Raw genomic sequence first — 207,414 nt, 5'->3', positions numbered from 1 at the left:
GTTGCGCCCGCATATCTGTCTTGTCTGCTGCATAATCAGACCAGAGCGCGTCAGACCAGGTCGTCCTCCTCAGAGCTTCTCATTGTCCCACGCTCAAAATCACGTTATGGGGACCGAAGCTTCTCCGTGGCTGCCCCAAAACTTTGGAATAATTTACCATCTGAAATAAGATCAATCCCAACCATCAATTCATTCAAGACCGCTTTAAAATCCTGGCTTTTCAAAAAACACTACGGTATTTAGTAGGAGGTTTTTTTCCCGCGCTTTGAGCAGGGCGACCTGGAAAGGCGCGTTATAAATATTAAATAGTATTGTATTGTATTGTATTGAATAGGAAATTTGTCATTTACAATAATTTTTTATCGACTTGAAAAAAATTTTAAAAGAATTAGAAAAATAATCAACTGATAAGGTGTATATAAAAAGTTTATGAAAAAATTTTTTTTTTACTTAAAAATAAATATGTATATATATTTAAAAAGTCGACTTTAAAAAAAAACTTGTCGAATTGAAAAAAAATGTGTAAACTTGAAAATACTAATCTCAACTTTTTGAAGAAATTTCTTGACTTGAAATATTTTTTCTTGACTTGAAAAAAAAATCTCGACTTGAAAAAAATCATCTCGACTTTTTGAAGCAAACGGCTTGCCATACATGACACATGACTGAGTAATTGGCCTAAATAACAGCCCATCTCATATCAATAAATAGCACAAATTTTGTTGGGACTGATGTTGTTTCTTGACTTTTGAGTAGCAAAAAAACAAGCGAAAAAAATAATTTGGACTTAGAAATTCTGAAAAATTTTCAAAGTCAAAATTGTTTTCGGAGTGAGTGAGTAGAAAAATAAACAAGTGAAAAAATATTTGGACTTGGAATTTTTTCATCTCTCAGAAACTCTGCGTCAAAGGTTATCTGACCGAGCCACTGTTTTTGAAACATCCTTTGATTAACCTCGGCGGATTTCTGAACCCTCTCAGCGTCATTTACCATCAAGCAAATTTATAGGAAAGCAGCTTGCAAATTAAGGACGGCTCAGAAAATCTTGTCATCATGCAGACCAATAATATAGCTCACATGGCCCATGATTATTAGTGTGATATCTTCAGGGCAGACCCGGGGAGAGATGAGGAGATATCCCTGCTAAAGGGTTTAGACTAGGGTGTGGGTATCCTGGGGGACATGAGACGAAGTATTGCTCTAAACCTTTCCTTGGGGAATCACCCCGGGGTCAAGCCGATAGGTCCTTAAACAGCTCGTAAGGGAAGGGTCTCATATGGGCATGGGGGCATAAGCCTCTCTATTTGCCCCTGGCAAGGGCCTTGGGTTGAAATCCTCGGAGAGGGGAATAAACGTGGCCAATCTGTCCCTTTAACACCGACAAGGTCGTGTATTTGTCTACTTCCACTGAACGATATGTTGAAGTTAGGAGCCTAGAATATTCGTAGCTGCTGCAATATTGAGTCATGCATGCAGATATCATAGTTTCACTGAAATAAATAATAATACTTTGGTCTTTATTCAATAGGGAAGGGCAGGGAATTGCGATATTCCGGCATCTATTAATGAGGTGTTATCAGAAGTTCACAATCCCCTGACCAAACTGTCGCACCTGATCATTGCTTTTAAATTCAAACTTTTCTGAGAATCCCTCCTTATGTGAATCACCTGCGGCCCTTTGAACACCCGCATGAAGGAAATCATGTCCTAATAATCACCTTCTCTTTCCAAGGTGGTCATTCCACCATCTTCTCATCACCATGTAACACCATATGCCACCATCATTTACACTTCACCTTTTGTTATACCTGAACCACGTGGTCAGCCGTCGTGTATACGCTCTTAAAAATGGTGCCGGTGTAATGTTTTTGAGTGTTTCTGTTCTTGAGTGTTTCCCCTCATTGTTTGGGAACGCTCTTAAAATAGATTGACAAGTTTTTCTGTGTATCCCCCCTATTGAAAAGTCGTGGTCTCTCTAGCTGCCTATTGTTTGGAAACACTGACACATGGGGAACAACCACAGATGTTACACCGGATCGGGGTTCCCCCAGTCAATTTCGTTCAACTGCATCACTTTCCTTACCCAACCTCATGTCTTTGCAACAGGGTCGAGATTCCTGTCCTTTCTTCTGACATATGGTGCGACGATTATCAGTGTTTATCTCCGATATAAGATTACCCATCCCTAAACAAGTGATGGCTAAACGGCGCCTAGAGATGATGACAGAAGCAGCCTGGAACAACACGACTTGCATTATAGATCAATTAATTATTAAGATCAGCGGATGATATGAGAGAAATAGCATCCGCGAATGCTGGGGCATTGTTGGAGGCAATCTCCTGATCACACGACAGAGTCACCTCCACAAACTATGGAATGAGAAAACCTGCCAAGATGTTGGAGAGAAAAGTCTCTGCAACAGTTTTGGGCAGTCAGGTTGCAGTCAGTTCTGATACCCATTAGCAGAATATAAGAAGAAGCTACCCGTATATCGAAATCATGTCACTTGGGATTCTGAATTACGTATTCATGAGACGATATTGCACCGTTAATCGTAACAGGGGACTTTTACGATTGTGTAGTTGCCATGCAGACACGTGGTCGAAAGCACGAGCGTGAGTTTCTGCCTATTATAAAGTAATCTTTTCCATCCTCCGCACATTGAAGAGCACTTGAAATATGCAGACTGCGCGCGACGCGAAAATGATGCAGAAGTTTGATTTGACCAGCGTTTGACGGAACTGCCTGTAATATGAAGAACCAGGCATCAATGTAGAAAAGGATTACGCAAATTAAAGGCGAAATAAACAATATTTTCAATGAATTTTCTATCGGCTCCCCTTGGTCATTTGTCATTCACTCTTACACGTGGTTCAAAGCTATGAATAAAAGGCAGACGACAAATCACGTCCAGCAGTCAGAACACAAATGGCCGGCAGGGCGCCGCGCACGCTCGCCTATTTTTCACCCGATCTCAATTATGAAATTCTCGAAAGGGATAAATGTTGTTTTAAATGGACCGAAATTCGTCACAGACAATGCGGCGAGTATGCGCAAATAATATCCTATTGATGAAATCTCCCTCTAGAACAATATGGCGCGCGCCCATTGTCTGTGCACAACACACCGCCGAGGTCTTAAGAAAAATGATCGTGCTCGAATCCCGTCCATTTCCTGCAGTCTCATTTGCATACATTTGCATACAGGATTTCCTCCTCACGGGCGCGGGTGAAACAAAGGCTGGCTTGGTCCTTGCACTTGACAACCGATGGAAACGTCGATGTACCCTTCCTTATTAGTCATATTAAATCAGAAATGTTTTAATTAAAGACCTTCAATTCACAGAGCTCACATCGGCAAAGGAAGCCCGATTATTTCGCGTTTTCGGTCCATTTGACAATAAATTGGACAGAATGATAGGTAAGCTTTGGTAAGTTTGATTTTCACATGAGATTTGCATCTCACGAGATGTCACCGACCTATCCACCGTATCCAATGAATATAACTTCATCTATTTCTTGTCGAAATGATTAAGAAATCTGACTGCATACTTTTAAAGCCAAGTGACCACTATGCATATACCACTCGAGCAAGCCTGCTTTTCCTTTTCGTCACATTTTATCGCAGTAAGCTTGCCAATGACGTAAGCCAAACAAATCGGCGGTTCAAACATGAGAGTCTGAGATGAAACCAGATGGATAATTGAGATCGTCAGGAAAAGATGAACAAAAATAAAACCTGGCCAACTTTCATTGAGAAGAGTAAACTATAGCTGACAAGGCTAATCTGTGAGAGTATTCAGTCTGAAACGATGCGACAAAGAAAGTTCCAAATTAGAGACAATTGGTGAGGGATAATGTGGTAGTTTTGGATCATTTTCTGTCAGCGGTGATTAGGTGATAACCCTGAAAAGCGCAGTAATCACGCTTTGATAGTCGGGCAGAAGAATAAGTGTTGGGTATGGCCTTGGTTACGACAGTGTATTCATCAAGTTGGTTGGTCCTATTCACCAAGGTGATGTCCTTCCAACAACTCGAACAATACCACTTTTCACCAAAGCGCGAGAAGCAGCACATTCGGCGCGAACTCCAAGATGAAAATAGCACTCACTCGGACCGCTCTATGATTAATTTTAGTTTAATGAAATATTTGTCGTGTCAGCTATTAAGACATTAAGCCGGACCTTTCATAAAACGTGGCATCAAGAACCAACCATCTCTCCGCAATATGGCCATGTTTGCCGAAATGGCCCTCGCAACCGCTAACAATGGTGATCGGAGACAAAAATTAGCATTCGGAGTTATGAGGTCTTTGGAATGAGCTTACTGTCTTTATTATCATTTGATGGGTAAGGACTTGTCAGCATTTGGTTGTCAAGTGAACGTCGTCGTGATCAGTGCTGAGAGAGATCAAGATTTCAATAAATCGGAGATTCAGGCTTTGAGCAGGAATCGACCTGTGAAACAATCTCTGGTCTTTAATCTCTAAAATGAAATGTCAACATGAAATGAGAAGTCACGCTATACTAATTGAGAGAAGAGGAACAGAATCATAACGGATTCTGGTGTAACAATGCACGAGAGTAACCACTGGTGCCTGCATGCTTTAGTGATTCGAACAGCGTCTCATCCCGTTTGGTCCCATTAGTGATATATGATTAACAAGGGTGGCGAAGCCTGATTAGAACCACCTGTGTTATAGACGAAATTAACATATTATCAACTTCAAACATATTTATCACGCTTAAAGTGAAAAACAAAGTCTCTACCCATATTTGATGAAACAAGTTCTCCGGGTGCCAATTGTTGCATTACCCGTATCGCCATTGCCAGCAGCAGGCTTGACCAAAAAGCTGATAAATGCTGGTATACAGCGAAAATAACGGGTTTACACACTAGTAACCGTAATATCTACTAAATGCTAAAATAATAGGAAATTAGAGAAAATTAACAATGGCGCCGAGATAACGCCGTTTGTTCGACCAGCCATTTTGAAAACCTGGACAAACAAACCTATCAACCTCGTTTACACCAAAGACACCCGCTTGCCAAGAGCTTGATTGTATGGTCGCTAAATCATAAATACTCTGGAGCACGAGGTTAAATGGCGAAGATGCTGGTACCTCATGAAATGGACGGGGTTGTTGCAATAATCAGGACGACAGGCAGATGATTGAATTAATTTGATTTGAATTGCCAAAATGAACAGACAATGTTAGTGTTCAGTGCCGTTAGTTGACAAAGACAGCGAACGGCTGTTGCGTGCTATCGATAAAATCTCATGTGATGGTCATTAGTGACAGGTTTGAGCGAGATATGCTGGTCCAGACTACGATATGTAAATAAGGATATATACGGGTGACTATCGATGCTGGCCGTCCAAACAAAATTGATAACAATAGTTAATACGTGTAGTTAATACATTAGTACATGTAACAGCCGACTATTCATCTAGTTCACCACTATGAAACTACATGTAAATTGAAAAACGTGTCGGTGCAAAGTTTTTAGTTGTCCCCAATTTACTTTTCCATTCAGTCGACAGCTGGAGAGAGACCATACCGCTCCAATAGGGGGAAACAGAGAAAAAAACGCCTCAATCTGTCTGTCAGCGTTCAAAACAATGAAGGGAAACACTGAGAAACGGAAAAAAGTCAACGGGTCAAACCACATCGGAATACCTTTATTTGACGAGGTGAATTTGAGAGAGTAACACAGAGCAACAAAATAATAAAAAGAACTGAGTGAATAAAAAGTAAAAATTTGAACTTTCTTCAAATGGAGACACCCTGTTTGCTTGGGGCTTCATCAAATCACGAAGCTAATATAATATCTTATATTACATTCGGGATAAAATCTTGTCAACGTCCTCGATCGGTATCACCAGAAATCAAAACACCTTTGTTGTGCGAAACATGAAGTTTCGGGTGCGCGGTAAATTTGATGGAGTAAACCTCAAACAGAAGAAATAAATCAAACTCAACAATAAAAGAAATTATCAAATGAAATTGTCATGAAGACAAGGTTTAACTTTCTTCAAACGAAGTTACACCATGGCTTGGGGCTCTAACAGTTGTCATGAATGCACTGGATCAGTAAGATAAGAGGCAAGCGAGACTTCGCCTATTCAGGAATGTCAAACATCAAGGATCACCAGGCCATGCTAAATTAACTGTAATAAAAGCCGAGCAAGGCGCATCATAAAAAGCATTAAACATTTTGAGGAACAAAGGAGGTCCCTGTGTCAGAACCCACTGCGGTTACTCTTCAAACTTGACTTTTTGGATTGAAATAATTTGTTTTCTTCCAGATGATATGACGTGTCCTTCAAAAACATGTCGTCTGCTTTGTTCAACCAAGGTCAAGGTCAAGTGACGCCATCGGGCGACTCCGGACGCGTGCCGTCGATTTGAACAGGACTCGCATTGATTTCCAAGTCTGCTGTACATCCCACATACACTTATACCAAAATGTACACGATATTCCACCACACTTGGATTGAAATCCTCTTTTGAGGGATATCAAGGGGTTGTTAAGTCTTGTGAGAAAACCACAAAGTATTCCCGCAATCACCTGGCCTCTTTCTTTCCTCATTACTTTCTTTTCATTCCAACAATGGTTCCCCATCCAACAATCAGTCAAACTGACATGACAACAGACCCCAGTACGCACGGTACAGTTATTAAAAAGGAATCTGCAGGAATCTAAGAAAAGCTCGTTTTTACCACATATTGATGATTTCGGCACAGACTTCGGCCCAACCTCTTGGGCCAGTTGAAACTAGACGATTCATGAAACTGCAACAATCCAATCCAAATAAACAATCAGCGTTCTCTGCTAAAATGTTCAGATGAGAATAGTCTATAAAACTATATCAAAGTTAATGTGCTTTGTGAATCTGTGATGAAAATGTTACCAACATTGGTTACGGATTACGGAAGACCAAGAGCAGTCTGTCGTCTTTGAATAAAAATTTCAAAAGTACCGGCAATCTCTTTTTTTCATTTAACTTCCTACAATAGACCTATCTTTTTCTTTCAACAACAATGATAATTCTCGTGGTGATTTCAGTTTTTCAAGTAGCACGTATAACGCGTTGTGACGAAATAAAAAAATCCATGGATTACATAAACTTCTCGGTTTATGCGAGGCAACGGGTGTTTACCCATCAAAGCATCCGACACAATAACTATGATGGACAGATTAGAAAGGTTTTTGGACTACTTGTTATCCCCTGTAACTAACGTGTGACGAGTTTGTGATGTAGCCACCAAGTGACGGATTACGACACCATGTGTCAAATCAGTCGTTGCCTCTTGGAAAGTGAATGACCTTGAACTGTTCATCAGTTTTGTATTTGACAGACGGGACGTGTTCCCATTGTACCAACTGTTCGGATGGGCCCCTCAAACACTCAGAACCCTGTATGGTATAATACAACTGGTGAAAACAGCTAAACATATTTCTGGGAATACCGCAGATGACCATCTGAACAATATTATAATTTTAAAACTCTGCCATTTAATGAAATGATATACGAAGTTCAATTAAATTAATACTACACACAGGTGTAGGAAATCCTAGCCAGGGAATGCCTTCTTCGAGTATTACCATAACAATTGTTTAATATGAAAACGAAAACCTGTGAAGTACGTGTGAAATTTAATAGGAGTTTCTCTCAATGAAGCGAAGTTTAAGACCACGCGCGAATCTTTAACAGCAAAACGATATAGATACACTGCAGCCTGTTTTCCCGATGTAATTAGACATTTTCACCTTGGAACCAGTCAATGGAAATTTGCAATTAAATGAACCTGTTTATTGCTTGATTGTTCAATTGATTAGGCATTTGCAGGTGAACTGAAAGGGTTGACACGGAGCTGTTGAACTATGAGGGCCTCAGCAGGTGCAGGGAGATGACCTCTGACTCTAGCGCTGCCAACGAATCAGAACGCCGCCCATGACTCCTAATTGGAAGAGCGTTACCTCTTCAGAAGCAAATACCGTCAATAATCGATGGTCGATGGTCATATTCGAAACACAGTCAATGTAGAAAACTTGCCTTGCCGACATTGGGGCCTGAAACACTTGATTAGCAAATTCAATATGAGTCTATATGGCAGGCGGATTCAGTCATTCGGTCATTGCAAGAAGACGGCAACGACACCTATAGATCCATCATTCTCTCAATCGTTCTGGCCTCAAACGCATCATGATCAATGGCACATCTTGGAGGAGGGCCTGGGATTATTACAAGATGATCCTTACCCCGCCGGCAAGATTCACTGGGACCGTGCCTAGCGCGTGAGCTGTCTCCATGCGCCCAGCCTGTTGGTCACACAGCGAACCCCACCCCAACACATGTCAACACCAACCTTTTCACCTAGTGATATCTTTAGCCACAGGGTAATATTAATGAGATATCTACTAGTTATCAAGGACTAATATTAAGGGGCGACAGACGGTATTGTGCATCTAGCCGTGAGGGATCCATGGTCCCTTCATCACGCCTCATTACGATGCACTTCTGTCTTCTCCTTTGAATATACGGGCTGAACAATCATAAGACAAGTAAGTGAAACCATCACGTTGCCGCCATGAATGTAAGCATGTATGCTATTCTACTGGGTCACGTTAAATATAAAACAGTAATTTTGGCTTCAAAGAACGTGCTACTAATTGTGAATACATATTATGTAAAAATGAGCTGGGCTTTACTTTCTAAGACAACTTTACGTTTTGGAGTAGAAAAAATCCCATTACATCCTATCGGCATCAGTTGCACGATATCAGGATATAGAATAATAACGCTCAATAATACTTCGTACACTAATTTGCATCATATAATTCGAGGGAATCGGAATCATCAGCCAATCGTCCCAGAGGACGCATGACAAGGATATAATGCCCCTGTGACGACGCTTTGACAAGGTTCACCCCTGTCTTTGTCTTCAAGAACATCCTCTATCATGTCTGAAATCTTTCCATCATTATGCCCATAATTGTTCTTGACTTACCAAGCAATTAGGTGTCATTATGTCATCGACTCTCAAAGGACAATTAGTGTCTTTGTAATAATCTATTAGGCTATTTGATGACGATGCTTTGATTGTCAGAGTGATGGAGATGCATCTTATACACCGTATGGTCGATGTCACACATGGATTTAGTGCCACAAAACTAGTGCGTGAATCTCAATTTAGAATACGACGTAAGTCTTCAGAGATATGTACAATAGATTATAGAAAATATAACAATTGATAATTTCATGGCCGTATTTATGGCGCTGTGATGATTACCAGCTGCCTATAAGCTGACGCAAACTACAGTAGAACCCCGGTAACACGACCGCTCAGAAATTTTCAGGGCTCATCCTTCAGAGCTGAATTTTGCATAAGTTCAAAATTCTGAAAAAATTTCAAAGCCAACATTTTTTTGGGGTTGATGATGTTTCTTCATTTTGAGCAGAAAAAAAACAAGTGAAAAAATATTTGGACTTGAAATTTTTTTTCCTCTGTGGCATGACAAATTTGCCACAATCAATTTCTAAAGAGAAATCATGGCAGCATTCGTCTTTTCACGGCCATTAGGCCCTTTCGTCGGGTTAGAGGGGTGAAATTAGTCATTGGGACCGCCCAATCCAGTGGTCGTGGTCTGGGTACCGGGGTGGCGGTGTTACCAGGGGCCTTGTAATGGTAATTAAAGAGGAAACCATTCAGGACCAGCGATTCTTGGTCGTCATAGCGGGGTGGTCGCCGACCGGGTTTCCACTGTATTTGAAAAATATTCAAACAAATGTTATTGCTTTATTTGGTTATAACTGGTCATAATATGGAGGTAATTTCAGGCAAAAATAAGATTTTTCAAAATCTGGTTTAAACGTGTGATCACTGATATCGATGCTATAATTAGGTACATGGACGATAAACTGGGTCTTGATAAGTATTATAAACTTTTGGAAAGCATCACCACGATGGGTCTGTCAGTCCCTTCATAATTTTACCACTTGAGATGGCATAATATGACCCGCCATATGTTCTGGACAAAGGAGCAGATGCCTGTCCCTGCTCGCGAGACCCTGATAGAGAGGGTATAAGCTGGACACCTTTGCTTTCATTGCGATATTTGGCCAGTTCTACCCCAGCAAGCCCGGGCAGACCTTTCCATACTGCGCAAACACTCAGCCGTTTCTCAAGGGGCCTATTGTTGATTTGTAGATGGGCATTGTCTGACCACTAAATGGAAACTCATCATAATCCAATTCAAACAGGGTACTGATATTGGCAGCGTTCATTTCGATATGACGCTTGTAACTGGAAGCTAACGACAACTTAGTCAATAATACCCGGTGAATCAACGAGCCAGCGTCTGCCTGGTCCCACATTACATTGTTGATGATAGTTTAAATATCTATATCTTAAAATGGTCAATTATTCAAAAGGTACCTCACACAGCTGTGATGCAACGTAACTGAGATGTCATTGGCGAGGTTGCAGCTCCTAGCTCATAGTAACAAGTTCGTTAATAAGATGTCTTTTCTCCTATTCTTCAAACGTTGGTATGGCAAACATTCGCTAAAAGAATTTCACTCTTTGTTGGGAACTCGCAAGATGTTCTTGTAAGAGAGAGTAGGGCGGGGCTGGGAACCCTAAAACCCATTGACATCGCAAGTCAACGCATTCAGAGATCACCGCGTGCATGCCCTTTAATTACATTCCGACTGAGAGGCAACGATTTAGCTTTACAAGCAACAACCACAATGCTATAAACGCGCTTCCTTCATTTCGATTTTTCTCATTGTTTTCATGGCGAAGTTCAGACGGAGGTGAAAAGCCAAGAGACAACAATGATGACGGCAGAACCATCCACCTTCATATTGCTCTCGATTGTTCACAACATGTCACCTTTCCACGGTACAGACGAAAGTTTTTTGCTTTATCAATGCACGTTGCTTTGTTGTGCTCTCGCGGATTCTCGCTGCCACGGGCATTCGAGTCCACCGATGCAGCTTGTACGAAACTATTACAGACGGCACGCAATAAAAATGCGAAAATTATTATAATTATGACGATCAGATGAGTCTACATGTCTGTGGCACGCTGGACCAACAGTCAAAAGTTAATACCCAGCAACTATTAGCATAAAAAGATGCGATTTAGGTTGTTAAGAGGCATTTAAGTCAGCCTCGGTGTGCAGCATGAAAATAACTAATTTCATTTTTCAGTTGCATTTGTGCCGCTCTTGGTTCCCGCGGGGCACCTTTTAAAAGGTCACCTGGGGACCTTAAAGTCTGCTCACCACAAAAGGCTTTCACTTTCGGTTCAGGGATTTTTTATCATTGGATTGTGGCGGTTTTTGCTAATTAGTACCCAAATTTGAATTGCACAACTGTTGCCTCACGGTAGCCTTGAACCTTCTGCAACATCGGTAATCGAATGTCGATATTTTGGCTTCAATGGGAGCTCTGGAGCAGATTACAAAGCGACGTATACAGGCCTGGCGACCGTATAACGCATCGTCCTGTTCATGGTATATAAAGTTGGTTCAACTTCTGTAGATTACAGAACGAAGCCTCCGCACTAAATCCAATTTGATAGAACCAGCAGGCTGCTTAATATCCTAACAAGAAGGCTCCATCGGATCAATACTGGTCAATGAACAAGGGAAAGCTTCATATAGGCAAATTTGTCATTTTTTATTTTGATATATTATAAAATGCATGTAAAACGATACAAAAATTATCTCGAACAGAAACGATGGACGCAGTTTCTGAGCATGACGAAATTATTCACAAATTTGGTGACGAAAGACGTCACTAAACACAAGAAATATAAAAACACAATGTATTTTGAGCTTGACCTAATTTTTTGGTTGCACATCGTCGCCATTTTCAATACTGTGTTCGTGCTTCTCGACAGTAAATAAACATCAAGATGATAAAAATGGCAAACTGTCAAGCAAATTAAGGAAACACCACTTCTGTACAAGGTATCAAATACCATCTCTATCGGAAGTATATGTGCTCACCCATCATGCAACTTTACCTGAGGATGCGCATTAAATGAAAAATGGATTAAACAGGTAAACAGTGCAAAAAATTTCGTTGTTAATTTCCTAAAGTAATATCATTCATCTGAACTGCCTTTGTGGTCAAGAAACGGAAATTGCTCAAAAACACAATAAAAAACAACAACTCAGATAACACGGTTAATGGCGTCTGACATTCTTGATTAGGTTGCGTCGGTTCGTCAGATTCTATTTTTACGACAACTCAAAGAACAATGTAGCAAGATAGGAAAGGTTTGATTTATAGGTTCCGTGGTCGGCATGAAATCACTGAGAAATTAACGGAGCATCCCCTCTGGCTATTGACCAAGCCTTTGTTGTGTTTATTTTGTGGCTTTTTCAGCATTTGAAAAAGTGTCCTTGTGTATTATCTAACTGTCTTTGACTTAACGGGACTGTACCAAGGGCAGGGCAGCTGTCCAATAGGTTTCTATCATAATTGCAGTATGATGTATTACTGGGTTTTTATCGTAATTACAGTATGATGTATTACTAACTGTTTCGGTCGTGTCACGGTTATCCCAAGGCAAAACCTTATAAAAGGAGCCATAATGTGGAGTACCAATTATCAAGTAAGGGGTGGGGCCACGGTTACGTTATGGTTTGTAAATCACTTTCGCCCCGCGGTCAAACCACTTCTAAAGTAAACAGACATGACATTAACTGCTGTAGTAAGTCAGGACTATTCTTTTTACAACAAAGGAGTTTCTTTGCTCGTAAATGAGTGTAAGGAAGTTGTAATCTTTTGTGAAATTTCACATTGAGGTGAAAAATGCTTGATCAAGCAGACTTTGTGCCTTTATTGGGATAGAAACGCTGGGGTGTTATTTCACGAAACATCAACCACCATTCGGAAAATTTCATAACAAACAAAATGTCATTTAGAATAGAAACCCAAGGACAAGTCTCCAAGAAGGGACATGCTGAAACAAGAGCCCCACAGGCTAGTTTTTCCAAAGACAAGAAAAAAACCTGGCGCTATTTGGCCACCTGGTTAACGGCTTTTTAAAAAATAAGATTCAGGACGATAAAAAACACAAAAGGATCGCTATTGTACCCAAACAATGCTTCTTTAAAAAACTGCATGCCACTGCTGCATTGTTCTTTGAATTGCTATTATTAGTTAGCACATTGACTATGTACATTTATTATGCAATACTGCAATATGTACACCAAACTATTCACAATCTTTACAAGCTTGACTAGTTTACAAATTGAACAAAATTTGAATTCTTTGTTTTCGTTAGACACCAATGATTGTCTGCAAACCGGGAAGACTGAAAAACAAACTCGAATCAAAGTATGCGAAGAACAGCTACGTTTGCACTCATGAAACGTGAAGATAATGATATTGATAGGTTCATGAAAAAGTCAACTATGAATGTCACGTAAAACAACTGAAACTCTGTTACAACCAGGCAAGATTGTTCTACTCCTTCAAACAGAAACGTCTGGTATAAATGTGGCTTGTATTACCGGTCCAAAAATGTCCCGAAGATCCTGAGGCAGTCATGCTGGACGGCATCCACTGTTCAAGTCCATTGAGCATACGGAGGAAGGTGCTAAAAATCCAAGGAATCCAAATTTTGTCAATCATAGATATCATTCATTGTCTCTGCATTTCATCAAATAGCTCATAAGTCCCGTTTTGGCAATTTGTCTGTCTTTCTAAGATATGTGGCTACTTTTCGCTGTTTTTCGCAGAGTGGGTTGACTTTTATCGTATGAAGAGGCTGGAGGTTTCTCAAAACCATTTCGTGAAGCATTCGCTGGTTAATCTCTGCCTGGTTTGGTGATGAACCTGAAAGATACCAAGGGGAGAAGACATAAGTATATTGTTTTCAGAAATACAAGTTGAAAAACTTACAACACGATTACTCAGAATGACATCCAGGAAGACCAAGAATTTTATCTCAATTATGACAAGTGGAATATTTGGGGAAAGCAAACAATCGGTTAAATAAGACCCACATCTCCCACGGGAATCATCTGACCGCAAAGATGAGTTCATACAGATAACAGTCAATCAAACTTCAAGTTTCAGCCAAGTGTTTGCCTTTCCCACCTTCATCGCCGGAGAGTCACCGAGCACAACCTGTCGTCTGCTATGGCGATCGGTCCAGCTCATGCTGCCAGACACCCACGTACATTTGTAACTCTAATTGTACACTGATGTCTGTACGCTCAGGATGAGATGGACCGTATGTTTACTGATTGTTCCTGTCGTGACCAGAAAAGCAGAAGGCATATTTGAAACATTGAATCCAATTCAATTACAAACTCAAATGGAGCGCAGAGCCAACGCTAATTCAATTTCTTTTGCTTCAATTTCATATTCCTTGCTGAAAGTGAATTGGTCTTGATCTTAATTTTACCAGTTGAATACACGGGACTTGCAATCATGAGGCCATTGCCTGTTTCATTGATGTTAATATGCAGATACGATCAGTTTGTGGAATAGAATTATTAATGAAAGCCTTAAGTTTGTTTGAATTTAGTTTTTTCTTATTTTTGCGGAGGTTTTATCCCAGTGCTATCGCCTGATGATGTTATCATTATTTGATGACAACTGTTATGTAATCGAATTCCAGGCACACCTATCATCATGACTAACGGCTTAGTGTCTGGGATGGCCATTTTCTGAGAACAACGGAATTTGGACGGATGTAGCTCTCTGTAACTTTTGTTTTCAAGCGAATTTGGCCCCATGTTAACGGAAGTGCAGATATGCGGGATGACATTGTTAACGACAATGATTGGCTATTATTGTCATGAACATCAGGGTCTGTATATCATTCCATTCTAAACATACATAAAATACATGAACATGTACATTTGAGTTCGGTCAATCACGTTGAGAAAACGACTTTACATATCGGTTAATTTGACTCATGGTCGAGAATTTTCGATGTACCCACACAATAGGAGATTCCAAATTCTCCTGAAGGTTTCCTCCTGGCTGAATTGGCGGATGCTATGATTGCACTTAATTGAGGGTGTACAACATCACCTGTACTCGCTCCCAACGCTTTAGACATCAAACTCAGTTAGGTTGTCAACGAATTGATGTTCAACTCGCTGAGCATTTCAATACGATTTTGAACCAGAAAGTACTATAGCTATTGCATACTTATGATGAATTATATCATTCTATCATGGATCCAACTTTATTGACTGAAGCTTATTTCTGTGGTGAATTGGTGGTTAAAACAATGATACCGCATCAGGTACTTGATTGCTTTTGTTGCAAGCGGTAGGAGTACGAGTGGTGTTATGAATTTGTGATATTCTGTCAACATATCTGAGTGCCATATTGACTACCCATTGAAATCATCAGATGCTTTTCCCATGGTTGTTAGACTTAGTAACGCGGGTACGGCCAGAGCGAGATTTGCCAACTCAGTACATAGGTTTCTGGTGTAATGGGATGGCCGACTACATCATACGACGACGATGTTTGTAGTATAAACAGATATTTGTTGCAAATATAAATGGACCCCATCGCAACGACTTAAATGCAACTTCCAAAATGCTACATCGGAAGGAGACAGATTGCATACCAACGGGTAAGTCAGCTGGCAACCACTTCGTCTCAATCTGTTGCCCAATCTGGCACCCCGTTCTTTCGTGATATTGCTTTTGCGTGGTCCACGGAGACACCGCGGCACAGATGGTAAGGGTGTGCCTCTCTGCACCGAACGTTCCCTAGGACCCAGTGACGGACCCTACCCGAGTTGCGGGGCTAGGATCGGGCTCTCGCTGAGGACGCTTAATTGCCTGTTTACGATGCGATCGTGATGTGAAGGAGCCCCCGTACCGGACCAGATCGTGCCATATGCCGGGTCGGCGTGACATGACAGGGGATCCACACTCCATGGTGATCCCATCAAAACCACAGTGATGGAATTATAATTAACGTTCAAGAGCTTTTTCTTCAAGGCGTAGTCTTTTGTTAGATTTTAATTCTCAATTCTTCCCGTCTTTTGATGGGTTGATTTTCTAGGATTTCTTGTGGTCGCGTTATCAGTGAAGGCGATTTGTCGCGTTGGCGTGACAATGTTTAATGCTGTCTGTTGCCATGCACAGCGATGAGGATGTCGTACTATAAAACGACAACGTCTGCAATAAGAATATGGTTGAGATTCGGCAATTCCATCAATGACTTACAAGACGTTTACTCGAGTTTATCTGCGGTACATATTTATGAAGAAAAAAATAAGGCTCGCTTATACATGTATATATATCTTTGATATGAACTAAACTATCGTGTTGTTGTATTTATCAAGCAATTGTGTTTTGACCACTCAAATTATGACTCAAATCAGAGAGTGGTTCGAATACAGTAACTTCCACAAACGGGTCCATAAACTTATTTGATTTATTGTCATGCAATATCTTGAAGAACAAATATAGTTCCACAATTGATATGAGGTTCATTAAGGGTAAACTTAAATCAATTTTGGGGTGAAAAAAAGATGATAAAATTTGTCACCTCGAGTTGTAACCATCCAGGTGTCCCCTTGTCCCCCCTTATAAAACATAGAGAACAGATGAGAGAATGGGATCCACCCGGGAAGAATTGTCCCCAGTGTTCCCACGGTGGATGGACCATCTTGCATGACTAACACCCCATTCGGACGATGACCCAAAATCGCCCAACAATAGAAGTTAGAACTTGGAGTATCAGTCCATTGACTGGGTTACCCGCTCTCACCGAGGTTTGTACGCCAACATCTGTTACAGTGGGGGAATTCGCTGTGGTTGGCAGCACGGCCTGAGCGGAATAATGTCATACCTTGTGAAACCTCGTGCCCTGTCTTGGATGACAGCAACTCCTGTCTTGGATGGGAACAATTTTCAAGTGTTTGCTTTGTGTTTTTTACTTCTGAATATCATATGTTTTTTTGGAGTATCTATTTGATAAGGTGATACTTTAGGTGATACTAGTGATATTTCTTCTTGTCATCCCGCCTTCAACGTCACATGTTATTTTAGTTACAATGACTGCTGGCACGTGCGGCATTATAAAAAATACTTCAATCTCCATATCATAACATTTTTCTGCTCAGATCGGGTAGGAATAACGACGTTCTGAATGAATATTCCTTTACTTTGAAAGTGAATAGCTTCACTTTTCTACATAATGCTTGAAATTCTGATAAAAATTACGCACTTAGGTGATATCATCTGGCATGACTGATAAAGATTTTTGATATCGAAAACAGTTACCACAGTAAAAAAAACATTCATCATTACGATTGCGATTTTTTACCCCTAGAGTCGAGGTTGTCTGTTGCGGCAAAACTGGCCGTGGGAGAATCGGACGCAATTCAATGGTCGAATTTATCCTGCAACTGGCTATTGTTGTCAAAGCATGGAATTCCTGTGTTTTGCTTTCAAAAGGATAAATGACCCCTTTTGAATTGTCACTCAAAACTCCTTAAACCGTTTCTCTTCTCACGGTATTGGCAGGTTACCCAGTGTCACATCAAGAATTCCGAGACACCTTAAGCATTTTAGGTTATAAAGTGTGTAAAAGTCTGTAGATTATAACATTAACTTAGGGTGAAATCGTTTGATTGTTATCACAGTCTGGTGGATCACTTTTTACTAATCCGAGCCACCTACACTTTATCCCGATTCATGCACATCAAGGACAAAACGCTGTACATCGACGTACGCTGACCAAACCCAATTTAAGTTGCCACACACTTTTTATCTTGTGCTGCGAGCAGCCAGATTAGATGTGGTCATTTAAATCTGCCTTACAAATGTCACCACACTTAATTAGGCTTAAACGATCCTTCAAGAAATCACATAGATTTCAGACAGATTTTTACCAATTGATGACGTCATCATCCGGTCAATCTCAGTGATTGTGATTTCTCAAGTGTCCTTGGTTTAAAGGTCTTTAAAAAGAAACCGTCTGGTTCCATTTAAACCAAACTTTGTTATTTTCACTGACATGAGGACGAGAGTGACGGCGTCTTATCAGATGCTTGCTTAGTCAAATACACGTACTGGTGATCATTTGGGATTAGAACATTTGTAGTAACTATATGCCTTACTGCTGAAAGCAATCTGTAAGATTACTTGTCTCAGAACCAAACACCTCAAGACATCAGCTGATCTGAAAGCGACTAGGACGAATCCATAGGAGATCAATAGACGACCATACGGCCTCGTAAGACTTTCTCACGATAAGGACTCGCAGTCTCAATGGCGGGGAGTAACGGAACGGCACAACCAGATGGCAGCCTTCCGCGCCCATTCAGTGGTAATGACGGAGTACGGAGTACCAACTCCGTTCACACGCTCTCCGCGACCAAGTCCGCGGCTCCACAGATTTTTTTTACGATGTCGAGGTATTTTATGTCGTGGAATTTGTAATAGCGGTTTTTGATAACGGGCGCAATGCTTATTTGCGAATCTTTTCTTTGGAGGATAATTGCTCAAAAGGCAGCTGTTCTAATTGTTTAAGCAGCTTCGAGAAGTGATTTTGGTGGGCGGTTGGAATGGCGTGGGCATGACGTAACGGAGAGAGCGACATTGTGGTAGGGATTAAAACTGGTGGAATTTCACTGTCGCGAATAGAAGAATCTCGCATTTCAATGAATGCTATGTCCGGTAGTTTCAAATTACTATAGCTTTTTTACAAACCAGATTTCGTTTGCATGGTCAACTGGATTTGGATTTTCCAAGATCAAGATAAACAAAGAAATGTATGGAAGGATGTCGTAAACATACCTTGTTGTAACCGTCCTGTGGTACCAGCCTGTAGTCTTTCGATTAAAGCTGCGTGTAATTCATCTATATATTTAATGGCCTCTTCAATAACTGTGACCTGAAAGAAGACAATGAAATCATCGTACAGTTCAAAAATATTGACTAAGTAAAGAAAGTATGGGTTTGAAAAATGAGTATGACGGAGCTATGCAACTTTAATTGACTACTGCGGGACTCGGCCGACCCAATTGCGCTATAGGACACTTCATACGAAACATTACAAAGAAGGCAGCTGTTTTCCCACACTGGCACAACCCATGCAGTTGAACGTTGGCAGAAGTCCGTTTCATTCAAGTGTTCTCGCCTTTGAGGTTTAAACTCTCAGTTCTTGCGTCACTGCGCTTAATTATCAGTGACCGAAAGTGAGATTTCGGACAGTCCAAAAATGGACAATCCTAGTCTTGTTTCATCAAGGTCAGACTGACCTCTCCCATTGTTGTGTCCCGTGGGAAAAATGCTAGGATGTGACACGGTCTTTTATGCGAGTCAGTTTGATTAATCATGCAAAAAGTCGACTTGGGTTTCAAGGTTTCAGGTAGATGCAGGAGTGGCAAAGTGATGGGAAGGAAGCCTGTCCCTATTTTACACCTCACCTAGGGATGGCCATTGAGTATAGGCCTGTCCCTTTACATTTAGCCTCTAACGAATTCAAGGAAGACGTGTCTCTAGTTCACACCGACATTCAGTTAGGACCAAAATATGGTTTAGAATGAAACCAAGCCGCAACAATGAAATCATCTCGTGCAATCATGATAATTTCTTTCTAATCCCATCTGCTGATATTTGCTGTCATTTGCAAACAGAAGGAGAAGCCATGATGCTGCGACAGTCTCCGAGGACTTGGATACCGAGGCAGCACGCGACACCATGCCAACCGCTGTAACATCTTGGGGCGTCATCTCGCTTTCTCTCCCCTGCCCCCGCATCCCCTGGGGCACATGATAACAATAGGTCCTCATTTGATAAAACATGAAAGAATCTTGCAAAGGCAAAGTCAGGCTGATCATTGGGTGACTTCTGTAGTCCATTTCAACCCAGCTTGCTCTTACGCGCATTCTTGTAACTTCACATACGGACTTGCATTAGCCAATACCTCACTAATTAGCAGCTACGGGTGTTGCTACATGCGCCAACCCATCGGTTAGTGAAATCAATTTCACACCGCAGTGTACATTGCTCTGTGCATTCGTCAATGGAACATGCAGTTGAGTACAGGTTGTGATTCTTGTAAGGTTGAGCCGGGTCGGACCTAAGAATGGTCAAATTATGGTTCTGCGGACTTGTGATAAGCCACATGGACCTGCCTGGGGCACGGATAAGGAGAAGGGTGACGAGTTGCTGTCGTCTGCTCGGTGAATAGGACACGGGGACCCGTAGATTGATTAATGATGTATGGGGGTGGTAGACCTGTGAAGACTTAAGACGGCCATACATCCAGTATCATGCAGATGATGGTAACATGTTCAGGGTCCACTCAATGTCGTACATTCAGTGATATTTGCTTTCTTTTCTACAATTAAGTTTTAAACGCAAACAATATAATCGGAAAACGTAACAAAAAGACAAAATGGATGTCGTTTTTGGTTTTATTAAATTTTTGGATCCGTCTCACTTTATACTAGCTATACGTAATACACAACAATTCAGTCATAAGTTTACAAGTATCTATCTCTGGGACAAACGTCATACACTTTTAGCACCTTCTCCATATCTCAAGTTGATATACAGAATGTGTCCTCGTGTACGCCTCTACATCTCAGACAGCTCAGAATTGTGCTAAAGGTTCAGGTAGGATGGGACTCACACAGAGGAGCTAATGTTGTCTCACGGAACACTTGAAAATACCACACTGGTGTTTGTCCGTGTCGTTCTCATATTTATCGTTCCACTTGATATCCGACTCCGTAACCAAGGGAATGTTTGGGTGGTGACGCTACCTTGAGTTTGAAATGGTCGCAGGAATGTCTGGACAGGTGGAGTAGAACAAGGCCGACATTGTTAGACTGCACTTTTAGAAATACCTGGAATCTCCACTTACATATTGCTCCATTCTTGGGTGATCAAAATCACCTATCATCAGTTGTATATGATACAAACTTAGGTTGGGGTATATTTCAAGGTGACAATTTCAGCATCTGACATATCACACATTGTTATGGCAGTTCATTTCAAGTCAAATAATGCATTGATTCTTCAGATGTACAGTGTAGGTGATATATGTACATGATAATTGACAAGCTTAATGCATATTCAAGAAAAGTCAGTCATGAGAAAATCGTCCTGATTTGCTAGACGACATATGGTGCTTGTCACAGTAACCAGAGATATTCTCACAGTCATCGATATAAGGTGCACCGATGATTGGAGGCTTATTGAGGCTATATCACGGTTGCTGCGGGAACGACAACCGATTGTGACAATATGATGCCGCTGGGTCCCGAGCCAAATAAGGATGGACATTAACAGAAGGGCGAAACAGATGTTAGTTTACCTTATCGTTGGATTTTCCAGCGACATCATAGTCAAGAGGGTCGCTAACATCTCTCAGCTTTCTTTAATCAGGCCAAAATACTAATGAGAACTTTAGAGCCTACATAATCTTACTCAGCTGTTAAGTGTGAACGAAAGTTAACTCAATTGCTAAAACAACAGATTTCGTCCATTACCGAACAGCAACATTTAAGTAAGACTAGAACGAAGAAAAAAAGACCGAAAAGGATAACATCGCCGTGACGATTAATCTTACTCATGAGTTGGGTGTCAAAATAGTCATTTACTGAAAATAATAAATCTTATTAACTGTTAAGCGGCTTACCTTTGAAACTTTGTCTTTATGCGCTACTGCTGGTACCATTTCTCTTAGCTTCCTGTACTCCTTTTTGTGTAACCTTTTCATGTGAGCTTTGAGATATTTCTTTGACACTTTCTGTGAGGCAGATAATTCCCTCTTGATACATCCTGGACGAGGTTTTTCCGTCACTCGCAACATCTTGGTAATCTCTTTTTGTTTTGTTTGTGAACGAATGAAGTTTTTATATCCAGAAGCTGCAATGGAAAAGACGGTTGGTTAGACATTGGGAAAATTGGAAAGTTGCGTATTACACGGAAAGGTGTTGACAACTGGGGGGTGTGGGAGGGCCGCAAAAATGGCTAAAGTACGACTAGGCTTGGTTCTTTAGACTCTAAACAGACCGATTTTCACTGCAGAGACGCTAAGATTTTGCTGTTAACTTGGTTCATATATCAAACATTCCAAATAGAATAGCTAGGTCGGCCATATACCAACGAAGACATAAGCAACAGATGACATGGCTCACATCTGCCTGATGACCAATTACCAAAACGTCAGTCTTTGGCATGGAAACATTGATAGAAACCCTCTATCTTGTATTTAAATTAAAAAAAGAAGGTTCTATTTGGTTCAATGACACTATGTGATATGTCATACAATTGCTGAAGCAATAATCCGAGAAATAGAAACTGTCAACTTCAGCAGGCTATAGGGGTTTTCTGCCATTGACAGGGAAAATATCAAACGCATGCATCCATTAAATCGAAAGATAACTCCGTAAATCGATAAATAGGGAAAATGAGAAAGATCGGCGAAAAGTCAGTATGTATCCTTCATGACGACAAGTCCATAAATCGGGACATCGCCTAACACGAGAGATGCTCTTACCTTGGTGGCTGCCTGATGAATGACAGCCCTCGCCTCCGGGACAGCTTTATAGGCGAAGCCGGACGTGACGTCACCAGGGAAACCGCTCAAGCGCGACCCGCAGCTCCGCTGGTAGCAACCCATGGGAAAGTCGGCCATTAAGTAAACAGGCGGTGAGGGTAATTATATACCTCGGTTGACAAGGCCGATTAAACTGTGCTATCATTTGTGCTGTATTGAAAAGACAATCAGCTGTCGGGTCGATGTGCTATTGTCATTTAAATCGTGAGATATTTAAATATGTAAACGCACAAAGCAAATTCCTCCGCCTGGCCATATGACAGGGATACGACGGGCTATCGGCATTAAGTTCTCACGGTAACCAGGCTGCGGGCACGCGGGGCCAGCGCACGAGTATTGACTCGCAATGACACAACTACAAGCACGTGCGCGCAATTGTGTCCCTCGTTAGTGCGACATTGTCTCGTCTGTGTTCGACGCCTTGACGCAGTGTCATCTTCAGTATCTCATCATTAAAATACAAATACGCCATAGTCTGTTAAACAGGCGAATACACCTTGCAAGTATGTGTGAACTGATTGCGATAAATTCTCTCACCCGAAAACAGATTTTTACGTTGTAATTCATTAAGACACGTCGCCGTCGTTGTATCTTGTCCACGCGCCGGGTAAACATACGCCCAGCGCCAATAGCCAATTAATGCCACTCCCGTTCCGTTTATCCCCACGTTCGACATCAACACGACGGAATGAAAACACGTGTGAAGTTCCGTCAAAGCGGGCGAAGGCCCTCATTTCTAGTTTTGCGATATTTTCAATCGTTATTTCAATTGATTTGAGGGATTTTCACTCTTGGGCGGACGGTGTTGGTAATATTGTGTATCTTAGCGACGAATTTCCCATGTGAGTTTTTCGCCTAGACACGTGCTCGGTGGAGGTTCAGTAATGATCAGTATTCAACTTCCAATTTTGACAATATCCGGCACAATATCAAATTCCCGATGTAGATGACCAGATATTCCGTGAAACCACGCCACAATCGGTCAGTCACAACCACGCGCGCGCCATCGTTTGTTATCCGCTGAAACCTCGGCTGAAACCTGCGAGAAAGGTGAATTCGATGTTCCCGTCGGCGCGGTTGTGATGGTTGTCCCAAAGCAGACTGCAGTTGAATATCATGGTGTATTAGGAGAGATTTCGCATAGGGGCGGCTTTTGGAATTTCGCCCCCCCCCCGCTCCATCCTTTGCAACAAGGTATGAACAACGACTTACAAAAAGAGTTACATAAAATAGCTTCACCCACCCCTGGCGTTTGAAAAACGTGTGAAACTCAAACAAGCGAATGAATAGACAATTTTACGATGTTTACAGAATCAGTTATTACGTGCGCTCTACAAATTTATTTACCGATGATATCTGGTAAACAGCGACCGTCTTGAGTACTGTTTAATATATCAATCAAATATTCTGAAATCTATTTGCCGAAATCATAACCCAAATCACTAAGCAAACATGATAAATTTGGGACTTGAGTTTGTGGTCACTGCGAGTAATTTTCACACAGTCCCAAATTGCGTTGGGACAGGTGCAAGGACCAAATATTTGATTTGCCTGTCACCGTGCAACGGATTTCCAATTAAGTTGCGTAATCAAGCACACATACGCTATAAGATACATTGTACATCAAATGAAGCAGAATATCCCATGAAAAAGCTGGCGATGACGGTACGTACATATAGATATATTACCGCAGTATATGTCACATACTGAACAGCGGTATTGACTCCGTTATACCTCCGCCCATGGACGCGCGTTGTCTGTAAGGATAACATTTTCATTGCAGGAAATGAATTAATTGTGATTTATGTTTCCAGGTCCCCGGCCCCCGCTCAAGTCGTGACAGCTGATGTCATGGCCACGTACGCGTGCGGCGAGCGCCCTTTATACCGTGTTCCGACTGTCCAACGTAGCAACCACAGTGGCGGGGTTGACCCCAAAGGGACTGCCAACTGTTCGGGTATTCTTTAGCAACTTGTCTCAAGTGGTCTTTATGTTTGTGTGTAGGCGGAGCATGTTGTGTCGTCAGCCGGGGATGGGGGAATGTGTAATTATCACTTTTATTGTTGTTCGACGCCTTAATGACCGACTTCACTTGCGCTTTTGATGGAAAAGTACAATGTATGCAACTCATGAACTGCCGCGATGCACTTGTTACGAGGCCGGGAATCAGTATAGGGCCTACTGAACCTTTTTTGCTGTGCTTAGGCCTATTCATACGGAGTTTCATCCAGTTAGATCGTTATCTACCACACTTGACGTCCCTTGTTTTGGTTTTTTTACTTGTTATTCACTCTTTCATGTACGTTTATTTTGAGTAACCAAAGATATTACAGGTAAAACTGCACAAAACTGTAAAACTAACTGTTACAAACAGCATTTTGCGCCATCTACCAGTGACACAGTTAACTAAAATATAAGATACAATGTATTATGGTTTAGAAAGAGAACAAAAGTTGTAAATAAAGTCAGCTATAATCAATGATAATGAAACTAATTGAAAAAATTGGAAGTAGTGGCAAATAAAGGAAGACTAAAAAATGTAAATAAAAAATGCAAAAGGGCCATCAACCATCGGCGGGACTCGAACCCGCAATCCTCGGCTTAGGAGGCCGATGCCTTATCCATTGGGCCACGATGGCGCTACGCTGCTCTTCGGAAATTTATCAGTATATATTCTTCAAACAACAGCTCGGAACGCGTTTTGGTGCGTTACATCAGCAATGTATGACCGTTGCTGGTTACATTGGAAAACATCAATATAAACAATCAGAACATTGAATAAAGTGCTTCTTGGATATCAGTTTAGGTGGCAGTATGCCTCCCTGACCGCTAACCAAACAACTGTGCACTCGATCCACCCGCGCGCACGTATTGAGAGCTAATGTTCGGTCATGGCTATTACAAGGACCCTTGACGACAAGTGTCAATGAATAATGCCATCGGAAGACATCCATCGCTCAGCAAGGACATAGTCACAACCTTGTATTTGCAGTCGTCTTATACTTATGAAATTTTTCAGATATTGATCGAAGCCGTTTAGCCTAGACAAAGTCACAATCACCTTTGTCTTCAGCAATCTTCTCCATGGATGCTGCGTTGAAAATGACATCGCCCATTCTTTGAAGACAACTTGTGAAAAGCTAGCTTCGGCAGGTCTCTGTAATTCCTATATGTCCTTCAAAGAAGGGCAACTCAATCGTAGCCCAAGATAATAACCTGGGCCAACCCTATAATGTAATCTCCAGTTGAATTAAACTGTTTCTGTTGACTTCTATTAGTCTGTCCAATATTATTAACCGCAGATGGACCCTCCCGATTCTCACGGTGATGCCCCTGACCCAAAGAAGACTGAGTCAACAAGCAATTCAAGAAAAGGAAAGCAGGTTGTTTTAATACTGCAGATGTGGTCTATGCAGCTCACAAGTCCTCGCGTCAGATTCCCGTCGTCTTTAATTGGACCTGAATTGTCCATCACTCTGAGTATTGTCCGAGGGAGGCCAGAAATAGCGCAATGCGCTGGACCATATGTCGCGAGACCGGTTTCGAGAAAAGTTCCCACAGGACCAGAGTGACCGTTCACAATCTGCGTTCAAATGACAATGTTTAGCCTATTCTAATAGCAGCTTAGTGGTGTAACTGGCATCTTATTGAACTGTAATGCACGGATGAAAATTGTCATGGCATATTTGTTCGTATTCATGATTGTTCTGTTGTTGTAACGGAGTGTGTCGTGGCCGCGTGTAATGGAAAAATAATGACCGAGTGGTGGGCAAAGACTGTCAAATAAAATCTTAATTGTTCGATCGATATGATGATGCAGCGAAAAGTAGTCGTGCAGTAAATCAATTTTTGGATTAAAGGTAATATCACGATACCCAATCGATATTACCGTATCGGATTGGCAATTAAACCTTTGACCCTTGTTGTGGTTTATTTTATTTTATCAGCCAACTACTTAGGTCATTATTGCTGGCATAATTCAGAATTATCGAATTTATCGCGACCTAAATAGGTCACAAAATTATGTTTAAATACTGTTTCAGATAATTAACCAGTCAATCTGTCCGCACGAGTAATTGCCATAGATATCAAAACGTGTAGCTCGCGATAATGGTTTATTTGTGACTCCGGCCGGCGAGCAAAAGACAACAACATTTCTTGATAGGTTAAGTTCCTCATGAGCGCAAGGAGAGTGTCCAAGGAATCTGCCGTCATTCTTCGCAAAAAAATTTTCTTCCCGATAATACTTTCACGGGAAATCGAACCAGCAGCGAACTAAACTAAAGAAGGTAGGGACAGAATTTCATAGACAAAGCTGTGGCTGTCAGTGTCTACAAAAATGGCCTTGGTCTCAGTGGTCGGCATGCAAATGAGACGTGATCTGTAGCCACGATCGGCAGTCAGCATGCGAATAAGCCATGCAGGCTTGTTTATAATAGGCCGCATGCAGAAGGCGTACTGGTTTTAGCCGCAATAGAATGAGGCAATCTTATCTACTGTCATCATCATAAACATAATGATAAATGTATTCCATCTCTTCATATTTCAGAAAGAAATCGCAATGATGTCGTTCGCGGTCTTCTTTCTCCTTGGATTGATGTTACTCGTTCCAACTTCAGCAACTGACGAGCCATGGGTCAGAGACATCAAAAACAAAATGGCGACCATCAACGCTGACAACTGCCATGTGCAGCCCGATCTAAGTCTTCGTCCACGACCATTTGACATGCTAAAACAGGATCGGTTTAAGAGGATGTCCCTTGCTGTATTAAACAGGGCCTTCTTCTTTAGCTACATTCTACAGAAGCTGAATCAAACGTTCTACGACTTCCAATCCCTACCCAACCTTGACTACTACTACCTTTCGGCAAGCACGGCCGTCGCTTCTGTACCGCAGGCGCTTGCCTCCGGAGTCTACTATGATAAAAACACAATGTACCCTAACTTTGACCGCGCGCTTTACTTCAATCAAACTTATCCACTGTTTGGCGTCCGATCTGTCAGGACAGACTTGCAGAACGCGTTCGACCTCATGAGCATCGCCGACTCAGGGAATTATACCACGCGTGCTGCGAAGAAGTATACCCCGTGGTACTGGATTTATTTACCGGACCCCAAAGGTGACTATTTCAACCAGCAGTTCTATACTGTTGCGAAAACTAAAGCAACTGGAGAAACAGAATTGACGGCCATTAGGGCTCCTCTTTCAGACAACGGATTCGACTTTACTATGCCCTATTTTGACTGCGGAAGAACCAACAAATGGATCACAACAGCCGTTTCACCTATCACTGACGTCCTTCCGAGATACACCGGGTATGCGTATTTGCGACGCTCCAGGTAATTATTGATCATTTACTTACTATTGCCTCATCCGTCAGCCGAGAAAAGCTCTCTCAAATACTTCATCTGGCGGTCATTTTGGGTTAGATCTAAAACCCTTTACTTCAAAGTAGTAATTCTAATATAGTGCTGGTTTTTTTTGGTTTGGTGCTCGAGGAAAGATTACCGAAAAAGAAGGCAAAGCCAAAGTCGAAGTAATGATCGTGGGTCTGTACGACGCGAACGTTCATCTCCTTTATGATGACGTCATGGTGAAATCTTTCGCCTTCGCGCAGCGACCCGCATAAAGACAAGCGCTGAACTGAGGAGTTACTTGGGTACTATTGGAATGATAATCGGAATAGAATGATTATTCGGGCAGATTTAAATGTTTTGCGTCTTATGTGCAATTTGATGACGAGAAGAGTGGAAGGTGACTGGGCAGCTTGGTCGTGGCTTTATGCCAGTGGTGACCTGTGAAATATGTTATTTTACAACTGACGCTTTAATCTTGTGACAATCTTCTTGAAGGACTGTTGCAGTGGCTGCGATGGATATTGAATTCGATTTGAATCAAATCGATGCTGGGACAGAAAGACCCAAGGTTTCAATCGGTGAGTATGAAAGGATGGTAACGGTACAGGCCGACGGGTGACGATGGAAGAGTTCATGGCAATCGCGATCCGATTTCCAAAATTTTACCTCAATCAAACTAATTTTAGAGCATATTGATGCCAGTTGATAAAATATTTATTTCACAGAAAACATGCATTGTGTTCCTCTAATGCTAACATCATCATATCGTCAGAGTTAAGCCCATCACTGAAAGCCCGAGCAATATAATTCCGCCTCATTGTTTCCAGCCGATCAGTTCAGTGATCAGATGAAAGGAATGTTTGTCAACCATCTACGAAATGTGAATCCGGGAAACTGTGGTTCCCTGCCGGATCACAACCTGACTATACACGGTATGTGAAATCATTGGTCATTTTCTTACCAACAATAAACGCAAGTTACATTTCGTCTGATATCTGTTGGATTTGATTGCTGCTAGGAACCTTTGGTGTCTTCGCCGGGATTGAGGTACACTAAAGCTTGCAAACCTATGACTCGACTGGACCAGCATTTTATCTCCATTACTTACGATAACCGTACATCATCAAACAGACTCGAAAGTTGCATATGAGACTTGGAAGTGATGTCCGTTATATACGAGGATCCAGTTTAAGCGAGTCCGATATCTACAAGATTTTTCTTACTGTATAATCTGTCAATACTCCCGATGACATTTTGTTTCAGAGCGGGTCTTCGAAGGGAGAAACGAGGTATTCCCCCACCAACTGAGAACAGCCGAGAGACTAGCGAACTTTATCTCAGGGATTCTGCGTACGAGGAGCTTGGGCTTGGAGAGTGCAGCTGGCGATGTCTTCCCCATCGACAAGCAGCAAATACTTGGCGAAGTCATTGCCGCGGTCATGGCGGATGACCTCATCGTTCGTACAGGAATCTACTTCGAGAGAGACGAGGCGGGCCTACTGGCAACTGAATACTTCGCCCCTGTCGCCTGGAGAGAGAGGGACCAATATGGGGTTGACCAGTTCAAGGTACCGTAGGATTCGGTCTTATTCCTATTTCTGTAGAGACTGAAAGAAAGATAGAGCGACCCAAGTTGTACCCGCAGCTGGTTTTTCTACTACATGTACATACATTAATAGCTCTCGAAGAAAAAATCCTATTTACATCAGAAGACTTTTGACCTCACTGGACGAGGCTCACCTTGAGAAGGCTCTATAGGTGTCAAACGTATGGGATATAAACTCTACAAAACATTGATATTAGTTGTAATTGTAATGTATATCATTAGGTAAAGGACATGGCTGAGGAAATGAACCTGGCTGGCGGACACAACTACACCGAAGAAGATACATTCCAACTTTACAAGAACGGAGCGCCGAAAAAATTCTCATTTGAGCACATTCTTACTGGTGCTGCTGCTACAGGAAGTTACCGCAGCCGGAGCCTGGATCCCGGGATGAGCAAAGAAGGCATGATCTACCCAGCAGTAGCGCCCGACACGGGCACCCAAGGAAATGTTTACTTCGACTGTGGCGGTCTGGGCGAGTGGTTGTGGAATTACACTGTCCCCTTCGCCAGGCTCCTGAATCTGAATGAACGAACGCAGACATTCGCGTGAGTACATATTCAGTAAACCATGTGAGGATGCCACATACGAAAACATGGTTCTGGTTTCACAAGAATCTTTGGTGCTTGCTGTATACGCCCCACTTTTCGTCCCTTGTCCCCTTAATTCTTGCTGATCTTCATCAAAGTTTTGGCTGTGGAAATACACGACGTTACGGGCCATTTCATGAGTAAGAGAAGGAGGATAGGTTTGGAAAAGGAGGAATGATACTGACTGGAAGAAAGTGTTTCAGTCAGCAGGGTGAGCAGTATCAACAAGTATGGTTGATAGTCGTAATTCAAAAATATATTCGAACTTTTTTTTATAACCCAGATGGTCTTACATTTCTGTTACAAGATGGAGAAGAAGTAATCATGATTATTTTTTCTTTCAGAGGTTTGGTGACGGTCACCATCCGCCTATCACCAGACGATTTCATCTAAAAGATGACAAAGGCCCAGTGTGAATATCACAGTGGTAGCTACACAGAGAGCAAGGGTACCCTGTAGGTAGCTCGAAAACACTTCTTACGGCTTTAAACAGCAGTATAACTAGTGATTGGGTGAACTTAAAGGGATAAGAGTTAACGCATACGATTAATACGCTCCGAATAATTTAGATGTAGATTTGCAATTACATATTTAGCTTGACATAGAACCGTTCTTAGTTTTCAATTTTGTTCAACAACATTGATTATCTCAATTGAGCTCTTTGCATTCCTTCAAAGTCTTTGAGATTTACGTAATTCTGACTTCAAGGAGATTACTTACATATTTATCAATCATTGATAATGTCCTTTGCGCTTCCACAGAGTCCTGATACTCGTAATAACTTTCACCGTGTCGTTTCTGTACTTTTGCCCGCCACCAACACAGTACAAATAGAAGTTGATGGCAAAATTAAACAACCAAATCAAAAAGAAGAAAGATTCTTCAACGTTGTAACAAATATTCCAATAAGGGACATCCATATTGTACATGTCATGGATTTCGGGTACATCAATGATAAGATAATACATTCTGAATGGCATTGACGTCACGACGTACGCGATGCTAACAAATATGAGCATGCGCGTGAGGTATTGTGTTTCATTCCGCTTCTCCTGACATTGACTGGCCTCCATCTTTAATCTTTTCCTGGCGGCCGTTTTGACTGTGATTATGATGACTACATTACTCCCAAAGATGACCAGAAAGGGCAGAAAGGATCCGATGACCATTTGGAACCCGGATGCAAGGATTTCTATGACGGGATTGGCAGCAGTGACCAGCAGCACCTCCACACCTTACATCATAAAAAGCAAAGTAAACCTATGCATCATGGGTAAAAATTGAGGCCGTAAACTGTGGCAGTCTCCTAAGTTTAGACTTTGTCAGCTTTGGCGAAACTATTTACAATGAGTAACAAGTGGAGACGTGTTTGGAAAAAATCTCTGAGTAATATTGCATCGTGACAATCATATGCAGTCTTCGAAAATGCAGCATTAAGAGGTCGTGGTAAATTTTCCCCCGGAAAATTGATGAAACATTCTCTGACACCCATTTCCTAACCATATTTTGATAAAATGAATGAAACGATGACGGAAATGAGCTGTCCTGGACATCAATGCAAGATTTTAAAACGCTTCGGTAACCATGTGTAGTGCACTGTGCCTTGTTTTGGCGGTAGTGGTTATGGCTAGGCAACTATAGCCACTTGCGCTGATACAAAATATGGAAGTAGTTACAAAGCAGTTAAAACCACATTTCGATGTTTACATACTTCGAGGGGGCTTAAAATGATGAAAAAATTGAACCTCACTGTCGGTAGTAGTCTCTACAAACACCGCACGGATGATGCCGTCCTTTCGCCCCAAACCTCAGCAATGCATGCCCAGGTTTCGGTCTACATTATAGCTCCATCCATGCGTCTCTTTGAGTCCTCTAGGGTAGCAATAAACCTCGATGTATATGTCCCTGGTTGTCTAACCAAGACCGCGCTCGGGTAGACCTCAAGTTATCTCCAAAATCCTCGGATTTTGGGCTACGGCTGTTATACTCACCCGGTCTTGATTAAATGACTAAGGACCACGAGCTCGGTGTCAATTCCTTAAACCACTGACCCACTCACCTGTATTCTGGTCCTTCACATAACTATAGACGAAGAATATATGTGAGTTGAGGACAGTGATGATCATAGCCGATATGACAACGGTCTTCTTTGCTCGGGAGGTCGTGCAGATACTGGGAGCGGTCATCGGGAACCGGACAGCTATGAGCCGATCAATGCTCATCTCAGCGAGGAAAAGGCCTGACAACATCCCGCAGTTGAACACCATGAACCAGACAAACCTACAATATTACAAAGGTATTGGGAGAAGGACGACGTTCATGCATACGTGTTTTTAGAAAAGAATAGCTGCTTTTCTTATTCAGAGTAGGGCCTATCACATCATCATGGTGAAAACGGTAGGGCCTACCGTCGTGCTTTATTTGACCATCTGGCCAAATAAAGCACAAATTCACATTATCCCTATCGGGGGCGGTGAACATCAGTCCTAAAGTCTCCTCTTTTCATCTTTGAAGGATAGATAATACGCACAACGACGGTATATCGGTATGTAAGTACGAAAAAGGTAGATATCTATTCGATGGGACGACCCTGCCACGCCGGCCCCTTCGAAATAGGTAGGTCTGAACATAAAGTCGGTGTTCCTCCTAAATATCTAAACTCTAGACTAACAGTGAAGCTTCTAAGTATGACACTAATACGGTGGTTAACTAACTTGAAAATAAATTCTCTTTGTAAAGAAACGCGCGCTCCCAGCTCCCAACTCGTGAAGGGGTAGTACCAGCCAAGCTGCAATAGAAGCAAGGTGTCCGTAATGGCCATAGCGCTCATGTAGATGCAGGGGGACAGTCTCCGGTTCTGCCTCCTGTTTGCAACGAAGATTGATATGATGTTGCCGGGCACGCCCAGACAGATTGGTAGCAGCCAGAGGTAGCTACCGATGATAGAATAAAGGAACCAAAGAACGCGATATAGGTCACTTTCGTCGCCAAGGTCCTCGGTCGTTCTCTCTGCAGTGGGCATTATACTTTATACTTATAACACAAATCGCAGAGTGGTGTCGGAAGGAATATCGTGAAGAAAACAACAGTTCTGCCTCAGTCAGAGGTTGTTCAAATGGTCAACACGTCGATCATCATGATCAGCGCCAAGCTTGATTCATGACTTGACCAGTTACCGCAGAATCCTCGCGAGATAAGTAGGTTGTGAATATAATGTCCGTATCGACTTGTCTTATTCTGTATTTAGGCCAAAAATTCGGAAAGAATCATATCTGGTTAAAAGCGTGAATGACACAATCTGGTCACTGGACTCGCCTGTTGATACGTTGGCGTAGATTTCCATGTAAAACATGGTAAAATAGAAGACCGACATTTATTCTGCCTCGCAACGTTCAATCCATATAACTAATGTCTTCTAGATCTGGATCCCTGTGAACCAACTTCGTGAGAGAAGCGGTCCATATAACCACTGCGGTCGGAGTGTAATGACGACTCAACTCGACTCGACGCCAGACATAGCTGTGTAACGACTCTGTCCGCGTCCTTCGTATTCACTGTTATCATTCGGCCAAGAAGTGTAGGTTGTGACATTCATCAAGTCAGAAATCTTCCTGATGCATTATTTGCCCTAAATTTCAAAAGGTATGCATCTCGCAGAAAGGTCCGTTGTAGTCACATAGGTCATCTTACAATACCATACTTGTATGCGGGTAATTTCAAAGGGATCGCATTGCACGGTGCAACGATGAGATGGTTACCAACATTTCTGCTCGAATATATATGAAATGAGATATGATGATAAGGCTTACTTATCGGCTTGTGATATTAAAATATTGATTACATAGCGTCCATCAGAATAGCCTGGCGTCGTCTTACAAACACTCTCCGAAACCACAGTGCTTTTGTTTTAATACATGCCGCTTTATCTGCGGTGAATATCACTATCAAACTTGCTTAGCGGTTTAGGTGATTGTTATGGAGTTACTCGAGGCAGGGAGAGAATGTCACACATGGACATGCCCTTGATCTTGCCACAAACGTCCGAGGCAGTTCATTTGTCATCCGGTAAAGTACCGAGGCCGGGCTACAGTGTCCGGTGTGTCTCCCTCAGGAAATGTGGCATTGATTCAAATTTAAGCAACAGTGGTTACCATAGTTTTGGTCAACTTTATTTTGAAAGAACAATTTTAGCAAAAAGGAACAATTTTTAACATGATAAGATTACATTACACAGCACTAAAGCATAGTCATCGATGAATTTCTGAGGATGTAGTCATTGAAGGACTTCCAAGGACGTGTCATAGCTACATACAGTGGTCTTACATGTTACTAATCCCCTCAGCATTTTTATCTTCAAAACCGACCATATGAAATGCTTAGCCACTTCTCTATGAGCTTTTAGGCAAAATAGCTAGACATATTTCAGCAAAAAAATCTAACCTTGACTGCAAGATACTAGTACATACATTTATAAGTCAAAACAGTTGGCATAAGTTAAGTTTCACACACATTTTTGTCTTTCAAAAAAAGTATCACATCTACTTGCAATGATCTATACAGACACACAAGTCTACAGAGAGAAAATGGTAGAAGTCTAAAAGAGCAATACCACATGTAACACATGTGGTATTACTGCAATATGATTATCTTTACTTTCTAAAAGAAATGGGTCAGCTGCCTTAAAACCTCACAGAGGTACAGAATACAATGCTCACCAGCTATAATTGAATCTGATCTGACTAGTTTAGCAATGGAAAGTTTAAGTAGGAGAAAACATTCCGATACTGGCAGAGCCTCCCGAATACACAAGATGCTGAATTAGTCCACCGCTTTGAACCATGAAGAAGATGACTTGCCTTATACCTGATTCTAACTTTGGTCAATGATTTTATCCGACTCTCAGTTACAGCATATTTTGAGCCTCAATAGCAATACGACCACAGCTTCCAGGCCCAGGTTAGGCTAAAGGAAGCTGAAACACGTCACACCAAGACAAGGATGAAAACAACAATCATTGAAAAAGATCTACACTGACTTCTCCGTCAAAATGACAATTCTATAAATGGGATTTGGATTCATCAGGCACCCCACAATTTCAGCCCAATCACCGTGTGTCAGCTTTATAAAATGTAAAAAAAATATCTTAACAATTTCACAGGGTTTTCTTAAGACCCAAATTCTCATATTCTGTAGAAAACATGCATGTGACATACTCGGTCATTATTATCAAGAAAAAACAAACTTCAAAGAAATCGTACCAGTAGTTTGTGCTCCAGAGCCACAAATGACTTGAACATCAGATTCACGAATGGACTATAATCAAATTCTCAACTGCATCTATTAAACAGATTGATGAAGGAAAATTGGTCACATTCAAAACTACTTTGGCACTGTCTCGAGAGACAGTTATTCTCCATATAGCCAGCACAAGCGTGGAGAAAACGGAAGCATTGGACACTCAATAAAATGCATAATTGTACAGCACAATGCGAAACCTCTGCATGTCATGTCACGTTTATCACATGATCAAGTTGTACTCTCATCGTCGTAGCGACATTTCTCACGACGTTTCATGATCTCTACCGTTTTAAACTGCTTGTTACTGCCTCGTGGTAAATCGCCAAAGATTTCTGTTCCATCCACGCGTACACTCATGGCCAGAGCTTTGATGCTTGCACCAATGTCGTCAGCCCTCCCCTGAAAAAAGACATCAAAAATAGATCAAATCTTTTATTGGATTTTAGAGTACCGTATCTTCGCTTGGCACAACAGCATATGCACTGGACTCATATAGATTCATCTGTTGAGAAATCTTGGTTGATATCAGACTATAAACATTCCATTAGATACAAAGCCTTCACCTCCATCCAAGAGGAGTCATCACTGACATGTGCATTATATATCGACACAGTTCTTTCCACAGGGCAGATATGCTTGAGATTCAAACCCAGGCTCATTGGTGCACAAGAGCAATAGTGAACCACCTGAGCATGAGATTGATAGAATCCTTACCCGTTCATCAGGTGAATCCGACTGTTGATACCTTTGTGACTGCCACATGGGCACATTCATGGGCACGGACTGGGAGTACAGGTTACCTCTATGGTGCCCACTATTCCTTAAAGACTCCCTCATAGATGCATCGCTACTATAGCTGCTATCTGTAAAACAGAACAAGAAAATAATGGACGATTATCAGCGAAGTTGCGCTGCAAAACTTTAGCATACTTGTTAGCAAATATCTGACTTTTTCTGTTGAAAGACAGCAGGAGTGATACAAGTGACCAGCTTCAAAATGAGGTTGAGGGTTTGACTCATTTGGCAGTGCCCATTGCTCTCTCAGTTTGCAAGGTCATTCAGGTTGGAGCAAAGCATAAGAATTGCCCAATTCGTTTTGGCTGTTTTCTCCTCCCTGAAAGATTGCCATAATCTTACCATCTGTGTCATTATCTTCTTCATCTGATTCATAAAATGATCCAGCATCCTGCTCCTGGAGGACATCGTCAAACCCTTCCATATCAAACATACCTGTGAAGTCAAACAAATCATTTAGCAACAGATGTCACAGTCAAGCAGCTCGGCAGCATATCTTGTTACTCCCTAGAATGAGTTATAAGTATTCTTCATAATTAACGAAATACACTAAATCTAGTTTCTGACCCAGTTTTTTAGGCGTTTTTATATTTAAGCCTACGTGGGATCTGCAAGGCAGAGAAATCTGACACAATGCACTGACAACAAGATATGAATACCTACCATCTGCCTCAGGAGATTTGATGACTGGTGCTGCCTGTGGGGCAGGTCGTCGGGTCAGATTTAGTACTGTTGGTTTCTGTTCAGGTTTTCCTTGTAATAAATTAGAGTTTTTTTTGTCGCTGCTCGATGATGCAGATGATGAGCTGATTTCTGAAAGCAGAAGTTCCGAAGAAAGTTCTTATCACAGGAAGCGCATGACCAACCATCAGAGTTAGTTCAAAGTTTAAGTTTAAGTTTGCTGGAAACAAATCAGTACAACAGGCCAGAGCATATAAGGATTTTGTCCATTGCTCTCCAGAAGAGAAAGTGTGACAGAAAAGTGTTGCTCTTTCCATTCCGAGGCCAATCTAAACAATTACTAAATACAGTAGAACCTCTCTAATATGGACACCCTCGGGACTGACAAATGCTGTCCTTAATAGAGAGGTGTCCTGATTAGAGAGGTCAAAAAGAATGGAAACAATCAATTTGGGACCAAAACTAGTGCCCTTAATAAAGAGGTGGTCCTTCATAGAGAGGTGTCTGCTAAGGGAGGTTCTACTGTACATGTTATAGTGGTAGGTTCATCAACTGATATTTACCTTGGGAGCCAGGACTAAAGGGGCTGAGGGGACTCTCTGTCATGGCCTCAGATGATGTGCCGACTACCCCCTCCTGATCATCGACTGACAACGCCACACTGATAAGTTTGGTTTTGTCCCATCTTGCCTTACTCTGAAGTTCACTAAATGCTGCTCTCTGTTGCTCTTCATAAAGTCTGAAACAAACAGAGTACAAATGGAGGAGCAAGTCACCTTTTGTTTATTGATTGTCACAACTTCTAAAGTGGCAGCCAGACACTTGGGCTTTGAAGCACTCTTTACCCTCGAACTCCTACAACTTATACCAGACAGCAGGGGAGAAGGCAGTTTGCTCTGTTATTCAACTAGCTGTTAGTTAACCAACCATTAGATGGCCTACCAAGTCGGAGCACATCCTGAGATGGTGACTCGATATCACACCATATGTGATGTCTCTAGTTTCCTGCGACAATTTACATCACATATTCCCCACACTTCACTTTGATTGTAATAATGTCTAAGTCCCTGCGGAGCTCTCAACTCAACATAGCAGACAGATAATTCACTGATCTCACCTTATTCTTTCTTCCATAGCTGCCTCTTCTGCCATGAGATATGTGTTAAGCCGTTGCTGGATCTGGATCAAGCTCTCCTGCTGCATCGCTTCAAACCGACCCAATCTGGGACCTGTAAAATTCAACAGAGATTCCAAATATCAAGACCTAATCTTGTTGTCCTTTACCACTTGAACTGAGTCAGTCACAGAATAATGCAGGCCGAAATTTTGTATGAAACATGTGTTTATGTAATTTATCACATAATAACACCCAATCCTGAATCTAGGATCACTTTTCACAAGACCTCCGAAGACATCTTGCAACTGCCACAGGAACATTAATGATGTCAAACTAGGACCAACTCAAGTTTTATAAATGTCAGACGAGTAAATATTGTATCCTTTTAAGTAAACTTATTCCAAATCAACAAGGTCTCGTTATACATGTAGGCCATCCATTGTTTTGACCAAGGGCAATGTATTGATCAAAGATAAATCAAGAACTGGATCACCTTATCCAGGCCAGGCTTACTTTCAATTTCAAGGACATGGTATAAAATATGACATTTTTTAATCAACAGATGAGCAAGAGGTCTGATAAGCTTTAAAACAAATGCTGTTTTTGTGCTAAATATAGGGATAGTTGACCTGATTTGAGTCAAATTTGAATACAGAGTATTCTTTAAAGTACCACATGTCAGACCATCAAATACAGAGTTTAATATCATGACAGAAGACCTGAGACTTGACTCATTACTAGTAAGTGTTCTGTTGTGGTAAACAGGCCACAAATGGGCTGATTACCCAATCCAAAATGTCAAGAACACGAGTTTATGGCAGAAAAATCTGTACATACACGTTCACGACAGTAACTGGCCAACCTCAACTCACAGTATTTTATGGTCTTTTATTATCATTTTGATTTCACCACATTGAAATACTGGTGCCTTAGTGACGTTGGGAATAACCTTATTCAAACAATACAATTATCAAGTCCACCCCTATCAATAGACAAAAGTCTACACCACAGGATAATAGCTTCCATCGCTGAAGACGGATCAAACGTACCATAACTCTGCGTTGGTTGGTTATCATTCCTGCCAGGAATGAGTATACAGTAGAGTGGAGAATATTCGGGAGACGTCCTGAAACTCTTTAGCACACTTGTTTCATTCTGCAAATAGAAAAACCATCGAGTCAACTCACATGACTTAATATTACATGACCCGGATATGAAGTTTATCAGTTCCTTATTGATACAAATACGTTCATCTATTATCAAAACCATTAGCACATTAGACTTCATGACAGAGCTGAAAGATTTGTTCTCTAAGGGTCCATGGGTTTGAACCTTGGTCTAGTGGCATCACTGTCTTTCACAGGTCGACTAAAGGCGAGTGCCTGAAATAACGGCAGCTACTTGATTTACCAGAGTGCCTCTGTGGAGACCAAATAGCGACAGATACTGTGAAGCACTTCGGTACAGACCCTCGTCAGTGAGAAGCTATATTACTTAAGTGACATAATCTTTCCTAGGTTTTGTGCCAAGCAGAAAACAGGTGAGCTTACATGTAATTTGGCATTGACTAGCACAGTGTTGTCATCCCGGTGATGATGAATAGCATGGGTTTTCATGTGGCAGTTGAGACATTTTGATACTGTCCAGTTGCCGATTGACTTCTCCCTGAGAAGACAATCGTGTTCCTGAAGAGAAAGCAGAAATTATATTGTAGGAACCCAAGCATAGCACCCTGTCCTGAATTACTCCCGAGGTGGACCAATTTAGGAGATGGCCAAAGCATTTTTCTTTTCTTTTCCCAAGGTAACTTTTTTGGGGAATGACACGAAGAAGAGGCAACTACTGTTTTTGTTATAAAAAAAAAAACAGGAAGGCTCTGTTTCAGTCTTTGAAATAACAATTAGATGCAGTGCAACTTACTCCAAGTTACATTAGCCTGAACCATACCTTGGTTACTCCCTCGAGGTCAAGGTGGACATGGCAGATGGCATTGGTAAAGAAATCATCAACGGTATATTCTCCAGTACTCACTCCTGAAGTCAGAGACAAAGAAAATCATTCATTGAATTATCTTACTACTGAGATATCTGTGATCAGAATGTCATTGTCATGACACGTGCGTATTTCAATTTAAAGTTTGAGGCATTAATAAAAATTTCGTTTTATCATAGCTTCAAGAATCATATTCTAATTCTTTTTATACTCAACTGAATACTCATGAAGTAGCCTCTAGTCAGTTCTTATATTGTGCATCCTTTCCCAAGAGCTGAACATTCTCTCATGCAGACCTTTTGAATGCCCCTGAGCTCTCTAATACACTCTGTTTGTTTGAGTGTATTTACCGACACTGAATCGAATCCAAAGGGCTGTGTACTCACCCACTGTTGCTACATCAATTGGGGTCAACTCTGTGCTAGAGTTCTTGACATGAATCTTCAGGTTCAAGCAGTTGCATGTCAGCCAGACCATTGTGGGCCCCCCGAGAGATTTCTAGATAGTGTTTTCTGGAATAAAAGATTTCAAATACTATTATTAAATGAACATTCTCACTCGGCAATGTCGAACCTTGGAGGAATTATATAATTCCTCCAAGGTCGAACTGACCGGACCCCACAATGAAAATAAACATCTTAACAAACATGCTGCCCCAAACAATAGCCAGGCCTATAGCTAGGCCTACATACATGCACAAAAGTCGAAAGCTAGCAAACAAAACAGAACGGAATGTCACCAGTCAGTTTGTTTATACAAAGTACAAAACTACATTTTTCAGTTAATGACCAACAATGATGCAATGCATTATCGTTCATGTGGGTGAAGGGATGTACACCAAACAATGTATGTAAACATACACACCACTGCATGAGGGCAGCTTGATGATGTATTGTATTATAAATTGTATGCATAGGCCTACATACATTACATGCATGCATGTCATGGAGAGAGAAGCGCACCGAAAATGAAGTGGAATTTGATGGGTAATAAAGAGAAAACAAACCACAATTTCAGTGGATTTTGAATCTTAGGGTCACAATGAAGACTATCCGACTACTACAATACACTCTATCCCACAGAGCGGACTGATATTTATGAAATCTGAGATAAACAACAAAATATTTACCCTGAACAGAAATAATCATATGACCTGAAGTCACGTGACAATGATAAATGATGTTGCATCGAATCAATAATACCAAGAAAGATTCAAAAGAAGCGACAATTATAAACTCTTTTGAGACTATTTGGCCTAATAAGAGACACATGAATTTCGATAGTAAATTGGTTACTCCATTAAGTCTTACAAGATAAATCACCAGATAATATATTTTTGTGATATTGGAATCAAATGTAAGTGCACCTTGATTTAACTATTACTAATACGTGGCAATCTTTCAGCGAGCCGAAATAGCTCAGTTGGGAGAGCGTTAGACTGAAGATCTAAAGGTCCCTGGTTCGATCCCGGGTTTCGGCAAATATTTTTTTATTTCCAGTTTTTTGTATTTATATCTAATCAGCTTTCAACATTCTTCATCATCTTTTACGATCGATTCATGAAACAATTGACTCTCGAAGTTCACATTTCAGATACACTCCGGACGCAGTGGACCGGTCCGTTCCTCATCCTAAGGAGATCCAATTAGGATGACGGCAATGGCCGACTGCCCCGGGAGTCTAATTTTAGACGACCAGTGATTGGACAATGATTTGTCCAAGATCACACACTAGTCACTCAGCGCCTGGACTCCCTGGGCAGTCGATGGCATCATCCTAAGTGGTCTCCTTATGGTGAGGAACGAGGCCGGTCCACTGTGTCCGGAGTGTACGCAACGCCTCGCTGTCTCTTTGTGCCGAGGGATTGGCTTGCCAGTAAATAAATTACACAAACGAATTGCCCATGATCATCCTCCATTGACGAGCCGTGAAGAATTCGACAAGTAACTTGCCCAAGATCACACTCCAGACCATCAACGCATTTCGAATGTCATTGCTAAGCTTACAGACAATGAAGGCACTCCTTCCTCGTACACGTTGAAATATCCAGAGGGGGGGGGGGGGGTTATGTTGAAAATCACTGGTTATGTTGGAAGTTCAGTATGTTCGACTGATTGCACGCGTGGAAACCTATTCATACGGGAGATAAACCATGTATAAGTGTATGTCATGATGGTCCAAAGGATGCATCCAATCTGTCATCAGCTATGGTAGCCTATCGGTAACGGAGTCCGGGTCGGCGGAGTGGATCCAAGGTGAGAGAATTCCCTATCTTATTGTATTATCTATTATGTATTATCTATTGTATATACACTGTAGTCTTAGTAGGGTCTAACGGGACACTCTGGCGCTTCAAATTTCCCGCGCGGTATTAACACACGTCATAGCGATCACGATACGGTACCAGGAAGTACAAGTGTTTGACATGTGACAAGTCGCGGGTAACGAGATACTTAAAGACCATTGTAAGGGTGCTATAACCGTATTTTCCAGCTTTCTAGTTTGATATTCTTCAGGTGATGGTGTAGTCTTTTAGTAGTACTTGGCCATGGCCCGGGCCAGAGTGAGAGTGAAAGTGCTTTCGCCTTATCAGGTGATCACATCGCCTAATAAAAGTTAACACAAAAATAGTTGCACTACTGATTTAGGAACAACTCAGTTGTGAGAACTTTCGTTTTACGTCAAGTAAGCCCCTAGTCATTGTTATCACTATGATTTTGATTCCAGATTTCTACATGATTTCTCTGATTCATCTCTGATCCCAAGTCGGATTCTACCAGCCACAAGCATGCCATGTTGTGTTGGATTCTGGAGGATGGGGATCCATCTCCTCCCCCTAGCCGTCGCCATTGTCATGCCAGTCTCTTTCATTGCGACGTAAGTATGGCATGTCAAGTCTGAGAAATGTACCGGGATAAGATGAGTTCAGCCCTGGACCATAATTGATACCAGTACAGATGTAACAGTTATAAATGTCCTGGGATAAAGTGTCCAGGCCTAGGTGATGCAGTCTGGGATTATTTTAGGCCAAACATTGAAAGTAGGCCAATTCATGTATTTCTCCAGTGTGCATGTTTTATAGGTTAGAGGTAGTTTGATAGAGTGTCTTTTTTAAAGGACTTGACTGACTCGGATGACAATAATTTTGTTCTATTTTGTTTCTATCACTAGGTACGTGATCGCCGTTCTACTAAACCATGTAGAAGCTGGATTTCCATACATAAGGTGAGAATCAGAACAGAATTTGTCTTGTCCAGTAGTGGCTTAGGTCATGTTGATGGGATCAAGATTTTTGCAATGAGTGAGACTGTCAACTCATTGTTGTCTTCTCTGGGTAATGTGAAAAGATATGAAGACAAGCAATGGAGAAGATGAATTTGGGTTGGACAAAATGTAGAAATGGAAGTGGTGTTTGGCCTGTCAGCTATCTTTTCCCATTCTTGTCTTGCAGTGATACTGGGACTTATCCTCCTGAAAGCTGTATTTTTGGACAAATGATGAATTTTGGTGCTCTTTTGAGTGAGTATGCCTTTCTAATTGAATGATGGTAATAGAATTTCCTTAGGTGTTATCATGTTAGAGCCATACACCTAAATCCTTGTCGGGTCTGCCACTTTCTACTGGCTCAGCGACCCTTGTTTATGAAGGTATGAAAGGTAGGTTGTGCCTATGCCGGGTTCATTTGATGGGTTCTCGTGTATTGGTTTACACACAACAGATATTGTCACAACCAACCAGATTCTCACACCCACTAAGGACATTGTCACAACTATGATGGTCTCAACGAAGTCCAATTCTTATACCCACCAAGGACATTGTCACTACCATGATTGTCTCAACCAGCCAGATTAAACAATTGTCACAATCAATCAGGTAAGAACAGCGTTTTGACTCCGCACAAACAGCTAGCCATGTCAACGACTTGGGTATTAAATCAACATGAAAAGACATCTGAATATCCATGTTATCAAATTTCTTCTTATTTTTCAGTAATTCTTACTGTACACATTCGCTATAAACAGATCGTAGAATATTATGCAGACGCCGCTGTGATGAATACTAGTATCTTGAGAATCAATAAAGTTTCTGAATACTGCGGCTACCTTGCCGGCTTCGGACTGAGCGTAGTTGGAAATTTTCAGGTATAGTAGCCTAATGCTGATAGTAGCCTATTGCTGTAGTTTTGAAAGACTGATTCATGTATTTTAAAAGATCAAGTTGTATTGATAAGACACCACAACTGGATACAGAACTGGAAACTTACAGAATATATAACGGCATCAATGATGGCCGTGGTACTTCATACATTACCTGTGATTCCTTTCAGGAAACCAATGTAATTGTGGTCCACATCATCGGGGCAATAATGGCGTTTGGATTAGGGATGGTCTATGCCTACCTTCAGTCTGTCGTGTCTTATAAGATGCACCCTCATGTCTCACACATTGCCATCTGTCATCTGAGGATGGTCCTCAGTGTACTCATAACAGTATTCTTCATCATGAGTATCCTTTTTGAAGTGAAATGATAAACAGGATACAGTCCAATATAGAAAAAGTTTACTTATTGTCAGAGTCTAACATCAATTTTGTCCTCAAAGGCAGAAGCAAATTTGACTTCTTGATGGGGTCTCTGCTTTGAGTAATTGCTTAGCAGCTTACATACAATTACTATTAATTCAAATTAAACCAATTAACCTGTTGGATTCCAAACAGTGTGCCTATTTGCATATAGATTCCACCACGCCCAGCCTTGACCTTGAAATAACCTTTTAAAGGGGTACGCCATTCATTCAGTTATATTTACTGTTGGTTTAACGATGTATATCTATTTCCTATTTCTCACACCAGGCGATGCCAAGAGTCACACATAATGCATGCTGCATGCTACCTGCATTAACAGGATACAAATGGTGCTTGTATGAACCTTATCATCACCCCCAATCCACCTTAACTCCTGCAAGATCAAGTATTCGATCAATTGTCCAAGAAAAAGTTTGATGGCAAAAATCCTAGGAAGTGGTTTCCTGAAGACGGAGTGAGTAGTTTGGTATGGAAAAAATAGGATGCACATGATCCTGTGACTAGGGTGTGAACAAGTCTTGTGACCCGCCTTGGCACAAGTCCCATGGTCTTGCTGAATCTGGTGAATGCTAGGCTGAACTTTGAACCAACCTTCTTTCCTTATTCCTGTACCTGCATCCTAACATTGAAAGCAATCACTTTTTCTTTAAATTCTGTTTTCTGCTTCAATTGCATATGTTTTGTTGCTAACCTTATTGATATCTTATTTTTAACTTTGCGTTACTTTGGCTGCATGTTTTCTCTGTTGACCTTCGCATCTTTAACATACTGCTGTAGTTTATTCTTGCTCTGATTCTGTTGCATATTTTTGGAGGGGTCATCCATGTCTTGCTCTGAGTAATGTGTAATATCAAGAACTAATAAGGACTAAGAATGCCAAACCAAAACTACAGCACCTTAATATCTAGTACTAGGTCCAAATTCTGAGATTAGGAGACTTTTACAAGATTTCTGTCTTCGATATAGATCAGAATTTGGGTTGCCATTTATGCCAGTTATGGCCTTTCTGAATACTTAGTCTTTATTAATTCTTGATGATGTGGATGTCCTCTTAACTTTCTAACTCTTCTTGCACGACCTTAACTCTATCAAGCTTTGGCTCTTGGCTCTGCTGCTGGCAAATATGCCGGAAACAAGTCTAAATGGGACCCGCTTGACGCGGTAAGTTAACTGCACACGAAATATTTGGTTTCCCTTAACTTGCCAAGCTATTGGTTCAGGAGTTGCTTCCTCAGTTATTTCTGGACAGGCCATGAGAAGTAGATGGGAACCTTCAGATCCTGTAAGTGTAGTGAGGTGTTAGGTCGTTCCTCTGGTGTAACCGATTGAGGGCCTATCTTATTTATCTGCATGCCAGTGGGTGGGATACTTTAATTTGGTGTCCTTGGGTGACATCCTCCACCTGCATTGTGCAAGGAAAAGGGCTTAATTTGGAAAATATCACAAAAGTGAAGCCACATATGGAGCTTTCCAATGAATGGGCCTGTCAATATGTAACTTCCAGAGGTATTCGCTACATCATAACCTTACTCAACACTGTTGTTTGTGGGTGTCGCAATGTTAAAACTTCAATGGTCAACATGAGGCCAATCAGGGTTTGACCATTCCTGTATACTCCAGTAAAGAAGACAAATCAAAATATTCTCAACAAATTTCAATTCCTCCACATTCAACCTTCCTTTCAATCTCTTTTAGGGTTTTACGGAGCATGTTTTGAGCACGGCATCAGAGTGGTTAATGTCCATCTGTATGATGATCTTCTTCATTACATTTGTTGGCGAGTTCCAGAAGATTCACGTCAAGGGACCATCGGTGCACATCCTGGGAGAGGACTTCAATCCGTTAGAGAATAGCATTTCTCCTAGGATTACGTGATCATGAGGTCTGCGAATCTTTCTAATGTTGTTCCATGATTCATCTCGTACAAATACTCAAAAAGGCAGTAAGTTCTGTTAGCCTGCATAAACACATGATTCATCTCACGCACTGTATGTCAACCGTTTGGTATGAACCTTCCTTTCACAGTAAAAACACTTTCACGAAATGATTGAAATTACAGCTCTGTCATGGATAACCTTGATACAAAGCATACAATAAGTATTTTCAACTTAGAGTTTCGTTTGTGAAAATAAAAATGGGTTACGATAGGTTAGCGTGAGATAGCATGAGCTGAATCATGGTTTGGTAGCTTAACACTATTGATACAGTGCCTTTGTTTTTGTGTCAGTTGTCAGGTTGTAATTAGTATTTCAAGACCAAGTTTTCCAAATTTAGAAGTTACTATATGTAGTATTTTTCAACACAAAATAAATGATATTTATTTGATGTTCAGGTATTGTTACTTTCTGTTAAGTTGCATTTCGCCATCGTATCAGGGAATGCGAAAGACAGTTCTTAGACTGGACTGGAACACCCTGTACTAGAGACACCCAGTCAGAGTATGTAGTACATCCTGACAGGGAATGCGAAAGACAGTCCTTGGACTTGACTGGAACACCCTGTACTAGAGACATCATAGACACCCAGTCACAGTATGTACATGTAGAACATCCTATCGGTGAATGCGAAGGACCATCCTTGGACTCGACTGGAGCATCCTTTACTAGTGGCACCGAAGATACATCCCCAGACAGAAAGAATGTGTGGACCACTGGAAGCTAATAAAGGGGCACACACCAGCGGACCAACTGTGGGCATATGGTCCTCCGTTACCAGTCGGCCACCTGGGACTGCCACTGCCCCACACAGTGCCTCGCTCAGTTAACCGGCCACCATTGGCCCACATACTGATGATTGCTGTCTGGGACAATAGCTCCTGCTTCACCAACGTGGGAGACAGAGGACCAAGTTGTGAAACACTTGAGGTCATTCCTCCTCCAGCACCAACCACTCATTGTAAAACATGGGAGTCTACCACCGGTTGTGAAATACCTCCTTGATCCTCCTTCACCAGCAATAAGGTGTGACAGGCAGGGGACTATATCCCCTGCTTCACCAGATACAGGTTGTACGAGACAGGGGCCCAAGTTCTTACTATACAGCCTGCAACAGGCGTGAATTCTGATGACCTGGGAGTTTATTTACCAGGCTACACCAGCCAGAGGTTACGAAAGACAACGAGCTGCAGGACTAGTATATCCCTTGCTTCAAAAGTCTGCAGGTTGTCAAAGACAGGGGACTCTATTTACCGCCTGCTTCACCACTGGCAGTGAACGACAGGAAACCAGCAAGTTGTGAAGGACATGGGCTATTCCTCCTGCTACACCAGCCGCTCGTTGCGAAAGGCAAGTGACTTTACCAAAGGTTGGGAAAGACCAGGCTTTATATCACCAACTACCAGCCATCGGTTGTGAGAGATCTAGGACTATACGTCCTGCTTCACCAGCCACAGGTTGTGAGAGACCAGGAACAACAACTATAGTTACCAATTGCAGGTTGTGAGAGACAGGAGACTAATTCAGTCGTTAAAGACGGGGACTCTTCCTCCTGCTACACGAGCCATTGGTTGTGAAAGTCTTCCTGCGCAACATGCTACAGGTTGTGAGGACAAGAGACCAAGTTTGGTATGACAGGGGAGAATCAGCCGCAATTTGGAAAAGATAGGGGACAATTCTTCCTGCTACACTAGCCGCTTGTGGTGAAAACCAAGGGACTATATCGCTGGTTGAGAAAGACTGGGTCATACCTCCTGCTTTATCAGCCACAGGTTGAGGGAGACTGGGAACTGAACCTCCTGCTTCACGGACCACGAACTGTAGAGACAGGCGCTGCTTTACGTGCCACTATTAGTGAGAGGCCAATCTGTGAATGAACGGGGACTTTTTTCCTGTTACACCAGTCACAAATCGTGACAGACACCAGCCGAAATTTGCAAAAGACAGGGAACTATCCCTCCTGCTACACCAGTCCGTAAGCTGTGAAAGACCGAGAAACTAGTTGTGAAAGACAGGGACTATTCCTCCTGCTACACCAGCCACTTGTTGTGAAAGACCAGGGACTATACCACTTGTTGTGAAAGACTGGGTAATACATCCTGCTTCAACAGCCACAGGGGGCAACAGGCGACTGAACCTCCTGCCACACCAGCCTCAGCCTGTAGAGACAGGGGCTGCTTCACGTGCTACTGGGTACTGGATGTGTACATCATGCATCACCAGCTACAGGTTGTGAGAGACAAGGAACCAAATTGTGAAATATATGGGGTTCCTCTAGTACAGGGTGTTCCAGTCAAGTCTGAAGACGGTCTTTCGCATTCCTTGACGGGATGTTTCACATGCTTTGACTGGATGTCTCTAGTAAAGGGTGTTCCAGTCGAGACTAAGGACGGTCTTTCGCATTCCCTGACGGGATGTCCACACAATTTGACAGGGGATTTCTGGTGCACCTAGTACAGGGTGTTCCAGTCGAGTCCATGGACGGTCTTTCGCATTCCCCGACGGGATGTTCCACAGACTTTGACAGGGGATCTCTTTGGTGTCCCTAGTAAGGGTCTTTCAGTCGAGTCAGAGGACGGTCTTTCACATTCCCTGACGGGATGTTACACATACATTGTACTTTGACAGGGGGTCTCTTTGGTGTCGCTAGAGCGAGATCGATGTTCCAGTCGAGTTCAAGGAGTGTCTTTCGCATTACCTTACAGGACGTTCCACATACTTTGACTGCGTGTCTCTTTGGTGCCTCTAGTACAGGGTGTTCCAATCCAGTCTAAGGACTGTCTTTCCCATTCCCTGACGGGATGTTCAGCATACTATGACTGGGTGCCTCTAGTACAGGGTGTTCCAATCCAGTCTAAGGACTGTCTTTCCCATTCCCTGACGGGATGTTCCGCATACTGTGACTGGGTGTCTCTAGTACAGGGTGTTCCAATCCAGTCTAAGGACTGTCTTTCCCATTCCCTGACGGGATGTTCCACACACTGTGACTGGGTGTCTCTAGTACAGGGTGTTCCAATCCAGTCTAAGGACGATCCATCGCATTCCCTGTCAGGATGTTCTACATACTTTGACTTGGATGCTTCTGGTACAGGGTGTTACAGTCTGGTTGTGAATCGCTCTCCATTGATTTCCATTGACTATGAGACCGTCTCCAATGTGGAGCTCTTATGATGACACCAAGATGGGAACTTGTTATTTTTCATATCATATCAGGAATGTAGGTTGTGAACTGCTGTTTGGATGCCATCTCCAGTAGGGAGTCCTGATTAGTTATAGCGTGGTCTCAATGAAGACTTGTCTTTCCAGATGAGGAGGGACAATTCTGTTACCCAATTGTCTTAGATATTTATGTTGGGTGCAATATTCCCACCACAATCTAAAGTCTTTCACCATATAAGGAGACTGACTAATATGTATTGATCATATTCTGTATAGATTTATTCCCTAATAAATGAATTTAACAAATTTTATCCAAAGTGGAATTCTATCTAGCACTATTAATAGACTCTAAATTATTTAAAAAGTGTACATAAAGAGTGAAATCATCAACTTGGAATATGTCCATATATTTTTTTGAAGGGAAATATCACCTAGTAACATGGTTACTGCACAATCGGTCAGGAGCAAGCCTATGTAACAATATGATGAGGTTGTAGAGTCTTCAGCTAATTCATGTGAGGACCTGCTTCTGACCAACAAAAAACCCCAGCTCTTTTGAATAATTATTAAGTTGAAGACATGAACCATACTGAACTGGAGTTTTCATGCTGAAGCGCATTTTAAGGTAGCACCACGTTTTTTAGCATATTTTAACCCGATTCTAAATAACTGTACTTTGAGAGCACTCCCAATCTAAACTAAGGCACTTATTTTCAACTACAGCAAAACCTCTTCTTTTAAGAGCACCCCAAGAACTTATTCGAGAGGTGTCTTTATCATACATAGGTAAAGTTGAACGGATATGACCAACTTGGGACGAGATGGATGCAATACCTTCTGGACAGTTTGAAACAATAGTAAGGATCAAGTGCTACTATGCCTACTCTAGAAAATTGGACGGTTCAGTATAAATCTAGTAAGAAATGTACAACTCTAAATATCAAAACTAACCTTTCATTCATTAAAGAATCACAGACGGAATGTAAACAGGCCCCGAATGTGTAAAAACTACCCCCTAAAGTTATGAGTAGGCAGCTCTGCAGACCCTTTCACTAAGAACACCTATTTATCTGAACACTATGCCTCGTTATCGATGCTGGTGATGAAGAACCCATCAGGAGCCTCATCGTCCACACCATCCGACATGTCCATCTCCTCCTCAATCTCCGAAGACGATGCAGGCGACTCCTCCTTTTTGTCAACCTCGTAAACTATACCACCAAAGTTCACTTTCTTTTTACATGGATTGCTTGGTTCACCATCTCTGGAAGTTGTGTCAGGGTCTTTCACCTCTTCATCATTGTCAAGTCCATCACCACCAGAGTTTGTTTTGTCTTTAACATAAACTGGTACCTCATGTATCCCATGCTGAACGCCCTCAGTATCGACTGTATAGAATATACCACCAAAATTAACATTGGAAGAAGAAGGTGCCGGTTCAGGTGAGGTGCTATCGACATTTCCAGAGGCAGAACCTGGTGCTGGCTCATCATCCTGTGTCACAGGTTCCCCATTTGGTACCCCTGCAGAGGTGCCTTTATTTGGTAACCCGTTTGGCACCTCGGGAGTAGCATCACCATTTGATGCTCCAGAAGCATCAACCGTACCAGCCGCCCCCTGCCCCTCTTTGTCCGCCCCATTCCTGCCCCCCGCAGAATCATCCACCACCTGAAAAGGACCGACACCTTCTTCTTCATTGACCTGCTTCCAAACATCATCAGAAAAATTTGTCCATGTTTGTTTGGCGTAACGATTTCTAGCATCCCCAGAGCGCTTCAATGAAGCATTCACAACTGGTATTGGACTTTTAAAGGGATTTTGCCCCTTCTCAGAAATGTTCTCCACCCGCGACCTTGGGCTTGAATCGGACTTTGGCATGGTCAGCCTAGCCCTTGCTCTGGTCTTTGAAACAGGAGAGCTAGAGGGCCTTGCTGAACCTGGTGTACTTCTTGATGGAGCAGACGGCTTTCCAGACTTCGGTCTTGAAACCTCCCCCTCCAATCTCCACTGGTACCTCTCTTCCTCTTCTGTTGGTGCATCAGCTGCACCAGCATTTAAACTGAAGTCGACCTCATTACTATCAACATTTCCTGCACCTCTCGGGTATGAGTTTGCCTCATCATCAATACTGTGGACACCAGAATCCACCCGTTTCTTGCTACTTTCAATGAATCGAATTCGCCTCCTTGCAAGATCAGGAACAAGAGAATCTAACGCATGATCAGAGTCACGCAACTGTTTTTCACGCAATTTTTTTTCTTTCTTTTTCTGCTTATTGTCTCGCACCCGTTTTTCTTGTAACCACTGGTCATAAGACAAACGTTTTTTCACCAAATCAGTGTTTGCCTTTTCATCCTCTGACACAGGTTTATTCTCCTTCTTTTTTCTGCGCTTTAGAGACTTTGGCCGTTGTTTTTGTTGCTCTGAGTAAGCACCCGTAGAGTTGCAAGTGTCAATGTTTTCAGGCTTGATGCCAGCGTTCGATGCACCCACAGAACTATCACGAGTTTCAGAGTCCACAGACCTACCAGTCTTTGAACCACCTCTTTTATTCGATTTCACAATATTGTCAGCAGTTGCTGCTAGAGGCTTTCTCCTAGAAACAATGGGCATAACACCAGGTGCTGACACTGGACGCTTAGGTGTACTTTTACCAGGAGTCATTTTCTGTCCGAATTGTTCCTGCTGCACTGCATTTTTGTTCAACTGTGTCGTTTCAACAACGTCACACCCACGTTTCTCGGCAACTTGACCAATCTTGTGACTAACGTCTTCCTCACGCTTGCTGAGTAACCGTGCCTCCTTCTGTTTTTGTTTCATCCAATTCTGGACGTGCTGTGTGCTCTCCTTAACCTTCTCATCGCGTTCTTTAAGTTTTTCCTCTTCAATGCGTTTCTCTTCGAGTTCTTTCAGACGTTCAGCCCGTTTCTGCTGTCGTAACCGACGATTCTTTCCCCTCAGCCATGAACGCACATCTGGATTTTTCGTATTTCTCAAGTTACAGTCCGTTGGGGAATAACTTCTTGATCGACTACGAGATTGGCTCTCAGATTCACTGCCGTCACTTGCATCCTTTTGCTCCACGAGTCTTGCAGCATCGATGATAGCTTTTTCGTGCTTGCTTCGACGGGGTGATCGACTGCTCCTTCCTGACCCTGGTCTGGCTTCACGGAAGCTGACTGATTTAGCACTCTTGGGGCGGTCACGCTGGCCTGTAGAATAGATTCAATCAAAATTAATCATTACTTATTTAATAAGGGAACAGTCGTGCTGCCAACCACTAATAAGCCTTGGTGCCCAAACTGCTGGCATCTATCCTGGAAAATAATCAGTTCCTTTAAACTGCATTTTCTTTTTGATTGGATTTAACAGTGATCCATAGGATGGAACTTGTAAACATCACCCTTACATTGTGTATTGTATGCGCCGGTCACCGATCCAAAGGTTGACCGCGCTCAACGTTGCTTAACTTCCACTCTGGGGCCAACGCGCCAACCACTGGGCCATAAAGGAATTCCCTCATGGCCGGCGGGTTAAGCCGTGCCATATACCTGGGGGGTACTATACACATTGTTCAAAAGCCTTCAAGCAAACTTGGTAAACAGCTTTCACAAAGTAGACCTAGAACATGTATTGCTCAGTATAAATTCATTTAATTTGTTCACAATCCAAAATCAAACGGATCATTTCCCATGGATAATGACCCTGTGATAATGGTCATATCAGGCATTCAGGCATGACACAACACTTTACTTTTAATGTGATAGATCAAATGTACACAAAGAGCTTTTCAACCCAGTCAACTTTTTATAACAACAATATAACCTATCTCCTGTGGTAGATTATACCGGCACCCTTATCAAATATTCAATGCCTGTGTGACCTTGTTTATCAAAATCCACAGTAAACATATATAACAACAGTCAACAAAAACGGTTTGACATGTGAATTCATGAGTACTAGCGTTTTAGGCTAAAACCATCCATGCAGTATGTAGCATTCAACAATTGGTTATAAAAAATACTTAAAATCAAAAGTTCACATTTTCTGTGGTCATCCTATTGCGCATCTCAGCTGGCTGATTGAGACTGGCTTGGCACGATTGGACTGGTAGTTGAAGCTCATCGGACAACCGCCAGCTGACCCAACCACAGTACAAAATAACATCAGTTATGATTCCAGGGTCTGAACATTTATACTAACCTTGGGAACCAGTGTGTCGCTCTCCTCCCTCTGGCTTGGAATGGAAGTGTCCCTGCTTCTGATGTCTCTGCAGCAAGGCCAACGTCTGCTCTAACTGCTCCTGAACAAGATAGGTTGACTCATCAGGAAGCTGGCGATTTAACAATGCGTTCAATTCATTATATTTTCTGTAGAGTTGCTTCTGGGTCCTTTCAAAACTATCAGCAGCATGCAAGCGTTCCAGCGATGACGCAGTGTAATGTTTTCTCGAAGAATGACTCTCAGCTGGCAAAGATTTTGAAACGGGAGCTGGTTTATCAGAGTCTAAAGGCACGGCAGGAATGACATGAACTCCAGGCATTGGTTTGAACCTGTCCTGCTCCTCCTTCTTTGGCTTAGCTTTCTCAATGTGGGGCGCAGGCTTAGGTACTTCTCGTGGACTTCTCGGACTCAAGCCAGCCCTCGCCAAAACAACTCCCACTTCTTTGACCAACTCGCCGGCCTGGATCCCATCATTTCTCATAATCTGGATCAACTCCACATACTTCTCATCCAACATGTCTTCATTTGTAAACGGCTGCTGGTGATACAACGTCTCAGAAATCATCGGGGTCCGAGGTTTACGATGTCCTCCCCTGGATTGGCGTTCACTGGAAACATCAGTGTTTAGACTTTCTGCATCCTGGTTGCTCTGGTCATCAAATTTCACTCTTGCTTCCTCTCGCTTAGGACGACCAGAAGACGGCCTTCTAGGTTTCCGTAGAGCAGCATCCTTGCTTTGTTTACTATCTGCATCAACAGCAGACAGCTTTGCATCTCTGTTGTCCCGAGCAGGTTCAGAATGTTCAACTTCCAGAGGTATATTTTCCACCTTTTCTACCTCTGCATTGCTCATCTTCCTCCCCTTTCGACGAGATCGCTTCTTTACCTTCTCCAAAGATTCTGCCTCATTAGAGACAGCACCCTCAGAATGTACCAACCCCTTTCCAGATTTGACCTCCTCCTCTGTCTTTTCTGACCCCTCCAGAGCAATCTCACCAACACCAACATTGGTAATTTCCTCCTTCTTGTCCCGCTTGTGGTGTGACCTTCGTCGTGGCCGAACCTCTGGAGTACCCACCCTCTCTTCATCTTGAACTTGCTTGCCACTTTTTCCCACACTCCCTTTTCTTTTAAATTTTGAAGACTTTGGTCGTTTTGTATCAGGTTTGCTAGAATCCAGTAGTGCTTCATCACTTTTAACATCATCTTTTGTTTGTGGAACATCCTCAATATTTTTCTCATCTGGAGTGTCGTCTGCTGAGTCCTTCTTGGCATCTTCCTCCTCATCTTTTTTATAGTCCAAATCAGATAGATCCTGAGTCTCAGGTTCGGGCTCCCTCGGAGGGGGAACATCAAACATACTTGTCACACTCGCTATCCCAGAAAATTGTTCAATTCCAACTGAGCCAGAAGGAACAATGTCTTCAGACTGTGACTCGCTAACTGCTGCACCTTCCCCAGGACATGTACCAAGGCCAGCGGGACTCAATTTTGGTGCACCTTTGTCTCCACCATCACTTGTCAAAGCATCCCTTCCATCATATCCAGGGATTTCATCATCAGATGCAGACCACACAGAAGTATCAACGCTAGACTTGAAATCACTTGAAATATTGGTCTTGGGTTCTTCCACATTTTCAGGTGGTGCAGGTTCATCTTGGAATGACTCTTTATCCTGTAGTTCAGTCTCTTCAGCTGTTTCCTTCTCGACATGCCTTACATCACTCTCAGAGTCGCTATCAAACAGTTCAGCGCCAGCATCCTCTTCTTCAGACATCCAATCAGAATCATGACTGCCCCCGAAGTCTGCTGCCTCACCAAACACCTTTTCCGTCACATCTGGATTCTCCTGGCCCGTTTGATCAGCAGGTTCCTCATCTTCAGACTGACCAATGACTTCCTCCGCATTCCCCTCAAAAATGCTCCCAACCTTTCCCTCAGATTCCTCCTCTTCGTTTGTATGGACAGAATAAGTCGACCGAGATGTAAATGACCCCTCTTGATCGCTTCCTGCAACGTCAATATAACCTCGATAAAACTTAGTATTAGGAGTGGAGAAAATGTCACTTTTTTCAGTTGGCTCAGCGTTACTATCAGATGAAAGATCTTCGTCAGGTTGTTTAGGACTACTGGCATCCGTTTCTTTTATAGGAGCCAAGTCATCTTTTGCAGCTACTTCCTTTATTGCCGCCCCCTCTGCTGCTTCACCTGGTGGGATATTTGGCATCAAATCGTCCTCACTCCTGAGTCGTTGGAACCGTGCCAATAGTTCATCCAAACTTGGAACATTCTCATCCGTCGCCATACTAGAATCAGGATCTTTTTCCGACAAAGGCATGTCCGATTCAACCTTCTGAACTGCAAATTTCACAGATATTTCCCCAGCAGTCTCTTTGTCTGATATCGGTGGGAAACTGTCACGAGAAACAAGAGGATAGGGAGCTTTCCAAAGCCCACGTCTTTCAGGTTCAGATTCGTCTTTTGCCGAATCTCTTTTAGGAGGTGTTGAGTCTATCTCCTCCATAGACGTTCTTGGTGAAATAATGGGTACAGGAGCTCGCCAAATGCCATCTTTCTCCGACTTGGTCCAAGCAGTAGAGTCTTCTGAAATCACCGCTTCATGTGCCTCAGATTCAGATTTCAAAATCGCCTCATGGGATGGTGAGGAAATCAGTGAATGGGGAGCTTTCCAAGCTGCAGGTTTGTCAGGTGAAACAGGGTCGCTCTCTCCTACCTGATCAGGTTGACTATCAGTTTCAGATACTAAACTCGCCTCGCCATCTTTGTCCTTTGTGAAGGTATTTGTGCGTAGCAGTGGTGCAGGAGCCTTCCACACAGCTCCTTGTCCTTTTGTATCACTTTCTCCTGCATTTTCAATATCAGGTTGTGGAGACACCGTTTTTGGCTCAGGATCTTTTGCTTCTCCTACTGGTTCAGACGATTTGTTATCAAAGAAGGCAAGTGGATCCACCTCATGACCATCCTGTATGAACTTGGTCTCATTTCCACTTTCCTCTTCGCTAGCCTCACTACTTTCATCGGGATAGAGTGGCTTATGGTCGTCACCCACCTGTTGTTTAGCTTTACTAAGACTTGCTTCAGTAAACTGGTCTCTCAATGCTTTCAAATTGTCAGTTAATTCTTTGTTTTCTTCAAAAGGACTGCCCTCGCTCACAGTGTTCGAGTTATTTTTTTGAAAAGGACTGCTGCGACTTTCAGAGTTCTTTCCTTCAAGGAGACCACTGTGGTCTTCAGAGTTAGAGGTCTTTTCTTCAATATGGTCAACCTGGTTTTCAGAGTTTAATTTATTTTCATCAAATTCAACAGCCTTGTTTTCAGTGTCCGATCTATTTTCCTCACGACGACCATCCTTGTTTTCATTGTCAGGGTGACTTTTCTCATCTATAATAGCTGCATCTGAGTCATATTCTGTGTCAGAGAAAAACGATGATGTCTCATCAGTAGAGTCAGGAAAATCGCTACCAGAATCTGATTTCTCTTTAGAATATGACACAACCTTTTTCTCATCCACGACTTTCTCTTCTTGATTTACAGGGGATGAAGACAGATGCGGTGCATTTTCAGCAGCTACCGGAGACTTACTGCCTCCAACCAGATCCTGGACAGATTTGGAAATAATCCCCTTTACAATATCGCTTGCCTGGCTTTCAGAGTCAGTCACACAAAACCACTCTTCATCATAGAGTTCTGACCTTTCAAATTCCTTTCTGTCTTTGGTTACATGAGCTACGCCCTCTCCATCAACTGAAATTATTTCATGAGTTCCCACTAGCTCCTTGTCACTCTCATTTGCAACAGCAGAAGATACTACTGCAGTCTCACCATGTCCATTCTGTTGCAAGCCCTCTTTACGCCCTAAAATCCTCTGTACATCTTCCGCACTTGTAGCCACACCACTTGCATTCCCTGCAACTCCCAGCTTCAAGTCACCGCCCTCTCTGTTTTCCTCTCCTGCTGTCACATCCACGTCTCTGTTTCCTCCTGTCGTGGTCTGCTGCTCTCCCAAGATACGTGCAGCCTCAGAATTCAGTTGGTTGAACCTCGATATGGCCTCCAATGCAGCTTCAAAGTCATCTCTAGATGACGAGCCAGAGGCCATCATCTTGTAGCCTGGTCTTCATCTCAAGGTACTGGAAAGATAAGAAAATATTTCATGAAAATCGAATAATTTTTGGCAAATTATGTAGAACTCGGCCAGAAGTTGGCTTTAGAAATGAGAAGACTGTTGTATGGATTATAAGGATAGCTGGAAAATGATTATGAATTATATTATACATCTAATGGTCCAACAGATATTTCAAAATTCCATTGTCTACCGGTATTTGATGAGCAGAATAATACTTGACATGAAAATGTAAGACACTGCTCCAAGAGCTCACTACGCTTCCTCAAACTGAAATTTCACCCGGTAATGTGAGATTTTGGAAAAAGCAAAGCAGTATGGTTACACAATATATTACTACCAGTATAAAATGATTACTCTGTTCAGCTTGATACGAGTCTGGTTAATTAGAGATCACTCTCCTAGTTATATACAATATCTAGATTCTTTAAAAGACAGTCCAAGCATCATTCTATGTAAACTCAGAAGCGAGAACTACAATGTACAGAATGAAGAACATAGGTTAGAATTCAGCTTCTATTTCTACCTGAAGACTTACCACAGAAAAAGATGCGTAGGCTAAAAGCCTACAAGTTCATAGAACTGAAAACCAATGAACAAATTTGAGCAAAGAGCCATAGCTTATTTCCAAATACGTATGATTCTGAACACTGTTAAGCAGTCTGGGGATTGGTCCATAGAATGGGGTATTGGGCTAGTATGGCATTTTGGCGAGACACTTCTATGTCAATTGGTCTACACCCTCCTAAATTGTACATCAGGCTGGATAGGGTGGGACTTTGGACAAGACACTTGTCTCTGATCATTAGTAATACTGTGGGATCTTGGACAAGAAACCTGCCTCAGTTGATCACCAATGGAAGGATCTTTGGCAAGGCACTTGTCTCTGCTGCTGCTTGGTTTTAGTGTGCAGAACCTTGGCCTCGGGCAAGACACTTGCTCTGTCTATCAATCAGTTTAAAGGACTGTACGGTAATTTACTTGACAACGACATCACCACCTTCATTATGTCGGTGTGAGGAAACAGTGGCATTCTCTTTACAACTCGGGCTTTGTTTGGCTCAAATGCAGAATCCTAACAACCCCCCCTCCCCTCCTACTCTTGTCTTAGTCTTACTCTAAAGGCACTCGTTCATTTCTCTGGGCAAACCTCCAAAAACCAGGCTATGGCCTATTTCCTACTAACCTGAAGCATTTGTCAGGGATTCTGCAATCAATTCCTCAATTTTTGTAATACCAACTTACTTACCAGTGTGAAACCCTGCTACTCAAATAGAATACACGAACTAAATCACTTCAGAGCCATCCATGCACTGCAATGTTTATGCCAGCAACCAAAAACTAGGTCAATCTTCTCTCGTTGGTAATTGCTAATGGCTCTTCTATCGAAGGGTGGCCCTCCCACTACTCAATGGTGAGATGAGCAAATATCGTGGGGTAGTAAACAGTAAACAGAAGAGCAAATTATCACGCGAGACCTGGAATCTCTCTAGCGACAGAGAAAGCGTCAAAATGGCTGACGCTGTGGACTGAAATATTTTTTTCTTGTTATTTTGTTTGTAAATAAAGTTTAATTGAGTCGATTGTTCGATGAAGGTAACCTGAGTGTAGGAAAGCTGTTTGCTCACAATCGGAGAAAGGTATAAATTAGACTGGGCCTGTGTTATCAAGTGAATAGCCAGTCAGATGCAAAATGACTTGAGTTGAAACATTGTATCCCTATACTTGCATGAGTTTCATGTAGGCATACTGTACTGATGACCTAATGTTGAGTGTTGAAATGATGCAGACTGGCACGTACGCCTGAGGCATGGCCTATAGGCCTATACCATTCAGTACATAATTCTTGATTGAAATCTGTGAACTATTTCCCCCTCTAACTTTCAGGATGGCAGGTGAAGTTGAAACCAGTATCCCGACCCTCTACGAGAGGGAGACACTCATGAGAGATGTCCGTCCAAAGTACACCGGCTTCACCCCTCGCCCTGTGGAGCGACTTGCAACGAGAAGACGGCCGCACACAATGCTGGACATTGAGTGTCGACACGTCCTACGATCAGAACAAACACAATCAGCTCATCTTTACAAACCTATGGAATACATGCTTTGGTTGGAGGCTGCTAAACATACAGCTCCAACACCAGAAAGACCAGACCCGGACTATAATAGCAATGTTTGGCGTAACTTTCGAAAATCTTATGGTTTCTCTAAAAGTGCGGATGATAGGACAGTCACTGAAATGATTGCCACAATGTACCCATTGAACATTCCAAAACCTTCCATTGTCGGTGATCATACTTTTGATAAATATGTCAACGAGTCTAAGCTGTTTGATGATGACAAGAAGAAGAAATTGGCGATACAGCGCTCCAAGACGGATATTGAGGAATTCAGGAGGCTGAGGTTAAGGACAGAGGCAAGAAATCCACCTATGGACGAAGATGGTAAGATTCTTGTTTTGAGCAAGACACTTCATAGGTAGTGTGAGTCTAGTGTATCCAGTGTGGCTTTATTATGGTAATCTTAGCAAGATGGTCATGGATCTTGTTAGTAATCTTTAACTCGGTGCAAAGTATAGACTTCAACAAGCGAGTAGTACTAGTCTGCGTGAGAAAGGTTTCCGAGTGGGTCTACTAATGCATCAAGAAAGTTTGTTATACATTTCACATTCTTCTGTATTGCCTATTTCAGGGAACATTCTACCGCCAAAGAACTTCAAGAAATACATCCATCGCTTTATCCCACCAGATAACGAAGAGCCCCCACTTGAAGAAATCCCAAGCGATCTCAAACCTGATATGTTCGGCAACTTTAGGAAAGTCAAAACGAAACCCATCTTGTGGAAGTTGGGTTATAACTTGAATAATCCAGAGTTTATGCAAGTCCAAGATGAGATTCAAAAAAGGAGGGCCCAACCCCGACAGTTCCCACCTGTGTTGGCGGTGAAGAAACCCCCGACCTGGAAATATGTTTAGATTTAAAGTGTTAGGCCTATTCCACTGGGTGTGACAGCAAAACTTGGACAATCTCAGAACCCCAGTGTCGTTTGTTACTGATATAGTCTGTTGTGATCTCTCCATGTAGCTCAGGTAACTCTGCATTAGGTAATACTCACACTTACCACAAGCCTGTGTTTGAGAAGGCCGGTGCCAGACTGAAGGTTGGAATGGCACCTGAGTGGTTTTACAGTAGTCTGATTTTGTGGCATATGCTGGCTGTATCAATCAGTGAATACACTGTGTTTGTCCAATAATAGTTTACAATTTTCAAAACCTAACTTTGACAAACTATAATCATATGTGATGTGAAATCATTGAATATCAAATTGTTTGTCATCTGTGATAGGTGAACATATAAGAGAGAAAGTCTTTTTGGACTGTGGTAGTCTGTTTGAAGATAAATCATGTGTTACAATGTGTGTGTATAGTCGTATTGTTCTGCAATGCAACCAGATTAGTGTATACTCAATGATTGAATATTTTTATAATTCTTCTTTTTACGTGATATTGATCTTACAGAGATTATTTAGGAGTGATAGTGATTATGCTCGAATGGTTAAAATTGTATTACGGTATGTAGTTCTTGTTCATCAGTACCTGTATATCTTTATCTCTCACTCTGTTGTTGTGCATAAATTGATTCAGTTAATGGGTTTGATTCAAGACCTGCTTCGTCTAGGAAACACTAGCACCACCAATACATGATTTGCACAGCAGTGCTTCTCGAACCCATCTCAATGTCTCTATTGTAACTAGTGTATTCACGATTGCCAAAACCTTGTCAAAATGTACATGCTCTTAACAATAAATGCTTCATTGTTTAACAGATAAAATGGTCTCTTTGATATTTTTACACTCGCGAAAACACCGATTTGGCAGTAACCGAGAAAAGTGCCTTCAAATGATATACATGTACTCACAAGTTTCCCAAGGGATATGCACAGCCAAGCCAGAAGTGCGTCCTGTTCCTTGGCCTCCTCACTTCATAAAGAATGAACATGTCCATTCATCGCCTTATGTATGAAATGACAAGACAGAAGACATGCTGGTGTCAGTGGTGGGAATTACATAACTCCCTTATTTGAACACTTCAATGGGTGATGCCATGTTTATTCTTGGGTCAAAGTAAAAGCCCAACCCAGTGAACTTTCACACCACCATGCGAGCCTTGTCCTCTTCCATCGATGAACAAAGAACAATGTTCTCGAGCAAGTTGAACACATCTGCAGGGCACTTATTGCTCCGAAGTCTTACACCACCCCTATTTGTGACCCGCTCTACCAAAACTAGGCGCTTGTCGCATCTGAACTTGACAGGTTGATACGGACTTGTTGTTCATTTCCCTATTGTAGACCTTTTGTGAAATGTGACCAAATCAGTTTGTAATAGATTTCACAAAAGGTCTACAATAGGGAAATGAACAACAAGTCCGTATCAACCTGTCGAGTTCAGATGCGACAAGCGCCTAGTTTTGGTAGAGCGGGTCACATTTGTGGTGAAATCTTGTGCTGAAGCAAATCATGCAAAGTAAGAACAAGAAACATGTGTCTAGTGAGTACTTTTATTCCAAAGCTCGGCGGAAAAAATGCTCCAAAAATATCTTGCACTAACAAGCAGAAACCATCTTCAAAAGACAACCAAATTGCGACCACAATCAAGTCAGACAAAAGACGAGATGTCCCAACAAGCATTCGCTTAAAACACCTTAAAAACTTCCTCTTTTACCCATTGATGACATTACAGTGGACAAAGCTGGAACCCTTTTTGGAACACCATGTTTGTTGTCTGCTTTACACACACTTTATTCCAACCAAAACATACATACATCTACCGATATACTGAAACAAGAGAGTCAACACACACAACAGTATGGTCATCCTGGTAGAAGAAACTGCACAGTTGAGTTTCTTGCTCAAGGACATTGAATCAGTTGCCTCACGCTGAATAATCTACTGTGGCAGTGGCCAGTTTTCTTGTGACCAAAAATGCCTTTAATATCACTATGAGATTTGACAAAGGTGAACGTACTTTCTGGTGAAAGACAAACAGTTTTGTTTGATATATTAAAACGTAAATACAACATAATATTCACCCATAACCACAGATAACGTAAATTTACTCCCAATGCAGTTTTGCCACCATACCAAGCACATGGTTGTTTAGGTGATTTCAGCTACGTTAGTAAATGGTATCCTCATCAAATAGGATTCAATCCCAAACCAGCATTGCTAGTACACACAACCATGATGTAAGTTTATGATACACTTCACAACGATAATGACAACGCTGAAAATCATTGTAAGTTCTTCCTCCCAGTTTTGACCTTTTTACTTAACTTGCGGCAGCTGCTTGGTAATTCATTCTGATAATGGGATAGGGTTCAGACACAGAAAGTGATTGCATAGGGACACTTACATTATCACATTGTATTATATTTGTGCAACACAAATTTAGCAGCATTTACTATTATATCAGTTTGCATTACATGTTTAACAATATCATAACCTTTATACATTCAGACTCTTTCTCTAGTCTCTTCCACTCAATCACTACCTCTGCTAGTATCTCGTTCCTAGGACAGAACTAGTAGCAGGGACGAGGTCTACCGAAATCCATCTAAACAGCAAATGCAGAGATTACATACTGAAGCATGAGAATGCTGAAAATGGTCTATTAATAGTTATGTGTATGTAATAGTAGCTTGAAATACAGACAAACTCAGGATTCAGCCTAGTACATAATAAATAGAAAGAAAATGTATCCCAGCGTATCTGCTTGTTTTCTCCACATACACTTAGTTTTTACTGACAATGCTGGTGAACTACATAGTAAAACTAAGATGAATTGTTCTATGGTTGTTCTGGTTTATGATAAACATCACTGAACACAACTGAATCATGGTAAAATCTCGATTAAAGGATAAACAGACAGAGCACAAAAAGACATCAAAATAAAAACACAAAATCGATTGAACATATCATTGACATTGTAACCAAGTAGGGGGTGATACTGGCCTGTCACATGGCCCAATGCCTCAAATAAAAGACGCCAGAGAAATAATTCAGAGAGGTCCTCTTGAATAAAATATCTTAATCATTTCATTTCAATTAACCACATTTGCGGTCACGGTACATACACCATGCAATTGAAATCCATCATTAAACTACAAATGCATTTGACTGTAAAATATAATTGCTAAATGTGCCGCAATGAAGTTATCAGTAGTCAAAAAGTCTCATACCTTGTCACAATGTGCATTGGACATACAACACTTTGAGTGTAACAGAGCAAACAGAGCCAGTATGGGACATGTATTTCCAAAGTAAGCCCGACTTTCTCAAAACAGAACGACATTCTGGTTTTTTTCAACATCATGCAATGAATAGACATAGAAGAAACTAAAATCTAGAAAACATAAATTTGAAACGTCACATAGGATATAGACACACAGACATATTGTAACTTATACATAAACAAACAAAACATCCTGATGACATTTCATGAATAATCGTACTGTTATTATTTGGGTGGGTATTGCCATCATCAAATCATAGAGATCACATAGAGACTAGGAAAACAAGAAAAGATTACTTTTTTCTTCCAAGGTTATTCAAGTGGAAATGCAAAAAAATTATTTTGATCAAGCTGATATCAACAGCGTGAAATCTGAATGAGAAGATGCATCTGCGACCCTGATAGTGAAGGGAAACTATTAACACAGAATCATCAAAACAAAATCAAATAATTATCTATATTTTAAATTAAACACAAGCTAACTACAAATCACCAACACAAAACAGATATACAAATCTTACAAAAAAATTAAACAGAAAATAGTGCAGACAATTCATCCTTAAAAGTACATCAGTGTCGGAGATGGTAGAAGCCAATTTGTCCCAAAAGAGAGGCTTCTGAAAGTCACTGCTATTTCACTCACAAATAACAATGTACATGTTCATGTATTGTAAAGCAGTAAAAACCTTTGTCTCATGAAAGTCACGTGGTTTACAGAAAGTGGAATGGTATCCTATTCTAATTAACATGAACAATTTCATCAGGCTTCCTCTTCTTCTTGGTTGGGCCTCTGCTACAGTCAGACTTGTCACTGTTAGGGGTGCTGGTATCTCTGATTTGATGGCTAAAGGTGTATTCGTACCAGGGAGCAAACTGTTTCAGAAGACCCTCAAAGAACTTTTCCAGATCACGGCCAGCTTTTCCAACTTCAGAATAGTCCTGCAGAGAGAGTAATTTTATACTTGCAAGAGCTGTTACTTTTTATCCTAAATGCATTGATTCAATGAACACAATACAGTGCTGGTGACCTGAAAAACTACAGTCCAGATAGATGAATGTCTCTTCAGGGATATATATCCCCTCTCCAACTGGCAAGAAACCTGGGAACTCTATCTTGACACGGAATGATGCATGAAGACTACTAGAAATCTGTTATTAATTGATGTAAATAGGCCAGGTCACTGATTAAGCGCTTGGGGCATAAAAAGTGAGGAATTCAGTTACATATCACAGTTGATTACTTGTCCTAGATTTGCATACAATCACAGAGAGAGAGTGTGTGTAGCTCCAATTAGTGAGAGACAGAAAATAGGACATACATGTACATGTATCTCCAGTGACTGCTAATTGTAAAGGAAAGGAAACTGTGAAACTGAAATCGCGTGGGTGACTATCAATCCTACCGAAGACTTACATGTAAGTACAAGTCTTTGTTAAAATTAATGATGCCCACACCAAGATTGCCAAAATAAAGGCTTCAAAGAAATTGGGGTGAGAGAAGAAATGACTAGGGTGGCGTTTTTATAGTGATCTCATTTCAGATTACTTCAACTGTCCCGCAAATCAGGCACGTGTCAGAATCAGTTAATCTTGGGATTTGATGGCAATCACTTTTTTTCTTCAGATTGTGAATGCTGTGAACTAATCATTACAAGCCACCAGAGCAGCATCCTAAGACATGAGAGATGGATACTCAGCGTGAAAATCGGTTGTGGACACTAACTGCGTTTTGCCTCATTTTTCTCCTGATAGAAGGCACTGCAGGCAGTCGTCACCCAAGAGCTATGAAGAGCAAACGGAACACCACCAAATTAGAGACAGGCAAAAAGAGTGGTGAGGGTGTTACAATAGGAAGTGAAGGACAATCAGTGGCACAAGAGTCTCAAGTCAAAGAAAGGGATGAAAGCGGGGGTCAAGAAACGTATGGTAGTCCAACAGAAACTACAACAGAAATCACTGGCTTGAACTTTAATGCTACAGGCACGACACAAATGTCAGACGGTGAAGCAAAGGGGGCTGTGCTCTATGCAGTAATTTTCCTCTTATTTTACACAAGTTCAATCGGTATGGTCATACTCTACAATGTAAACCATCAGAAGAAAATCAGCGAACACGAAGAAATGAAAAATGCTCAGAAGGAATACCACCGGGGTCAAGAACTGATAGAGGTACAGAAACGAGCCGAGCTGTATTTTCATTTCAAAATGCTGTACGGGCAGGAGTCTGGGAGTGGCACACCTCCTGTAGACGAAAGTGCAAATGCAACACCAGAGCCAAAAAAGAAGAAATTCTTCAAAAATTCATTCAGTCTGAGGGAAATTCCAAAATTTAACAAAGCAGCATCTTCGCCAACTAAACAGAAATTTTTGCCTTTCCAACGAAATTTGCCTATTTTGCCTGAATTTGACAGGCTGAAGATAAAAAGACCAAAACGATTCACTTTAAGACGAATGACGAAACGTGGGCTGAGTTTCCCACCCAATTCAGAAGAGAAGGGGAACAACGAAAACCGTCTGCCACAGCGCCAGCTGAGCCTTCGAGCGTCACCACCATCGGATGAGAGTGGAAGCGAAGAGGAGCTCGCCACACAGACCTGGCATCCAGGCTCAATGACTCATAAAAACCAGCAAATGTTGGAAGATGTCCGTCGGATATCAAAAGCTGGATCCCGTGGATCACTAAACGATGAGGTATCGCGAGTCTATGTCCTTAAGAAAAATCTTCAAAAGGACCGTGAAACAGCAACCCCAGAGGAGATGGAGCAAATGATTTCCAGTGTTTGACATTCACACTCAGGACTAGGAAGGACTTCAATGGTGGCAGTGAAGTGGCAGGGCACAGTGCTGATTATGCTGGCCTGTTAAGCTGCATATCCATAGGCTGTTCCCTTGTTTGTTAACTATGGACAAGCAGCTTCAGACGTGCCTAGTAGTGGATATTTGTGATATCTGGTCTACAGCACAACTTCCACCTATAAGACGCCAGTAACACAATCTGCAAGTCGATGATGTGCTATTCAATCATTTTTTGCTTCTCTTCATAAAGTAGATAAGAATTTCATACAAAATTCAGAATCAAACTGAGCCCTTTTGACTTAAACAAATGTATAAAATGCTACCAATCATACCCATGTGTGTTTACGTCTGGTGCTACTTCCAGGAAAATTAAACTATTCATAATCATAATTTATGTGTATATAAAATCATTCTTGGCAACTTTTCTATTAACCAAAAACTGCTTCAAATAAATGAACACCAGACATTAACAGAATTCACTCGTTTCTTAAGCGTCACCGCATCTTGAGAATACAGTGCCATGATAAAGTATTTTACTGTATTGACTTGCTGCAAGTATAAGGGACATGTAAACCTTGCATATATCTAAGACAACACCAACAGACTTTGAACTTGGAGGACTTGCCTGTTATGCAAGGATCCAGTTTATGTGATATATGCAAAGTTTACTAATACTGTAGTCACATAGTTCATGTGTTATCAAAGGGAAGATTTTATTTACCGTATTGTACTTGGCACAGTTGATAAAGACGAGCCTGACATCTGATACAAAGTCATCAAGGCAGGAATAGTGGTTGAAATGCTTGGGTGAGATCTTGCATCGAACCGTAGTGAAGTCCATCGGGTTGGTTATGATCTTATGGTAGTTTGGAATCTGGTGAGGGAGAAGAAGAGACTTAAAGACTTGGAGAGACATTTATAGTCTGTTTGATTACAGGAGTGGCCCCTGAACTGGTTTCTGCCCGACTCAGTGTGAGTAAGAGCGGGTAATATGCCTGACTGGGCATGCGCATCAAAGCAATCTCCACATGATGAGAAGAAACATTTCTAGTCTTTGAGTGTACTTACCGCTTTGCTGACAGGCTCATGGAATGGTGGACTGGTCGGATGACAGAACAACTGCAGGAGGATTCGCTCACACACCTGCAAAACAATTGAAATCATGTTAGGTAGTTGTTAGGCCAACACCAGAAAGGAAAAAGGGCAATTTTCAATCCAATCTTGAGGTTGGCCAGAATTTTAGCTACCTTTCATTTATGGCCCAGAATAATACCTGTTACTAATGTTATCATATCAAAACATTTTCAACAGAGAGCCCATTTTGACTAGTTGCCTTGTGCCCTCTCATTATAGTGGCATTTGCTCCTTTTATGACACTATGGCAAAATCTCTAGCATGGTCCCCTCTATTCTCACCTTAATTTCTCTCTCAGTGAGACCGACATTCATCTTCCTCTTCCTGTCCCCTGACTGGTGGTCGTGCTTCACCTCAGGCTCCTTCAGGATCAACTCTTCTTCTTTAACACACAGACCACAGCTCCAGTCACCACTGGAGAAAGAGGAGAAGTAGAGGATTAGACACAAGGACATAACTAACAGCATCCAACTCCAACAGACACCTGACAGATGTGAACTGGACGGCTGGCCAAATGTCCTTAACTTGTTATCCAAAGCATAGTGGATTCATTATCTGACATAACCACATTAAGGTTGTGATCTTGGGATCGCCACTGTACCGTGATTGCTACATTTCATACATGTAAATCAGACATAAAAACCTGCAAGAATCGACAATTAAAGTAGCTCATGTGTTCTTGGAACTTACGTAGGGGCAGTAGAAAGCTCTGGCACATGACATTTCAGGTGGAATACATTTGGACAATTGTCACAGCACAATAGATCCCCTCCATTGTGGCAACACGCGCAGTAGTCTTCATTCGGATCATTTGATTCGGGCATGCACGTCGGCTGTTGTTGGAATCCCATGGCTTGGTCTGTGATTGGTTCATTCAAATTGTATGCCTCATTCTGATTGGTTGAGCCTGGTGACTGCGGAGGGCTACCACTCATATTCTGAAATGATGCAATGCAAAATTATTTAAGATTATCTAAGATTTCCAGGTACATTGAACATCAAACTGCCAGTCCCCTCGCTAAAAGAACAAAGACTATATAAAGCCATGGCTTACCAATGTTTCAGCCTCATTGTGGACCTCTCTCTTGATGCTCATGTTGGCTAGTGATGCTGGATCTGTATCAAATGAAAATGTCTTTGGATTCTGAAAGAGGAAGAATATGCTTTCACGATTCTGAAGCGTCTCAAGTCTTTTTCTGCATTTGCTGGTGTGCTACTATGGTTGAGCAACAATTATTTTGGCCTTGTGGCTCCAGCCAGGGAAACGTCAACCACGAGCTAATCATGTGCAATTCAATGGTGTCTCCCTGAACTGAAATAGATTACATACACAAATTTCAAGCCACAAATTCATTGAAAAACTTCATCGAGCTTGTCTTCAGTGGATATTTTGATTACATAGCGACTTACCAAATCGACCTCCGTTTTGATTGGGATGCCATCGCTTGCGTGAACGCTGTCGGAGCTTGATGGTCGTGTGTTGTCAGCTCCTGTACTGCTGGTGCTACTGGGGGAGGTTCCCGAGCGCTCAATGACATTGACAACTGCCATGCTCATTGTTGATGCAGGTACTGAAAGAGATAAGATAAGCCTTTACTCCTGTCGTCTAGGGATTGGATGGCAAGGGTTATACATGGGCTCACCCAGAATTACCAAAGTGATATTTGCCCAGCATTGTCAGGGATGACCTCAGGTTATATGCACTTATAGTAGAATTGTAAAACTTACCAGTGCAGTTCATTGAAGTACTGGTGCTTGAGATCTGGCCTTGGGAGCTGCCTGAAAAGAAGACATTGTCCATGGTCTAATACTCTTATGTCTGAAAATAACTAAAGTCAAAGTTAAGCTAAGTGTAGATTCCTCGTTGTTAAAAAAGATCTCCAAATCAAAAATGGAAGACAATGGGAATTGTCACAAAGGTAAGGTAGTTGCAGCACTGAGGAATTACAGGAACCTTTCCCCAGTGCTGCTCTGAAAGTACTTCAGAGAAATTCAGAATATTTGTTACTGCAGAGTAAGATTTTGTGAATATAATAGGCCTTCCCCTTCAACCAATAGCGATAGCCCAACACCAATAAATCATGCAAGGGCCAAATCATGGTCCACTTACTCTGCAAGGTTGTGAACATGGTTTGCTGATGGGCAGCATTAAGTAGTGCAGTGGTGATGTAGTCAGGGAGGTTCATCATACCTGCAGCAGCTGTTGGGCTCACATCAACGAGTCCCTGGGGCTTGGGTAGGATTGGCCGTGGGTTCAGCGACCTGCTTTGGTTGTTGCCCTTTCCAAATGGTCTACTGTGAACAATCGGATTTCCGCCTGATGACATACTGGGCTGGAAACGCGGCTGAGTGGAGCCAGATGGTGAACCAACCGGACTAACAGACGCTAGCAGGGCCTGACGATTTTGCGACGTCATACGCAGCAGCATTGCATTTTTCTGTTCTGGTGACAAGGAGTTGAAGCTTAAAGTTGTGGGGCTGCCAAGCTGCATCTTTCGAGCAAGTTGTTGTGAATGAGGACCATTGTAAGCAAAACCATCCACTTGCAATTTTCCTACATTTGGAATCTGGTTCTTAAGAATATCCTTGTCAAAGCTGAATTTAATGTCAATGTGATGATTAGGGTTTGGAACCTCGCAGCGTGTTCGCAGGACATGTAAAAGTTGGCTGCTCATGGTTTTCTTGGTGTAGAGCAATGCCTGGCTGCTGGCAGAATTCAAGGCTTGCTCCGTGAACAGCATAGAGTGGTCTAACTTGTTGGAGAGATTCAGGATCTCTTTATGCTTCTGTTCCAGTTGGTTCTTCTTGGCAGAGCAGACAGCATTTAGATCACTCAACAGCTCCTTGCCCCTGCGGTTGATATCTGTGATGAACTGGATAGCAAACATCTTGATCTTATTGCCAACTTCTTGTTCCTTCTCTTTGATGTCATTGAAGCGTCGGTTGATGAGCACCTTGGCATTTTCAATGTATGCTCGCTTCTCTGCGATTCGTTTCAGGACATCCTTCATCCATTCCTTGTATTTTTCACTGTGATTATCTATAAAATCGTACTTGTGATCTTTATGATTCTCCAACTGGCAGTCACGGCAGGTAAGCTGTTCACAAGTATCGCAATATAACTTCAAAAGCTCTTTAGGATGTACTGGACAACGTGGGAAGGTTTTCTCCATAGCATTTGCCCCAGAAGTCCCCTCGGCTCCAGCCGACTCCTTGGGCACAATAGTATGGTCCTTTGTAACCCGGACACGGCGATGAGCTTGGACGCATGCAACACATAGCCATTCCATACAATCAGAGCAATAAGACGATGCAACGATGTTGTCGTCACATCCTGTGCAGATGTTGTCCTTGTTCTCCTCAGGTTGTGTCACTCTCGAGTTCAACAATTCGATTATGAAGCGGTTTTCTATGACGTCTTGGGCAGTGTATACCTGCTTACAGGTTGGGCATGCTGGTTTATTTTCTGAAATGACATTAAGAATAAATGTGGAGAAAAGAAATTTCCCCTAAAGGAATGAAGATTGGCTGACTTTCTTCAGGTAGCTATGTCAGGGGATGAAAACAAAACCAACTAGATTGGATGTTACGAAATCTATTTTCATATTATTTGCACTACCCTATTTAGCACATCTTCTCACCTTCTGTAGAATCTACGCTGACATTATTCAGACATGGTTTGCAAAATGAATGCAAACAAGGCAAAAGTTGTGGGTCCTTCCCTTCAAAATTTTCTTTGCAAATGCCACAACTTTCGGCCATCGGGGGATTCGAAGACTCTGTTGTGGTCGCCTCCATCTTAAGACGTGTATATTAAGTTGTGGGTAAAAATCTGGGGTTAGAAAATGATATTTAGGAGGATTTCAACCTCTTTTTTAGATTTTCATTTTTGAAAATATTTTCTGTACATTTTATTCGAATGCACTACAAATGTACGTAGCCTCGTTCCCGCTCAGCAACAAGCAATCTGGATAAATCAGGCAATAATTGGCAACAACGCAATCTTGGCAAATTAGTTCCAGGTTGGTGGCAGCACCATCCGTCCACCATGGACTGTGAACGTTGACCTGTTGACCATATCTTTTCCTAATAATCATGCATGTCATGGTCTATGGAAAGTCAATTCTTCGTCCAGTTGTCATTTTTAAGAAGTTGAACAGTTTAACACTAACAGGAAGAATGTCTACTGTGACATCAACAAAAAAGGTGAGACAAAAGTCTGGTCAAAAATACTGACAATATTTACACAAAGTGAATACCATTACCAACAATTACAATTGATGAAACTACCGTTACTACACTAAAGCACTACAAGCTGGATCACTATCACTGACACTGTGTCATTCTTTCAATGAAGCAGATGAGATAGTACAATGTATATTTGTGACATCTATATTCATCCTTTATCTATTTCAGGGTAGATTTGATGGCAAAGTTGCTATTGTCACTGGATCCACTGAAGGCATTGGTTTGGCTGTTGCGAGGCGTCTTGCACAAGATGGTGCCAAGGTGATGATCTGTAGTCGGAAGGAGAAGAAGGTTGAAGCTGCTGTCAAACAACTTGTGGCTGAGAACCTGCTAGTGAGAGGTGTACCATGCCAGGCTGCACTGAAAGAAGACCGGGAAAACCTAGTGGCTGAGACTCTAAAACATTTCGGTGGCATTGATTTCCTCGTGAATAGCGTTGGTGCTAGTCCCTACTTTGGAACAATTATGAACACTCCGGAGAAGGCTTATGACCAGTTATTTGATTTGAATGTTAAGGCTGGCTTTTTCATGTCTCAAGCAGTGCTACCTCACATGGAGAAAAGAGGCGGAGGCAGTATTGTATTTAATTCATCTATAACTGCGTATTCTCCAATGGAGTTAATTGGTGTTTACTCAGTATGCAAGACCACTTTGCTTGGGATGGCCAAGGCAATGGCTCCTGAGCTAGGGAGGTCCAATGTCAGGGTTAACTGTGTTGCACCAGGGATAATAGGGACAAAATTCAGCAAGGCCTTGATTGAAAATGAAGAATTGCAGCAGGAAACAATGAAGACTTTGGCACTTAAAAGAGTGGGTACTCCTGAAGACATAGCAGGTGTTGTTGCATTCCTATGTTCTGATGATGCTGCGTACATAACTGGTGAAACAGTAACTGTGGCTGGTGGAATGCACTCCCATCTTTAAATGCCTACTCCACTCTTCAGAAAATTGTAATTAAATTTGAAATTTCCAATTTGTGTAAATAAGTACGGATTTCAACTACATGTATGCCATTTTCTAGACTAATAAACAGATACATAAATGTAGATGTACCGGTACCTTGTTCATTTCTTTTTACTCCATGTGAAGCTGGTTAAATGGCAGGTGGTAGAACTGTAGGTTCTACACTAATGTGGCCTATTGTCACAACTGGTCTAATATTTAGCACACAAAATATGAAACAACACGATTTTGCCAGAACTGAATGATTTATTAATTAGACAAACATAACAATATATGACAGACCCAAACTGAAGAACTGCGGTTTGGAAGCAGATGAGAATAACAACCTTGTTGATTCCTTCAACCATGCATTGAGGACTGAGCTTATTCAAAAGAACAATGTATTTCAAAGAAGTGAAAATACAATTCCAAATATAAGTCCTGATTCTCAGAAAAAGGAAAGCCACTTTGATAGAAAAATTCATATCTCAATTACAAATGCCAGCATCTTATAGCATCTATACGTCCATTGTATTTCTTGAAATTAACAAAATATATATTTCAAATTAAAACAGCCAACATCAATTGAATATTGTAAAATAATGGCAATACATTTGGGATGAATACTGGTCCCTTCACGAAAAAATAGTCTCTGCAATAAGCATGTAAAATGCATGTATCGCTCTATCACCAGATGTATAAACATGCACGTAAAATGGGCATTTTATCAAATTAGCAAATGTTACACTACTGATGTCTTACATGTACTGGATGATGCCATATCACAACCAAAAAAAGACTGCAATATGATCTGATCAGGCAGTGATTGAAATGCCCCAAGCACTAATAATTCAAATTGGCAGGCATATCGATCAAAGAAGACATATCAATGTACACCCTTGTCGGAAAGTTTATGGACACCAGTTTTTGCACATTTTCTCAAAAACGGCTAATCCTATTGAACCCAAATATTCACCAATGGTGGAGAATCTTCCTGGCTATCGAATGACGTGATAGTTGATATCAGGACCAATTGCATAACAAAGTTATTACATAATTTTGAGAGGCATCTATTTTTCACTTTTTGGTTGATTTTTTTTAAATCGAAGTATAAATCTTGCATCATACAGATAACAATGCTAAGACTTTCTGTGAAGAAAGTATTTGAAAATATCATTTACTTTTCATGATATATCAAAATATCAAAATTTTGAGATTCTGAAAATTTTGAGATTTTTCTGATTTTTCGATATATCCTAGTAGTACCCATGTCCCCTGAATGAATGGTGATTTTTTTCTGATTTTCAACTAAAGGAACATCTTGAAATTATAATATGAAAATTTTCATACTACCAAGTATCCACCTTTTCTCAGCAATATTAGTTGCTAGCTGTGCTAAATTGGTGCCAATCATTATTTGGGTATGACTTCTCAATGATACAGTTGCAAAAAACCCAAAAATATCAAATTATCAAAATATCAAAATTTTGATATTTCGATATATCTCAAAACCGAAATGAGATTTATCCAAATTTTTTTCACAGAAAGTCTTAGCTATGTGCAATATATACTGTAGGTTAATTTGGTTTTGAAAAATTGATTAACAAAAAAGTAAAAAAAAGATCCCTCTCAAAATTATGTAATAACTTTGTTATGCAATTGGTCCTGATATCAACTATCACGTCATTCGATAGCCAAGAAGATTCTCCACCATTGGTGAAAATTTGGGTTCAATAGGATTAGCCGTTTTTGAGAAAATGTGCAAAAACTGGTGTCCATAAACTTTCCGACAAGGGTGTACATGTAGCTTTCACAACAGACACAACAACAGTGTACATTGTACATATATTCAAACTTAAAATCTCACAAGTTATTTTGATCTTGTCAGACAGGTCCACAAGTTTCATATTAGCAAACCTTTCTAAAAGCTATTGGTGGTCATACACTGCTGCTATTGGTTATATCCCAATGAAAACCTTGGGACGCATGTCATAAAAACTTTTCAGTTTGTTCATTCAACATATGATCACTTTGACAATACATTTTTTCTATTCTTTGGTCTTGTATACTACAGTGAAGTCAAAGAAAATTAATGATCAGTTTGAGCTACGATTTGGTTCACCCTGTACAGCACCATCTAAAGATTGTCCAAATGAGACTATAAAATGAGACCATTTTCAGTCATAAAAACATCTTTTAGGCTGGTTAACATAGGATTCATATTGTCTCCTGTCGCAAGCATGTTCATTCACTGACTCAGGCCTTTAAAACATGACATGACAATACATGAGGGTGAAGACTGATGTTGTGTATCATATGCAGCCCCCTCTTTGGCATAGACATGTTTATTTTGTCATGTCATATGAAAATTGACACATTACAAGTGACAACGTGAACTGTATGCAAACTCAGCCTAACACAAACTGTCACTGTCGCTGCAGCCGGACTTGCACCATGTTTTAGTTTGTTTTCTTGTCCATACTCCGTGCACGAACGGGAGATTGAAGATCTCTCAACAAAGCTGTGATGATCATCATAGCAAGAGTAGCAACAGATAACATGATGAACACACCGGTCCAGTCAATATACTTTGCTATCAGCGTCACTGGGTAGCCACCGAGGACATAGCCACCTGAAAAAACAAATGGAACATTTATTTCTGATGCATGTCTTTCCATAATCGCATTTAAAGAGGATACTCTGGTATGAAGATAAGTTCCAGCAAGAATTCAGAGAGTCATTTACATCATTCTGAGCGTTGCTATAACGTGGGCTGTTCCAGTGAGCTCTGGACCCTGAGGACCAGCCGTTGTGGACATCACACCATAGAGTCACACTCCAAAGTTATACACTTACTGTTGGCTCCCAGTGCTGCTATAGCATGGGCTGTTCCACTGAGCTCTGGAGGGCTGGCCTCTGTGGACATCACACCGTATAGTGTCACCAAAGAGAAAACTCCACCACCAATCATAAAACTGACGAACGTAACAAAAACCTGCAAGAAAAAGACACTGATTTCACACCCTGTCACCCAAACTGACATTGGTCATGTTGTATACATGTACATATATATGAGACCTGTTTCATTAAGGCAAAGAAAGTTCTGAAGGAAAGGGTCTTTCGAGGTTCGCACTACTTTCCAAAGAAGCAACATTATGAGAAGTTGACAGTTCTCTATTACATGTAGGCGAGAAATAGTGTCTTCATTCCCTTCTGTAATAAAAAAGTTCCGTGATGAGCAACTACTGATTTCCTTTGTTCTTTGTTAGCAGTCTAAACAGGAGATCATATTTGCTTACATAATTCGACTCTGAGCTTGTGAAAAATCCCAGCAAAAACAGGAAGACGCCAGTGATAAGAAGAGAGCCGATGACCACCAGCATCCTGGGGCTACCAACATCACTTTTTCGAGACTGAAAAAAAAGACTGTAAACATGTCTTTCAAAAGGTTACTGCAACAAATCGTCCTAGGAGAGATTGATTAAAAGAAACGTGTTCAAAGTGCACGTATTAGTATTGAAAGCTGTGAAGAATCCATGAAGGTATTGAATGAGAAGACACCTCAAATCATACATACCTTCATTAATCTATCAGCAATGTACCCAGTTACAAATGACGCTGTCAATCCACCAGCTTCAAAACTACTGTTGAATGCACTCGCTAGAAAACAAATAAAAAACACTGTTTAACAGTACGAACATGCCTAATTAGGCTTGTAGATTGTAGGACAGAGGTAGCTGGTCGAGACTTTCAGAGCAGAATCTCCAAACGTTTTGGTGATAACACAGTCATTCAGGTGAAGAGAAAGCAGTTAAGAATAGAATTGGGGCACTATTGAGACGAATGCAGATATATCTCCAACCAATTGTTCCCAGGATGACCATGAAAAATACAACACACAATGATAAACTCACCCATGTACTGAGTATGGCCATACTGCTGCATGAGCAGTAATTGTCCCCAGTCATTGCAACTTGCCCGGATCAAGCCTGCCAACATATATCCAGCAGTCAACAGCAGAAGGTAAGGATTCTTCAGAAGATCAAGCCATACAATGGTACCAGTCTCTGAGGGTTTTGTAGGAGCTGGAAAGAATGGTTAAGATAATTACACACCTCAATTTATCAATGCACCCATTCCATCTTTTGGGAGTTGTGCAATATCATACTACTGAAACAACAGGAAATAACACTTCTTTTCAAGTTTAAAACATGTACATGTACCTGCCTTTTTTATCATTCTGACTGTCCTCTCCTGAATCCACTGGACCAATGTCTTCATGTCCCGTGGGGAAGTCTGTCAGCCCGACATCCTTTGGTGAACCCCACATGGTGAAGATGAAAACTAACGGGAGGACGACAGTCAGACAGCCTGCAATTGCAAATAAAGATACTTCAGTTACTTTTAATGGATGTGAGAGGTTGTGAAGACTAGATATAGCTGCTAAGTGCAAGGACAATTCTAATACTCAATGACTGGATATCAGTATGAGAAAACACCTTTTATGTTCAGTGGCGGCTGAATTAAAAAGGGCCAAGGCTGACCCTTGCACCCTCTGATAATGCTGATCAGAATAAGGACAGGATTACGCTGAAATTTAAGGGTTGGAGACTTAAAAGAATAGACATGGCGTTTTCTGCACAAGATTACGTTCTGAGTCCACGCTCAGAGTCTGCTCTTACCCAATGACTGCACTGATGACACCCAACCCATATGCTGGATCATATAGGAGACAATGATTGGTGCAACACTTCCTCCGAGGTTGGAGGATGATGACAAGATACCCCACCAGGTGGCCAACTGGGATGGAGCATACCACTGAAACAACAAAGGAGCTGTTAATCACAGGATGACACAAAAATAGTGCAAGGTCAAACGGAATTGTTATGGTGGCATTTTGAGAAAGCTGTGGGTCATCCTGATGAGTTGAAACATAAGCCTTACAATACCTTTCTAAGTAGCTTAGCACACGATGGCCAGCTGACTCCCTGAGCAAAGCCATTCAGAAACTGCAAGGCACAATACATTGGCAAGACACCACCATCTGAAACAGAGGATTTTTAACGGTTTTCTTCAACAAAATATACTGCCATGCTACAACCATCCTGAAAGCTAGGATAACAGACGAGAGTGGACTGTCTCAAAAATGGCTGAAATTTGTCAAATGCTACAATTTGACGAAGTCCAAAGTGATACCGACCAGATGATGATACAGGGGCTCTTCACTTACATGGAAAGATAAAAGTAGCAAATCCTGACAACATAAGTCCACTGATAAAGAGTAGCTTTGGGTTGATCTGGTCAGATAGAACTCCACCAATAAGTTTACTTATTGCGTACGCGATCATCAGGCTGCTACTGATTAAACCTGAAATGGAGGAAGATGAGTTTATGCAATGCACTATACCTGCTTAATGTGTACCACTGTACAATATTTTTTTCTTTCTTTTATCACACACACGACATTGTATTTAATTTTATGCAAGTACAAATAAATACATTCATAACTTTTATCTTTGAAAACAAACCCGCTGTCTTCCACTCAAATATTGAAAATCTCGAAAAATGATAGTCACATATATCAGTCACAGCAGAAAAACTACTCAAAAACGAATATCTTTGCATACCTAAATCACTCTTGTCCAATCCTTCGGCTTTCATAAAGGCTGGCATTATGTAACTAAGGGATCTTCTGTTTAGATTATACCCCAAGTATCCAACATACATGGAGAGAAACACAGACATCTGATACTGCCTGATGGTCCAAGACATGGTTACACCAAAAAAAGTTCTCAAGGTGAAATCTCTTCTGATCAGTCGGTCATGAATCTTTAGGGAGTCCTCGTGTAACAATATTGGTTATCGTGCAGTGCGACACGTTTTCACAGAATACAGGGAATACTGAGTCCTGTTAGCTCATCAAATTGATCCTACTGGAGATGTCTTGTACTGAAAAACAGTGATTTTGAGAATGAAATTATGCAAGGATTCCCTAATAATGAGCAAAAACAGCACCTCTAGTAATGGTATCAAAATTTACCGAACATTGATCTTTGAATTGCCCGCTCTGAGAGCCAAGTTCTGTTGTGGTTTCACTTGCGCACAGGAGCGTGAAGTTTAAAAGTCAAAATATTTTTTTACGAATTTGTGCTCGCAGGAAAGAAAGTTTTCTATTTTCGGACACATAAAAAAAAATACATAGGCCTACTAAATGATCACATTCATAATAAATAGTAATAGTTATATGTTTTGGTGGTAGTTTACAGATAAAAGGACAATTGAAGAACGTTATCCATCAACTGGTTTTTGTTGTCTTTATTTGAGTTACTTGGAAAAAGAGGATGTTAACTGCCCAAAATGACGACGCGATGTGAGTTATGGGCAGAGACCTGTATTCATCCACGACATAGAGCTTATCAAAATGTCAAGTTGTGGTAAATACATGGCTGGGATGGACCAAAGTGGAATTAATTCTCAATCTGTGGTTGATTCTTAACCCTTTTGCTGCCAACTTCGCATTTCTGCACAATGACTTTTGTTCCTTTTGCTGCCAACTTCGCATTTTGGCGAAATTTTCCTATGTGGTGAAAATACATTGATTTTTCGTCTGCTAGCGTCGTTTATGGTATATACCTATAGATGGCGTGGTAGAGGAGTTACCACGCTACGTTTCTACTGTACATGTTATATATCGATTTGCTGAGATTTCGGGTGAAAATCACTTCCAAAAGTTCACAAAATGGCGAATCGGATGTCATTATCACAGGTACTCGATGAATTGGATATCATGCATGATTCAAAGAACTGTTTCGAAAGGTACCACACAGTTGTCAATTATTAGAATAGAGTTATCTGACTGCTACATACATTCTATGACAGGACATTTGGCTGAGAAACTTTGAACTTTCATGTTTAGTTGAGAAAACCCTGAATTTTAGCTGTTTTATACCAGTCCCCCTCCATAGGGACCCCTGACCCCCCTATCTACTATTAGTTCTCTGGTAGCACTAAAAAGGAGCTCTAGGGAGTGAAGGTATGTAATTTAGTCCCAACATATCACCATAAGTAGTAATTTTTGGTCTACAAAGTAAATGGCTGATCGTTGAATTTTGAAGAATTTTGCTCGATTTCTGTAAATAACGCATCGGTATTTCTTGGCAATTTTGTTACAAAGCAATACAAATTCAGGGTTTACAAGGTTATGGACTTAGAAAGGAAAGAGTAAAGAAACATGCAGATGCATAAAAATAGTTTTATTAGTTGTATTATTACATTTATTCCAAATTACAGTGGTTTATTCTACAAAATCTTCAATTCTCATTAGTTATTCAAGATGGCGGCATGCAAATTAGGGCGTGACCTACTTTTTAAAAATTTTAATTTGAAGTCCAGGTCATACTGAACAACTTCCATGTGCATTGTTTTGACATATCTCCAATAGTTTTCTCAGGAAAAATATTTAAATTGATCATATCAATTTTTTTCAATTTAACCTGAAATTGCTTGGCACTGAGGACTCAAAAAAAAAAATTTGCTTGGCAGCAAAAGGGTTAATCTACAGAGTCAGGCCATCACAGAAATATGCTTTTTGATAATATATTTAAGAAAATGTGGTCTCACTGGTCAGTTTAGAACTTGTACTTTGACAGGGCCATATCAATGCGCCAGTGACGTTTTGATGGATATGGTGTAAATCTCTTTTTCTCAGGCAATCGGTATTGGAATTTTTTAAAACTTTATTATGCTATTGGCAAAGGGTTCTTCTTGACACATATAAAATTTTGTGCAGATTGATTGGTCCAATGAGTACTTTTTTTACCAAAACCTATGCACAACAATGTACACGTAATGTACACATGTTTTAATAGAGGACTCTGGCCTTATTTTCGGTTTTTTTTTAAAAAACAACATGAGATCTGTATACATGTTTAATAGCGATTTCATTCCTTCCGACGCGGCCGATAAGCTGACGTCTCAGAAGGACATATTGAGAGGGAGGGGGGGGGGGGGTTAAAATGCCCCAGCATGATGCCTGAGCAGAATGGAAATCCCCCTACAAGCAGCCTAACAGCAACTTCGGGGACCAGAGTTAGGCCTGGAAGAATTTCCTAGCCCAGTGTAGAGTCGCAAAACCCTTACTGCTTAGAGCAGCATCCCAATGAAGAGAAGCTGTTTAGGGTAAACAAGACCCGAATCCCTTCAAGCAGTGAGACACTACTTCGGGGAACGAGTGTGTTGGTCCGAGATAGTTGGGCTGGCGATAGTTGGGGTCAGGATACATTTTTAAAAAGTAAAAAATTTCCCATGGTTTACATTTTGGACGTTTGATATTTTTCTTGTAACGATACCTCTTTCATGAAGTATATCAGAGAAGACGTCATTGTAGATATGGCAAAAAAAATTATCATGTATCTAGGTTTGAAAAGTTACATGTCTCAATGAATTAAATGATTCTTTCTGATTTTTGTGCTTTAGACCTGGCCTGATTGTGACCTTCTCATTTCTCTCACCTTGTCTGTTGTCAACACGGTGGAGCAGCCAGGACTGATTCGGCCTGGCTATGACTGTCTCATCTCTCTCACCATGTTGACTACTTGGCAGAGCAGCCGAGACTGATGTGGCCTGGCTGTGACTGTCTCATATCTCTCATTATCCGCTGTCAACACGGTTGAGCAGCCAGGACTGATTCGGCCTGACTGTTACTTGAGCTGGTTATCGGAGTCGTGGACTTCATGAGAGAGCTACTTCGTCGCCATCTTCAGGGCAAGGTAGGAACTGAAAAGACCAAACGGTCTTAAAACAGTTATTTCAGTTTCTTTCTTGCCCTGAAGATGGCGATGGCGTAGTTCTCTCGTAAAGTTCACGAGACTCCGATAACCAGCTCAAAGAGGGGGGATTTGGGCCACGTAGATCTTCATGGTTCGGCGCTGAAGGTGTTAATTTAAGGAAATATTGTGCCACTGGCCAGTTCAGAACTTGCATATGCCTTCCCAAATCAAATTATTGCTTGATGTGAATTTAAACAGTTTTTGTAAATCTCTTGCTGATAAATGATCGAGATTGTAATTCATGCATTGGATTTTGCCACTGCAGGCCACAGCGCATTGTGGTCATCAAGGGTGTTGTTATCCGCCTAATACATTGCACTCCTTCTCCTTTATTGTTATGAGGCAGAAACTAACGAAACTAAAGCTTTATTCTCTATACAAGACGTGTTTATTAACATCTGTTATACTAATCTCTGGCAGTTGAAAGACACATCACAGGACAGGTGCAATTAGCACAAGAAAAACATAATATCACAACTATCATCATTAAAGGACCATCTCTTTTTTCATCATTAAAGGACCATCTCTTTTTGCCACTGCCCTCGAGCAAGAATCTGCAAATGGGGAGATGATCGATTCTTAGCCAAACAAGCATAATACGTTTCTTTTCATTGGCTGATACCTGATCTGATCAGCTGTAATATGAGAGAGCAAGGCACCAATCAGAAACGATCATACACCATTCCCAGTGAACACCGACATTCCTTCAGAGCAATTTCATAGAAAAAGCAAAAAAAACTCACCTGATTAACAATCTACAATTTCACAACCAGAAATCTTGAAACTTAAGTAATTTGAAAAAAAACAACATGAAGCTATTTTTGTGAGGCATATCTTTAGATACCAAAACGGACCAAAATGGTTTCGGTTGCAGCCATTTTGACATGAAGTGGCTTGAGGTAAACAGAAGATGGGGATCAACTGTTGATCAGTGACAGGGTGTATGGTTGGTCCTAGTTCTAGTCTCCACCGGTCGCCTGGGGACCTAAGGTTGCACTGCCACATCATTACCTCCCGGGGCGCAGTTAACAACAGATCCCATTAGGCCAACTGTTACTAGAAATGGGCCACTGCATTGCTGCCCCAATCACAAACGGTGACAGAGGATCCCCTCACACAAATTAGATGAAATCTATACATACATGGTCAACGTGCCAGGATCATAAACTGAATTCCTACTTCCAAGACGACTATATACAACCACAATTAGTCAAACATTATTTACTCACTTCAAGGGGCAGTCCCAGATATGGCGGGACGTACCCCGCGAGGGAAGCAGTCCCAATACAGAGGGACTTATCCAATACTACTTGCCACCTTATATCAAAAGTGGATTACCAGAGTTAATGCCAAGCCGGTAATACTTATAGTAAGCTTACACCTCAAATATACATCCACCAGTTGGTAGATTGTCTTTATTTGATGTGACTGATCTCTATGAAGGAAATCCATGGTAAGTATACATTGGTTTCAGCTTGGCAACAACATCCAATGCTCCTCCTTTGAAATACTCAAGATGACATGCAAAGAAGTGTCCATATACACATAAACTATTCTACAGATTCTGTGGATATTCAAGGAGGTTACATCTGGATACCAATTTCTATTTGACTGTACAAACCACCGATGAATGAAACATCAGGTGAAAATCACAATCATACGAACCAAATTCTAATTCATAGTCTACTAAAAACAACACACTGTAACACGCAAAAAAATTTGGCTTTTCTTTTTGGCGGTTAGTGAAATTTTCCCAAAAAGGTTGAAATTCACAAATTTTTCTTTCATTTTAGTGAATTGGCAAATTCCGTCCGGTTTTTCCACTGAAATTAATTTTCATGATTTTGATTTTGGAAATTTGACTTTATTGGTGAAAATCGACCAGACCAGCATAAATCTGGCTGTTCACAGTAGCCTTCGCAGTCGGATTAGAACACAACTGCACAAGATTTATTATAAAGCTTGAACTTACATTTTAAGACCAATCTCCTGTATGCTCTTTGGAACACAAAATGACTTTTTGTTACATAAAGAGCATTTGTGTTGTACTCAGAACAGGTTTGCATTTAAATAGAGCTGACAAAAAAATGGTGTCAGACACAAAATTGACATATAATCACAACAAAACTTCCACATATCACATGCATTTAGATCATACAATAAGCATAAATATCATTCAATGTTAGATTCGATAACAACCTTTTTTGTGCCCTTCACCGAGAAGACAAGATGTGCAAACACCTCTCAACGAATTAAGCTCAGTAATGAAACCCAAAAGATTTCCAAGTCTATGTTAGATCTGTTACCATGGAAACCAGGAGTTTGTATCACTACCAAAGCCTATGTACAGCAAATTTGAGCACTTTATATTAAATTTACTTTGGGTTTTTTTCAGGTAGGATCAAATATATAACCTTTTGAGGCAGGATGACTGCGTGCGGCAAAACTTCAAGTAATTCTCCAGCTTGCATATTTATGAGCCGTCACTGGACCTTAGAAGGTCATATAAATAACGTGAATCGTGGAAATATACATGATGAATCGCAACAATAATTAAAATATTCATTACATAACTGTACATAAAACCACTTGATGATGAAATTAATTTCCCACAAAAACCAGGATATCATTTGAGTTTTTACCATCTATTTAGAAATATCCTGAGCCTATCGATGTTCATGACACTGGTCTCATTGTTTACAACATGTGAGGCCCAACATGAAATGTACAGCCGCCTGAATACACCGGTGGTTTACCTGAAACAAACATGACCTACACTTGCAGATCAAAACCCCTTTAACTATCCCTTCAATTCTCAACATTAAATTTGTCAGTGCCTGCACAATTGAAATTAACACCCCAAATTGGTAATGAAGTAGGCATGCAAACTGTAGATTATATCATGATCAGATTATAAACCCAACTGTTTCAAAACAAATTTTGACTAGTACGAGCACGGCAAGAAGGTGCCTCTGGTCCCCAGTTGCCATGGTTACGACCTTCATCTACCTAAACATCCTACAAGGTCATATTCATAATTCGTCCAGGATTATGGCCCGGCCTTCTGCAGTAAAACAAACGTACAAGGACACTTCAATGGGTCAAAATTATCGTTACACCAGAATAATGAGCTAATAAAAAGATTGGATATACTGCAGAGTAGCAGAATAATTCACAATGCAAATACAAGATACTGAAATGCCTTCTTTGCCACAAATATTCTTCATTCCATCCTTCCCATTGAATAGCCAACAATAGTCCATTGATATGTTACCAGACGGCAGGCCTCTCCATTTCAGAATGTTCATGACTTCCTCATGCACAGTAGAACTCTTTCGCGGAAATCATTATTGAGTAATCATACAAGAAAATAGGCCAAAGGGAAACCCGGGTGAACAAACCTCATTCAAGATCACTTCCTGATACGCTGAAATCTAGATAGTTGACTTTGGGTTTCTCTGGATTTGAAGTTATCACCAATGAGAGGAAACATTCCATACTTCTCATTCTCAGTAAAGAGCAGAAGCAAAGCAGCCCACGAGTGTGACTCACTCAGCAAGTGGGTATTTCTATGTCTAGAACATGTGGAAACAGGCCTTCTCAGTATTCACAGCATTGGATTATAACATGTACATTCTTGATGTTAAAAGTCCTAAGTGATGTGTGAATAAACGTCACTGACATACTGATATTGATGCTCAATGACCTTTGACCCATCTTTAATAAGTTTCAAGTTGAAATTGATTGTATGAGTCTATGTTACTCCAAGCCTAACTAATGTCATCCCAGTGGAGTGAACCATCTGTCAAATAAGATGTTCGTGAGTTTTCAATGTTGGATACCTCCAACACGATAAAGCTAAATCAATCCATCAGCTGGAAACTACTTCTTGATTAGTAGGACCAGGTTTCATGCGGGCACAACACATTCTGGAACTTCACATACATTCGAGCTATTAAATATCTAATGACTACCATATAAGCTATTGAACTCAATAAGTGTGTACCTTATATACTGGAATGTACCGATAGCGCATATCAATACAGCAATTCATGCCCCCTAGTGGTGACAAGAAGAAATGAAATACAATAAACGCAACACTGTTTAATAAAGCTGATCTGAGACCAGTGTGGTTTGGAGAAAGACCACATCAGTTCCTTTATAAGAGTTAACATGATATTTTGCTAACGACTGGCGCCACCAAAAAGCACAAGCCTTTTGAAGAAAAAAGAACTCCCAAGAAAAAAAAGAAGAAAAAAAGTCCATCTTAGTCTTTTTCGAGACCATTTATAACACTGGCATTTTACAGACTCAAAACGATGACATCTTTTCGAAGAAAGCCTGAGAAGAATTCTACAAAATGCTGACAAAACACTAGCAGTCGTCAAAGACGCCGTAAAAGTTCCGTCCCAAGTCCGTCAAATCCTCACAGACGTTCTGGAGTCCTACTCTCGATATTGGCCGTTACTTATCTGATGACCGTCGTAAAGAAGCTAGACACTTCTTGAATACATTAGAATAAATAGATGACAGTATTCGTTTCGCATCATGTTTGTTGGGAACCTCCATCTACCTGGTATAACCCAGATGGGATGACATCTGTAACATCCAGATGACCCAAGGCCAAGGGACTGTCCCATGTTGAAGACATGAAAAACATCTTTTGGCTCTGTCTTTTCTGCCAGCGGCATGTTACCTTTCAAAACATTCAGTTTTTCAGAAAGTACACTTGGTTTTGAGAAGTACTTCATTTATGCATTACAGAGAAGGGTTTTATTGTCAAGACCTGATGCCTTATAGCGTCAATTCCTCGCATTTGAGTCATTCCCAAAATAGTCATCCCCACAATTCGGCAAGAATTGTCCAAACAGGTTCAACCAGCCCCCAACAAACACAACTTAAAACAAACTTAGAGTCTCCGTAGACCAACACTATTATTGTGCTGATATATGAACGTCATTCGCATCGACACCGTAAGATGTTTGCCGTGTATCCTGGCGCAATCCTGTCGTTTCGGTGGCGTTTGATGCTGGTGGCGGGGGCATGGCGATTGGCTGTGTATTGATTGGTTCTGATGGACTCTCGGCCTCCGGAGTACTGCTGAATTCCTCCTGCAAGACACGGACAATGAGAAAATGTCAGCAAAATAGAATAATTGTAATAAATTATCAGAGAAGGTGAATACGATATAACCAGGCTAACTCGTACCAACACAACAGACAAGTGAATAAACACCTGAAAATATGTCATGGAGTGTTTTAACTTGGGGGGTTACACTTTCCTATCACCTACTTTTTGGATCTTTATAGAAAGGAAGCCTCCCCATTGTTTACATTGCAAGAGTAATGCAAAAAACCCTGATATCTCAATTTGATTTGTGCTGATTGTTGGTCTTCAACCATAATGTCATACATGTGGGCAGTATCACAACTTTACATTATGCAGATAAACCCTTAACCCACCAGCCTCAACCGCCAAGACCAAAGCTGCTTGTAATATAAGCAGAAAATTCAAGCAGAGAGCGTTAATTCACCATACCAGCCTTTAGTTCATGTTTCAAATCTCGCGTGAAACAAAACTTCAGGTCGAAAATATCCATTTTTATTTTCCTTGCTTTGATTGAGATATAGACAGACATTATAGATAGATATAAAAGGTCAAGTTGACTCTATGGTTTTCATTGATAAGATGCTGTTAGTATAGTAAAATAGCTGCAACCTCATAATTGAAAGGCTCCTGGGCCTAGTCACCACAAGGTTCCTAGAAATTTGGCCAAAAATAAACGATAAATCACAGTAGAGAAATTTGAAAATGAAAGGGTTGTTATCAAAAGCAAAGTAGTATGATTTGCAAGGTGAAATATATTATCTTCCCATTAACATTCAGTCATTAACCAACAGGAAAACACCAAATTATTGATGATGTTTTATCAAAATGAAATAAGGAAAAGATAAGACAAAACTTTCATAGCCCGTCAGTTACTCCAGACAACACAACACAGCCATGTCGCTTGTGACAGCTGGTGGAATGGCGTTCCCAAACGTCACAAGCGTCGTGGCTCTGGTGCACTTCTTAACGCATTCGGTCCCGTGTCCACCATTAGGTCGTGCCAGTCATCTGCACCCATGGACACACATATAACATGTCAGCAAGCACCAGCAGGAAAATCAATAGCAGCACCAGTGGCCAATGTGCAGGCAGCAAATTTTTAGTTCGCAGCAAATTTTGAGTGTGATAAAAAGAAGCAGAGAACCGATGACTCGGGCAAGTGGCCTTGACCTTCACATACCTTCCTGTTCTCGCCCTGGGGATTAAATCAAACAAAGGTCAAACAAAGGTCAAACCTAGGTTGAGGTTGGAAGGAGAGAAAAGCTACAGGAACTCTTGATTAACCATTAATGGTGGAAAGAGCACATGCACACACCTTCATCAGCGCCATTTTTGTCACCGCGACCTGCAATCAGGATTGCTTGCGAAAAATGTCATAAGCGGTGGTCGTCGCAGGTGCCATGACAAGAATTGGTGATGACAGCAATCAGTAAATATTATCGAACCCAGCAATTACCAGGTTTACCCACAGACAAGAGTTCTTCTCGCAGCGATTATATTCGCAGATTGCCATGACAAAAATCACTCGTTTGTGCAATGCTCGAGATATTTCCATCATCTGTGATTCTTGGAAAAGGGAACGGAATAGAAACCACATCATTGTTATCGATAAGAATAATATGAAATATACATTATTGTTATCATTCACAATTAACAAATAGGATCAGGAAATGGTCAAAGTGAACTTAAGGAAGGGAGTTTCTTTTTGATATCATAATGTGACAAACATGACAAAGACACAAGAGAGAACAAACCTTGCCTTGCTCTCCACAACTCCATATCAAAAAGTTTGCCATTCTAAGCGACCAACCATGCAATCCTGGCTCTAATTGATTCAGAGTGTTAGACATGTTAGTCAGTTAGTGAAGTGCACCATAACCTTGATTAGATATGATATAAGTGTTACAATAGCTAGATTTTTAAGCCCTCACCCGAATCTAAAGCCTGGCGCTCAGCGATCCAATGGTTAATGAAAATCGTGGGCGCCCGAATTCAGTGTTACACTGACACAGGCAAAATTCCTCATGTGGAATGATGTATTCAAGGTCATCTTGATGGTCATTATCCTGAAGGTCACTGACATCAATTGAAACGTGACCAAATTATTTCATTTTCAATCCCAGCTGAAGGTCACTGCTATGGAAACAATTTCACTCATTTCATTACCATGTCAGAAAGTTTGCCCGTTTCCTGCAACTCCCCATGTTACACTTGCGGCCATGCCTAAAGCTAGCGGACTTACCCCTAATCTTTATACTCATTGTTTGCGCCCATTGGCTCGGTGGTTATAGGGGTGAACTCCCCGTCTTCCTGCTGGGATAGCATTAAATGGTCAGGCAGAGAAGCAAAATAGGGTTGCCCAGAGACCCATGGTAATTTCAGCATCATCATTCATCACAAAATGTGAATGACTTGCCATGACAGTGAGTCCCAACAAAGATTTTCATAGTTTTTAAGCGAATCCTCTACTAGGACTTGGACAGGATCAACTACCCACGGTGTTGTAATGTATGTAGGACTATTTCTTATCTCTTCTGAAAAACTATTCCTTGAAACTAAACACACTGTGGCACAATTTCTATGGAAAGCAACTATAACTACATGAGCAAGCATATGCAGCGTCAACAGCAAGCCAGATTTAGTGAGGGAGGGGCACATCAAAGCAAGTTTCTGGCCAATCATAAGCTGCAATCCTGAGTAGCAGTATCTCACCGACTAGACTCTGAGATCAGTCGATGAGATCCCAGATTAGCTTCATATTCTCATCTGTCACAGTGGTGCCACCAGCGATGCCAATGTTGGGAGTATATTAGTGTTAACGGATGTTATCTGGGGTGGTTTATCACAGATGATCAGCTCTGATTGAAAATCCATCTCAGTCTCGTTCCACTCTATTTGGCCATTGATTCTAGTCATAGTTACAACTTACATATCATGCGTTATTGAACAAGTGTATGCAACACACACGCATGTTTCTGTGATAAGCCAGTGTAATTGCTACCTCTTTGGCCAACAGTGAGAGAGATGGGGAACACTCGTCAGCCATTAAGGCTTCTGGATCGCATTCACAGCAAAGCTACAATTTTCTTCCATCAAACCAGATGAAACGGACAAGGCAAGGATATTTTTTACAGATAGCTGGGTTCAGACTGGGAGGGAAGAGCTAATGGTGGTTGTTTTTTGCATAAGGTAACCATGGTAACAAGCAAACGGTTTGAAACATTATTACAATAATAAAATCCAACATTTCCAGTGCTTATAGAAGTCAAATTGGTTAGGTTCTTGTGGGGGAGGACTTATTCTCCTTCCATGCATTGTAGCCGAACTTGTAGCATGCCCACATGAGGGTATGGGCGACTGGCAAAGCGACATAACTTGTAACTGAGATACATGAATGAAGCAATGTCAGGCTATTGCTCTACACATGGACTGTTGGGAGTTGCAAGGGCTCAACAATGGATGCTGAACATAGCCATCCTTCGCCAAGAAATACAATTCTTGGATCAGGAAATGGCGCTCCCTTCTTTTACACATTGAGCAGAGCATGATGGGAATCTTGTCAGGAGGGTACAGAGCTCGAAGCAGAATGGCAAGTGAGCACTTACTTTCTTGAAGTCAGCACTAGTTGGTTCAGTTGTTATTGGGGAGCCCTCCCCATCATCCTAGGAGAGCAAGGTCAAGGTCATAGAAAACGGGTCAAGGTCAAATATTGATTGCTATGAAGCCCAAAGCAAAATCATCAAAGCTTGATTCTATCAAAGACCAAAGTTATTTCAAGCAGATTATATTGGTATTTATTGATGCGAAACTGTAAGGAAGCTGGTTATTTTAACACAAAATTAGCAAAGTTATAAACTCAGGCTTGTATTGTTGTCTATTGAAGAATAATGACATCATCCTCTTCTACATTTTCAAAATAAAGCGAATGTAATGATGTCAGCTGTACATGATGTAGCTGGTGGTTTCAATTATTGTTTGCTTGACAACTCAAAAGTAAATGTGTTTGGAGAAACAGAAGTAGAGGTGAAGTTTCAATCAGTGTGTGCTACTGACTTGGGGTACCATCTATTGCCATTATTGCATTACCATAAATACATCATTCAGGTCTGACCATCAGGGAAGGATAACTTTGACAGGACACAAAGGGGGTTCTAAAATAAAGCGGGGAACAAAATCAAAACTGTTCAATCCTCTTGAAAGCAAACAAGGCCAAAATTCACAATGTCAGCCTTGCCCAATCAGTGAGCTTGAGGGCTTATCTGATTCTATCTCTGGCACCAAGTTCGGTTGCCTGTTTAGATATCAAATCAATCAACATATTTTGCCTCAGTCTCACCAAGATTGGTAGACCGACCATGTGATGCTATCAGTATCATACTTACATGTAAATTAGCATAGTCGCCATCTTCATCTGGTGGCTTTGGTTTACATTTCCCACAACAGAAGTTAAAACAGCAACAGCAACAACAGCACAGGTAACAACCGGTGATCACTCCGCAGAACACAAACAGGGCCTGAAAGAAGAAAAGACGAGTTATTGTGGTGAGTCATGAAGAAACAGCTAAAGAGAGATCCTAACTGGTATGTTTGAGGGTTCCCAGGAGGTGCCACTGTCTTTTGAAGGATTCTATGAGCCAGACTTGGTCTCAATGCCTTTGGTTTTAGCGACTCACGATTGGGATTTACAGTATGTTTCTGAATGAATAGAGCGCTGTGTTGTACATTTATCACTGGCAAATTGATGATGCTCCGCGCCCCTTACAATAGGAACCACAGACCTCAGCACAGCAGCAATGCATTACCAATGGCTATACAGAGAAAACTGATCAATACTCAACAGCATACCACACACATGGAATGCAATAGACACAGCGAGGACAAAAATTCTGTGTAGTGTAACTCTTGCACAAGGGGTACCATCAGGACTTGTGATCGGTATGAAAAGAGGCAGCAGGGCTATCAAAAATGCTGAAGACGCTATGCTATTCCAATAAATGCTATTCAAATTTCAAAAGACCAATACCCATTATTCATGAGCAAAAGCTAAAAAAATCATAGAAGGCACAATCATACATTGTATATCAATGATTCTAGGTCATCTTGTCCCAGCGCATGTTGCCAACTGAATGCATTTAGGTGGGGTGTCATCAATTTGGGATTTAAAAGAAACTATCTTGGCATGGTCCCGAGAGTCCAGAGTTGATTGATATCTTACCTTACACCACCCACTTGTAAGCACAAAGTATGTGTTGACATTTTCCTCGCCAAATTGTTCGGCGACGTATAAACCTACGGATCCATAGCGGTCATAGATTCCTCTTTTGGTTGTATCACTGAGAACTGCATTGGCTCTGTTGATTTCTTGAAACTGGAAAAAGTGCCATTAGTTTAGTGGTGTCTGTATCAATGCCATTAGATGCCGAACTTGCAACAGGCTATCAAGAACCCATAAATTGACTTCCCTAATGTAATGAAGCCATTGAAGCTATCAAAACGACTGTGTGGTCAGCTCTTTGAGGGACAGTAGTTGAACTGAGCCAAGTGAGTCATCGCAATTCATATAGTGCTTGCAAATAAACACATCAATCAGGCTGTACCGTAATCATGCAGAAAAACACTTGCTTTGGAAAGAGGAACATGATCTTAATGTTCAGATAGAATCGGGTCTGAGGTTTGAATGGTGGAGACCTTGTAGACAAGCACCAGAACATCCCTCATGCACTGAAAGCCTGAGTAGAATGTCTGACCAGAATGGAGGAGTTGAGGAGGAAGCACATGGCAACACTTACCTTAGATGTAGTCTCAGGGTTGTCTAGATTTTTATCAGGATGATACTTCAGAGCTAACTGCAAAGCAAAAAGATATTGTGACTTTCGTAACCCATAATTTTTCATTTGCATGAATTTCATCTCGATGTATTTTTACATGTAAATCAAAAATTGATGCAAGGAGAGGCAAATTATTTAGATTTCTCCATTGATAAAGTATGAGGAAGAAAACCCCTTACTTATTGTCCATGTACAGTGTTGAATATCCCCCTGGGTGGCCCACTTAACCTCCAAAGGCACTCCAGAATTGTTCATTGAGGAATAAATATTTTGCATGGTTCAAATACTAAACGAAGTACATCGATTGAACTGGAAAAGTGCCTCAGGTTAAACATTGTAAATCTGTTCATTTTTCACTGCTATACATCATAGTCATGACAGAGAGATTCAACTTCACAATACAATGTATAAATTTGCTGCGCAAACCAGAATCTCTGTTAAATTTTGTATAAAACCTGGTTGATCTTTTGATTCTGTATCTCTTTGAAAAAGTGTCAAATACACGAAACGTCGAGAATACGTAGATCGTTGCATGTGTTTTATTCACTATAATAAATTTGCTGTCAAAGTAATTTCAAAAAGAATTTTCTTCTTCAAAATTGAGCATGTCAGGTAGTTTATATATGTGCCAAACATTAGCTATCCAGAGGAAGATATTTGCTCCTTAAATAATGTATAAAACTTCTCATAAACTGGTACCGAGCCTCAAGAGTCTACAGCTGTCGTGCTTCAAGAGAACGAGAAATCCATACTGGCTACCATACATGGACCATAATACATGCTGTGAAGTGGACATGCGATCATGTATGTACTTATGCATTACACTGTTAGTTCAATAATGAATGACTCCAAACAGAGAGCATGACAAGCACACAACCAGGATATGGCCAGTTACACTGCAATCACATACATGTTCATGAAACATCACTTCATTGCTCATTCAGACATCAAGGCAATTGGGTGTCAAACCCACATTTAACTAACTGACAGCGGCAGACAGCACCTAGCTTGGACCTAGGGCTCAAGATGTTCTACCTTCTTATGACTAGAGCACTGGTTTGCCCTTCAGGCATTCTGACATGTAACTTCCATGGCAAAATAGGTTGTAAACTAAAATGTATCAATAAGGACGAAGATATTGACAAATATGACATATTCTCTATGGAACAGTGACAATAGCTCCACCTATCAGGTAAATGGGTAACTTACTTTCCGATATGCCTTTTTGATATCGTCGTGTGTGGCTTCTTTGTTTATTCCTAATGTTTCATAAAGACTTGTCCCTGTTGTGCTGAAAAGACAGAACAAGTTATAAAGTTATATGATTGAATAAATGATCCCAATCTAACAGACGATACTGGTATGAAATAATGTTCCTAGCTAATCCCGCTAATTAGCATTCAGGGGCCTATGGACAAACCAATGCCAGTAGGGCTTGAACCTGGATTATTTTTTTTTGAGATGCGACAAGCTTCAATGTCATCTCTGATAATACCTTCACTCCACCAGACAGGCGGATCGGAGCCTCAGGAGCGTCAGAGCCAACTTCATTAGTCCATATCTGTGGGACCGGTTCTCTCAGTCTTTCCTTAGATATTCACAACCTTTGCTCTCTAAACTGAATAATCCATCAGTCATATAGCTTGTCCTCAATAATCCATCAAGCAAGCTACGGGCCAAGGTAAGCATGCATAATAAAAACACATCTTCACTTTCACTTTTTCAAAGTCCTATCATCAGTATCACTAGACACTATCATCACTGTAATCAGGGCGTTCAGGCTACATTCCTTCCCTTGCTTGTATATCATGATGAGACAATAAATAAGTGACAGAAAATGAATTCATGTTATACCTTGCCTTCATGCAAAGGCTCTAAGAATTTACCCCTTCATTAAACAAATCTGCACATTTTACACTACACTTGTGCAATACATTGTTTGTATATACAGATGTGTATAGCCTAGTGTAGTGTAATGTATTTTTCATTGACTTTTTCCAAGATGACACTGCCACATTTTCCCTCAGAAAAACATATTTTGGACGCAAAGAACGCACCAACAGTCATACTTACGACATAGACCTAGTTCTTTTCGACGTCATGATTGCATCTGAATTTGATCTCTATCCGCGCTTGATATCCAAAATGAAATTATTTGCATGGAAAAAATAAACAGATGCTACAAGGCGGCCATTATGCCGGAAGAGACACGGCCTTCAGCGCCACCTGGACGACGTCCAATCAGTCTGGGAATTTGTCTTTTGTCTTCGTCGCATTATTTTGTCCCAGTTGAAAATTCTTCTCTTCATGAGGAGTACTGAGGAGTTTTGCGTTGATGAGACATTGGGGATTTGAATGTGGAATTATCAGGCCCAAGTCGCAACTAATCCTACTTGGGTTTCCAAAGTCACAACCTAAGACAACTTGTACAGTATTGTCACAATCAAACACAGTCATGGACTTGGTAGTGCCTAGTGGCACCTCATTGACTAAGATCTCCATGGTAGCCTATACTGGATCACTGGATGGTGTCATGTCATAGCTATCACACTGTCGTCAATCCATTATGATCATATTCCACTCATTCTTTGGCACGTACCATGAACATTCTCATGTCCTTTATATCATTGGGCTGTGATGTCTTTATCAAAACCAAAACCTCTGACAATTACGAGCTGCACCATACAAAAGACAAAAAATAAAATATTTGCTCGTAATTTTATTACAGCTATAACCGTACATGCAGAAGTGTACAGGCATATAGAAAATGAGCAACATCTATTCATACTGTAGCAGACAGTTAAAATTTCAAGGCACGTTACACAAGTTACATCAACTCTTAGTACCAGTGACGATGATATGACAATTGCACATTTCAAGGTGGAGAAAAGAAAAGTGTAAATAGAAGACGCAGTCATAAAATCTTGCACAATCTTTTAAAAGTATGTGGGCCATTTTTTTCTACAAAAGTGCAGCACAAAAGGGATAATTGTCCATAGTTTGATGAACTGATTTAACAATAAATGTATTTCTGTACTGGGTGTTTAAAACATGCATAAATAACTAAGTGCTCGCTACAAAACTTTTAAATTCAGTCAGCACTGAGCCCTTGTCAATGCAGGTCCTGGTTATATATGTATCTACCACACACCATCACCAACATCATGAGCCCTATGCTAACCAAATATCTGACTCGGGATGACTTGTGATATTTTGAAAAAGTTGTAAATAATTACAATTTAGAAAATATGCTGATCAAATTGTGTCTTGATTAATATATTTGGTGACCTGCGAACCATAAAGTTTGTGAACCAGGTACTACATGTAATATAGAAAAACCCCGACAATATTAACAGTCAAACCCTGCTATAAGAGAATTCCTTTCAATCCCCAGCCAATAAAATGCACTGAACATGTTATTTCGTCAACTTATTGGCTGCAACAACATACCCCCCCCTCCTAGTCTGCTGAAAACTGTCATAATCAAGTTTGTCTGTTAGATATCCACCAACTCTCTCTTTCCATAACATGCTGCTGCTGTTGAAACAAAATGCACTTTACTGCAAAAAAGGTTCTCCAGTGAAGATTAAAAGTTCTTATATCACAGATAGGCCCCGACATGCCTTACTCACTTATTCAAAGACCTATGGTCAATTTGAGGATAGTTTTGACAAGAATATTTGCAAGATGTCCAGCACATGACATAAACTGGTCAAAACTGTATGCACCTGAGGGACAGGGGAGTACATTGTATTTTACAACCGGAAATTTGCACAGAATATGGAAGAATTACATGATCTTGATACATATCCGGGAAGATATGTGCACATATTAAACAAATCACCCAATAACAACAACAACAACAACTATAACAACAACAGCCAATTTACTTTTCCCAATTCATATTAGGCTATCACAATCAAATAATGCTACAAACAAGAAATGGCACAAGCATTTAACGACAACACCAGTAGTGCATCAGTATCAACTGACAGTATTTTGGTGTATAGGAGGGAGTCTGGGCTGTGATGTTCATATTTACATTTTATACAGCATTTGTCAACTAAACATCTCAAAAATCAACTCATAGATGGGAAGAGTGCATGCCAGTAGCACTAATAAATGAAATAGGTAGAATACTGTTGAACCTTATACAAACCATTTTATTTACATTTGTACAATACTGTGCCGATCACATCAACACAATGCATATAACAGTTCAGAATCAGTCATAAGTACTTCTGTTCTGAACAAAACTAAAACAGACAACCTTGATATTCAATTCTTATTAACCTCAGGAATCAGCACTTCGAGCCAGACGGCTTGCCCGTGTAGTTACATAGCACAATATTGCTCTGTAAAACGCCTTGCAAATGAAATACATGTACTGTGTAGTCACTATTCAGCTGGTTGAAGGGCAATGCCTCTGCCTTGATTCTCAATGCCTCAGCCTTGAGTTTCATGCTATGATGGTTGCTCGTCATCCTGGCATGGGATGTCATCAACCCGGAAGCTTCCAATGACCTTATTCTGATGCTCGTTGATATCATTGAGTAACGGGAGAACCATAAACAGCTTCTTAAGGATGTTCCCGCCCTCGTTTGTATGATTCGTGATGATAATCTGCACCATCAGGTTTAAGTAACGCGCGTTGAGTTTCTTAACGGCTTCGACATCTTTTAGTCCGGGCCGTTCTGAAATGACGACAAATAACTAATTAGGTGATTTTCCCTTTAGACCATGGGTCTACTTGTACCTAGCTACTTGCAGCAAGTTGTCAGTGATCAGTGTGTTATGCTGTGTTATACCATATTATAGTGTGTCTACTGTGTTATATTACAAAAGGCCTGTGTTTTGATAAAGTAGACTTCATCAGTGAATCAACAGTTCAGCTAGTTGGGCTGAGAATCTGACCTGGTAATGTAGCTCGCACTGCCATGATAACTGCAATTTCTCCCCTCGTCAGATTACAGCTGTTAAATACATCACAGAAGTTGAAGAATTTCTTGATAAGTTCTTCAGGCAGGAACTGCTTCATCCAGTAGCGGCAATATTTGATCTTGTCATCCTGCGGGAACAGGATATGAACCTCACCCTCGAAAAACAGAGAACTGTGACATATCTGAAGGAAAATGTACAGGTAAGAGAGTTGGTCTCCTAATAATGAGGTCAGGACTAACTGAATCTGCTGGGGGGGGGGGGAGGCGCAGTCTCAGGGCTCACACTGAGGTCGCTTTTGATACCAGAGAGAAATCAACAATAGGTAGATTGCCGAGCAACAATAGGTAGATTGCTGTGCAATAATAGGTAGATTGCTGAGCAACAATAGGTAGATTGCTGAGCAACAATAGGTAGATTGCTGTGCAATAATAGGTAGATTGCCGAGCAACAATAGGTAGATTGCTGTGCAATAATAGGTAGATTGCCGCACAACAATAGGTAGATTGCTGTGCAATAATAGGTAGATTGCCGAGCAACAATAGGTAGATTGCTGAGCAACAATAGGTTATTAAGAGCACGTAGCACAATACATACCAACCAGAGGTCAAAGAAGGATGAGGTGACCAACAAATCCTTGTCTTCTGTTGCAATCCGTGAAAATCCAGGAATTATACGACAGAAATCTGCAAACAAGAGAGGAGGAAAACATGAAATCCATGGACCGAAGTTCCACAATCTAGTGCACACATCGTTTTAGGATGGATTTAGGGTCGATTTTACCATCGCGTACAATACACAATGTGGCCTTTAGAACTACATATTGTATCTTATGACGCATACCAAAACCCCCACAGACACAGGACCTCTTCCATCAAACAAAAGTGTCAGCTGGCATCAATTTTGCTCTCCTTTCAAGGTACAGAACTTACTTGCAACTTGAACGCCACATGGTTCAACATTCAAGAATAACAGTTTCCACACATGTAGAGCATCCGCCCGTTTCGGCTTTGGGGAATCCAGAGGAATGACCATATCCTGAAAGAAATTTTTTAAATACACGAGTTCAACACTATCGCTGAGAACTGAACCTGAGAGAAAATCATCAAAATTCAAGACCACAGAACCTTACAAAAGCTGAGAGGAGATTCAGGGGCCCAAATGCTTGCTGTCTTTTAGTTAATCTTGAGGGTTTCAGAGTGATTGTGTGCAGGTACGACATCATGAGAACGTCTGAAAGTGAAAAGACCAACAAAACATACTTACCAAATGTGTTCCAGCTTTAAGACCGTCATGGAGAGCTTTGGTCATACTGAGAGAAAGGACTTCAATCTTCTCGTACCATTTCTGTAAGTGATGCACCAACTCCTCCCCGCAGAGATTTTCATCATCTAGAACCTCAACGTTGATGTCATCAAGTGGGAAGCAATCATCTGTGTCCGGTGGCAGCATTGGATTGTTACTATTTTGTTCAACTTTGGCTGTCTGGCTCGACGTAGCAAAGTCCGAGAATATACTCTCAATTATCTGAATGTCATTACTGTCATATTCTCGCTTTACGTCTTTGGAACCTCCATCATTACACTGTGTTGTATCAACGCAAGAATCGGCTCGGAATTCGGTATCACTTTTTAAACATTGGCCATTTTGAGGGAACCGATATGGCATGCTAGAATTTGAGTTAGGCATTTGTCCATTGCTTCTAAAATGGCAATCAGAGGTCTGGAAAACCATCTGAGGCTCCTGTTTTATTTTAATATGATGGCAAGTGTTGGGCTGCTGTGCTGGAGTGTTTTCAGTGGAATGTCTTTGATAATCTGAGGTGTTTACCAGGTTGTTCCTGTCCTTAAAAAAAGAGTCATTACTCCAGCTGTACCAGTCCGATGGATGTTGCTCCATTGGTTGGCCTTGTGAGGAATACTGGGTGGGTGGAATTGTATTATGGCTTGGACACATTACAGCTGCAAGCTGAGGTAGTGTTGGGGGGAGTTTATGCATGCCATGTGAGTGCGACTGGTTAGAAATTGGCTGCCTAATTTCGCCTCCCTTCAAACCAGAAAACATTGTCCCAGTCACATTAACAGTGGGATTTGTCCGTCCTAACTTACGGTTCGGCCCCAAGTCAGTTTGATGTTTTTGGCCCTCATCAACACTGAAAGAAGTCCGCACCTGCTGCTGGCTCACAACGGTCTGCGTCATCATGTCTTGTAAACAATGATCATCTCTTCCAGACGGTGCTGACGAAACAGTAATGGCAGACGAAGTTTCACAACTGGCGCCAAAACTGGACGTTGCTGAATCAGAATTGTGTAAGAATTTTTCAATCAGCTGCACCTTCCTACCATCCTGGCAAATGTTTTCAAGAGCATGTGTGAATAACTGCTTGACAACTTCCGAGTTATAAACCGATGATGGTGTCATTCCCGGACTTCGCATACTTGTCTTTTTCTCGCTCCCATTCTGAAGTCTGGTGTCACCACTAGCTCCATTTATAATGTGAGGTTGCGGCCAAGAACTGAATTGTTCCCCAGGTTGGGTTGACACTGTTGTAATTGGGTTACAATGGTTTCCCACTGACACTGATGCCTGTGGTACGAAGCACGATTCTGTGACTTTCCTTGAAGCATGTTCACCCAACTTCATACCAATATGTATTGAGACATGCGACTCCGCTGAATTGACTCTGGGAATAGGTTGACCATTAGCTCCCAGCCCCCCTGGGTCAGAATACGAGGCCAGCCCACCCCTGGGAACAGAATTCTCTACCTTTACCCCATTCTGGCCAGGAACACGAGGGTCAACGGAAAAATCCCTAGGCATAGGACCTTCTGTCTTTATTTCATTTGGTAGAGATACTTGCACCTCCGAGTTAGAATGTTCCATCGCAACAGGTTTCCCAGATTTCATCTGACTGTGTATCAAGCTCTGATGATCCCGATATTCATTCCCCAGTCGTGGCAACTCTGGTCCATAATTCCTCCCATTTGGAGGGTACTGCTGGAAATTCAGGGTTGGTCGAGACACTCTTTCATCTGTGTTTAACCCTTTTGACTCAGTCACACTATCCGGGTCACTGAAAACAACGTCAGAAGGACTTCTATCCCTGCTGCTAACACCGGAGCTCGAGCAAGGTGTATTACTCACACTGCTAGGCTCGTAAACAGGTTCAGAATCCTTGCAACCTTCAAACGTCTTGTCTTTCTCCTCCTCCAGTGCTCTCTCTTTTTCGATTTTTGGAATGCGGCCCATTTTGACAGCTGCAAGAGACCAATAGTGGAATAAGTTGCTCAGAAGAAATGGCTACTGTGGGAGAATTTTTTAGGGACTTAGTTTTGTTAGTCAGTTGTATATATCCAAAAATCATATTTAAAATGGAATAAAAGACAAAAAAGGCTATAGTGGCTTCAAATATAACTCTCCCGCTCAATAAAAAAGACAGTCTTTTACACTTCCATGTTAAATTCGCACCTGTTTAAATGATTCCTCAAACAGACCATTGCCATGGTAACAAACAATTTGGTTGGCGGCACTATGAACACAGTCACACAAGCAATTACTGACAGTATCAATAAGAAGTATGAAAGATATGATAATGCGTTTCCTTGGTAACTGTTTGGTCTGATAACACACCACAAGATAACATTGCATTAACCAGCAATTGAAAAGGGCAGGGTATAAAAAAAAGCTTTACACTGAGTGCAACGATTTGACCTGGGCGGTTAGTTTTGATGTCTGTTGTCCCTGTCTGAAATCAACCTATGTGTGTTTGTTTCTACCATTGCACTGATGACATTTTTGGTCACAAAGTACACAGATCATAGGGTACACCTACCGTCAAGGGCCATGCCTGTGTCCATACACCGCTTGAATCGACACGATTTACATCGATTCCTGTTTTTTGGCGTGAGAGTGCAGCTTCCACCAAAGAAACATCGATACTTCTCAGCTTTAGCGATGCTTCTTTTGAAGAAACCCTGTAGAGATGGTCAGGAAGATAGGTTAAGGTTGGGAGGCATTCTGTTCCCCCAGCCCCTATACTCAAGTAACAGCCTAACAATGATCTCAGGACGCTGAGCCTAGGCTTAGATTCATTTCTTGGCACTTTTCCACAGAGAGACAGTTCCTTGCTCACAAAGCACCGGATCCCATTTTAATACAGTACACGACCTCCCACTTCATGGAAAAAGTACAAGTAGCCTACCTTACATCCCTCACAAGTTGCGACACCATAGTGGATTCCCGTAGCTTTATCAGCACAAATGCGGCATCTTCCAAATGGAAATGGAATGGCTCCTGTTGGCATGTTGATGGCAGAAGGGCTTTACCCTTTACATCACCCTGGAAGACACAACACACGACAGTGATAAGAACTAGAATGGGAAAATTCCCAGAAATAGATTTGATGTCTCCAGGGAAGACAACAACAAGGTTGGTGGAAGGTGCAGGTGGAGGTGTCAGTGTGATGATGTTAAAGTGGAAAGTATAGTGAATAGTATACGAGAAGAAGCGTCGATGATGTCCCCAGCACCACTTACGTCATTATGAACTGTTTATACCACACGTTAATTGTTAATTTGGACATTGCATCGACTTTTAAAACACGTTTACCCTTCCCTCCGTGCATGGGCAAACTGTCCAACTGCCACAACCTTCATTAATGAAGTAGAGTAGTTTAAAAGAAGAAGAAGAAGAAGAAGTGTGGATGATTAGCACATTGCACATGGCAATCAGTCCTCATTGGTACCATTGGCATGGCCTGCGGTATTTGACATAAGAAATCTTGCGAAACATGAGAAATTTTCTGCCCACCAGTCTCCTCCATTCACTCATTACAGAAACTTCCGGCATAGATTGATTTCTTCTGGATTGGACGACAGTTGACACTGCAAGCAAGGGGGATGCAGAGTCAGTGAACGCGGCGGCTACCGCCCCCAATTCATATCCGATATCCAATGAAATATGATATACAATCTGTAGTGCAATTATCTAGGCCTACATTGTATCTGTGTACCGTGCACCTGACCAACCTCCGACGGATCATCATGATCATCATGACCCGAATCAGGTCACGCACATCTTACCTTCCACTCATCCAAAGCTTTTCTACCTCGAATCAAACTATAGTATAGGAGCGCCTGAGCATTCCAGGGTACAAGTTCTACATACACACCTTACCAGCCTCCAAGAAAAAGAGTACATTTTAGGAGCAAAACACCTCGAATTCGGTAAAATCGACCAATGTTTACAACTTCGACGGAACAAGTCGGTCAAGGTGAAGTAATAATAATTGTGACGTCACTTAGTTCCATTTCTACCCGTGTTTGCCCGATATTCAGTAGACTCTTTCACCAGTTTCCTCCATTCACTCATTACAGAGACTGGTACTTGACGGCATTTCACTCGTCATGAACTAGATTAGGGGCGTCGGCTTCCGGTGTCCAGTCACTGGTTTCTCAGATAGGCAACCTCGAGCCAAGGAATACCAGTGCGCTCGGTATAGACAGTCCATCTACTGTATGCACGGCTCGTCTCGGGTTAATAAACGAGGCCTCCTCGACCCTCCGCTGCGCGGCGGACAGGGTCGAGGTTACCTGGACGAGACGTTCAGAAAAACAAGCCTTTCGGCGACTAGATCGACGCTGGCCCCACTTTTAAATACAATGCACAGGTAAACAAGGCCGAAGATTTTTCACTAGTTTGATTTTGCCCCCCCCCCCGAGAGCCAAGCTCGCTACGCTCCTGCCGATCGTAGTGGAACCTGCATGAAGTGGACTCGTAGAACTCGTATACTAGATATACCAGAAAAAAGAGGAAGAATAAGAGCACATGTTTCGGTCGTTTTCATGAATAAGAATTAATACGGAGAAAAGACATTACTGACACGACTTTTGCCTCAGTTCATTCTTTTATTCACATTTGATATCATTTGTACATTTTTCATTGAACTCTATACTATAATCACTGCTATCGATATTGTGCAGGGTTGGGACATTAGATAGTGTGCTACAGCAACCCACACTATACGTCTGCCAATGACCTACCAACACCGTGTAACTGTGTTTTGAGTAAGCGAATATATATCATAACTCACGAGACTAGCTAGAACAAACATAGGCCTATAATTAGCTGCCAACAGGGCCGGGCGACAGGGCCAACAGATGCGACAACCATAACAAATCCTAGGCGTGTTTATCACAGTTAAAGTCAACGTTACATTTCCCAACCAGTTGGTGTCAATTGCTGTTAAAGGAGACGCCCTATTCTATTCAGTATCATATATATAAATTGTTTTCATGTGACGACCCATCACCGAACTGCCTGCATTTGATAGCCTGTGCAAACTTAGATGTATATTCAGAGTCCCTTTACTTTTTAGAGGCATTCGAAATTTGGCTTCAATAATGCCTCAACATCCTGTATAAGGCTGTACACACTCCTTGCAGCTCACAAGTAAAACAAACTTATACTTTTATCAGTATACGAGGCCAAGTAAATTGATTAACCTGGAACAACCAAAAAACAAAACTTACATCAGGGTACTACTAATCAAATATGTACATATGTATCTTTGCAACTAACAGTAGCTTGGCCGAGTTTTATTGTGCGACACCCTCACATCAATCATTTACACCTAATTGAGAATAAATCCCTATTTACAAGCAAATCAATTGTTATCTATGGTCAGTGCAGAGATACAGAGATATATACATGCTTATACATTGTATAACTACATAGCACACTTGATTGTTTCCAAGGACAGAACCGAATCCCGGTTTCCTTCTCCGTTTATAAATGGCGCAGTACGAGGTTGATTTCTCCAGATCGTTCGCAAAACTACCGGTCTTCCTCTCTACCGGTATGCTGAGATCTAATACTAATACCACAGGAAGACCAATTAGTAATTACCTAAAACATCACAGTTGACAGTAGATATAAACTTCGTCTCCACCAAATTTGCATTACTATCGGGAGACGGGCATAGACGTTACTGCGCTATGTCCGTTGAAAGTCGCAGTGCCCCTTGGCTGAGTTAACAGCCCCGATTTTGTGTATCTGATGATCACATTTTAGTCTCAAACGTGTAGACCGCACTGAATGATGGATTCTCGAATGTATTCCCTGAGAGTTTTGCCTCTAGATTATGATGTGTTGCTTCGACGTTGTTCTCATCCTGGCACTCCTTGTACTGCGCCACCTTGTGGGCTGGACCCCAGTCAGCACTTGGCTTCAGCAGGTGACGTAGTTTCTGAAAAAGATTGGCGACATGAAAACCTCTGCTGACTTCAGCTTATCAAAGGACTCTAGGTATAAAAGTGGTAGTTCCACCATTGCCGAAGTTGGGCTTGGAGCATTAGATTACTCGCCTTTTGAAGGCATCGCCAGACCAGAATGCTACGTATTGGACTGAGTAATAATATGAAAGGGATCCTAGAACTCTGGAGAGATACGGCAGGGAATAGTACTAATCTCCTCGGGTACTGAACTTCCACATCGGTATATCTGACATTTGTCATGTTCACATCGCAAATGAGGGCAGTTTCAAACCTTACTTGAATAAACCCCATGTCCTTTGGGGCGTAATATATCTTGATGCCCGCCATGACCGGTAGCGCCACCACTGGAGCCAATGCCATCAACCAGCCTATCAGGTTCGCCCAGAGGGGATACTCATAGGTGCCATATTCGATTGGTTTATATTGCACCCAATTGAAGATCAACAGGAACTGGAACAGAACGTACGTACATGTAAGTTAGTTTGGTTTTGACATATACATTGTGTATATTTCATTTCAAGACAGTTTTAGTTATCGAATTGAGAACCATCTGAGGACAACGTTCAACGACTGGCTGTTTGTAGATGTGACATTGAGAACCATTCACAGATTGAATGTTAGGGTTGTGAATGCAAACGGATGCGGTGTTTCACGTGGGAGAGACCGTTCGAGGCAGGCATTGCTGCTGGCGAGGTGATTATCCAAGGAAGAGTGTCAGCTGCCGGATATTCGAAGAAACATGTATGTTCTTCCTCATGTAAAAGGAGCTCCTAGCAAATGCGGTTCTCCAGACTACTTTCAGTGACCCCTGTTACTTACACATAAAGTAGCTGGACTGAGGAACTGCCAGAATGCCACGAAGAACTTATGCCAGATCCAACTCCTCCTCCCAATCATATCCTCGATGTCTCCAAGGAAGCGCTCGGCGCCATACACCCAGCCGATGATGATCGACTCCAACATGGCAATTAGGAAGACGGACCAGCTCGCGGCGTATGTGTCCATTAACTGAAGCATGTAAATACCACCCTGGAATGGAGAAGAAGAGAACAACCTATATAGTGTTCATGTGTTATATAGAATACGTACTAGGATGCTGATGATCCCGCTTCGTTCCCGTCAAGTGACCAAAGGTTTGCATGTTTACTTCATGATCACTTCTCAAAAGAGTGAAAGACATGTGCTGCAAACTGCAAATGGATGGACCACCATTAAGTGCTCAGGTCGCTCAAACATTAAACAACTTGCAAGTCATCTCTTGAACCAATCTGCAATTCTAATATTTCTCCACGAATGCCAAGAAGAATAGCAACATGCGAACTACACAACTTACCTTCGTGCATATCATCAAACCTCCAATGTATCCGATACAGCTCATACCAAGCACAACGAAAGTCTTCTTTTCCCGCCAGTTTGGAAAGCGATCAAGAGCTGCTGTGGTAACTGTTTCTAGCAAGGCAAACTGCAAAGAAGGAATAGTTCATAGACAAAGGATACTAGCTTGGAATATTGTTTTACTTTGAGCTCATGTCATCCTGAACATGACGTCCCTAAACCTTGGCATGCAGATCTTGCCAAATTGCGTTCACTATAAAATGAGGCACTAAGTCTTTTGATCAGCAGCCATGTGGCCGACGACAAAGTTTATCAACGACCCAGGAATTGATGCTGGTAATCTCACCATTCAAAGGAAGATTCAAAGCATTCCTCTGGTATTCGATCAAGACCAAGACTGACTTGTTTCCACTCCAGGCTTGGCTTGTGCATCAGGGATAACAGGCTGTGGACATCTGGCGCCATAAAGGCCAAAGCCTACAATGGAGCTCGATGGTATGAGCAGGGCCTCTACACTTACCTGACTGTCCAAGCCTAGTGTCAGTAACATGAAAAAGAATAAGAAGGACCATAGCGGCGAGATGGGCAGTCTGGTCACAACCTCGGGATAGACAATGAATGCCAAACCAGCACCTGTGCAACAAAGAAGAACGTTTCAGCTCAGAGGAACGAACTGCCCTATATCATAAATTTGAATCTCAATGTGGCTTGATAGAAGAAATTTGCAAACCAATGCTGCCCTTTGAAATGTCAGAAGAAATCCTAATCAAATGGTACAATTCTGCAGCAGTTGCATGATTCACATGAATTGATATGGTGCACAGTTCAAACTACAATATGGTACCTCAGTGTCCATTTTCAAAATATCTTCAAATACAAACATACCTTGGTCGACCACGTCACCGACATCCTTTCCCAACTCCTGAGCAAGGTATCCAACAATAGAAAATATCACAAAGCCGGCAAATATACTGGTGGTAATGTTGCTGATGGCAACAATCAGTGTATCTCTGCAAGGGAAAACGTATTGGTGAACGGTTTCACTGATTTTGGGCTTGCCCAAAACTACTTTCAATGACTGGTCTCTGGTATAGGTTTCCACCAGAGGCACTATGAGGGTCGCAAGTATCCGCAGTTTACGAGAGCTGGACGTGTCCAGGACAGAGAAGAAGTGACAAGGCCAGGGATTGACTCTGACTCTTCTCCCGATGAGTATACAATGAGAGGACCAAACGTGGAGCTGTGGTTTCCAGCAACCTTTTGCTTATGAGCAGATCAACATTCAAACACGAAAGAATTGTGAACCTCAACTTTAAGCCAGTAGACATTGTGGCTGATGGTAAAGATCAACGTCTTTAGATGTCTTGTGAATAGAGTATGTAGTCAAAGCCATTCCCAAATGCTGTAGCGCAAATGAAGGACATGATAATCATAACTGTTCTTGTTGTTGAATTGAGGGGCATTCCGAAGATGAATGTTCTGGTTTTCAACTGACTGACATTGAGAGGACTATTGTTGTAGTTGTCCTTTACTTCGACGATAATGTACTTACTTGAAGCAGTTGTTATGGTATTTGTTGTAACTGGCCAAAGTGATAAGCCCTCCCCAAGCTGGGGATAAGGAGAAGAAGATTTGAACAGCAGCATCGCCCCACACCTAAAAGAGAGAGATACATAGTATCAACGATCGAATAAAGATTGGGGTTTCTGACACATGTGTGACCAAGTTGTGCACACCATGCAGCTATCACATAAATCCCGTGTAACTTTCATTGATGTTACCGGCCATACACTGCTGCTGGTAGTGTTAACTAACTATCATGGGCTGCCGCAGATTCACCCAACTGGCACCTCTCTATGCGCTGGTTCTGTCGCAAAATCACAGGTTCCACTCCCAGTAGAAGGGAGAAAACCATCTATTTTCAAGCGTGGAGAAAGACAATGTAGGGTACGTAAAGTCTTATTTACGTAGCCGGTAATCAAACCAGGTGATCTTGTCCTTCAACTCTTTGAAGAGAAGTTACCAGACAAACCTTGTGGTTCACTCTGCTGTAGGCTACGCCGTGACATAACTTCATTAAGGTAGAACGGCTTACCTTCGCTTTATAAAGCCTTGAGAAGTCTGGCGTCAGGTAGTAGATGATGCCGTTCATCGCCCCAGGTAAGGTGACACCCCGAAAAAACAGGATAATGAGCACCACATAGGGGAACAGAGCGGTGAAATACACAACCTGAAACGAGATGGACAGTCAGGTTGGTAGCAACAGCCTGTAACACTAATCCCACCACTAGACGTGAGACTGTCAGAACCATGATGACTTTGTCAGGTTAACAGGGCCATAGCTATAGCCCCTCTCACCCTCCAGGCACACCGTTTGCACTTCTCAGTGTGCCAGTCCGTTCCCGAGCACTCGATGCCAAGACGAGGATATGGAATCTTGATTTTGCGGGCTCCTTCCCTGTGGATTAGAGCTCCTCTTCGCAAGAACTGGACTCAGTCACAACAGCATACTACCATCATCACAGAGGAGATAGTTGCCAATCGACTCTCCATCCCTGAGTCAGTTCCTTCTCTATAGACAGCACTTTTCCCGAGGATTTGTGTGTGGGCTCTGTATGATGAAGAGGAAGAGACAGACGTAAGGTCTAGAGCTGTTGTTGGACCCGTCAGTTTTACATAGTGGAGCCCTTCCCTGAATATTCTTACCTTTCCCGAGGACTGGACGCCTCGACTTAGACACAGAAAGACGATCAACCAAGCAAGAAGGAGACAGAGGGCTAACTGCCACTTTATCCCTCCCATCTCGTGCATACCAGCTGACTTGGACAACACGTAATTCCTGAAGATAGGAGAGAACTACAGTTGATATAACATAGCTATACATTGGCTTCTTGTCATTCCTGCCGTTAGCAGGCGAAAAGGGGTGGAAACTAATGGTAGATGTCTTAACACCTAAGCACGAGAAGTGTCAAATGATGGAGCGTGGGTGAACTACTTTGCTAATGGGACTCTGGTTCCTGACACATGCAAAGGGCAAGTAAGCGAGTGGTATCAATCTCTTGGTATAAGAAAATAATTTTGCACAGCTGCTGCCACAGGATAGATGCAACCAGTTCCTTCACTTTCGAAGTTGTTGTAAATGAAAAGGAATGGGTTATTAGCTTTGAGAGTGTTATGACACGGTTCTGCGCTCCAAGGAATGTTTGATAGTTTCGACATGGTTCTAACTGTCCCCTTAATGTGTATTGATATCCTTAATATCTGATGCTTAATCCTGTGAACTCACTCGAAATATTCCTCTGCAGGTGGCCTCTTGGTCATATTAATGACCAACTGTTGGATATCAAGGGTGGAAGTGGAAGCCATTGTCTCATTGTAGCACGTCCTGTTGTAATAGATTCCAGTCTCGTTATAATCCTTGTGGCAAGCATCTGCGTCTTTGTAGGAGTAACAATCTGGAAGATGAAGAGCATCAGAGGTTTATTCCTAAAGGTTTGTGAGACGTAAGTTAAAAGTACTTGCAACTGGTGGGAATGCCAGGGCGAGCAAAAGACCCCATCAAGGGAGAAACCTGAGAAGCTTGCGATTGACATCAATAATACCAAATTGTTGCCCGGCAGGCAAAAACGCTCCTCCCACCTTGGAGGATTTGAATTCTCCCGGGCACTACAGTTTCTGCTGGGTCTCGCTTCAGGGCAATATTGCTGCACAGGGGTGGGGTGATCAGATAAGCACAGAAGACGACACTGCAGTACTGCCTGACTCAAGCTTATCAATGAGGACCAAACTCTTTTGCTTTTTCATCCTGTATTGAAAATACAGGAATCTTCATTGACTATTCCCATCTTTCAGTATTTCCATCACCATGGAAACAGTGCCGGTATATCCGGAACTAATCCCAAATTGGATTTCTTCTCTTTTGCTACAGTGTACCGGTACGCTTTATTTTCTCCATAATGTTCATGTCTTGCTGTAACTAGCTGTGTAATTAAGCCAGGGATCTAGGAATGGAACTCGATCTCGCTGAAGAATCGTCTTCCCGCATTGACCTCTTATGATGAGAGGTTGCAGGTTATTGAGCTGGGATGGGAGTGGTGGTGGTAGGAGGGGGGGGGGGGATAAGGCTTACCCAGTGTGCTCCACTCTGGTTTGCAGGTCTCCCACGGCAATTCACTCGTGAATGAAGCGAACATATAGAACAAGGTCCACGCAATAATCATGTTGTAATACAGGGCCACGATGCCTGAGATTATCACCATACCATAACCAAGGCCTGAAAAGTTAAGGCATATTTCTCCAGCAGCACTGATGAAGACGTGTCTTTGAACATCGACAATGAATTTGTTTTAGTTGTCTAATCCAGGCTCATCAACTAAATGACTGTCTCGAGGAAATCGATAAACCATTTACTCCTTTGTCAGATGATTATCTATGGGCAGAGCATAATGAAATCTCTCAGCTGCGGGCTATAAATGTTTACCCGATAGTGTAATGATTAGTTTGATGAACCGGGTGAGCTGATCAGTGGAATTGATACAGCATTCATAAGACTTACCAGAGAAAAGAGGACAGAATTTCCCAAATATTGCTATAGGTCCAAGACTGGCGTACTGTCCGAAAGCCAACTCCATAAACATAAGGGGCATTCCGACCAGCAGCAGCATCAAGAGGAACGGAATGAGAAAGGCGCCTGAAGGCAGAACAGAATGGTGTTGGATCAGATACATAGGTTATTATCAACTCCCCCTGAAGGATGGGTGGCTTTCGTGAAAACTTTGTAAGTATGTTTGAGCAGAATCAGATAATCATAAACCGCGGCAGGAACTAATTTGCTCAGCTGCGTGGTTATTGATCTCTCATACCTCAAACGGAAAACGGCCAAGGAATCATTTGTGACTGGCATCTCCAAATACCCCGAGTGAATGGTCTTTTGAGGATAGACCATCACCAGCAAGTGTTACTCATGATTGGTCAGTATCATACGAGAGCAACACTACGCTAGATACAGATGTGACTTTCGATTCTTTTTAATTGATTTTGTATCAAAGACCGGACTGATCGGCCGGGGCAGATCGACCAACAACATAGAGAGTTCCTTGTTGCTATAGTGCTGGATTCCAACAGTGAGTTGATGTCTCACAAGAACATAACCCGCATGAATCCAAGGATGAACAACACCCTTTATATTCATTGGAATTACCTACCACCACCATTACTGTATGCCAGGTAAGGAAATCTCCAAACATTCCCCAATCCGACGGAATATCCTAACAGCGACAGAAGGAAGTCGAATTTCCCCGACCAGTTGCCTCTTTGGTTGGCTCCGTCCACGTCTGCCCCTGTTGCCTCCATGTCGTCGAACATGCCGAGCGGGGCCCGGCTGTCCGTGCTGCTGAAGAGACGGGCATCGTTCTGCAGGAAGTGAGAGGAAACATGCATCAGTGATAGTATAGGTATAAAGGACTCATTCGTTGAGCTTCTTGGAGTGGAAATCAGAAGGTAAACATGCCTCAGCGGTCAGCTTCTTCTCCTGTAACATAGTCCATCTTCTTCGATACTAACGGTGCTTTCTTCCCTGGATGCAAACATATTTTTGATGGAACATACCATTTATTTTTTATTAAGGTTCTTGCCTTTCACCCCAACACCACAGACTGGAAGAACATTGGTGTTCACGCGATTACGCGTAAGAGCTTTCTGAACAACTAATCCCATCTATATTCTCCTTCAAGCTTCCCCGCAAGAGTCTCAATGCTATTGCAAACATGTTCCCAGGAGCACTGGGAATTACACACATTCCAATGAAGCTCTTATCATTCGGGAGAGGATGGAATATGCAACAGTGAGGACATGTTCCTCATAGAACCCAAAGTTTCTTTTCTTGAACCAAAGCTTCAATCGAACGTTAACTTCAAAGCTTCAATCGAACGGTGCTAGCTAGGTTCTGGTAGGGGATGGGTTCGACGAGATACGATATTCTATACCGGTCATGTGAATTAGACGCAGGTATTATCATTGATTCACAACAACACGGAGGTTGAATTTTGTTCTTCCATCCATGTCAATATCAAGGACTGAGGTCAGAAACATCAGAACACACCGCTGTCTTTTCCATCTATTTTATACACATGTCGTGTCCATGACCGTGCTATTTTTAAGGTTGACCCGTTTTTTACATCTTTCCGTCCACTGCTGTATCATCAAACCCCAGGCAAGATCTCACTACCACTCACCCATCATGTTTCTCGCAAAGAGATCTGACAATCACAGCCGGTAGGTACTGTTCTTGAGATTTGGTAATTGGATATGGAAATTTCTGGATGTGGGGTACCCGGGTCTGTGTGTTGCCGCAAGAAAACTCACGAAGTAGATTCATCTCATTTTAGAGAAACCTATTGCAGATATCACAAGTGTTACTTCGTTAAAAGAACAGAGAGGGTTTAACGAACAGCTCCATTATTGACGGAGTGCAATGTGAAATGAATTAGACTGGCGATATACCCCAAGAGACATTATAAGAACGCTGGCAGCAGAGCATGATGAGAATTTGAAATGACCGAGTGTATTGATTATCAGGCGAGTCTATAAGCCGAGCAATCGAATGATGCCACTGATCTTATTCTGACGTGCGCTGACCTCCACCTGGGGATTTCCTCATGTAGCTTTTGGTAAGACCCTCTACCGTATTGGCAGTGGCCAATCTGCTGTTGTCGGGACAGTCCACTTCCAAGTTAAACACAATCTGAATTCATGGGATCCCCAGATGAGACCACTGTTACATCTATAGTTCTTGTTCTCCAGTGAGAGTTCTTTGTGAAGGGCGAAAATACAACTCTAATGGCGATGGCACTGTCCGTTTGTTTCATACTGACTACTTGTATCAGCTAATTCATCCCGATGAAAATCGGTTTAATTTAAAGAGGAGGAATGATGTAACAACGTTTTTTGGTCAAGACGTTGAAAATGATGAGAATGATGATGGGTTAAAGGTTTATATGTGAAGAAACACAAAATGACATACAGAAGTACATAAAAAACGACGCCAGTGCTGGTTACAGCAATGTAATTCCACAGTAACCGGATTCCTCCAGTACAAACACTCTCCGCCAGATATTTGGTGGGCGTTCCCACAGAAACTCGTAATTATCACGTTTGGGCTTTGGGGACTTAGTCGCCCACTAACCACATTGCTATCGACATTCTGCTCGGTATACTCCAGCTTATAACAAATGGGTGACGGAATAAAGTAGGAATGCAAAGCAGGAAAATTTTGGTTAAACATCTTCTTCGTAAGGAATTGCCGTGTTTTTCGTAGCTCCTTCTGGAATTGCATTGTATCACGACGAGATACACCACAATCTCTGAAGAAATAACTAAAAAGGCGCATATTACATAGTTTGCATTGCGGTAATACCGACGTTCTCTTGCCATCATTCGGCTGCTGCCTTACTCTGGAAAGCGACACGTCTGCCTGCTTGGTGATCGATCGTGCCAAATCAATTACAGGACACCACCAGTTTTGACCGAACATCAAATTATAGATTACACAAGAGTGATCACACGATGATCCCGCCTTGGAGGAGATAGTGATACTGTTCAGGCATGTCTGGAAATCAACCCAACGAAGTGCACAGCAAGCGCTGGAGAGAAATACAGACATTGTCATTATGGGAAAAAAACAGAAAATAGAATTAGATAACAAACATGAAAATATTTTGATTAGTTAAGTTTGTTTTTAAGATATAAGTTTTTGGATAAGGTATATAAAAACGCAGTTGCATGTCGTTAAGAAAATCAGCAGTATTTTTCGGTTACATAAATGATGTTGTTTAAGGCAAAGCTAGTGCATCACTCAAAAGAAAACTACCGTGATTTCACACTCTCCACCGTCGAACCTTTTTCCAAAACTGCCAAGATTTTCTACGGCTTGGTTTCTTACGAGCCGGAACAACACCTTCCTTTTCTACAGTGATCTTGTCCACGTCAACAAGTCCGGTGGGTACGTCATTAGATTGGGGGTCTGTGTCATTGCCAGATATTAAGGAAACTTGAATCCCCGGTTCCGTTTCTTTATTTTCCGTGTTTGACTAAAACAAGTAGAGCATCAAGGGAAATAATTAGTTCAGTAGGAAATGCATGCAGTGCCAAGCAAAACGATGAAACTGAAAAAGCAAGGCAAAGAAAATACTGAAAATCAAGAGGACTGTAGGCAGGTTATTGCATACTATATATCGTGTTATCTATACTCTCAGGACACCTACTGATTCCGTCTCAATACAAGTTCAATTTTCGGCAATGGTGCATTTGATTAATGCATATCAGCTCGGAGGTTTTGACAAAAACCAAAGCCAATTACTTCAAAGTACTTTGAAGTACCGTACTGGGTTTCAGTAAGAGCCTTTAGTGAGAATCCAGTTCGCCTATCAGCGTCAATCGGACATGAATCTGTAAGAAAGGCACAGTTGAAAAAGCATCACTGGTACATTCAGTCGCCTACATGTAGAACTTAAATCGAATTAGGGTTTTCTGTTCATTTGAAACCTTAATGACAGCATTACCGAACTGTCAATATAGCGACAGGTATCTCCACACAGTTGATTGATTGAAGGTGGCAGAATCGGTGATGCACTGCTATAAGACATACTGGAGGCCGGGACTGGAAGAGGTAACACAAAGTACTTGAGACATGTCACTGATTGAGTCTGGTTGAAGCGTGCCATTGGTTCGAGATGTGTTGGGAGGCGAGATGGGTTCTGAGCTGACATATTCGGTTCCGGGTGATGTCTTCGAGCAAAGCAAGGCATCTGTAGCGTTGCTATGAAATTCCAGAGGCAGAAACACCAGGAAAGGCTATTCTCGGAATAGGTACAGTAAAACTATCTAGCTTTTTGACAATTCCACCGACTTTTAAACGACCACACCGATACTTTTCCAACCCTGACCAACTAGTCTTAATCACTTCCTCAGCATACATTTTATGACTTCCTGTCGAAATGGCCAACAAGGAGATGTCATTACTGCTTCTTTGGCGGGCACGGGAAAAGAAGTCCACATCTTGAACATCTCTGCCGGCAAGCACAATCTCAACTAGTTACAAGACCAGTTAATAGCTGAGGGCTGAATTGGTGAAGGCAGGCACGCATGCTACTAAATAATCCAGCTTGCTAATTGTTACACCGGCGGCAATTAGATATCGCCATGATGTTGATTGGCTTTCCAATCTTCCAATGCATTTAATAGGTATAGGTCAGAGAACGATGATGCAGAGGGTTACAGACATAAAATAACACATACAACCTCATGTTTTTGCCGTTAATATCATTTCCTGCACACTGGACATAGGTTTTAAGCCACAGAAAACATCCACTGACTGCGATATGATGAAAGAGAAGGGACAATGGTGCTACTCGACTGTGTTTGAGATGTGGTGCCCATTAGCTGATCAAAGGCTTACAATTGACCACAGCCACTTGGTAAAGTTCACCATGCGTTAAAATGCTATGGTATTCTGGCTGGCTTGATTATGGAAGGGAATCAGGCTATTTGGCCGTTGGTTTGCAGTGAAAGCCAAAGGAAAGAGCATCTCATCAGAGTAATGGAGGATTTTACCATGAACCATGTGCAGTCGACTGATGATGATGATGACGACGACGACTCAGAGCATCAAATGAACGACGGTCATCTTACAATAAAATAAAACATCCGGGACTATTGCCCCCACTGGCCTTCATCCTTCTCCTTGCCCCAACGCCTCTAGCTCTCAAACTGATATTGGCCGCTTCAAAAATACTTGTCCACTAGCGTTCTACTCGTCCATAAACCAGCTGTGGCATTGATCGATAGATACCTGAATCCTGATCTTGTAATAAAGGCCAGATCAAGTATAACGACTTTGACGGGTGTATCGATACATACAGATGACTGCTCCGGTGTCATCTGAATCGGTGACGAGGAAACGCAGCAATAAGGCCGAGTATATACATAGACTATATATGTGTAGGAAAGCAAGATATTCGGTTGCAGAGGGCCAGTAAAGTAGGAGATAGGACGTAAGAGATTGGCTTATCTCTTCTAACAGGCCTTCCAAAGCAGTCATGGTGGTATAAAGGGACGGTTTGCGTGTTTTCAGTCCGCGGACGAGAAGACAACTTGACCTTTATGATAACAGCCACGTGGGTGGAGCATCTCCCTTTCCATTCGACTGAAGTGTTATCTCACACTAACTTGATTTGTAAAACAACAGCTGGCGGCGGATGGATATAAAGTACCAAAGATCGTTTTTCAAGATTTGCTTCATATTGTTCATGCAGTCAGAATGTTATGATAATACAAATCATTCCTTCACTTCAAGGTCAAGGCCTTGGGGTCAATGCTAAATAGGTCAATCGTAGCCTGCAGTAGCTCATGAACTACTCGGGGGTTCGGCCTACATATTCGTTCCTTGGGGACTCATTTCAAAAGAGGGGATAGGCAGGAACAATCTCGTCCCTCGAATTTCTGACTTCAAAGTAAACGCTGTTCTGTAGTCAGTAAGGTTACTACGATCAAAGGCAGACAACAATCCATATTAATTGGAAGGTCAAGGGGCAAGTTTTCTATTTGGGTTTCTCAAATATGACAGAGCAGACTTGGCAGAATGATGTCATCGTTAGGGTCTAACCAATGGAGGTGTAGATATCGTTAAAGCGTTTTGAAAATGTTAAGGAATTTTACATTCGACACGTTTGGCAGGTTACCGCCGTACCATCATGAAGATGTACCGCTGCAACGAGGCGAAATCGACAGTCCTGGTCTGACATTACATCGGCATCCATTCAAACTTCACAATAACCATGGCAACACGCCAAGTCAAGTTAGACTGATACTTTAATCTGATCGGTTGGGTAATATTTCAATGGCATGTAAAAGATATGAGCCGATTTTGTCAGCAAAATCGATAATATATCGTATGTCTCGTCGGCATCAGCTTTAAAACAAACATTATAGACAATTTCTTTTACCAATATCTTACTATATACGGTGTCAGTATTATTAATATCAAGCATAGATTCTCTTAATCTAGGCTTGCCATTATTGCTAATAGCTAATAGATATATCGATACATCGGACTAATCTTTCGAAATGTACAGAGCCTACTCTCGCAATACAATTTATAGGCGGTGTTTGTTCTTTGACATTTTGGGTTCAGTACGTTTCTTGAACAGTTGGCCTCATGCAATAAGCATATAAAATCAATACTTCTTTGAGAACTTTGAATCAGCGTCGCAGTCGCCAGAAGCTCGAACGAAGTTTCCGAAGTTTGCATCCGCTTACGCCTGCGAATGGCTCAGTATACATTTGGTTACTACTGGTTGTCTTGGTTAATATTTGAGAATGCGCATGCATAACCGGAAACAAAGTTTTTTTAGAATTCTGGCTCTCCTGTCAACCGCGCGTTTCAAAACCCCCAAAGACGTATTACATGTACACGCCAACGCGGATGGAATTCCATCAACTAAGATTGTGCAGTTTATATATGTCCACCATTGGTGCAAAACGCAAAAACTGCTAGACCAACTTATGCGAATCGTTATTGAATTCAAAGGAAATATCGATCTGCCTTTATCATTAAAACGGAAATGAAAGAAAGCGGGGACTCAGTATACGCCACATGCAATTAACTAAATTTAGATATCTGAATGGGTTAGTGATAGATGATGATGACGAAGGTGGCTGGCGACCGAACTATCGAAAGTTGGTGGCTGACTTTAAAGAGATGATCAGATCATTCAATGGGGAACATAGACGATGGCCATCATGCGCTGACTTCTGGTGAGGCATTTGGAGTTAATTCTCGAACTGATCAGTAGATTAATTAACACTAAACTTAACACAACATATCATTAGAGCCTACATACATCAAACAACATTGAGATTGATACTGAACATGCTTTCCTACCGAGGTGTTGACCTCCAAATCATGCACGTTATCCAAATCATCCTTGTGACTATGTCTATCCACAAGCTCAAAGATAAGCGACTGTCCTCTTTGAGACATCACAGACTAGTGTTTGTAAACAAACCCAATGACGTCACTATACCGCTTAAAAATTCCATAATCCTGCAGCAGAGAGTATTTCAAAGTCACAAGATGAAGTCATGTGACTATGACAGGTCGAATTCTCAACGGTTCATCCGCCAATTTGACTCTGTCTCCCGTTCCTCTCTTGAGGGATGCTAATGGCACGGACTGGAACTATTTCCTCTCGATGAGGATGAGGCGCCCCTTGCCAGTAAACCAATATTGTGACACACACAGGCTCCTTTCATCCTCAGGCTCATATCTGTATCTCGAAGGCGGAGCGGTTCTGTATCAATGAAGCGGCGCAGGTGGGAGGATGGCGCATTGATCAGAACCAAACCAAATCAATAACATTGATTGTTGTGGCTGCCTCTGCCAACAACATTCTCCACCAAACCTCGTTCCCGGGCTCTCAGTAATCTTATTTAGCATCTTAAAAGAAAAACTTCGCTCCGAGATCGGAATGTCCCTTAAAAAGCGTTGGGGACTCTCTGATTTGACTGATTGGATTAGATGCTAGCGTTGAGCAAATCATAATTCCGCGAGGAACTTCAAGCGCTGAAGACTTGGGGGCGACCCTGAGGTTTAGATAACCATGGGTACCGTCTCAAATGACTATGGCGTTACCTATATCCTCAAATACATGGTTTATTCTCAATGACACTAGCTACCGCAGCTTATACCATAGCTGGGACAAAGATGTGTACCTAGAAAAATGGTCATGATTATAGCCTACATGAGCTCCAACACGCTGAGTCAGTCTTCTAACTTTGGAGTCCGAGAGAATTAATCTCCATTTTCTCCGTCATAGTTTCGCTGGCTTCGTCTTGGCTAATCGAAGCCTGATAGACGCGGGAGCCCGGCCAAGAAAAGCTTAGACAGCTACTCAATAACAGGACTGGTATTTTGATCGGATAAACTCAAAGCAATCAACCTCGTTTCCAGACCCCACTCTCAGTTTTACTACTAAGCATGCATATAGTATTAGCATTCGGATATATAATTCAGCCGGAATATCAAATTGTTCCTGAAACTGAGGTTGTAAAAAGCTCTGGAAAAGTTTTCCTGACGTCATGCGATATTTGAGCGGATTCCGAGCGCGTGAGAAGACTAGCGTTGAGGATTGTTGGTGCACTCTCTTGACCTAAACACACAAAAAATTCCAGTGTTCATATATTCAAGACTATTACTTCACTGCTCTTTCTCAGTGATAATTTGCGATTTTTTGTTCCCCCATTCATTGGATTGCTCCTCACACTCAACTTACAAACAGGTAACACCATCTGCTGATTGCAAATGTTGATTTAGATACTCACCATGTCTGGGGAAAGCATGTCTCCTTGGCTTATCTTGCCGCTCATCACTCACGTCACCCACCTCTTCAGCAGTTTTGGGTTAGACCCTCTTTGGATAAGTATGCTATCTGAAGCGGAACATTGGAAGTTGGTGAGAAGGACATGACCGTTTTCGGCATAGCGAAATAAGAGGTAGCATAACGGGAATGTCCATTGTTCATACGTCAGCTGCGAAATATATAGCATTGCAAAATCTCCTTACCTCGTGTTCACTGTATGTCGCCGACGCAGTTCTTCTCACCAATATCATGAAAGAAATTAAGTTCGTTTGAGTACAACAGCCAGCAAGTTTACTTCTAACTATTTCACTGTTCCGTTGTAAAGTTGAATCTGAATTATTAATGCTTGCTTTTCATTTTAGAACTTTTGGAGGTATGTTGGAGGTGTGAGGCAATGGGACAATCTGATTGGTTGAGAGGGGGTAATATGGTTTGAACGCCAGCCAGAAACTTTGAGAAGTTCAGGGAGCCACAGAAAAACGCCGATCCATTCTGGTGCCCATGGTAAATAGCACCGACCTGCAACATGCTACTCAGCAGTTTTGCTCCAAAGGGGGACAAGGTCACATTGAAACATTGAATGAAAGCCAGACGAAGCAGACGGCTTTTCAAATTTGCGGATTACTAGTGCTGTGATACTGAGCTGAGGCCAACGTCGAGGGAATGAAAAACTTGTGTTAAATCGAACGTTTATTAATGTAAATCCTACAGCTTATAGATTTTGTGATTTGCAAAGGCTTTAATTACGCCAGGCTAGAGAAAGAACGTGAAAGAATATGCCAATACTCAATATTATATCTAAAGGACTATCCCTTGGATCTTGGGGATGGGCTATTGTTATTGCCCTCAGTCTGAAGGTATGCTGCAGGCAGCATAACTCAAAATCTAAAATCTAAATAACAGGGAAAAGAAACGCATTATAAAAATAAAATGTAAAGAAAAAGAAAGAAAAAGAAAAAAGGTTGTCCACAATCGGATTCGCGACCTTTGGATCGAACATCGTATTCTGCCATTTCTGAGGAGCGCTCTACCAACTGCTCTAAAGTTTCTAAGACTTCTGACGTCATGTAATTGTCGAAATCTGATTTGGCTGAAAGTCCCTGTACAAATGTACACTATAGTGCCCCAAAGGTTCAGGAAAAAAATTCGCGGGCCGGAGCATCCTGAGCTTCAGGTTTTTGATACTCCTACGTATAGCGAGAGCTGGAGCATATAGAAAACCACTGGGTGCCGAGGATGGGGCCGGAGAAGCGAACATTAAAGGAAAATAGAAATGCAATTTCACACAATGCCGTTGTGCAGTTATCATGCATTGGACTTTGTTTAAACCTGGCTTTTATAGTACTTGCATATCCGTCTCTTCAACGGCAATGCTGAAATTCATATTTAGTATGTAGACACACTTGACACGCTTCATTTTTAACGAACGGCGTTGGCATTTAAGGATGTCGCCAATGCGCGTCGGTGACAACTGACCCTTTACTCTGAAGCACCCGTTAGCCTACCACATCCATCACCATCTACCTGGAGATTATGTAAGACTATTCGCGCTGAATACCAGCTCTTCATTGGACGCTCGGGATTGTTATGTTAAGGAATTGGCGGGAACCGACCTCGTTCTCTATTGTTTGGTGTCAGGCGAGGCATCTTTTGTGGCTCAGTCAACAGGGAGACATCACAACACAGACCAGGTAAGGTAAGTTTTGAATTTAGGGGGACATCATGATTATATCAACCCTCAATGGGACTACTATGCATCTCTCTACATAGAAGGGTTTTCCGTATAAATCTCAAGTGTGAACACCTCCTTAAACGGTATATACAACACTTAAAGGACACTATTTTGATACAGATGAAGTAGGGCTTCTCTGTCATCTTATGATTATCTGTCTGTGGAAGACTATGGTCAGTTCAGTTCAGGTTGACCTCTATAATCCAAACTTCTTTGAAAGCTTCTCTCAGTGGTTACAGTCTGTGTCATCAAGCATTTAATAAGTCACTGCCAGGAAATCTCGCCCCATTTAAGTGTCATTACTTTGACCCTGCTTTAGTGACGAATCCACCGAGTGGGTCTTTGTAAGGCCTGGTGATAGGTCAAGTGTTAAATCAAACATGCCTCGATCATAGATGTCATAGACACTCTTAATGAGTGTGCAGTCAGACCTAGTCACGGACAAGTCTATATCGGGTATATAAGACTGGATAAGATTGGTGGTCTGTCCTTTTGCACAATTCTTTCAAGGCTTCATCATCAGGATTATTGCAAGGTTTGTGCGTAGAGATTTAGTCTGGTTACTCAAAGGTAGGTGTTAGGCCTACTTCAAGTCCATTGTATTATACCATGTAGGCCTATGTAGGGCTGGCCCAGTTGATATTAATGTGATCCATTTCCTCCTTGTTGTTAGCCCAGATTAATCCCAGCAACAACTGAGCACTGATCTCCAACCCTATTTTCAGGTTCCAACTTCCGAATAAACGACTCGAAAATGGCAGACATCAATGTGAACGTTAGCATCTCAATCGTCATCTCAGTCATCCTGGGTGAGCTGTTCTCACTGGTCTGGTACCATGACAAGATGCCATGGGGTACAGCATATGGCAACAGGTTCCTCCTCTCAGCTGTTGTATCAGATGTCGGCCTCTGTTTCCTCGTCCAACACCTCATGAGGTAAGTACTATATCTTAAGGCCAAGAAGATCCCTCATATGAGGTCTTGCTTCTTGGTTGTTGTGGCCAATTCTGAGTTTCAGCACCACTTTCTGATCTCTTTCCTCTCCTTTCAGCAAATACTGGGGTGTCTCCCAATGGGAAGACGCTATGAAACTTGCCGTATTCCTTGGTCTCATCTACATCTGCCTCGACGCTCCTTTCGCCGTTCATAATGGAAAGTCACTCATCAACTTTCTGTTCCACGCCATCCATAAGGTTCTCCTCATGTTCATCATCACATTCTCGCTGGTCTACTTCAAGGATTTCAAGTTTTAAGGAGACTGACAATCATCGCAGTGATTAACTATCTTTCTTGGCTGATGGACCTTTTAATGTTCGCAAGTTGTGTTAATTTCAAAGAACAGGCAGCTTGGCTCTGTCCCTTAGAGGTGGTCTGAATCACAAACTGATTGCAAAAACAGAGTGTACCAGTCCTGGTTCAATAACCAAGCACAGTTGAAGCCAAATATGACATCACTTCATGGACTTCATCAGAGGGACAAACCTGTCATCGAAGTTATTCAGATGGTACCTGTATTCATTCCTTTCACTCCACCTCCAGAATGAGATAGTGTCAGGCCATCACATCAGCTCAAGGCCAAGTCTTGTTTTAATCAAACTTACCGCTCTTAGTATTACAAATGACTAATCAAATAATATCTTCTTAGATCTGACTTGTTCATATTGGGTAAAACAAAGATGGCTTTTATATTTATGATTTTCATATAGAGCTTTGACCCTGGGGACTTAGGGACTTTGTGCTTAAAAATTAGGTTTGGGCTCTGCAATTTGATCAGATGTATAAACAGCTGTATTCAGCCAGGCTTTTCATCTGGATTCCACTGCCAAGTATGAACATAGATTAGAACTTTTCAGGTCTTCTATCTCTTGTAGATTTAGAAACTGGCAATGTCTCTGTAACTTCCATTACATGTATATCTTGTTTCCCGCAAAACATACATGTATCTTTCTAGAAATGAATAAATGTACTTTTGTGTCAATACTTTTTGTTTTTCTTGGTTAATGTGACCTTCTCTCACCTCTCAACTCCATGTGCCAAATCGAACTATTCTCCAGAGTGGACCACAGTTCGGGTTCAGGTAACAAGTATGTGTCTTAAACAAGATTTTAATCACATCGGTCCCAAGTACACCCTGATGGCAAACTGGATATATTTGACAGGACTTGTCAATGCCTTTGCAAAAATGTACGAGAGGGACTCTATGCCAGAAAACACCCCGATGAGAGTGGGGTAGGAATGGAGACTGGGGAACTATTTTCCCCCAATCAGTTTGGCCTCTGTCACTGAAATTGTCTCTGCCACAAAGACAAGAGATTGTGACTTTGTCCGACTGTGCAGGTGTCCTGGATGCAACCACAAAATTTACATGTGCATAACATAGCATGTCAACACAGTATCCATAGCTGGTCAGTTCCATTGACCAGCTTGAAGGCTATTGGCACAGAAACTCAATGCATATCTATGCTGGTACACTCCAACACATTTGCTGTGATTTCAAGCTGTGACAAGGTTGTGATCGTGTCCAGCCAGACAAGAGCTAACAACCCAGGGGCTGTACTGTCAGCCCAGTGGACTTCCAGTACACCCGAAGTTGACACAGAGAGTACAAAGGTCAAATTTCGTCCAGGAACTTACTCAAAACAGTAATTTCAGGCAATGCGTATTGTGCCATTCTCTTATTCTTAAAAATGTATAACAATATTACAGACTATAAGCACATCTCAAGATGTAGAATACAATCACAAGGCAGGCAGCTGTAGCACTTATAGTCTGACATTGTGTTCAAAGTAATCTTAACCAGCCGCACACCACAGCCATCCCAGACTACAGAACTTCATTTCAATGTCCTTTTGACCAGGGTGAATTAGCTCCTGGACAGACATATCGGACATTCCTCTCCTCGTGAGCTGCTGACCACAACTATTAGGCCAATGCTACAGTCTTGAACATCCACTGGGGAAAGAGAAGAAGCTCGGTCAAGTCCAAGAATCGGATCAATGAGACAAACTCTTTTTCCAATGAGTTATCAGTGGGAGAATCGTTCCAGTTTGAATGAGCTAGTGTCCTCGTCTCAATTGGCAAAACGCCACCCAGGTATACATGTATAATGTCCAGTTTGTCATCAATGACACAAACCTTTAGACTTGCACTGTATTTGCACAGTGCGACCTTTCACACCTGCACCTTGGTGATCGACTTGTGAAGTTTGCTCACTGCTGTTTGGACCATCTGCTGCAAACCATCGTCTTCGTCACAATCTACTTTCTGAAAAACAAAAGAAATGGCATCGAGAAAGAATCCAATCAAAGTTTTATGGGCCAGAGAGCTGCCTGTATCTAAGGTATGTGGCAGACTACATTGTTAGCAGGAGTTATAGCTTGAAACAAAAGAGGTTATAGATGGACAGTCCTGTCGGAGGGAGTCATGGAGGTGTTGTCTGTGGAAGTTGATCTTGTCTTTTGCCAGCAAGGGGCAGTCCATCACCAGTAGCCATTAGGTCGCAGATTGATGGGTCAAGTGACGGGGAGTTTCTAAATTGTCTGAGGTTACCCTTGCAAGTTGACCTACCCTTGTATCCAAATTGATGTTGGCTACTTTCCCATCAACCGTCACGGTTAACTTGTCTCCTTTCATCAATTTTGGCAAACAATCTTTACCAAACATATCCGTGAGTAACTCGTACAGACACTCTCTGAAATGCATCTTATCAACCTTCACCAAGCCTGGTAAACCTGTAAAGGGCAAGAGATTGACCTTCAGCATCTAGGAGCAAAAGAAAAACAATCAATTCCCATTTTATGAGCTGATTGAAACCAAATCAGAAGACCAACAAAGGTGTTCAGCTTCCAGAATCTAGTGTTATTCCCGGGACAGTTTCATTCTCAGTGTCTGTGTGCAACGTACCAGGTAAAGCAGAGGTACAATAGTGACAGAAGGCAAAATAACACATCAAGTCTGAAAGGTGAAAGAACAGATATTGAGTCTTACTTGTTTTGCGTAAAGCCGCCTCTGATTCTGCCTTTAGTACCACGGTGAGGACAGCATCCGCATACATGTCATTGACGGGGTTAGCTATCCATTCAATCACCACCATTCGCTGCTCCAGGATGGCATTGATCTGTTTGAAGAGACGGAAGATGACCTTTTCACCGATTTCAATCCTTTCCACATCGCCGGCCAGCTGTGTGAGGTAGTATTGTAGAAGCTGGGCGGACCCTGAGTAAGAGATACTCTGTTGTTGGGTGACAGTACTCGTAGCCAAATTCGTATAATCTGAAGGAAAATATCACACAATAACTTCATGAAAATGCAAATGGCAAATTCATCTCAAGTCCATTCCATGAGAAAAATATTCAGATTTTTTGTGAAGAGTCTCTAAATTCTAATTCTGCTGATTTTAAACAATGCATCACCCGCACAGAGAATCTGATGTCTCTCTGCACCAAGCATTGAATTCTGATGCATTGGAATGGTTGTCCAATTGCAAACTGAGCAATGCTGATCCTTTTTAACCAATTATACTCACTCTGTAAATCTGAAGGTGCAATAATGTGATAGTTAAAGTTCCTCTTCACCAAGATCCCGGACACCTGGCTAGCTGCCCCCTTCGCTGGTCTCTGGGAGGCAAGTGTTCCAACTACCTTAGCCATCTTCTCTCCACGGAATGTCAGCTCCACAGCTTGTGTGTTCCGTGGATTGTAAACCTCAACAACGTTCTCTTCGTCGTCTTCATACTCCCGGATCAGCGCGGCTTTTAATCGGCCCATTTCGTTTTGTTCACCATGCACCAAAACCTAGAAATCCAAATGGAGACATTATTCTGCTTCTCAATTAGAGCTCAGTTTAAGCTGCAATTGCACTCGTTTCCAACTATGCTGGTCGCCAAGAGCTCTCTTTGTTGGGGTAACTGGGCCAGTTTGAAAGAGGGCAAGACCACTTGCGTATTTAAATCTGGATGGATAAATCCAGTCAGTTATTTACCAAAGTGGCAATTTGGATAAGATCAACGTCAGTGCCAGGATCAAGGATGTTCCATTGATGTTTCTACTGCTGTAACTGTTCAGCATGAATGTGTCCACACAATGGTTACTTACAATATGAGCTGGTCGCAGAGCCCTGATAAATTCACTAGTCTGCTGATAATCTGTGTGAGCCGAGAATGAGATATAATCCACTGAGCACTTCATTGGTAACTTCTGCCCACTCATTGTAACCACTTCCTCCGGCTCAGATAAGATATGCTGCAAATTAGTAAGACGATTCATTGATAATGATGACTTTTGGGGAGATCAGATATTGAGGGGTTGTTGCTGTGGTCTTCTAAAGGACTGCTTATTTCATCAAACCGCCAAAGTCATGCTGTCAGGTGGACCTACTTCAGGACCATTAAAACATCCATATCAAGGCCGAGGGTAGCTTTTCTTCTCTTGCTCTGGGCTCAAGGCTTCCAAACCTCAGTATCACTGATCACAACTAGATAAAGGGGAATGTGTCGTCAGGTCTGCTGGGTCAGGTTACATTGAAAAATAACAAGACAAGTGAACATCGATAGCCAGTTAAAATTTTTTTTTAAAGGATGGACGATATGATTTCACTCTTGGACTCACCTTCGCCAAAGTTCCTTCCACGCAATAACCAGCGATGATTGTGCCATTCCTCTTGTCGGTGCACCAGTTCTCAAACAGCTCCCGGGACAGCCCACTCTGCATCATACCAGGACTAGCCATCACCACTGACGGACCAATATCTTCGAAGTGATCCATGCTCTGAAAGTGGAAGTCTATGGGGTCAACTACAAATTTCGCATATCTTGAGAAAATTGCTTACTTTACCGATTAATGAAATCAACCATGACACATAAACGGTACCATTAGAAATTTCTAATGACTGGTCAAGTCTATAGAATTCGACAACTCTCAGCTATCAGAGGCAACTTCTGTGCCCCATAGATGTCGCCACACTCTGTCAGTTGCCATTAAGTTATTTCTTAAAGAAAGAAGGTGGCAAACTTGAAATCTCACCTTGAGATTAGAGATATGTTTGAACACAAAAGGATTACTAATGGCGATCTGTCGTCTAATCTTCTCGTTCATTGCACCAATATACGTCTGATAGACGGTCATACACTTCTTGGCGAGCGACGACGCGTAGTAGATGGGAATGTCATGAAGCTCAGGGTGCAGGGACCAGTACTCATCTGGAAAAGATCAGAAACAAATAAGAGAAATTTAAAAGTCTACAATGTATCATCAGAAATGAAGCATTCAGTTTAAAGGAGTTCATTGTGGTTCTCTGCGGACATTTCTGAACAAACAACATGGCTACCACATACAATTTCTAAGGAGAGAGGAATTCATTATCAAGTCAGCCCCACCATGTTAGTTTATCTTCTAGAGTAGAAACTGCGGTAGTCAGATTATTCTGTTCAGGGACACCAACTGCTGGAAGCTTACAACTTCATTTTAGCCCATGTGACAACAAGACAGGTGATAGAGGCTATATACCTCACAAGTTTGAGGTGAGCATGCTGCCGACGACACCCAAGTGTTGACAGTCCTGCAATTCCCAGTTGATATTTTCTATATAAGGTTACAGGAAGTATGACACCAAATCCACTGACCAAGAATAAGAAGAAGCTCCTGGGCTCGTCCCAATGCAAAGACAGGGATGAGACAGCGACCCCCTCTGCTGACGATATCATGCACTAAACCAGTGAAACGACTTTCTCTCTCCTCTCTGTTTTCATGGATGTGAGTTCCATAGGTGGATTCCTGGAAAAAATTCAAGTTGCACTTGGAGACATATACTCTCAACTCGGCTCTATAAGACCAGGTTGATAATACTACCCAATACCACATTTATGATGTTTATTCATAAGGATATTCATCCAGATTAGGGGTGGTAGGCCTATAAAAATTCTCGTCAGACCTCACTGGTTGGAATCGTGATTTTGGGTAATCCTACATGTCTGTAATGGGCGGGCAAGAAATATATGATCAGGTCTTACAGAGCCGAGTTGAGAGTATGTACATGTACATGTAATACACACTAAACGCATTTGTTCAGCAGTCATTGGTCTTGATTATATCAATTGGTATTGGTAATGGATAGTGGAATTCTTCCCAATTCATAGCCTGCAAAACATCAACATAGCGCAGACGGTAAATGATTCAATCTTTGCCCATGTTATAAACCTGTATGGTGTTCACTCTAACCTGCCAGTCGAACAACATACTCACTGTTATTAGGACATCCGGTTTGACATTTGGAATTTCCGCAGCCATCAAATGCCGATCCTCCTGGCGAGAGAAATCACCGGTATAGAGAATCTGGAAAAAGATATCAAACGATCTGTCAAAAGTTTACACTAAATATCCTTGTTGCATCTTTGCCTGGTTTGAAGACATTTCATTTGAAATTATAAAAGTTTTGTTATAACAGATGTACACCGGACCCTACCCTATTCTTTGTGTTTTAATAGAGTGCCTCCTTTTAAATAAAACTCTAATGAGGCAGTCCAAACTCACCTTGACACCAGCAATTTCGAGCATGAACATAGCAGCTCCCAGCACATGGCCTGCATTATAACACCAAAACTTGACACCATTTATATCCATTTCCTGATGAAAGTTGACAGTCTCAATCTTGTCCATGCTACTCTCAATATCTGTCTCACTATACAACATCTGTTCTGTAGCAATATTGCTGACTTTGACATAATCAGACAAGAGCCAACGATAAATGGCTTTTGTTGCATGGGTCATGAAGCATCTTCCTTTGAAAGCCGTCTTCATCAGGAACCAGGGTAGAGCACCACAGTGGTCCAAATGGAAGCTGAAACAAGCAATTCATATTATGTAAAAAACACAATTGGGGCTATAATAATAGTCGATAAAACCCTGGAGGGTTTTTTTTCACATAGTCTTGGATATAACAAGGTAGAAACACCTTTTGGACAAAGCCCAGGCTGCTCTACTTGTTACTTGAATTCAATTAAAGATGGTACAGGGATAATAATGTCATGTATGTGCACGTTTTCTCCCGACTCCAGCTATCCTAGTATTACATGCTATTGGTAGTATACAATTATCCTGACATAAGATATGTTGAACTTACTGGCTGATAAGAAGAATATCAATATCCTCTGGATTGATGACATCGAGGTATGGTAGTGCTTCCATGCCAGACTTGCCAGGGTGGATACCACAATCCAACTGAAACATATTTGAAATGTTAAATGTTAATATGTCAGAGTACTGGGACATTCTTTACTAAATAGATGGACCAGGAATATCAAAGAGTATTTGCACATTTGATTCTCAAAAGGTTGTACTTGTCCCCACCATCACTACAGTTGGGGTATGACAATGATTCCTACCATAATCTTCTTGCCCTTGAACTGTATGAAGATACATGATCGGCCAACCTCTTGACCAGCACCGCTGAAAAACAAGACACGAGTCATAATGATTATGAGGTTGTTAATGAATATCAGCTCAGACCCTAGTCATAATATGACACTTTACAGAGTTGGCCCGGAAGTGGCGATGGTACGCTTAAGACAAAGGGAGACTGCTAAAATGTGGAATCTGCCAACTGGCAAAGTGAGGATGCAATCATTCCCGATCATAGCATAGCTATTCTGGAATAAATGGATCAGGTTTCGGTCAATGGCAATTTTTCTACTGGTATGAACAGCCCATCAAAACCGTATCTTTCATGGACTGTCTCTGGTTATTTGGTTTGAAGAACAGACCGAGAAATGACAAATATTAAAATCTTTTTGGGTGCAGTCTGTGTACGTGTCCCTGTGGTGCCTACTTCAAGATCTTCAAATACAAGCACTGTTCGAGTGATTTTCTGTTTATTTGTATTTCTACGTAAGATGGTTGAGGGTTGGGGTTAGGGTGCCATCAAAGGAGTTCCCATTCCTCGCCCTGGGTTAAACGTGTCAAAGGATTTATGGACTGTATGGAGTGTACCATCACAAAGGTTTGGGGGTTCCACTCTTTCGCCCTGGGTAAGCTGCTCGGAAGGACATATTGAGAGGCTAATGTAATGGGGCCCGGGGGGGGGGGGGTTTGGGGGGCCTTTCCCCCAATGCACTAGCTAAATCATGTCAGAAGTACGGGGGTTTGCTGGGTCTCCCCCATGTCAACAGTTATGTGAGTTCACTAGAGCTTGCACTTCATGAATCTGTCAGACTCAGAGTGCAAGACTAAGAATAGTCCGGACACCATTCCATTGCGGCAGGACCAAGGGGGGGACATTTTCCACTTCTACACTGGCTATTCTGATGATGCAGTTGACTTACTGCTAAAGAGATATAGGCCTAGGCTACTAGCATCTAGGCCCCTACTCTACTAGTCTATAGTCTAGACTAGTCTTAAGTCTAGTCTATCAAAACAAAAAAAATGCCGGAATGAACTAGTCTATAGGCTATAGCAGGTTCCCATTCAAACCTAAAGGCGCTGCCTATTTCTACGTAAGGCAGGTATATCTGGGCTTATTTCTACACAACATTTGACACTAACAGGGGTTTTATGAACAGCTGATCACTCTCTTCTTGGGGAACTGCAGAATCGATTCTTCTTTTTGACGCCATGCTGACAGTGTAGCATCCGATGCAAGGGTTCAAACTAAAAATAGGTAGCAAATTCCTTCATGAACATTTATCAAAGCTGTAACAGATTTCACATAAGTTGGGCTTCACAAATAGATACATATACATGTTTTTTCCTTATATCAAGAAAATTTGTTTTTGATAAAAACGATTAATTAATTTGTAGCTACACGAAATTTGGGAACGTGTAAGGTCTCGTTAGGGAGTTTTTCCCAAATGTACGTGATGATGACGTGCTGATGGGTTCTAGTACTTACAGATTATCAGCGTATTTGTTAAAAATTTGATATTTCTGACAAGTCCAAGTCGTATTCTTTCACAAAATAACTTTTTATTTCAATGACAATGAAAGTATCGGCGAGTTTTAGGCCAAAATATAGTCAGTGGGCCTCTCTCAACCTATTTTGTTGATCCAAGATGGCGGATCTTCTGACTTCTGTGAAAGTGAGATCAGAGTCCACATCAAAATGCATTTTCCTATGAAGATGTATGAACATGTAAAATAATAGTCATCAAATTCTACTTGCTCAAAATGCTCCAGCATGATGCCTGAGCAGAAAACCCCTACAAGCAGCCTAACGGCAACTTCGGGGACCAGAGTTAGGCCTGGAAGAATTTCCTAGCCCAGTGTATGAGTCGCAGAACCCATGAGCAGCAACCCAATGACGAAGCTGTTTAGGGAAAATATGACCCAACTCCTTCAAGCAGTGAGACCACATCGGGGAACAAGTGTGATGGTCCAAGATAAACGAGGTCCAGGCTGAAATGGAAGTTTGGGTCAGGATATATTTTTTAAAACTTTAAAATTTCCCATGGTTTACATTTTGGACATTTTGATATTTTCTTGTAATGATGTCCACCTCATGGTATGATATTTAGAAGTATATCAGAGAAGATGTCATAGTCTATATATCAAATAAATTTCTCATGTATCTAGATTTGAAAAGTTACATTGTCTTCATGAATTAAATGACTCTTTTGATGTGATATTCCTGAGATTTGTGCTTTAAACCTGGCCTGGTTGTGACCGTCTGAGCATCTCTCTCACCATGCTGTCAACACTGTGGAGCAGCCAGTCCTGACTGATTCGGCCTGGCTGTGACTGTCTCATCTCGCTCACCAGTTGACAACTTGGCAGAGCAGCCAGGACTTATTTGGCCTGGCTGTGACTGTCTCATCTCTCTCACCATATTAACAACTAGGCAGTGCAGCGAAGACTGATGCAGCCTGGCTGTGACTGTCTCATCACGCTCATCATGTTGTCAACACGGTGGAGCAGCCAGGACTGATTCGGCCTGGCTGTGACTTCCTTATCTCTCTCACCATGTTGACAACTTGGCAGAGCAGCCAAGACTGATTTATTGGCCTGGCTGTGACTGTCTCATCTCTCTCACCATAATCATTGTCAACACGGTGGAGCAGCCAGAACTGATTCGGCCTGGCTGTGACTGTCTCATCTCTCTCGCCATATTAACAACTATGCAGTACGGCGAAGATCGATGCGGCCTGGCTGTGACTGTCTCATCACTCTCATCATGTTGTCAACGCAGTGGAGCAGCCAGGACTGATTCGGCCTGGTTGTGACTTCCTCATCTCTCTCATCATGTTGTTAACACGGTGGAGCAGCCAGGACTGAATCGGCCTGGCTGTGACTTCCTCATCTCTCTCACCATGTTGACAACTTGGCAGAGCAGCCAATGGCTGTGACTGTCTCATCTCTCTCATCATGTTGTCAGCACGATGGAGGAGCCAGGACTGCCAAACAGTTGTGTGAGCTCACTAGAGCTTGCACTTACATAATAGTGTAAAACTAAAATTTATATAATATACATGTATATATATGTATATAAAACCGTCATCGGATGCGCATCCGATATGCCACGAGATCCTTCACCGTCAATTCCCTTACCGTCTTCGGATGCGCATCCGATATGCCACGAGATCCTTTACCGTCAATTTCTTTTCCGTCATCGGATGCGCATCCGATATGCCACGAGATCCTTCACCGTCAATTCCCTTACCGTCTTCGGATGCGCATCCGATATGCCACGAGATCCTTTACCGTCAATTTCTTTACCGTCATCGGATGCGCATCCGATATGCCATGAGTTTTTTTGTTACCTCACCGTCAATTCCTATACCGTCATGGATGCCACGAGCTTTGTTCGCGTTGTAAAGGTTTCGGGGATACGACTAATGCATGCGAGCACCGTCGGCGGAACCCCAAACCGCCCTCTCGATCTATCCGTAAGAACAAATCACTCTCGTGACCGTCACAGTTACGGACTCCGGACCTCCAGACTTTAGAGACCGAGCTTTTCTTTACCTTACAATTACTGTATACTCGGCGCCTCACTTATATGTGTTGTTTTTTTCACATACATTGTTCTCGTGGTTTACGGAAAAGTAGGCCTAGAATGTTATAGTGTCTAAAAACAATATTCAGTTAATGGAATTACACTTTTTTCCATTACTGCTTGCTTGATATTGCCCTAACAACTTTTTCATGAATCAATTTTGAGCATTATGTTTACAACGTAGTTATTATAGCACGAAATATGAGTCTAAAATGCCAAATACTTGCAACTATTATGTTAATCACTGAAATCTTAGTGTACTAATTGCTCGCTATAAGCTAGGTTATTGCGCCCCTAAACCAACGTGCTTACTGCGCTACCTCCCCGGAACTCAAACTAACGTGAGTTAATTGTAATCTTACTCTCTAGGCCTATATACCAAAGTGATTTATCCAGGAATACAGTTGAACTTCACTGAAAACTAATGATGTGTTGATCAGTTCAATGAATCCTTCAATTCCTTTGGTTTTCTTGGCGAACTGACGTCCGACAATGACCCGTTGACGTGTACCTGCAATGAATTGCCATTTGTATGTAAACAGATCTATTTTTGGACGAAACTCATTCCCTCACAAACTTGGGTCGATTCTGCTCATTTTTGGTTTGGCTGACGAAAATCATTTGACTTTGTTCCAGGTGAAATGCATGAATGCTTCCCCCCAACGCTAAATACGGCCTTGTATCTCCTGCTCCGCTGCTGTTTCTGAAACGGTGTCGCCATCAGATTGATAGACAATAGAAGAGGCTGAAGTGCATTGGAACTTTTCAAAATGTGCTCACTCATAAAGTTTCAAAAGCTTCATTTCATCCCTAGCTACTGGAGAAATCTTTATAACGCCACTAATTTATTTTCAAGAAGATGTGGACCAGCATGTATCTGGACATTTCGAACTCGGGAATCACGAATAGAGTCAAGTCATAAAAGATATTCATCTCAAAATATTGGATTTAGTTTTACCAGAATTTGGGGTTGTTCCTCTTGGCTCAAGGTTCCATATGCCAATGCCAACACTTCTAACACTTCCCTAGCTAGTTTCAACCAAGCATATCATACTTTACGATCTGAAAAACTTTACTTGGAAAACCCTCTTCTGCAAAATCATTTGAAGAAGACTCTTGAGGAGTATGATGATCTGACGGCAAAGCTTCTGGAGCCAGATGCTGTTAGTGACAACGAGCGGATGGCATTAGGAAAGATACACTGGAAGCTGACCCCTCTGGCAGAATCCTGCAAGGAATACGAGAATACAAAAATGGAACTTTTGGAGCTTGAAAAGATGTTAGAATGTAAGTGTAAGGCATTGCTGCTGCAATGGTCATTGGTCATTTGATTTACCTCCTTATTAACCCATCTCCTGGTAGTGATACTACTTGAGGTCAAACAACATCAAGCTTGAAACTTCAGTTTTTGAGTGCTTAAGTTGGCTTTGTACAGTAGATTTCTTCACATAAATTGGTCTTTAAATTCTACAGAAATGTGTTGTTGGCACTTCGGTATTTTTGATTCCCTGTATGACATTTTACTATTATTTCTTTCCAGCTCTTGACAGCAGTGATGGTGAAATGTTGGAGCTGACAAAAGAAGAACAGGGCAAACTGAGTGAAAGACTGGAACAACTAGAAGATCAGGTATACTATTTTGAATCTGAGGATGAGACAAGGAAGTCGAAACCTGGATACTTTTTGTCACCAGTGGCATATGACAATGAAGAGTCCATCAAAATGCTATGTTCGCCTCCTTATAAAAAAGTTTGTTTATTATAGTGTCGCCCCTAATGAAAGGGCCAGCCAGCTTTTTGGCTTATGAGACACTCTTTACTTCCAAACTCCTATCTCTGATGCCATGCGCCTGGCGAGAAGGCAGTTTGTACCCTATATTTAACTAGCTGGCGACTAACCAACCGGCCGCATCGGAAAGAGGTTACCAGCGGGCCTCGAACCTTCGACCTTCCGTTCACGAGGCGGGCGCCTTAACCACTAGGCCATCGAGATCCGTGATATGTCTTGCTTCAATAAGTCGATAGACAGCAAACCTTTGGAGAAAAATATTTGGTGTCCTTCATTCAATGCTAGCGCTCTGACTGTGAGGTCACTACGAAAAATGTGCCAAGAACTTGTTATCGTAGAAAGTAAAAATACTTGAACTTTGTTTGAAGACACGCAACCTCATTAGAGACTTCAAAGAATTGATGCCAAGGTGACTTCACATGATGGAGTTCTACATGTATATGTGACTGTTTCTTGCTGTTTTAGATTTTACACCTCATGGTGCCGCCAGAACGTATCGATGACAGTGACATCATCCTGGAAGTTCATGCTGGGGTCGGCGGTCAGGAAGCCATGTTGTTCACAAGGGAAATCTTAACAATGTATGAAAATTATGCAACGTGGCGAGGTTGGAAATTCGAAGTCTTTGAATGCGAGCAAACAGAATTAGGTAGGTTTGACAAATTTTTGTTTTTACCAGCAGATGATATTCTGTTCCTTGCGAATGACCGGAATACCCTATCCCATTCCATTGTGTACTGATCTGTTTTAAAGATGATCTCAACTGTTCTGTGGATTGAATAAAGTGAACTAAAGTGCTCTTACGAAAGCTCCCAAGAAATTTATTGGTACTGTGATTACAATTTTAAAACTTGTTCTCTCTTCAACTGAGTCCTTATCTGGTGAGTTGATTTAACCACTAACGATTTTGTTTTGATCACTCCAGGTGGAATAAGACGGGCAAGTGCCAGCATCCACGGCCTTGACGTTTTCAAGTATCTCAAGTATGAAGGCGGTGTCCATCGTGTCCAGCGGATACCAAAAACGGAAAAGTTGAGCAGGATGCACACGAGTACAATGACAGTGGCCATTCTGCCACAACCCCATGATGTGAGTGTGAATTCACTTTACTTGTGATCCCCCTGTCTAGTCTTCATCCCTTCCAATGATACAAGCCAACAAGGCTTTCATAATACTTCAAGGATGAACCACTGACTGTTACTTTTGAGGACTTCGAAATTACTCGTGTTTATGGTAGTATTTCTGCTGTTTTAATCCAGATTGACATCCAACTTAATCCATCTGACCTGAGACTTGATACATTCCGAGCCAGTGGCAAGGGAGGCCAACATATCAATAAAGTGGAGAGTGCGGTCAGACTCACTCATATTCCCACTGGTATGTATCCAGGGGGGTTTACGAGGTATTCCTTGGTTAGGGTACCCCAACCCCTCCAGTGCTTTGAAATATTAGGAAATACAGTTGGAATTCATGATAAAACAGTGGAGTTATTCTAATTGCATGTTTTGCCCACATGTCACATGGTCCATAAGACTGTCTGAACTACATTGTACTGAATATGTAGAAGATGTTGCAAATTTAAGGAGAAGATGCTGAGCGCTGTTGTATTCATGATTATCAAATTAACCATATTTAGATGTTTGTTATTGAAATGATTGTATGTTGCGATGAATCGAAACCTTGCTTTTGATGTAAAGTAATCTTTGTGTCTATTTCAGGTGTAGTTGCTGAATCTCAGAGTGATCGTTCCCAAATCAAGAATAAAGAAAATGCATTAAAAGTTTTGAAATCTCGGTAATATGCTCTGGCTTCATCCCCAATGAGACCACTGATTTCAAGAACTGATGTCAGAGGACTTCTATCACGTAAAATTATCCAAGTAGAAACAATCCACTATCACTGAAAGACTGTTGGTGATTGTCCAAGGCAGAACTACTGCTACATGTATTTCAGTTAGTTCAGCTAGTTAGCTCCACTTCCTGCTGGTATCACAGGTGAGAACTGCTCCTCTGTTTACATAGCTTAATATAGAACTTATGATATTTCACTGCTAGGCACACAAACCCCATAGAAATTATGAATCCACATAATATGGTCCCACCATACATAGTAGTAATATACAAGGATGATTGATCATCACCTTTTTTGGTTTCTAGGTTATACCAACGTGAACTCGAAAAACAAACAAGCCAACGCCAGAGTAAACGAAAGCTACAAGTTGGAAGTGGTGGCCGATCAGAAAAGATCAGGACATACAACTACAGCCAGGATCGAATCACTGACCACCGAGTTAAAGCTACGGAACATAATGTGGAGGCATATTTAGCAGGGAAGGAGTTGTTGCATGAGATGATTGAAAGTTTACTGGAGGAGTCCAGAATCGAAATCTTGAATGAGATACTCGATGCTGATTAGACTAGCTCAAACCATGAGTTTCGAAAATATTGTCGGACACTTTCTGTTACTCCTACTGAAGTTGTCTGAATTCTCACAAAATATTTGTTTCTACGTGTTCTAGGTGCTGTGGCAAGTTTGCTGGTTTATATCTGCATTGTAAACATATCCTTATCTAAATAAAAAATATAGAATGGGAATTGCAATTGATGTTATTTTATTTGTACATGTAGGATTGTTCTGGTTACTGATAATCCATCCCCTACTTGGTACAGGACACCAGGTAGGCCAAAAAACGGTCGGGATTTTCGGGCGCGACATACATTATTGTGTCGGGATTTAAGGGGAGTCAAGAAATAGTATTAGGATTTGTCGAAAATGACCTGTCGGCGATCGGCAGCAGGATTGCGGATGGAACTTTATAATGATACATCAGGACCGTTTTCTGCCCAATTTGGGATCAAAGTTCCCCAACCTGTCCCAAATCCGGAGTGAGGAGCCCCCCCCCGTCCAAAGTACTCCGCATTAGCCTGCCTACAATACGTGACGTAAATGTCCAATTTCGGAACGTCTCTAATGTATCAAGTTTTCGTGGCGCCATCTACCGTTTCAAGTGCGCGTAAGTTTAGCGTCAAAATGGCGGACGATCTTGGCAACAAAAAGCCTAAAAGCAGAAAACTGCCTCCCCTTGGTGGTACAGGGGGAGCGGATGATAAAGAAGGTAGTGAGAATGTTCCTAAACCTAGACCAAAGAAAAAGAAACGCCCAACTACAGCCAAAGCGGCAGCTGACGGGCAAGACTTTAGTGAAAGTGGGCAGGCTGGTTCTGCTGCTGGGCCTGGCCCTGGTGAAGGAAGTGTCCGCAAGAAAAAGAGACGTCCTCGGCCGAAACCTGCTGGTGGTGAAGAAGGGCCGTCTGCTGACACTGGTGGGGATGTGGTTGATGGCGATCAGGCAACGCCAAGAGCCAGGAAACCTCGAAAAAAGTCGCCGAGGAAGCCAAAGGTAAGCTAAAGGACGGTAGCATAGCCTATCCTATGCAAATGCAGATTATTGTTTTGTAGGCCTAAATGTTCTAGTATTTCACTCACTGACAGCCCAGCAGCATATTGACGGTAAGGAATGGTGTTAGAATCCCCTATTTAGAATCCATCAAAGATTGGCCAGTGACGAACGTAACCTCCAGGCCTTGACTGCTGAGGGGATTGCGCATCAAGTCTAGCTCGGCGCATAGCCTCTAGTCTAGGCTCTATGTCCATGGCCGGCTGGCAAGTTTAAAATAAACACTTTGTTACCGTATATTTATTGACTGAGAAATGGGGCCAGTGGGGCCAACTTGTTGTTGTCAATGTCAGTTTGACTTAGTAGCCATGACATCAACCCCGTGTAATAATACTTAGTTTGGTGGTCTAATGTTGGTGTGTTGACATTTTGTTCTTTTCAGCAGCAAGATGCCAGTGGCAGTCAGCACAGTTTGATTGGTCAGTCTGAAGAGGTCGAGGGTGAACCTGAAACACCCAGGAGGACACCAAGAAAGAAAAAGAGGAGAACTCCAAGATCATCCAGGTATGTGGAGGTCTTATCCAAGTTTAGAACTTACCAAGGCCCCACAGTCCTGTCTTTTCTTGACTCTAAATGTCTATCTTTGAAGACAGGGTCTGTTCAATGGTAGTGTAAATGAATCTCATCATATATTTTAGATGTCATTTTTTGTTGTAAAAATAATGGACTCTTTAATCAATAGGACCAATCTAAAAGACGAATATGCCAATGGTGGTCTTGCTGCGGATCTTGCTGATTTGGAAGATGACATCATTGATGGCGTGAAATCTGAAACCGAGGCAGATGATGAGGATGATGAAGAGGATGTTGTGAATGCACCATCTGGTGTTAATCTCAAGAGTCAGCCGGCAAACAAATTATATATAGAACAGAAGAGTAAGTATTGTGGGAGAAGAGAGATACAGAGAGAAGTGAATGGGGGAGGAGCTTACCTGCTAGATGGTTGATTACTTCCCTTGATGGCACATTGGGTTCCTTGGTGACCCACTATAATACTAACACTCTTTTGCCATTCACTATTCACGAAACATAGTTGGGCTCCCTCTGTTCCTTCTTCTTCTATCATAGTTGAACGGTTCTCGAGGCCTATATTGTTCTTGTTTCAGGCCGATTTAGACAAGAGGACAAACAGAAACTAGCCAGACGTTTGGCAGAAATTGAGGAACGTCGACTCGCAGCAGAAACTGAAGAGCCCAAAGGAGCATCCACTTTAGACTTTGCATTATCAAGCCAGAAAGGCCTGAGGATTTTCTCTCTCTTCATCCATGGAATACTTGGCGGTTTTGCCATCTGCCAGTTCAGCTTTGTGGTGCTGATACTCCTTGGCTACAGCTATACAGAATTTCTTGACCTGTACAACGAAATAGCATGGCCAGTTCAAGTGGCCTACTATCTCATGTTTGTTATCTGTACAGTCTCTGCTTTAGACAGGTAAGTTGTCTGCTCTTGTTTTCAAATTATATTCCTAATCAAAATACCTCAGTTGGAAAAAATGTCTTATCTCAAATCCTGATGAAAAAAAAATGCAAAAAATGTAGTTCCTTAGCAAAAAGAATAAATGGTAAATGGTTGAACTTATAATTGTATAATTTTATAAAATTATTAATTATAAGTATCAATTTCTTTATCATTGCTATTTCAGATTTGATGTGTGTCGCATGAACCGAAGGTTTCTGATTCAATGCCTGACAATGCAGAACGGTGCCATCTCCATCCTCTTCTACTTTGTTGCCATGATTCTCAGCCTCAGCATCGCAGATACGGATGACAAGATGAGACTTTATGGGGTGAACTCGACTTTCTACTGGGGAGATGCTACGGTAAGAAAAAAAACCTCCACGCTTTCATGTGTCGGTCATCACTCGTCAAATCATGAAATTACGTCCTGCCCATTGCCAATTGTCAAGGCAGCACTGATTGTATATTTCTGTAATAATTTCAGTATTGATGTGTATAAGAAACCAATGGGTTTTTCAAGGCCTTAAACTAAAGATGCTTATGGCCAAGATATGCATTGTCCTTAGGTGAAATCATGAAATTAGCACGGGCCTGTGACATCCTTAAGTATTTTATCATTATCTTGTGTGGTTGCTCCTGAATTTGAAAATGTGAGAGCACCAAGTCAAAAAATCCCAGGGAGTTGAAATTAAGTCAAGGATGAGAATTCCTATTTCTTAGTGTTAATTGCATTCTTTGCAGACTGCCGACGATCTGATCTACACCTGGAGGAACGTGAACATTGCCAGGGGCTGTTTCGCTGTTGTGGCTTGGTTTATCATCGCACTACAGCCAACATACGACCGCTTGTCACAGAATCTGAAATCTGGAGAAGAAAACATACTTGGTGAAGGAAGGGAAATGAACTCTGTAAGTGCAGTGTGAAATTGCAACAGACAAGAGAATGTGCCAAGAATTGTGCACCCTAATTTGTAAAGTATAGGTCAGACAGTGCTGTGTTGTGATAACTAGTTATCAATAGTTCACCATTTCAAAACAGAAGAGATTTTTGAGATGATTGGCTGTGGACTTTTTTGTCGGCCACAGTTTGGATATTTCAGGATTGTACTGAGCAGAAGTTGGCACTTGCACATTTTGTATAGTTTTGTAATATTTTATCAAAATCAATACATCCTATTTATTATTATTTGGTAAAGTTTTGTTGGTGTTAATGTTTGTGCCAGTCTCTGACTTGGTGTAACTCGCGCTGAGTGATTGTGACTGTGAGTCTGTGTCCCCATGCTTGGACCCCTCTTCTGTCCAGTTGATATACAGCGTCTCCTCCATGGCCGGTTTCATACGCGCAGGACCTCAGCTATTCACAATGGCTGTGACCAACTTTGCCATACTCGAGCTAATATTAGAACCCATATCTTTCGGCTGATTGTGACTGTGTCCACCCTCTGTCATCCTTCGATTCAGGATTGAATTCCCCTGATGACAGAGTCGGCAGATTTGGACTAGAAAAATCAGCCACACCACCACCCTAAGGCAGTAATGCAGCTCTGGCAGGAGGTGTAGTAATGTATGCCTGCACAGGGACCGTAGGCCTGAAAAAGCCAGTCCTTTGATCCAAGTTAATTGCAGTCATAAACCAGGGTGACCCTCACCAGAGTCTTTCAAATAAACAACAAACATCATTGCCCAAGTTAACTGGCCTTCAGGATATTCACGGGCATATTAACCTTTTGGTCCTCCAGGATGATATTACATGTACCAACATATGGAAGTCTTAGCAGTCCAGTCCTGCAATTGGATTCAACCTTGCAGTAGGAGACAGCACAACAGAGGGATGGGACTGTGTATCAACAGTGTCCTTATCCAATTGTGCATTTCATCTCCACATTTGTGGCGAGGCTTTAGAAACTGGTTGCAAATTCAATCCTCCAGGGTTTATCAAGAAAACAAATACATTTGTACGGCAAAACAGATAATTTATTAAATAGAATATTTACAAATAAGATTGGACATTTATTGACAAAACATGGCACGGGCAATGGACAGAATCAAAAAGTAGGTGCTTTGTACAACATTATTTTTCAGAAATATTCATAAATCAATGTATTATTTTTTTCAAGTCTGTATAAGTAATAAAGAAACTATTTCATGACACAATTAACGCACAATGCAACATCACATTATTGGTCCCAATACACAAGTTCTAAAGGAATCACATTATACATTTTACAAACGACTGGACACTGGACCACCATTAGATCCAGTGCTATCTAATTTCACCATAGAGTTCACATCCCCATTGGGAGCTGTCCCATCCATGTCAAGTGCCATATTTGTCTCCCCCTTTGCTTCCAGGTAGACATGATTCTCGAGTGGTTCAGCATCTTGAGGCGGTCGGTACATTTTCCATGCCAACACCATGAAGAGGACGGCCATGACCTTACAACTGAGGACTCCAATGACAACACGATAGCTCGCTTGTTCATTGGCGTAGATCTGACATGACGTTTTCTCTCCACAGTGCTCCCCCCATTTAAGGCAGACACCATCTAGCAGGGCCCCAAATATCAATGGGCTGGGAATGGCACCTGAAACATATGAAACAAAGATGGATTACTGATCCTTGTTAGTTAGGTGATAGGTTCCAGAATCCCTAACAAATGAATCAAGGAAGGGTCTTGGTAAGACTTTAGCCATGGAACCTTTTACCCCTTTCAAAATCGCCCTAGTATTCAGGGCTCGGCTTGCTAGAGTCCTGTGTCTTTTACTTACCAAGACATCGGACGAAGATCCAAGACACGCCTGTCGCTAAAGACCTCTGCTTGAATGGAACACACCTGAAAAAATATGCTACCAATATACAGTGGAACCTCTTTCTGTTATTTCATTGATAATTCAGGTTGTGACAGTGGAAAATGCAGAGTTCGATTGTAACTTGGGCTGAATGAGTTGCAACAGATTGATGACAGATCGCGCGACAGATTGATGGTCAGAAGTCATTCCTCACCTTAAAGTTGCCTGGACGGTTGGTGTTGAAGCGCAGAAGCCAAAGAATATGATGAAGAAGAGAGCAGTTAGGAAGAGTGGCAGGAATGTACAAGTTGCTGGACACGCCCCATACTTTAATATCTGGTTGGTGCCCTCGGTACAACGACAGGATTGCTGGAAAGAAATAGCATATTGATTAAAAGTACTGTCAAACCAGTCAGGAGCTCTTCACAGTCATGTAGTAATAGTCAACATTTTTGCCCTGCCATCTTGAAATTGATGACGAATATGCTGCATGCCTGTGGCCCAGGAATGAAGAGCCATAAGTAGAAAGTAAGTTGGCCACAAGTTACAAGAAATACAATGTACTATGAAAAGTCTTAACAGAAAGCAGGTAAAGTGATGGCCTCTGACCAACCGGTGGAGAAGCAACATCACACTATTCATCGATAATCATCAACTATTTCCTCAAGAGAGCCTCATAGAATGCATTCTTACCGTCTGACCTGTGAAGTTGGTGCAACCAGCAAAGCAAGGAGTCAGGTACTCTATCCTTTCGTCGGCACAGACTGGATCGTAGGCGTAAAATCTACAATTGCAGTCTGCATTGCAACTACTTATCGTTGTCAAGGAGGTACTACAGAAAGAAGAAAGACAACTTATAACACTAACTGACAAATTTCAAATCAAGTGATATGTGATACCGTAAATTAGGAAATATTCCCTGTTACAGATGCCTCTAGTCTTGAACATACACATCCAAATTACTCGTTCCCGCATAAACAATTTTCTCTCGCATATGACATGATCTGGAGTTGTCTGCACAAGAGCAAGCCAACATCTCTTCTTACTCACTTTGTAAAATATGGCACAGTTACACCAGCAATGTCTCTATTGGGACAGCTAGCCAGGACAGCGATGGTGAAGAATGATGAGAGTGTGAGGGCAACGATGCAGCCCTTCATGATGCTGCTGCATCCAAGTTTCCACTTCTTGATGATGATGCCGCCAAGGATGGCACCGCCACCTCCTGCAGGGATCATGACACCACCTTGAAGACAAGAATATGAAGGTCACTCAAGGACACAGAAATTGTCCACAAAAGGTAACATAGTCAAAACCTCAATCTTCACAGCCATTAGTTGAATTAGCTCTCGATGTGAATCTACTAATAGGACTATTCTTTTCATGTGAATTACAAAGCTTTGCAACATTTCTGATAGTTTTCCAAAACAACTAGAGTTTTGAAGGCTAAGCCCACACCAATGATGATAAATTACCTGCTACTATAGAAGCTAAACCTGAACTCAGTCCATACTGGGTCTCGAGGTACTTTGGCATAAACGTGGCAGCCCCAGCAACCGCTAAAGCCTCGAGACTATCACAGAGTGCTAATAACACAAATGTCGGTATTTGGAAAATGTTTTTTAAAGCTGCTGGGAGGTCTTTTAAGCTGGTCCCAAAACCAGATTCATTAGAGTGTTCATCAGTTTCTTTATAGCTTTTGTGCCGCCTCGCTGCTGCGCCTGGTAATTCCCGAGCATAACAGAAGAGTGGGAATGCCGCAATCAAGGCCAGGATGCCACAAAGGATATAGCCTATCCACCATGCTCCATACCATTGTGGGTCATCTTTTGTAATAGCTAGGCTGAAGGTGAAAAGTTTGAGCAGATTAGTAGAAACATATTTGGATTCAGACGGATTTCCTATGTATTCGGTGGAGGAGTTAACACTGTATCGGCAACCTCTTTATACCCATGAGTTTGCCTGAGGAGACCCATCATAGTTGTAAAGTCTTGAGACAGAACCAGGTCAGAAAAGAAGCACAACAGAAACCATGCAGGGATGATTAGTTCAGGGGGATTTATAAACATGCCCAACACAACTAACCTGGTGACATCTACAAATCCGACATCTCCATATGTATTGAGGAAGTAACCACCGAGAAGGAAACCAAGCGCTGGACCCAAGATACTCACAGCGTAGTAAATCCCTGAAACAAACAAATGCAATATGTGGATAGATGAAAGGAAATCTGGACCAAGTTGGTGTGTCACCCAACAGGATACTAAGGAAAAAAACAGAATATCAAGGGGTGGGGGGGGGGGGGTCTAGTATGCCTCAGTGGCAAAGGTGTTAGACTCATATTCAGAACATAGTGGGTTCGATAGCAAAGACTACGTCACATGTGAACTCGGGCAAGTCGCTTCAATCGCCATGCCCCTGTATGAGATGGATAACAGGCACCATCTGTTGGCTCCTTATCCTGTCAATTGCTGATTAGGTCACACTTGTCTTTGGACAAAACTGGCAAGAATTAAAGGGCAACACCCCTGAGAAACTTACCTATATACAGTGCCGACGAATCACTTGACAGGTTCTCATCCAAATAGACAAAAGTGAGTGAAAACATTGGCGAGGCACCGAGACCAATCAGGAACTGAGACAGGATGAACACGTAGATGTAATCACTTAAGTTTTCATTGGTCAGGCATTCAGGTCTTGCAGTCGTGTTTACAGAGGAAGCTGAAATGGAGGCAGCGAAACCAACTTGATAAAAGATGAAGTCCAAATGGTTTAGATATCAAGTTCACAGATGAAAAGATGGAGACTTGTGGGTTGTGCCAATGTCTTTGACCAGTTGATAAGCAGCCAGCTAGCTACAAACTATTTTCTTGTCTCCCAATCGAGACAAGAAAGCTTTCGACAGAGTGGCTCATAAGGTAAGTTTGGCTGGCGTACAGTAGGGATGACACCACGAAAATCAAACCTGTCCAAACTTGGAATGTGACAGCATTGGCATTGCGACAGAAAGTATTAGATCAGCACTGACACCCACCAGCTGCCTTGGACTGCTGTTATCAATCCAGCTTGCAGAAGACTCGTACCTGAACAGTATGTAAGGTGGGACGACCCGATCTTGTAGACGTCTGTGGTAAACTGGGGAATAACCATCACAAGGGAGCCAACACCCATTATTATACTGCCGTACGCTGAAGAGAAATAAAGAGGTCACGGATGTGGGATGGATGTGCAACACTGCCGTCATCTGAGAAAATGCAAAAAGTTAATGCCATTGACAGTTCCCAATGACAGCTCTCCAACCTCTGGTCATGTCTTTGTCTTTGGACAGCTTTCGTGTCCAACCACCAACACTTCAGGAGCAACTACACAGAACTGCTGTGTTTTCTAATTCATTTGTCTCCTTCATTATCGACATATCAATAACTAGAGGCCTATCGGCCTGGATATCCACCCAGGTGGTACCCAGGATACCATACATGGTATCAAATACTCAAGGCTCACATATATAATATTGTCACCAACCAAATTGTTTCATGTATGGCCCCTTGTGATGTCCTACCTAGCCATTTGCCTTTGTGCTGGTGACCGCCGTAATAAGTGACTGGAATCAACACCAGGGCGACAGACATATCATACGTTGTTGCAATCAAGCCTGTTTGTGTACTACTCAGGTTGAAACGACGCTCTAGGGTGGAGATGACGGAACCCATCAGACCAGTCACAATGAAACCTAAAAGTCGAAAAAAACTAACCAATATAATGAGGATAAGATCAGTCTTTCTTTCATTCGGATTTAGAATTCGGAGCAATCAGGCCTTCGGCCAGATGAGGAAGAAATTGAGGCAAATTTCTGCCTTGTGACTGACAGCACATTCATACTTGCACAAACAAGGCCAAATGTCGTTGCATACTCACCTTGGACAATGACCATGAAGCATAAGGAAGCCAGCAACCAAGGAGGATTATGGAATCTCTGGAGGCAGTTGGGTGTACAGTCTCCATAGCCGCACTTCCCTGCATCTTCATCTGGTTCCTGAAGCGAAGCACGAGACACGGCGGGCGTCACGGTGACATCAATCTCGCCTTTCGCTTCATCCCCCATTGTAACACGTCTTGTTGAGCAAGACTTGTGGCTATACTGTTACACGTTCACACTTGAATCATCTACCATTCTGCTCCAAACACTTAAAATGAGAGAATTATGTGATAGATTCATAACACCACACAAATTAACACTTCCAAATCTAATGGTGTAAACATGTTGCAATCATATTTTCCCTGACTAAATTGAAGGATAACTAAGAAATGTCAAGTTGACAAACAAAATTAATCAACCCGAAGGGTCTCTAGGGATTCATGGCCCTGGGGTTGAACTGAAGTTTTTCAGTCCCTTGAAAAGCAGTTCTTCCCTTTCCCACCAGATGGAGACGACATCACTCTTCAAGCAAATTCAGTTAGCACACCTTCAATTTGAAGAAGGCTGCCTGGGAGGGTGTTTCTAAAGGGCCAAGGCCAATCTAAATGAGAAAAAAACACACAGTTGTCCGGGGCTGAGACATAAGTTAATTATAACCTGTATGGCTTCTAGTTCTATGGAATGTGACCAGGTGCCTCTTTATTGCCCTTTGGGGGTCCTCATTTCAGCTCTGCTAAACATTCCCTGGAGTTAGTCAGACCTGGGCAGTCACAGGCTGAAGGTCAGCAATATAGGCTTGGTCAACTATATTTAGCCACAATAAACACCAGTTACATATTCCAGGGCCTTCAACTCTAGTATAAATGCCATATTTTGGTCAACATGTGGGGGGGGGGGATTAACCTCTCTGGGAGGCAGTATAAAGGGGGACATTTCTCTCAGGGGCTCCTCGAAAAGCTTTGGGGACATACATTTAGTCGATATGTGAAATATTCACACAGACAGGAGTGAACCGAGGGATGATGAAGGACTTCCCCGTTGAGTTTGGTTATGATACAAATCATGGTATCTTCTGGTGCAAGAGAAGCAGGATAGTACCTCCCTCTTTCAAAGGTTTTCCTGGCAAGAAAACTGGATAATTTTCCTACCACCAAAAGAATGCATTTGCTCTCCTGCCATGTGGCAACACAACAGGGAGTCCATACTTTTTTCCAACTGAGCAGGAGAAGATTAAAATCAATGAGGACTCTCATGGGGTGAATCAAGCTGAAAATCATGTTGGAGAGCAATAATTTTTCAGGGCATCTCTCCCCTAGATGCCAATGACTACTTTTAATTTTCACACACAGAAACCAATCAATGGCCCAGACACTTCAAAGTGGAGGCTCTGGCCTCTGATAACATATATGGATTGTTGCTATCATCATCACTCAGTATGTTTTGATATAGATAGTTTCCACCACCATGCCCATATAATCCATAGGAAAAACACCTAACCCTACCTGTCCAAGAGTAAAAATAGCTTGCAGACTACCCCTTCAGAAGCCCCATCAAGCCAATAACAGGATATTACATAAGGGTAAAACAGGCTGATGCAGGCCAGAAGTAATACTATTTTAGTATTAGCCATGATTACATCACATCAGGGTACCAGCTGACCTCCGGTTGCTGAGTGATAAATCTTTAAAGGGGAAGCTCCACACTTTTTGTTACTCAGTCATTCAAGTCACTGAACAGTGCAGTGTACTGCAAAATCAGTCAGGAGCAGTTGCATTTTCAAAGGGGAGGCTCCAAATGTTATGAAATCACTGAAAGTGCTGTTAAGTCAGCCCGTAGCAGTTGCGAGTACTAAGTACATTATCATTCCTGTTCATTTTACCTGAAATCTGTTGCTAGCAGAAGCTTCTTTTGAGACAAATTGCATGAATGATAACTGCACAACCACTCTGTGTATTTGTATCTTCCCGAGCCACCAGCCACCAGAAAACCAACAAACCAACACTTATATTAGAACAATTCTGACGGGACAGACCTTTAAAACAAACAAAACAAGAACAATTCTGAGGGGACACTTCAGCCAATCAACACCTCAAGTGACAATGGGCAATTGATTGATGACATAATTTATGTAACTGTAATGAGTCAATTATCCTCAACTTACTAGTATAGGCCATCATTAACACTAGTTATTAACTGGAATCGAAATGGAGATGACATGTGCTTAAAATTATATCACTGCATATAAATTTGTTAATTTAAAAGAGGGGCAAACCTTCCTAAGTGGTCACCATTGAAATTATCAGTGCATCAAATCCCCACCAGATGGCAGCAGTGAAGATAATGTATGCACCATATTGATAATATATGCGTAAATGGTCATTTATTGTACACTTATGCATTATCAATGAATCCATACCAGGGAAAGGTTTTGACTTGATTTGGACCAAGGTTAGCCAAGCTTTATCATCATATAATTTCATGCAAGACTTACACAAGGTTTGAGAGCTATAATTACATTGACACTGACAAGACCAATACACACCAATCAATCCTTTGGATTCCACATGGAATCCATTCAACTGGTATTAGCCATTGGAAGGGTTTTTAAGTGCCAGAGGGGGCTCAAGGGGAACACATCAAAGAGAAAGACTGAAGCTCCACTGGGTGAAGGTAGATTTTTTTCCACCTAGTGTTGAAGCTAATACAATTTCTGTGTGGTCATCATGAGCTATGTCTTCAGTTTAAAAAAGCTGAATGCCACTGGTAGATCCCAGACCAATGAACAATTAAGACCTTTTGCATGAATGGCCAAGGCTGAAGTTTGGGATTCCACTGTCCAACCTTTTACAGTGACTCAACTGGAGGCTATTGAAGCGACACATTTCTACTGGATCTCTACTGGGATAGAATCCACTGGTCTCAATTCTCCTGTTTTATTGTATGGGTTGGGACAAGGTTTACTTGAATACTAACTTCTACCAACAGCTTAACGTTTATTATGGCCAGTTTTAAATCCATTCTTTCGCCCAAAGCCTTAACAAAAATATTTGAAGTACAAGCAAACAAACCAGGCCAAATGCCACAAAAATAACTAACTCTTTCCCCTTGTGAGCCCCATGACATTACATCTTTTGTAGCCTGGGTTACATCATAACTGTTTCCAAACCAGCTGAATGGTCTAAATGTTAGGTAACACAGGATTTGTGTAGAGGCTATAGTGCTTCCATACAGGTCGAGCATAGAGTTAGGTTACATAACACAGATTACACCATTACACACACGAGAAGAGCTTCTGTATAGAAAACACACCATGGCCAGGGAGTGGAGGGTTTGTGTAGGAACAAGCCAGTGCATTTTTAATAGACTGACCATGCCAGAGGTTTCCGGCCATGTTTGATTTGTGTTGGCTGGCAGGGTGGGGTGTGGCAGCCATGAAATATACATCATTTCATTCCGAGATCTAAACTCCAATTTTTTTTCATTCAGCCTTGAGAAAGTTACAGAAAGTACTATCACTAGTTCATTTCATCATATTTGACCATTATTTTTCATGCAAATCTACATTTTTTCTTAAAAGTTTGAAATGTTTTCCATTTCTCTGCCAACAACATTATGCTGATCAGGTAAATAGGTAATTAGAAACCCATCAACTGCAATATCCTCACCTGGCATTCAAAAAAGGAAAGGAATTCACGGGCCTACATATGTATAGTAGACTCAAGATGCCTTTTATCATTTTCGAAAAATATCAAATAACAGAACACTGCAATTTGTGTACTTGTATACCTCATCTCAAGCCACACATTTGCAGAAAAATATTGCTGGAACTAATAATTTCCCAAAACAATTTTCCACTAGGTGACAATACACTGGCAGAATAACGCTGAATTTGGAACGGAACGAGGCAAATGATGATTCTCAACTTGCTCGACTCAACTGGCAATAACTCTGAATGTGTTTATGCACCCCCACAGGATGATTGTGACCACCAGATAGAAAATATCCATTTATTGTTTTTGGCTCTTCTTGAATTTGGCGAACCCAATAGCTCTTTTAGCAGAGGCTTGGCTTGATGAATAAATATCCCCTAAAATGACTTCAGTCAGTGGCTGAAGACTTACCTGAATCGACTGGAGGACACAAGTTCGAAGTTTACGTGGGAATAATGGTCAGCACTGCTGTAAACAGCTACTCCATGCCAGGAGAAGTCACGAATTAGATGAAATCATGTCGAGATTGATCCTTAGCACACTCTCGTCAAGCAATTACTCTCCCCACATATAGTTCTTTCATAAGGCCTCTACATATTGGTAACCAGATTTGATATCGCTCGTATGAAATCTAATGATTAAGGCAGCACTATGACAGTCATAAATTGTTGTTATGGTCAGGTCAGCCGCTTCTTAGAATAATTTGCAGGACTAAGAGCCATAACAAAAGACAGACCTATATATCATAAATGGAATGTTGAATGAATGAACTAACAAATGTCTTTTGTAACATATTCATGAACAGGGTTAGAACTTTTTTCTACTTTTTATAAAACATTCACCAATCAAAGATGCGAGGAATACTTTCATAATTCGAAATTTGATACCCAAAGCTAGCATAGAATAAAATGTAGCTGGAAAGCGACTGCAGTACCATGTTTTGATTGCCGCTGTACAGTCACCCCACGAGAGTCACCAGTAAGTTCATGGATCCAATAAACCATGAATTCTATTGGTGCCAAACCTGGAACCCAAGCACTAAGTTATAGTAGGCCTATAATCTTTTGCTAGAATTATAAATTCCCAACCTACAGAAGGAAGAAGAGTAGGTGAAAATGCACCCAAGCCCTTTGACCAGCATTTCTACTTGGCAGCACTGCATTCCAATGACAATGGAAGACAGAGCCGGCTGTCACCCTGAAAGTTCCACAGTTCTCTGGCCTAGGAGACCTTCGATATGTAATCATTCACAGGAGAAAGTGCTGTCGAATTTTGCTTTGGTTGCACTTGAGGTCTACAGGCAGGCGTTGCCAATGAAAGGTAAGCAGATGAAGCAGTGAAGGGTGCCGCATCCTGGCTTGCTGGTAGCAGGATGTTACATCAGGCTGCAGGTTGACGCAGTTTTCTTCATCCCCTTCAACCTCCTTGGAATGGAAACTGCAGTAGTGAAGCTTGGAGCAGAGACGATCATCTCATGCAGGTCGAGGTAAGCAGTCAAGTCCATGCATGACACAAGAACAATCACAGATTATCATCAACACCGTGGATTCTTCTGGTGCCATAGACAGAATGACAAAGCAGAGCAGGAGAAACATATACAACTACGAACTATGATACAATTCTCTATGAGGACATGGAATCGGTGCTGCAATTTGGGGACCTGGAACGGAAATAGCGCTGCTATGGATGGGTCATGGCACTAATAGCCCAAAGAATCCACCCAGTCAGCTAAGTGCAGTGCTGTTTTCGGATGCATTTTTTGGCCATTTGGTTCCATGACCAACCAATACTGGAAACAGCAGCACTGATTCATTTTCAGTGGCTCCGATTCAAAGTCTTCATAACTAAGTCAGGATTCTGCAGCAGACTTGATAAGCAACTTCCAATCCATCCCTAGCCAGGCATGGCCAAGTGCAATATAAAGACAGATGAACATAAAGGCCTACGAGCCTACCCTACACCACAGGCAGTACCATAGACTTTTTGACAAAATCTTACCTTTATTAAAATCTTACCTATTTCTGTTTACCTGTCATCTTCAATGTTTTAAGATGCTAGCTTAGGTTGTGTATCCAAAACAATAACAAGTTTTGAAGTACCGTTTATAAAATGACAGAAATCAAACACTACCTCTTGTGATCAGAATGATTTTCGATCACATTTTTATCAGAAGTATTTTTGGTCATTCTGTCATGACCAAGTTGATAATCATGTGTAATAACAAGGTCAAATCATTCACGATCTGGGTTACAACATTTAACCCTGTTAGGAAGTACGCGGAGTACACTATTGACACCGACTACTAGTACCACACTTCACTATAGACACGTTGACTATTTATTTTTCAGATATTTTAGGAAACACCCAAGCTATCAGGCTTGTGCGGCACTGACATCATGGCCATTATCACACACAGGGGTTTTGATTGGTCAAAACCTGTCACCTGACAGGAAGTCCCACATGAATTCTGCTGAGAAAAGTGGTGAATAGGTGGCATCCTCCCAGGTGACTTTGTAGTTTCCAAAGATCATCCCTGTTGACTGAGATCCAGCACCAAAGCCAGCAGTTGTCCACTAAGCATCCATGGCCAGCGAAAGCAGCTAACTACACCAAGAGCCACAGCACCCTACAAGCCACCGATGATGGACGACAGTGAATTCTAAAGTGCCATAGCTCTTGTAAGCAGTGGTCTAAGCAGGCACTCATTCATTGTGGAGAAAAGGACAAAAGAGCAAGATAGGCTTCACGTGTAAAAAGGTTATTTGGAACCTGATAAACGTGCTTGTTTTTCGAGAAAATTTCCAATGTCGTCCACATTGAGTATATTCAACTTTCCTGTTTAATTTTATATTCTTCAGATCAGACGCAAACTGTCCATCCATGTACGGCACCCCAAAATCCACGGCGTTTCAATTTGTCCCGTGAATTCTTCAGGTGCCATTCAGAGACAGAGAAGGTCAGACATGGAGGTGGTTTATTTGATGAAGCAGAAGCTATGAAGCGACACATTCTACACTAATGACCAAGCAGGAGAGGCAACTAGAGCAATCTGTACTTGACACCAAAAGATTCACAACTTTTATTTTGTGTGAATTCTTCCAGTGCCATAGACAGAAAGCACATCTAAAGCATCAGTACGACTAGCACCATGAGTGACCTCATATCAACTACCTCAACACAGGACACAAATGATGCTATTCCTAGCAACTACTCGTCCAACAGTAGAGGACTAGCCACAGCAATGTCTACATGTAGTTTTGATACCACTGAAAGCGAATTTGCTGTGCCTTCAGACACAGCACCAGAAAGACCACGACGTTGCATTCAGCCGTGAATTCTACCGGTGCCATATATGAAGACAAGCATGAGCAAGCAATAAATGTGTTAACGTCTAGGTATTTTTGCAAAGCCGTCTATATTCTGACAGACGTAGAAATAAACCTTACTCACATTACAGTGAACTGCTTACCGGAATGGTCTCTCTTTTTTACAAAACTGTCATCAGCAACACAAACGCATGGCTTTAGGCTTGGTCACCATTTCTTCCTTAGCACCAAACTGAACCAGCTGTTGAGAAGAGAAAACCACATCTTGTGCTTTAGTTTCTGAGCGCTGATGGTAAAATTTGTGCTGGCAACTACACAACCAGGTTAATTTGATCAAATAATCGGAAGGTCATGAGAGGTCTGTAACTAGTATTAAGTTAAAGCGCAATCTCTTGAAAGTCCCCAATACAAAACATCACCAACCTTGACAATCAATTCAGTACGAACAGAATACAATTTCAAAACGAGTAAAGATCGCCCCAAAAGCTGCCACATCCAAAGGCCTCGAGTCCTGCAATGCCAATGGGCCTCCACCAACAGGCTACATGTAAGCATACACACAACCATACTACAAAGGAGAAGGTGATGTAACAAAGCCTAAACATTCAGTCTAGTTATGCCGTCAGTTATGCCTGTAATGGTTTAGTGAATGTTAGGAATAGGACAACATACACATAAATTCCAAAGCCTTACATGTATGTACATACTTCAGCCCGCCTAGACTGTGTTACATGGACCTGTAATATTACAGAGAGAATAAGGACCTGAGGTAATATACGGACGGTAACTCACTTTATATAAACGACCATCCTATAGGCCTACCACTGTACCACGATAAAGAAAAATGTTTTTTCTTTTTAATAGGGCAAGGGTCACATATATACTTGTTGAATGGAGATGAATATTTTGATGACAGTTGGTGACAAAACATATGGTTTTATACTTATTACTACATGTAGGCCTACTTAGTTTCAAAGATACTGAGATAGTAAACTCTGTAACACTTACAGAATGATATAAAACCACAAGAATGAAAGCATTCAATCTGCCTGTATAAAAGCCATAAAGGACCAGCACACAACACACCATTCTGTTAAATGCAATCACCATTATTACGACATTAATTATGTGGCCAGTGCACAGTCACACAGACTGTCACAGTGTATGAGTGTTCTGTAAAACTAAAAGTAAAAGTGTCCGTGGATCCACTACAGACGGTAGAGTTAAGTAATCTGCGACAGCGCAGTACTGCGAGGCTTGTACTGCTGAAACTTGATGTAGAGCCTCTGTCGATAAAGCATAACAGATATTGGCAAAAATGTTGAGAAGTGACCAGTTCGTTCACTTTACATGCATTCCCCCAATAGGCCTATGGCTATGCGGTGTGGGACTGGGAGTAGGCTAAACGAAAATTTAGTGCATTTGACTTTGAGTCAATATCTAAGACAAATAACACCAGAAAGTGAAGAAGAAACTTCACGAAAACTTCTCCTGGTATTGACACAAATCGAATGAACTCGTCAATTACATTTTTGAAGAGTGATAAAAGACAAAATTGGCAAAATATTTCCGACATACCTGCACGCACTTCGAACCAGCCGCCATTTTCGGAGTGAATGGGAGTGGCACACGTTGGTTCCTATGAAAGTTGGTAGATGTCGCCACCATTACGCCACCTGACGGTCCGGAATTTTCACTAAGCGGAGCAGGTGGTGTAACGTGGATTTTTATCACATGAAGCAATATCCCGCGAACAAGGATAAATGCTTAGGAATGGGCGTATCGTCCGACAATCGAAGTATGGTTCGGGCCACATATACCTGATTGAGTATATTGACCTATATTCCAACATCAGAAAGGTGTGCCGTCTGACCTCGCGTGGAAAAATCGAGCGAATAACAGATGACTTTTATTGCTAGGGACATTTCGTCATGTTACACTTATTACACAGACGCGACACCTGTCCATAGAACATACAACTAAACGTCTGAAAACAGATTGTGATTGTCTCTAGTCTCTTACCGACACACAAGCTACCTAAATGTGCTAGCATGCATGCATGTCGGTAGCTTGTCGATAGCGTGTCGGGAAGGAAATTCTATTGTGTATCCATTGTGGGTGAGGGAAAACAATTCTGGGCCACCCTGTAGTAGATGAACTTGTCACCCTGTTCAAAGACATCGGAGCGAAAGTGAAAAAACGAGGACATTTCTGTGTTCCACCGCAACGGGCCTGTCTATTTTATCGTCGCTCTATATTGTTACCTGCAGAAGTGACTTCCGGCCAATGAGACAGCAGTGCACAATATCTCCTCTAGATGTGCCCTCCCATTTATAGCTCGCCATATTGCCAGAGTGTGTACCAAGTCGTTGCTGGATGTGTCATCCCCCTTCACGATGCGTACTCTGCCTGATCTGGATGTGTACTCTCCCAAACGCAGTGCACAATCTTTCTACAGGGTGGACCTTGTCTCCACCCTTAGGAAAATTGGGTCTCATTTTCACATGGTGAATACGAGATCATTTTCATAAAGGGATTGCACGAAATCAGAACACCAGACCTGACGAGACAGCAGATACTGAGATAGGTAACAGCTACAACCATACCATAATATGCTGCCACAACCGACCTGATAGACAGGAGATGCTGGCAACAGACCTGATGAGATGCTGCCACCAACCAGACCTGGCGCCGAGATAACAAATGCTGTTACACCAGAGTCAAGGGCAGCACAATCAGATCCACACCTGATAATCCACCTCAAAACAGGCAATGAACGAGCTCGATTATCTAGCAAAGATCACTTCGGAGCAATCCCAATCCTCAACCGTTCATGTTTTGAAATATACTGACCCAGGTCAATAGGAAGGATGGAGGCCCAAGTCGGAGTGCCCTTTGGTGGCTTACTGAAGGCTTTGTTCACACCTGATCAGGACATAGGCACAACCATGGCAAACAAACAGAAACAAAAAGAAAAAGATGTCACAATCAGTTTGTCGCTACCGGGCCACTGGGAATTGGTCCTGGAGGAGAAAGTTTCGTAACAACGACCACGCTAATTACGATTTTCTGTATTTTTCGCTGTACAAGACGGTAAAGTTTTACGCTCCTGCATGAAAGGCATGCAAGATTGTTGAGCGGGCATGGGAGTAAAGTGATGTAAGTCATGTTGATGATATGTAGAGATATATATATACCTCTGATGAGGAGATTTTGGTTGTGATCAAAGGGGCAGCAATGCCAAGTGAATAATGGATGCTGCGTAACTTTTCCCGGTTTTTTTGGTCATGTGACCCTATCAAGTTAATTTACCCCTAAATATTGCTTTGTTGTAAGAAACATGATTGCTTACAATGTTCTATGTTATTGAAAGGGGGGCTAAACTTTAGAATCCCCGATTGGAAATGACGTAGTTTGATCGCATTCAACTATAAATCCATTGAACAGTGGTGCTTGGTTAGTCAACCGATGACCTTTTTTTGGGGTGTGATCGGGGATTGTAAACTCGTTCCAAAAGGGGTTGTTTCAAAATGGCCGAAATGTATTTTCGCAGGGTGTCTATTGTGAATTATCGCGCTTTTCCGATGTTGACTCCAATTTGACCTGAGTAATAGCTCTCGTCCGTGCGCATTAAATCTTTCCACGTGGAACAATGCACTATAGATTCATGCACTTGATTGGCATCACCTCGTGAAACCATCAGAGCTTCAATTCAATGCATCGTGACGTGACGACAGCCAACACTGTGTAAACGTTGTTCCCAATCAAGTGCATGAATTTAAGGTGTTTCCTGGACCTATGAGTATGATCTGCCCCTTGATGTCATGGTGCTGATATAAATTTTTCTGCCGTCAAGCTGATGGCAATTGATTACCCTCCAACTGTGATGATAAATGGAAATGGCGTTGCGTCTTAATAATAGCAGGGTGACTTGAACTCGGATCTTGGCGTGCACTCTTGTGGCGGGAAAGACATTGAAACTTTGTACACAGGACCCCCCCCAGGTCAGGTGACCTCTGACACTGAATTTTGGTCCGATCTGATTCTCGATTTGGCCAATGGCCAGGGGGCCTAGAAAGTGTGATATCTCTCTAAGTCTTATGATGAGTTAATCGTTTTCGGTAAAATCTTTATGGTAGGTTCTCCTACCAAGATTACATGGATACATCACATATCATAAAAGTTTCTGAATTGACCTAATTTTCGAGGTCACAGAGGTCAAATGGCATAAATTTGCCATTTGAGTGTAACATTAACAAGGGCACGTTTCTCAACCGCTAAAGCTATGCAGTTGAAATTTGGTACACATGACTCCCTACGTCATATACCTCTGACACCAAATTTTGGTCTGGTCTGATTCTAAACTTGGCCACCAGGGTTAAAATGTCAAAGTTAAAATCTAAAAAGTGCGATATCACACTTATAAGCTATCCAGTTAGTTCACCACTTTCTTCTACCAGTTTTCATTGCAAGAAACTGTTTGAGGAAAACTAGCAACTATACTGATTAACACCCTGTACAATTTCTATAGACCCAATCCATAATAATCAAATAAAAAGGTTATTCATTCATGGCTTATGGCCAATCCCATTACCAATCTGGCTTGGCCCATTACATCTGACACCTTTGTTTGGTCATCTAAGGCAACAACAGACTCTGTCAACCTTGAAAGAAAGTTTGGGCATATTACATAAAACCACTACCGGTCACATTTTATATCTTCCAATGCTTGGTTCAAGCATGCAGTGCAGGCAGAACATTCGTTCTGGCAGGGTGTACATGGTTCTTCCAAAAAGAACTATCTCCAATTTTGACTTATTTCAACATTCTGAAATAGAAAAATTGTTTGCGTTTAGCATCAAATGTTTTTAAAGGTGGGTATCACCATGACTGAATCTTGACATTATCTTGTTACATGCAAAAGAGATTTTGGAAGAAAACACAACTTTCCTCTGTTTTTTTGGCGAGAAAAGTGCATTACCTTATGACCCAACATGCAGTTTTCAATACCGACATCACTCAGACCTCTGAGAACAATTTTTACAACTTCTGAACAGATAGTTGGTTTGAGAGAGACGAAGGCAGTCAAACAGACATTGCACTTCAAATGGACCACATTTGAAGGTAGGCCAGCGGGTAATGACAAATCTGCAAAACATGAAAGTCTGGCGAAAGAAGAAAAAAAAATCGTCAAATGGCGAATGCTATAAAGGTTGCGAAGACTCTCAATTGTCAGTTCATAGAAAGCTAAAAACGTTACTTTTCAAGGTCACAGAGGTCAAAGTTGGAAAAAACAAAAAATGTGGCACGTTTTGTCATTGTTTTACATAGCAACTTCAAAACTTGGAAAAATGTATGACAGGAAGACCTTCTCCGGGGCACAAAATTTCAGCCCGATCCAACTTCAGATATTGCCACCAGGGGGCCTGACCCAAAATGGATCCAAGTGCTTAAACTCAAAAAAAGATCTAGGATGTACATATTTGATTACCTCAATATGACCTCCAAGCGCATGTCAAATTTTGGCACGGTCAGTTTTCAAATTTGACCACCAGGTGGCCGGACACGAAAGTAGGCCTAAAATTTGATAAAAGGTTACATTACTGTATGTGTTGGTTGTTATTCTGATTCCTCTTGTGTTAAGATCATGGACAACATGTCCTTATTCCAATACCTTAGTGGTTGCTGTGTCTGCCTAACCCTGACCCAAACCCACCTAAGCCTATTTTTCAAGGTCACAAAATAGCGTATGTTGGCTGATGTCTACAGGTGAGCACAATGGCCCTGGTCGCTCCATTATTTCTCCATTCTCCATTGGTGGTTGTGACAGTACATGGACAAGAGCATCTTCATAGTTCTCAGACAGTGGGAAAATCAATGAATATTTTGGCCCAACTGGCGTTCATTTGACTAAAACGGAGATACTCCTGGCTAAAGAAATGTGTTTTCGATAACATTTTTATGGTGACTACTCAGAGATACACAGATTTTTATCTGACCTCCTTCAAGGTCACAGAGGTCAAATGGGGTCAATTTACTTATTCTACTCTGGGTGTACATTGTATGTAGATATGCCACTCAAGAATTTCAAGAGATGAAAAACAATACACAAGAAAGAAAAAAGTGCATATACGCCTAGGGAAACCCTAAATGAGAATGAGAAATTTATTTCATCCATTATTTTTAGGTGCTAATCTCATGACATCTTATAGAATTGCTGTTATTACGTATCTGTGCCAATTTATCTTTACAGATGCTTCAAACCCTCTCTGCGATTGCAAAGTCAGAAGAATCTTGTATGATTTACAAGGGTATGTATACCATTAGGTTATGACATGCCTAATCCGTCAATAGAGTGCCAAATTGTCAAATGGCTAAATATACAGAAATTGTTTGCACAACATGACTCAACAACATCTATCATGTCTATGACATTCTGATTTGGGCCTGAGGGTCCTGTATCTCTCTTACAACATATTTTTAAAGGTTCAACAAGTCTAAAGGTCCCCTCTGAAAAGATATTCAAATTTATCACCACTGAATTATGTTCAGTGAAAGCGTGGACATTTTCGAATGAGCAGAATGGAGAGAGACCTTCCCTCTCAGAACCCTATTCATCAGACTTTTGCTGGTTCTAAGAAGGGGAAAACAGCTTGCTCAAATTATTTATGCAATCTGGCCACCTCACAACTTTTTCATGGTGTCCATTTCTTTGTCAGAACAGAAGAATCTCATCAATCTGGTCATGAGTCAGGAGGCCATGTTGGAAGCTGTAATGCAATCTGATTGGTTCCTCATGTGGATATACCATGAACTAGGTCACTTTTATTTCCATAGATACAAAGGAATAAGGTCAACCTCTGCCAAAGGAAGGCAAATCATGTAAAAAATAGAGAGGCATAATTCAACCACCATTTTTAGGAATTTAGTATAAGTAATGATTATACAGTACAAGCAGTGCTGTAATGACGCATTTGTGCCAATTTGTCATTTCAGATGACACAACCTTGTCCGCAATTGCATTCGAAGATTCTCGTTTGATTTCCAAGAAGAAGGGTAGGTATACTCCTCTGACGTGACCAATAGGGGTGTCACTGTCAAATTTGGTTATCTTTGGTAAAATAAACTTGTAACTTGACCCCCCACCGGGCCTCAAGGCAGTGAAAAAAATTACAGACTAATAATCTGCGAGATATATGGAAAAAGAATGAAACGAATTATTTTGGTGTAAAGAATGCAAATTATGGAACACGTCTAACTGTTATCCCCATTGCAACTTTATTATGTGCACTCTTCTAAGAGATCAAAGATATTAAAACTTTCAACTTGTTTATATTTTGCATATTCAAAATAAAACATTTTTATCCCAAGAAATGTTTATAAAATGCAGTAATATATTCGGTACATACATCATGTAGCCACTACTAAATCATATTTTGGTCATGTAATTAAAAGAAAATCAAATAAATTGACAGTGACACTTCTATCTTCTATATCTGCTAATCGGGCGGTTATTCAATAGTTGTAACCATAGTAAGATGTTGTGTTAGTGTGTGTGCGTGTGTGAGATGGGATTGAAAAAGGGTGTGGGAGGTCTTTGGGGAGGTGGGACTCTAGTCGCTGAGTGAGTGCTGGAAGTGTGACTGATCAATGTTGTGCTAGTTTTGTAGCTATTGTTGTTATTCTAGTTGTTAGAGTAGTTAAATTGTAGTTATCTAGCTATTATAGTTGTTAGAGTAGTTAGAGTAGTTATCTAGCTAGTATAGTTGTTATTCTTTTGGTTTCGTGTTTCCTGCTTATCATCTATTTCAACCTATTCAGCTTTCAGTTGTCCAGGCCAGGCCAGGAGACCGATGACGATGATAGATCGGGTTCGATTCAAGCTATACGCTTGGTGTATTTGGTTATCGTGACTGGCGACTTGAGTCTAACTCATCTCATGTCCAAAGCGCGGTGGCTGGGTCCCAGGCATGCTTGCCACTCTGTTCTGCGGTCCTCATCTAAGTTTCGACGGTGATGACATGGACTTAGGTTCAGGGTACGTGTTCCCCTTGAGTCATCGTGGTTGATTGATGCGGGCAATAAGAGTTGCGTGTCGCTAGTCATTCAATTGGTCCCCTTGTTTTAGAGTGTTGGCGGGATAAGTCTTACGAATGTTAACAATAGTAAGCAATAGCTGGCCAGCGATCCCCTACCTGATCTCGAGGGGGATGGAATGACTGGGGTTCGAGGCCTGTTGTTAGCCTGCGGAATTTCGTCGGACGAAATGTCAGGCGTGTCCGTGTGGTACTTGTGCTAAACCAGTTTAGTGCTATGACGAAGACATTGGGCTCTTTGGATAACAACAGTGTCCTTAACCTCCTTGTGCTTCACAAAACTTATATACACCCGCTGAAATTGACAAGACGGCGATGAAGAAGGAGAGCCGGCCTCCAGCTCGAGAGCCGAGAAGACACTGGATGGACCGCAAGGATATGTTGCTGCCAATGTTGGAGCCATACAGGGTAAGCATCACTTAGTCCTCAGTTACATCTGGGTTAAAAGAAACATTACAAAGATGTTAAAATAACTCCTAAAAAAGTATCAACCTGATGTACAATTTCAACTGTCATACGATTTGGTTGCCACACACAATTCTGTTCATACAGTTTTGAAACCGCTTCAACGAAGTCTATTGGCAGAGGGCATGCACACTAGCCTGTTCCTGTGTTGATTATCTTCTAATTACAACAAGGGGCAGGGACATTCATCCGCGAAAGGCACGTTACTACAATACGTGGCAAGAGTTGCACTTTTCAAATCGAATTGCATGCACATTAGGCCAAGTGTGGTGCAGCCGTTTCGAAACTGGTGTAGCCAATTTTTATACCAGAAAGTGCTCTCTGCAAAGCAGTTTTAAATCGGATTCAGTGTGAACACAGCATGCAGTAGAAACACTCAGAAATGAGATAAACCCCTCAACAAAAAAATGATTCTTTTTAGGCAGCCCGAGCCAACATTGTACAAGGGCCACAAGGTCCAGGGCCAGGACAAGGGATGCAAGGACAAGGGATGCAAGGAGAAGGGACAGAAGAACTAGGGACACAAAGACGATGTTGCAGTCTACAGGGTGAGCATCACTTAGTCCTGGTTGATATTATATACTCATGAAACAAACTTCATAACTGTCCAACCAGCAGTTTAGAAGAGCAAAAAATCATTTTTCATGTCGCCGAACCCGCACCCTGGTGGCCAAGTCATGAAGTTTTATCCCCGTGTGAGACCACCTGAACAAGAGTGCTCAAGTAACAGCAAAATGGGCAACTTGACCTCGATGATCTTGATTAGTTGGACAAATCATGAGTTAGATTTCTGTTAACCCTCTACCCCCTTATTATGACTGAAAACTGAAGACTCTGTCTTCAACAAATGAAATTGGCCAGGAATCATGAAGATTATGCCTGCCAAAGAGTGGCTGATCAGCATTTTTCACAAGAAAATACTGTCAACCAAAGACACTTCATAAAATGAATTGGCCGGGATCATTGTGCTCACCTGTCGTCGACATGGAACAAAAATGGACTCAGACATGATGGGTGCTTTTGACTTCATTGATGTATTTTTAACCTTTGTCCTCTGGTGGCCACATTTGGAATCCCCAACCTCTGGGGGTGATGAGTGCCAACAGTATAAAAAGATAAAGGAGAAGTTAGTGCCATCTGAAATAAAATTTACTCCGTAGATCTCTACCCCCCTGATTGACCAAAATTGGCCTGAAATTGAAAGGCGCTGGAATAATGATGGTTGGCTCACCAGTAGGGTGAGTCGACACAACAGTGCAGTGTCTGTGGTCGTGTCCTATTTCAAACAGTGGCACATTTTTCAACTGCTAGAGCTATCAACTTGGAACTGTGTACACATTGACTCCATGGTCAGATGACCTCGGACACTGAATTTCAGTCTGATCTGATTCATGACTTGGCAACCAGAGTGTCTGGGTTTGAGAAAGAATGCCTAAACCAGTACTACACCAGTACACTCCACAGAGAGAGGGGCCAATCGAAATGTTGCTCCAAGAATAGCTTGTCAACCGAGGTCGACTCCACTTGGCAAAGCACAAATAACAGAAAATTTAGAGCACTTTCATTAAAAACATTGAAGTCAGAAAGTTTGGCAAAAACAAAACTTGACACTGAAAGTGATGACCATCTCCCCAAATGAATAACAAATATTTAGTTTCTTTTGGCTTCAATCGATGTAGAGATTACCCTGTATTAAATTAATTTTTTCCCTGTTTTCTAGGCTATGCAGATGACTGGAGATGATGGCTGTTGAGTTGACCCAATGACTTCCACCACGATCTACGATGCCTTCTGAAGCAATAACGACTCTCAAAGACCCGGAAAACAACAGATGTCAAAACTTCGCCCCATGATAAGATGCCTTCATACCCATCCATCGACAATTTGGGAAGACAGCCTAATTGACCTTCATGGGGATCTTCCTGGCAGATGTTGTATGAGGAAGGATTCAATGCGTATACAGTAAGATAAAGTGGTGTACTTTAAATTCAATATTATGAAACGCCCTAAAGCTGTTTACCAGTGAAAAGATATTTCCTTTGCTCTGGGCTGTGTATAATGGCATTCTGAAGATTGTGTCTGAAAAAAAGGCTGAGCTAATCTTCATTGCATTCCTGTAATTGGGCATTACTGAACTAAAACATCTTGAAAAAGCATGGTCAAAAATGTCTTTGGACAGACAAGCAGTCCATGCTGACACAATGAGTTTAGGAACTGAGCTGGGGTTGAAGGTACATTGCCCTGCATTGTAGTTCTATCAAAATGGCTCAAGTCTTTAATCTTGGTAAACAATGGATTGACCTTGATATTTTGTTTTCCAGCCATGCTTGAATGAGGGTCTGGGAGTCGGATAGATTCAGTGGATGGAATCTTCTCGCTCAGGGATATCGGCAGTGGACACTTACATCGTGTGTCTTTCGAATAGACTTTAATGAAAATCGAAATGATGCTCTAAGGGGACTCTGATGACTCTACCGACATAGAGCCCTTCTCATCATGTAATGTGACGCCATATCCAGCAGCCCTCATGGAGCCAGCTCATCTCTTACATATGGAAGGATGCCATCTCATACGGTAATAATATAAAATAATCTATTTCTAATTTCTATGTCATTGCTTTGGTGTAGGCTTTAGCCTTATTTAGGGATTGTGAAAAACACTGTAAAAGAGAAAACTTCTTAGATTAATCAGACCTCTGATATTGAGAAGTGTGCAGCTTATATATGACCTCAAGGAGGGACAGATTTGTGTCTGTTGCTGATCTGAGCAGTGCTGAAAGTCCTGATGATATTTTTGGAAACTTACCAACTGCAATTAATTTTAGGGCAACTCATTGAGTAACCCATGCATTGGGGCTGAGACTGCATACAATTCCCCAATCTACAAATCTAATCATAAGTTTGCGTTAGCGCACATGTTACGTATAAAATATTGACTCTAGAAAGGCAAGTTTTCACAGTACGGTAACGAAATGGATGTCAATAAAGTTGGTGCTTTATCATTTCTGTACAATCTTAACCTCACTATTGTGGAAATTAATGCGTTCCAGTGGTGCACCATATATTTTGCTGATGATGGTGTGCACCTACAAATATAATATTATGTTGTCTGTTTGTTTTTCAGGAGATGAGCCATCCCACAGAAGGGAGGATGTTGCTGAGCCAGCGCATCTCTACCATGCTCCCGTTGCTGTCAAGGAGGTTTTGATTTTTGTCACCGTAGGCCTTGCACTTTTATTGCAATATCTGATTGAAAGGTGATTTGATAAAAATTCTGGTATTTTATTTTCTGATTACGAGAAGGCAATTATTTACCTTCTTTCGGGCAATGACAATCTCTTGCCATGGCTCAAAATCTTATACATTTAAAGAAGAGTTTAGAAAATGGGGGGAGGGTGTGATAAGGTAACCACAAGCTCAGAAATTATTTTCAAGCAAGATTAATAAGAAAAATCTAAATTTGGAGGGGATGTTCTGGCTAACAGGACAGCCAACAGGGTAAGTTGATACCCAAACAAAACATTCGCAATTGCGTAGGGAACATTGGGACCCTACCGACTGCTTCAGATTTGTTTCAAGCAAAAAAGATCTTTCTGCTTAAAAAATCACCGAATTCATCAGATATTGTATTTGCTCATGTCCATCACATGAGACATGGGGTTCACATGACATCTGCTTTGCTCTGACCCCAGGCAAAGCAAATGAACATGTGTGTCTTGATGGAACTGTAGGCCTTTTTACTGTTTCCTGATCTCTTCAGTACCACAGAATCCACCAGCATTTAAACACCACCTGGGCCCAGGCGCCAAAGATCCTTCGTATCATTGGCTGGCTCAGTTGCTCAGTGTCTTTACCTTCATACTTGAGACAACTGACCAACAACACAAATCCAGTGAATTTATATTTCCTTGTCACTTTTTAATCAATACCCGTGAACAAAAAAATCACGGGATGCAAAACATCTTTTCACGAATTTAACTGATAAGCTTTGTCAATAAAACTATTGTTTTATTGAAACTTATCAGAATAAGACTGGTTCTTGATCCTACCTATAGCGGTCTCACAGGAAAGAATCTTAGTCTTTTCCTTTGTTTCGATTCAAGAAGACTCTCATTGCAAGAGCATAATTATCATGTTCTGCAGGTTATGAAAGATATCATTTTGCCCCATCAAGAACATTTTTATTGGATTTGGTACTGAATGATTTGAGAAAAGTGTAACGTCAATATGTAAGACGTTTTATATTGCCATATATGTATGTAATTATATTTGTAATGCATGTAAATCTTGTAAGTAAAATAAAAGAGATCCAAGACTCAACTTGCAAAAAAACCTGGCAGACCAACATCAAGTCTTGCCAGGTCAAAGCTAACCTGCCAGACCAACATCCAGTCTTGCCAGGTCAAGCTACCTCTTTTGTCATGCAAATACATGTCACCTCTGCTCCTTTTGTCATGCTAATTGGCAGCCTCTGTCCAGTTCCTGGCCATGAGAAATATGGTTCTTTTGTTATTCAAATTGGGCCCTAAACCTGTTTAGTCATGAATTAATGAGAGCAGTGACCTAACCTATTGTTCACTGAAATGGCTCATCTTAAGTCATACACAATAGGTTTTAATACAAGTACAACAGCTAAAACTTGTAGAGAATGTATACAGACATGATGAATGCATGCAGAGGTTAAGTGCCAGCTCATTGTTGGAATTGTTGAGTCCTCCAGTGTAAGATCTCCATTTAGCAGTGTCTCTTTTGGACATTTTAAAGGGGGAGAACATGTGTGGTAGTACAATTATCTCCATGTCTCGTCCTTTAATGGGCATCGGAGTGGCATAGTGACTATGATCGATGTAATGTACATGTATGAAGTCATTACGGTCGTAAGCGCTGTGCCTGTCACCTGTGTGATGGAGTTGACGACTCCCTCCGATTGCGTAGGTTTTCTCCCGTTGAAACGGTTTTCCTCCTACACTGACTTTCCAAGTTGCCATGTTAGGATAATTTTTGGAATGTGCAAGAATAAATAATTTTCAAAAGAAAATGATTTAAAGTAGCTTTTTTTCTTTACTAGCCTGGTGGTGCTCCGACACTTCAACTAGTATTAACTGGTGCCCCAATGATGAGATGTTCATCATGTGATACATTGAATGGGTTCGCTAGTATGAATCCAAGGTCTATCAGATGACCACAATCGTTGTATGGTTTACATTGAAATCACATTGAATGGTCTACAATCATTAGTATCAATCCATATTTCTCGGATCACCTAAATCACTTTCACATTGAATGGATACTGGTTTTTCACCAGTATGACTATGAATTCATATAGCCACAATCATTGGAGTTCATATTGAATGGTTTATCTCGTTAAGATGCTACAGGTCCTGAGAAGCAATAAACAATCAAAGATACTTGAGGACTATGATTTGCGGGACTATCTTTCACTTTACACCACCCATGCACTATGTTCACAATGTGCAGCTGATGTACGCCGTGGTCATCCCCATCTATTAATAGACTTCAGCCCATGTGACGTATTTACGACAAATACCAAAACGAGGCCTCACCACAGAATTGGGGAGCAATAGTATGATCAGCCAACACGCCGCTTTTACCCTCCGCCATCTTGGGCAGAAGAGCATCTTGAGGGTTTGTTTTTGTTGAGTGTTTTCTCGGCAAACGACTCACACCGTCAATCTGGAGAGGCTCCCTGAATATTTTCGGGACACAATGGACTGGTTTATGGGGTAGGTGCAGGATGCAACTCTTATCAAACTCACTTATATGTCTTGACAGCTGTGCAAAAAACACGTCCCTAAGCTCCTCCATGTTTCTAGTGCGTTTTGTGTACATCATGATGATCATGTACTGGTTGCATGTTAGGTTACAAAATGTACTTGTTGTTGTGTACAGACTTTGACACAGAGTTCATAAGCTAAGCCCTTCTTATTACGTCTTCAGCTGTCATGATATCACATATCAGCTGTTCCGTGCTTGTTCCACTTGAAATGATCTCCGAGGCCGAGGGCCAGGGCCTGGGAGATCATTTTTGTGTGACACAAGCGGTCTGAGACTGAGTTGGGGACGGACCGAATCGGCCTGTATTCGTTATGATGCCATCGTCATCGATGTCGATCACTCGATGATAAGATGATTGCGACGACAAGAGTTTACTTCACACAGTGTTTCATTTGTGTCGATATGTAATAGTGTCTTCTCGGCACCAACACTGGCAACAGGCTGTTGTTGGTGTGGTTTCACTTCACATCAAAATTGCAACAACAGAAAATGGGATATTTTCTTTGTCATTTCTTTGTCATTTTCTTTGTCATTTATCATTCTGAGAAGAGAATTATTGAATGTTTTTCTTTTGAATAAAATTTCTATCATGTAATGATGTATCTCGTCTTGAATAACTTGCTATTCTTATTGATTGTAAAGAGAATCTGCCAATCTGAGAAGGTCATGCCATCCTGTTATATGAAACCTGCCAATCCACTCAGCTCCAATCAGCTTAGCTTAGTCTATTTTGGGAACATTTCTCTCGCAATACAACACCTGTAGTAACTGCGATAACTGTAGCAAGAATATCAGTAGACTTGGTCAGATTGTGACTTGTGTATGATAAATTTGGAATTTATTTGGTTTGATAGTTTTTATCGTCCATGGTGTTGGGTTTGACACAGAATTTGACTTGTTCCTTTCCTACAATTGCAGAGAAGGCCCTAACGGACCATCTACATAAGTGTGGGGGCAGTTCACTCAGATTCTGTAGGTGCATAGATAAAGATGTTTGAGCGACTGGTGGAAACTTTGTACATGGAGGTGTACATGGACTCCAGCTCTCCCAGTTGGAGATCATTTTTGTGGTGTATTGTCTCTTGTGTTCTTTACACGGACTGGTGACATTCAAATGTCAAGTGTAATCCAATGTCTTGATTATCATGAATCAATATTAGGTATCACTTCATCAGGAAGTATACAAACTGTATGGTTTTTGGCTGACAAAATCCAATCATTTCACTCTGAAATCAAACTTCCAAAGGCATGAAAGGTTTTGCATACGAGTATTCATTCCTGGGCTGAATTCTCACTCTCAGCGTACATAAATTCATAAAAATGCTAAAGATGAATCCCAAATTTAGTTGTCTTCTTTGGCTGAGGTTGGAGGTTATATATTTTGATTTGACGTTGATCAATTCTGGACGTGATTTAAGGACATGGTCCCTTTGTCATGTTTTTTGTCAGGCCAAATATGTGAACAATATTTGGTAATAAACCATAATTTTTATTCATAGATAAAGTGGGCCATGCCATTTGCCAGCGTTCTGTCCTGAAAACTGCTTGGTTCTGGTAATTACATAGTCTGTTGTTGTGACTATGTTGCACCAGTCAAGGCTCTTCCTCTGGTGTTGGTGTTGCACAAAAAAGTTACAAATACTAGCAGTTAGCACGAGTCAACCGGTTGAAGAATTCTTGAAGTTAAAGGTTGTAGATTTGATGTCAGATTTTTGATTGCACATTCATCAATAGCAGGTATAACAGTTGGGTCGATACAATTATCTGTATTCAAAGACATTGGTTGTGGGAATACCAACCGTATATTGCAATGTTGCTTGATGCGTTGGCTGCTCAGAATTTACTCCCCTCGTAAAACAGTTTCCAATCCTCTTCCTTGTTGCTGCATCACTCGGTCATTGTACATGTACCCGGTAGGTCACCAATATAAAGAAAATAAAATGGAATTCTGTTTATTGTGTAAAGGCAGTGGAATGAATAACATGTTGGTCCGCAACATAGGGGTGGATAGGGGTGGATATTATTTAGTCGGAGGTCAGTACAGTGGGCATTGCTGGCAATCTATGAATATTTTGCAGTCTATTGTCTGTGGTTATCTGGGCATCGGGTCAATCAGTCTTGGAAGAGTTTCCTCGCAAATCATCAATATATCACTGACATAATGATATCTTGTTAGATCTCATACTCATAGCTTTTGGCTATTCACCCCATCAAGTGTGTTTAACCCCAAACAAAAATATTTGTATTAAAATCCAAAGGAATGTTGGCTTTTCTGAAAGGCTTTATTATAAAAAGTGTTGCTTTTATAAATCTTGCTACTGCTTATTTTGGCAATATGCCTTTATGTTTTTGCAATTCCCCTTTAATAGCATATCTGACCTAGACTGTGATACACAATGTCATAAATGTTTATATTTTCTGGTTGGTTGACATCTAGGTTTTGGTGTTAAAAAACAACGAACATATATGTACCTGGGTAACTTGTTCTGTGAACAAAATGGAAACCAGGCAATCCTGACTGACCCATCCCACATATCCCAGGGCAGCAGCTGGAGGTGGGGGCATCCACACCTCCATAAAATTGGTGATAATTGTTTAGTGTTTTTCAGTTTCTCTCAAGCAGCATACAGTAGAACCTCTCTATGAAGGACACCCTCGGGACTGACAAGTGCTGTCCTTAATAGAGAGGTATCCTGATTAGAGAGGTCAAATTGAATGGAAACAACCAATTTGGGACCAAAACTAGTGTCCTTAATAGTGAGGTTGTCCTTAATAGAAAGGTGTCCGCTAAGGGAGGTTCCACTGTATCTTTTCTGGGGCATTTTCATAATAGAACCACCCAGTCCTGAATACATGTAGTGTGCTTTATACTACAGAAGAACAGTTTGATTCAAAAACCAATTAAGGTTAGCTAATCTCTCTTGATCGAAGTGGGCATTTCTGCTGATGACACAGCAAAAACCCACGTATGAGGTTGCCTTGGCTACCAAGGAATCTTCCATTAAATCTGCCGGAGATGGCGAAATATGGAAAGTATGATATATGAGGACAATTCAGGTTACAGATCTGGACATGTCCTTTATTAGATGTAGCTGAAGGAAATGTGGTCTCGGACTTGATGCCGTGAACTGCTCCTGCCCTGGGAGATTATGTGATGGGCTGTGTGGCAAACATGTATGTTGCCAGTTAGTGGTTATGGCTGTACTTTGGCGCCAATATGGGGTATTTTGGCATGTGTGTATTGTGTCACGTGTCATCAGCCAGGGTGGGGGAGAAGTCAATCAAGAGTTGAGTTACAATTCTCACTTGGGTGGGGTCTTTTGCGCGCTGTGCAAAGGCCTCTTGTACAATGGTACAAATGTTATGTCTAGTTCTGACTCGGAGGATGTGGCAAGTACGTGTAGATTGACTTGCTAATGTCAAAAGCAGTCATGACTGTGGATCTTCGGAGGAAAACCTGTAAACCAGTTACCTTGCACGACCGCCGACCGTTCTCGAGTTCAATTTTGATCATCCAACCACTGTGAAGTAACACGTGGATGGGACACTCCAATCAAAGTGTAAATGAAGCAGGAGCTGGACCTGTCAATATCGGCATTGCCGTGCGTTTCCGAACCATCGCATGGAATCGATAGAGATGATTAGGATTCTATTATTTATACTTGGGTGTACTGCTGTGTAGAATAAGTAGGAAACATAGAGTCCTCGGCTGGGATCAAGGAATGTTTCTTATTCAAAGACCTTGCCCTTGACACTGAGTATTTAGACCTTCTGTGGCCGAACTGAAAGACAAGTCGCAACTGACATGGAACCTTCTGCAATGCGACCCAGCACCTAGCTTGCTTGGTAAATTCATATATGTGGGCGCCAGTTGTAAGCTAGGCTTTGTATAAACATCATGATGTGCTAATCTTTGCTTGTGTCTTGTCATAAACTGAAGAGTTGTTCTCCATCATTAGATTTCTATCATACCGAGTCCCTTAGGTCACCTCCATTCTCTTCAATACATGGACATCCTCTATTAGTATCACATTCAACAGAAAACCTAGCTAAGGTGTGGCCAGTAGCAAGTTCTCAAAAATTGGGAATCGATTCCCTGCGTGATCTAGATACACATGATGGCAGTGTTTGTCTACCATTAATCTTTGAACAATTGATTTCTGCAACGCAGCATCATCCGACACCCCTGATCTATAACGAAGCTGTATACAACTGCTATGTTGCAATTCTTGTTAGGATAATCCGAAGGCGAGCTGTATTGTACGGCATTGTCATCAAGGAAAGAGTAAAGTTGAGTGATATTTACTACTATATTTCAAAATAGCATCATAAGGTTGGCTTGTAGACACAATACATTGTAAATGGCAGTATAGCTGTAGAGTTACTAGGTTTCAGCTAGCTTTAATTGTGGTGTAGGAAAATAGTACAACCCTGTTGTTGTGGTGTAGGAAAATAGTACAACCCTGTTGTTGTGGCATGTCTGACAGGACATGCTGTTCAGAAGACATACGCAATAGGAATTACAAAAAATTAAATTTGGAAAGAGGTGTTGTTGATGTCTGAAGAACTAAGTTTGCTTTATCTTCACACGTGCTCCAGGTTTGTTATTCTTAGTAAGGGCAAAAGTCATCCCTTACTAAGTCTTTGTTGGAATTGATAAAGTCTCCAAATCGGGTAGCGGCCATGTTTACTAAGCCAACACTCCTACTACTCCGACATATTACAAGATATTAACCATTCTTGCGTCTGCCCTGATCAATCACTCCTGTCACATCAGCTTCTTTCATCAAGTCAGCAACAGTTGCCAAGGGGCAACATCAATATCATGACCAAAACAATCTGGTTTGGTCCTGTTCACATACCCTGTGACACTCCATCAATTGAAGCCAGGAAGCATGGAAATGGAAGGAATGGTTGGTTGATCATAATGCTTTGTTATTCAACCATAAATACATGATAACATGTAAACATGTAAATGAAGGGCCATACTCAGTCATGCTCCTTTCCAAGTACATCACATAAAGTGGGTGATTACCACACCAGCTGAAAACAATGAAGCATGGGATGAGAACTGTTCAACTAAATGTTGGCTCTTGGAAGGAGCAATCCTAACTGTAGATCATTGCAAACTGAAAAATTGAACTTGAAGGGATCAAATGCTTTTTTCTGAGAAATGTTGTGTTGATCAGTGCATTTCGCTCAATTATTTAAACACCTGGCCCTCTCACAATATTAACATATGAAATGTTGTGGGGCTTGTTCCGTTATGAAGGAATTTCAACTGACGAATATGCCTGTGCTGATAATGTTCACACCTGGCTTCATCAGTTTGTTACAGAGTTGTTATCAAAATTCACAGAGGAACTAGATATGCAAGAGACCGGGATGACACAAATGTCATTCTGTCGACTGAGATGATGGATTCATGACATCGGAAGTCCAGTCTCGTAGATTTGAATCACCCTTTCCTACTGGATGATGATGGACTTCATTTTGTGTGTCCGGTTGTTTTTCATGTAAGTTTTGCCAAGGTTTCTGCTTACAGTTTCACATTTCTCTCTAAAAGAATGAAAGAAGTTTCTTAGTGAATGCCCTCAGATCAGAGGTCTGCTAATGGACCAAGAACAGAGTCAAAGTGACATGAAGTGAGTTGATTGTTTCGCCCGCAGGATTATCATCTTCTCATCAGTTTTCATCAGGCTGTCGAGCAAAGGCGTCGGTAGACTCAGCTATTTCTTTTTTTGAGAAGATCATTAATTAGGATCAGATCTCAGGAGATTCTAGCTGATGTTGCTTAATGGTTTTCTTCTTTCGTTATTTTCTTGAGGTGCAGTTTTGATGGATACAAGTGTAGCAATCGTGAAGTTCACTTTCTTGTTCCAAGAAGGCTTGGATGAGGAAAGGGTTCTGTGTCCTTGACTGTTGTATGTGGTCGCTAACTTTTATCCAGTTTTGATGCGGCTTTGAATTGACTCCATTGATGACAACTGCCTCAGCAAGATTCGTGGGTAACGCATTTCTGTGCCTTTCCTCCTGTCTCGCTATGGACGGAGATGACATTTACCCGTGCCAGACGTTGCATTCGTATCAACCATGCACTCCCGATGTTGTCGGCAGCCAATTATGACTTTTAAGCCCTGTGGCGTCTTCACCCTGAAGAACAACTCGTGGAAATGGAATATCGATCATCCAGTTTTGCATCGATCCAAGACGCATTTCGCTCCTGATAGAGAATCAGATAATAATCCTCTGTCAAAAGGCGTGGGTCGATTTCAGCAGAAACAGTTCATCATTATTTGTTGTCTATCACCATGATTGTGTTTCTTTCAATATGCTTTTAGTATTGGATTTGATACTTGTTGCCAAGCAACTGTTCTGATCACTTCTGGGTGTGATGGGCTGTTTGTTGGGATGGGTTTCTCAGTTGTAGCGAGACAGGGATCATATCAATTTGAGACATGCATATAAATTTGCATATAGCTTCAAATTTCTATTAGTCTATACCAATATGGAAGAACCAAGAATGTCTTTTGTTTCAAAAAATGTTTATTTTGAATGCTTTTGTACTATATTGGCCTTCTTCTTCTCTTTTCATATTCGATTCATCTCCACATTGATGTCAACAGGTGAGTGTTTGAAGTTTGTTTGATCTGCCTCAGGAATGCTTCCTTTCTTATTAGAGAATTACAGAGAAAGAATAGCATGGCGAAGGTTTCAAGGAAGAGCCTTCTCCTTGATTGAGAATTCACTCTTAAAATCCTACTAATAGGTTGGTCTGGCCAAGCAATCGAAACCTGGACTCGACTGTTTTGTAATAATCTATTCACAGATATCTGTTCAATTAAACAAAATTTCTCATTGCAGTTTTATCTTTCTTGTTGATTGATCATGGAATCCTGCCAACCTGCAGCAGATGCAGCTCTGCAAACAACTGCTGTGCATACACCCAATATAGATTGATTGCTTTCGCTTTAAAACAGTCAATATTGTGGATTACTATTTTTTAAGATGATTAATTTTATAGTCAAATGAACTGCTGTTTTAAGCGAGCATATCATGAGCTGGGTTTGAGCTGATATCTGTGTAGAAGACAGGCTTGTAACATGTAAATTGTAATGTGATGGAGTTGGGTCGGGCTTGGGTCGACCACATTGACTGGTTGGTCCTGGATACAGGTCTGGATGACCGCCTGGATGACCGCCTGGATGACCGCCTGAATCACCTCCAACAGTGCTGCTTGGGCTGGGTTTGGGTTCATGACATGATCATTGAACAATTTAATTCGGTCGAGTCAAAGATCACAGTTTAGTCCACTCCCATCCAGGACCAGCCACTATATCAGACCTCGGACAACTTGATCAATCTGCATATCCATTTACATAAGTATAGATCTTGTCAATTGTGCTAAGATAACCAGCTGGCCATCTGCTGCCAACACAGCAGTTTCTAAGCCTATGAACAGTACTTCAGGCCTGGGGAATGTACTGGATTCATCGTTTGGCCAGTCATCTGAGGACTTCAAGTGTGGGCTCTCTCAGCAGTACGGGGTAATTGAATTCCTTAGGTTTGGCTTTTTGAAGTGAGTTTGTTGAACAGACAAGCTGGCCTTCCCTCATAGAAAACGTTTTGAGCCGTTTGGACACAACAACCATGACAGGTTTTGGATACCACATCTGTTCAGGTTTGTATTCAGGTAGTTCTAGGTGTGAATATCATAGTGGTGTGGGTCACTCGGTGACGTCATTTGGAGCTGAAGTTGGGAGGCAGGCCACCCAGCAGGCTGATTGACTTAGTGACTGTCTTCTTTAGGAAATGGTCTACTGTGGGTTGGACATCTCCCAAAAGCGATGATCATCTGTCAACCGTGATCAGCAAATGTCTTGTCTTTGGAACTGATCACTGATAACACAGCCACCACATTCTGATTGACATTCAAGATAATGTTGCTAAAAATGGCGTAGATATCGACAGTTTGATGTGTATATTTTTCACCCCCCTCCACCACGAGTACCAGGCCGATCCTTTGATTGACGTTTGTCCTCGACATTTTCAGTGGTTGTGGCCATTGGCTTGTTTCATCCCTGTGTCGCTTCACAGATCTCATTGGGCTCGGAGATGGGTACGTACATGACTGTTTCACTTCTGTCCTTGGACACGGTGGAAGCTACAATTGTGATGCACGTTCTTCCTCTGAGTTTTGTTTCTTCTGTCCCTGCTGGCCTGGCGGATATGCTACTGGTTAGGTGGGACATTCAGCTGCTGTCAGGCACCTTCCCTGGGGGGGGGGGGTTCAATGGGTACGATATGTTTTGTCAGCCATGCAGTTTGTCCTCCCCTGGTTGAAGGTTCCGGGACATAACTTGATACTCCCCAATCTCTTGTTTCACTATATTTCCACTTTGAATTAGTGGTTTGGTATTGGCTTCAAATCATCCAATAGAATGGACAAATTCTTACTAATGATATGATGGGGAACAGTCTTATCCGCATACCTCCTACAGACCAGTCCTCGCCCACCACACAGCTGTCCTCCGTTATCATTGCAAACCATGGATAATGATGTGAAGCAAAATCAATGTGGTGTCCAACGTGGCATACGTCCATGTCGGTTCATGTTGCACACTCTTGCTAATGAAGCTTCATTTGATGTGACAGAAGCCTTGGTTTGAGTGCAGAAGGGTATATAGTGTGGGTGCGCTTCCTTGGAGAGTGTGTGCCTCCTATGGTCACCCATTCCAGCACTGAAAAGGAATGCTGACTGCGAAGATTTTACGTTGCAAATCTTTGAGGTACATGTAATGGTCATGGGTGATGCGTGCAGGATGTGCTAGGCTGTCCCAAACGTGTACAACTAAGAGCTATTTACAAAACAGAAGATGACCACGTTCTGTCTCTGGTGTCCCTTGTCTATGATTGATTCGTGATAATATGTATTGATACTTCTCCATACTTCTCCATACTAATCAACAAACCGGTCTGTTGACTTGGTTACGTTGTACAGCGTAGTATCGAGCTGGTTATGAAGAGCTACGTTTTAATCATCTCGGCTGCTATGTACCGTTTGTTTCTCCGGGCTAATCAACTCTTGAGAGATGCTGCTGACACATGTTGATATTTCAGTGTAAGGCTTTCCAGCTCAGCAGTCTGAATTCTTCAAGTGTTTTGTCAGATTCAGAACATCTTGTTGTATCACTTTGATGTTTAAGACAGACAACTCGGCTAACACCCTGTGAACAAATACAATAAGCAAGTTATTTTCCAGTTGGAATTGTCCCTGTTTCACATTTGGCATTTCAAATTGGCAATATAGTCTTACATTCTGCTATATTCCTGTGCCGTATCATATTGATGCAGGCACAACATGATTACTGAGCATAATTCAATAAATTGTATCCATCAGCGCATGCCACGATTCAGATGGCAATAATGGATTAGTTGAACCAAGCATGTCTACCTGATTTGCATTTGATCATTCACTCATTCTGTCAGGAACTGAATTACCGTAAGGTAAAATGGGGAAAAGCTAGTCCTTCCATTTTGGTCTATTTTCTAAGATTGAAGGAGCCATCTTCTCTTCAGCTGTCGTCTTGAGTTAGGCTTCTATCTGTTACTCCTTCGACTATTGGTGGAAGTCCTTTGAGTTCGCATGCCGTTTGTCATTTCCAATAAGTGTGACCACCTTCGTTGCCATCATGATGGTATCCATCCATTTTGATTTATATCTGAAGAATGATGTCCTTGGTGAGACCTGCAGCGAGACTCAAGATGGCCATTTCGGATTTGACTCCAAAAGTCAAGCTGTGCTCCTCCAATTTGAGCACAATAATGAGCAAATTAGTGAAAAATTGCCCGTGTCTCCTCTTGACCCCCAAGGCTTTGACATCACTCAGACACTCCTCCCTAGGGTTTGAGCTGCTACCAAACACTGGGAATCTGGTTGGTACAGCATGTCTGTTAGTAAGACGGGTTAAAACAGTGTTTGGAAGAACAAATACACTTGTAAGGTATTGTCTCTGTAGAGATAGCTTAGAGCAGTGAAAGAGCCTTGTCAATAACAAACAAGACAGGATGTGTACATGTACTTGTTTGGCTGCATCTTCAGCTGGAGGCGAGATGTTGGCATCTCTCCTTTGAAGGAGAAGTGCAGGAGAACCTTTTAAAGTGCCCCGGAGGCTCATACAGTTAATCATACTGATATAGACTGCCTCCGTTGTGCCTGGAGTGGACGTTGAATTTGAAATGACTGCCATTGCAAGAGCAGAGGAGAGGTCCAGAGGGGCTAGCTGAGCTAGAGTCAAGTTGTGGTACAGTAGCTTCCTTGGTTCAGTATTCGGTTGTAGTACCTTTAATAGTAAAGTGGCATCTCAGCAATCCTGATTTGGTTCCAGTTCCTTCAACTGACATCAGCCAGCAATGCCATTTCTCTAATCTGAATTGCATGCCAATTAAACCCCACTCCCACTGCTGAACTAAATGAACTCATTAAGGAATGATTATGTGTCATCCATCATTCAGATGATAGCAATGTCTGATTCTACGATCAATTTGAACTGATCAGATCAACTAGCAACGCAAGATGGTAGAATAAATTGGTGCCATTGAGCTCAAGTCCAGAAACAAAAATTTCAGAGTGAATGGTTGTGTTTTTAGGACTAGGAGCACTTTGTTGATTACACAAGCTCACTATGCATTTTCTGTCACATCATCTCTGCTCTCAGCTTGTGATTCATTTCATAAGCCACCCCTGGAGTAGAAAATGTGATTAGCACATCCCGGTCCAGCATTGCGGTAGATCAAAGCCTAATCCAGGTTCCACGTATTGATTTTGACATTCCGCATTTTCAATATCGGCACTTCAGCATGAATATCCTTAGGACATCTCCCTGAAGACCTTGTGGGAAACGTGGGAGAGTCTTGTTGCCTAGCAGCAGCAAACTCCTTGGTTTCCATTGTCTGGGGAGACAAAGGAACAATGCTGCACTCATTGATGCTATGCTTTTATGACCCTGGATGTTGATCGAGAATGAGATGTTCAAGAGAGGACTCTTTTTTTACCATCTCAGAACATGTGACTTCTTCAACAGAACTGAAGCCAGGCTCACCTTTGATCTGGAGGTGACAGTTTAAACAGTCATGGAATGCTTGCACTGCAGGAAATATTACTTGCAGTTCAGCAGATCAGATTCATCAGTCTGTTGGTGGGTAGATTTTCAGTTACTCAAAATCTATATAGATGGCAGCACTATTGAGTTTGTGGTTGGTTTCTTTATGATTGATCAAAGGGAAAGCCACTGTTCTTTCCACATCTGCAACAATCACCCAGTGGTGGTCTCAAATCACTTTCATTGGGACACATGGTAAAGGACAGTTCTTCTTGAGCTGCAACCTCGATGAATTCTCAAATCACATTCATTGGGAGGGTTGGCAACTGTGAATGTTCGTGTTGATGGGGTTTGTCACACTTTTAACGATATGAAAGAGCTGTCTTACAAAGGTCTGAGAGGATGAGTCTCATTTATTTAAAAAAGCAGTGCACAAAAGACGTGCTTCAATCTCAGACTTGAGGGCAGGGTACGATCATCAGACATGAGGGCAGGGTACGATCATGACTTGTGTTTGGGAAAATGTTGAGGAAAGAACAGCCCAGCTGGTTGAGTCATTTTGCGGCACTGGAGGCATCACAGTTGCCGTTTGCAAGAGACAATAGCATTTTGAGGGACTAAGTGGGACCATGTGAGTCACTCTGAAACCTGTTGCTGAAGGACCCACCCAGCAGGGTGTATCCTTGAGTTGATTTATAACAGTTCCCCAAGGGGTTTTGAGTATGTCGTCCTTTTGTTTGGTTTGCTCTCAACCATGACACTCAATCCCCCCACAACCATGACACTCAATCCCTTTAACAGATTTCAAGCTTAACCTGACTAGACAACACATACAGTGTCTGTACATGTGTGTGTGAAATCATCAACGCTTGTTGGCATGAAATCAATAAATCAAATACTTATTGGTTTGCTTCACCCCAAGTTTACACATGTTATGCAGGCCTACATTGATTTACACAAGGGGTTGATGCATGTGATTTATGCTGACATATGATACAATATGTATGCGCTGGACATTAAACAGGCCTACAGTGAGCAGGCATTATCCAGGCTGTAGAAATGTCTAAGCCAATCAACAGCCTGCTAGGCCTTGTTATGGAAATAGACTGGCTCACCTGATGTGGTGTGATAGAACGAGGTCAGAATACAGGTGGTGTGGATCAGATGTCTGCCTGCTCAGGGAAAGCTTTGAAAATATTGACACAAATAATAGTTTTCAGGCTAAAATCCTTTATGGAGTTTTTGTTAAAGTGAAGACACCCTGTCTGAAAGCACTCTAAACTTCCAGATTCCTCACTCACCAGTAGTGCTCACTGTTGGTGCTGATTGGTGTCCTTCACCCTATGGTGTCCATGGTCTTTCATTGTCTTTAGGAGGTTCTGGATGTGACCTCTGAATTGGGACACCTGACCATTGGGACAGCATGGGTGTCCCCATCCTATTGGTGACCAAGTCTAGTTCCATTCACTTATAGCCAATAGGAAGCATCAAATACTCTGACTTGTGTGTTGAAATAAGGTATGACATCATCACCTGCACCACCTGGCCTTGAGCTTTCAAAACAACCTGACCTCATGGCAGCTTTTATTTATAGTCTATTGTGAATCATCAAACGAGGGAACTACTATAAAGAAGAAAAGCATATGTCATGCATGGTTTCTGATTCATAGATCGGCTGTTTTTGTGACTTTTTATGTTGTGTTGTGATAATCCTCTGATATCTCGATGGAAGTTGGCGTTGCACAGATGGGTCGCGGAGCAGTAAATACATTCATGAAGCATGGTCGGAACTCGGCGTTGTACATATTCAACTTCTGGTGAGCATCATCTATTTCTTTCATCATGTTGATCTTTCTTATGTCTAGTGTGAGATTTGATGAACGTTATGATATTTTCTTATGTCTAGTGTGACCAACATTACAGATTGTTTCAGACCTGTAAGATGTGTTTAACTCCTCAGGCCTAAGATGTGTTTAACTCTTCAGGCCTTGTCTTTGATGCTGTCTCCTCTTTCGCTGATTTTCATCGTTAGCTGTGTATTTCAGGGCCTGTGTGTCCCCCTCCCCCCCCCCCCTAACACCTAGTAACTGGTTTTGTTCAAACTAAGTCCAGCTATCAAGTGTTGCTGCCTACTACATGAGGTGGCTATGATGATTAGATCAATTCTTTCTGCATACCAACTCAACGTTGTGAATGAAACATCGACTTTCCTCGATTCATAATTCATTGATGCCGGTAATTCAGACGCTCGGCCATATGTTCCTGTTAGACTGTTTGGGAGTGCCTGAAACATGGCAACTCAAGTTCAACCACCAGTTGCACCTGTCTAGCATTGTGGGAAGGGGAAGAGCACTTGTGTCCAAATATCTTCTCAAGGCAGTGCAGATGACCTAACTCAAATCTTCCAGAGGCCTACCTGTTGTATTGTTGATAGAGTAGTAGTCCAATTTGATACATGACCTCTGAGAATGAAGCATCTCCATACACCTCTTGCCTTGGTTAGCTACCTGCTTGTGCTAGGCCTTCTCTCCTCTCATTCAAGTTTGGCAAAGGCCTTGCCTTGACCTAATAATAGGTTTACAGGTACCTAGAAAAGTAGTCTACTTCAGACACCTGTGATGCTGTCGGTTCAGTGACTTCTGGTAGGCTTCCAACAAGGAACAGTTCGGGATGTGCAGACACTGCATGCACTGTCTTTTTGGTGGACTACAGTGAAAATGGCAAAAATCTTATCTGTTTTGTCGAGGGAATGAAACTACCTGAACTGGTGTTCAAAGTGAAACAAAATTTGACATGAGTGACATTAAAAAAAACAGGTGACAGTGATCACGATACTATGGTAGGTACCGTGATAATGATAAATATGATAATTGATTGATCATTTTGTGTGTTACCTAACTGATTGATTTGACAGATGTCAATTATCCTATTATAGGTTAAGGCATCAAAGCAGTTATTATCGAAGGAGGTCAAATATGAGGTGTTATCGGGGAGTAACGTGACTGAAGGTGGCGTAATGAGGATCATGAGGGGAGAGATGTGTCAACTGACACCATAAGGGAGGTTCTTGTATCGACTTGGTCATCATTGGATGGCTGTATTGGCTACAGTTGGCAACCCATGAGTCTGGGACACCACCTATTCGTTCTTGCCAGTACATACTATCGTATTGGTTTGTATCAATACGGTTTGAAATGGTTACCACATTGACATGTATGACTTGTGTGCGGTTCAGGCTGATGGCAGTGGCACTGTTGAACTAGTCTGACTCTCGCTGTATGACAGCTTGTATATTAGTAACTTCCTGCCATCCTGGCCTTCATTTATCTAAAATATATCTCTCACACCATCTCCCTTCATGCAACCCTGATCTCGAAGCCCTTGTTCTTGCGCGCAGATTTCGCAACATCCGGGAAAAGAACAAATTAAGAATTCCCTCCAGGACTGTGCCACATTTGGAACAAAAGAAAGTAGCGATTGATATCTCTGAGGTAGATTCGTATGGAGACTATTTTCACACCTCCTTTGTGATGTCCTCAGCAGTTTGTCAAACTCCACTTATCATTTTGATAATGCAGCTAATTGAATGTCAAGGGGGCAGGTGTGCCCCAAAGCAATCGGTGAAAGTTGCTAAAAAAAGTGACAGGGATTGCCCACCTCTGCCTTGTTGCCTGGTCTTTGTCCTTCGCAGAAAGACAGCCAAGTTTTGGATAATCATGAAGCAGTCATCAGGGTGGAACAGGCACTTGACAATTTGCCTAATTTGACTCCAGGGCCCGAAGATTTTTATACAGTGTCGATTAAGTCCTGGGAAATATTTGCGGCTTCAAAAAGGAAAATAAGTGCCATTCCCTGCAAAATTGTGGGCTCTTTTCATCTACTTTAAATGCCAATATGACCAACCTGACTCCTTGACCCTGCCATTTCATGGCTGGCTGTTTAATTTTAAGTAATGTATCTAAACATTGCATAGTTATGTAGCGGTTTGGCTGTACCATGTTATTAGCCTTCGGTCTTTTACTGATCTGACGTCTTACAATGTAGTTTCCAATTAAGCCTACCCTTATTGGCCCTGCTATCAGGCAGGAATGAATGGTCAGAGTCAACACTGGGATAAAGCACTAGGACTGTTGGTTATATTCTAATTATGAACATGATGAGTTGGATCAATATCGATATTCTTGGTCCTATAGTCGGCTATGGGCGCCGTCAGTGATGACATCCTCCCTATGGATCAGGCAGGAATGAATGGTCAGAGTCAACACTGGGATAAAGCACTAGGACTGTTGGTTATATTCTAATTATGAACATGATGAGTTGGATCAATATCGATATTCTTGGTCCTATAGTCGGCTATGGGCGCCGTCAGTGATGACATCCTCCCTATGCGAATATGTGACTCACTTTAGTGATGTAATTCTTTTTTGGGGGCTGATCAGATGATGACCATTCACCATCCATATTCATGGTGCACCACTTCCAGAGAAATGCCCAACAGTCATGGTTGGTCTTTGATTGCCTTTGGTCTACTAGGTGTGGTGTGTTAACCCATCTGTGAACAAGATTGTACCAAGATAAAGTCGTACACTCCTCCTTATCTGAGCAAATCTGCATCCAGTTCATCCAGTGATTCTAGTGTAGCTAAAGGTTTAACTTAGCACAGATGAAACAAGCAAGGTATTGCTTTTTTCTGCAGAAGAAATCTCCGTTGGCTGCAGTTGGGAAGAAAACCCCCGAGATTGTGTTGGTTTTGTAATGTTGGATCAATCTTTGCTGACATCACAAGTCCAATCAGCACAGACAAAGATTCAATCATCATGTTGTACTATTGTTGGAATCATCACAAAACCACCCAGATATGTCAGTATTGAACCCTAGATATTTAAGTGATTATTGTGATGAGTTTCCAGCTTGTCCAATGGCATGGTCAGTAAAATCTGGTGATCATTTCAATTCAGATTTGACAAATGAATGCGGGTTTAGTTGAGGTCACCATCATTGTTGCAGAATGACCTAGTGGCACAAGATATCCCAAGGATATGTCAAGACTCAGTGTGTTAATAGGTGACTGTGTCACTCTGTGTACAGAAATGGGATGAAATTTGGGCTACGTCATTCATTGTGAAGGTTATTTACATATTCTTCATCTGCATACTGCAAGTAATCCAGTCTTCTTGATGAAACTCTAATCTCAAAATCTTCATCATTACAGCTTCTCTCCAGAATGGCAGAAGTGTACTGTGAAGTGTTCATGTTGTTGACAGTTTTTCTCATGTTTATTGCTAACATTCTCAAAGAAATCTTCATAATGATGCTAACCATTCCGTCACATTGAACATGTTGAAGTGAAGCAATTCCCCGATATTCTGATGAGTTGCTATATACAGTCAACACTCAGAGTGGTATTGAAATGCCGAAATTACATTTTTCAAGTGCAAGTATGATGAGTTATATTAGCCATCGGGTTCAGTTGAAATGGCAGGCAACAGATGGTAGATGGTTTGCTTCGATATCTTTCAATAGTGGCTGGTGGTTGTTTCTTACTCAAGGGCTTTCTTGTTCAGTCAAAATGTCTTCGTGGCATGACTGATTTTCAATACAGCTAACAAGCCACATATTCACACAGTACCACTGCTCGTGTGTCCTTGGACCAGACACTTACTTTGGTTGACTGGCACTGTGTGTTGGAAATATTTTCGTTGAGCAAGGCACTTGTGTAAAACACTCTCTGGGGTGAACTGTACTCGACCTTCTTTTTTAAGGTGACTGCAATCTTTAAAAGGATAAAGACCCCTTTCTATTATGGCTGTATTGATTCGTTACACCCCCATGCCCGACTATATGCAAAAATAGCCTGTCAACACAGTCAACACACTCGTGGTCTTATGGAATATTCACCTTGTTTTCTGAGCTTATATCATTATTTGCAAAGTTGAATTGAATTCGCACTTGAGCCATGCTTGAGTACGGTACAATGGCTGGCCGTCTGCTTGATCACACACAGGCAGTACACTTGTTGACTGTGGTGTAGTTGGTGTGTGGCGATAGGGCTGTGCTTGTTCTGGTCTTCTAACGACATTGTGGCCGTTCAGGGAGCATGGTGATATTGAATGGATCCCTGGGCTATGAGGCAGACGTTGGCACTATTTCGATACTGGACGCCAGTTTCGTAAGTTATTACACTCAGTCCACCTAGAATTGCCGCATTGCAAAGGTAGACCTTTAGCCGTGTGTGTCACTGTATGTAGGCCTAGTGTGCTGCCTCATCAGACCGTTGGCTGCAGCAAGGGTCTTTTCCCGTACCTGCTACTCTACTCTACTCCATCGTGGTCCATGGGAGCGGTTTGGCCCCCAGAATACAGTCTCTGTGGGGCCCTATTCTAACTCAGATCGAAAATTGAGTAAGTCAAATCGAAGCCTGTATCAACTGTCATCAGTTCAGACTTTACGGACCGGCCCTTTGTGCCATGAGTTTGCAGATGGCACAAGCCTGACAGATGAATTGCCTGTTCAACCTGCAGTCGAGAATAACAATGTTTTATGGGCTCAAAATTGGCATTGCATCAAAGGATATTCTTCCAACCAAAATCATAATAAGGTGAGCTTAGACTGGGTTTCAACAGGCTAATGATATTCATAAAAGTAAGTTGTTCTATCAGAAAGGAGGCCTTTCGTGTTCAAACAGGTTGACCCAATAACAAAATCCCATTAAATTTACTGTGTATTTACTGTCCACAACTGGTGATGAGCATTATTTATCTGTTGTTGTGATTATGACGATATTGTTGTGAAGCAATTCGTCAGATACCAAATGCTCGCATGCGTGACATGAGCAATCTCAGTGTGATATCATCTTGTGGTGTAACAATATCACTCAAGGAATTTCCCAATCTATGATTCACTTTATCAAGGAAAATACAAAACACCACAGGAAACAAGTGTTAGGCGGCAGGACTTAAAGATGTCATCAGCTTTCATATCGATTGAAGGCGATGACGTCTTGTTTTGAATCTGTGCCAGGAACACGTCACAATATCTTTAAAGTCAGGTCTATTCAAAGATTTCTCCTCTGCATAGAAATGAAGAAGCAAGCTAACATGACTTGGCTCTTTCTGGAGCAGCTTATTCCATGTAGCCTTGCCTGGGGAAGGGCCAGCTCGACTTGGACCTCCAGGCCATTTCAAGTGGCCCTTTCATATTGTACTTGAAGTTGCGTAGCCAACTGCTAGAAAAATATTGCTCCTGGGTCTTCCAGAGCTGAATGTATTGCATGATCCTATACCAGCGGAGGACCATAGCCTATCTCTCTCAAGGTACTCAGGTGTACCTGCTACAAACATCTCAGATGCTCAGATGAACAGCCAACTGGAGTTAGTTGTTCACTGTGACAACAAGCCTTCAGAATTCTTTATCAATTTCTCCAAGGGCAACAGCAGAAGCATTCAAGCAAATCAGTTTCGTTTTGACTGAATCAAGTTCTACAAACAACACGCATTCTATCTGTTCAGACCTGTTATTGAGTGTTATTGACTGATAGACCTAGAAACTATGGGTGTGGTTGAGAGCGATATAGGCAATAGTGTGATATGATGGGTTGTAGAGTGCATGCGATTGATCTGTCAGATTAGATCCACATGCACACATGGATAGTTGCCGGGTTACTTTTGATGCACAGACTGACTAAATGATGGTACTCTGTGGACTTGTCAGGTAGCCCCTTGTTCTGTTTCTTCAGCTAGACCTATGCCAAGTTGTCAGCCTCAACCTCAAGTCAACCGAGGGCTTGATTGAGAGGTTAAAAGCTTGGGTCGGTTGTACTTCTGTGTTGTACAGAGTATCATCAAAGATTAGAACAGAACACAGTTCAAACTTACCACCTGTTTTATTTCAGTTGCTTATAGGAATTGCTGCCAATCTGAGAACTCCACATGATGATGCACAAACTTAGGAACAGCATTTTCTGTCAAGACAAAGTTGTCACCATTCTCTTCCAACATTCTAACACATTGTTTCGCTTTTCTCTCTTCAGGAAAGGGCGACGAAAAGACAAAGACTCGCCAACCCCCGCCCCTGAAGAATACAGACTTTACCTAGAAGACCAATATGTTCGTGATTCGTGTGTGTCGGACGGTGACCTCATAGAGTTAATCCACCAACCAAAGGGACTGTGTCATGATGAGTGGCTTGCAACACATAGTGAGTATAGATGAGGTGCTGACATGTGCTTTTCCACCTGACCATTCGTATAGGGACATCTGGGAACCCTAATCTAGAAGTGAAAAGCAGGAATCTTGTGACAATCCAGTGGCATCCTCAACTCTCACTCCAGACTGAAGATGTCAGATATGACACTGTGTCTAAGATCGGTCAGAATCAATCAAATTCAGACCGCAAATTCAAACATGAATTTGATCAAGAATGACAGCAGGAAGCCGCTCATTTCCGATGTTGTCTGCCTGCTTGATATGTCGCTGTCTGTTGAAAATAAGCTCCAAGACGTTGAAATGACTGCTGATTGAAACATTTAGAGAAGACGGAAATATGTGATTTGATCAACAAATGATGTCTTTGGCTCGTCGTAGCTGGCCACTCTCCAAGAACAATATTTGTGACTTGTGTCCTCTGGTGGGATTGTTATTCAACCCAGTCGTCTCCCCAAGTACAAACAATATCTTGTGGTTAGCTGTCTCAGACAACCTGTCAATCATCACTTAGGGACCAATTAACTTCATTTCTCCAGTCTCCAACAGCAAAGACTGTGTCTGTTAGACTTCTTTGATGCAGCTAGCACAGAGAATACGAAAGTGATACAGTGAAATTTGGCTAATTTCTCAACAGATTTAATCAGAAGCTGTTTCTGATTTGTTCTTGAGCGATATGTTGTGGCAGGTTAATGTTATCTTTATCTGATGAATTCAGGTGATGATTTCTACAGCATGGGCTCTCAGTTTTAGAAGTGATCCAAAATATTTTCTTTACAACCAGCTGAGTCATGTTTCAAAATATTATCATCATGTGTGACTAGTCAGACTGAGAACATCAAGGCCACAAGCTGATGCTTTAAAACTAGTTTTGTGTCATGTACCCAACAATGTACTTCAAGAGAAGGGACCCATGATATCCCAGGAGCAAGAGGTCCTAAGTTCCTTGGCCAACTTAGGACACCTGTGAGATACACCCCTTATAAATGGACACAGCTCTTATGAAACTATTAACACTATTATTTGCAGCTATCTCCTTCTTTGAACATATCAACCTCATGTATGGGACTATATCTGAGTATTGTACAGCGACGGGATGCACTGCCATGACAGCACCTTGTAATACGTAAGTACCATGGAGAGGTAATGCACCCTTCTCACTCACACTCATACTACGGATGAACTGTGTTGGAACTCATGGTGACACTATGACATGAAGTCTTCTGTGCCTGATCAACGAGAACTGAGTTGAAATGACTTGGTATGTAGAAGTGGGGTGGCGACATAACAAACATGTAACTCTGCTGATATAACTCAAGTATCTGACTGATTTCCTGGTACGTTACTGATATCAATAAGTTATCTTGATAAATGGAAATGGGGAAAATGTCATGGTGATCTTCCGTGTTCATTTTCTAGACACTACAGTTAAAAAAATGTTGGCGAAGTTTTATTGAACTTCTGTTTTAACTTTTCCAGACAATACTATTGGTTGGACGAAAAAGGCAAAAAATGTAAATGTGCTGCCCCTCAGTACGTGGACTATGTCATGACCTATATACAAAAGACAATTGCGGATGAATCGATCTTCCCAACCAAATATGGTACGTATGTAACTCTGGTCAAAGGTGTCCAGCATGTGATCTGAGGGTTTGGAGCCTCGATCTGATGGTTGGTGGGCCACCCAAGCTGCCCTGGCTGTAGGTGCTGTCTCATGATATTCAAGATTGGCTCTGTAAAAACATTTTGGAAGGGCGTCTTCATTAATGTTAGCTTTCATTCTGGTGACAAATATCCAGGCAGTGTTATCAATGAGGAAGACTCCTTGCTGGCCATATGAGCTTTCCCATGAAATGAAAATCATTACGAGATTGCTGACTGGGCTTTTTGTCAAGGTTCATGTTGTCATTAAATAACAGCATTCCCTTTAGAATCAACTGAAGTAGTAGGTGATCTGGGCTCATAGGTGCCTGGTTAACCCAGTTTATGTAGCTCTTTTTCTGACTCATTGAGACAACTCAAAATAACCCAACGACTCCACTTGAGGAACTCTGGTGTCCATCATCACGTGCTGCCATCTGTGTTCAATGTCTTTCAACAGATTTTCTGGGTCATTGTCCCAGATAGCTGCTAAATAATCTCTTGTCACTTGCAGGTCAAGTCTTCCCGTCAGACTTTGAGGCGATGGTCAAGAAGATTCATCGACTGTTATTCCATGTGTTAGCACATCTTTACCACGCTCACTTCAAGGAATTAGTCCAACTCAGTTTGCAAGGACATCTGAATATTCTCATGAAACACTTCATGATCTTTAACACGAAATTTAACCTCATTGACGAAAAGGATGTTGATATCTTAGACGATTTAACGCGAGTGTTGCTATCGAACCATAACACGTCAACGGAGGATAAAGAGAATAGTAAAACAAACCAGGACAATAGTAACGAAACATTGAAAGATGGCAAAGACGATAAGGACTCTAAGGAGTTGAAATCATGGTGGTGATGACGCTGTCTTTTAGTTTAGGGTTACTCAGGACGTTTGGAGGTTCATCGGGTGATGGAAGCTGGAATGCAATGTGAATGGTCAGCTGACCAATACATCGCTTCTCTTACCTTGGCGGCAGACCTTCTCGCAAGGAAACGCGGTTGTACGTTATGTGTTTGTTTTGAGGTTGTAAATTTCACTGATGTTTTTTGGGCATCACATTCAGCTGTACGTAAATAAACGTTGACAAAACCAACTTCGATCATCATGTCATATTTGATCAAGGTAGCTTTAAATGTTGATAAAAGAGTTGTTACATGTTATTTACCAGTTCCAGTGTGTTTAACGAGGACTGCTCCTATAATAGTGTGCTAATGAATCCTTCTCCTTCAAGAAAATATTGACCAATAATGCTGTGTACCTCTACCTCAAAGTGTAGTAATTATTTAGGCCTTTCCTTGAAATGATCTGCGCAAGTTGATAGTCATTGCAGCATGTGATAAGTGTGGTCTTCAGTTGAATGCCGGCCACATCTTCATGGTTTTAAGATGGGTAGGGACCAACTACACATAGATATGAATCGCTATCAGAACAATATGAGGAAATGTACCTCTGATGCCCAAGCTTTAGGTGTGACCTTGTTCAATTGACTGTTGAGTCATTCTGCACAGCTTTGTTAGTTACAATCGGAGCAATATTTAGATTGAAAGGGGAGTAGATGCATCAATGCCTTGTTGTAAAAGGGTTCAGAGTGCGAGTCACATTGATGTTTCTTGATGGTCCCTACATGGTAGGAGCAGGACCTAGCATTGCCCCTCTTTTCCTTCACCTTTTCCTCACACCGACAGAGCAGTAGCATGATTGAGGGAAGCCAAATCTAGCCAGTAATTTAGATGTAAGCTGGTTTGGCTTGACAATGACATCATCCTGCTTTGTGTTGTGATCACTGGATGCTATTTTGTAAACTATACACGATTGGCCAGGAGTCACAGGGTTATTTCTAACAGATGGCTTGATCGATGGTTGCTTTTCGCAGCCAGGTTTTCAATTTTTTGAACATCTGACCTAAGAAAGTGATTATCACCCGCTAGACGGGTCTCAATGCAACGTCCATTATCATGTATTTCTATCATGGCTATTCATGAACGGAAGCACTAATCAAGCTGACTGAGCATCTATATTTCCACCTCGGTGAAGAAGCTTTGAAAACACTCTGTGAACAGGAACTTGGAACATATTGAAAAGTACCCTAAATGCTTGCCGGGTGATAATCAGCTTAATTCTTTTCAGCTGTGCTGTGTCAACTGGTGGATAGTTGGTAGTTGCAGTCCAGCCAGACTTTTTTCAGCCAAGCTGTATAATGAGGTTATGCCCCCTCCCTTAATGTGCTTGGTGTTACTTGACTTTAACTTTAACTCATCCAGATGTTATGATGATTATATACGGTTGGGAATTCAACGTTCTATGTGATTTTATTCATTTAATGTGTATTTATTCAAGATTATGACCAGAGAGGTTTGGCAATGTCACGACTTTTGGTTATGTTAAGATCTGTATCTGGTATCCACTCAATATTTGAACACCAATGTCTAATAACTTCACAACGATTAACGGGTACTTAGATCAGTTGTGTCATTATGTACACTACAATATCATGCTGCAATGCATGGCACAGTATTAGTCTATCACTGCCAAATGTCACAGCACAGAAAGCCATGTTGAGCATGGTATGATCCGAAAGGAGGTAGCTGAAAGTGGGCATACGTTGGAAGTCTGATTCATAGTCAACTCTTGGGACATTACCAGACCTCTTCGTCATCCTAGATGTGAATAGTAATCATAATTTGTTTTAAAACCTCTCGTGAGAACATTTTGTCTGCTATGGTTAACCGCTATTACTGACAGTAAGTTATTCTGCTGTCGGAATTGTAAGTTGAAAGTGAGATTGTTTCCATTCTCATGATTTAGAGGGCAGGGAGGCAGGATGTTTTTTTCCAGTCGAGGGTATGAAGGCTGACTATATTTGGAAAGAATCAAGGGTTCTCTTGTCCATATGGCTCAGTATCAGTGTCTGCCATGACTGAAGAAATCCCATCTTGTCTTTCAGAACCATGCATTTTCTTTGTATTTAAAGATGATTAGATGTGCCATGTGGGATAACTATTGAAAGTATTGTGTAAATATACATGTATATATGTATTATGCAGGAGTTATAATAAGGCAGTTTTTGATGCTGCGTTGAGAGTGGTGGTCCTGACTGTCGAACTGCTGTGATGCCCCAAGATGTCACCCAGGGACTGAGTGAGATGTTTGACTAGGAGTGAGTTTATAGATGGAGACCGGGTCTCGGGCACCTGGGCCTATTTTGAACAACTACACCCTGATGGGGACAGTGGCGAAACATTGGGGGTGCCAAGTGGTATGACAGAGCAGCCACTAACTTGACCTAAGATGAACAAGAGGCATTGACCCTGTTGACAAACACGCAGCCTTGTATTTGGCATCCTTGTCATGTTATGTGGCAAACATTTTTCTCAGTCCGTCGAGGTGATGATGTATTTTCAGCGGTACCTTGGTACCTGCGATCTCTTGTGATAGCACCAGAATTATAGTAGAGGTGTAAAACGGTTTAGAATATTTATACTGTGCTGTATCTCATTCATGCTTTCGTTGAGGTGTTTGGAAAAAGTCCACAATTTCATTAAATATATAGAAGGATATTGCAATGAGAATCAGTTCAATTGTCAGACATGAATAGAACTGTTTGAGATGTTAATGCTGGATAGTGCTAAAGGTTTTTGTACAAACGTACTTACTTCTTGTTCAAAACCATTTCATTCGATATTAAGAAGTTCTCACCTTGGGTACTGAGGATTACTGGTACTTTGATCAATCACTGGTAGAAAGCAACCAGAAGTACTTAGATATTAAACTTCAAGAGGTGTTCGTACATTGTATATTTCTTTGCTTGTTTCTTACTTTCTTTGAAGTCTCTGGCGTTTGGGTCCATGACTGAAACGTTTCTTTTTCATTCTATGATCTAAAAAGGTAACATCAGCTGAGGAGGGTACTGTATCTGTAGATTGTTACCCGTTGAGATGTGGCCCCTACCTGCTCCATGTATTAGAGTGTTGGTCATGCTCTCGAGACCGTTTATTTCATTTCCATGCTGTGTATATGATTGACTCATTTTAAAAATCTTACATTTTCATCTTAATTTCATGTGCTGGTGAAGAATTTACATTTCAGATGTATCTGTTTATTGGTTTTCCTACTCTTTTTTATTCATGCACCATTGCCAGATTTGAAAACAATGATGGTCATAATGATAGTAATATATGACCTTGCTGATACCTGAACTGAATTCTCTGAATTCCCTGAAGTAGTTTGGTCATCTCAAGGACCTGATAGTTGTAATGCTAGTCCTAGCTGTCTAGGTGCTTCTCATGCTTTTCCGCTTTTATCGGTTAGGTATAGTTACCGAGATTGCTTTGGCTCTCTGCGAAGAAGGCACAAGGCCTATATTACCACACCATTCTTCTAAAACATGGAATGTTAGCTTGTTTGTGTTACCATGACATTTTGTTGTTGTTGTTATATATGTGTGGTTACCACAGCGACCAGTGGGGTTTGAAAGCTTCTCCATAAACTGGACATTCAGTTGGTGATGAGCCTGGAATACACTGCTGCACCCAGGTTGGAGTCGGCTGTCCACCAAGGACTACACCAGGGAATACAGAGCAGACGAGGACAACCACCTTGAACAAGGTGGCATCTGAGTATCAGACTTGTGGTTGGAACCTGGGGTCTATTGGCCATTTTGTGCTTCACAGCGCTGTATCACCAACTCCTGCAGGGGGACATATAATGGAGTGCCTCTGTGGAGACCTATGATAGTAAAAGTCATTGTCAAGTGCTTTGAGCCATACTCTGATCATGACATGTGCTGCACATGTACAACAGCCTCTGGTTTTCGACTGCAGACCTTATGCACCAAATCACATCCAAGTGCAATCACTGTTCCCATTGGTCTCTGTTGTAATTAATCAGCTAGCTAATTTGCCGTGTATTATGTAGTTCTCTTTGCTTGATGACATGTTCTGGATATCATTGGACACCATTGTAATTATGATGTAAATAAATCCCAAATGACATTGAACGAATTCTTCTGTCTTTTGATTTGTCAGTTGTCGTCAGTCGTCAGTGAAGATCCAGCCAGTCCGGAAGAAAAATGGTGCTGCCATCTCTTGGCATGTCGTGGAACTGAACTGATGGCCAGGGAGTTGGGTGGTTTCGTTCGTATTTTGTACTGTAGATGGCTCTACAGTATATAGGACAAGAAATGACGTACGCGGGTATGTTCATGCCTCGTGGGTGGCCAGGGGGTGAGGACAGGTATTGATTGATAAAACAACTAGACGTACCCGGATTATACTGATGTTATAACAGAAAGCATAGGAAAACTTTATTATAATTAAGATAATAATACCATGGGAATAGAAAAATCCTTACTCCAAGGTTAGCAGAATATACATATAAGCCTTCAACAAACTTAAGACAAGACAGTATCATATATCGTGAAAATGTCACACCTAGTGCATCTCGACCCTCAATGTATTGACATCGCTCAGCTTCCATCCAGACAGCGCGTCAATAGGCCTGTGGGCGGTTGCTAAAGGGGCAATACCGCTGGAAATTCAGTATGCACCTAGTGTAGTGATAAAAAAACCAAATGTGTCCACTTAAAATTACAATCTACACCCATCTCGACAGTCCCCGTTTAAGTCCCTCGGGAATTATTGAAATCTTTGCTGATGAGCTACACGATCGATCAGGACTCCACTGTGCTATTGGTGGTCGAAGGAAACGTGAAGATATCCTTGATAAGGTCCATGATACAGGCACACATGATGTACAGGATGCCATAAGCCACCCTATCAGAAGATGCTGCCTTGCTGTGAACCCAGCCGTAGAACTCGTATTCGCCACAGTAACCCGAGGTGAGCGGCTGGGAGGGGACGTCGTGCCTGAAAAGAGAATAAAACAAAATAATCAGTGGAAGATGGACTGCTTTTTGGATGTTTGGCTACAGGCCATGCTTGTTTGTATCAAATATTTACTACGACACGGGCTTGTTTTGGACGGCAGGCGCAGGGACGTTCTCCGGGGATGTTCTTTAAGTGGTCTTTTGGTTTTCAACGTTTTGAGATACGCACACGGCTATATATATAACTGAAAATATGGTTTACCAACCTCAGCATCCGGCATCGATGTTCATCCAGTCGATATAGGGCATAGTCTATGTCACGTGTCTCCTTTGGACTCCATAATCTCTCTGCCATTGCTGAAGCTCGAGGCCTAAAACAAGCATGGATTGTAGCTACTGTGAAAGACGGGCTTTGATTGAAAAGATGGATGGAGCAGTTGTTTATATGTTTTATTGGTGGCTGAATGTGCGAGTCATATTGCAGCGGTTGGATGTCCACCAGAACGAAAAAAAACATCATCTTCAGATGGTTCGCCTGCAGAGTGTGGGAGCAAAGTCATTCGATATGCCTCCATTGCACGGGGAGCAAGACAGCAACTAAGACTCCAGTACTGTCATAGACTCTACTACTTAGATCTATAATGCTTACCACATTAAAGGCACCATATTGGGTCCGTCTATGTACTGGGTCCATATCGTGGCCTCGCCTCCAAGGATAGAACCATCTGTTAACGGCCCGCCTAAAAGAGAAAGAGTAATAGGAAGGGAGCATGCTTGGAAAAGGACGAGTTGTCGGGCGGGCCGCGAGCAATCTTTCTATCTCAAATGATGCTAATCATGATACACTGCAACAGTTACTACAGTGGAACCCCGGTAACACGACCACTCATGGGACCGATGTTGAATGGTCGCGTTACCGGGGTGGTCGCGTTAGTGAAGTTGAAAATCTGGGGACGGCAAAATGCATGATTAGGTTTTCCCGGCAAAATTGTTGAACTTATTCAAAATTCTCAAACAATTTCAAAGACAAAAAGTTTTTGGGGCTGATGATGTGTCTTCATTTTGAACAGAAAAAAAATTAAAAATTTTTTTTTTGTACTCAGAAATTTTTTCCTTCAGAGTTCAAAATTCTGAAAATTTTTCAAAGACAAAAAACTTTTGGGGCTAATGATTTTTCTTCATTTTGAGGAGAAAAAAAATAAGTGAAAAAAATATTTGGACTCCGCAATTTTTTCATCCAGTTGACCATCATTTATTTGTTTTGTTGCGCATATTTCTATAGCAACTGGTTTCACAACCTACCAGTATAATTTTCTGGTTCACATTCGTAGAAATTCCGCCAATCCTCGCCATATGTCACGTGATGAAGATCCCAGCATGCGGAAACTATGACGTCATAACCTAGATTGCGGATAGTTTCTCTTAGATCGTCCGTTAACTCCTTATCAATTTGGATGGTGACGTTACTGAACTTCAGCTGTGGATTGAGGGGAAATTATACAAATTAGGCGGAATCTTTAAGCTCATGATCGTATGCAGCAGAAATCAGTCGTTTGCGGTTGTCCCAATCGCTGGTGGCTGCGACAAAAATCGGCCGCCGATCGAAGCGACCTGCATGCGATGAATATGAAACCCAGTATTCACCGGTGTTACCCGGAGGCATATATACTGGCCTATACGTTTATTCAACAAAAACATTGTTTCTTATTTTCGGTGGCACAAGTTTTATGAAACGGCCTGTACAAGAATATGTCTTGTACGACTGTTTAAAAATCTTTGGTTCGGTGATTTTAAGCCACATGAAAATAACATTTAAAATCACCATAAACTGTAATCTTTTCGAATCAATTTCATTTAATCTATTCTCGAGAGGGAGGTGAACTAATTTTAATTCAAGCTGGGTGTGATCAAGTAAAATTCAACTTTGCCCATTCCTGTATTGCTTGGTGTGTGCGTTTTAAAATTTTGCTCGCATTTTATCTCCTTTCTAATTCGTATGTTATCAGGATCATCTAATCAATCATCAATCGCGGAATGATAGTCGAGAATCTGGTTATTTCTGTGCATCGATTCCGATCACTGTGAAGGAATTATGTGCTTTCGTTGGTCGTCTGATTCTGCTCTGATGATCTTTTCACTTTCGATGCACTATGCGATGGTAGCATCCATCCAGACAAGGTAGGTTCAAACCTCGTTCATATCCATAGTCCTCCTTACCCCAGGTGGAAGAACCCGGGTATAGCCCAATGCACGGTAAGCCCGCTCACACCCAGGCCAAAATCCCCATTGTTCTACTGTCTTTTCAACGGGTTATGAGGGCAAATCCTGATAATATCCCCCCCCATGCAACAGCTTTCATGGTGGTTGATAGGCCTAAAGCGACAAGGTCAATAAACGTAACATGCAGATAAAACCGTGTCCAGTGGACGCGGGAATGGGTACTGTCCAACGGGGTCACCTGTACCTGTATTACTATGGCAATACACTACATATGCTTCACTAGGACCATGCCGGGTATGGGTTTGCACGTCTCGTGTTACGCCTTGGCGGCCGTTCTCAAAAATTCGATTTCATGTGAAATTCAAACCTGTCAATATTTCTAAAACAGTTGGAAATTTTGTACAAAATGTTTTGATGAAGTTGTAGCTCATTATAGATGGTGATGTTGTGTTCGTAGGAAAGGGGGTTCCTTACGGTACAAGTTATGGCAGAACGGAGACGCGTTGCATTACGTGTTTTCTGTGATTCTGCGCTCCCATTAGAATTTGGGGGAAATTTGACTCCAGGTCTGACTCCCGCCAAAAAACGTTTTTGACAATATGCCCTCCATATATTTCTTGTTGGACTTTCACTACTTAGAAAAGTAAGTATCTGACCGTTGACACTTTTTGGACAATGGACTTATATAGTAGTTTGTTGATGCTTTCGTGATAGGCCTATATACATCACGAAAGCATCAGCAGTCTATATATTTAGTGTTGGACTTTCTTGAAATCCTGGACTAGTCGCTCATGATTTGTGTTGTCTGATATTGTGATAAACGATCCTCCCAGTTGTTTAGATTGCTGTAACCCTAACGACAAGTGTGAGTACTTCTATATTTATTCTGATTGATAGTCAGATATTCATAGGCCTATATAGTGTATTCATATTTCGTTGGAGAGGAACTGACGATTCATATTCTTTACCCTTCGGACAAGTGTGAGTACTTCTACATTTATTCTGATTGATAGTCAGATATTCATAGGCCTATATAGTGTATTCATATTTCGTTGGAGAGGAACTGACGATTCATATTCTTTACCCTTCGGACAAGTGTGAGTACTTCTACATTTATTCTGATTGATAGTCAGATATTCATAGGCCTATATAGTGTATTCATACTTCGTTGGAGAGGAACTGACTATTCATATACTTTACCCTGCGGACAAGTGTGAGTACTTCTACATTTATTCTGACTGATAGTCAGATATTCATAGGCCTATATAGTGTATTCATACTTCGTTGGAGAGGAACTGACTATTCATATACTTTACCCTGCGGACAAGTGTGAGTACTTCTACATTTATTCTGATTGATAGTCAGATATTCATAGGCCTATATAGTGTATTCATACTTCGTTGGAGAGGAACTGACTATTCATATACTTTACCCTGCGGACAATTGTGAGTACTTCTACGTTTATTCTGATTGATAGTCAGATATTCATAGGCCTATATAGTGTATTCATATTTCGTTGGAGAGGAACTGACGATTCATATTCTTTACCCTGCGGACAAGTGTGAGTACTTCTACATTTATTCTGATTGATAGTCAGATATTCATAGGCCTATATAGTGTATTCATATTTCGTTGGAGAGGCCCTGACTATTCATATTCTTTACCCTGCGGACAATTGTGAGTACTTCTGCATTTATTCTGATTGATAGTCAGATATTCATATATAGTATAGGCTTATTGTCATTTCGTTGGAGAGGAATTGACGATTCATAAACATGTGATGGATATGTGTTCGATAAATTTCTTATCGGTACTTCGGGAGTGTTGCTGGATTCAGAAACCACGCAACAGATCGTATCCGGACTCAAACGACCTGTCAACATCGGATGAAGTTAGCTCTTTTCGGAGCCAGAATCAAGAAGAATTGGGTAAGTTTGTTTTAAATTACCTCTAGGTTGTGAATTCGCCAGGAAGCAGAATAAAGGAAGCATAATGACAAGGATAGAGGAAACATGGAGGAGGAGAAGAAGGAAGAGAAGACGTTTTAAAGGTAGGGGCATTTATTTTGACCTTCTTTTTCTTTCTCGCCCGTGATATTATCAATGTATAAACCATAAATGATCAACTCTATTATCATACTCGGCCAAAATACAATACCGGTTGTGTACTCACTTTGACGTTCTTCTCCAGCGGCGTTTGCCAGAGAATGGGTTTCTTCCCTTCATCCATGGCCATCTGCAGCACCTTGTTCGTGTATTGTTGCTGCACCTTTGATAATGGCCAGCTCTTGCGTTTCATGTAAGCACTGATGTTGGGGTTAGAACGCCTGCAAGAAGTCAAAAGTGAGCCGGGTCGTGTGTTTGCATTGGAAAACTTCATTACCGACACACCTGTTGATAAACCATTTCTTTCATCAAATATGGTAATCAAAGTTGTATTCATTGATATTTTGGGTTTTAGTGTCAGTGGTGTCTTATTTAGTGCTATATAAAGCATTGTACTTTTTGTGCTTACCAGCAATCCTCATCCAAATCGTTGAGTCCCACATGAATGTAATGATCTGGGAAGAGCTTGGCTATCTCCCAGATAAGCCAACTCACGAAGTTGTATGTCGATTTCTCGAGAGGGTTCAGCAGTTCTTTTTGCGGTCGATAGTCGGCCGCACTGTCGTTATACTGACATGCTGTGAAAAGCTCTGAAACGAAAGATTATGCCAATTAGCTTCATTTTAGTAAAAAGCACCAGTCTGTGTAGTCTCTTCAGAACCTCACGGTATCACAACAGCCTGAAGGCTTTTTAATTCTGCTACATCAGGTGCAAGGAAAACCGTATGTCTAATCACACAGCCTACTTCAATCAAAGTTTCCCACACCATTTCCCACGAGTCATTATTGTCTCAGGTACAATGTTTATCTCCTAAATGTTGTTTTGTTTACAAACAGAAATTACAAACGTCTTCGATAGATGGAGGGATATTTTTTCGTTTTTGAAAATGAATGTTAACAGAAATTTGGACCGACTTCTCTGGTTCCACAGCATATATTTAACATGAGAGCCAGAGGCTTTCTCAGAGGGCCTGTATACGTGTTTATAACTTTTCGACTGTCGTTAAGTTAAGTCGGTGAGCTATGCCAGTGATACCATCATATCGTAAGATCTTGCGCGCACATCGAACATTCGATTTTTGTTCCGATTTGGATTCGTTGTCATTTGACCATTTTATTGCGTTTTAAAAGGGTAAGCTACATAGCTCGATACATTTTGTTTTGTAATTAACCTCGGCTGGCTTACCAGGATGTGATTTCGCCCAAGATTGTGTGTGATCTGGGCTATCTATCTCTGGAATGATTCTAATCCCCAACTCTCGGCCATACTCCGCCAACTCGGTGATCTCACCCGGGCTGTAGGTATGGTAGATCGAATACGCACCCTGGGGGATTGAGGATGAAATATTAAGAAAAAAAGCTTTGATTTCAACATCAAGATCGAGTAATATCAGTAAAGGTCAAGGGTCTGGCTACAGCTCTACCCCATAGATACGGCCACTCGTGGTATACGGGAATCATTTCCCCCGATCTGTTCTAGCTTATTCCCGTGCGCAGTCTATTCTTGCCTATTCTCCTATATTCTTTTAAGAAGCCTTGGGCCACAACGCGTTTCGTCCCAAAATTCAAGATGGTCGCCAAATCCCAAGATGGCCACTAAAATTCATCATGGTAACCATAGCCGTCGATACAGCCAAGGTCAATGTTTTGAAATATAACGTACCATTTCATGAAGTTCTGGGAATGTTTTACTTTCGTAAGGAAATGACTCGTCATCCGTCATGTGCCAGTGGAACACATTCAATTTGTTGTATGACATGGCATCCTAATAAACACAAACGTTGAAAGTTGAAAGTGATATTTCATGTTCAAGGGTCAGGGAAAGATCTTTTTGTTTTTCCAGTAAAAAAGCGTTCCAGTTTCATTAATACTTGTCATGCTACGATGGCGTCATTTAAGTGCGCAACAACATCGGCTCAGCCCAACAGTCAAATGCTGTTGCATTGGTAAACAGCAATTATAGACTGGAGACTGACGATCTGCTAATGGGCTGTTGCCCGAGCCGTCAACGGGTCAACCGGCCTGAGCTTATCCAAGATTCCGTAGCATCAAGCGACGAGAAGTATTACTCTTGATACTTGATAGAATGCTGGTTCATCGCAGGTTATGTTCCCAGGCAAGCTTGCTGCCAATCTATACCCCTGGGTCGAGGAAAGCAAGGTAGGGCTCAATGTCTGGCTCAAGGACACGGAGATCAAACAGCGGTGACTAACCCGCGATCTCCTGATTATGAGCAATGTGAGCCAGTCGCTCTAAACACTTCGCCACTGCCAGTGGTGGCGCTGGACTTACGATGGTCTGACATGTCTGACCATAAAGCTCAAAGTCTATAATTGCCATTTTTCATTCTCGGTCTTCAAATTACAGAGAGCAAAAAGTAACTCACCATTGTCAACTTTAGTATAGGTGTTGGTATAAAATGTCTGGCTGTGTCTATCAGAACTCCTCTATGGGCGAATCTGGGTGAATCCTCTATGGTTGTTTTGTTTATCATGTACTGAAACGAGAGAGGAAGACATGTTTGGGACAGACCCGGGAGGATACTGCTATGACTTCTGGTCGAGTTGTCCGATCAGAATTGGTAGATTCTGCATCACTCGGGCGGTTTATAGAAATTAGCTAATCTAAAGCCGTCTCTGTGGTGAACGCTGGTTTTGGAAATGGTGTAAAGCATGAGTAATCTAACTAACCTCTCCGTTGCCATCTATCCAAATGAGTTGTGTGAATGTTTCGATTCCCCTAATAGCGCCCCAAACGGTCCTGGCGGCCACCCGGGCGAAGCCGATGTACGACACCGTCAGGTTATCTGCAGTGGAAAATAACAGTTTACGGAGGTTGTACCGCAGCCCGTACGCGCATTTCACAAATATCAAATGGGTAACACTGAAGAGCAATGATATTGCAGCATAGGAAATTGGCGAATGTGAATAGAGTCCATCACACCTCCAAAATTCCTCTTAGAAAAGCTCGGGTGGATCTGTCGTTGCTAGGAATCGATTCCCTGCGCAATACGGTCATACGGCGCTGTGTTTTCTTCTTTAAAAAATCTGAATAGGAAATGAACTTACAAGCCTCGTCCATATTCTCTCTTGGCCAGTAATCACAAGTCTTAGATGACACAACCACATCAAGACGATGCATCGTCTTGTACCTTGGAGACAGGATACCTCTTCTCCCTTCGAACAGATAACGCTGATAACGCTGGAATGCCATGTCGATGATGTCACAGTTCTTGATGTCACTCCACATATAGAACTTGTCGGGGTCAATTGTCATCAGAGTGTTTGACTCTTTCCATTTTCTGGGGAGTGGCCAAGGCATGCCCCTGTGGCCGGTACCCTGGGTAATAGAAAGTGTATTTAAGTAATTAACCAAAACGACCTACATGTAATTGACCGAGGGGTTTCGCGAGGACGGGCGAAGGATTGATGGTATGATATAGTTACCATGGCCCTATGGCCAGAACCCTGGGGAAGAGAAAAGTGAATTTCACCAATTAACCATCAAGTTCTGGTAATTCACGAAAAGAGCGGCAGGATTCATGTGTGATATTTGACCTTGGCATTCCCCTGACCAGCATCCGAAGTACATTTCGTCAATGAACAATTTGATGTCAATAATTCCCACAGATAGCCATAGTTGATGGTGGTCAAGACGCGAGCAACACATCTAGCTTCATTGACTATTATTCAACACTCCATTTAGTTGGCTTTTCACCATACATATGATGTACAAATTGAGTTACAAGTACAAGTAGAGCCGATACGTAATTCCCTCGAGAATAGCTTCTGTCAGTCATTCTGGACAACTCAAATGCATTGCAACTAAAATGTGTTATTTGTATGATGTACGATGATGAAAGCACGTTATTTCCTCTTGATATTGTCAATTGTAGATTTATGGCCGTATTGACTAGTCCCAAAACCGCCAAACTTACTTCATCGGGACAGTCTCATGAATCAAACCAATCACACCGTGTATTAAAGTCTTCATGTCAAAGTCTTCACTGAGATGCACCGATGTGCCCTAACAATATAGAAACTTAGCTCAAGTATACCAAGTCAGTAAGGTCCCGTATGCAGATAAAGTTGGTAACAGAACATAAAGCTTGTTTCGTCAGGTATTAGCCTTGTTTTTATTGTAAATGAGCGGCATCACTGCCTCACACCTGATCACAAATGTGTCTGCATCTTAAAATAGGTGGATGGTTGAGAAAGAAGTTAGGAAAACAAATGAAAATTGTAGCATATCTGATGCAGGCAAAGGCGAACAGATGCATGCAGTGACTAGCCTGGAAATAAAATGAGGGCGCTCTTGCTAAAAAAGCATCGAAACCAGTAACTCCGGCTATCTACAACGATTTTATCGAAATTTGATGCATGCAGTGACTAGCCTGGAAATAAAATGAGGGCGCTCTTGCTAAAAAAGCATCGAAACCAGTAACTCCGGCTATCTACAACGATTTTATCGAAATTTGGGCCAGTTTCCCTTTATTCTTGCGCATAGAGAGCACATATATGAAAATTCGTTTTACAATAAGATTCGCATCTTCTCCATGAACGTCATCTTCGTTTTTTGTCGAACTCATTGATACCTTTATTCACTTTGCCATGCTGTAGTTTCAATTGGAAATTTCCACGAACCAGGCTTCATACAGTCAAGTGAAGAGGAAATGCATTAATTGGTCTTGTATACCAAGCTGGTCACGTCGCTTTTTGAGAAGATTCCATGGGACTCCTTGAAAGTGTTCCGGAAGCGAACTTAATTGGGCTAATGTCTTAGCAAGGCAGAGGAAGTACTCTGATCTGTTGCTCGCTTGAATATTGAATACTTTGGTGCTTTAATCGCTTATTAAAGGGATGATGGTGAAGTTGGTGCTGCCGATAATTCTCTATATTTCTTCACGACATATACGAATGGAAAGGATCGTGCATATTGAGACAGGCCTAACTCGCCTTAGAGCCAGTTTTCGATGAAACTGCTGTCCGGCATTTCTCCAGCCAGTGACATCCGTTAGTTCAAGGAGATCGGTAGACATTCTTATATTGTTGCAGATGCTAACGAATGCTTTTCTCAGAAAGAAAGTCCTCATGGTGTGATCTTAGAGTAACCAGACTAAATAGTCTGGTTTCAAATTTCAAAGATCGCAATAGCATATCGAATCGGCACCCGCGATGTCATTGTTCTTCGTGCAAGGCCATGTGGTTCCCCCGCAGAACAAGCCATTAGACTGGTTGATTGACTGTGTTTGTCCACACCATGGGTTTGGCATCTCATATACCCTGATGTTACCTTGATGCATCCATGCTTGTTACTTCTCGGCTCACCTTACCACTGGTGTCTAAGATAACACGCGATTGCTTCTGGGGTTCCCTTCAAAGTAAACCTATTAAGTTGACTTCTGCAATATAGCAACACCTGACTGCCAAAACATTCCGTTAGTGCTAACTAGATAACTTATGAATCTTATCAAGTATTCATAAAAACCATGAATACTTGATCTTACCAATTATTTCAACCCGATGTAAAATGTTCATTGCCCTACTTTTAAAAGTATATGCGCAATATGTCCCTGGGCATAACTTTATATCAATAGATCATGAAGAGCATGTAACCATTTGCCTCTCTATATTTTGAAGACCTTTCGCTTTTCATACATTTTTCGTCAAGACATGATATCGAATTCAATCAATTATCATTAGCAAACATGAAACATGACATCGACATAGATCGGTGTGAACCAGAGACTGTACTTACTTGCTTTACTTCCAGTGTGTCTTCCTAATCCACGCTCAAAACAACAATGACGATTGCTGAGACACTCACTATAAATCAAACTAAAGCAATAAATCAAACACTTGACGAAACGTTACCTTTGGCCATCTTGGATCCAAGGTGTGAAGCACTGCTGAGGCGAGTCTCAGGTAAAGTCCCAAAAGAATGATCCAACGACACTCCATCTTCACTGATCTGATAAGCGTCTCAAGAACTTCTCTTAGTGCTTGCTCTTATCATTCCTTGTGATCATGATTTACCGTTAGTCTCCGCTTGCGGCACTGTTGTTATCGTCATCCCGTCATGTTTCGTGCCGTTGTGTTTCAATATAAATTCCCTTTTAACTGTTTTATTACTGTAGTAAAGTCTCTTCAGTAAAGTTCAATTGAATACTTCACAACACCGTCATACATCGGGCCTACCACAGATAGAATCCCTCCAGTTGGAAAAGTTAAGTTCACAACACACGCGCGATGCTGTCATCATCTCCCGTCCGGTCAGCGCAGGATTTGCCGAGCGGATAAAGGGAATCAATAAGCGCGGCCGTTTTCCTTTTTAGCGCAACGTTTGATGCTATTTGACTCAAAAATCCTTTCACCAATCGTCAATTCCGTCCTCAGTAACATGGGCAACACTGTTTGCTGATCACCAACGCTGACCGCGGAGTCAACGCATAATCGTCCTTCGGTCACCGACCCGCTCCAAGTATTAAAGCAACATCTATAAGAATCCTTTACCTAATTGCCAATGCCTCCCTGAGTTACCGATGAGATGTTTGCCCGGCACTTTACACTTGTACAAACCATTCTCACTCGAGTCACCCAGAAGCGATGCAAACGGAAGAGGCAAGAAAGCTATGTTTTACTGATGTCAGGTGTAAGGTTGAGATCGTGCGCGTGATAGGGGCAGTTAATATAAGTCGGGCCATGTGAAAGCAGGTATCATAAAGGCAATGTACCAGGTGAACAGGAGGCTGACTAACTTCGCAATTAAGACAAAGAGTATAAAAGGTATGCGTTAAATCTGCAAACAAGAGGCTGACAGTAAACCATTATCTTACTAAGATTCAAAGTCTTATGATAATCTTACGGTAAGATGAAGCCATGGGTTCACCCTGACATAGTTTTTAGCTCTCCTCTGGGGAGCTTATACGATACCATGGCGTCCGTCGTCCGTCGTCCGTCGTCTTCCGTCGGCGTCCGTCGTCGTCCGTCGGCGTCCGTTAGCGGAGCACGTTTCGTCACCGTTAGGGCGAGATGGCTAAAAAGACTGTTCTCCCCATATCCACTGCAAATGACATGCATTACATTACCCGAGGTGAGCACATGGTCCCTGGACCATTTAATTTGTGTCTACTAACGTTGCAGATAAAAGCAAATCTCAGAGAGTGACACAGGAAGCTGGCGTGATTGAGAGTGACATTAAGAGTCTTCTGAACCCTAACCGTGTGTATCATACAAGCAGGGCTGTCACATGTGACGATTCTATTTTCGTTTATGTCTACATGTCTGTGCTTATTCGTATAGTTGGTGTAACGGTAGCGCATCAATGTCTGGTATGTGATGTGGTGAACTACCAATCTTTAAAAAAAATTTATACCGAACTTGAGGCATTGGTTGGCCTTTCCAAAGCGGTGAGGCAACCATTGATTTGCCATCTGATTCCGACTTGAAGCATCAGATGGAACTACTGTTAACCAAGGTGACCAGTACTGCTGCTGATCAGTGACTGAGGTACATTAAATCAAGCCGACAGTTCCAATAATGGCATGGGATATCGAGGTCAATCATCCACGTTAGGTGGCCTTTGAGTAGG

At 41.7% G+C, this 207,414-nt stretch overlaps 21 protein-coding genes and 2 non-coding genes across 51 annotated transcripts; 10 read left to right on the top strand and 13 right to left on the bottom strand.

The window, feature by feature from the left end:
- Positions 1-11,678: 11,678 nt before the first annotated feature.
- LOC135492258 (uncharacterized) lies at positions 11,679-22,559 on the bottom strand. The gene is made up of 4 exons (XM_064778605.1): positions 22,532-22,559; positions 21,668-21,897; positions 18,814-18,910; positions 11,679-13,867 (listed from the first exon to the last, which is right to left on the bottom strand). Exons 2-4 carry the CDS (start codon positions 21,839-21,841, stop codon positions 13,701-13,703), a joined length of 438 nt encoding a protein of 145 aa, XP_064634675.1. The 5' UTR covers positions 21,842-21,897; positions 22,532-22,559; the 3' UTR covers positions 11,679-13,700.
- A 2,598-nt stretch (positions 22,560-25,157) lies between these two features.
- Trnar-ccu (transfer RNA arginine (anticodon CCU)) lies at positions 25,158-25,230 on the bottom strand. The gene has a single exon. It is a non-coding gene; the product is annotated as a tRNA-Arg (tRNA).
- Positions 25,231-26,641: 1,411 nt separating this feature from the next.
- Positions 26,642-30,752, top strand: LOC135492864 (uncharacterized). Its single transcript, XM_064779553.1, has 7 exons — positions 26,642-26,880; positions 27,141-27,931; positions 28,445-28,527; positions 28,777-28,881; positions 29,213-29,517; positions 29,778-30,103; positions 30,490-30,752. The coding sequence occupies exons 2-7, from the start codon at positions 27,153-27,155 to the stop codon at positions 30,536-30,538; spliced, it is 1,647 nt and encodes a 548-aa protein (XP_064635623.1). The 5' UTR covers positions 26,642-26,880; positions 27,141-27,152; the 3' UTR covers positions 30,539-30,752.
- Positions 30,119-33,561, bottom strand: LOC135492865 (growth hormone secretagogue receptor type 1-like). Its single transcript, XM_064779554.1, has 4 exons — positions 32,860-33,561; positions 32,205-32,425; positions 30,866-31,379; positions 30,119-30,329 (listed from the first exon to the last, which is right to left on the bottom strand). Exons 1-3 carry the CDS (start codon positions 33,165-33,167, stop codon positions 30,877-30,879), a joined length of 1,032 nt encoding a protein of 343 aa, XP_064635624.1. The 5' UTR covers positions 33,168-33,561; the 3' UTR covers positions 30,119-30,329; positions 30,866-30,876.
- A 731-nt stretch (positions 33,562-34,292) lies between these two features.
- On the bottom strand, positions 34,293-41,194 carry LOC135492684 (uncharacterized). 2 transcript variants are annotated; one of them, XM_064779268.1, is made up of 11 exons: positions 41,158-41,194; positions 40,415-40,540; positions 39,984-40,069; positions 39,587-39,721; positions 39,086-39,191; positions 38,037-38,148; positions 37,483-37,658; positions 36,902-37,051; positions 36,581-36,673; positions 36,158-36,306; positions 34,293-35,842 (listed from the first exon to the last, which is right to left on the bottom strand). In XM_064779268.1, the coding sequence occupies exons 2-11, from the start codon at positions 40,503-40,505 to the stop codon at positions 35,672-35,674; spliced, it is 1,269 nt and encodes a 422-aa protein (XP_064635338.1). In that variant the 5' UTR covers positions 40,506-40,540; positions 41,158-41,194; the 3' UTR covers positions 34,293-35,671. The 2 variants fall into 2 exon arrangements, with proteins under 2 accessions (XP_064635338.1, XP_064635339.1); XM_064779269.1 differs by lacking the exon at positions 41,158-41,194 and adding an exon at positions 41,035-41,058.
- Positions 41,195-41,435: 241 nt separating this feature from the next.
- Positions 41,436-41,508, top strand: Trnaf-gaa (transfer RNA phenylalanine (anticodon GAA)). Its single transcript has one exon. It is a non-coding gene; the product is annotated as a tRNA-Phe (tRNA).
- Positions 41,509-42,441: 933 nt separating this feature from the next.
- Positions 42,442-46,936, top strand: LOC135492839 (DNA damage-regulated autophagy modulator protein 2-like). Of its 5 annotated transcripts, none has more exons than XM_064779509.1 (8): positions 42,442-42,493; positions 42,756-42,905; positions 43,200-43,253; positions 43,480-43,547; positions 44,019-44,170; positions 44,356-44,533; positions 45,820-45,893; positions 46,307-46,936. In XM_064779509.1, exons 2-8 carry the CDS (start codon positions 42,817-42,819, stop codon positions 46,484-46,486), a joined length of 795 nt encoding a protein of 264 aa, XP_064635579.1. In that variant the 5' UTR covers positions 42,442-42,493; positions 42,756-42,816; the 3' UTR covers positions 46,487-46,936. The 5 variants fall into 5 exon arrangements, with proteins under 5 accessions (XP_064635579.1, XP_064635577.1, XP_064635581.1 ...); XM_064779507.1 differs by having other exon boundaries at positions 42,491-42,544; XM_064779511.1 differs by lacking the exon at positions 45,820-45,893 and adding an exon at positions 45,705-45,772 and having other exon boundaries at positions 42,491-42,544.
- Positions 46,937-49,959: 3,023 nt separating this feature from the next.
- LOC135492073 (uncharacterized) lies at positions 49,960-59,424 on the bottom strand. 2 transcript variants are annotated; one of them, XM_064778221.1, is made up of 4 exons: positions 59,322-59,414; positions 58,611-58,654; positions 53,908-58,079; positions 49,960-52,916 (listed from the first exon to the last, which is right to left on the bottom strand). In XM_064778221.1, the coding sequence occupies exons 3-4, from the start codon at positions 58,049-58,051 to the stop codon at positions 50,782-50,784; spliced, it is 6,279 nt and encodes a 2,092-aa protein (XP_064634291.1). In that variant the 5' UTR covers positions 58,052-58,079; positions 58,611-58,654; positions 59,322-59,414; the 3' UTR covers positions 49,960-50,781. The 2 variants fall into 2 exon arrangements, with proteins under 2 accessions (XP_064634291.1, XP_064634292.1); XM_064778222.1 differs by lacking the exon at positions 58,611-58,654 and having other exon boundaries at positions 59,322-59,424.
- A 148-nt stretch (positions 59,425-59,572) lies between these two features.
- Positions 59,573-61,904, top strand: LOC135492330 (testis-expressed protein 52-like). Its single transcript, XM_064778731.1, has 3 exons — positions 59,573-59,712; positions 59,960-60,516; positions 60,764-61,904. Exons 2-3 carry the CDS (start codon positions 59,961-59,963, stop codon positions 61,045-61,047), a joined length of 840 nt encoding a protein of 279 aa, XP_064634801.1. The 5' UTR covers positions 59,573-59,712; position 59,960; the 3' UTR covers positions 61,048-61,904.
- Positions 61,905-62,618: 714 nt separating this feature from the next.
- Positions 62,619-72,203, bottom strand: LOC135492112 (transcription intermediary factor 1-alpha-like). 2 transcript variants are annotated; one of them, XM_064778302.1, is made up of 10 exons: positions 71,936-72,203; positions 70,405-71,760; positions 70,023-70,073; positions 69,705-69,865; positions 69,349-69,438; positions 68,985-69,232; positions 68,576-68,708; positions 68,229-68,303; positions 67,882-68,034; positions 62,619-65,304 (listed from the first exon to the last, which is right to left on the bottom strand). In XM_064778302.1, exons 1-10 carry the CDS (start codon positions 72,090-72,092, stop codon positions 65,104-65,106), a joined length of 2,625 nt encoding a protein of 874 aa, XP_064634372.1. In that variant the 5' UTR covers positions 72,093-72,203; the 3' UTR covers positions 62,619-65,103. The 2 variants fall into 2 exon arrangements, with proteins under 2 accessions (XP_064634372.1, XP_064634373.1); XM_064778303.1 differs by having other exon boundaries at positions 70,486-71,760.
- LOC135492113 (uncharacterized) lies at positions 65,616-67,887 on the top strand. Its single transcript, XM_064778304.1, has 2 exons — positions 65,616-65,781; positions 65,990-67,887. Exon 2 carries the CDS (start codon positions 66,051-66,053, stop codon positions 67,146-67,148), a length of 1,098 nt encoding a protein of 365 aa, XP_064634374.1. The 5' UTR covers positions 65,616-65,781; positions 65,990-66,050; the 3' UTR covers positions 67,149-67,887.
- Positions 72,204-72,332: 129 nt separating the features above from the next.
- Positions 72,333-73,635, top strand: LOC135492279 (dehydrogenase/reductase SDR family member 4-like). The gene is made up of 2 exons (XM_064778643.1): positions 72,333-72,500; positions 72,711-73,635. Exons 1-2 carry the CDS (start codon positions 72,390-72,392, stop codon positions 73,464-73,466), a joined length of 867 nt encoding a protein of 288 aa, XP_064634713.1. The 5' UTR covers positions 72,333-72,389; the 3' UTR covers positions 73,467-73,635.
- A 1,651-nt stretch (positions 73,636-75,286) lies between these two features.
- LOC135492845 (glucose-6-phosphate exchanger SLC37A4-like) lies at positions 75,287-79,874 on the bottom strand. Of its 4 annotated transcripts, none has more exons than XM_064779524.1 (11): positions 79,813-79,874; positions 79,112-79,433; positions 78,715-78,852; positions 78,434-78,528; positions 78,167-78,302; positions 77,712-77,855; positions 77,399-77,569; positions 77,062-77,144; positions 76,784-76,897; positions 76,341-76,479; positions 75,287-76,116 (listed from the first exon to the last, which is right to left on the bottom strand). In XM_064779524.1, exons 2-11 carry the CDS (start codon positions 79,254-79,256, stop codon positions 75,944-75,946), a joined length of 1,338 nt encoding a protein of 445 aa, XP_064635594.1. In that variant the 5' UTR covers positions 79,257-79,433; positions 79,813-79,874; the 3' UTR covers positions 75,287-75,943. The 4 variants fall into 4 exon arrangements, with proteins under 4 accessions (XP_064635594.1, XP_064635592.1, XP_064635593.1 ...); XM_064779522.1 differs by having other exon boundaries at positions 79,525-79,859; XM_064779523.1 differs by having other exon boundaries at positions 79,749-79,859.
- Positions 79,875-82,677: 2,803 nt separating this feature from the next.
- On the bottom strand, positions 82,678-95,442 carry LOC135492036 (dnaJ homolog subfamily C member 5-like). Of its 6 annotated transcripts, XM_064778126.1 has the most exons (9): positions 95,323-95,442; positions 94,459-94,540; positions 93,211-93,267; positions 92,637-92,789; positions 91,804-91,935; positions 91,027-91,083; positions 89,664-89,734; positions 88,602-88,616; positions 87,306-87,423 (listed from the first exon to the last, which is right to left on the bottom strand). In XM_064778126.1, exons 1-7 carry the CDS (start codon positions 95,349-95,351, stop codon positions 89,666-89,668), a joined length of 579 nt encoding a protein of 192 aa, XP_064634196.1. In that variant the 5' UTR covers positions 95,352-95,442; the 3' UTR covers positions 87,306-87,423; positions 88,602-88,616; positions 89,664-89,665. The 6 variants fall into 6 exon arrangements, with proteins under 6 accessions (XP_064634189.1, XP_064634190.1, XP_064634191.1 ...); XM_064778119.1 differs by lacking the exon at positions 89,664-89,734 and having other exon boundaries at positions 82,678-87,423; XM_064778125.1 differs by lacking the exon at positions 88,602-88,616 and having other exon boundaries at positions 87,284-87,423.
- Positions 95,443-95,953: 511 nt separating this feature from the next.
- LOC135492553 (uncharacterized) lies at positions 95,954-103,444 on the bottom strand. Of its 2 annotated transcripts, none has more exons than XM_064779098.1 (8): positions 103,358-103,444; positions 102,389-102,525; positions 102,020-102,161; positions 99,454-101,444; positions 99,120-99,225; positions 98,785-98,873; positions 98,164-98,371; positions 95,954-97,943 (listed from the first exon to the last, which is right to left on the bottom strand). In XM_064779098.1, the coding sequence occupies exons 2-8, from the start codon at positions 102,488-102,490 to the stop codon at positions 97,714-97,716; spliced, it is 2,868 nt and encodes a 955-aa protein (XP_064635168.1). In that variant the 5' UTR covers positions 102,491-102,525; positions 103,358-103,444; the 3' UTR covers positions 95,954-97,713. The 2 variants fall into 2 exon arrangements, with proteins under 2 accessions (XP_064635168.1, XP_064635169.1); XM_064779099.1 differs by having other exon boundaries at positions 103,269-103,434.
- Positions 103,445-104,078: 634 nt separating this feature from the next.
- Positions 104,079-120,454, bottom strand: LOC135492150 (sodium- and chloride-dependent glycine transporter 2-like). 3 transcript variants are annotated; one of them, XM_064778364.1, is made up of 15 exons: positions 120,415-120,454; positions 120,174-120,280; positions 112,001-112,208; positions 111,352-111,486; positions 110,926-111,069; positions 110,083-110,251; positions 109,503-109,635; positions 108,892-109,026; positions 108,349-108,452; positions 107,682-107,806; positions 107,317-107,429; positions 106,795-106,923; positions 106,281-106,490; positions 105,738-105,911; positions 104,079-105,433 (listed from the first exon to the last, which is right to left on the bottom strand). In XM_064778364.1, exons 2-15 carry the CDS (start codon positions 120,216-120,218, stop codon positions 105,248-105,250), a joined length of 2,010 nt encoding a protein of 669 aa, XP_064634434.1. In that variant the 5' UTR covers positions 120,219-120,280; positions 120,415-120,454; the 3' UTR covers positions 104,079-105,247. The 3 variants fall into 3 exon arrangements, with proteins under 3 accessions (XP_064634434.1, XP_064634433.1, XP_064634435.1); XM_064778363.1 differs by lacking the exons at positions 120,174-120,280; positions 120,415-120,454 and adding an exon at positions 118,735-119,207; XM_064778365.1 differs by lacking the exons at positions 120,174-120,280; positions 120,415-120,454 and adding an exon at positions 113,030-113,527.
- A 1,321-nt stretch (positions 120,455-121,775) lies between these two features.
- LOC135492432 (uncharacterized) lies at positions 121,776-123,921 on the top strand. Of its 4 annotated transcripts, none has more exons than XM_064778920.1 (3): positions 121,776-121,902; positions 122,669-122,879; positions 122,995-123,921. In XM_064778920.1, exons 2-3 carry the CDS (start codon positions 122,698-122,700, stop codon positions 123,194-123,196), a joined length of 384 nt encoding a protein of 127 aa, XP_064634990.1. In that variant the 5' UTR covers positions 121,776-121,902; positions 122,669-122,697; the 3' UTR covers positions 123,197-123,921. The 4 variants fall into 4 exon arrangements, with proteins under 4 accessions (XP_064634990.1, XP_064634988.1, XP_064634987.1 ...); XM_064778918.1 differs by having other exon boundaries at positions 121,814-121,907; XM_064778917.1 differs by lacking the exon at positions 121,776-121,902 and adding an exon at positions 122,359-122,478.
- A 677-nt stretch (positions 123,922-124,598) lies between these two features.
- Positions 124,599-131,642, bottom strand: LOC135492139 (cleavage and polyadenylation specificity factor subunit 3-like). The gene is made up of 13 exons (XM_064778343.1): positions 131,477-131,642; positions 130,321-130,384; positions 130,059-130,156; positions 129,470-129,776; positions 129,182-129,271; positions 128,563-128,713; positions 127,964-128,139; positions 127,550-127,708; positions 127,037-127,183; positions 126,469-126,736; positions 125,931-126,215; positions 125,511-125,674; positions 124,599-125,207 (listed from the first exon to the last, which is right to left on the bottom strand). The coding sequence occupies exons 1-13, from the start codon at positions 131,545-131,547 to the stop codon at positions 125,115-125,117; spliced, it is 2,073 nt and encodes a 690-aa protein (XP_064634413.1). The 5' UTR covers positions 131,548-131,642; the 3' UTR covers positions 124,599-125,114.
- A 2,388-nt stretch (positions 131,643-134,030) lies between these two features.
- On the top strand, positions 134,031-138,297 carry LOC135492308 (peptide chain release factor 1-like, mitochondrial). 2 transcript variants are annotated; one of them, XM_064778685.1, is made up of 8 exons: positions 134,031-134,263; positions 134,559-135,209; positions 135,463-135,551; positions 136,176-136,359; positions 136,636-136,799; positions 136,970-137,087; positions 137,429-137,504; positions 137,867-138,297. In XM_064778685.1, exons 2-8 carry the CDS (start codon positions 134,693-134,695, stop codon positions 138,123-138,125), a joined length of 1,407 nt encoding a protein of 468 aa, XP_064634755.1. In that variant the 5' UTR covers positions 134,031-134,263; positions 134,559-134,692; the 3' UTR covers positions 138,126-138,297. The 2 variants fall into 2 exon arrangements, with proteins under 2 accessions (XP_064634755.1, XP_064634756.1); XM_064778686.1 differs by having other exon boundaries at positions 134,221-134,263; positions 134,782-135,209.
- Positions 138,298-138,735: 438 nt separating this feature from the next.
- LOC135492417 (transmembrane protein 237-like) lies at positions 138,736-141,819 on the top strand. 2 transcript variants are annotated; one of them, XM_064778899.1, is made up of 6 exons: positions 138,736-139,109; positions 139,552-139,670; positions 139,849-140,042; positions 140,273-140,597; positions 140,809-140,986; positions 141,366-141,819. In XM_064778899.1, exons 1-6 carry the CDS (start codon positions 138,741-138,743, stop codon positions 141,546-141,548), a joined length of 1,368 nt encoding a protein of 455 aa, XP_064634969.1. In that variant the 5' UTR covers positions 138,736-138,740; the 3' UTR covers positions 141,549-141,819. The 2 variants fall into 2 exon arrangements, with proteins under 2 accessions (XP_064634969.1, XP_064634968.1); XM_064778898.1 differs by having other exon boundaries at positions 139,549-139,670.
- Positions 141,820-142,587: 768 nt separating this feature from the next.
- Positions 142,588-154,862, bottom strand: LOC135492841 (solute carrier organic anion transporter family member 4C1-like). Of its 3 annotated transcripts, XM_064779517.1 has the most exons (13): positions 154,790-154,862; positions 154,510-154,607; positions 147,330-147,598; positions 146,974-147,144; positions 146,498-146,602; positions 145,956-146,135; positions 145,500-145,602; positions 144,890-145,257; positions 144,465-144,660; positions 144,108-144,246; positions 143,629-143,783; positions 143,394-143,458; positions 142,588-143,209 (listed from the first exon to the last, which is right to left on the bottom strand). In XM_064779517.1, exons 3-13 carry the CDS (start codon positions 147,514-147,516, stop codon positions 142,848-142,850), a joined length of 2,031 nt encoding a protein of 676 aa, XP_064635587.1. In that variant the 5' UTR covers positions 147,517-147,598; positions 154,510-154,607; positions 154,790-154,862; the 3' UTR covers positions 142,588-142,847. The 3 variants fall into 3 exon arrangements, with proteins under 3 accessions (XP_064635587.1, XP_064635586.1, XP_064635585.1); XM_064779516.1 differs by lacking the exons at positions 154,510-154,607; positions 154,790-154,862 and adding an exon at positions 153,056-153,210; XM_064779515.1 differs by lacking the exons at positions 154,510-154,607; positions 154,790-154,862 and adding an exon at positions 151,452-151,684.
- Positions 154,863-168,519: 13,657 nt separating this feature from the next.
- Positions 168,520-194,671, top strand: LOC135492157 (MOB kinase activator 2-like). Of its 4 annotated transcripts, XM_064778384.1 has the most exons (6): positions 176,170-176,403; positions 181,557-181,641; positions 187,854-188,020; positions 189,055-189,151; positions 189,505-189,629; positions 190,181-194,671. In XM_064778384.1, the coding sequence occupies exons 1-6, from the start codon at positions 176,373-176,375 to the stop codon at positions 190,528-190,530; spliced, it is 855 nt and encodes a 284-aa protein (XP_064634454.1). In that variant the 5' UTR covers positions 176,170-176,372; the 3' UTR covers positions 190,531-194,671. The 4 variants fall into 4 exon arrangements, with proteins under 4 accessions (XP_064634459.1, XP_064634458.1, XP_064634454.1 ...); XM_064778389.1 differs by lacking the exons at positions 176,170-176,403; positions 181,557-181,641 and adding an exon at positions 168,520-168,670; XM_064778388.1 differs by lacking the exons at positions 176,170-176,403; positions 181,557-181,641 and adding an exon at positions 174,189-174,238.
- A 290-nt stretch (positions 194,672-194,961) lies between these two features.
- Positions 194,962-206,433, bottom strand: LOC135492517 (beta-hexosaminidase subunit beta-like). The gene is made up of 12 exons (XM_064779030.1): positions 205,698-206,433; positions 202,893-203,163; positions 202,515-202,630; positions 202,211-202,321; positions 201,488-201,589; positions 201,011-201,149; positions 200,234-200,414; positions 199,892-200,045; positions 196,802-196,976; positions 196,149-196,239; positions 195,766-195,870; positions 194,962-195,539 (listed from the first exon to the last, which is right to left on the bottom strand). Exons 1-12 carry the CDS (start codon positions 205,782-205,784, stop codon positions 195,344-195,346), a joined length of 1,728 nt encoding a protein of 575 aa, XP_064635100.1. The 5' UTR covers positions 205,785-206,433; the 3' UTR covers positions 194,962-195,343.
- Positions 206,434-207,414: the final 981 nt, after the last annotated feature.

The sequence above is a fragment of the Lineus longissimus genome, chromosome 8, assembly GCF_910592395.1.
Source record: "Lineus longissimus chromosome 8, tnLinLong1.2, whole genome shotgun sequence".
Classification (NCBI taxonomy): Eukaryota; Metazoa; Nemertea; class Pilidiophora; order Heteronemertea; family Lineidae; genus Lineus; species Lineus longissimus.
This window is presented reverse-complemented; position numbering and strand designations above follow the sequence as displayed.

Coding starts and splice junctions, on each gene's coding strand:
- LOC135492258 (XM_064778605.1), bottom strand. CDS start 21,841: ATGTTGCGAGTGACGGAAAAACCTCGTCCAGGATGTATCAAGAGGGAA. Junction 18,911..21,667: donor ATAAAGACAAAGTTTCAAAG/GTAAGCCGCTTA, acceptor GTCTTCTTTCAG/GTCACAGTTATTGAAGAGGC. Junction 13,868..18,813: donor CACAGGACGGTTACAACAAG/GTATGTTTACGA, acceptor GGTATCTTTCAG/GTTCATCACCAAACCAGGCA.
- LOC135492864 (XM_064779553.1), top strand. CDS start 27,153: ATGATGTCGTTCGCGGTCTTCTTTCTCCTTGGATTGATGTTACTCGTT. Junction 29,518..29,777: donor ATGGGGTTGACCAGTTCAAG/GTACCGTAGGAT, acceptor GTATATCATTAG/GTAAAGGACATGGCTGAGGA. Junction 30,104..30,489: donor GAACGAACGCAGACATTCGC/GTGAGTACATAT, acceptor TTTTTCTTTCAG/AGGTTTGGTGACGGTCACCA.
- LOC135492865 (XM_064779554.1), bottom strand. CDS start 33,167: ATGCCCACTGCAGAGAGAACGACCGAGGACCTTGGCGACGAAAGTGAC. Junction 32,426..32,859: donor CAAAGAGAATTTATTTTCAA/GTTAGTTAACCA, acceptor GTAATATTGTAG/GTTTGTCTGGTTCATGGTGT. Junction 31,380..32,204: donor TGTGAAGGACCAGAATACAG/GTGAGTGGGTCA, acceptor TTATGATGTAAG/GTGTGGAGGTGCTGCTGGTC.
- LOC135492684 (XM_064779268.1), bottom strand. CDS start 40,505: ATGGTCTGGCTGACATGCAACTGCTTGAACCTGAAGATTCATGTCAAG. Junction 39,192..39,586: donor TAGTCAATGCCAAATTACAT/GTAAGCTCACCT, acceptor TTCTATTTGCAG/AATGAAACAAGTGTGCTAAA. Junction 35,843..36,157: donor CGGATTCACCTGATGAACGG/GTAAGGATTCTA, acceptor GTCTTTTTTCAG/GGGAGGGCTGACGACATTGG.
- LOC135492839 (XM_064779509.1), top strand. CDS start 42,817: ATGCCATGTTGTGTTGGATTCTGGAGGATGGGGATCCATCTCCTCCCC. Junction 43,548..44,018: donor GAATTTTGGTGCTCTTTTGA/GTGAGTATGCCT, acceptor CTTATTTTTCAG/TAATTCTTACTGTACACATT. Junction 44,534..45,819: donor AACAGTATTCTTCATCATGA/GTATCCTTTTTG, acceptor TAACTTGCCAAG/CTATTGGTTCAGGAGTTGCT.
- LOC135492073 (XM_064778222.1), bottom strand. CDS start 58,051: ATGATGGCCTCTGGCTCGTCATCTAGAGATGACTTTGAAGCTGCATTG. Junction 52,917..53,907: donor GCGACACACTGGTTCCCAAG/GTTAGTATAAAT, acceptor TCTATTCTACAG/GCCAGCGTGACCGCCCCAAG.
- LOC135492330 (XM_064778731.1), top strand. CDS start 59,961: ATGGCAGGTGAAGTTGAAACCAGTATCCCGACCCTCTACGAGAGGGAG. Junction 60,517..60,763: donor TCCACCTATGGACGAAGATG/GTAAGATTCTTG, acceptor TGCCTATTTCAG/GGAACATTCTACCGCCAAAG.
- LOC135492113 (XM_064778304.1), top strand. CDS start 66,051: ATGGATACTCAGCGTGAAAATCGGTTGTGGACACTAACTGCGTTTTGC.
- LOC135492112 (XM_064778302.1), bottom strand. CDS start 72,092: ATGGAGGCGACCACAACAGAGTCTTCGAATCCCCCGATGGCCGAAAGT. Junction 69,233..69,348: donor ACAATGAGGCTGAAACATTG/GTAAGCCATGGC, acceptor GCATCATTTCAG/AATATGAGTGGTAGCCCTCC. Junction 68,035..68,228: donor ATGAGCCTGTCAGCAAAGCG/GTAAGTACACTC, acceptor CTCCCTCACCAG/ATTCCAAACTACCATAAGAT.
- LOC135492279 (XM_064778643.1), top strand. CDS start 72,390: ATGCATGTCATGGTCTATGGAAAGTCAATTCTTCGTCCAGTTGTCATT. Junction 72,501..72,710: donor CTGTGACATCAACAAAAAAG/GTGAGACAAAAG, acceptor TATCTATTTCAG/GGTAGATTTGATGGCAAAGT.
- LOC135492845 (XM_064779524.1), bottom strand. CDS start 79,256: ATGTCTTGGACCATCAGGCAGTATCAGATGTCTGTGTTTCTCTCCATG. Junction 78,303..78,433: donor GTGCTAAGCTACTTAGAAAG/GTATTGTAAGGC, acceptor TTGTTGTTTCAG/TGGTATGCTCCATCCCAGTT. Junction 76,898..77,061: donor TTGCTGATAGATTAATGAAG/GTATGTATGATT, acceptor CTTTTTTTTCAG/TCTCGAAAAAGTGATGTTGG.
- LOC135492036 (XM_064778119.1), bottom strand. CDS start 95,351: ATGACGTCGAAAAGAACTAGGTCTATGTC. Junction 92,790..93,210: donor ACCCTGAGACTACATCTAAG/GTAAGTGTTGCC, acceptor CACTTTTTCCAG/TTTCAAGAAATCAACAGAGC. Junction 91,084..91,803: donor GCGACTATGCTAATTTACAT/GTAAGTATGATA, acceptor TTGCTCTCCTAG/GATGATGGGGAGGGCTCCCC.
- LOC135492553 (XM_064779098.1), bottom strand. CDS start 102,490: ATGCCAACAGGAGCCATTCCATTTCCATTTGGAAGATGCCGCATTTGT. Junction 98,372..98,784: donor CCTTCTTTGACCTCTGGTTG/GTATGTATTGTG, acceptor ATTTTCCTTCAG/ATATGTCACAGTTCTCTGTT. Junction 97,944..98,163: donor AGTGCGAGCTACATTACCAG/GTCAGATTCTCA, acceptor TCGTCATTTCAG/AACGGCCCGGACTAAAAGAT.
- LOC135492150 (XM_064778363.1), bottom strand. CDS start 118,833: ATGTCTCAAAGAGGACAGTCGCTTATCTTTGAGCTTGTGGATAGACAT. Junction 111,487..112,000: donor GGCATACAGTAATGGTGGTG/GTAGGTAATTCC, acceptor TTCTGCCTTCAG/GCGCCTTTCTCATTCCGTTC. Junction 107,807..108,348: donor TACCATAACAACTGCTTCAA/GTAAGTACATTA, acceptor TTTCCCTTGCAG/AGATACACTGATTGTTGCCA.
- LOC135492432 (XM_064778920.1), top strand. CDS start 122,698: ATGGCAGACATCAATGTGAACGTTAGCATCTCAATCGTCATCTCAGTC. Junction 122,880..122,994: donor CTCGTCCAACACCTCATGAG/GTAAGTACTATA, acceptor CTCTCCTTTCAG/CAAATACTGGGGTGTCTCCC.
- LOC135492139 (XM_064778343.1), bottom strand. CDS start 131,547: ATGGCGTCAAAAAGAAGAATCGATTCTGCAGTTCCCCAAGAAGAGAGT. Junction 128,140..128,562: donor GGAGCTTCTTCTTATTCTTG/GTCAGTGGATTT, acceptor GATCTTTTCCAG/ATGAGTACTGGTCCCTGCAC. Junction 125,675..125,930: donor GGCGGCTTTACGCAAAACAA/GTAAGACTCAAT, acceptor TGCCCTTTACAG/GTTTACCAGGCTTGGTGAAG.
- LOC135492308 (XM_064778685.1), top strand. CDS start 134,693: ATGTGCTCACTCATAAAGTTTCAAAAGCTTCATTTCATCCCTAGCTAC. Junction 135,552..136,175: donor TGGAACAACTAGAAGATCAG/GTATACTATTTT, acceptor TTGCTGTTTTAG/ATTTTACACCTCATGGTGCC. Junction 136,800..136,969: donor TTCTGCCACAACCCCATGAT/GTGAGTGTGAAT, acceptor GTTTTAATCCAG/ATTGACATCCAACTTAATCC.
- LOC135492417 (XM_064778898.1), top strand. CDS start 138,741: ATGGCGGACGATCTTGGCAACAAAAAGCCTAAAAGCAGAAAACTGCCT. Junction 139,110..139,548: donor AGTCGCCGAGGAAGCCAAAG/GTAAGCTAAAGG, acceptor TGTTCTTTTCAG/CAGCAAGATGCCAGTGGCAG. Junction 139,671..139,848: donor AGAACTCCAAGATCATCCAG/GTATGTGGAGGT, acceptor TTTAATCAATAG/GACCAATCTAAAAGACGAAT.
- LOC135492841 (XM_064779517.1), bottom strand. CDS start 147,516: ATGGGGGATGAAGCGAAAGGCGAGATTGATGTCACCGTGACGCCCGCC. Junction 146,136..146,497: donor CCACCTTACATACTGTTCAG/GTACGAGTCTTC, acceptor CCTCCATTTCAG/CTTCCTCTGTAAACACGACT. Junction 143,459..143,628: donor ACCGTCCAGGCAACTTTAAG/GTGAGGAATGAC, acceptor ATATTTTTTCAG/GTGTGTTCCATTCAAGCAGA.
- LOC135492157 (XM_064778384.1), top strand. CDS start 176,373: ATGACAGGTTTTGGATACCACATCTGTTCAG. Junction 181,642..187,853: donor TTGTACATATTCAACTTCTG/GTGAGCATCATC, acceptor TTCTCTCTTCAG/GAAAGGGCGACGAAAAGACA. Junction 189,152..189,504: donor ATGACAGCACCTTGTAATAC/GTAAGTACCATG, acceptor TAACTTTTCCAG/ACAATACTATTGGTTGGACG.
- LOC135492517 (XM_064779030.1), bottom strand. CDS start 205,784: ATGGAGTGTCGTTGGATCATTCTTTTGGGACTTTACCTGAGACTCGCC. Junction 201,150..201,487: donor TCCCAGAACTTCATGAAATG/GTACGTTATATT, acceptor TCAATCCCCCAG/GGTGCGTATTCGATCTACCA. Junction 200,046..200,233: donor GATTTGGATGAGGATTGCTG/GTAAGCACAAAA, acceptor GACTTCTTGCAG/GCGTTCTAACCCCAACATCA.